Genomic DNA, 243793 nt, shown 5'->3' with positions numbered 1-243793 from the left:
GACCCTGCTTAGTCACTTCCCGCTTTGTGACCCAAGACCAGTTCTTTAAGCTCCTCTTTCACTTCCGTAACCTCATAGGGCTGCCGTGCAGAACGTGTACCGGAGAGCAGTAGACCACCTGGTGGCGTGTCTGAAAGTGTTGTTTCCTCCCTTCCCTGGCTTCCTGGTGTGCAGGCAGCACTCAGGTCCAGCGAGTCGTCATGATGACGCTGCTGAGTGTGATGGAGGTGATGCCTGTGGTCCCCTGGGGAAGGGGGGCCGCTGACCCCAGCCTTCCTGACTCCCCAAAGGGTGCCCGTGCAGGGGAAGAAAGGATTCCTCGTCACTTCTGTGGGAAACCAGTGGCTTCCCTGGTGGCTCAGGTGGTAAAGAATCTGCCTGCAGTGCAGTAGACCCCGGTTTGATCCCTGGATTGGGAAGATCCCCTGGGGCGGGGCATGGCTACCCACTCCAGTATTCTTGCCTGGAGCATCCCATGGACAGAGGACCCTGGTGGGCTACTGTCCAGGGGATCTCAAAGAGTCAGACAGGACTGAGGGCCTAAGACTTTCACATGACACGACAGTGGTAGAGGAGAAGGCGAGTGGACTGAGGACCTGCATATCCTCTTTTGCGAGGTTCCCTGCACCCAGCACGTGAGGTGGTGTCTCTCCCCAGCACGTCCTCCCCACAGATCGCCTCTGGAGGCAGCACTCATGGGTTTGAATCACAGTTCTGTCCTTTGTGGCTGTGTGACCTTGGGAAAGGCAGTGGTGAGGCAAGGGCACCTAGCAGGTCATGCCCTGTGACCGGGTGTCAGTCTCACAGAGTCCAGAGAAACTGGCATCTGCTGGAAGACCTCTGCATCCTTCAGGGACCGGGAGGTGTCCCGGTGTTGTTTTGTTAGCCAGTCCCAGGTGGGAGAGGATTTGCAATTCAACACTCTGCTCTTTTCCTGAGCCTTGTGACTTGGCCGGGCTCCTGGGTGGAAAGAGAAGCTGCCTGCTCTGGGCTCAGTGTCACTGGGCCAGCCTCCCAGCTCTTGAAATTAGCCTCCGCAGACACCGTTCTCTGGGTGCTGGGTGGGGAGGCCACTGGCGTCCCCCCGACCCCAGCCATGGAGGAGCAGGACCACGCCTGTGACCCCACCTGGGAGCCCCCACAGGCAAAGAGCCGCCCGGACTCACCTTGGTCATGGGTAAGGGCCAGGGCATGGCCACATGCAAACCGCCCCACCCCCCTCCGCTGCCTGGGGCCCTGTGGGTCTCGTAGAAGATCGGTGCGTCCACATTTTTCCAAAGAAGTAATGGGACCAGCCGCTCCCTAGAGGCTCCTGTGATGGAGGCTGCATTTATGGAAAAGGGTTTAGAACTGACTCAAGAAGTCAAGGCGTTTTTCTTTGCCTTGGATGGAGAGTAATAGTGATTGCTTTAATACTCAAGACAGAAAGTTATTTGAGAACTCCTGCTCACCAGGCACTGTGCAGGAAATGCTTGCTGCCTTCTGTGTCTGCGTGCGGGCAAGGAGGGGAGGCCCCGAGGGTTGAAGTTACGGGACCAACACAGGCATTTGAGCACGGTTGTGTCAGAGAGTGTGATGCGTGTGCTGCGGGCACCCCTAGACTCCAAAGCCAGAGGTTGCACCATCTGTGTTTTCTAGATCTCATCCTAGATGTCCAGGCTTTTTTCACAGGTAGTTATGTTTGTGTGAAGCCCCAAAAGCATGAGTACAGGTTGTTCAGATAACCCCAAGTGGAAGTGTGGACCAAGGGTGGAGCCTGGACTCGAGTTTGGGCTTGGCTATTTCTTCCAAAGGCTGAGGGTTTGGCCACAGCGAACATAATGTGTTAACGGTAGTGGTTTAGTCACAGAATTGTGTCTGACTCTTTGTAACCCCATGGACTGCAGCCCGCCAGGCTCTTCGGTCCATGGGGATGCTCCAGGCAAGAATGCTGGAGTGGGTTGCCATTTCCTCCTCCAGGGGATCTTCCCGACCCAGGGATCAAATCCTGGTCTCCTGCATTGCAGGCGGATTCTTTACGTCTAAGCCACCAGGGAAACCACCAATGCGTCACTCCCCCGCCCCAAATGTCTAGGACACCTTTGACACTCCTGGTTTGGCCCCCAGCTGCGGAGGCTGAGCTGGTCCTGGAGGGTTCCACACACCCTGGAAACAGAGCTTGGGGTCCGTTGCACCTATGGGGAGAGGGTAAGGGGTGTGGCGTGCAGGGAGCAGGCACAGCCTCCTGGCTGCCGGTTCCCCGAAGCCCCTGTCATTGTCACTTCAGTCACGTCCACCCTCAGGGCAGCTCCTTTCTCTGCAGCGACATGGGACCTTGCTGTTGGTATTCAGGTGGAGATGCGGGGGGCAGGGGACACCTGAGAAAGGGCCTCTGGATTCTGCTCCCAGCCTTTGCCATGTGGCCCTTTGGGCTGGTGTTTCCTGGGCCGACAGATGCTCGCAGAGGTGGCTGCGCAGTGAGCCTCCCTCTGCAGGCGGAGGGCAGGAATGCTCTGTACATCGACGGCACTCACACTCTAGCTAAACAGACGGTTTTGTGGTTCATTGGAGATTAAGACGGTTGTGTCTTGTTTCCCATTCCTGGAATGTCTCTCTTTAACAGAGCAGCCCTGAGAAGTGCCCCGTTCTTCCCGTGTGTGGGCAGCACTGCGCTCTTGGAAAGCTCTCCCACGTCCACACTGGGACCGAGTCTCCTCGGCCCTGGGACACAGGTCTTATCATCATGACATCTCTCTTGTACAGCCCATCTCTCTCGTCCAGTTTCCCCGGGCTGTCAAATGTCATTCCCATTTGACAGCCCGGGGAAACTGAGGTTTTGATGTTGCCCGACAAGTGGCTCGGGGGTGGGAGGGGGTGGGGAAGATGGAGGCAGGGTGGTAGCCCAGCCCCATCATCATTCCCCACACCTGCGGATGCTGTGATCCGAGGAAGCTCTGACAATGTCTGCTTTCTGCTTTTATCTTTGGATTATTGGTAATTTTTCCTGGTTATTAAATTATGTGTATTAGAAAAGGTTTCGATTCTACAGCAGAGTGTAAATATTAATAAGATAGATAGTAAAATGCCAATCATTTCACTGCTTGGGAGGTCGTCTGGGAACTTTGTCAACTGAGGTCGCCCTGTGTTTCCCTGGAGGCTCATTATAATTAAGCCACAGAAAGGATTTCAAAGTCTCTAGTTCTTTTTTCATTTCAACCCCTTCACTGCCCCGTGTGCTCGATTCTAAAATTCCCAAAGCCCTCTGGCTGTGCACTGTGGCCTGGACCCCTTGCTGTGTGACATCTGTGACTGTCTTCCTGGCAGAGGCAGGTGTCCATGGCAGGAGAGGGTGAAGGGTGGTGGGGGACAGTTTGCTGGACTCTGGAGCTGCTGTGCTGGCCCTGCAGACTGTCCACCCCTGGGTGCAGGATTTAAATGGGCCCAGGAACTTGGGCTTGACTCCTGCTGGTGCCCACATCCAGAAGAATCTGACCTGCTGAGCTTAAGGGTGGCTGCAGGGCAGGGATCCTGGGAGTCTAACGGGGCTCCAGGGAGAGCCCTGGCCTCCTTCCACTGCTGGGGGCTGGGTCCAGCCCCAGGAGGACAGAGGAGGCCAGGTCCTGAGTGAGGCTTCAGCAAAGCTGGAGTGGAACACAAAGCAGGAAATCAAGGTGGATGCCCAGATGGACTGCCTGTCATGCAGGAAAGCTTAGGAGGAGGCTGCAAGAGAGCTGGCCAAGCAGGGCAGGAGAGGCGGGAACTGCAGCTGCTGTGGCCAGGAGCCGGGCTGAGCTGGCTGCTTCTGGGGAGGGTAAGAATGGCTCAGCCATCGTGGGGCACTTTCATTCCTGGGGCCAGGAAAGGGCAGCTGGCAGTGCCGAGAGCCCTGGGAGGCACCTGTTAAGTTGGCAACAGTTCCCTGGACACAGGCCACATCCCTTCCCAGAGGCTGTGAGCTTGATGTCCAGGCTTTGAGCGTGTATAGAACCCCATGGGGCACAGTGATGGGTGAGACCTGGTCCCCACCCGCAGGAGGTCAGTGTGGAGTGTGAGTGGGTGCATCTGCCAGCTGCCAAGTTCCTGTGGACACAGATCAGGAGGAATTACCACTGGCAGGGCTGGGAAAGGCGTCTTTGTGAAGCTGGCATCAGAGCCAGGCCTTGGGAGGAGGGTAGGATTTCAATAAACACATGGGGGGGAGGGGTGGTGGGCAGAGACTTCTAGGTCAAGGGTTCAGCCTGAGTGACAGCTGGGCTTTGCAAGAACAGGGTGTTCTCCTAAAGCTAATTCTGCAAATTCAGTTCCTCAAGCCGTTTGGGATTTTATGTTTCCTGAGTTGGGGCATGCATGGTGACATCCATCTCGGTCAGACCCCCAGCCTGTGAGAGAAAGCAAACAGTCACGGACCAAATACGTGGGACTTGGTGTGAATCCAGGGCCACACAGCGCCTGGGCTCAAGCTTTAGTTTTACCACCTGCAAGTTTGATTAACTGGAGCCTAAGTTTTCTTATCTGTAAAATGGGACTTAACAATACCTAATAATATAATAATCACAGGGACTTGGTTGCTCACTGTTGTTCACTTGCTAAGTTGTGTCCGACTCTGTGCGACCCCATGGACTGAAGCCCACCAGGCCTCCCTGTCCCTCATCATCTCCTGGAGTTCACCCTGTTTCATGTCCATTGAATCGGTGATGCCATCCAACCATCTCATCCTCTGCCGCCCTCTTCTTCTTCTGCCTGCAGTCTTCCCCAGCATCAGAATCTTTTTCCAATGAATTGGCTGTTCTCATTAGGTGGCCAAAGTATCAGAGCTTTGGTACCAAGTGCTTGGTAAATGAGCTATCATTAATAAACCTGAAAAAAAAAATAGCTTGTTACAAGTTGGGTTGTAAATACCAGTGAAGAGAAAATCATTTGCATTTGGACTGTTGATCTCAGCATGGTAAAGAGATAATGTACCAAATCAGAGCCCCACATCCCCTAATATGGAGAATTCAGAGTGAGCCTTTGTTCAGACCTTTTGGCTCGGCATTCAAGGCCTCTCAAGAGCTTCCTGCTCTTGGCTCTGTCCTCACCTACTGTGACCATGTGTTGCTCAGCAAGTGCCTCTCCTTGGAGGGGCTGAGCCCATTATCTTAGCTGGGTCTCCAGGGAATGACCATCAGGACCTCAGACCCATCCTGCCGTCTCCAGCCCCTGAGACTTGGCAAGGGGCTGGACTTTGGGCCCCAACTTCCCAGAGCACATGTTTGCCACTAAACTCCGTTGGCAAAGCTGACCAGAACCCTGGGCAGAAGCCAGGTCTTGGCCTCCGGGACCACTTTCCTAAGGGACCCCTAGGGCCAGCACCCCTGACAGTACTGGGGGCATGGAAAGACAGACTCAGGGACAGTGTCCACCTCTCCCCAGAGGCCCAGCTGAGTTGAGACACCTGTTTGCCCACCTGATCCAGGCAGGATCCCAAGAGGCTACTGCCTGGGATCAGCATGAAACTACCGGCTCCCTGGCTCGGTGATGGGGAGACGGGCAGAGAGAGAAACCAGGAAGCAGTCCCCACACGTACCCGCCATGGGAAGCAGAGCTTTTGGCCTCCTTGCTCCTTCTCTCCAGTGGCCTGGGCCCACCCACCCGACACCTGCTTCCTGTGAAGTCGAAGGGGAGGTCTGGAGCGCCCCCTGGAGGTGGTACTCTGCCACTACAGAGTGCTTCAGTTCAGTTCAGTTCAGTTCAGTTGAGTTGAGTTCAGTTCAGTTCAGTTCAGGTCAGTCGCTCAGTCGTGTCCGACTCTGCGAGTGCTTACAAACAGGAAAACAGAAAAGCTACAGGAAAACCACCACCCCGTCGTATCACAGCCAAGTGGCCGATAAGACTTCTACTAGGGACAGAAACAGGATGGTGCGGACAGAAACTCGGTGGTACAAAGTCAGTGGTTACTGGATCAAATCTGAATTCCTCATTAAGCTTGTTTGTGATTAAACTCCTTGCAGGAAACTGTTGTTGGATTACATTCTGCACTGTGCTTTTAAACTCTGACTCTTGCTGCCACCTTCCCTTTCTGTCTGTTCTGTTCTCCTTATTTATAACCTCTTCTCTCCTGTTGGGCTGTGAGCCCCGAGGGCAACCAGAGTGTCTCCATCTTGGTGTTGCCCAGAGCTCCTAACACAGTTGTGTTACATGTCTGGGTCAGCTGGATTTATACCTTTTGCCTTGATGTAATATTACAGCACCCCCTTTTGCTCTGAAGTGGGGTGATCACCCTACCTGGTACACATCTGTAAGGTCATACCTGCATTTGGCTTTGGGGCCATCCCCTCACCCACAGCTTGTACCCAAAGGTCTTTTCTCACTGCCACTTAGGGGGTCCTAATCATCTCCTCCTGTCAGGGCTAGAGAGGTTTGGAGGACTTTGTATGGCAGTGCTGTGTTTCACACAAAGATTAGGGTCTAACGTTAGTGCAGGAGGCAGAAACTGTGTGGTCCGGCTCCCTGAGGATGTTCTTCCCTGCAGACACCATGCCTTGATGTGTTAGCAGAAAAGCTAAGGGAATAGATTAAATATTAAATAGATTAAACTGAGTTTGTTGCTCAGTCCTTCAGCCTTGTCTGACTCTATGGATATCATGGACTGCAGCATGCTAGGGTTCCCTATCCTTCATCATCTTCTAGAGTTTGCTCAAACTGATGTCCATTGAGTCAGTGATGTCATCCAACCATCTCATCCTCTGTCGTCCCCTTCTCCTCCTGCCTTCAGTCTTTCCCAGCATCAGGGTCTTTTCTCTTGAGTCAGTTCTTCACATCAGGTGGCCAAAGTATTGGAGTTTCAGCATCAGTCCTTCCAATGAATATTCAGGACTGACCTCCTTTAGGATGGACTGGTTGGATCTCCTTGCATGCAGTCCAAGGGACTCTCAAGAGTCTTCTCCAACACCACAGTTCAAAAGCATCAATTCTTCAGCATTCAGCCGACTTTATGGTCCAACTCTCACATCCATATATGACTACTGGAAAAACCATAGCTTTGACTAGACAGACCTTTGTTGGCAAAGTAATGTCTCTGCTTTTTAATATGCTATCTACCTTTGTCAAAGCTTTTCTTTCAAGGAGCAAGGGTCTTTTAATTTCACGGCTACAGTCTCCATCTGCAGTGATTTTGAATCCCAAGAAAATAAAGTCTCTCACTGTTTCCATTATCCCCTCATCTATTTGCCATGAAGTGATGGGACTGGATGCTGTGATCTTCATTTTTTGAATGCTGAGTTTTAAGCCGGCTTATTCACTCTTTTCTTTTAACTTCATCAAGAGGCTTTTTAGTTCCTCTTCACTTTCTGCCATTAGGGTGTTGTCATCTGCATATTTGAGGTTATTTATATTTCTCCCAAAAATCTTGATTCCAGCTTGTGCTTCATTCAGCCTGCCATTTTCCATGATGTACTTGCATATAAGTTAAAGGAGTAGGGTGACAATATACGGCCTTGACATACTCCTTTCCCAAATTGGAACCAGTCTGTTGTTCCATGTCCACTTCTAACTGTTGCTTCTTAACCTGCATACAGGTTTCTCAGGAGGCAGGTAAGGTGGTCTGATATTCCAATCTCTTTAAGAATTTTCTACAATTTGTTATAATCCACACAGTCAAAGGCTTTAGTGTAGTCAATGAAGCAGAAGTAGATGTTTTTCTGGAATTCTGTTGCTTTTTCTATGATTCAACAGATGTTGGCAATTTAATCTCTGGTTCCTCTGCCTTTTCTAAATGTAACTTGAGCATCTGGAAGTTCTCAGTTCATGTACTGTTGAAGCCTAGCTTGGAGAATTTTGAGCATTACTTTGCTAGTGTGTGAAATGAGTGCAATTGTGAAGAAGTTTGAACATTCTTTGGCATTGCCTTTCTTTGGGATTGGAATTAAAACTGACCTTTTCCAGTCCTGTGGCCACTGCTGAGTTTTCCAAATTTGCTGACATACTGAGTGCAGCACTTTCACAGCATCATTTTTTTAGGATTTGAAATAGCTCAGCTGGAATTCCATTACCTTCACTAGCTTTGTTTGTAGTGATGCTTCCTAAGGCCTACTTTGGATTACAGGATATCTGGCTCTAGGTGAGTGATCACACCATTGAGTTATCTGGGTCATGAAGATCTTTTTTGTACAGTTCTTCTGTATTCTTGCCACCTCTTCTTAATATTTTCTGCTTTGGTTAGGTCCGTACCATTTCTGTACTTTATTGTTCCCATCTTTGCATGAAATCTTCCCTCGGTATCTATAATTTTCTAAAAGAGATCTCTAATCTTTCCCATCCTACTGTTTTCCTCAATTTCTTTGCTTTAATCACCTCAGTTCAGTTCAGTCGCTCAGTCGTGTCCGACTCTTTGCGGCCCCATGAATCGCAGCACACCAGGCCTCCCTGTCCATCACCAGCTCCCGGAGTTCCCTCAGACTCACGTCCATCGAGTCCGTGATGCCATCCAGCCATCTCACCCCCTGTCATCCCCTCTTCTTCCTGCCCCCAATCCCTCCCAGCATCAGAGTCTTTTCCAATGAGTTAACTCTTTGCACGAGGTGGCCAAAGTACTGGAGTTTCAGCTTTAGCATCATTCCTTCCAAAGAACACCCAGGACTGATCTCCTTCAGAATGGACTGGCTGGATCTCCTTGCAGTCCATGGGACTCTCAACAGTCTTCTCCAGTACCACAGTTCAAAAGCATAAATTCTTCAGTGCTCAGCTTTCTTCATAGTCCAACTCTCACATCCATACATAACTACTGGAAAAACCCTAGCCTTGACTAGATGGACCTTTGTTGGTAAAGTAATGTCTCTGCTTTTGAATATGCTGTCTAGGTTGGTCATAACTTTCCTTCCAAGCAGTAAGTGTCTTAATTTCATGGCTGCAGTCACCATCTGCAGTGATTTTGGAGCCCAGAAAAATAAAATCTGACACTGTTTCCACTGTTTCCCCATCTATTTGCCATAAAGTGATGGGACCAGATGCCATGATCTTCGTTTTCTGAATGTTGAGCTTTAAGGCAACTTTTTCACTCTCCTCTTTCACTTTCATCAAGAGGCTTTTTAGCTCCTCTTCACTTTCTGCCATAAGGGTAGTGTCATCTGCATATCTGAGGTTATTGATATTTCTCCCGGCAATCTTGATTCCAGCTTGTGTTTCTTCCAGTCCAGCGTTTCTCATGATGTACTCTGCATATAAGTTATATAAGCAGGGTGACAATATACAGCCTTGAAGTACTCCTTGATGTATTCCTTGATGTATTTGGAACCAGTCTGTTGTTTCATGTCCAGTTCTAACTATTGCTTCCTGACCTGCAGATAGGTTTCTCAAGAGACAGGTCAGGTGGTCGGGTATTCCCATCTCTTTCAGAATTTTCCACAGTTTATTGTGATCCACACAGTCAAAGGCTTTGGCATAGTCAATAAAGCAGAAATAGATGTTTTTCTGGAACTCTCTTGCTTTTTCCATGATCCAGTGGATGTTGGCAATTTGATCTCTGGTTTCTCTGCCTTTTCTAAAACCAGCTTGAACATCTGGAAGTTCACGGTTCACATATTGCTGAAGCCCGGCTTGGAGAATTTTGAGCATTACTTTACTAGCGTGTGAGATGAGTGCAACTGTGTGGTAGTTTGAGCATTCTTTGGCATTGCCTTTCTTTGGGATTGGAATGAAAACTGACCTTTTCCAGTCCTGTGGCCACTGCTGAGTTTTCCACATTTGCTGGCATATTGAGTGCAGCACTTTCACAGCATCATCTTTCAGGATTTGAAATAGCAAGGCACAGACTTCCTGGCCCCTGACCCTCGCCCCAGGCTCTACAGAGATGAGAAGGTGGGGGCGGGGCCTCCCCATCCCACCTCCACCAAGGTGCTTTGAGCCACTCTGATCCTCGGGCTCTTCATTTTTACCACTGGGACTAATAAACCACCTTTGTTAGCTTATCATGAGGGTAAATGGGGTGAGGTTTGAGAGTCTTAGCAGCTGCATGAAGCATATAGTAGGAGCTGTGGAAGAGGACAAGTCACTGAAAAATTCAGTGTGAGCTGTAAGGTCTGTGAACCATAGGCTGGTGTCACGCTGGTCCTCACTGATCTGGGGCTGGCCCTGGATCCATACTGGCTTCTGGACATGGAACTCCACCTTTTGGCAACATCAAGAATGATCCTCACTTGACAAAGCACATCTGGGCAGGAGGCGGGGGTGAGCAGAGGGCTTGGTGGGTGTCCAGGCCCCGCTTGAGGTTGGAGGCCATTGGCAGGTTTGAGGAACAACAAAGACGCCAGTGTGGCTGGGCTAAGACCATAAGGGGAAGAATAAGAGTTTGTATCAGAAAGTAACGGAGGGGTGGATCTGACCAGGCATCATCAAGGAATTGGCCTTGACTCTGACTGAGACAGGAAGTCCTGGGGGCACCGGGGGCCGTGCAGGAGCAGGGGACCAGTTGGGAGGTTGTTGTATTAATCCCACAGGGAGGTGAAGGTGGTTTGGACCAGGGTGGTTGCAATGGAGGTGAGAAGCTTCTGGAATTGGAGGTCAATGATGGAATCAAGGAAGAGGTCGAGGCTAGAAATGTACTTTTGGTCCCTGAATCACAGTGTTTAAGACCCCAGATCTGGTGCAACCCCTCATTTCTAAACAATGTGTCTATCTCTGGCTGTGGGTCTTCATTTGGGGCTTTTCTCTAGTTGCAGCAGGCAGGGATACTCTGGTTGAGGTACATGTTCTTCTCATCGCGGTGGGTTCTCTTGTTGCGGAGCACGGGCTCAGTAGTTGTGGCGCACGAACTTAGTCGGCTTCTCGGCATGTGGGATCCTCCTGGACCAGGGATGTGTTAGGTAGTTAGAACAGAAAAAAGGAGTCCAAAATAGTGGTGGTTAAAAGACAAAGAAGGGGAAAAGCCCATGAAAATAGAACAAAGGAAGGTCTGAGGACCGGAGTGAGAACCTCAGGTGAAGCAAACAGCCCTCCTGGTTAGCCCAGCCTAAGGCAGGCTCAGGAGAAGGAGAAAAAAACATAAAAAGAACCAATACTGAGACGCCATGGGCTTTCTTCTCTTCGCATCTTTTGGGTTAGCCCACCCTCATGCCTAGAGGATGTATGTTCCTTTGCTTGCCAAATAAAACTAAGCTGTAACTCCAAGCTGTAACACTGGTCCGTCTATTGCTTCAAATTTTTGCTGTGGTGGGACAGAACTGGGGAAAATATGAGCTCCCTGGACAGATGGAATCAGTGTCTCCTGCACTGGCAGGTGGATTCTTCACCACTGAACCAGCAGGGAAGCCTGCAACCCCCCAATTTACAGAGGGGGAGACTGAACCTGTCAGAGGACATATTTTCTAGGCATGGCTATAGACTTAAGGCTACAGTTCCTTCCGTGCAGGAAACATGGGTAAATTCAGACACCACCTTGAACTTCTCTTCCCATTTGAATTTGGAGTACACTACGCTTTGTTTCTCTTTCCAGATATTTCCTCTGTTCCCTTTCTCTCAGCTTCTCATCCCTTCAGCTTCCTCCTGGTGGCTATGCTTATCCAACCCCATGTCTTCATTCATAGTTTACGCTCAATCAGCAGAGAATCTGGGGGAGGGATTGCCACTGTCAGCCGTCACTTTTCCTTGAAGGGCTGGCCCAAGTGTAGCCTCTGCCTGGAAACCCCAGCTGGGAGTGATGCTTCCCTTCTAAACCCCCACTTCTGTTTGGAACAGGCTTTTGTCCTAGTTGTTCCGAGATTGGTCCCTGGCACAAAGCAAGTACTCGGCGTTTCTAGAAGGAGCAGAGAATGAATGAAATTACAAAGTAAGCACCCCCAGGTCCTTATCACTCGATGGCGAGCTTTTGCCTGGTTTCATCTTCATTTACACACCGAGGCTCCTTGACCCCACTTCCAGCGCTTACTGGGTGATCCCCCACAGTCCTGCCCTGAGTTGGGGGAGACCCTTGGAGAGGAAGGAGCCAGAGAGTAGGGGGACTCAGAAACAATTTAGAGATGGCTCTGTAGTAAAGCTCAAGTGAGGAATGGGAGGTGAAGACCAGAATGTCAGGCTGGAAAGACTGGGAACATGAAAGGCTGGTAGGAAAGGGTGGCACCAGAGGGTCTGGCCCAGATGAGTTATTCTGGAATGCCTGAGGTTGGCGGATATTGGCTGCTGGACAGAGACTGTGTGGTGTGTTTTGTGGGTAAGTAGGCCTGGTTTAAAGGCACAGGAGTGGGATGCATGGCCACCCCCAGGGCGCTGTGAGCAGAGCCTATGCTCACCAGAAAGGTCACACTCATTCCATGTGAGTGATTTAGAAGATGCCCGCCCCCGAGGCTCCGGTGGGCCAGATACCTTCTTCTGTTGCTGTCTGCCCCGTGTGAGGTGTTATAAATCCATTCCTCACAGGATGGAATGTTGTCTAAAGTGATGAATCGATGTGAGTCCTTCTGTTGGACAAGAGCCTGTTTTTCATCTTCCTCCTCTGCCCTGGCTGCCCCAGGCCTGGGCTCTGTTGAGTCCCCGAGAGCAGGATTATCTGAGCCTAGATGTCAGGAGTAATTCTGTCTACTTCCTCCCATCATTCTAAATCCTGTTCCATGTCATGGGTTTTGATCTATTTGCAAACAGTTTGATTGCTTGAGTTTTTTTCCTAAGCTACTTGAGATCCTTTCTAGATTTGTTAAAGAATATAAGCAAATAATAACCAAAAATTTGGAATACAAGACCTAATTTTTTTTAAAGCAGGATGGATGGCAAAGCAGGATATTATGGAAATGTGATATTCCTGGCTGGTTGATCTATAGTCTAGGGGGAGGGGCTGAAGAATGGACATCCCTTATAGCAGGGACAGCAAGGGGAGGCAGCAAATTCCAAATTCCCCTGAAACTTGCAAATGTTTATTGTTAGATGAATGAAGAGAGCAAGACTCTGTCTCAGTAGGAGAGCAACACAGAATTGGACGTTTCAGTTCTAGGCTCACGGTGTGGCTTTGAGCAGGCCTACTGTCACTCTGGAGCTATGATCCCTCCCCCATAGGGCTGTCTACCAATCACAGCTGTGGGCATAGGAGTGCCTACTCGGAGGAGCTAAGCTCATTATCTACAAGCCTTATCAGGTGCCTTTGTGGAATGAGGGTGTGGCAGGGCGGCTGTGTAAGTTTGCGGTCCACACAGAGTGCTGGCCCAGGTATCACCCAGGGCGGAAAGCCACCCTGCTCCCCACTCACCAACCTTGCTGGGCTCGGGGGCAGAGGGTCCTGGGATGGTCAGGAAGAAGGGGCTCCTCCCTGAAAGCCATTCATCCAGAGAGTGCTCTTTCTTTACTCTGCCCAGGGGGCCCTGTGTGCTGGCCGCGGCTCCAGATCTGGGCCTGGCCACAATTTGCAGCACCTGCTATCCCTGTTACAGAACCCTTGCCATCAGTGACAATGTCGGCAGGCTCTTCCTTGTAAATGAAATTAAAATGGGGCGACTTGTGAAATGCTATGCTTGGTACCCTCCCCTCTCAAGATCCCGCATCCACCACCTCCTGCCAACCACCCCCTGCCCCAGTCTCTCTCTCCCTAGTCACCCAGGGCTGCATGCAGCGCAGTTTGAACCCCCTGGAGGAGGAGGCAGCCTCCTGTAGCCTGTCCAAACTGACCATTTGGGAACCACAGACTGAAATTCTTTTGGGAGCAAAACGGAGTGACAGTCTCCGGACTTCAGCTCGGTGGGCTGAGCCTATCTGTTGGCCATGGCTGGGGGGGTGGGGGCGGGGGTGCTGTTTCAGTGCAGCCCTTTCTGTGCTGTGCTTAGTTGCATCCGACTCTTTGTGATCCCATGGCCCGTCAGTGTCCTCTAACAGAGAGAAAGCCAGTTGCCCAGAGTCACTCATGTAGTTACAGCAGAGCTGGTCTTAAAACCTACACCTGATTCCCTTTTCCACTGTCTCCTGACTCCATTTTAGCAATAGATGTTTAATGAAAAACACTGGATCAGCTGTTAGGATATGTAATTCTAGACCAGGACCCCATGGACCACCAGGCTCCTCTGTCCATGGGATTCTCCAGGCAAGAGTACTGCAGTGGGTTGCCATGCCCTCCTTCAGGTCATCTTCCCAACCCAGGGATCGAACCCGGGTCTTCCACATTGCAGGCGGAAATTTACCATCTGAGCCACCAGGGCAGCCCAAGAATATTAAGTATTTTAACTGCTGTCATTCAGGGTCTGGTGTCCTGGCCCAGAAATGCCCTCTAGAGGGCACTGTGACATCGGGACCCAGGAGAGGGCACACCTGGAAGGGACCCTGTCCTCTTTTCTCTTACAAGAAAGGGCAAATGAAAACTGAATCCATACATAAAACGTTTCAGCCAACAATCAGAGAGTTTTTTTTGAAATTCTTGAGTGAATTATTTTTATCTGAGGTGATCTGAACTTCAAATAGTTCAAGATAAAAGAAATGGGCACTTGGGCTAGCTAATATCTTCTCCTGATCTTACATGGGCAGAAACTGAGTTTATTAATAGCCCGTTGATGGACAATTCACAGTGAAAGGTGAAGCAAGATGGGATCAAGTTTCTGGGTTTTATCCAGTTAGCAATGCCCAGTGGGTGAAATATTACCAGATAGAAAGAGGAAGAACGGTGAGTCTTATAGGCTGCACTCTGAGTGGCCGCCTTGTAGAACAGTATTTTTGCAAATAAAGTTATTTGCAATTTATGGATAATTTAAATTGCTTTAAAAATGACAAATGTCTAGGTCTATTATTGCTGTTGTTGTTTATTGAGTGCTTTCTGTATGCTAGGCACTGATGAAGCATTTTCTTTTTGTCATCAGTCTTCTTAAGAACCATTGTTGTTGCTGTTCAGTTGCTAAGCTGTGTCCGACTCTTTGCGACCCCCATGGACTGCAATGTGCCAGGCCTCCCTGTCCTTCAGTATCTCCTAGAATTCACCCAAGTCCATGTTCATTGAATCGGTGATGCCATCCAACCATCTCATCCTCTGTCACCCCCTTCTCCTCCTGCTACCAACCTTTCCCAGCATCAGGGTCTTTCCCAGAGAGTCGGCTCTTTGCCTCAGGTGGCCAAAGTGTTGGGGCGTCATAAGAACCATGTGGGTGGATTATTAGCCTCAGTTTATACACAGAGGTGCTGAGAGACATTACTTTATTGGGCTGAGGTCTCACAACCAGCAGTGAAACCATTATTTCTGTGCTAGTCTCCTGCTTCTAAGATCTAATCTCTCCCCTGGAAATGCCGCCGTCCTATTTTTCTCTGGAAGCTTTCACAGGACTGAACTCTTTCATGCAAGCCAGTCTCCCAGCTGCACATCTCTGCTCAGCCCTGAAACTCAGAGTTAGAGATTTGCTTCTCCAGGAGGGACCATCTCTCTTGAATGACAGTCATTTTCCAGCTGACCCTGGTACTGGTGCCTCTTCCTAGGATGACATGGGGGTGGCAGCAGGGAGCAGGAGAGACAAGTTCTGCCCTTGGAAATTTTCTGGATGAGAGAACACTCCATGATGTATGGGATTCTCAAATGTTAGTTGAGAGGGGGCCTTGTTGACTGTCACGTAATGTAGTCTTACACTCACAGCTGGCCTCGTGGGAGTCTTGTGGTCACTCCCAGTCCTGGTTATCAGACTCACAGAGTTTCTGAATAATATAGATTCACAATCTGTGGGGTTCAGCCTCACAAGATCATATACAAAAATATACACAAATATCAGTTCAGTAGCTCAGTCATGTCTGACTCTTTGTGCCAGACTTCCCTGTCCATCACTAACTCCTGTTGATTGCTCTAACTCCTGTCCATCAAGTAGGTGATGCCATCCAACCGTCTCATCCTCTGTGGTCCCCTTTACCTCCTGCCTTCAATCTTTCCCAGCTTCAGGGTCTTTTCTAATGAGTCGGTTCTTTGCATCAGGTGGCCAAAGTATTGGAGCTTCAGCTTCAGCATAAGTGCTTCCAGTGAACATTCCGGACTGATTTCCTTTAGGATTGACTGGTTTGATCTCCTTGCAGTCCAAGGGACTCTCAAGAGTCTTCTCCAAGAACATAGTTTAAAGACATCAAATATGTTTGTGTATTAATATATAGATATAAGTGAATAAATATATGATTTATAATAGTTATGAATATTATCTATAATATTTTATATATTGTTTATATTATATACACTTTTTTAGTGTCTATGTCTCTTTACCAGGCACGCAGACAGTGTTTATGACCCTATTTCATCTGTTCTTCTCCAGATATGCTTGACTTCTTCCATTTACTCTGTTGTGAGATGAGATGTGATTTCTGCTTCTGTTGACACCAACTGGTACTCTTCAGAGTCTAGTTTGTCAGTGTCCTTCTTAGAGTTTTATCTGACCAGTACAATGTACAATGGCCCCTGGTCTTATTCTAGATTTAAAAATCTCTTACTGTTTTCTAAGATCAAAGCATTCAGAGTTACTTAATAACTGCTGATGGCTAGGCCTTTTCTATCAGTTACACAATGGACTTTTTGAGTCTTAGTATATCTGTCTTGGTGGAGAAGGAAATGGCAACCCACTCCAGTGTTCTTGCCTGGAGAATCCCAGGGATGGAGGAGCCTGGTAGGCTGCAGTCCATGGGGTTTGCTAAGAGTTGGACATGACTGAGCAACTTCCCTTTCACTTTTCACTTTCATGCTTTGGAGAAGGAAATGGCAACCCACTCCAGTGTTCTTGCCTAGAGAATCCCAGGGATGGAGGAGCCTGGTGGGCTGCCGTCTCTGGGGTCGCACAGAGTCAAACATGACTGAAGAGACTTAGCAGCAGCATATCTGTCTTGGGCTTCCCAGGTGGCGCTAGTGGTAAAGAACCTGCCTGCCATGCAGTAGACTCGGGCTTGATCTCTGGGTCGGGAAGATCCCCTGGAGGAGGAAATGACAACCCACTCCAATGTTCTTGCCTGGGAAATCCCACTGGACAGAGAAGCCTGATGGGCTACAGTCCATGGAGTCACAGAGTTGGACATGACTTAGCAACTGAACAAACAGCAGGACTTCCTATAAAAATGCCACTGGAAAGGTGGGTCCCACTTCCTTCTCCTTGCTTTGGCTCTGGCCCGTACTGACCTTGTGGCTTCAGAAAGTCCCTCTGCACTTGAATGGCCTCATCTGTAAAATGGGCTGCTGTGAGAGGGTAATGATGTAATGCATGCTTCCCACCTACCAGAATGACCTGGGAGCTTCGCGAAGCTCGCGCTAGAGAGTTTGATTCAATCGGTTAGAGTGGGGCCTAGAATAAAGACTGTCAGTGCCTTTTCCAGTCATTTCTGATGAGCGAGCAGGTTTAGATCCTGAATCACAGCGTTTGTAAAGTGCTTAGCACACATTCAGTGCCCTGCAGGGGCCCCTACCTCCTTTTCTTCTCCCATATCCCACCTCTCCTTTCCTCTGAGACACTTAGGGCTCTGGTGGTGCCCACTTTGTATCCCAGAGGACAACCACAGGAGGAAACTCATTTAAAATGCTCTTCTCCAGATGTTTGCCTTTGATACACATAGAAGAAAGAGCAATGCTTAGTTCAGAGGTTCTGTTTAAATTCCACTGCACTCCCAGGTCTATCTTCTGTATCGTTTGATAAGCCCCATGATACAGAGAGGTTGAGGGCAGGAGGAGAAAGGGGAGACAGAGGATGGGATGGTTGGTGGCATCACTGACTCATTGGACCTGAGTTTCAGCAAGCTCTGGGAGATGGTGAAGGATAGGGAAGCCTGATGTGCTGTGGTCCTTGGGGTCGCAAAGAGTCGGACACAACTTAGTGACTGAACAACAACAACGATACAGAGACCAGATCCTGCCCTGAGATCTTGGGATTATATTGCAGCCTGAGAAACCTAAGACATCAAGATCAGCCATAGTGGGAGAGACATCTTCTTTGGGTCATGGGGCAAGCTTCCTCATGCACTTCAAATACCCGAGAAGCTTTCTCAAGGTTGTGTCCATTTGTAAATCGAAGGAGGCTGTGAGGTCATTGTGGCAGACAAAGTGGACCCAGCAGGTGGAGCTAGAGAGTCAGAGACATCGAAAAGCCAGAGCTGGTCCTGGGCTCTCAGGAAGAAGAGGTCGGGCAGTTGTCTTTGGCAAAGGTCCTGTATCAGAATCCCTGAACAACTCATTAAAAAAAAAAAAAAAGACTATAAAATTCCAGATCCCATCCCTATGGAATCCAGCTGTAGGCATTAACTAATTGCCCACATAACTGTGATGTACTCCCAGTTTGGGAAGCATTGATGTAGAGATTCTGGAATGATCTAGATGTGGTCCAGGCACATAAATGTGAGCCTGTCTGAGTTGAGAGCTGTGTGCTGGTCCTCAGACCTGCGGGAGCATCAGTAACACCTGGGTGCCAATCAAAAGTGCAGACTCAGACTCCACCCCAGACCTGCTGGGTCACAACCTGCCTTCTTCACAAGAGCGAGCCCTCTGGCTGACTCAGAGGCGGATCAGAGTATGAGGTCACAGAGAATGGGGCTTCTGGTTTACCTGGGAACCTGTCTCTGGAATGGGAGATCTGGGAGACCCAGTCTGTGCTTTGTCCTTGGCACCTCTCTGAGCCTCAGTTTCTTCATCTTTATTGTACCTCCCTCTCAAGGTTGTTAAGGGAACTAATGCCCAACTCCCATATTAGACTGTGGATTATTTGAGGCAAGGTCCACGTATTTAAAAAATTTCCCCTTGCCCGATGCCTAGCATTGAGCAGATTGGTCGTTTTGGCACACAGAATGATAGAATCCTCCAAGCAGAAGAGACTTTGTGGATTGTATAGAACAGGGGATGCTGTGAATGGATGAGAAAGGTATGGTGAGGTTGACAGAGATTTCTAGGGTAGGACACTCGTTGGAAGGACTGATGCTGAAGCTGAAACTCCCATACTTTGGCCACCTAATGCGAAGAACTGGCTCATTTGAAAAGACCCTGATGCTGGGAAAGATTGAAGGCAGGAGGAGAAGGGAACGACAGAGGATGAGATGGTTGGATGGCATCAAAGACTCAGTGGACATGACTTTGGGTAAACTCCAGGAGTTGAGGGTGGACAGGGAAGCCTGGCATGCTGTAGTCCATGGGGTCACGACTGAACTGAACTGAACTGAACTGACACTCTTACTGGCACGTGGGCTTCCTGCGAGAGCGCCTGTTCTCTGTGAGTTCTCCTTCTCTTGGCTCCCCAGAGCTGAGCTCAGCTCCCTGTCTTGGTGAGGACCCCCTGCACCTCTGACCAGCCATCTCTGTACCCTCTGAGCTTCTGTGCCATAGGGTGTTGGTGCTGCTCGTCCACCCATGCCTCCTGGACTGGCCTCCTCGTATGTCCTGTCTGTGCTGTGGTTTTTCTGGAAGCTGCTGTGTTGTCTCACTGTACATTTCAAGCTCTTGGAGGGCAGGGCCAGGGTTCTTTCGGTTCCGATCTGCTCCCCAGCCCAGTACCTAGCACGGGACTGAGCACACGATAGTCAGTGCTAACTTGCTGAGTATCTGTTACTGTTTTAAAATAGGAAATCTTTCATACATCCACGATGCAGAATAATATAATGAACATTTGCATCCCTACCACTGCTTAAAAAAAAGGATTATTACAGTTGAAAGGCTCCATGTACCACTCTCCAATCGTTTTTTCAGCAACTGTATATCTCTATGACAGTCCACTGTCTGTGACATCATATGGTTATTTGTTTGATTTTGCTGCTCGTCAAATGAGCATCTTAAAACCAAGGTCCAAGTCAGTCAGGAGGCTATAATTCATTCAGTTCCATTCGCTCAAGAATATTTATTAAGAGCCTTTTGTACGGCAAGAACTGTGCTAGAAACTTGGGCTGCATCAGTGAACAAATCTCACCAAAACAAAACAAATAAAAAATGAAGTCTTGCTCTCATGGAGTTCACAACTGGACAATTTATAAACAATAAGTATAATAAATATCTAATGTGTTAGAGTTAAAAGTGCAATGGAAAAAAATAGCCCACGGATCAGAGATTGTAAGGTGAGGGGGCAGACTGTAGTCAAGAGTGGCTTGTTGGGAAGGTGATATTTCGGCAAATACTTGAAGCAGATGAGAGTTGGTCACTTAATTTGTAGGGAAAGGTTTTCCCAGTGGAGAGAATAACCAGTAAGGATCTTTGCTGTTGCTATTGCCTAAGACGGAGCATTTGGGGACCAGGAAGGAGACCAGCGTGGCTGGAATGAAATGCAAGGGAGGTGGGGCATCAGGAGGTGAAGTCAGGGCCAGGGTGGGGGTGGGGTGGAGGAGGGAGCTTTCAGAGCTTTCCAGGCCACTGTTAGCACTTTGGCTTTTATTTTGGCCATTTCAAGGTCTGAGCTGAGCAGTGAGGTTTTCTGACCTCTTGGGTTGCAGTGTGGAGAGTAGTCGGTAGGATCAGAGAAGCAAGAAGTCGATATAGAAGGCCACTGTTGTGAATGAGAAGACAGATAAGGGGGTCTGGACTAATGGGAGAGCCGTGAAGGGGGTGATAAGTGATCAGATCCCAGACACGTCCTGAAGACAGAGCTATTGGGATTTCCTGGTGAATCAGATGTTGATTGAGAGGAGAGAAGACTGCCCAAGCACCTGAAAGGCTATAGTGACCATCAACCAAGACAAGGGAAGCCACGGGCAGAGTGGTGTGGGGGTCAGTGGAGATCTGCACGTGCTGACTTGGAGAATGCTGCTAGGTTTCCCATTTGGAGATAACGAGCAGGCAGTTGAGTATATGATTCTGGACTCTATAGAGAGGCTGAAGCAGGAGATACAGGGATACTGTAGGTATTTAAAGCCACGAGACTGGATGAGGTCACCATAGGAGTCAGTCAGCTTGAGAAGAGGAACTCGGTCTGGTCCCTGGAGGGCAGAGGAGAGACCTGCCAGAAAACGAGAGCCAACACTGGAGCAGGAGGAACAACCAAGGGAATCTGGTGCCTTGGAGGCCAGAGGAGGAAGTGTTTTAAGGACAAGAGAGTGACATGGTGTCCAACATTGTTGATGGATGAAAAGCAGAAGTAAAGACTGAGAAATGTCCTTTGCATTTGCAACCTGGATGCTGTTGGCGACCTCGATGAAGACAGTTCTGGTGAAATCGTGGAGGAGGTGGGGGAATCAGACTGAAAGGGTTTAAGAGAGGAACAAGAAGAATGAAACTGAAGAAAACAAGCAGAGGCGTTTGCTGGGAAGGGGACTGGAAATGGGCAGTAGCTGGCCGGGGAATCCAGGGAAGAGAGGGGCTTTGCTGGGCACTGAACAGATAAGACAAGACGATAGTGTGTTTCCTTGTTGACAGAATGGGTCAATAGTGGAGATGGGAAAGTTGATGATGTCTTAAGAGGGGCTTCTCTCTTTCCCTGGTGTGGGGGCAGCAGGCCTACTTCCTAAAACCTGATGCACAGGCTGGTGCAGCCTCTGGGCTTTCCAGCCAGATGGGGAGAATCAGGAGCAAAGCCAGCTTCTTCCTCAGCACTGCCAGCTTGGCGTGGTCCGAGGGTGCCCCTTCCTGGCCCCGAATCAAGTCGCAGGCACCAGGAGCCCCTTCTCTGAGCTTGGAGCCTTCGTGATCCTTTCCCTGGGGAAGAGATTCCTCCCCTTCTCGGCCTTGAGACCCCCACCCACCTTCACGGCTGAGTTCAGCTGTCGCTCCTCTGCGGCCCTCCCTGTGATCCTATCCTGTTATGCTCTCTGTTTCATGGTTTTCCAGGTTGGCAGGGATCCCTTCAGAGCAGGGAACCCCCTACCCTATCTCTGGGTCCCCAGCCTCTGGCCCAGGGGAAGGTGTTTTTTCCCAAGAGTGGGGCTGCATCCTATAAGAGCAGGTGTGTGGTCCCCTCACTCGGGTCCCAAGGAGGAGGCACCCACTTCTGTGGAGCTCTGGCTTATTCCCTCTTTGTTTCTAAAGTGAAGCCATCATTCAAACAGGTAGCCCCGCAAACCCCAGGCTCCCCGTGTGCACCCCGAGGCCAGCCCCCTGCACATCCCAGAGGCCTCGCCCAGCTCCTGTGTTTTAGCAACCCTGGGCTCTGACTTCCCTCCAGACCAGGGCAGCAGCAGCTCCTGGGGGCTGGTAGCCAAGCTGGGGTTAGGGGCAGGAAGGAGAGCCCCCGGCCACTCTGGGCCCCACCAGGCTTTGGCCCCTGCTTCTCACTGCCTTGGCTTGAAAGCCTGGCCAGCCAGAGGAGTCTGCACATCACAACCAAGGAATTTGGCCTGTTTTCTTAGCCCTAGGAAGCTGGCGTTCGCTGAAGCTCGGTGACCTGCTGGTTTCTTTCTTGCTCGTTGTTGATAGTGACGAGGCTTGGCCTGGGGACAGGGAAAGGCCACCATCACAGGCAGGCTGAACGGAGGAGCTCTTGGTTGGCCATCTTGCTGGCTGAAAAACCTCTCCCACCTTATTAGCTTCTTCGCTGTGGACACCTGGCAGAGCCTGGTACCAAGCCCTTCCTGCGTCCACCCCAATTACAACCCCTCCTGCCCATCTCCCCAGGCCAGGAGCAAGCCCCTCTCCAGGGTCCAGTCCACCCCCAGGGGGAGGGTTATCATGTTTCTCTCAGCTTTGAGTGATATCCCAGCCTGGAAGCGCCCAGCTTTGCCTGCAGTCCTGGCCAGGGTGTAGGCAGCTGGATGGTCAGAGTGCATCACTGTGTCCAGCACTTAAACAACTGAGCTGTCAGTTTCTCTTGAGCAACAGTCTTTCCATCCAATGCCCACCTCCCTGCACGCGTGTGTGTTAAGTCGCTTCAGTCCTATTCCTTTTGACCTCGTGTACTGTAGCGTGCCAGGCCGCTCTGTCTATGGAGTTCTCCAGCCAAGAATACTAGAGTGGGTTGACATGCCCTCCTCCAGGGGTTCTTCCTGACCCAGGGATCGAACCTGCATCTCTAATGTACCCTGCGTTGGCAGGCGGATTCTTTACCACAAGCGCCACCTGGGAAGCCCACCCACCTCCCCCTGCAGGTCCCAGGTGCACAGGGATGTGGAAGTCTGTCTTCTGGGTCAGTTCGGTGCCTGGTGCTCTGGGACGGGGCTGGAGGCAGGGCCGGAGTCCTTGGGGCACAGCGTGTCCTGCCCTGTCCTGATTCTTCTGCCGTCACCTCCTCTTGTCCGCTGCCCATGCCCCAGCCTGGCAGGGGGCCAGCAGTCTCAGGAGACCAGATGCTTTCGTAGAAGGAACTCAGTGTACGCAGGGTCAAGAGGCTTTCTCCGGGTTCTTTATGTAAACGTCCTCCCCGGAATCAGCGCTGCTGTGACTGGCTCCCACCTCTCCCGCCCCTTCTAGGAACAGCAAGAACAGAGTCATGTGGATCTAATGTCTTCAGAGGCAGCAGTTGCTTCACCTTCTTGGTGGTTGTTTCTGCACAGAAACCCGCCCACTTTTGAACTGGTGGATCAGGTTCTGATTCTTTTCCCCCAAACATGCCCTCTGACCTTACTCTCCACCATTCCCCTCCTCCCATTATAAACTGTTTTTCCCACAGAGCAACTGAATTTGCTGAGTGTATTTAATCTGTGGACACTGTGGGTAAAAGGTTTGCTCTGTTTATTCTCTCTAAAGGCTGTTTGTATCTTAAAAGATGAGCTTATTAATTCAGACAAATATTCGAATTGGCAGGACTGTATTATTGTGTCTCTTTAAAAAAAAAGTATATCTACATAAAACCTTTCTAAGGGGCACTTGCTTGCTGAGGCCAAGTCATGATTTGTAGTGGAAAAGAATAAAGTGTGTTATAAGTTGACTTGTGCTCTGCTTTGGGAGAACTAACAAAGTTTGACTTCATGGGCCTTGCGATTTCCAATCCTTTGGGGAAACCCTGCCAGGGTTGGATGTCACCTCACACTCCACCACCTCCGTGACTTGAGGGGTCTGAGTTGCTGGAGGATGTTCAGGGGAAAGATGATAAAACAGAGAATATAGAAACTGAAGTTCCACACTGCTTCCCCATGGCCATGGGTCATGAGCTTTGACATATGAAATGCAAAGCCTTTGAGAAATCGCTCTCTACTGTGTTGAGAAACTATAAGTGCTATTAATATAAATATGGTCTGTGTGCCAGCTGACCACACCTGTGGTTACATCATTCACTCATTCTCTCATTCAGACATTCAACATAATGGTCATTGAGTGGCCACATGTACTGAGCTCTAAACAGAAAGAAGAGTAAGCTGGTGGCTGGTCTTAGGGAGCTCCCAGTCCAGTGGGGGACAGGCAGGCAAGGCAAGTTGAGAGGTGTGGTGTTAAGAACACGGGGTTAGGGAAATGCTGACGTGGAAACGATTGATGGCACCTGCAGGAGCTGGGTCAGGCAGCACAAGACAGATGGAGGGTGAGTAGGCAGGGGGTCAGTTGGACAGAATGATCTAGGGCAGAAAGAGCCTGTCGGCTGTGTGGCCTTGGGAAAATCCGTCAGCCTTTCTGAAACTTGGCTTCTCCAATAAAAACCAGGATGGTGATACCCACAACACTTAGAGAGGAATGATGAGAATTTGAATGTAGGAAGCACCTGGTGCAGCACGGGACACACAGTACGTGTGTGTTATGATTGCACTCTAATCTCTGAATCACTCAAGCAATCAAGGCTTAGTCACCTTCGCAATTGTCCTAATGATGAACTCAGTACCTAGACAGGGCAGGGCAGGTAGGAAATAATTAGTGACCAGACGTGACTAATCTTGTGCTCGCCAGTTTCTCTGCTCTGAACTGCAACAGCGCTCTTCTAGAGAAGGAAATGGTAACCCACTCCAGTATTCTTGCCTAGAGTATCCTGTGGACAGAGGAGCCTGGTGGGCTGCCATCTATGGGGTTGCAGAGAGTTGGACATGACTGAAGTGACTTAGCAGCAGCAGCCAACAGCACTTAAGCTTATTCACAGCCCCTGGCAGAGGAGACAGGCACAGTGGACTCAGCACCAGTGAGAAGCTTCACCGGACCTTAATTCTGCCATTGAATTACACGTACTGGTCACCATCATAATAATATGACATTTATTGAATGTGTGCTATGAAGCTGTTTTGGGGCTAAGTGCTTTAAGTTCATTTACATTCAATCCTTATCATAACAATGTAGTTTCAGCCCCATTTTACAGGTGAAAAAGTTGAAGCACAGAAAAGTTAAGGGACTAGATCAAGGTCACACAGATAGTCTGTGATGGATCTAGGATTTAAGCTGGTCGGATTCTAGAATCTGTTTTAGTCACCCTGTAAAAAAATACTTGACATGCTAATCGGTGTATCCAAGGCTGATGTGTCCCTTCTGGTTGGTTGGATGTCTCTTTGGTTTGGGCAGTGGCTGTACTAAAACTGTTTCTCAACTATTTTGTATAATCTCCCTGGTTCAGTCTCGTACCTCATCGCCATAGCACAGACAGACGAGTTCTGTTTTCATTCATTTTTACCACCCTCCCTCCCTCCGTCCTAGGCTTCCCTGGTGGCTCAGCTGGTAAAGAATCCGCCCGCAATGTGGAGACCTGGGTTTGATCCTTGGGTTGGGAAGTTCCCCTGGAGAAGGGAAAGGCTACCCATTCCCGTATTCTGGCCTGGAGAATTCCATGGACTGTACAGTCCCTGGGGTCGCAAAGAGTCAGACATGACTGAGTGACTTTCACTTCACTCCCTCTGTCCCAGACTTCCTGTGGCTCCTTCCACTAGTCTCCCCATTCAGACTTGAATTGCTGCCTTGCCTTCCCTGGGGGATGGTATGATAGGAAACGTGGCTGACTGGCCCCCAGGGTTGGAGACCACACCTGTTATTTCTGCCCCAGGATGTCCCCTGAATGAGTTACTGAACACACAGGTATCATCATCTGCTCAGTGAAAAGGGATTTCAAGGTTGTGTGGTTTGGGGAAATGCTGCCTTTTATTTTCCCTTTAGGAGACGGACAGCATTCAATGAGGTGGTAAGGGTGCTAAGAAGCTATGCTGGAATAAATCTTTATCTCTGTTTTATCTGATGTTTCCAGATTTATCTGCCCCACCTCAGAACTGGTTTTTGCATGGGCTTCCCTGGTGGCTCAGACAGTAAAGTATATGCCTGCAATGCAGGAGACCCAGGTACTGTCTCTGGGTTGGGAAGATCCCCTGGAGAAAGGAATGGCAACCCACTCCAGTATTCTTGTCTGGAGAATTCCTCGGACAGAGGAGCCTGGCCGGCTACAGTCCACAGGTTCACAGAGAGTCGGACACAATTAAGCAACCTTCACTTTTCACTTTCTGGCCAACCCAGGAGAAATCCTTGGGGAAGACTGTCATGTGTGTGGGGTAGAGTGGGGAGGCTTGGCTCGGAGCTGCTGCTCATGGGCTGGATTGAGAGCTCTCACTGGGCTTCAGGTGCCCCAGGAGCCCAGAGGCACTACCTTGAGAGCCCTGGGCTCTCAGCTTGGCCTGATCCTTTCCAGGTCCCTAGATACCTGGTGTTGCCCCAGGCTTTGTACCAAGTCTTGCTTCTCTCTGGATCCCTGGCTCCTGGCATAGTACATGGCAAACAGTGGGTGCTCCATAATTGCCTGTATTGAATGAATTCTCCATTAGAACCAGCTAATTAGAGGTTATGTCCTTCTTCTCCATCAAACCTTATCCTTGGATAGACACACACGTGTGTGTGTTGATAGGTCTGTGTGGGCCCTTCTCAAAAATAGGCAAGGAGGCGTGTTTGCACTGGGACTGGATTCCACACGAGAGAGTTATCCTCATCGTTTTGCCACAGATACACACATGCAGACACACAGAAACTAAGAAGACACACAGGTAAACACACAGAAGCACAAACTGGGTTCGGTTCAGTTCAGTCGTTCAGTCGTGTCATGGACTGCAGCACGCCAGGCCTCCCTGTCCATCACCAGCTCCTGGAGTTCACGCAAACTCATGTGCATCAAGTTGGTGATGCCATCCAACCACCTCATCCTCTGTCGTCCCCTTCTCCTCCCCCACTTCAATCTCTCCCAGAATCAGGGTCTTTTCCAATGAGTCAACTCTTCACATCAGGTGGCCAAAGTATTGGAGTTTCAGCTTCAATATCAGTCCTTCCAATGAATATTCAGGACTGATTTCCTTTAGGATGGACTGGTTGGATCTCCTTGCAATCCAAGGGATATAAGCAAAACATAGACATGTTTGCAGAAATAAGCACAATCACTGTCCACCAGAAAAAGATGCAAGGATGTAGTTTTGTGTATAAACAAACAGGGAGACACAATCCAGACCCCTCCCCCAGACACACATCCTCTATCATGGCTATTTATGTATCCCTCCAAGGAAAATGCTTCACAATGTAGGGCCTTCATCCAACGACTGTCTCATTACAGCTTGTGATTTTGTGGGTCAGGATTCAGGCAGGACTTGGCTGGGTGATGCTTTACCTCCTCACATGATGACTCGGTGAAATTGACTGCTGGACAGGCTGGCCTGGAAGGACCACACTGGCTTCTCTCACATGTCTGGTGGCTCGGTGGGGGTGGCTAGAAGGTGGGGCCAAGCCGGGACTGTGGCCAGGAGGGCCTACAGGGCCTCTGGGATGGGACATCTCAGGGTAGTCAAGCCTCTCACATCATAGCTGGCATCTCCCACAAAGAGCATCACAAAATGTGGAGGGGGTGCAGGAAGGTTTTTTACCACCTCGGGAGTTGAAGGATGTCATTTGTCCTCCACATTACTGAGCAAGCAAGTCTGTCAGACTTGCTCAGATGTTTTTAAAAATTTTTCTTAAACATACCTCACTGTTAATAAGGTGTGGAGTGAATGCCCTGTGCCAGTATTACCAGGTAATAATGCCAGTATTACCATTGCCCACAATGGACTTTGATAAAACCCATGTCCTTACACCCCAAAAATTACATTTTGTTGTTATTTAGGCGCTAAGTTGTGTCCAACTCTTTGCAACCCCTGGACTGCAGCACACCAGGCTTCCCTGTCCTTCACTATTTCCTGGAGTTTGCTCAAATTCATGTCCATTGAATTAGTAAATTGCTATTTTCAAAACATACTGAACTCCCAATACTTGCGAAAGTATTCCATGCAACATTTTCCCTTCATTCTTTAAACCTGAACTTACATTATTAATATACATCAGTGGAGGATGTTAAAATGAAATCATTGAAACAAATTATGACTGTACAAATCAAAATACCAGTAGTAAATAATAGACAGAGTATTTTACTTACACTATATTACCTATTGCCTTGCAATCTGAAACATTACAAACAAAAATAACAGAAATTATCACATGGAATGAATAAGAAGTCTCACTCAGATTCAAGGGGAGGGCCGCCAGATTTCACTTGTCAATGGCAGCAAAGAATTTGAGGCCATCTGTAATCAGACGCACACACAGACACACACACACAGACACACACACCCACACCCACCCCCCCACCACACACACCCACACACCCTTCCCCTATTAAGCACACCACTGCGATTAGAGCTGGGCTTGAAACAGTGGCAGCTGTGCACTCTTACCTTAGGAGGCTAAGATAAGAGTCTGCTGGGGTCACTCCTTTCAGTGGAGGTTTCTGTCCTAGAAGTTACATCTCAAGCTGTTGCAGGACCACCTTCATCTTCCCTTAAGATCATGAAAATCAAATTGTCCGCAGCCCCACTCAGAGAAGGCAATGGCACCCCACTCCAGTACTCTTGCCTGGAATATCCCATGGATGGAGGAGCCTGGTAGGCTGCAGTCCATGTGGTCGCAAAGAGTTGGACACGAATGAGCGACTTCCCTTTCACTTTTCACTTTCATGCATTGGAGAAGGAAATGGCAACCCACTCCAGTGTTCTTGCCTGGAGAATCCCAGGGATGGAGGAGCCTGGTGGGCTGCCGTCTATGGGGCTGCACAGAGTCGGACACGACTGAAGCGACTTAGCAGCAGCAGCAGCAGCAGCAACAGCAGCAGCAGCAGCCCCACTCCGTATCAGTTGTCTGCAATGCAAATGGAGTGATGTTGGAGCTCTCAGGTCAAATCCCAGCAACCCCTGCTTGCTAGCTGTGTGACCTTGGCCACGTTCCTCGACCTTCTGAGCTCCAGTATCCTCCTCTGTATATTGAAAAAGTGACACTTCTCTTGCGTTCAACATGTGTCTATTGACCACCTTTCAGGGGATGCCATGGTGAGAACCACAGGTACTGTCCCTGATGGATGTCTTGAGCTGGAGAATGACACCAATAGTTGTAACTTTGCCAACCGTGCTAAGTGCTGGAAAGGAAAGATGGGGGTGCCATCAGGGGATGAGCGATCAGGGAGTGCAGTCAGGATGGAACCGCTGTTAAGGAGGCCAGGAACAATTTCTCTGAGATGGCACTTGGTGTGGTCTGGGGGATGCGTAGCAGCTCACCAGATGAAATGTGTCTTGGGCAGAGGAAACAGCATATGCCCAGGCCCTGTGGCTGGATGGAATCTATTGAATAGTAGAGGCGGAAAAGCCCAGTGTGAGTGGGTCAGAGATCGAAGGGCCTGGGCGGGAGGTGAGACTGGACAGGTGGGTAGAAACTACATTCATCGTGTTAAGAAAGAGTTTAAAAATTATATGTGCTCATTCGTGTCTGTCTCTTTTGCAACCCCATGGACTGTAGTCCACCAGGCTCCTCTTTCTTTCCTGGGCAAGAATACTGGAGTGAGTTGCCATTTCCTTCCCCAGGGGATCTTCTCAACCCAAGGATCGAACCTGAGACTCTTGCCTGGGTCTCCTGCATTGGCAGGCAGATTCTTTACCACTTGATACATTTTATATATTGACTTGAATGACTTTACTCATGGAGGTTAAATGACCAGATTGTGTTTCAAGAAGCTCCCCTTGGCTACAGCATGAAGAGTAAACTATAGAGCGGCAAGAGGAAATGGGGCAGACCCATTAGGAGGCAGAATAGTGACCTCTCCCCAAAGGTGTCCATGTCCTGATCCCCAGAAACTGTGAATATGTTAATTACATGGCAGAAAAGAATTAAGGTTGCAGATGGAATTAAGATTACTCATCACTGACCTTAAAATAGGGAGTTATCCTGGATTATCCGGGTGTGCCTGGTATAATCCCATGAACTCAGAGAATGGGTCAGAGACATGAAATCTCAGAGGCACCTGACCTGCCCTCGGGAGCTTTGAAGATGGAGGAAGTATTATTAATCTTGTGTTGTAGTTGAAGAAACTGAATTTCTGAGACGTGAAGTGACCTACCTAGGAATAAGCGTTAGTTAAGTATTATAACCAGGGCTTAGATCCAGTTCTCTTGACTACAGATCTTCTTTCCATTTCTACACTCTTCTAAGGAACCTGGGGGATCCAGGTAGAGGCTAACTGGTTCCCATTCCAGCTCTACCTACAGTGTCCTCCTCTTCACCCATCTTCTCCCACCAGGGCAAACCCTTCCTTACCCTCTTCCCTTATTTTGAGTTGTGCTAACAGAGGGGGCTGAGCTGCGGAAGACCAGAGTCATGCCATTGGAATCATGATGTGGGCGGGCACGTGCATTTAAGCTTATAGAATTTTGGAGATAAAGAGCCCTTGGGAATCACTTAGTATAATTCTGCCCTTTGGTTTCTATTTCAGGTGCTCTCTACTATATAACGATTAATGTAGTCAAGTGAACAGCAAATCAACACAGCATAAAGGAAAAGAGTAGAAACATGTCTATCTCCTATCTATTATCTTGTCTATATTTACTATGTCCATTCTCCAAACCATTTCCCCATGTTCTATATCTATCTAGCTATCTACCTGTCTTTTCATATCTATTTCTGCATATATCGAAGGACAAAAGATGGTTCAAAACATAACAGAATCTCTGTCTTGATCAGCTCAGGCTGTTGTTGCAAAAATACCACAGACTGGGTGGCTTAAACAACAGAAGTTTAAGTCTCATAGTTCTGGAGGCTGAAGTCCAAGGTTTGGGTGCCAGCAGAGTTTGGTTCAGTGGGAGCCCTGCCCCTAGCTTGTAGATGGCAACCTTCCTGATGTACCCTTACAGGGCAGAGAGAGCTCATTTTTGTCCTGTCTCTTTTTAAGGGCACTAATTCCATTGCAAGGGCTCCACCCTTATGACCTTATTACCTGTCAAAGCCCTCCCTCCACATAATATCCTACTGGGGCTTAGGGCTTCAAATTTGACTTTTAAGCAGGGTGAGGGTGGACACGAACAGTCAGTCCATGGTGGTTCCATACATTTAAATTAAGTGAGGAAGAAAAGGGAAAAGGAGGTAGAGGCAAAAAAAAAAAAAAAAAAAAAAAGAGCCAAGAATGAGGCTAACACAAATGTGAATGTGATAGAGTTTGGCTTATTTACAAGGAGAAGCATGGACGTGGAAGTGTGGCCCTGGGCCCCAGGGCCTAAGGAAGGACCTGAGCAATCACACACTTCATGGTGCGAATAAGGAGAAAGCAAACCAGCTGTTCAGAGGACGTTTGCCGGCTCCTGACATCCAGTCTCCCATGTTATGATCAGCATCCAGGATTAGCAGCTAACATTTGTGCATTACTGTTTCACACGGTGTTATCTCTTTTCATTCTTACATCAGCTCCAGAACTATTTTATTGTTCTCGTATTGTTTCCTTCTTTTTACAGACGAGAAGACTGGGGCTTAGAAGGTTAAATTCCTCCCTAAAGGCCATACTGTTCTTAGTGGGAGAATGGGGGTTCAAACCCAAGTTCGTTTCTGGCTTCCCCCATGGTTGCTAACCTCTTGATGCCCAGGGTCCATTGGCTGGGCTTCAAATTTTGTGTTAGAATTTTGAATGACAACAAATAACTGTGGGAGTAGAGTGAGAAAATTTTCTTCTTAGCTTTGAGAGAAACTTGTTGAAATACACGGGTTCACCATTTTTGGTGTTCTTGTATATATATTTAATCTTTGAAATCAAACCAAACTCTTGGGGGATCAGAATCATTCTCCCATGGCAGTGAAAATATATATCTGGTATCTAACTTGAAACTTCCTTTGTAATTGGGATCAAATCCAAGCACTGTGAATTTAAACTGCTGCCAGCCTTCCTAACCTACCTCGTGAGTGTAAAATCAGTGCAACTATTGTACCCGGCTGGCGCTGGTGGGCATGTGACTGTGTTTGTGCCCTTGAGGAATCTGAGTTGGATAGCACAGAACATCTGAATCCAAGGAGTATGGTTTTTGCCATGTGCTATAATAATCCACAGGCGATGAAGTGGAGGTGGTAGCTGGATTTCAAGAAGCATTTCAAATGCATTGATCGGTTGAAACCAGGACTAAACAGTTACTATATTAAACAATTTATAGATGAAGAAACCAATCGCCTCGCCCCACTTTCCCAACCAGCATCTGGACTTGGGTCGAATCCCTAACTCACATCTGCTTCCTTCCCAGTTTCTCTCTTAGAGGCAGCTCTGTCCTTTTTATTCCAGATGTCCCAGAATACTCAAGTAGTCCTCTCCAAATTTATCCTTCCAATTTCCCTCATTTAGTTAATGACAATGTCATCTACCTGGTCACCCAGGCCACCCAGGTCACCCAGAAAATTCTGTCATCCACAGAATCTCCCTCTTCACTCACCTGACCAGTCTGAGTCTCTCACCAAGTCTGGGGCCCTCGCCCACAGGCAGTACTCACAGCCGCCCCTTTCTCTTCAGCCCCTACCCCATCACCACCTGCCTTCACACGCTGCACCTTTTGCTAAAATTGTCTTAAGAAACAAACAAACAAAAAACCAAAAACCCCAGAAATTCCCTGGACGTCCAGTGGTTAGGACCCTAAGCTTTCACTGCCGAGGTGTGCGTGCATGCTTGGTCGCTCAGCCATGTCTGACTCTTTGCAACCCCATGGACGGTCGCCCACCAGGCTCTTCTGTCCATGGGATTATCCTGGCAACAACACTGGAACAGGTTGCCACTTCCTCCTCCAGTGGATTTTCTTGACCCAGGATGGAATTAGCATCTCCTGCATGTACTGCATTAGCAGGCAGATTCTTTACCACTGAGCCACTTGGGAAGACCTCACTGCCGAGGGCGTGGCTTCAGTCTCTGGCTGGGACCTAAGATCCTGCAAGCCATGTGGCTCAGTCACACACACACACACACCCTTTAAATGTGCTTCTTTGCCTCCAAAATACATGTCAAAGCAATTACGTAAAACACAGGTCTGACCATCCTGCCCTTCGCCATCCCCTCTTGTGTACAACGATTGTTCTCAAATTGTGTTCTCTGGGGACTTCCCTAATGGTCCAGTGGTTAGGACTCTTCACTTCCAGTGAAATGGGGCACAGGTTCGATCTCTAGTGAGGAAACTAAGGTCCAACATGCTGTATGGTATGGCCAAAAAAACAAAAACCAAAATAAACCCCATGTTCTCTGAAGCCAGGGTTCTGTAGCCAAGACTGGGGACTCCAGTCCTCTTCCCTGAAATGACCATAGTGTTCCCCTTCTACTTATATACAGGCTTCTGCAAAAAATTTGGTTTAAGGGGGGCATAACAATTTGGAGAAGGCAATGGCACCCCACTCCAGTACTCTTGCCTGGAAAATCCCATGGACGGAGGAGCCTGGTAGGCTGCAGTCCATGGGGTCACGAAGAGTTGGACATGACTGAGTGACTTCACTTTCATTTTTCATTTTCATGCATTGGAGAAGGAAATGGCAACCCATTCCAGTGTTTTTGCCTGGAGAATTCCAGGGACGGGGGAGCCTGGTGGGCTGCCGTCTCTGGGGTTGCACAGAGTCAGACATGACTGAAGCGACTTAGCAGCAGCAACAATTTTTAAAAAATAGCTCCAGTCTATCCATGTCTCCTGATGACAGACCATCCCAGGCCCCTCCATGTCTCTTGCACATGAAGGAATGTTCTCCAGTCATGAGTGCTCCTGGCTGTTCCCCAAGCATATGTGTGCTGCCTCTGTTTCCTTGAACACGCCTTCTTTGCTTGGGATAGACTCTCCCCCTCCTCTCTCCTCTGAGAGCCCCACTCACCCTTCAGAAGCAGCTCAGATGTCACCTTCTGAGGACAGCGTGGAGCCATCCTGATATATCCCACAGGCAAACTGTTGGCTCCCTCCCCCACCCCCAATCTGTGCTCCCACCCGACCCCAGCTGTGTCTTGATGGTGGCCATGGCCATGGAAACCTTTTCTACATGTCTTCCTGCCCACTCACCCCTACCAGATCATGAATGATAGACTTCCGTGTAGCTATCATAAACTTACCTGTAGCTCAAATGGTAAAGAATCTGCCTGCAAGGCAGGAGACCAAGGTTCGCTCCCTGGGTTGGGAAGTTCCTCTGGAGAAGGGAATGGCAATCCACTCCAGTATTCTTGCCTGGAGAATTCCATGGCAGAGAACCCTGGTGGGCTACAGTTCCTGGGGTCGCAAAGAGTCGGACACGACTGAGTGACTAACACAGTCCGCAGATCATGAATGACTCGAAGGACAAGATTTAGATTTTACTCGTCTTTGTGTTCCCACTACCTAGCAAAGTGCTTGGCCCCTGGGAGAAACTCAATAAACCAGGAGGCGAAGCAGCACCATTAATGATCAGCCCGACAACAATGCAAGCCGGAAAAGCTAAATGCCTCAGATGAGTAGTAGGTAGGGTGACAGGGCAAGGGGATGACGGGGTGAGGGGAACAGGAGTGAGGGCCTTCAAGGACGATTGATTCTGGACTGCTGTAATTGAATTCAGAATACAGGTGTTTTTAAGTACAGCTTAAGGAATAATTTAAGGCCCATGAAAACTCAACATGTCTCTTAGGCTGGGAACTCTAACTGGGATCCCTGTGGGAAAAGCAGACAGTGCAGGTCCTACTCAGAGAAGGCGATGGCACCCCGCTCCAGTACTCTTGCCTGGAAAATCCCATGGGTGGAGGAGCCTGGTGGGTTGCAGTCCATGGGGTCACTAAGAGTCGGACACGACTGAATGACTTCACTTTCACTTTTCACTTTCATGTATTGGAGAAGGAATTGGCAACCCACTCAGTGTTCTTGCCTGGAGAATCCCAGGGACGGGGGAACCTGGTGAGCTGTTGTCTATGGGGTAGCACAGAGTTGGACACGACTGAAGTGACTTAGCAGCAGCAGCAGCAGCGGGTCCTACTCGCTTGGATAATTTCACACCAACAGTCTCAGCAGCTCGTCTGTGTGTGAGGCTATGCCCCTTCACCTGAGTGGATTCCGTTAATGCTCACAACACACCTGTCCATTCTGAGGTTATCGTTACATCCATTATACGGATAAGAGAACTAGCCCTGCGCAGCCCTATAGCCGAGACATAGGAGAGGAAGCCCATGAAAGTGTGTCTTCAGATTCCGCTTCCTGTCATTTCCTCACGCTGCCTTATCTCCTGAAGTTTCCCCAGTAGGTCCACGTGCCTTGGGAGGACAAAGATGATGAAGAAAAGAAAGAGAGATTTACGAACTCATGTTGTGTCCTTTCCTTCCAAATCCCACCCTCTGACTGAGCACATGGGAAGAAAACCTCACCACATCCTTCTTCTTATTCAATTTCCTTCTTAATTTTGTTTATTTGTTTAAAAAAATATTTATTTGGCTGTGCCAGGTCTTAGTTGCAGCATGTGGGATCTAGTTCCCTGACCGGGGATTGAACCTGCGCCCCCTGCACTGGGAGCATGGAGTCTTAGCCATGAGACCACCAGGGAAGTCCTCGGTTTCTTTTTTTATTGAGACATAATTCATATACCATAAAATTCACCATGTTAAAGCATACAGTTCAGTAGTTTTTAGTACATTCACGAGGTTGTGCAAACGCTACCAGTAATTTCAGAACATCACCATGAATTATTTTCTAATGTTTTTGTTTTCCAGATTCCAATAATGAGAGACCCTGGATGGATTCGAAATGTCTGGTCTTCAAACATTAATGTGAGTGGAGTTGCTGTGAATGTCCTAATGATACTTTAATATTTCCAGATGAGAGAAAATACTCTTTGACCAGCTGGCTTATTGCCATGGATACACGCAGTCCCCAAACCAGGATTACCATTCCCCTAAAGCTTTCAGAGTTGCTCTGTAGCCCTTTCTAAAGGTTTGATGAGCCCCAGATGAAGCCCAGAACATTTTGGCTAGTTTCTAATTTCTTCTGCCTGTGAGCCACCCTCTCTCGGGCATAGATCTGATTTTTGTTATGTTTTTAACTTTCTATTTTATATTACAGTATAGTTGATTAACATGCTGTGATAGTTTCAGGTGTACAACAAAGCCACTCAGCCATGCATTCTCCCCAAAGCCTCCTCCCATCCAGGCTGCCACTTAACATTGAGCAGAGTGGGTCCAATAGGATGCACGCACCCCAATGCCCACTGCAGCACTATTTACAATAGCCAAGACATGGAAGCAACCTAGATGTCCATTGGCAGAAGATGTGGTACATACGTACAACAGAAGATTATTCAGCCATCAAAAAGAATGAAGCAATGCCATTTGCAGGAACATAGATCGACCTAGAGCTGGTCATAGCTCTGATTTTATCACCTCCCTGATTAAAAGCATTTGGTGGCTCCCTAGTGCTAACAGGGACTAGATATGAACAGGTTCATATTTAGTCAGGTTCATATCAAGTTCAGGCTATTTGTTTGCTCCTGATAGATGGTCAGATGTCCATCACATTAATAAAAGCCCTTGCTGCTGCCACTGAACCCCTCAGAGTCCTCCTGCAGATTCTGCCTCTTCTTCCTGCACCCATTGGTCCGTTTGGCCACTGCCCCATGCCTGGTCCCCAAGCCTTGGCCCGGCCTTTCAGGTTGTCTCTGTGACTGTTCTTAGTGCTTTGTTCTCTGCTCTTTCAGGGTCTCCCTTGCCCCCATGTTCAGCATCCTGAGGGCCAGCACCTCCCTTGTCCACATGCCCACTCCAGCTTCCATGTTCTGCTCATGAGTCTGACTTGTTGAGCCTCTGTAGTTTGAGGGGAGGCGTATTTTACTGAAGCATAACAGGCAGTGGTCCATCTACATCCTGGCTCTTTTCTCACAGTACCTGCAAATCACCTGCACATTGCCCTGGAGCAGAGTTTAAGCTTCAGTAGTTTCCTACAACTTGCTCTGCCCAGTAGATTTTAAACCTGAGATTCTCTCCTGTGGAGAAGAGACTTGAGAGAATACACTGCAGGTGGAGGGGTCTCAAGAAAAGGCTTTTGGAATACTCTAGGGAGGAAGTGGGCTTCCCAGGTGGCATGAGTGGTAAAGAACCTGCCTGCCAATGCATGAGACAGAAGAGATGCAGGTTCGGTCCTTGTGTTGGGGAGATCCCCTGGAAGAGGGCATGGCAACCCACTCCAGTGTTCTTGCCTGGAGAATCCCATGGATGGAGGAGCCTAGCAGGCTCCATAGGGTCCATAGGGTCACAAAGAGTCAGACACGACTGAAGCAACTTAGCATGCACACACAGGGAGGAAGTAATAAAGCCTCAATAGTCATTTGTCTCAACTGTGGCCTGTGCTAAGTTTTGGGGATATAGAATAAAAAGTAACACTTGGTCTTGCTTTCAAAGAGCTCAGTCTGAGAGAGACTCTGGTCAGAGTGTGGACCAGGAGGATTTGCAGAGGACCCAGGAGGCCCAGTGCAGGGCCAGCCAGAGCACATCTTCATACATGAATCCAGAGACTCCAGTTAAGTGAATGAAGAAGGCTCCTGAGGAAGACCGGTCCTGGGAATGCTGGGAAAAGCACAGGTTCTATTTCTAAGTGGATTGGCAGGGACTGGGCCCAATGAGAGGCCAGGAATCCTGAGTGGGGTGGGCAGTTGGCGGCAGTTGAGGCTGGAGTGAGGGGAGCTGTCCTCTATGGAGGAGAGAAAGGGCAGGATGTCCTGGTAAGTGAGCTGCTGTGGGTAGCCGTGGGGGCTGGCTGTCATGAGGTGGTCTGAGGCTGTCATTTTCCATGGCCAAATCCCATTCTCCAGACCTGGGGTCTGCAGCCCATGGCCACCAGGTTTCCAGGCCCAGCCTCTGGTCCGTGGTGCTGCGCAATGGCCAGGTTACAAGAGAGGCGGTCAAGGAAAGGCATCATTTGGGCCCTCCTGTCAGGCCTTGTACTGGACCTTCACAGAGCTCAGGAACTAACAAGACAAGAAACCATGGACAGGGGATGTGAAGTTTTTGCTTTTTAGGGTGAAATTACAGAAAATCTCAACTGTCTATGCAGGAGAACTGAATTAGGAGAGCAGAATTTTGATGACAGTTGCCACTTTTAGGGTATGTGTGATATTGAGCAAGTTCTCTAACTTCTCTGAGCTTTATTTCCTTTGGTACATTGGGAGGTCATCCCATTGTGAACACAGAGTGCTCGCTGTTTACCACCAGACATCGCGTAGAAGAGAAGTGTGTGTGTGTATGTTTTTGCTTAATTGTTCAGTCATGTCCCACTCTTTGCCAACCCATGGACTACAGCCCAACAGTCTTCCTTTCTCCATGAGATTCTCCAAGCAAGAATATTGGAGTGGGTTGCCATTTCCTCCTCCAGGGGGTCTTACCGACCCAGGGATGGAAACTGCGTCTCCTGAGTCTCCAGCATTGGCAGGTGTATTCTTTATCACTGGGCCTCCAGGGAAGCCCATAGAAGAGCAGATGGGCTTGTAACGCAGCTTGAGTTGGGTGGAGAGTTTAGAAGCAACTCAGAAAAAATGCTTCCAAGAGAAAGTGAGTCCAAGAGAAGCATGGTCTTGAAAGAGGCCCAGGTGAGCCAGGCATGGAGGTAAAAACTGGATCATATGATTGAAAGAGTGGGTGATGACAGTGGAGGAGGGGAAAGCAGTGCCAGTGATGGGGGGTGGGGTTCACTTGCTGTTCTGAGGAGTTGGCCTTTATCCTACAAGAGAAGGTAATGTAGGAAGGGTTAGCACTGAAGAGACTTAAGCAGACAGTGCTAAGTCAGATCTGCAGCCTGTTACAAGGCAGACATGGGGTGGGGCTGGAGGCAGGGAGACCCTTTAGCAAGCAGTCATTAGCTCAGTTGAGTTGAAGTGCTTGGAGGACTGCCCAAATGGAGGTGTGTAGGAGGTAGTCGGATGAACAGTCTGGAGCCAAGAGGCAAGGTCAGGATGGGAGATACTGAACTGTGGGTCAACAGTAGAACAGTGTCACCGTAGTCTGCAAGGGGGACAGAATCACCCAGGAGTGTGTGTGGCATGGGGAGGTGGGCGAGGTCATATAGGTGGGTTTTCAGTCAGAACCTCTACTATGACTGCTTTTGGTAATTTTCTGGTATGTTGTTATCCTTAGATGATAGGTTCATAAATGCCAAAAATGCTTAGTGATGAGAAAAACCCAAAATGAAGGGGAAGTACGACGGGGCAGATAGTAGGACTCAAGTGCTCTGTCCCTGCCCTTGTCTCTGTCTCCTAGTTACTGTATAGATAAATGTGCGAGGCACAAGGTAGAGTGATGGGCGTGTTGTGGTTAGTCTTTGGCTTGAAGGGCTCACCGACCGGCAGAGGAGATAGAGGCATAAGAAATGACGCAGTGACAAGACTTGTATCACGTGCCATGGTGGAGTTCCATGTGGGTACATGCTTGGTACAGAGAAGCCAGTGTTGAATTCTTCACGGACCTGAGGAACGTCTGAGGGCAGGCTTCCCTGGGGGGTCCTGCTCTCAGTTTGAAGAATCTGGCAATGGGATGCAGAAACCTCCCCCCCAAACCCAGATACACAGCAGCATACCTATCCTCTCCCCTCACAAAGAGAGGTTCATTCAAGGCAATAAGCCCTGAATTCTGGAGGGAGAGTTGAGCAATGAAATATCCACCCACACTACGTAAGCCGTCTAACTCGGACGAGAGAACATGGTACAATTTGTCACATGAAGCCTCCCTCTTGGCCAACCTGTGTTTTGATTGCACCATTCCTAACAAAAGCAGCAATTCCCAGAATTCTAGATGATCCTGGCACAGTTTCTTGGAGCTGTGTTTTGCTTACTGTTTTTCTTTCTTGTCTTCAGGTCTGACAAAGGACAGGATTTTAGGGTGGACAGCATGTTTTGCGTGGGGAGGAAGTGACTTTGGTTAGATTTAACTTAATTTTTGAAATAGTTTATCAAAGTGCTTCATGTACCGACTTTCTAGAAAATCAACTCAGAAATGCTGGCTCAGAGCTGAAGCCATAGTTCCAGGTTCTTACCCCGACCACTTCTGTATCTGCTTTGCACCTTGTCCTATGGACCTACTGAGAGAGGAGAATCTAGCTGATTCTCACAGATCATTGTATGTAAACGCATTCTCCTTGTTCATACTCTTCAGTTTATGTATAATCCTATCCTTGTTCAGTTTGTTCTGTGTTTAGACTGTCTTTCTTACATATGAAGTTTTTCTTAGGCAGGGGGTATGTTTTTCCTGGAAGTTATATTTGCCTTTTTCCTTGTTAGCAGGAAAGTTATATGCTTCCCAGTCCCTGCCTGTCCTCCCCACTACACACACACTGATAAGCTTTTACTTCAATCTGTCACTTGGAAACTATCACATTCTTTAAGTCCATTAACTTGTTTTAATTGGGATCTATTTACTAACTTATTTGGATGACCGTGATTTTCATATAGAACTGTGGTTTTCTTACTTATTTCTTATTTATTCAACAAACCTTACATGGAACAAGTGATAGGTTTTTTTTGGTAAGAACTTTATAAATATTAACTCATTTACTTCCTTACAATAGTTCTATAAGTTGGTCTTATTATTATCTGTAATTGAGAGATGAGAAAAATGAGCTCAGAGAGGTTGAGCCACTCGCTCAAGGTCACACAGCTGAAAAAGGGCAGGGTTAGAATTCAGACCCACACCTAGCTCCAGAGACTTTGTTCTTAAGCTCTGTAGTATGCATTGGAGAAGGAAATGGCAACCCACTCCAGTATTCTTACCTGGAGAATCCCAGGGACGGAGGAGCCTGGTGGGCTGCTGTCTATGGGGTCGCACAGAGTTGGACACGACTGAAGTGACTTAGCAGCAGCAGCAGCATGCTGCCTGTATGGAGAAGGCAATGGCACCCCACTCCAGTACTCTTTCCTGGAAAATCCCATGGGCGGAGGAACCTGGTAGGCTGCAGTCCATGGGATCGCTAAGAGTCAGACACGACTGAGTGACTTCACTTTCACTTTTCACTTTCATGCATTGGAGAAGGAAATGGCAACCCACTCCAGTTTCTTGCCTGGAGAATCCCAGGGACGGGGGAGCCTGGTGGGCTGCCGTCTCTGGGGTCACACAGAGTCGGACACGACTGAAGTGACTTAGCAGCAGCAGCAGCATGCTGCCTGTATAAGAAGTTTCCCTTGTTCAGTAGTTTCTAATTCTTTTCATTTATTTCTTGCATTTAGTACCTGTATCATGTTCCCTGATTTTTCCAAGTCCTTTTTCTCTTGGATCACCTCTCACTCCAGGAGACCTCTCTTCCTGCTTGATCTCAGTCCTCCACTAGAGCTGGCATCTAGGCAGGCTCTCATTACGCCTACCTTAACCCAGATCCTTATTTTCTTCTTTTCTTAGTTTACTCTTTAGAAGTAAGCAAACTGGAATTCATTTTCATATGATCTCCCAGAAAAGGGGGCTAGAAGAGAGGTTTCTGTGTCCTTGTGTGTCTGAATCTCTATTTTAATTTGGCTTTATGTTTGATTGTTTGGTTGGAATGAGAATCTGAGGTTGATATCACTTTTCCACAGAATTTTGAATGCATTGTTTCATTGACTTCTAAGAACCAGTGTTACCTCAATGCCAGTCTGACATTTGTTCCTTCCTGGATGACTTATTATTTTCTATCTGGAAGCTTCTGGGTATCGGTTAACCCTTTGTATCCTGAAGCCTCAGCAGTGGATTGTGTCCCATTCATTCTGCTTAGATCTTGGAGCGTGAGTCTGTATTGTTCTGGTGGACAACACACTTGTAAGCTAATGAATATCAACAGATGAGATGTTTCAACAGATTAAAGGAAAATGGAAAACAAACAAGAGTGGTGACTGGAGACCAATGAAGTTCTCCCCTATCTCCCTCATCCCCTATTGCCCAACTTTTTGGTCTATGATTGGCAGATTTCATTAACTTAACCTTCTATTTTTCTCATTATTATTTTTGGCAATCAAAAATAATTAACAGATTTTAACAGATTCCTTTAACAGATTCCTTTTTGCTCTCTAGTTTTTTTCCTCTTTCACAGGTTTCTTCTATTTTATGTATGAAATAACCTCCCTGATCTCGCTGAGCTTCAAATTTGGGCATTTCTTCCTATTAATGTATCTTCTGTTCCCTTAGTTATTTTTTATTTCTTTTGGAGTCAGGTTTCCCCCGTCTGTCGTTCTTTTTCTTTCAGATTGCAGTTTCCTCAAGCATCTGGTGATTAGCAGGTGACTGTTTTTCTTTAACATGGATAGGGTAGGAAGGTTGCCTGGAATTTCCCATTGCTGGGGTTTGCTCTGGAATAAACAGTCAGGGAGCTGTTACCAAGACCACGTGGTTCTGGCTCTGGCCCCCACTTTGAGGTTCTCCTGAACAGGTGGCTCTGCCCTCCGCTGCAGCCCCTTTGCAGGCATTCCAGGTTATAACTTGCTCCGTGTTATTTCTTTACGCAACCCTTCCCTTTGCTTCCACATTCCAAAGTTGATTAAATGTCTTTTCCATGGAAGATGGTCCTCTCTTCACGGTTGTGAAATTTTAAGTTCTGAAGTTTCCTTGAAATCTAAAGAGATGAGGTATCTGAAAGTACAAACCAGTCAATCCTAAAGGAAGTCAACCCTGAATATTCATTGGAAGGTCTGTTGCTGAAGCTGAAGCTCCAATGCTTTGGCCAATTGATGTAAAGCGGTAACTCACTGGAAAAGACTCTGGTGCTGGGAAAGATGGAAGGCAAAAGGAGAAGAGGGCGGCAGAGGATAAAATGGTTAGATAGCATTATAAAGTCAATGGGCAAACTCCGGGAGATGGTGGAGGCCAGAGGAGCCTGGTGTGCTGCACTCCATGGGGTCACAAAGAGTAGAACACGACTCAGTGACTGAACAACAACATCTGGAAGTAAAAGGGAAAATAGACGCCTGTGTTCATTCTGCGTTACCTGCCATCCTCACCCAGGATTTTCTTCCTTGTCCAGCATCATAACCAGAGCTGTTCTGAACTTATCCGATGACGTTCACCGTGTTCCTGTCTAGAAGTACTCTGCAGGGTTCTTACAGCCGATTGCGTTTCTTAGCCTGAATCGTGACAGCCCTGCTCTGTAACTCTTGTCCAAGATGGATCAGTGCTAGGCACTAGCACAGTCAGATCCAACAATAATGTATTTAATTAGAATCTTACTGAGAAGGATCATTTCCTATTCAGTGAATGCAGACCCCATATGATAATTAAGCATACATTCCAAAGTATTTATTGAACACCAGTTAAGTACCAGAAATGGTGCTAGATTCTTAAAACAGAAATGGTCTTTTCCCTCCTGTAGAGTCTGTCTGCTGGGGGAGAGATTTTACAATCATTGCACACACAAATGGAACATTTAAATTTGATCAGTACGCTAAATGAAAGATTCGCAGAGCAATCCAAGTGTCTAACAGGGGACACTGACATCCTTGGGGAGGTTAGTGATGCTTGAACAAAGGATGAAGAGTGAGCAGTGGTTAACCCAGTGAAGAAGGGGGAGAGGATTCCATGTAGAGGCAGCAGCATGTGCAAAGGCCCTGTGGTAGGAGGAAACAGGACAAGCCCAAGGACTTGAAAATTCTCCAGTGCATCTGGAGCCTTGACTGTGTGGAGAAATGGTGAAGGCAGAGCAGCCGGGCCCCAGAGAGGCCGTCAGAGGTCTGATGCTGGAGGAGCCTGGAGGTGCCTGTCTGTCAGAGAACCACGCCCCATCCAGATGCTCTCTGGCTGACCCAGCTGTCTCTGGGTCTCCTGAGAACACTGCAGCTAAGCTGAGCATCAGCGGAGCAAGACCGTACTGTGGTATATTCAATGCTACAGGGCAGGGAATGGTAGAAGAGAATTGAAACTGAGCAGTGTTGGGGCCCGGATAAACCCTGGTCTGCCCAGCCCCCACTCCCTGCCTTCCACTGGAAAGTCAAGAAACTCCCAACTCGGCTCAGAATTTCCTCTGTTTAGGTTAGTTATGCCCAAGCCTTTGCTTACACATCCCCCAGGGAGGGAGACAGGAGAGGAGAATATGGGGTCGGAGGAGGGAGATGTGATATTCTAAAATGAAAGAGAAATCACAGTTATTCCTTCTGAAGCTGCCTCAATATCCTCTGAAATGAACGGAGATGCCCTGGAATGGGGGCATGGGCCCCAGCCTGACAGTTAACTGCACTGTGTGTGTTGGGGCATCAGGCAGTCGTGACGATATGAGGCTGTCTGTCCCCATGAAGTCACAGCATAGATGAGTAAATGACAGGTCAGAGCAGATGGCCCTCTATTCCCACTTCCTCTCTTTCTCCATCCTGGAGACTGAGGTGGCCTAGGTAGGATCCTGTAAGTGGCAGAACATAGGCAAGGACCTAGATCTCCGGGTCCCCAGAACCACACCCTGTCTAAGACACTTTTGTTTCCAGAAAGACATGTGGGATATTTTTACTGGGCTTACGTCCTCACTCTTCTGGGAGGAAAAATCAGAGTCCCAGGTCAGATTTTGTGATGAGCTTGGGGGTGGGGGCAGCAGGGGTGGGGACATGTTCCCTCTGGGGAGTCTGAGGGCTGGACCAGGGAGAGATCTAAAACTCAAAATTAGCTTTTGGAACCAGCTTACTCTCAGAGTCCCTTTAGGCAGAAGTGCTCCTGTCCCTTCTCTCTTTGGGGCAGAAGCCTCAGGGATCTTCTCCATTTCACCCAACGGAGAGCTTCGCTAGAACCAGGTCATCCTCTTTGGAGGGCAGAGGGAGGTGGGGCAGCTAATTCAATCCAGGCATCAGAGAATCAGGTGGAAGCATGCTGAACCCAACTGCCCACCTCTGCACAGACCCCGACTCCTCTGCGGGCTGTTCTGGTGGGACCACGAAGCTGAGCCCAGATTTCTCAACCCAGTCACACAAAAGATCCAACTGTTCACTCTGGATCTGTCTCCACAGCCCTGCTCCTAGTGGGGATCCAGTGGGGAGCCCCCAGGCTCCAGGCACAGAGGAGCCCCTCTGCAGAGGCCTGTCCTTTCGCCATGGGTCCCTTTTATCATGATCGCAGATCCACCAACGTCCATCCTTCAGATGGTTTGGAATCTACAGGCAAATATGATCCTGTCCTCTCTTTAGGTCACTATTTCTCCATCTCTCGTTCCCCCCACTGGGTTTTCTTTTGCAATTTAAGCAGCTTTGGTCATTATTCTTAGAGAGTGGTTTGGCCTCGCCTTTCATGCTAGCTCATTCCTTCCAGACCATCATTATATCTCTCAAGCACGGAGGCCAGCACCAAATGTGGTTTTCTGAGTGTGGTGTGACCTTCAGAGAAAACCAGGGACAATGACTTCCTTTCTTTTGGGCTGTCAGTCATCTAGCTACCTATGCAGCCAAATATCCCAGGGTAGGGGGAAATGTGAACCTTCGGGGTCTTCTTCTCCTGAGGCTTGCAGAGGGGCACACAGGCTGAAATCTCATGGCCATGAATATGCTGACTTCACATCTCAATAGCAAAGAGTAAACTTTAAATATGAGACTCCCAAGAAACAAGTTAATATTTTCTTAGCCTCTAAAGTTTGGTAAGGCTAGGTTGACAAGATCTGGAGAGACTACAGAAGAGCCTTGTATTTGGTTCAGATGATTTGCAGAAAGTTTAGATACACTGCCTCAAACAGCATTCTCTTATACACGACAGAACATGGTAGACTTACACGTGATTACCCAGAGGTGCTGGGTTGCATAGTGACCAGTGCACAGAGCAGTGTACAAATTCCATGCAGTTACTAGAACCTACTTCCCAGAATTTTGACAGCAGAACATGCTTTTTAGGTCTCTACGGTGTTAGTCACTCAATCGTGTTCAAGTCTTTGCGACTCTATGGACTGTAGCCCACCAGGCTCCTCTGTCCATGGAGTTCTCCAGGCAAGAATACTGGAGTGGGTTAACCACAAATCTACCCAAGTTACTCTGAGCTAGAGATGAAAGGAAGCATTCTCTTCCTTGTAAAAGTTGGTCTTACAGATGCAACTTATCCATCAAGATTCAAAAGCACCGTCCAAAGACAATGTGGGAGGGGGTAAGCAGGGTGTTACATCTGGAAGACCACCTCTGGTTCTAACTGTGGATTTTCCTGAAGAATGAGAGGGCCTATGGTTTGTGAGCCAGTATTTCCAGGTTTGTGAACCAGTATTTCCCAGTTTTGCCTTCTACTCCGATGTTTAACATTTGCTGGTAGGCAAGCTGGTAGGCTTCCCTTGTAGCTCAGTCGGTAAAGAATCTGCCTGCAATGCAGGAGACCCGGGTGCGATTCCTGGTTGGGAAGATCCCCTGGAGAAGGAAATGGCAACCCACTCCAGTGTTCTTGCCTTGAGAATCCCATGGACAGAGGAACCTAAAGGGCTATAGTCCATGGGGTCGCCAAGAGTCAGACACGACTTAGCGACTAAACCACCACATTCTGGTCATGCCTAAGGAAATTGCTTATGAGAAATCAACCCCACTGTAATCCTAGGTATCGATGCAAAGACTACGCCAACAGGGGCACAAGGTGGTTGGTCCTTGATATTCAGCTGAAAGCTTGGGTTCACAGGGTCACACATGAGCAAAGACTTCTGATGCTTATCTAGCAGTGTTGTCATATTTTAAAGGATTCCATTCTAACTGTACAATAACTTTCTAGTTTATCACCATTTAAAAACTAGTTTTTAGTTTATTGGATAATAGGCAAACAGTTGTATCCTGTAATCACTCATCATTTTTGTCTATCACTTAGGCATTTCAGAGGGTTCCTATATAGCCTAAACTTTTTAGAATTGATGCTTTTTCTGCAACAAGGTCTATGACTAGAAATCTCTTACTAGAATACTTTACATGTGCGTGCTAAATTGCTTCAGTTGTGTCTGCCTCTTTGCGACCCTATGGACCGTAGCCTGCCAGTCTCCCCCATCCATGGGATTCTCCAGGCAAGAATAACTGGAATGGGTTGCCTGTGCTCTTCCAGGGGATCTTCCTAATCCAGGGATCAAACCTGTGTCTCTTATGTTTCCTGCATTGGCAGGTGGGTTCTTTATCACTAGTGCCACCTGGGAAGCCCAGTATACTTTATAAATAACACCAAATTTTTGTGCTCTTTTGGATAAGGTAATTCCTCCCTTAATGTTTTTTTCTCACTTAGTTGGAATGAATTAGAAATGAATTGAAAGTCCCTTCTAGTTAGCTTTCTGTGAACTTAGAATTCAGCCAGGCAAAATCCGATGTCATGGGAAAATTTGGTCATGTTCTGCTCCAAGCTTTCGATCATCCCTAGTGTCTATCAGGTCTGCTCTGGACCAGTGCCAGCCTCTGACCAGCTCCAATCAGTTGGCTTACTGAGCGCTCTCTGTCTTCTCTGACATCATAACTCCAGTGGGGCCGTCACAATCCTGCCACCCAACAATGAGCTTTCCCTGGGGTCTTTGCAGAGGGTGCAGGTGGAAGGGCGATGGACAAGGAGAGAACATGGGAGGGGAGGAGGGGGGCTGAAGGGCACGATCAGGAGGAAAGAGAGAGAGGGGCCGAGATGGGGGTGGGGCGGCCGCCATGCCTGTGCTAACAGCAGCCGGTAAGCAGTGGCCTGGCCTGCTGGGAACCAGAATGCTGGGAGAAAGAGGAAGATTGACCTGGGGGCCAATGTTCCCATGAGCAGGGACCTCCACGTGAAGCTAACGGGAGTGGAACAGGGTCCTGACGACATGCCCTCCAAGAGGAGAAGACGAGGCTTTCTGCCAGCAGCGAAGGTAAAAGGCAGGAGGAAGGGTGAATGTGACCAGGTGCTAGTCGGCAGGCGACACGTCCCGCCGTCCCCCACGCTGCCTTCTCAGGCACAGAACCCACCAAAGAGTGGACCCAGTGCTGAGGTGTGGGGACGAGAGAGCCCTGTTATGACTCCTGGGGTCTCAGCTCTCCCCTCTGTGACCTTCTGCGGTTTGCTCTGGGCTGTTAAACCCAGGACTCCTCATCTGCTCTATGTCGCTAATCGCCTACTGGTAGAGTTCCTTGAAGAAGGGTAAACCATGGTGTGTGTTTGTAAAATTTGAATTTATACAAACAAATTTCCAATATTTTTGTCTCATTAACGTGGGGAAATGCAAAGGAAATGCCATCTAGATGTACGTGCGGGCCTGTGATACTGAGTGTATTTTCAGGGAGTTCTGCAAGTTGGCACCGAACAGAAACCTGCAGAGTCTAATTCCTGTTAGAAGGACAAGACAATAGGGACAGGAACTTCGATTCCCAAACCAGGACCCAAGCCAAGCCCACAGCGCCCCTGTAAAGTAGGTGACCTTTGCCTTTGCCCTCCAACCCCTCGGGGCTCCCTGCTTCTCCCCTTCCTGTAGGCCGCAGAGCAGAGGTGTCTTGAGACCCTCAGGGCAAGCTAGTCACGAACCACCATCAGCACACAAATATTTATGGGACATGCAGTTTCACTGGGATTTTAAGATAGTGAGTATTTTCTTGGTCTTGTTATGTTTCCAATTGGGACATCGTGGTAGCCAGGCACCTCCCCACAAAGTCAGCTTGTGTAGACAGATGCCCACACGAGGGCTCCAGCCCAGGGTGGGGGACAGGTGAACACAGCTCAACACAGCTCCTGAAGCACCGTTTCTGCCTGGGTCTCTTGCCCTTCTTTCATGATGATTGCGAAAGCAAATGAGAAAGTCCGTTTTTCTACCTCCAAGAAAAAAAGGTTTTCTATCTTCAGCTTCAGGGAAGTTCCAAGAGCTCACATTTCACAGCTTGGGGTGAAGACTTCACAGCCTGCAGAGGCACTGCCCACACCCCTCCAGGAGCCTGGGAGGATCGGCAATGTTATCACTGGAGCCATGTGGGTCCCTGAACTCAAAAGCTGAGGCATTTGGAAACTTGATGTCCCTTCATCCATTTTCCATGGCAACCAGTGCCTGATCATCACTTGACCTCAGAACTGGATATCCAGGCCGTGGCAGAAGCCGGCTACTTCCGCTATCTCCTGCCGCCTGGCCCACACGTCCTGCACGGCCGGCCCACCCTGGCCAGATTCACTTCCATAAGATGGAGGTTTCATAACATTTCCTTCCCTGCTTGTAACCTGTTCACAGGTTCTCCAGGGCCTTCAGTTTAAAGCACCATTTGAGGTGTCATGTGAGGCACCATTTTTCTTTTTGCAGGAGGCAAATTCTCACTCTAACCATAATTCTAAATTATTTACTTTCACGTTAGATATTTCATTAATCAAGAAGAACTGAGCTAATTATTCTGTGTTTTTTGATGGTTAACATCAAGGTCTGGGAAAAACTGAGGGCAGGAGGCAAGGGTATTGTCTTGCCTTTTCCTTTGCCTCCTAATTTTTTCTTGAAAGCTGGACATCTCAGTAGAACCATAGAAACACAAGCTGTTCTTATCTCCAGGAATGGACCCACTTTTCCTCGCGGCAGGCCCTTAGCGTGGGGGTGTGAGTTAACCTGGGTAGAAGCTGGGCAGGCTTTGAAGTTCCTTGCTGCTCTGGTTGCCCTCAGTGCGCTGAACCCTTCACATTCCCGTGGGCACACCTTGTGTTTCGGGGTGCCAGTGGGTTTACTTCCCTGCCTCTTTAGCTTTAGATCTTTCCTTTGCACTGGACCTCAGAGAGGGTCCCTTTGCCTGTTAAGTTTCCTCTCCCTGGTGTTCATGTGACCCTCCTGTTGTTGCTGTGAGCTCGGCAGTGTGCGGTGGCGGAGGGAGACCTTCTCTGTTGCTTTTGACTAAGTTCTAGAGGGAGCAACTTCCTGTCCTTGGTTCTCTGGGGTCAAGTTGCCTTGGTCCTTCTGTCTCTGAGCTGCAGATAGAATAGCAACCACAATTTTTAAATAGTAATGAGTGTCCAGGATGTTTCTCAATATCGGCAATAACTTTGATGTGCATGAAGATATTTGTGATTTGTTGGTGGTGGTGACGGTGTCGGTTACCAGGTACTGTGGATCCTGTTGTGTTTTGTTGCCAACATTCACAATTGAAGAACACTCTGCTGCATTGGATTTAGAAGGTAGTGAAGATATGACTGTTTCCACATTGAGTGCCCAGATTTTTTGTTATGGATCCTTGGGTCTTTGGGACTCCTAACCAGCATGTTTGGTGAGACAACTCGCAGATTGAGGGAGAGATGACAGTAACACAACTTGGCCTGAGACCAGACTATAGTTAACCTTAGTCACGTGACACTTGCAAGCTTCCCAGCCGGGGCGGGGAAGGCCCGCATCCCGAGGACAGCCAGGCTGCTGGGACACACCATGAAGAACAAATCTCCTCCAAGCCCAGAGAACCTCTCCACAAAGGAAGATGAGAAAAGAGTTTGATTTCTGAATAAGCATTAAACCAGGCCAGCCAGTAGGGACTGCAGAGACATGAAGGATCTCACTCCTGCGTCTCGTCAGGCTGGTTACATGTTCTCAAGTTAAATGAAAGTAGTCCTCAGTAAGAGGACTTGACAGGACTGTTTGTCACACACAGCTCGCCTGGTAATGGAGCGGCCATCTGTGTTAGCTTATTGCCTTTATCCAAAGGAATAACAAAACCTCTGGTACCTTTACGGCAAGAGCTAGTTTTGCATCGTGGATTGAGGCATGACATCTGTCAAAATTAGGTACCTGCCCTCCCAGAGAGGCTGGGAGACAGGGGTACAAACTTCCTGTTCTCATTTCCAAGAGGTGGCTGCCAGGTTCTTCGAACATTTGAGTCCTACAGGTGCCCAGAGGCTTATCTAGATCTTTTAAAAAAGATTTACTTGCATCTCAGAGGGGCAGAGAAAGAATATATAAGAAGGGTTGCACAGTAAAAGCTCTAAGAAAAGGTGGGGAGGAGCAGGAGGATCTTCCCCTTAATGCATCGGGGAAGGTGGAATACTTTCCTTGGTTTGTCTTGACTGTCACACTGAAGAGGAGCCAAGGAACCACACCTCTGTACTTCCTTCCGCAAGAGGGAAGGGGTGAGGCCAGAGAGAGAAGCCAGAGGTGAGTGAGGCAGAGTGCCTGTGGACGCCAAAGGAGGTGGATATGGATGTTCCTTGTAGGTGCGCGTTGTTACATTCAGGTGTGATGTTACTGCTTTGGGCTAAGCAAAAACTGAATTTAACTCTCCTAAGCACAAAGGAGCATGTGCTTTAATTCAGGAAATTGACTTTAACTCTCCAGAGTGGTTAATCCCCTTCCTGGACTACCAGTTCAGCCAGTCATTCATTCATTTCACACATCTTCTGAGACCACCTGTGGACCCAGCATGCACTGGACACTGCGGAAGAGAGAAGTGTATGAATTCATTCTTGCATCCAAACTGGGGAGGTGACCCCCCCATTTGAGGCACTGAGCTCCTCATTCCCCGTTGCCTTCCCAGGGGTTTTTCCATCTGCTTGTCCTCTGCCTGAAATGCCTCCTCCCACCTACTTTCCCTGTGTTAGGCGTCTTTCCCATCCTGAAGGCCCAAACCTGATAACTGCATTCTTTATCAGGCTCCTAAGTGTTCATAATAACAATAATAGCAATTGTCATTACTAACATAAAACTCACCAGAGTGAACTATCTACGTTGTGTTAGACATTGCACTGATATAGTACAATGCACTAAACACTTGAGATAAGCCCAGCTGCCCTGTGAATCAGATGTTTCACCCCAAGTCAGTAGAAAAGGAAACTGAGGGTCAGAAAGGTCAAACATCCCTTCCCCAGGTCACATAATTAGCAAGAGGTAAGGCGGGGATCAGAGTGCAGCGTGGAGCCCCTTACCCTGGGGTCTTCTGTCAGGCTTGATCTTGTCTTCTCTGTTCCTCCTCCCTCAGTGCTTCCTGACAGCAAGTGTTGGATATTTGACAGACTAGAGAGGCCTGGAAGAAAGGCTCCGTGTCTCATCACGGCGCTGTTCTCTGCAACGTGGAGCTCTGTGTCTGGGGTACACTAGGTGCTGGAAAAGGGGGTGGGAGCAGCACTGGGAGGCTCTAGACAGGGACAGACCAGCAAAGGTGGTCATTCCTAGGATGTTGGTCACCTAAGACTTTGGATTGTAGGTTGAGAAGATGAGCTGAATCAATACGGTTTCTCTGTTGACATTTTGGAGTTAGGGGAACTGAGGTAGGTGGTCATGGGAAGGAAAGAGCTGCCTGGGGAGCCATGTGTGGCCAGACTGATGAAGGAGGGATTCCGGGAGGAAGCAGTTGGGAGAAGGGAAGGGGCGGAGTTAAGGAAGCAGAAGGAGAGTGAGAGACGGAAATCTGCCGCAGTTCAAGGCCCACTTCTGGAATCCCGGGCTCCTCTCAGTGTATCATGCTACACACGCACACACACACACACACACACACTAACTCTACTTTGAGTTGGTTTATATGGACATTAAAAGAAATATACATTTTATGTCGACCCTTGGAACAGGGCACTGGTAGAGAGGGTGTGCTTTGAGAGAGGGGGCAGCTGGCCAGGGTACAGGATGAAGGGAAGCGGACTCTTAGAACACTGGTTTTCAAATGTGACTGGGACAGTGGAATTTCATGGGGAGAAGGCAATGGCACCCTGCTCCAGTACTCTTGCCTGGAAAATCCCATGGACAGAGGAGCCTAGTAGGCTGCAGTCCATGGGGTCGCTACAAGTCGGATACGACTGAGTGACTTCACTTTCACTTTTCACTTTCATGCATTGGAGAAGGAAATGGCAACCCATTCCAGTGTTCTTGCCTGGAGAATCCCAGGGACAGGGGAGCGTGGTGGGCTGCCGTCTATGGGGTTGCACAGCGTCAGACACGACTGAAGTGACTTAGCAGCAGCAGCTCTGTGATATGCCTATGCCTGTGTCCTGCCCCCAGAGACTGTGGTTAATTGCTGTCAATGCTTGTCTGGGTATAGAGAGTTTTAACAGTTCTCTAGGTGATTCTACGATGTGACAAGTTTTCTTGGTAAACACTGCTTTGTTGTTGTTGCTTAGTTACTAAGTCGGGTCTGACTCTTTTGGGACCTCTTGGACTGTAGCCAGCCAGTCTCCTCTGTCCATGGGATTTCCCAGGCAAGAATACTGGAGTAGATGGCCATTTCTTTATCCAGGGGATCTTTGCCACCCAGGGATCGAGTCTGAGTCTCCTGCAACCGCCGGCAGATTCTTTACCACTGAGTCACCAGCAAAGACTTGGCGTCCTCAGAGTATAGAGTGACTTTCCTCAACCAAGCACAGGTTCTAGGTCAACAATTAAAGACGTTGTGGTTAGACTCCAGGCAACAAGCAGACGCCAATGTGAATGGCTATTGACAAGCAGCACATAAATGCTGCATGTTAACACATATTATAAGTTGTTGGCAAATCCAGTCCTCTTCTGCTTTCCTAATTGCTTAGAGCTGACAAAGGCTTATATGAGTTAGCATCATAGATTTTATCTCAACTGGGTGCAAAGATCTATCAGCTGAAAACTGTTAACACCTGAGCAGTGACCCTGTGGTTGGCCCTGAGCCCACAGCGCTGTAACAGGTTGTGTAGCATCTTCTTGTAGGAACCTGATTTTATTCTGGAGCCAGCTTCCCTAGCTGAGGTCAGAGGATGGATCACTATGCTTAGCTTTGGGTCCAGGTTTCTGGTGAGGCTCCACCTTCATTACCTCATCTTTAAACCTAATTACCTCTGCATCCCAATTACCATCAATATGGGAGTTATGGCTTCAAAACATAAATTTGCGGGGATATAAACTTTTTAGTCCAGGGCTTTTAGGGTGATACTAGTGGTAAAGAACCTGCCTGCTAATGCAGGAACCTTAGAGTTGTGGGTTCAATCCCTGGGTTGGGAAGATCCCCTGGAGGAGGGCATGGCAACATACTCTAGTATTCTTGCCTGAAGAATCTTATGGACAGAGGAGCCTGGAGGGCTCCAGTCCACAGGGTTGCAAAGTCAGACACAACCAAAGTGATTTAGCATGCATGCAAACATTTAGTCCATAGCAGATGCATTTTTCAGTTGAATTCCAAATGTATTTTCTTCTCGGGTAGATTCATCTAGTGTACACAAATATGGGCTTCCCTTATGGCTCAGCAGGTAAAGAATCCACCTACAGTACAGGAGATGCAGGAGACACAGGTTCGATCCCTGGGTCGGGGAGATGCCCTGGAGAAGGAAATGGCAACCCATTCCAGTCTGCTTTGCCTGAAAAATCCCATGGACAGAGGAACCTGGAAGGCTACAGTCCATGGGATTGCAGATAGTTGGACATGACTGAGCATGCACACACACACGAATATGGCCTTGCCAATCAATGATTCAAACACCTGTGGCCAGTCATGGTCCCACGTTCCCTAAGTGGCTTCATTCCTGCTACCTCATCTCTCCTCTTCCCTTCTCCTCCCACCTTCCCCATCATCCAGCAGAATCCTGGTCTGCTGTACTCTTGTCTATGGTGATTGGCAGGTGCTCATGCCGGACCAAACAGAATTCTAATTCTGGGTCTGGCACATCAACCTATTCACTACAAGGCTGGGGAAAAGATGGGGCAGGATGAAGGCTATGAAGTGAAGCTTAGACAGTTGGTGTATGTGAAGTGTACACCAAAGGACCCGCCTTCCCAGGGGTGGGGGCTGCTTCCTAGAAGCCTAGGTCCTACAGGCTTGGCAGTGGATCAGAAAGAGAGAACAATATAGTTTTCTAGCAAAACCACTTTTCTTGTCCTTGTCTGGTTCATCAGGAGTCTTCCCCATTTGGCCATGGGAGAAAAGCTGTCCCAGCCCCTTCCATCACCAGGATGCAGGCTGGGAGCCACTGCCAGGGCAGTCAGGGGACTGAGGGTGCTCACCCCATCATTGTGTGTGTGTGTTTCCTCCTTCAGTCTCTGAATGGCCCACCCCACTTTGCACAGGCTAGCCTTCTTTCTTTGTCTGCTCCTCCACACCGGGATAAAGTGGGCCGACTCCTCCGGACATGAGCAGGTCAAATCCTATAGCCATGTACAACTGTTCAGGTCATGGTGGCACTGATTAGGGTAACAGTTTATATTTGTATTTTTGCCGCTGACTCACCTTACTGGCCCCAACAAAATACTCAACTGAGGACAGATGCCATGACTGGCCTGGTCCCCAATGGAGCCCCCCATGGGGTCTGGCCCAGGGCAGGTGCTCAATGCAGGGGTGTGGGGATGAAGGCAGGGCCAGGGGATGATGGATGGGGGATGGGTGGTGGCAGTGTGGACCCACTGGTCGAGAGGGTGGAGGGGCAACAGTGCAGGCCCCTCAGGGGAGCAGTATCTCTCTCTGCCCTGAACCTGGGGCTTTCCTTGCTTCCCAGCTGTACTGTGTGCCAGGACCCATGAATCCTGGACTCTGCCCAGCACAGCCCAAGGGGAGGGTCCACGATGCTGTCTAACTACTGTATCTGTTAGGGCGACTTCACTTTCACTTTTCACTTTTATGCATTGGAGAAGGCAATGGCAACCCTCTCCAGTGTTCTTGCCTGGAGAATCCCAGGGATGGGGGAGCCTGGTGGGCTGCCATCTATGGGGTCACACAGAGTCAGACATGACTGAATTGACTTAGCAGCAGCAGCAGCAGGGTGAATTAGGCCAACTGCCAGCCATTTCCTTGTCTCCCTGTGACTTTTTTTTTTTTTTTGCCTTCAGGGATGCCTTTGCCCTCATCTGTGACCCTCACCCTAATTTGGGGGTGTGCCCTGTGTGCTTTAGTTCCAAGCATTTCCCTCCCAACCCCCGGTGTACCCTTCTTCCTCCTCTTCCTTCTCCAGTTGAACCCAGCACCCCTCATTCCTGCCTCTTCCCTTCAGGAACTTACTGTGGTTAGCCCTCCCATGGGCACCTGGGGGACCCATTCCATCTCTGGTAGATTCCAGGCTGCTCTGTCCCCTGCCCTCCGAGGGGTGGGGGGAAACGAGGCTGCACCAGGTGGTCCCTGGTTCCCATCTGATTCTTGAGGCCTCACGCAAGGGAGCCCTGAAGTCATGAGGCCTCTAGCCCAGCACTGGCCAGGAAGATTCCCTCTTACTAGGAGCCCAAGTCAGGTGCCAGAGATAATGTGCAGCCCTCCAGGGGAAATAATCCATTCTCTTTCTCTCTGCCCCAGGCATTTACAGAGCTCACCCGCTGATGTGACTGTCAGGAGATCAGTCAATTGCACACCTACTTGGATTGTTTCATGAGAATCCAGTGAAGAGGGGAGTGCCTTCACCCCTCCTGTCTCCCCCTCCCACTTGCAGAGCCCTTTCAATTGTGTAGGTAGTTAATCTGGAAATCTTAGGAATTCTCAGGGTTGCTATTGTCTGTAGATAGAAGGAGGGAGGTTTTCAGCTAGAACCAGGCAGCTTGTATCATTCTTGAGGTTTTTATATGCGGAGAAAAGTTCTGACAGTGGAGGAGTCATAATTGTGTAGCCTTACACAGCATCAGGCTTCTCTAGGCTGTCCCTCCCAGGAGGAAGGGCAGCAGCCTGCCCAGTCTTGAGACTGGGCAAGTGGGCCACTGCCTGTATCACAGCTGGGCTGAGAACTGAACAGATCCTTCTGGGATTCGCCGGTCTTTCACGTACGCGTGCGTGCGAAGTCTCTTCAGTCGTATCGGAGTCTGTGCGACCCCATGGACTGTAGCCCTACCGGCTCCTCTGTCCGCGGGGATTCTCCAGGGGAGAATACTGGAGTGGGTAGCCGTTCCCTCCTCCAGGGGATCTTCCCCACCCAAGGATGGAAGCCGAGTCTCCTGCAGTGGCAGGTAGGTTCTTTACCACTAGCCCCGCCTGGGAAGCCTTCATGTATAAGGTTCTAGAATTGGCTCAGCCGGTAGAGAATCTGCCTGCCAGTGCGGGAGACCTGGGTTTGATCCCTGAGTTGGGAAGATCCCCAGAAGGGAAAGGCTACCCACTCCAGTATTCTGACCTGGAGTACCCCGTGAACTGCATAGTCCGCGGGGTAGCAAAGAGTTGGACACGACTGAGCCACTTTCACTTTCAAGTTAGTGAAAGGGCTTAGAGTGTTTCACATGATGGCTATTTCCATCCTCAAAGTGGACCTGTGTGTTGAGCATCTGCCTCCCATTTTTCAGATGGTGAAACTGAGTCTTAGTCTCCAGGAGGCTTGTGTCACTTGGCCCGGGCATCACTCCTCCCTCCTTCCTCCTCCAGAGCTTGGAGCGAGTCTACTCATCCCTGCGGGTTCCTTCTTCTCACCTGCTGCTGCTGCTAAGTCGCTTCAGTCGTGTCCGACTCCATAGACGGCAGCCCACCAGGCTCCCCTGTCCCTGGGATTCTCCAGGCAAGAACACTGGAGTGGGTTGCCATTGCCTTCTCCAATGCATGAAAGTGAAAAGTGAAAGTGAAGTCGCTCAGTCGTGTCTGACTCTTCGCGACCCCGTGGACTGCAGCCCACCAGTCCATGGGATTTTCCAGGCAAGAGTACTGGAGTGGGGTGCCATCGCCTTCTCCTCATCTGAGCTGGGCAGAAAGCAGCAGGTCCCGGGATTGGCTCAGGGAATCACCTCAGCTCTCCGGGCTGAGTCACAGCTGGGTGATTGCAGACCACAGGGCAGGGGCCCTCTTGGAGGCGGGGCCGGGACTCCCGACCGGCAACATCAGCCGGGCAAGCGCTCCGGGCAGGCGCTCCGGGGAATCCAACTCCGCTTGTACTGAAATGTGTGTTTTAGTGTTTTCTTACTGCTTGTTGGGGGAAAAAAAATTCTCCCTGCAAAAGTCTGGCCTTGTTTAGTTGTTCTGACAGTAATAGGGAGAGCAGGGAAAGATAGCAGACGACCCCCCTACTTCTACCTGGAGCCAGCGGAACTTTGCCAGCGAGCACCAGAAACCCTTCCCGACATGTCTGGGATGGCTGGGAAAAATCTCAAATCTCAAGAGTGGCCAGAACCGGCACTCCTGCTTCCTTCCAAGCAGGACTCTTCTCTCTTCCTTCTGCATCTCAGTAAACAGCACTAAAGGACGGCGAGGGAGGAGGGGCGGGCCGGCTCGGGGACTTCCTGCCAGGGAGGATCCGCCGCCTGGGGCCAGATGGGCTCAGGAAGCTGCGGAGTGGCTCACTCCTCGAAAGGGCCCTCGCGCCACCCCGCTGGCCCCGCCCTCCCGCTGGTCCCGCCCCGGGGGCGGGGTCGAAAGATCTCTCGCACCACCCCGCTGGCCCCGCCCTTCCTACTGGCCCCGCCCCTGGGGCGGGACCAGGCAGACTGGGAGCGCGCGGCTGGCTGGGTGTTTGCATACAAAGGCGGCCACGCGCGCGACTCTGCAGTGTTTGTAGCCGCCTCCGCGCCACCGATCTCCAGTGTCGAACCCCCTGCGGAGCTGCTGTCCCAGCCCAGCCGCAGCCGAGGTAGGGGGCCACAACATCTGGGGGAAGCCGGGCCAGGCGGGGCGGGGCGCGGCCCGCAGGGCCGAGTTGGAGGATGCAGCCAGGCCGTAGCGGGCGCGGGCGGGGAGATGCCCGTCCACCCGGCTTCCCGGACCGCACTCGGTGCCCTGCCGTCCTTCCGGGGCAAGAGATTCCGGGGAGAGATGGAGAACAGGCCCAGGGGCCCGGCGGTCTCTTAAGCATCTCTCGGGCCTTCTCCTGCAGGGCTGACCTGACTTTGATCGGCGTGGCGAACTCGAGGGGGGCCCCCCTCCACCCCCGGACGGCGGGACCAGCCAGCTCCATCCGGGGAGGGAGGGTGGGTTTTACCTGGGCAGCGAGCAGCCCCTGCTTAGCTTCAGGGACATTTATGAAGCTGTTCGGGGAGGGGGAATTTTAAGGTTTTCTGCTTAGCTGTTGAGGAAACTGAGGCTCAGGGAGCTTGACTTACCGGGCCCAAGGTCACACAACCGAGCCGGGTTTGGAATCCGAGTTCTCCTATTACAGCCTGGTCTCTGCTCTGCCGGCTTCTGTGCACCTTTCCTGCAGCCGGAGGGGTGCTAGGCCTCCCATCAAATGCCCCTGCAGAATAATGTTATTTGGGGGAAGCCCAGGAAAATGTAGGATGAAAAGTAGTGTTTTGGAAATAACTCTTAAGTGCCATGGAACCGCATTGTGTGTAGATAACTGAAGGGTAGTTTGTGTGGAGGGTAGTTGCTGGAGAAAGCAGCAACCTGGAGAAACCTGTCAACCCAGGTTTTGACCACCAAATGGGAACTTAACTAAAACAACTGGCAGTATTGATTCAGAGTTTTTAGAACCTAGTGGTTTCCCCAGGATAACAGGAGTGTTTTGGAAAGATGAGCTTACACACAGTGAGTGTTTTCACAGGAGGGGCCCGGTATTGGGAGGGTGATTGTGAAAGTTTCTTTTCATTCCCTGTTCAATAATTTGGGTCTTATGAATTAAAGTAAGCATGTGAGGAACATATAGTAATCAAGAAATAAACACTGCTGAGTCTTGTTGCAAGTGGGGGGATCTTGGGTCTTGAGGGGGCCTTGGAAAGGCCGAGGAGGAGTCTTGCCTTGAAAGGGGTGGGGGTGGCCAGCCCAGAAGGAAGGAAGCAAGCCTATCCTCCACCCAGACAGCTGTGTTCAGGGCCCTGGACCGGAGGGAGGGGGCAGGAGATGAGGGTGATATTTCAAAAGAAGGGCCTGAGGCCAGTGGGGCTCACAGGCTAGTACAAAGAACTTGGCTTTGTAGTTTAGCCCTGGAACTTGGGCCAAAGACAAATTCTCTGAGTGTCGGCTTCTTCCACTGTGAGCTGAAGAGAGGATCACACCCATTTGCAAGTTATTGTAAAAGTTCCCTGAGATGGGTAAGAGTTCCTAGGACAGAGCGTGGGGTCACCGTGGTCATTGTTATTTTAAGGGATGGACGCAAGGTGCCAGTGAGGAGGGCTATTTGTAGAGTTGAGACAGTCCTGCCTGACACTGTGATCTGGGCTATGAATCACCACTGTGGGACCCCCGGTCCCCTATGAGTCAGCCTCTCTTGGATCCTCACTCTTCTGGGTTCAAGGTCTAAAAGGTATCTAAATGCGATGGATTGATTAGCGAGAGGGTGCCGTTGGGACTAGCTGAGGCTGCAGGTGGCTCATTCCAGGGAAGGCCTGTTGGCAGGGGCAACTTTTGGAGCATTTTGAGAAAGACCTAGAAGATGGTGGTTCATTTGTGACCCTGAGGCTGGTGGTTTGACCTGCGGACACTTCAACTTCCTCTGTGTGACCGGGGTGTGAGAACCCGGAGCTGTCACGGTGACAAGGAACACGCAAGGCTGGGATGCAGGGTCAGCGCTGGGGTGGATGCCCGGGGAGGGTGGGAGAAGCCCCACGTGTTATGTGTCACTGAACCCTGGCCAGGTTTCCTAGATAAGCTCACTGGGACTCGGAATGGGATTTGGGAAGAGAAGCTGAGCAAAGCCCGAACAAGCCCTTCAGTGATTTGACATGCTTTCAGTGTATAGGTGACTCCGGCTGCCTGTTTGGTGGCTGTCTGTGAAATGGGAGCTTTCCAAACTGTGAGCAGTGGATTTGGAGAGAGAGCCGGGGCCGCACACCTGCTTGGGTTCCTGGCCGCAGGTCCAGCTTGGGGGACATGGCAGGCGGGAGTGGCACAGCCTCTTGACAGTGGGACAGCCTCTTGATGGTGGGAGGGGGCTGTCAGGGAGCCCGTGACCTGCCCCGCCTCTTTCGTGTGTCCCCCCACTTCCCTGTGTTCCCCTGCTGCTTCCTCTTCCCATGCCTCCCCTCTTCTCCCCACCTTTGACTTAACAAACAAGAAGTGAGAAGCAGCTGGAGTTTCTGCCTGCAGAGAGCCCTGGCTCAGAACAGAGTAATTTTTTCACAGAGCAGCTTGCGACCCACTGGCCCTGAAATCAGTTTTGTGGGCCCATGGGCATTTTTTAAAAAAATGAGATAAGAGTAGAAAAGAAAATATTGGACCCAGGCATACTAAGGTTAGATATTGTTCTGTGAAGCTTGTTTTAGCTTGACATGTCTGTGTGAGCTCTGATGGAGGGAAGAAGGGTGTGTGAGACCCAGTGCTTGGTGTGTGGGGAGGGGCCTGTGTGTGTCAGGGGCTGGCCCCCAGCAGTCCGGCTGGGGTGTGGCCTGGGGTGGTCCAGCTGGAGGGAAGGTAGGAGCAAACGCTCAGGGGCCCAGGGCTCAGTTCGGAGAGGATGATGTTCTGGTGATTGCAACCACATCCCTCAACCCACTAAGCAGGTTTGAAATTCCTGTAAGACTTCTTCCCTGGTGCTGAGTGCTGTGCTTTCCAGAAAAAGGCTACCACCGGTTGTTGGGGCAGAGTCCTGACTCCAGATCCACAGCCTGTTTGCTGAGCGCCCGCAGACCCCGCTGGCCCAGCTGCGGGGACAGGGCGAGCTGGTTTACACCGTGCGCCTTGCTCCTAAAGGTCCAGCATCTCCTTGGACACATGTCTTCTCTCTTTTTGGTGAACTCCTCGTGTTCTCAATAGGCATCCACCTCTGGTTGACAAAAGATAGAAGCAGCAAGGGTCCTGGGATATAACCGGGCTCTTAACTTGCCAGTGAACTCTGCGTCGGCCCAGACTGTGGCCCAGTCTTGGGGTTCCCTTTGACTCAGACTTTTTGGACAAAATGGAAATGTATGCCCAGCCTATTGAAATCTAACCATACCTTTCTGGTATTTCTACATTAATTTGAATCAGTGGAATTCTTTGCCCTTGACTTTTTGGGAGGATATGATTTAAATAGTTGACATCGGCAAAGTGCTGTCAGGCTGCAATCTTAGTTTTCGGTCCAGCCTTTGGACCCTTTGTGACCACAGGGTAGCACCTGGCTTTGGTTTGGCTGTACACTTGGAAAAGAACTTCTTGTGTACCACCTCATACCCATCCCAGGGGGCAGGTGCTGTTAGGATTGTCCGTCTTAACAGATACGAGATTGAGTGGCTTAGAGAGTGGTCAGTTGCTCATGGTCACAGCTTAGCAGGTGGGGAGCTGGGATGTGAAGGCCAGTGTCTCTCTCCAGGCCCCGAACTCATCCCTGAGCTGTAGGTAGCACTTGGGAGGATCCAGGTGGTATTTAGCCACCTCCTTTCCATGAGTTGCTGAGGGGAGGGGACAGGGGTCGGGCAGAAGTCCCACAGTGGTGCTTTCTTTTTGGCCAAGACACAGACCTGGACAGAGGGCCCTTGCAGGTGTATAAAGAGAGGCTACATGGTCCTGTGTTTCATTCCTGAGTTAGTGGTGAAGAGCTGAGGGTGCTTTGCGCTTTGTGTGCTAAGTCACTTCAGTCCTGTCCAGCTCTTTGTGATCCCATGGACTATAGCCCTCAGGGCTCCCCTGTCCAGAGGATTCTCCAAGCAAGGATACTGGAGTGGTTTGCCATTTCCTCCTACAGGGCATCGGGTTCTAAACCGGGGCCTGTTTTGCCCAGCACATTGGCCACTGACTAGTTCAGCTGCCCCACCTCCCTCCACCACCCCCAGGCCTTTTGTACTCCTTGGCAGGGACCTGAGAACACTCATCACATGGGATTATAAGATCTGAGCATTGCAAAATCCCGGTGCTGGAGATGGTCACCCATCTGACCTCTCCGACCAAAGCAGGTGTCTGCCCCTCCATTGTCCCCTCCTGTCTCAGCAGTTTCAAGGATGGGTGGGGGGGACCTTGATACCCAGCAGGCCAGAGTTTGCCATCTTCCCCCTAGGTCTCTGAGGTTGTTAAAAATTAATGCTAAAGCAGTACATGACTATGTAATAAAAATCCAGAGATGAAAACTGGAAGTATTTGTGATGAAAAGTGAAGGCCTTCTCTTCATCCCCAGAGGTGAGCCTGTGAACCTTGATGGTACACACATCAGTCCATCATTTTTGTGCATATCGGAATAGGTGTAAATGTAATTCTTTAAAGTGATTTCATATGATAAATATATTTGTACCTTTTTCACATAGTATATACGTCTTTTCCTGTTATTAATAGTATTTGGGGAACCCTTCTCTGTTTCTTTGTTTTATCTTTTCACACCCTAATAATTCTCAATTTTATGGTTTGAGTGGTCCCCAATTTACTTAACCAAAGTCCTGTGGATATCTGTTTCTAATTTTCCTCATTATAATCAGGGCCGTAATTACTGTTTTGTGCGTGGGTCTTGTAGCAGAATTGCCGGAGTTTGCTGGTGTGTGCAAAAAAGACAACAGCTGTTGCCATAGTGCTCACCCCATTTATTACCCCACCAGCAGGGAATGGTAAGCATTTGTTTTTTCCCCATTCACCAGCCTTCAGGTTTTACAAAATGCTTTGATTTTGGACTATTGAAAGGCCATCTTGGATTTGCATATCTTAAATTACGAATAGAATTGAATATCTTCTCATACCTCATTGACCCTGTGGACTTCTTTCTCTGTCAACTCTCTTTTGCTCACTATTCTGTTGGGTTGGTCTGAGGCCCTCTTAAGTTGGTCTTAATATTCTACAGGTGAATGAAATTAGTAAAGCAGTGGGGTTACGAGAGCTGTGGCTGGGGTGTTGAATTTGGGCACCAGTTCCACCGAAACCATGTTCTTGACAGTTCTGCGAATCCTGCAGAAGGATTCTGCCAGTTTTAGATGAAATGCTGATGTTTCTGATGTAGCAGTGAGGTGAGAAGTCATGAGACCTCCATTACTTCATTGTGTTAGCAGCCCTGCCCTGGGGAACCATAGGAGCCTGGGGTAACTGGTGCGTTGTGCATCGGCTCTGTGCCTGGAGTGTGGGGCTCTCCTGCCTGGTGGGGCCCTTAAAGGAGGAGAGGAAACCTGCGCCTTCTCTCTCTCTGTCTTTCCTGTGTGTCTGGAGTTGCTGTGGGTGTCCGCTTTCCTGACGCATTTCTACAGGGTGACAGCTCGTTGCATCCCAGATGCACGCACTCCCCATGCTTCCTGTGGTACCCTGCATCCTGCAGGATGGCCTGCAGCCCAACTGCGATGGGCAGGACTGCTTAATGCAGAGCAGGCTTTGGTGCCGGGACACCAGGGCTGGCTGGATTTGCTGCTTCATCATTTGTCAGGAAGTCTTAGTCTGACCTGCAAGCTCTTCAAGGCATCGCAAGCTTTTCTGGTGAATTTTTCTACTATTGGACCAGTGTCTCCTGAAAAACACTGGCCTGCCTGTAAAGTCCCTGAATCCCCACAGGCACTGATGGACACAGGAGTTTGCTCTCTTGTGTAGGAAGTTTCAGGCTTCCCTGATGGCTCAGTGTTAAGAAATCCACCTGCCAATGCAGGAGATGCGAGTTTGATTGCTGGGTTGGGAAGATGCCCTGGGGTAGGAAATGGTATTCCAGGCCAGTATTCTTGACTGGAAAATTCCATGGACAGAGAAGCCTGGCGGGTTACAGTCTATGGTGTTGCAAAGAGTCGGACATGACTGAGCACACGCTTGTCTGTAAGAAGTTTCTCTTTGGGGTCTGTTCACAATGGTCGGACTAACACATGGAGCATCTGCTAGTGGTCTCACTTGGTCCCGGCTGGCTGGGAGGGGAGGGACTAACCATCCCCAACCCCCCCCCCCCCCCCCCGCCCCCGGCGCCGACACCGTGCTGTCACTGAGGCCGGGTAGGGGGCAAGAGTGGGGATGAAACCCCTGCACCTGGGCTTCCAGTCTGGCATTGTTTCTCCTGCATCACTCTGCACCAAAGTCATACTTCCTTTTTTGTCATCTATATGTAATTTATCACCCTTGCCAGCTGATAACTATCAATGCATAGGGGCTCTGAGAAGAAGACTTCCTCTTTGCCGTTATTAGAAATAGCAAGAGGAAGATGTGCTATTTATAAACAAATTTCATTTTCACATAAGTCATATTAGTCATCATATCGTTTTGGAATTTCTTAGGAATTGTCTTTTTTTTTTTTTTTTTTCCATGCTTTGTATGAAAGCCAGCATTTATCCCTTAACCTCTCAGGTGGATGTGGTCCTGGCCAGTCCCGAAGCAGCACCCGTCTGTTTTGTTGCTCAAAGCTGAGCAGACCTTGGATTTGGACTCTAGACGTGGGGGCACAGTTGAATATGCTCAGAGGAGATCAGCCAGGGTTGGTGAGTGGAGGCCCCCCACCGTCCCTCTGAGACCCGGCTCCGGTGTTAGGGCACAAGGGGTCATCCTCAGAGGAAGGAGACATCCCGGGGCTTCAGGAAGCTACAGGGAGAACTCCCAGGAGGCAGATTCTGTCGTGTCCTTGAGGATGAAGGGTCTGAGTGAAAAGCCAGGTGGCTTACTTACTCCCAGTGGCTGAGGCTCACTCTCCCAGAGCAAATTCTTCACCATTCACAAAGGTTATAAAGGACATCCATGTTCAGTTAGTTGTTCAATAACTGAGCCAGTTAAGATACAAGACTTTCAGTGTCTCAGGACAGGAATTAAGTCTTGGCTGGTGCCAAGCCCGGCGCTGGGCGCAGGTGAGTGAGTGTGTGACTGGGTGAGAGGGGAGTGGGCGTGGGCAGGAAGGTATCGGCCAGTTGCTCATCAGCCCTCAGAAACAGAGGTGTAGATCTGGATAAAGAGGAGAAGATTTTATCCATGGATATTCAATTTAGATGTTTTTTTCTTTTACTAGTAAATTATTTGCCCTTTTTCTTTGTTAGCTCAAAAGTGATGAGACCCTGTCCAGATCTGTAAGAGGCATGGCCCTGATTGTCAGCTGGTGGCAGGGCTCTGCCCAGCCTATGTACCCGCCCCCTGGCGTCTTCTGATTACCCGCGTGTGCCACCTGGAGAGGTGGGAGGATGAGACTGGTCTGCTGCTGCTTGACCCACCAGCAAGCACAGATGGATCTCTGGCACAGGCAGACGAGTTTCCAAACCAGGAAATCAAGCTCTTAAAATGTACCATCGTGGCTGACTTTGGCCTCCTCATTGGAGAAGTGAATAGGTTTCACACTGCTGTGCGTTATACCCTCCCGTGTATATAATTTAATGTCTGCGTGCTGCCCCGTATGTAGGTTGGACTGTCAAGTCTTGGGGAGCTTGACAGCATTGTCCCAGTGCTGGATAGAGGTTCAGTGTGAATTTGGATGGTGCATCCACCTCATCCAGCCCAAGTTATATAAACTGTAACAGCTTCCTTCTCTGCATAATGGGAAAATCTTATCCCTTGCATCGTTCTGATAACTAAGCAAACGATTTAAACTCTGTTACTATCACCATCTTCTGGATGCTGTGCCAGCCGTAGTGGCGTGTGAAAACGGGCAGCAGGTTTGAAGGTTTGTGTCACACTGGCTTGCCACCGTGCTGTCGTTGCCTCATGCTGCCCGTGAACTCAGTGGATGTGGAGAGGTCTCTCAGATGCACATCTATAACCAGAGTAGCTGGCAGGCTAGAACTTTGGCCCCCAGTGGAGCATTAGCTATTTGGGTGTCTGGGGCTGCAGTCCTGCTGTTGATAACAGGAACGCAAAACCAGGGGATGTTGCGTCGATTTTCCAATCAGGACTTGCCCTTCGTGTGCCTTAAGCCCAGAGTCCACACCTGCTGTCGGGGGAGAGGTGACAGAGTGCACTTTTGTCTCTGTGCACACAGGCTGGCTCCTGGAAGTGATGACTCATTCTGGGGACAAGTGTGCCAAAGATGTCTCCAGTCACAAACTGATGAAAGGAGGGTGTTTGACCTTTTAGGCCTGAGGACTGTGGAGGCAGGTTTTGGATTTACCTTCTAAGCAGCCCTGAGGGTAAGGGTAGGCAAGGCGGGGTGTGGATGCCTGTGAAAATAACACACCTAGAGCCTACAGCTGAGTCTGACTTATCTAGCCACTTGCTCAAGAAAGAAATGACAGTAACCACTCACTTTTCGTCCTGTGCTTTGCAAGGGCAAAGACTTTTTCAAAGTTATCATCTTGTTCAGAGCTTTTGATGACAGCTGGTAAGTCTCATCAGAGAGGCTGGGGGAGACCTGGCCTCCGGCACAGAGCTCCTCAATGCTGGAGGAAGTAGTCAAGTCCGGGCCTCCTGACCCCTGTCCACTAAAAAAAAAAATACATGCACAACCTAAAACCTGAGAGTTACATTTTATTTGGTGACCTTACTGAGGGCTTTCTTGATAGCTCAGTTGGTGAAGAATCCCCCTGCAACTCAGGAGACCCCGATTTGATTCCTGGGTCAGGAAGATCTGCTGGAGAAAGGATTGGCTACCCACTCCAGTATTCTTGGGCTTCCCTTGTGGCTCAGATGGTAAAGAATCCTCCTGCAATGCCGGAGACCTGTGATCCCTGGGTTGGGAAGATCCCCTGAGAAGGGAAAAGCTATCCACTCCAGTATTCTGGCCTGGAGAATTCCATGGACTGCATAGTGCAAGGGGTTGGAAAGAGTAACTTTCACTTTCACCTGAGGACTATAATCTAGGTGTTCCAGAAAGGAGAGGGAGGATCCAGCATATATAGGAAGTTTTTGCTGGGAAAAAATGTAGTTGAATATGAAGGATCACTGCTAATCACACAAAAAATAGCCATGTCAAGTTAATGATTTCAGTGCTCATCTGTGTACAGGAAGGTAGGTGCAGGAGTCTGGCTCCTTGAAGTGATTCCCTTGATATGCATCTTAATTGCCTACAGGGGTATTATTTTTCTCTATCCTGAGTTCTTCTCAGGGTGCACCGCTGGGCTGCTGCAGTGGCTGATGGCTTGATTGGGGGCAACGTTTATTATTCACCCGAGTGGCGGGCAGTGTTGTTTGTTTACTGAAATGGAAGGCAACATTTTTTTGTTGTTGTTCACACCCCTAATTTTGTGCAGTTTCTGTTTTTTTTAAGACAAATCCTTATCTTCTGTGGCCTGTGTGCTGCAAGAAATGCGTAATGAGCCTGTTATCTAAACTGTGTTTGCAGTGAATGTTGTTTGGGGCATTGTCTTCATTAGTTTTGTGTTCCTGGGAGAGGACAATTCCCATTTTCTTAATTTCTTCTACTTTTTGAATTTTAGTACTGCTCCGCCCATACCCATACCTGCTAAGCTACTTTGCGGTGGTGTGTGCACATCTGGAATTTTTTGTGATGGGACAAAATAATTCCAAAACAAATCCCTCTCCCCTGTACGACCGCTCTCCTCACCCTCCAAACAATCCCTACGAGAATAAAAAAGCAACCCTAAACTCCTGGTTTCTTGCTGGAGATAAAAACGTGATTTCATAAAGTTGTTATGACCAAGTCATAGAATCATGAACTCAGAACCCCATTCTTGAATTCCCTTTACAGACTCTTCATCAGATCATGGTTTAGACTCTTTGCATGCCCCCATTAATGGTGAGCTCCCCGCCCCACTCCCCAGAATGAGTCAGTTCTCTTAGAAGCTTGGTCTTACAGATTGTGCTTTCCATCCTGCCTCTGGAATGGCCTGTCTGTAATTCCAACTTTCTTTACAATCTCTGGTCACCTGGGTAGTACTGGGATGCCCTGTGAACATGTGCTGAATGTTGTTATCTGGCTTTTAGAACGAGACGATTGCCATCTGTTTTGCTAAAGCAAAACTGATTTTTCTGTAACTGGGCCTCACACATTTATTGGGCTTTCCTGGTAGCTTAGTGGGTGAAGAATCTGCCTGCCAACACAGGAGACGCAGGTTCGATCTCTGGGTCAGGAAGATTCCCTGGAGGAGGAAGTGGCAGCCCACTCCAGTATTCTTGCCTGAAAAATCCCATGGACAGAGGAACCTGGTGGGCTATCATCCAAAGGGTGGCAAAGAGTCAGACACAGCTGAGCATGCACGTTGGCTGTGTCACTCATTTATACCAGTTCTGTCCAGTGGGATGGGAAGGCAGCGCTGTGCTCAGCAGGACAGGGAAGATTAGGGGTTCCACCTGGGCCCCTATCCTCACTGTGGCTTATCAGTTGAGCTACCCAGAATGCCACACAAACCCGGTGCCCCAGTTCCTTGTTGGAAATGGGTTAGTGATGTTAGTTCTGAGTATGCTTAGATCTTCATCAGATTAGTCCACCTAGGCAAAGGAGTTCTGTATGTTGTGAAGTGCTATACAGATGTTGAGTGGAAGCTTGTGTGGCTTTTTGCCTGGGATTCGGGAAGAAGTGACATTAGCCAGTAGTGGTTTGCTAAGGGCTTGTCTACCAGATGGGATGGATGCTGAGGGCTTTGGAGTGTTCTTTGCTCCCCAAAGCTTCCCTTGTGGCTCAGCTGGTGAAGAATCTGCTTACAATGTGGGAGACCTGGGTTTGATCCCTGGGTTGGGAAGATCCCCTGGAGAAGGCTACCCACTCCAGTCTTCTGGCCTGGAGAATTCCATGGAGTGTGTTGTCCATGGGGTCGCAAAGAGTCAGATATGACTGAGTGACTTTTATTTCACTTGCTCCCCAAAGACAGCAGGCACCCGTCATGGTTTTCCAAGTTCATGTAAACCTTTCTCAACAAGCATCATTTTGTCTTCTCACCTCTGCTTATTACCCTTGGAGTTCCTGGTGGTTGTGTCAGGTAAGAAGGTTGCACTTCCTGGCTACGTTTTGCAGCTCCCAGCAGAGCCTCTCAGAAAAACTAGGTTCAGTCTCAGGGAGACTGAGCCGTCGGACAGAAAGTTAACCTCATACACGCTGCAGAACTTGTTTTCTCAGAGAGCCTGAAATTCTGTTTCACTGTGGGCATCCTTTCCAAGATGGTCCTCAGGTTAGCCTTTGCTGGAACGCGAGTGTAGGGAGGGATTTGTTTTCAGTACTTCTCTTTCATTTGGGTCTCAGATGTTTTCTCATTTCTCTTTGTGTGATGAGCTGCCTCCTCATTCCTCAGGAAAGCACTAGGATATCGTGCCCACCCATGTGGCCATGACCGCCCCGAGGTTGGCTGGGCCCTGGTAAGCGGAGCCCCCCGCCTCTGGCACAGCTCCGCTCCCTCCTACCTGCCACCACTCCCGTCCTCTTCTGCCATGATAGGTAACAGGAGGATACAGGCGTCCCTCTGTGCCCTGGTCCTTCACTCTGAGCCGTGCATCTGTTTCAGTGTTCTAAAATAGGATGCAGGCAGCTTAGATGGTACCTCCTCTATTTCCACTAAACCAACGCAAAAGTGTCCCCAACCAATGAAGCCGTTTCACTTGTTGGAAGAAAGTCACCGTATAGATTAAATTCAATCAGGTCATTTCAGAGGTACTTCGCTTAACGGACAAATAGAAGAGATGAGGCTCCCAGCAAATGCTGAAGAATGGAGTCAACAGCAGTCTGGGAAGTAATTCAAACGTGGTCATGTGTGGCCGCAGCATTTCCTGGGTCCCTGGGATGGGCCCAGTGCCATGTGAGGGGCTGGGTGCCCCAAGATGAGCAGGCCCCTCCCTGTCCTCAAGGAGGGCAGACAGCTTGGTGAATGGGGTCTCTCCAGCCGCTGGACAAATGCTGGCCCAAGTTTATCAGGTCTCTCCAGCTGGACAAATGACAACCTAGACAAGTGACAACCTGTGTTTTATCAAGCCGCTGCTCAGGATAGGAGGAGAGGGGGTCAGCTGACCAGGAGAGCCCGGAGGGAGGTTCAGTTCACAGAACAATGAGTTAATGTGGGTGTGGAGATGGATGAGGTAGCCTGACATGCAGGCGAAGACACAGAAGAGGCAATGGGACGTGGATTAAGGAGTGACTCTTGTGGAGTAGAACTCTTATGGAGCTTAAAGAGCTTAAAGAAAGAAGTGTCGAGGTGAGGAAGGTTTAACAAAAATGGTGATTCTGAGGGTAGTGTCCACTGAGACAGCTCTGCACCCTCTTTGACCTATGCTAAGGTGAGGTTTCTCAGCCCCGAGTCTTGACCCACTATCCTTCCTGGGGCGGAGTATCTCCAGATTGGATGTTGCCTGTCATAACATCACACGTCTTTGGGCACGCCCACAAGATGAAAATGGAGAAACTTACCTTGTAGATAATGTGCCTTTGATAATAGTCTCATTGAGAGAACTAGAAGGGGAATTAATTAAAATCACTTTTATACATTTGCCTAATAAATGAATGGACCTGATTCCTAAATTTTGAGTAAGGAGGTTGGCCTGAAATAATTCAGAGGCCCATATTAGTTTTAGTAATTGATGCTTTTCAGGCTGAAGATGCTCTGTTGATTACGTTGCGGATGGAACCCCTTGTGGGAATACACTTTCGGGTTTTTGTGTTCATGTGTGTTATCTATTGGGGTCTAACACAAGCGCTGCCGCGGTTTCTAACTTATGGAAGAGTATTCAGAAAGACAGTATTCCAGTGGCGTGGAATAATCTTAGAAAGTTAGTTGTGTTCCAGGAGGTCAACCTGGAAGTTGGCACGTTGAGAAAAATATATTTACCAGTTTGTTAACCTCAGAGTTAAGCACAGCATAGAGAACCTGAGTTTGGCAGGAGGGGTATCTTTCTGTTTTTTTGAGGTCTGGCTCAGCTTTCCTCGAAAACCCTTTGCATGAGGGTTAAAGGAATCCCATTTCGAGCGGTAAGTGAAGGCTTGTCAGGTGGAGCAGGCAGCTCCTGCCAGATCCAAAGATTAAAATCGAGAGATCAAAAAGTGACTTGGAGTGGGATGAGTGGAGAGCAGGGTTCTCAGAGCTGTTCAGCTGGAAATTTCAGCCTTTGTTTTGTGTACAGGTTCTGCTTATCTCTGGCTGCTTCTTGAGGTTCCGAAGGCAATTTCTTCTTGAGGGCACACACCCGCTCCTGGCCTTCTCCTGTCCTGTCTCAGAGGACACCACGGCTGGAGGGAGGTGAACGGGGGTCAGCAGGGGACTCTGGCTGGCCTGGCTTCTTCACCAGCAAATTAGCTTCTTCCTTGAGGCTTTGACTTCTGATGGAGCTGACAGAAGTGAAACTTGAAAAGCGGTGCCTAGCCGGGTGGCTCCTATATTCGGTACCTACTCACCAGCTCAGTTGATATAGCATCTGCCTGCAATGCAGGAGACCCCGGTTCAATTCCTGGGTTGGCAAGATCTGCTGGAGAAAGGATAGCCTACCCATTCCAGTGTCCTTGGGCTTCCCTTGTGGCTCAGCTGGTAAAGAATCCGCCTGCAATGCAGGAGACCCCGGTTCAATTCCTGGGTTGGCAAGATCTGCTGGAGTAAGGATAGCCTACCCATTCCAGTGTCCTTGGGCTTCCCTTGTGGCTCAGCTGGTAAAGAATCCGCCTGCAATGTGGGAGACCTGGGTTCGATCCCTGCATTGGGAAGATCCCCTGGAGAAGGGAACAGCTACCCACTCCAGTATATTGGCCTGGAGAATTCCATGGAATATGTAGTCCATGGGGTTGCAAAGAGTCGGACACGACAGAGTGACTTTCACTTTCACTCACCAGCCTGTGTTTAGGAGGAGACCTTGGAGGAGCAGAAGGTCAAGGAGAGTGTGGCTGCTTCCAGCCAGCCTGTGCTTCTTGGTCAAGCAGATGCTGGAGGTGACCTGGGTCTACTTTCTCCCCTTGGTCTCTTGGACCCAGTCTGTCACTCAAAGAAACTTTTAATTTTTAAAATATATTTTTACAGTCTTTATTTAATTTATCATAATATTGCTCCTGTTTTATGTCTTGTGTTTTTTGGCATATGGGGTTTTAGCTCCCCAACTAGGGATCAAACCCACACCCTCTGCTTTGAAAGGTGAAGTCTTAACCACTGGACTGCCTGGGAAGTCCCTCTAAGAAACTTTTTATCTGTGTTGTAAATTAAAAAAAAAAATTGGTAAAATACACGACATAAAATCCAGTCTTTTAACCAATTTTAAGTGAACAGCTCAATAGACTCAATACAAGTGCACGTACGTGGCTGTGCATTCACACAGTAGACGGTCACTGTCCAGCTCCAGAGCTCTTCTCACCTTGCGCACCTGAAGCTCTGTCCCCATGAAACACGAACTTCCTTCACCCTGCCCCCACCCCTGGTAATCACCATTCTGCCTTCTGCTTCTGTGGCTTTATCTGCTCCGGATACCTTGTACGAGCAGGATCACACAGTATTTGTCCTTTGGTGACTGGTGTATGTCGCTTAGCATAATGCCCTCAAGGTTCAGCCAAGCTGTAGCATGTGTCAGAATTTCATTCCTTTTGGAGACTGAATAACGTTCCATTGTGTGTATCATACTGCATTTTGTTTATCCGTTCATCCATCGATGGCCAGTTGGATTGTTTTTACCTTTTGGCTGTTGGGAATAATGTTGCTATAAACACAAATATATCTCTTTGAGACCTTGCTTTCCATTCTCTTGGCTGTGTACTCAGAAGTGCAATTGCTGGGTCATAGGGTAGGTCTGTTCATGGGGTTTTCAAGGCAAGAATACTGAAGTGGTTTGCCATTCCCTTCTCCAGTGGACCACGTTTCGTCAGAACTCTCCACCATGACCTTTCCGTCTTGGGTGGCCTTACATGAGACATGGCTCATTGTTTCATTGAGTTGGGCAAGGCTGTGATCCAGGTGATTAGTTTTCTGTGATTGTGGTTTCCATTTTGTCTGCCCTCTGATGGGTAAGGATAAGAGGCTTGTGGAAGCTTCCTGATGGGAGGAACTGGCTGTGGGGACGACAGAGGATGAGATGGTTGGATGGCATCACCTACTTGATGGACATGAGTTTGAGCAAGTTCTGAGAGTTGGTGATGGACAGGGAAGCCTGGCGTGCTGCAGTCCATGGGGTCGCAAAGAGTCGGACATGACTGAGCAACTGAACTGAACTGAGGGTAGGTCTATTTTAAATTTTTCTGAGGAATCACCATGCTGTGTTCTTTAGCTGTACCCTTTACCCTCTGATAGTGTATGTAGGTTCCATACTCTTTACATCCTCACCAGTGCATGTTTTTTCCTGCTTTTTAGGCAGTAGTCGTCCTAATGAGGCAAGAGATAGATGGGCCTCTGGCAAGGCATTTACAACTGGCCTCCTGTTTACATTTCTCTGGGGTGAGGAAAGATGGACTTCAGGCAAGACACTTAGAACTAGCCTCCTGTTTGCATTTCCTGAGACAGGAGATAGGTGGGCTCCAGGTTAGATATTTACGACCAGCCTCCTATTTGCACTTGGAGATGGAAATAACAGAAACAGTATAAAGAGCCAGGCTTTGTCTCCTGAGGACACCTTAAGATAACAGTAATGGCAGGAACAGAGAAGGGCTAAACTCCATTTGAGTAAAAGATCAAGAAGTCATTTATTAAAGCAATTATCCTTCAATTAAAAAATAAATTAAAAAATAAAGAAGTCTTTTATTTCCCATCCTTGGGGCAAGGGAGAACACTGCACATGCTCAGAAAGACTTCTTGGGGTCAAAAGGAGGGGGCACCACCCCATCATATGTGATGCCAAGAACCCTCCCCCCAGCCCCCATAGGCCTCTGGGTTGGAATTCTTGAAAAAAGTAGTACATGGGTGTTGGAGAGGGTCCTATGGTAGGTCAGGTGAGGAAAAAGAAACCAGATAACTGGCCAAAGGAAGGCAAAGACCCAGAAGAACTGCCCCATGTAAACGACTTATCTGCCTCTTTACTCCTCGTTACAGGGGCCACCCACACCCTTTCTCTCCAGTGTGCATCTCTGCCTTGCTTCTGTCTTAACCATTTCTCTGTGAGCTCTCCCGCTGGTGCTGTGTCTCTGATAATAAACTTTATACCTGTTTTTACAGTTTTCACCTTCTTGAGAAATGCATTTATCAGTAGGGACAAGAGCCAAGGCGAGCTTTGTTCCGGCCACTGTCTCTTGCTGGTCTAGTGGCTGAGATTCTTGGTTTTCATCCAGACCACCCAGGTTCGATTCCGGGCAGGGAACTAAGATCTCACTTCAAGCTACTGCGCACTGCCGCGTCTCTGAAATCACAAATAGCTGTGAGGTGCTAGTGAGTGCACTCCTTTTTAAAACATTTTCAATGCTCGGTTCCAGCTGGCCTAGGGCGCAGACACTGACAGTTCCTAGGCCCGTGTTGGCAGGTGGGGCCCTGGCTCAGTCATTTGTTAAGGATTATAGAACAGATTTTCTGCTTCGGAATGGAGATATTTTCAGATTTGCAAATAAGTTATTCAATAGAGAGGGTAGCTAAAGATCTCAAAGCAACTTCTGATTATTTGTGGTAGAAAAAACACATCAGCCCACCCATGGCCCGCTCACAGGGGAAATCCCAGGGCTGGAAATTGAGGAATTGATGTCTGCCTCTGTCTTGGTTGTGGAGCTCGCCTGAGCCATGTCCCACCTCTGGGCTTATTTCTTTAAAACGAGGATGTTGGGACATGAGCTCAGTCAGGATCCTGCCAGCTTCAGAATTCTCAGTTTCTGCCCATTTACCTTGAATTTACTCATTGGTGGGCGGGGAAGGATGCTTCGTTCTCGAGAACAAGAGCACAGATCAACATTTCATTTAAATTATGAAAGATGCCCTTCCAGTTGCTAAGGATTGAAGAGTGCAGCCTTTATCTTTGGATGATTGGAGCTGGACCTGGACCTTGCAGGTCACCCAGGCCGGTATGCTCATTTGACAGATGAGAGGCTAGGACACAGAGCTGGTAATACCATCCAGTTATGAGCTTTCTCTTTCTTATGAATAAAAAATGCCTATCAGCAGGTCCTGAGGCCTTCTCAGGAGCCCTGCCAGTGGAGCGGTGACATTGGCCTGGGTTCAGGACTTCGGTGCTGGGGAGCGGTTATTCAGGGGTCACTGTCATTCAGGGTGGGCAGAGCCCATATGTGACAGTGGTGAAGTTGGAGAAAGCCATGGGGGATGGGAGAGGGGCTCAACATAACCAAAGCCAAGGTCAGATTCCAGGTCGGTGACCTTGGGCATTTGCTGCATTGCACATTTGCTTGTCCTTCAGTTTTCCTACCTGAAAGGCCTTATACCTACAGGGTTATTGTGAGAGTCACGAGAATATGACAGAAGGGGCTTCCCAGGTGGTGCTAGCGGTGAGGAACCTGCCTGACAATGTAGGAGATGCGGGTTCGATCCCTGGGTTGGGATGATCCCCTGGAGGAGGGCATGGTAACCCACTCCGGAGAATTCTTGCTTAGAGAATCCTGTGGACAGAGGAGCCTGGCGGACTCCAGCCCACAGGGTTGAACACAACTGAAGTGACTTAGCATGCACGCACACATATGACAGAAATTGTAAAAAAATGTTATTATACTGCAGGCACTGCTGTCTCATGAGCCCAGTATGTTAAAATCCAGGTTGACCATTGTGGTGATGCTTTCCTTTTATAAAATGACTCCCTAGAGAAAGTGTCAGAGTTATAAATAGTCCTTTTCCTCTATGGCTCAGGAAATGTCCCGCCTCCCCTTGTACATGGAGTTGGTTAACCTGTACCATTAAGCCAACTTAGAACGTGTGTGATTTTATGAATTTAGGTACCTGGGCCTTAGTGAGTGGTGGAGGCTGTGCAGCTGGGAGGCAGGTCTGTGCATCTGAATGTGTTTACTGAAGGTCGGCTTATTTCTGCATCTGAGGGAGGAAGTGTATTAATCCAGAGAACGTCATTTAAAGTTGTAGCATGAGCCAGAGGACTTTCTCATGCTCTTTTCTTTGAGGGTTTTGCTCACTGCTTCAGTCTCTGGCTTGTTCTGTTAGAATCAAATCAGCAGTTCTTGTTTGCATGCAGGACAGTTGACTGATCACTTTAGTGCTTCAGTTTCCTGTTTTGGGAGCAGGGAGAGTCGCAATCACTTCTGCTTATGTTGTAGGGGTTGAGATGAGAGGCTCATAGAAGGGAGTTTCTTCTTTTTTTTTTGGTAATTGAAAGGACCAGGCTTGATCCTTGGCCTCAAGGAGAATCTGGCTTCACTGAGTGACATGAAAACCACATGGCAAAATGGACACACATCAGAGCAAGAAAGTTCACAGTTACAAGCTGTGTAAATGGAGGTTTGCCAGGGCCAGGTGGGCACACACGTGCCGTGGCGGCTGCTGGAGTCATCGTAGGGCTCCTGGGTGGTGGTCAGTGTGGTCAGTCCCATGAGCTCCTGGTTAGATCTGCTGAGGAATCTAACCTGCTTGAGGGCAGGGAAACCGGCCGAGGGCTGGGGACCCGTCAGTCGGAAGTCACGTTGTGTGACCTCTCGGTGCTCAGATGATATTTGAAACCACGTGGCCTCACGAGTCCACCAAAGTATACAGAGTGGAGGGGACAGAACTCTGTGGACTCGGCCCTGAAGTGGAGGTGCTACTGGAGCCGGAGGAGGCAGGACTCGGCAGGGACAAGACCGTGAGCCACACCCCCAGGGGTAGCTGGGCCCGTCTGAGTGTCTGAGTCCCATCAGGGCGGGTGACTGGCATCTGGAGGCCAGGTGACTGGCATCTGGAGGCCGGGTGAGGCCGTTCAGGCAGCTGGGCGGATGCGGGTCACACTGGGGTGGCTGGTGGAGCCCCAGCTGTGAGGAGAGGACCAGGGCCCAGTGCCGCGGGGGCTCCCGTTGCTCCGGCCCCCAACGTTTGCCTTGTTTCTCCCCTCACTGCCGCCCTTCAGGCTTGCGTCCTTTCTTGTCCATGCGATCATCAGCAGCCGCAGATTGGCCTGCCTGCCTTCAGGGTCTTTTCCTGCCAGCCTTCTCTACCTTTTTGTAACCGCAATGCTCTTTCTAAGTCATGGATGAAGTCATCATTTTGTGTTCTTGAGTCCCCAGTGGCTTCCCATTGCGACCACGCGCTGGCCCGTCTCCTGGCAGGTGTCAGCTCTGGTCCCCCACTGTGCGTTCCCACTGCAGGCGCACATCTCTCCACGTGCAGTGTCCTGTCCGCCTCCCTCTGCCAGTGAGCATCCCTGCCCTCCTCCCCGCCTGCTAACTGCCAGCTCCTCTGCGATGGCTCTTCTCCTCCCCTGGACAGAATTCCCTCAGTTCAGTTCAGCTGAGTCACTCAGTCGTGTCCGACTCTTTGCCACCCCATAGACTGCAGCACGCCAGGCCTCTGTGTCTATCGCCAACTCCCGGAGTTTACTCAAACTCATGCGCATTGAGTGGGTGATGCCATCCAACCATCTCATCCTCTCTCATCCCCTTCTCCTCCCACCTTCAATCTTTCCCAGCATCAGGGTCTTGTCAAAGGAGTCAGCTCTTTGCATCAGGTGGCCAAAGTATTGGAGTTTGAGCTTCAGCGTCAGTCCTTCCAATGAATTTTCAGGATTAATCTCCTTTAGGATGGACTGCTTGGATCTCCTTACAGTCCAAGGGACTCTCAAGAGTCTTCTCCAACACCGCAGTTCAAAAGCATCAATTCTTCGGTGCTTGGCTTTCTTTATAGTACAACTCTCAGATCCATACGTGACGACTGGAAAAGCCATAGCTTTGACTAGATGGACCTTTGTTGGCAAAGTGAATTCCCTCAGTGTCTCCTTAAAAGAAGCCTCACGGATGTGCATTCTCCTTCTCGAGCCCAAGTTCCTCTTGGGGGCGGGAGCCTGTGTCTTTTGAATCTGTCTTCCCAGCAGCAGACCCCTTGCAGAGTAGCAGCCCTGGATGTTTGCTCAGGGGACTCCAGTGGGTCACCTGTGCAGACAACCTGAAGCCCGGCTCAGATATCCCTCAGAAATGTGAGAGCATGGGGCAGGCAGGCAAGGCCCAGGGTGGAAATTGTCCAAAATAAAAGTCTTTTTTTTTTTTCCTTCTCAAGGAAAAAAAGTCATTTGTCTCTAGTAATATTATTAAATACCTACTCTTTTGGGCTTCCCTGGTGGCTCAGCTGGTAAAGAATCCACCTGCGATGTGGGAGACCTGGGTTCGATCCCAGGGTTGAGAAGATCCCCTGGAGAAGGGAAAGACTACCCACTCCAGTATTCTGGCCTAGAGAATCCCATGGACTGTATAGTCCATGGGCTCACAAAGAGTCAGACATGACTGAGTGACTTTCACTTCACTCTTTTTGATGTGGTGGGGAATATGAAAGATTTCACGTACAGTCTCTCTTCTCAAGAGTCTGGAGATTTGGTTTGTAAAACCTGCACATGAGTTAGAGCAAGAACCGTAAGGACGGTGTCACAGGTACCGTGGACTCGGAGAGGAGCGGCCCAGGGACGACTGAGACTAAGCCTTGCCGGGTGGCCGGGGTTTGGGGTGGGGGTAGCTGAGTGAGGCGTGGGAGTCCCATTCCGGTAGAGCAAAATGCCCTGAGCAGGGTGTGAAGTCGGGCGTGCGGTGCACACATGTTCATCCTGACTGGCTCTAGGCAAAATGTCAGTCGCTCAGTTGTGTCTGATTCTCTGTGACCCCATGGACAGTAGCCCACCAGGCTTCCCTATCCATGGGATTCTCCAGGCAAGGATACGGGAGTGGGTTGTCACTTCCTTCCCTAGGGGATCTTCCTGACCTAGGGATAGAACCTGGGTCTCCTGCATTGCAGGCAGACCCTTTACCATCTGAGCCACCTTTGGAGCTGAATTAATTGCGTGTGTGTCTCGCTTGTGTCTCTGTCGCCCAGGCTCAGACCATGAACTACGTCGGGCAGCTGGCGGGCCAGGTGTTCGTCACTGTGAAGGAGCTCTACAAGGGGCTGAACCCCGCCACCCTGTCGGGATGCATCGACATCATCGTGGTCCGCCAGCCCAACGGGAGCCTGCAGTGTTCCCCCTTCCACGTGCGCTTCGGGAAGATGGGGGTCCTGCGCTCCCGGGAGAAGGTGGTGAGTGGCCTGAGGGCAGGGGCAGCGTTATGTATCCGGAGCTCCTCGAGGACCCTGACAGTTAGCTCTCCTTCGGGAAGGCTGGTCCCTAAATTGGCAATTAACAACTGTTCTCGTTAACTGTGACTGTGTCAATTTCTCCAAGATTTATAGTGGCATAAAGCAACTGTTTATTAAGCTCTGGCGGGGGTGGCGTCTGGCATGCAGGAGGCTGGCTAGTTTCTGCTCTTTGCTGCCTGGGGCCTCAGCTGAAGACTCAGGGTTGGAGGCTGGACTCCTCCGTGGATGCTCTGGCTCACTGGGTGGGTGGTCCTCAGCTGGTCTCTGAGCTGAGGCTGTCGTCCAGAATGCCTCTGTCCTCTCCACGTGGCCTGGGCTTCATTATACCATGGTGGCTGGCTGCAAGGGCGAGCCTCTTGCAAGAGAGGGGGCCAGGCGAACTAGCTTAAATAGTCACTGCTGTTGTGCTCAACTCACTGGCGCCACAAGCCTGCAGGGATCCAGGGGATGATGGAGGGGGGGAGTAGACTGTTTCTTTTTGGCTATGACGTGACGTATGGGATCTTAGTTTCCTGACCAGGGATCGAACCCATGGCCCCTGCATTGGAAGCGTGGAGTCTTAGCCACTGGAGCACCAGAGAGGTCCCCTAGACTCTGTTTCTCGATGGACCAGATTGACCTGTTGAGATTAGGGACTGTGAGATATTTGGGAATGTATGTAACTGAAGTGTGTAGAGACCTGGGCATTCCCTGTGACGTTTCCTGTCGTGGTGAAGTATGTTTTTCCTTCAGGTTGACATAGAAATCAACGGGGAATCTGTGGATTTGCACATGAAACTGGGAGATAATGGAGAAGCATTTTTTGTTCAAGAGACTGATAACGATCAGGTAAGGACAGCTGGGTGATGCTGGCATGCATGCTCATTCAGTTGTGTCTAACGCTTTGTGACCCCATGGACCCGCCAGGCTTCTCTGTCCGTGGGGTTTCTCTAGCAAGAATACTGGAGAGGGTGGCCGTTTCCTCCTCCAGAGGATCTTCCAACCCAGGGATTGAACCCAATCTCCTGCCTTGGCAGGGGGATTCTTTACTGCTGAGCCACCTGGGAAGCTGGGTGGTGATGCTTACTTCCTAGTTTTGAGCTTTGTGGGACGCTTCTCTGGGAGATGGAGGAGAAGTGCAGGTGCCTGCTGTGTGGGTGAGGGTGGAGGAGGAAAGTGGCTTTTCCCTGTACCAAGGGATTGAGGGTGGGTGTGTGGTGTGTGCACACAAGACACGTTGGTCCCCGCCTCCTCCATTTTCCAGGGAGACAGAGGAGCTGAAGGATGCTGGCCTGAAGCCATCATCCAAAGCGTACGAATTATACTTGTGTGTCAAGTCTCGAATGGCTGAGTGACCAGATCACATTAATTTTTTATTATTAAAAACTGCTTAACAGCTTTATTAAGATGGAATTTTTATACCGTGTGATTTATCCATCTCATGTGTGCAGCTGTATTTTCACAGATACCTGCACTGATCACACAGTCAATTTTAGAGCTTCTTCATCACCTCAGAGACAGGCTATCCCCTCCCCTCTCCCTAAACCCCAATCTCCCCACTACCCTGAGCCCTCAGCAACCACTAATCTACTTTCTGTCTCTATAGACCTCCCTAATCTGAGCTTTCATCGGAATAGAATCTCATGGTTTGTGATCTTTTGCTCCTGGCTTCTTTCATGTACCGTAATATTTTCACGAGTCACCCATATTGTGTCTGTGTCCGTACTCCATTCCTTTATTTGGCTGAGTAATACTCCACTGTATCTATAGACCATGTTTAGTCTCTTTTCATGTGTTGGTGGACACTTGGGTTTGTTTCTACCTTTTGGCTGCTGTGAATAATGCTGTGTACAGGTTTTCATATAGGCATATGTTTTTACTTTGGGGAGTTTGTACCTGGGAGTGGAATTGCTGAGTCATTTATTTTTGTTGTGCAGTTGCCAAGTCGTGTGCAACTCTTTGTGACCCCATGGACTGCAGCACGCCAGGCTTCCCTGTCCCTCACCATCTGGATTTTGCCCAAGTTCATATCAATTGAATCGATGATGCCATCCAACCATCTGGTCCTCTGTCGCCCTCTTCTCCTGCCTTCAGTCTCCCCCAGCATCAGGGTCCTTTCCAGTGAGTTAGCTCTTTGCATCAGGTGGCCAAAGTATTGGAGCTTCGGCTTTAGCATCAGCCTTTCCAAAGAGTATTTAGGGTTGATTTCCTTTAAAATTGACTGGTTTGATCTCTTTGCTATCCAGGGGACCCTCAAGAGTCTTCTCCAGCAACACTGAGTTTCACACTGAGGAGCTGCCAAGCTGTTGTCCAAAGCTGCTTCGCCATTTTCTGTTCCCAGCAGCAGTGCACGAGGGTTCCGATCTCTCTGTAGCCTCATCGTTACTTTTTCTCTGGCCTTGTGATTCTAGCCATCCCAGTGGGCGTGAAGTAGTATCTCATTGTGGTGTGGATTTGCATTTCCCTATTGCCATGATGTTAAGTACTTCTTCCCATGCTTATTGACCTTGTGTATGTATTCTTTGGAGAAGTGTCTGTTCAGATCCTTTGATCATTTTTTTAATTGGGTTATTTGTCTTATCATTTGAGCTATAACAGTTCAGTATATAGTTCAGAAATAAGTCCCTTTTATGATCTGTTAAGGGACTTATATGATTTATAAGAGAGATGATTTGTAAAGATTTTCTTCCATGGTGTGAGCTGTCTTTTCACTTTCTTTATGTTGCCCTTTGAAACACAAAACTTTTCAGTTTTGATGAAGTCCGTTTTATCTGCGTTTTCCTTGTGGCTCATGATTTTGTCGTCATATCTAAGAATCCTTTGCCAAATTCCAAGTCATGAAGGTTTAGCGCATGTTCTCTTCTAAGATAAACCATTTCTTTTCACTCTTTCATTCACTGAGAAAGTCGCTTTGAAGGGATCTGATGTAGTGATTCCTCAATAAAATCCTCTTGAACTGGTTCCTCTATGGGAAGATAGCCTGGCTCTCAAGGAATGGCTCTGAGTAGCTTCAGGCTTTAAAATGAATATCCACAGTTTCAATCTCAGGACAAAACCGTCCCAGGCTTTGCTTTCTTTCAGTCTCCCCGGAGATGTGACCTATTACCCACCCTTCCCAGCCTCAGCCTCACCTTCCAGGTATGGATTTTGTACATGTAGTACATGATTTGATGTTCTCTAAGCCTCTTAATTTTATTTGGTATTTGGCTACACCAGAAAAAACTTTCTTTAAAAATTATTATCATCATCTTAATCCAGTGTGTATTAAAAATACACATACGCATTCTCTTTTACACACACACACTGGAGTACAAAATTGAGTTCAGCTCCCAGGGTATTATAATAACTCCAAGCCGATTTTTTCCTCTTTTCCCTGGAAATTTCAGACCATGTTGTATTTTGGTAGTCTGAAATGACTGAAAATTACTTCGCTTTCTTATAATCATGAAAACGCAGGATTCAGTACAAAATGGCATTTAGTGACAAGTTGACTTTATGACCATCTATCAAATCCTGCATTTGGTTGCCCTGCGCTCCTCATTGCACCCCTCCATCTGTGCTTGGACCCCTGAATTAATGCTGGCGGGTTGTCAGCACCGTTCCAACCCTTAACCACACGCCCCCAGCTAACCTGGTTCCTTCTTGGACATGTTTGCTGCCCTTCAGGAGGTGATCCCCATGCACCTGGCCACCTCCCCGATCCTGTCGGAAGGAGCCTCGAGGATGGAGTCCCAGCTGAAGAGGAACTCCGCAGATCGGATAAGAGGCCTGGACGCCAACACATCAGCCCAGGTCTCCCCTCCCAGTGAGACCCCGTCAAGTGGCTCTTTAGTGAAGAAGCGCAGGAAGAGGAGGAGGAAGTCGCAGCTGGACAGCCTGAAAAGGGACGAGAACATGAACACGTCCGAGGATGAAGACATGTTCCCCATAGAGATGAGCTCGGACGAGGAGGCCGAGCCACCGGACAGCAGTAGGTAAGTGTCGGGGACAGAAGGGGCGCACTAGATGAATTCAGTGTTTCGGATGGTCCTGTTTTTTTAAATTGATGTATACCTGATTCACGGTGTTATGTTAGTTTCATATGTACAGCAAAATGATTCACTTAGATGTGTATATATTCCTTTTCAGATTCTTTTCCATTTAAGTTATGATAAAATATTGAGTAGAGTTTCCTGTGCCATGTAGTAGGTCCTTGTGAGCTACCTGTGTTGCACATAGCGTGTGAATGTTAATTCCAAAGTCCTCTCGCCTGCTTTCCCCTTTGGTAACCATAAGTTTGTTTTTCTATGTCTGTGCTTCTATTTCTGTTTTACAGAGAAGTTCATTTGTATCTTTTTCTCTTTTAAAGATTCCACATGTTAAGTGATATCATATGGTACTTGTTTTTCTCAGTTTGGCTTAGTATGACAATCTCTAGGTCCATCTGTGTTGCTGCAAATGGCATTATTTTATTATCTTTTAAGTCTGAGTACTATCCCACTATATATAGGTTCCACATCTTCTTTTTCCATTCATCTGTCGATGGACCTTTAGATTGCTTCGGTGTCGTAGCTGTTGTAAATAGTGCTGCTGTGAACACTGTGGGGCAGGTATCATTTTGAATCATGGTTTTCTTCTCTTATATTTGCCCAAGAGTGGGTTTATAGTAGAAAGATTTTTATAAATGTTTCCCCCACCAACACACACACACAGAATTTCTTATTTTTCTGTTAATGCATTAAAGACTGAATTTTGGAATCCTGCAGGCCCGATTCTAGAGTCACATGAAGATGGGATGGACGTTGTAACCGAGACAGGATTGATAATAGCCTTGGTGATAACTCCAGCCTTCCAGATCAGAAGCAAGAAACGGGAGCTCAGGAAGTGAACACTTCATTCACATAACTGTTGTTTCAGAACCTCCTTATTCTCACTTGAGCACCAGCTATGAGCCTGGCAGTTGGACCAATTGATAGCCGGGGGCTGACCTGTGATAGACTGAGGGCCATAAATGAATCTAGAACATGATCAGTTTATCCACAAGCAGACTTTTCCTTTTCAGTTTTCATGAGGCCCAAAGTTGAGTTGGACACGTGTTTTATTTTTCTTTGCTTTTAATAGTGTGGTGAAATTCTATTTCTGTGAATTACTATTTTGGTGAACAGTGCCAGTTTTAAAAGCCAAATTCATTCAGATTTTTATGCAATTCAATGTAATTTATGATGACTGTTTCTGTGTCTTGTTAACACAGAAGAAGGGTGAAGGATGGATAACTGAATCACTTTAATGTACATGTGCACCTGACCCAACATTGTAAATTAACTGTACTTCAGTTGAAAAACAAAAGGAGGAAGAAGAAACACAGAATTCACCTCCCACTTTGTTATTTAGAATTTTTGTTTTTCTAGCTAACACGTAAAGGCCTGTGGGCAATGTTGCTTTACCTGACTGTGGCCTCTGCTTTGCTGTGGGCTCAGAAGCGGATGGTGGTTGTTGTTGAGTAGCTCAGTTGTCTCCGACTCTTTGCGACCCTGTGGACTACAGTATGCCAGGCTTCCCAGTCCTTCACTATCTACCAGAGTTTGCTCAAACTCATGTCCATTTAGTCAGTGATGCCATCCAACCATCTCATCCTCTGTTGTCCCCTTCTCCTCCCGCCTTCAGTCTTTCCCAGCAGCAAGGTCTTTTCCAGTGAGTCAGCTCTTTGCATCAGGTGGCCAAAGTATTGGAGCTTCAGGTTCCACATCAGTTCTTCCAATGAATATTCAGGACTGATTTCCCTTAGGATTGACTGGTTTGATCTCCTTGCTGTCCAAGGGCCTCTGAAGAGTCTTTGCCAGCACTGCAGTTCGGAAGCATCGCTTCTTTGGCTCTCAGTCTTCTTTATGGAGGGTGGTCAGGCTTATTACAGTCACCTGCCCTGCATGGCTTTTAATTGCAGAGTTTAGTGTCAGATGTTTGAGGTCACATCAAAAACAGACAGGTGGCCTCTGCATGGGTAAAACAGTGAGTCGTATTTCTTATTAAAGCATGCTGTGCCTGAAAGGAGGCAGATTTGCAGCCATTTTGCAAGTAAGACATGATCGGTTGTGTCATTCATTTTTTGTGCTGGACGAAACATTGTCTTCGTTTGGCCATTCAGGGATTTGGTAGCTCAGTCGTGCATGGCACAGAGTTTTATAACCTCTGGGACCAGTTTCGGGTGCCATCCACCTCTCAGGCTTTTGCGAGATGAAGTGTGAAATATAAATCTGTAGGACCTACGGTGTAACTGGGCTTCCCTGGTGGACAGTGGTAAAGAATCCTCCTGGTAATGCAGAAGATGCGAGTTTGATCCCTGGGTCGGGAAGATCCTCTGGAGGAGGAAATGGCAACCCACTCCAGTATTCTTGTCTGGAGAATCCTATGGATAGAAGAGCCTGGAGGGCTGCAGTCCATGGGGTCGCAAAGAGCTGGACATGACTGAAGGACTGAGCACGCACGCACACATAGTTTAACTAACGATAACAAGCAGTGTGGTCATCAGGCCCCTGTCTAAGTCCAAGTTCTTAAACTTAATCGTTTTCCGGTTATAATTCAGCCAAAGCGTGAACACATGAAACATTTCTCTGAGTAACTTTTTTCATTTCTATTGCCCAGAATATGCCTGGGGTTATACCAGGAGATCATGTTGATCTACAAAGCATTAGAGAGAAGGAGAAATGGAAACTTGCCTTTATTATGTATCTATCAGTAAAACCTCTTTGACTTTGATGGTTTTTGTTTTTTGTTTCTCTTTTTCCAGAACTCTTCCTGATGATATACCTCTATTCCAAGAAGATGTCCCTAAGGAGAGCCGTTCCCCTGTCATGACTTACCCTCAGTCAGCCTCTTACCCTAATTCCGACAGAGAGTGGTCACCCAATGCCAGGTGAGTGTCTGGTGTGTGTCCATGTGTGTTTCCCTGTCCTGGTCCAGAGGATTCCGAGTCAGTCACAGGAGGCATGTTTCACAGTGAAATCTACGTAAGAAAATGAATAGAATTAGAACTCCCCCAAATTCAGCTTATGCTAGAAGGTATAGATCAGGATTAAACACGGAACATGGGCAGATCATAAACTTCTATCTAGTAGCAAAATCAAACCGCAGATATGAAAGGGAAACCACGTGTTAAGTTACATAAAGCTTATTGTCAGGGGGAGAAAACAGTGACAGCCTTTTTTTGGATACTGATCCCTAAAGTGAGATTTCAGGAGCAGGGCAGCTGCATCAGGGGCCCTGAGGTCATCTGGGGCTGTGAGAATGATGCTGTCTTCCCCCGCTGCCCTCAGTGATTTTGGTTTCCCCGAAATGGACTCTCAGGGGCCATAGACTTCCAGGATGAGGTTGAAGAACCACAGCTGCTCAGGGTGCAGAGAAGACTCTAAAACATTTCAGGCTGTGAAGCCTGTGAGGACATGTGAGCCCTTCTGAGCAGTTTCCAGAAGGACTGGGCAGGGGACAGATCTGAAGCATGTGGGGATGATTATCACCCCATCGGGACAAAAATTGATTCTTGGGTGGCAAAAAAAATCTTAGATATTATAATAGCCATGTGACCTCCAAAGGGGCATAGTAACATAAGCAGGCATGGAGTATATTCAGGGCATTGCAGTTTCATGGTGGAGAGAGGGCTGTTAGGAAAGGAAAGGTCTCAGGGGTCTGGCGAGAATGCAGAAGAGATGGGTGGCACTGGTCTAGGTGACAGTGACCTGCTCGGGTTACACGTGCTCCTAACGTGTCAGGGTTGCTCCTGGTGTCAGAGCCCCCACGTCCTGGAACATGCTTCAGGGCTTCCCCCCTGAAGTATACACGTCTCCCAGTTCCAGTTTGACTGGAGTGATCTTATTAATGAGACTACATGGTCATCGCTGTGCGTCGAAGTTGAGGTTGGAGAGAAACAGACGCATCACATGATCGTGAGTGGACATCAGCCAGGGTGGGACTGGAGGCCTGTGGAGTCCCCTCCCAGGGGTCTGTCCGTCCTCAGGCCAGCCCAGTCCGGTAGAAACATAATGCTAGATACATATGTAATTTAAAATTTTCTAGTAACCACCCTTAAAAAGTGAAAAGAAACTGATAAAATGAATTTTGATGATTTATGATGTATTTATTAAAAATTATTTTCAAGTAATCAGATTTTCCCAAGTCATCGTTTGGTAAAACACTGTGGAACTGTTTCGCATTCTCATTTTCACAAGCCTTTGAAGTTGTGTATCTCAACATGTACAGACCCTCTCAGTTTGAACCAGTCACACATCAAATGCTCATAGCCCCACGCAGCCTGTGGCTATCTTACTGGACTGTATAGGTATAGACCTTTCTAAAACCTCATACATTCTCTCCCATGGTCTGTGAAGTTATAACCCTAAGGAGGGAAGTACATAAGTACATAGTACTTTAGGAAGAAAATTATGTGGAATATTTAGAAGTCACTAATAGGTAGAAAACTCTGTTCAAACAGTCTACATTAATTTTAAGCATTTAAAGCAAATCCTTTAAACACAATCCTGAATACGTTTCTCTGTCTCCTCTGTTTTGCTCTATGAGTCCAGAATAATAACCATGTCAGGTGAGGTGATCTGACCACAGTTAAATGAAATTACAAATTAGAATAAATAGACACGTATCTATACTTGGGTTTATGTATTTTCTTTTAAGAGACAGTTGCCAGCCCAGATTACCAAACATTTTGGAGTATGTCATTTGATTAGGCACTGAACTCTGACCCAAGAAAAGCAATTCATTATGGGCCTGCGGATGAAACAAAGTGAAACGGGCGTCTTGGCCATTTTCTGTTTTCATGGTTAAGATTGTGTTGATTTCTCTGTGATTTCAACATGTGGTCCTCTGCCATTGTCAGCTGCCCAAGTACCTTCACCTTCTTATAGTTGTTATTGTGAGAGCAGTCAAATAACTGATAAGAAATTTTATTTCATTGAATTGACCTCTGATTTCTCTTTCTTTTAATGTGGACCACGTGGTATGCTGTAGCCTGATAGATTGCAGGAGGCCCCCCCCTCATCTGGCGGTTGCGGCCGAGGGCGGTCTTTCTAGCTCTTGCCCTCCACAGTCTTCCCACTTCCACGCTTCGGAAAGGTAGAGGGGTTATTTTCCCGCTGTGGATGTCTTTATAATAAAAACTTTAACTCTTATAAATAAGTAAGTTTTGCCATTAACCAAATTACTTATGTGGAGAATCTTATGTATAGATTCTTGGAAGTGAAGATTTTGATCTAATCCTTACCAATTTATTTATCCACTAACCAAATTACTTATGAAGAAAATACATATAGATTATTTCTTTTCCTTTCATTTTAAGCACTTGTAGATGGTTATATTTTTTAAAAGTACCAAGTTTGACTCTGGAAATTAGGGTTAAGCATAGAGTCCTTTCTAATTTTGTGATGTGCTTTGAAAAATAGAATAAGGAATTGAAAATATGATCTTTGTGTCTGGGGTTGTTCAACAGATAAGTTTACAAAACTTTTTTCAGGTATCACTTAAGCATGTCTGCCTGCCCATTTAGTCACCCAGTCTTGTCCAACTGTGACCCCATGGACTGTAGCTCTCCAGGCAAGAGTACTGCAGTGGGTTGCCATCCTTTCTTGAGGGGATCTTCCCAATCCAGGGATTGAACCCAGGTCTCCTTCATTTCAGGCAGATTTTTTTTTTTTTTAAACCATCTGAGCCACTAGGGAATTCCCATCATTTAAGCATAAGGAGAGTTATTGTAACTCAGTAAAGAGCTTATAGACTTTCTGAGTAATATGATCAGATGTGTCCACAGTATTTGTAGAATAGAATTTTGGAGAGTAGCATAGGATGGACCAGAAGGTTCAGAATGCCTAGGTTAGCATAGGATGGATCAGAAGGTTCAGAATCCTAGGTTAGTGTAGGATGGACCAGAAGGTTCAGAATCCTAGGTTAGAGTTTTCATTTGATGCAGAAGCCATAGGTTCCTGCCTCAATTCCCTTGGAATTGCCCACACTTTGACCTGCCTCCTTTGTAAAAAACTTGAGCAGTGAAGCTGTGATTAACTTCTGCCTGGGAAACTGTTTTTCTTTTTGAAGAACCAAGTCTCGGGATATATTTAATACTTCCCTCCTAGGTTATGGGTGCAGAACAAAGGCCATTTTAAAATGAGGTCAGCTAAGTTGTGAGCAGTTATATAACTGATGTGCCTAAATGGGATTTCAGCAAAAAATGCCAATAGCGATTATGGCTAGTAAATGCATTATTGATACAGATCGGTCAGTGTGACCTTGAAGCTTACTTTTTTGAACAACCTTTGATCTTGAAAGTCTCATATTTGATAATGGGCAATTTTGGAATCCTCTTTTTCATCAGTCACACTCAAGTGTCAGGAGTCTCTTCCCTTGTTTATGTCCCATCTGTCTGAATTCCCTCAACACTCAGCACAGATGGTGCGTGTGTATTTGGGTGCAGCATCCTTCTGTGGGGCTGGTGTGGCTGGGGGCACGTGACTGAGGGGTTGTACGCCCGGCGTATGGATCACACAGGGCTCGGTCCTTTGTGAATCTGAATTTGCCCACCTAAGCATCTCGATGGCTTGTAGCTTTCATCACAGGATCAGATGTTAAGGATTCTGGATTTGGGCAGGGTGATGGAGACCTGTGTTCAGTGTTTACATTCTCCTAGAGCAGGGATCCATAAACTACAGCCCGTGGCCCCAGTCTGGCCCACCCTCTGTTTCTATAAAGTTTTATGGGGCACAGCCAGTTTGTCCACATACTGTTTGTGGCTGCATTTCCACCACAAGGTCAGGCTCGAGTTGTTGCCGCAAAGACCACATAACCCCCAGAGCCTGGAGTACTTGCTGTCTGGCCTCTTGTAGAGGAAGTTTGCTGACACTTGGCTCCAGAGCAGGCTCAGTCTAGAGGGCTTTACTTTAGTGCAGTGGATACTGTTCCAGAGAATTGTTATAGCAAAATAAAAAAATATGTTCCCTTTAAGCAAACAGTTTGAGGTTTGGGTGCCGCACTGATGAGGGCAGGAAGCCAGTTACGATGGGTTTCCCCCTTGATGCCTCTGGAGAATCATCCAGGTCAGAATTGTCGGCACAAGGGCCCCTTGCTGGAGGCCGCAATGCTCTCTTTGCACATTTCATGGTCCTAAACGTGTAATTCTGGACACCTTGGTGCCAGAAGAGCCTTGACCTTCAGGAGAAAAGCAGAATTAGGAAACTGGAGGACGCAAGAGCAAGGAGATGATAAACACTTTCTCTCTCAGATGTCTGGAGGGCCCAGAGTTCCTTCTCAGGGGTCAGCTTTCTGAAGGGCATACTGTGTGTGTGTGTGTGTGTGTGTGTGTGTGTGTGTGTGTGTGTGTGTGTGTGTAGAGGTGTCCCCTTGGTTACACACCACAGTATGCGATCTCAGGCTCCTCCTGCCTCAATGTGGCAGACTGGCCGCATCAAGCCTGAAGGCTGCCACATGCCTTTCCATGGATGGAGGGTGCGGATGCCAAGGGAGGAGGGACCAGCCCGTGTCTACTTCAGTGTGAAATGATGCAGAGGAGCATTGAATCTATTTGTCTGAAAGGCTGGACTAAAGACAGCCAGCGTCAGTTTAGCCATTAAGGGTCCCCATCTGTCTGAGACAAGTTGTGGTTCATCTACGAGCTCACCTTGTTCCGACAGGCAAGTTCTGTCCCCTCGGAGCTGATGTCTGACTCAGGCAGATACGTGAGACCAAGCATGTGATGTGAGGGGCTTGAGAGAGCCCATGTGAGGTGTGAGGGAAGGTGGAAAAGGAGAATTGCAGGGCTTGCTTTCTCACGTCATTAAAACTGTTGTCTGAAAGGGTATAGGAGATCAAAGACTCAGATATTCAAGTGGGTCTTTTTTTCTCATCCATATGTTGTTTAGAAGGCTCCAAGAATTTTGTACCTAAATCGATGATTTCTGTGGTTGGACAGAAGTAAGACAGCTCGGGTCTCAGGAGAGAAAAATATAGAAAACGTGGAGACCCAAATGCAAGTCACAACCACTTAAAAGCTCGTTTAAGAATTAAGCTTCGTGCTGTGTTGTTGTAGGAAGAGTTTTAGCAAATAGGAATCTGGGAAGTATTTCTTGAAGATAAAATATTTTGCAGAATCTCAGCTCAGAGAGCCCTGCACGTTAGTGAGTTACTGGTGGCATCCAGCATTTGTGGTAAAGTTGACACATGATCCACTTCCTTGTTTTCAAAGCCTGTGCAGATGTATAAATATCTTCAATATAGGATGTGATGGGTGCATGTCCGAGATGGCCCGGACCTATTTGCAGCTGCGTGAGAGTTGAGGAGTTTGGTTTGAAAATTGGGCTTGCCAGGAGCCTTGAGGTCAGAGAGAGGCCTGCAAAGATGGCAGCAAATGTTTTTCTTCCCTTTTCCATTTCATCTCTTTTTTTCCATTCCCCCCCCTTTAAATGCTACTTCTCATCTTTACTTGGAATTTGGCAGCAGGCTGGGACAAGGTTACTCAAATGGGGAGTGCCTTCTCCCGGGTGCGTGTTCTGTCCACTCCTGGTGGCCACAGAGGGGATAGTCACAAAGCTGTGGTCACAAGGCAGTGGTGTGTTGGGGCCATTTTCTAGGTTCTCTGAGAATGCTGGGCACAAAAACATTTCCAAAGTTTCTCTTCCCACTTTAATCTTCCATTTGTGTTTCCTTAAGTCCTTCAGTTTCCCGACCCTCAACACCTAAAAGTGATTCAGAACTGGTCAGCAAATCTGCGGATAGGACAATTCAGAAGAATAATCTAGAAATGCTCTGGCTCTGGGGAGAACTGCCCCAAGCCACAAAGGTAGGTTTTTTTTTTTTTTTTTCCTTCCTCATTTCTGCCATCCATCAAAGGTAGTTTCTGAAGACATGAAATGGTCACAGTCTTTTCTTTCAAGAAATTTTATTTCATATTCCAATTTGTTATAAGAATCTCAAACTATATTATGGTATTTCAAGCTGGGTATTTGTAAATACTGTAACACCCTTAGAAGATGATACCACCTCTTGTATCCCCAGTAAATCTTTGTGATGTGAATAAATAAATGAGTGAGTAAGTGAAGACTGGAAGCATTTCTGTGATAAAGAGACAGCTCTTTGGAGAGTAGGTCTGTTGAGGCTGAAGCTGTGGGTTCATTCCCTTTCTAGGTTATATTTAGCTTTCATGGAAAATGCTGATTTCCCTGCCTATAAGCGGTCGTGCTGACCCAGCCAGCCATCTTTACAAATGCATGTCATCTGTTGCTGGAGAAATGGCACAAATGTGCAAACCCATCACTTTGGCAAAACAGTTCCGGCCACAGATCCACTATTGCATTGTTTTCTTCTGTGCTCGAAGCCGTAGGATCAGATGCAGAAATGCATACCTGCTCCCCGCTTTCCAGCCCACGAGCTGCGTTTTGATTTCTGTTTGGATAAATCTTTTCCATAACTGGAAATTCCTTGGAGAGTTAGCGTCAGAAATGCCCTTTTCCCACTCATGGGAACCAGCCACCAAGTCTGCCCTTGTTCACTCACGTTTTGGGGGTGGACTTCATTGAACTGTACCACACATGCAGAGAAACACCCAGATCCTGAGTGCCAAGACTGAAACATCTTCACTTCACACACTTCACACAGGTGAATGTGTCCACGTGACCTGCATCCAGACCAGGACTAAATCAGACCTTGGAAGCCCCCCGACCCTTTGCAATTACTGTTCTGACGCCTCCCCCCCAATAATGATAAACCCAATCTTGGCTTTAATAGCAGAGTTTAGTTTTGCAAGGCTCGTCCTGTTACCATGTGTCATAATTCACTTTCAGCACCTTGATCGCCCTGTGGTGTGAATACATTCCCCTTTCTCCTGCTGGAAATTTGTGTTAGGTTGGTGGTCTCATTCACTCACTTACTCACTCACTCCCATTTGGCAGTTAATGTTTTATATGAAAGTTCATTTGCTTTGGAAATACTATCGTTGGTTTCCAGACTTTTCAGCAAGTGTGGGAGTCACCAGGTGCGCCATCCCCTCCCACCCGCCAAGGCTTCACTGTGTCCTTTACAGTTGTGCCTGCCCAGGGCCCTTTGGTTGACTCGACTCTTTGCTGACCTCTCTCTCTCTCCCTCCCTGCCCCTTTGATCCAGTCCTCGCCACATAAGATGAAAGAGTCCAGCCCGTTGAACAGCAGGAAAATCTGTGATAAAATGCACTTCCAAGCCATCCACAGTGAATCTTCAGATGCATTTAGTGACCAGTCACCAACACTGGTCAGGGCGTCTCCGGTGCAGCCACTGCTGGAGCAGAACAAGCCGCAGACAGAGATACAGTTTGTGAACGAAGACGACATTGAGGCTTTGGGAGCAGCAGCCCCCCCTTTACCCACGATCGAGGAGCCCAAAGCCCCTTCTGCCCACACTGCCCCAGTAGCTGCGAGCAAGACGGACTCGCCTTCCAGGAAAAAGGGTGAGAAAGCCGACGCTTCCCAGTGCCTTCCTGTGCGCTGGGGGCTCTGCCCACCACAGCCTCTTCCCCCAGCCAAAGTTCAAGATTCTTCAGAGGGGAGACAGGACATCTCTCTTGTTCAGTCCCTTGCCCTTTTGCTGGATATGTGTTTTCTCAGAATTGAGTTGTAGAAAATCTGACCTGAAGGAGGCCTCAGGGATGGTGCAGTGATCCACCCCCACAGCCCTCCACTGGACAGGTCAGGGATGCTGGGGTCCCCCACGCTGGGACTGCACCAGACACTGATGATGAAGCTAGTCTGCACCCCGCTTTCCTTGCCCCTGGTTTCCCTCTAGTGCATTGCCCTGTGTTAATTTCTGCATACCGTGTGTCACTGTTTCAAGTGATTACTTGTTTGTTTTTTTGCCTGACTTCCGTACTAGAACATACGTGCTCTGTGAGGTCAAGAATATTTCTGTCCTTTTACCTGTTTCCCTGGTGTTTCGTATAGTGGTTGGCGCATGGTGGGGGCTCCATACATGTAGTCAAAGGCCCACCTGGCTGCCTGTCCAGACCAATGCCATGAGGCCTCATCTGTTAGCCGCGTGGCTTTGTGCGCGGTGGTTCTAGTCTGTATGAACCGATGATGTAATTCTTTGGCCACAGTAAACTGGAAGGCTGCAGTCCTGGTGCTAGGGGCCAACGATGTACCATTCAGGAGGCTTCAGAGTACTGATGGGGAAGTGCTCAGTGAAAGCTTTGCAGTTTAGTGATAATAATAACAAAACCCATACTGATAATAATAAAAATACCCATCACTGTGTCAGTGTGCTGAGTGCTTAGTACCTCTCAGGCCCCTCCCAGCTGGGGAGCTGAGGCTCACTGAAGCTACCCGACTCACTCAGTGGACCCTTCTGAGCAGATCTGCACACGGTGCTCAAGTGCTCTTTCTAGAGAGGCTCGGAAGTCTGTGAGGTTGCATCTGAAGAACGGTGCTCTGACCTGACCCGTGTGCCTTTTCAGACAAACGAAGCCGACACCTGGGGGCTGACGGCGTCTACTTAGATGACCTCACAGACATGGATCCCGAAGTCGCCGCCCTGTATTTCCCCAAAAAGTAAGAGCCCTTTTTATGCTTCCTATGTTTTGTATATGTTAACCTGGGAGCCGCTTTTTCCTTATATTTGATTAGAAAGTGAGTGAGAAAAAGCTTCAGGAGTTCCACGTTTTACCATGAGGAGCAACCGGTCAAAGCATGGACCCTGTGTAGACGTGAGGGCATGGCTGTCCCCCTCTCCTGGGATGGCTTTTGAGCCGGGGACACAGGTTCGAGGCCATCTCCCCAGGTACACCAAGGTGATGTTGCAGTGGTCAGTGATCCTCATCCCAGATCAGCTATGCACAGCCCTGCCCCTCCCCAGGGCAAGTCCCCTGGGGCCTTGGGGGCCCTGTGGTCTGGGATTCCCATCATTTGTGGGGAGTCCTGGCTCCGGAGAGGGCGTGACAGGATGGTGGCCTCTTGGGAGGGCATGCTCTCTATTCCGTCAATTCCAGTGCATTTGGGAGAGAAACGCAGGGAGGCGTAGGGGTTTAAAAATGGTTATTTCTCCTCCTAAGGTCATTCATGTAGCTCGTGTGCCTGCCATGGCGCCTTAAGTGAGGGTCTGCTGGGATGACATCGTTTGTCCCTCTCACTGCCGGGGTCACCTGACATCTGAGTGAGACATCTCCCGCCCCCCAGGCGCGGCAAGTCCTCCTCACAGCCCCTCCCTCTCCTCTCCTTCCAGCGGAGACCCTTCTGGCCTCACGAAACCCGCCAGCGACAACGGAGCCCGCTCCGCCAACCAGTCCCCTCAGTCCGTGGGCAGCTCTGGCGTCGACAGCGGCGTGGAGAGCACGTCGGACGGCCTGAGGGACCTGCCGTCCATCGCCATCTCCCTGTGCGGGGGCCTCAGCGACAACCGGGAGATCACCAAAGGTACCGCGCGGCCGCCGCCGTCTTTGAGCCGGCAGCGCCCCCTGGTGGCCGCCGGCTGGACCGGCCCGAAGCCCCGGGCTCATGAAGGAGCGCACGTGACTCACTGTGGCTCAGGACCCAAATGTTGCTGCTCGGCGGCGGCTGGCTGACTGACCGCAGTGTTCTGCAGGGCACACACACAGGCGCCCCAGGCGACAACAAGGCCACTGGGTCACTGGTCGTTAGGCGTGTTTGAGCACAGCTTGTGCCCGTCCTGCAGTGGGGTGGGGCCCCGGGGTGGTGGGAACGTCAACAGTGGGAAAAGAGTGTTAGCAAGTGTACAGAAACGCTGGAGGAAGGAGGGGTGTCTGAGCGAGCCCTGGACCCTTCCTGGCTGTGTCAGAAGGGTGTCTCAGGGTTGGCTTAGGTGATCTGAGCTAAATCATAGCCCCCACCCTATTTTTATCCCTAGTTTCCCAGGATCTCATGCTATTTACATGGTGAGGTGGCCCCGAGACCTCCAGAGAGTGCAGTCAGCCACTGCAGCTGATGACCCCTGGACCAGGTGGCCCTAGGTGTCCCCACCTGCCCTAGGCAGGTCACTGAGCTTTCATTCATGACTTTGTCCATCCTTATGACCACTGGTGAGGAGGTGGGTGTGGAAGGTCACACCAATGACTGTGACTCACACCCAGGTGACCATACCTTGAGCTCCAGTGGTCTGCTTCTGCAGGGGCCTGTGTTTATGGTGTTTCCTACACGCCTGCTCCCATGTAAACACATGTGCCCTGATTAAGGATGCACTTGTCCCCCATCCTCTGGCTGCCCCCATCTCTCTTCATTTATGCACAGACACAACCCCCAAAACTAACTGAAGGCCCCTTGGCAAATAGATTTGATAGGATTGTCTGCATAGCTGGATGGCATAAACTCTCAGAAGATACTTGTGAGGGAGTGAAAACAGGCATGGTGTTTGTACTAAATCTTCTTTGTATTCCCCCCGCCTCCCTTTGCCTTCACAGATGCATTTTTGGAACAGGCCGTGTCATATCAGCAGTTTGCGGACAACCCTGCCCTCATTGATGACCCCAATCTCGTGGTGAAGATCGGAAATAAGTAAGTTCCTCCCGAAAGTCATTTCAGCCGTTGTGTGATACCCGTTCAGCTTCAGCTTCTCAGTAACCCTTAGAAATGTATAAACTTAAGTCTTTGTTAAAATCTATTATTGTCTCTTCACTGTTGGCAAAATGCTGCATCGCTTATATGGTTAGAACGTTGATGTAACTGGATCCTGTGGGGCTTGCATTCAGCTGCACCAGATTTTACAGTGGGACGTGTGACGTCACAGCCCTGGCCTCTATCACAAGATAGACCGGGCACCCACTCCTTGAAAGCTTTGTTGTCTGGGGTCAGAGAATGTGCATGTATTTTTACAGGCTGCTGGCAAACTTTTCCCCATTAGAGGAAGCCACAGATGTTTACATGTTAACTGAGGGTCTTCGTTTCCTTTTCCCTGAAGTGTAGGCCAGAAATGTTCCAGCGCATCAGTGGCTTGACTCCCAGTGGGGCGTGGGCTGCTCTCAGCTGGCCGCTGGCTCACCTGCCATGTCGTTTGTCTTGTTGCCACAGTGGCCGCTGGGGGTTTGGCTGGAGGAAGGTCTTCTGCAAGGTTGGGGCATGTGGCGGCTGACCTGGGGTGTTTGCCACAGTACTGGGCTCTTTAAGGACCCTCTGAACGTCCAGAGCTTCACATGACCGCTTCTCGGGACGTTAGAGGTCTGAGCCTTGGTCTTCTGACCGCTTTTCCTTGTTTTGTGTCAGATACTATAACTGGACTACAGCGGCGCCTCTGCTCCTGGCCATGCAGGCCTTCCAGAAACCATTGCCAAAGGTGAGCTTTACCATGAGAAAGAAAAGGGACATGAAAATGATGGCTCGCTGAATCTGGGGGGTTGGAATTTAGCTTTTATTTTAGACTTCCCTGGTGGCTCAGACGGTAAAGCGTCTGTCTACAATGTGGGAGACCGAGTTCTATCCCTGGGTTGGGAAGATCGCCTGGAGAAGGAAATGGCAACCCACTCCAGTACTCTTGCCTGGTAAATCTCGTGAATGGAGGAGCCTGGTAGGCCACAGTCCATGGGGTAACAAAGAGTTGGACACAACTGAGCAACTTCACTTCCTTTCATTTTCTTTAGAAACCATGAGGTTAATTACACTGTGCTGGTTGGAAATTCACGGGTATAAACTGCAGGTGTCTCCCTTGCACTTTGAATGTCCTTCTCCTTTCTCTTGTCAAAGCAAAAGCTCCCAGTGGAGGCAGCGCCAGACCGAGTCCTGCCTCTCCAGGATTCCTGTCCCCGCACCTGCCGTGCCAGGGACACAGATGGGGGCAAAGCAGGTGGATGCTGAGCCCAAGGGTGATGAGGGGAGACAGGGTAGTACTATACCAGACACCAGGTGCCCACACTCACATCAGGCCTAGCTCAGCCAGGAAGCAGGCTAGGGGCCGATTGGCCAAGGAGGAGCAAGTGGGCAGCTCCTGGCTGCACCTGAGAGCAGGTGAGCAGCTACAGAAAAGAGCCAGGGTGGCAGTCAGATGCACTGCAGCAGCCCACCATGCCCGTGTCCTCCCCCTGCCGGTTCCCCAGGCCCCTCCTGGAATTGATCGCTTTCCGGCATTGGGTCTTTGTTCCAAATGCTCCGTTCTTTCGGCTGCAGAGCCCACATTTCACACTTGGATCCTTCACATGCTTAGCAAAGGCTTTGTGCTGCTGTGGCCATTGTGGCCTGTCAGGCAGTTCTCATACCTGAGGGTCGTGCAGGCCTATTTTGACTTTGTTTAGCTTACGTCCTCTCCTTTGTGGCTATGTGTGTGCGCGCATGCACACATGCTTTGGGATTGTGACTGCATGTTTCGTGGAGCTTTATCTGTGAGTATTCTTTGTGGACTGGGCTGAGGGCCTATGCTCCAGAGTGGCTTCTGTTTTGTCCTTATTAGGTTCTGTACAGTGTTTGTGGCCCAGGACAAGTTTTTGTCTTACGTGTCTCAGTTCTTACAAATCAGTGAGAAGAAAGACCAGTGCAATAGAAATTTACTGATAAAGGCTATATAGTTCACAGAAAAACAAATACACATGGCTCCTGAACTTAAAGAAATTAGTCTTTGTGGTAGACAGCCTAAATATTGTACAGGTTGTCAGTAATTTTTTGGACTCTTTTTTTTTTTTGGTGTTCATTCAATAATAGAAATTATTTTTATGCAGAGACTTCATCAGTCTTATCTTTTGAGGTTGCTAGGTTTTGTATCACACTTGGAATGGTCCTGCTTCCCATTTCCAAAACTTAGGAAAACATGCCCTGTCTTTTCTTCCAGCATTTTCTTAAATCTTTGATCCATCTTGATTTTATTTTGAAAGTCATGAGTTGAAGTGTCAGAAATGGAATCAGTGTTTGTTTTTTTTTTTTTCCAGCTGGTTATTGAATCAGGATGCTTTGGTTGCAGGAAACAGAATGACCACAAGTGACAGGATTAACAGGGGTTTATTATTTGACATAAGAATCTTAGAGGTTGGTAGTTTCAGGCTAGATGAAGCTGAATGAGCCTCTGTGATTTTCCTAGTTTCCCCTTTATGATCCCAAGATGACTGTTTTATCCAACAGCTCCTCATACAAGTGTCCAAAATAGGAATGATGGAGACAGGCTTCTCACATTTAACTGGCCACAGTTTGGTCACATGATCACCTCTCAGCCAGCTGTTGGCAACACCGTGGAATGGCCATGAGTGGTGCAGAAAAATCTAAGTTTCTCCGCCCAGAATTGAGCCTGCCTTCATGGATAGTACAGTCTGATTCTTGAGCAGAGTTTTGGCTGTGATGGTGAGAACCAAAGGGGGTGTGGTTCACCCAGGGAGTCAACTGAGAGGGTCATGGTTGGCTCCCTAATTATCTCCATATGTTTCATTATGTAACTCTCTACCCATTGATGTGCAATTACAACTTTAGCTTATATTACATTCCCCTGTGAATTTAGGTTTATTTCTGGACTGTGTCTTCTGTTCTAATAATATGTTAAATTATGTCCCAAGACTGCATTCTTTTAATTGCTGTAAGTTTTAAATATATTTTAATATCTAGTAAGGCTTATGCCTGAGCTTCCCAGGTGGCACTAGTGGTAAGAAACCCACCTGCCAATGCAGGAAATATAAGAGATATGGGCTTAGTCCCTGGATTGGGATGATCCCCTGGAGGAGGGCATGGCAACCCACTCCATTGTTCTGAAGCAGCATAGCACACACACATGCCAGGCTTATGCCTACTTATTTTCAGTTTTCTTGGCCATTTCTGTTTGTTTTATAAATGAACTTTACAACCAGTTTGTCTAGGTTTGAAAATAATCCTGTTTTTTTCCTTTCAAATTGGAATTTTGTTTACTATGTGGATGAAGTAGAAATAGGAGGAGCAGGGTAATTGGCATCTTTGTGAATTGTCTTGTTCATGAATCGAGGGGCATGATTGGCTTGTTCAGTGTATTCAGGTTTTCTTTTGTGTCAGGTAGGGATTCTTAAATGATAAAAAGAAGCACACTTCAGGCTAAATATGTGAATTATTTATCTTTTCACTTACCTGCAACTTGTTTGGTTGAAAGACGGTTCTCTCATTACTAGTTGAGGTATTAGGGCCTGAGAGTTCTATAAACCAAAGAAGGGAAATTAGATAATATTTACTTTGGTACTTGAATTAGCCTCAAGATGACTATTTTGTTCTTTAAAATGTGTAGAAAATTATTATTATTTTTTAAAATTTATTGAAGTACAACTGATTTACAAAGAATATTACTAATTAATATATAATCTCCTATTCAACTTGCATTTATTTAGGACAAGAGTATGGATTTCCTTTTTAATACTTGAGCTTTTAAGTCAAATGCATCTATGAATATTCAGTTTGCCCAAATCTGGAAATTTACATCTACTAAAAAGATCCCATGCATTTTACTTTTTGTTTAAAACTGTTTACCTTGTACCTCATATTAATCATTTCATTTTTCATTTTATAATCATCTTATTGAGAATAACAATATCTTAATCAGTAAACCATTTTAATTTGAAAACTTGCTGTCTGACTAATCACTAATGATTTTCAATGCTTTCTTTTTCTGTTGTTGTTGTGTTGTATTTTATTTGTTGTTTGTTTATTCCTTTAACATCTTCTTAAGTCTTCATGCCTAAGTTACCTTAATGTAATTTTGGATGCCATTAGGTTTTGCTTCTCGAAAATTTTTAATCCACAAATAGTATGTCGTGTTTTCTCTGATTTTTCTTTGTTTTTTTTCTTTCTTTCTTTCTTCTTTTTTTTTAATCTTACTTTAATTTGCATGTGCGTGTCTTTTGGTTTGAATGTGCTAAGTTGATCTTTTTTTGGTTCCATTATTTATGTTACCATCCATTTAAAACAGGCCACGGTGGAGTCTATCATGAGGGATAAGATGCCCAGAAAGGGAGGAAGATGGTGGTTTTCATGGAGGGGAAGAAACACCACAATCAAAGAGGTAAGCTTGGAAAACACAAGTGTGTCTGCCTGGCTCAGCAAGGGCTCGTGTGTCAGTGAGCAAACCCATCACACTGAGCCAGGAGCCAGCTCTGCCTCCCTTCGGGCGAAGGCAGCGCAGAACAAGGGGAGGTGGAGAGGGATCTGGATGGGTGGGCAGAGATGGCCTCGCTTCCTGACTCTGTTACCTCTCAGCTTGGAAAGTGTGGTCAGGTCACTCCCGCTCTGGAACGTTTCTTCATCTATAGAAAAAAGAGATTTAACCTGATTTTTTTTTTAATGTTTAAGTAAAATATCTTCCTGTTGCTCATGAGAACAGTTTTAACAAGGCAGACTTATAGCATAGACTGATTCCTGTTAGTCATTTCATGTCAATAGCATGTCTAAAACATACATGACTTTGGTTTCTGTTTCTATAAACCCTTATACTTTTCTTCAGACCTTTGCCAGCCTCTCAGCCTATTTCTGGAAGTACTTTCTTTCTTGGCTTCCATATCAGTGTGTCCATCTGCCCCCCAACCCCCTGCCCCAGGGGCTGTTTGTCCTCTGGCTCAGTTGCTGTACAAGTGGGTCCTCAGGCTTCCCTGGTGGTGGCTCAAACAGTAATGAATCTGCCCGCAATGCGAGAGACCTGGATTCGATCCCTGGGTTGGGAAGATCCCTGGAGGAGGGCATGGCAGCCCACTCCAGTATTCTTGCCCGGAGAATTTCATGGACAGAGGAGCCTGGTGGGCTACAGTCCGTGGGGTCGCAAAGAGTCAGACACAACTGAGCGACTAATACTACTACTGTTACAGGGTTGTCTTAGGAACCTCTCTTCTTCAAAGACTGCCTTTTATTCCCCAGGCAACCTCACCCATGCCTATACAACGACTCCATTTTTATTAACCAGGAAGATATTTTATAATTCACATTAATTTATGAAATACCTAGCTAGGTAGATGTCTCCACTTGGATGCTTCAGCTCTTCAAACTCGTCATTTCTAAAATCAAACTGATGGTTTTCTTGAGAGTTCTTCCTTTGCTGGACCACATTCAGAAAATGATACCACTGTCCATCTGTAAGCTAATACTTCCTTTTTCCCTCACCTCTCTTTTCAGTTTATCATCCAGTATGTTGCTCCAATTTGCCATTTCTCTCCATCTTCACCCCCAGAAATCTAGGCTGCCATCTTTTTCCTAAGATTGCTTGAAAATGGTCCGTTTGTATCCACTCCTGCCTTTTCTTCTTTCTCATTCTCTGTAGTTGCCTTGATCTTTTTAGGGTAATAGTCCAATTTATATTACTCCCTTCTTAAAAGCTTTTAGTGGATTCCCAGATTCTTAAAGACCAAAATCCTTAATATGGTCCACAGGCCTTGTGTATCCTGGCCCCTGATTCCCTGCAGAATCTCATCTTCTGCCGTCTCCCCCTGCCCTCTCTGCTGTGGTGTCGCTTCTACCCCAGGACCCTTGCCTGTGTTATTTTCTCTGCCTGGTGTCCTTAGGACCCCTCTCATCCCTTTCACTTAGTTATCTAGCATCTTAAATGGCCCTTTCTTGGCAGGTTGATCTGGTCTGCTGTTCTCTGCCCTCATGGCCCTGCCTGTGAACTTTTCCTTCACAACTTTTGCCAGCATTTATAATTATACACTGATTAGTGTGGCTGTTTGACCCTTCCAGACCCTAAACTCCATGAAAACAGAGACCATGTATGGCTTTGATCCCTGTGGTCTCCCTAGGACCCAGATGGGCCCAGAGCAGATATTAGAGGGAATGCTGATCATACGAGGACAGTAGCTGAGTTGGTTATTACAAGAGTGAAAAAAAAAGCTCAGATGCTCAGTTTGTTTATTTCATTACTTCAAAGGGAAAGAGTCTGTTGGAAGTGTTTTTACCAAGATGACACTGTTTGGGGGCGTTTTCTATTGCATCCCTGAGCTTTTCTGACCGTCTCATTTCCTCCAAGAGGGTATAAACACGTTATAGCTAGCATTCACTTTACTTTAGAAGACTTAAAGTGGAAAACGCCTTTCTGATTCCTTTACTAGAGAACAGAACGTTCTAGAATTTAGACAAAAGGCTATTTTAGGGACCTTTTTTTTTTTTTTGTAGAGTATCTAGAGTCTTGTTAGTTGGAATTGAGGGAAATGCCAGCATGAAATGAGGAAGAGTTATGAAATATCTCTTAAAAACACTAACCACGTTTCAGATAGACATATATTTTTGAACAAGTCTAATAAAGAATTGTTAATAGCAGTGGCTAAGTTACCCGCCTCAATAGATAGATTAAACATTACTGGGCCTCTTTTCACATCATTTATCTGCATGCTTATAAAAAGCTAAAGAATTTTTGAAAATAGCTTGGACCCATCATATGTTAAGCTAGTCACCATGTTATATTGTTTCTATCACTCATTTTCTTTATCAACATTAAATGCATTAACCTTCCTCCAGATCGAATGACCATAGATAAGGAGATGTGACTGTAAAGCCTTTGTCCCTTGACATGTCCGTCTGGCCTGTGATGACTTCCTGCGATGTCTGCTGGCAGGTGGATATCTTCTCCCTCCCCTGCCTGCTCTAGGCCAGGCTCTGGGATTATGTGTAGCATCTCTGTGGTCCTTCCAACACTGTTAGGAGCTGCATGTCATCACCCTTGCCTTGCTGGTGGGAAAAGGAAAACTCTGAAACATTCTATCACTTGCCTGAGCTTTTTAAGCCAGAGAAGCAGAACTAGCCCAGAGCTCTCAATATTCCAAAGCGCTGGCAGTACATTAAGGGAGCATCTTCTATTAAGAGCATGCGGGATTGAGAAAGAGAATGCATCCATGTTTTTCTCAAGCAAAATATGGTGTGAAAATATTTTCAGGCATTTCTATCAGCAATTAGAAGAAAATATTTTGAAAGCCCCCGCGTATCCAAGCAGCCCTTGATAAAGCATTTGCATAAGCTGCTGTGATTATGGAGCCTTGGTTTAGTGCCACAAGCGCTTATGGAAAACAGACTTATTTTTGTAAAAAGTGTTTCTCAGCTCGATTGTAGACGACAGCTAAGCAAAGGAATAACTGGGACCCTCCATCCTTGGGGGTGGGGTGTGCCACTGGGGAAGGCATTGGGGGCCTGCCCTGGACTTCAGGGAGCCCCTCAGGGAATACCTGCTGTCACGCAGGTGGTTTCCCTCTGCTGTGTCCATGATTCTTTGTCATCTTCTTCTCCAGGAAAGTAAGCCAGAGCAGTGCCTCGCGGGAAAGAGCCACAGCACCGGGGAGCAGCCGTCACAGCTGGGCATGGCCACCAGGTACAGTGCTAGTCATCTTGGGGTGTTGTAGCCCCTGTCTGTGTCCAAAGTCAAGGCACACGCCCCACAGACACTGATAGGGTTCACCGCATTAGCTTGGGCCTTGAATGTAGACCAATCTTGGTTGCAGGCCTGGTGCTCTGTACTCAATGACCTGGAGTAATTTACTGAAATTGATCTCATGAATCAGATGGAAGCACTCCATAGATACTGACTTTCCAAAGTAAATGAGATAATGTCATAAGAACATTCCTCATTGTCTTGGAACATGGTAGCTCTCAGTCTATAGAAGGTAATAACAGGGGTTGTGGTGATAAATAATGATATGGGTGATATGGGGATGATGTGAAAACAAGTGCTCCTTTTTCAGGAGCTTGCCTTTCTCTATGGTTTAATCACTTACCAGGACTTATTATGTTAAGTATTGATAGGGATTCATGTTAACTTGGCCTAGGAGACATTAGAATTTGACAATACTTATCTACATTAGTAGTGTTTTATCTTCAGGGTAACCTACTTGATATGTGTTTTTGTTTTGATGCTATGGGATTTGAGGGTAACTCCTCTGAGGGCAGTGCCATCAGCCACTAATTTGATGGTGTTATTATATCAACACTGAGTGATCTGATATTTTATAATAACTTTACGGATGACCTTGCCCTTATATAGTATTCCTGTGCTTAAGAGAACCAGGATTGCATTTCTTATTTACAGGCAGAAAATTCTGACATATTCATTGAAGGCAAGCTGCCTACCTCCATCCTTTTATACCTCGGAGGCCAAGCCAGTGCCTGACTCAGAGTAGGCATGCCTTAAGTTACTGTTACTGAGCTAGTGAGATTTTCCGAATCTGTTGTTTGCTAGGGAAGGCAGGCTTAGCTGTCCAGTCCTTGGCTTCCTGGCCAATGAAACAATGTCATTTCTAGAATTCATTGTTGGAACTAGAAACGCATATAGGTGTCACGAAGGAGACAGTCTGATTTCTTTTTTGTCCTCTGTGTGAGAAGAGTGTGTAGGACCGGATAAAACTGCATGGCGGGGCTGGCTCTCAGCTGGGCTGTTTTTGGAGGACACCCTTTCTGTTCCTTCCAATGGTGCCCGGCACGGCTCCTTCCCATCTGCCCCCGTGCAGGTCTGCCCTGGAGAAGGGAGAAAGGTTGATGCGCTTGTGTGTTTCTTTTCCGTTCTTCACCCTCTGTCTTTGGCTCATTCTCTGGGGAGGGGCTTTCAAGCATGATTATCTGGATACCTTCCTGACCCAGAATTTTTAAAAAAAAAATTTTTATTTATTTATTTATTTGGCTGCGCTGAGTCTTGGTTGCAGCATGCCGAATTTTGGTCTTCATTTTTGGCATGTGGGATCTTTTTTTTTAAATTGTGCCAGGGGAACTCTTAGTTGCGGCATGTAGGATCTAGTTCCCTGATCAGGGATTAAACACTGGCCCCCTGCATTGGGAGCACAGATTCTTAGCCACCGGACCACCAGGGAAGACCCCCGACCTGGAACTTTGAGTGTACCTTGAGTGAGTTTGGAAGGGAGAGGGCAGGTGTGTTCAAGATGGAGCTCGGACTAAGAGTGCACAGTCCTGAGCAGGTAAGGCAGTAACCAGGTAGGGAGTCAGTGGGTTTTCAGTAAGTAGTTGTTTGAAGCAGCAGGCTGTACATGGCAGGCTTTGGAGTCAAGCAGTTGGCTTGGAGTCCTGGCTTTGGGCAAACTCCTTTCTGAATCTGAGCTAAGGAACAAGTATGATGTCCATGCCGAGAGAAGCCCAGGCAAGGAGACAGAGCAGAGATGCCACCCTTCTGTCCCGAGCAGTTTAACCCAGCAGTTAAAACTGCTGCACTGGAAATGCAGGGAACATTTTGAGAACCTCTCTGTCCCACAGTAGCTTCCAAGTACAAGAGGCAGCGCGAGCCGGGACTTTCTCTCTAATCTTTGGCAAATCATCAGCCCCTCGGTATTTCTTCCGTCATCTTGGAAATGGGCAGAAGACTGACACACACACCACACAAGTTGGCTCATCGAATCTGAGCTCACAGCTTCATGGGAAAGGAGGTCCAGAGTGTGAAACCCAACAGGACCACGTGGGCTGTGCCTGTGTCAGGAGGGTGGCTCTGTAGGACCCAGGCTTGTCCTAACCATGCAGCTGCAAGTGTTTTAAAATTATACTGCGCAGTACAAGCCAAACGCAGGATGTCAGCCAAGTCCAGCCTGCGATATGCCAGTCTGAGACCTGGGAACGGCAGGCCAGGGGCTCAGAGAGATTTAAAAGGAGGGCTGGAACACACCAGCGGCTGGTATAGGGTCTATATCCTTCCTTCCAGCAGCAGTATGGTGGCTCCTGAAGGCCGTGGGGTGGGCCGAGGGTGTGCCTAGCAGCAGGTCACTTCTGCTGCTCTTCCCCAGTTGGAAGATCAGCTGACAGTTTGTCTAAAGCGTTTTTGATTTTCTTAGTATCTGATACGATCTACTTTGGCCACCTGATGCAAAGAACTCACTCATTTGAAAAGACCCTGATACTGGGAAAGATTGAAGGTGGGAGGAGAAGGGGACAACAGAGGATGAGATGGTTAGATGGCATCACTGACTCAATGGACAGGGGTTTGAGTAAGCTCTGGGAGTTGGTGATGGACAGGGAAGCCTGGTGTGCTGCAGTCCATGGGGTTATAAGGAGTCTGATACGACTGAGCAACTGAACTGAACTGATACGATCCTATGCAAGTGTTGACACCAATGCTTTACCCAGTTAGATAGAAATAGACTATTGATCACTCTGAGTTAGTCATGCTATGTATACTTCTTTACAAAACCTGAGAAATGAAGAACTGACTCCTGGCGAAAAGGATTTGAGATTTTGAAAAGCCTTCCTATGAAGTTCTCCTGAGCAGTATGCTTCTTTTCATTTTTACTGGCATACTCATCTGCTAATTAGATTCATGCAATTGCCTGGGGAAAAAAAGTGTTGGAGTGCTCTCCTAATTGACAGACTTGTGATTGACGGAACAGTCCTTGAAGTCTCATAATTGAGCAAACAGCTTGTCACCGTGCAAGTCATTAAAATACCATCGGAACCTGTACACTGACAAGTGCGAACTTCAGTGTTGTTCACAGCTCCTCGGCTGAACACGGATACTTGAGCGAGACAAGCCCTTTTGTTTTTTTGTCCTGTCGCTTCTTGCAGACACTGCAAAGCCAGAGACATTAAGGACCATTGCAAGAGTAGGGGCGGGGGCGGCCAGGTCCAAGGGTGACACGACCTCGCCCCCAGCCAGCGCTGCCAGCTCAGGTGTGCGGCTCCTGTCTCAGTTTCTGTCTCTGTGTTTTCCTTCCTCTGCTCCCTCCAACGAGGCTGACTGCACCGATCGAGGGGTTTGGGGTTTTGTCTTAAAGCGGCAGATGGAGCTGAGAGCTCACCCACTTGGCTTGTACATCGCCAGCAGCGGCTCACGTCAATCTGTAGTCACTGCGAGCTTCGGTTCACATTTGGATCTCATTTCCCAAACTGTCTGCATGGAACATAAACATTTCCCAGTTCAACAAGGGGCCTGTAGCTGCCTGTACTAGGTTCCCATCCCGGCTCTGGTCAGGTTGCTTTGGCTCCAGGACCATGTGTACCTGTCTGTCTGAAACCTCTAGGTTGTTGGTTCAGAGGGATCAGCATTGCTCTTAGGATTGGCAAGGGTTGGGATGGAGAGGGGCTTTTGTGTCGTTTTACAGATGAGCCGCTGAAGCCCGGGGAGGAATTCTGTGGTTGTGAGGCTTTTCCTGGGATGCGTGTCTGTCTGCCTGTCATCTGCTGGCTCCTGGGATCTCTTGCTGCATGGGATGCTGTTTGCTTCCCTTTGCTTTAAGATGAGGAAATCAAGCCAGAGAGAAAATAGTCTGAGCAGGAAAACACAGCCTGAAGTTCCTGTGGTTCAAACCTGGGCTTCCCAGGTCTCCACTCTACCTGGAACCCGTCCTTGATGTCACAGACATTGATTTGTCTACATGTGGCTTAGCCCTGCCATGGACCAATCAGGATTCTAGCCTGCGTGCTCTGTCTCCATGGACATAGCCACCTGTCCCCACCCTCATTCACCATGGCTGTGACCCCGTGATGGCCAAGTCTGGGACTTCAGCTGCGGTTGATCTGCACAGGGCCTACAGTCCAGCCAAAACCCAGGATGTTCTCTGCCCCAGGGCCTCTGGTCCAGCCACTCCCAGGACACCCTCTGTCCTCCTAATGCAGCCCTTGTCCTGCTCTGTTGCGATTATTCAGACAAAAAGCCCCAGGGAGCCGGGGCTAGGCTGTTCGCTGTATCCTCCACACCTGGCACTTTGATCCTTGGGTCAGCAAGATCTCCTGGAGGAGGGCATAGCAACCCACTCCAGTATTCTTGCCTGGAGAATCCCATGGACAGAGGGGACCCTGGCGGGCTACAGTCCACGGATCGCAAAGAGTGGGACACGACTGAGTGACTAACACTTCCACTTTCACTTCTATGCCTGGCATTGGTAGCCTGAGCTCCAGTCCACCAGCCCACTGCCCCCTGGGGGCCACCCCTTATAGGGCCGAGAGCAGGGCCCTGGGGAGGGGCAGCTCGTTCTGGGTGGGGAAAGAGCTGGGAGCAACAACACAGAAGCAGGGTAACGGGCCTTCCCTTGCATCTCCCTAGTTCAGGGTGGTGTTGGGTTGGAGGAACTGCTTCTGGAATGAACACATGGGGCAAGAAAGCAATGAGCTGCAGAGGAAACACCCGACCGTTTTCTGATAGAAGGGGTGGGAGGCAAGGGGGAAGGCCAGGGCGCTGAGGACCAGGTGAGAGCCCCCTGAGACACCAGGAGAAGCTGGAGTCTTGCGTAAAGGGATGTGCTGAGCAGGAGGCTTTATCGGGAGGTGCACACCCGGGGCCTCGGGACCGGTTTGTTCCAGATCACTCAGCCATTACCCTTTAGCCTGATAGATGTTTAGGAAGCACTTTGTATGGTGTTAAGGCATTTTTAAAGAAGATGGTCCTGGGAAGCAGGTCTATAGATTGAGGACGGTGCCATAGCAGGATTCCGAATCCAGGGAGCAGTTATTTGCTGACATGCTTTATACAGGTTATTTGCAGAAAATGAGCCTGCTCTCCACCTGCACCTCCCAGGCCCTTCTCCTCGCCACCCGCCGTGTGGAGAGGTCCAGAGCCTGACTTCTGTGTAGGCGAATGAGGTGTGGCTTGTGGTCCAGGGGCAGCCTGCTGAGGGGTTCTGGAGGAGAGTAGGGGGTCCTTGGCACCCGTTTGTAAGTCCTTAAAGTGACCTCATTATTTAGAATTGTGTGTTTGGAGGGAACGGATGGGCTTGGACGTGTAGGAAATATTTGGGCTCCTTGTGATTGGCCAGGCCGTCAGCCTGGGATGGGGGAAGAGAGAACACAGGCGTCCTCCGAGGCTGCAGGGAGGACGGGGTTCGGGGGGGGCCTCTCGGTTTAAAATAGAGTGATGATGCCAGCGAGCAGGCACCTGAATGAGGAGTGGCGGCCCCGGGTGAATAATGCAGGAGCCTCATGAATGGGATTAGTGATGGTATCTGCTAAGTGACCGCCCCAGGGACAGCACTCCGTCATCGATTCCGGCCTAATGCGTGTTTAATGGCTGCCCAGATGGACTTCCTAATTGGCGGTTACATCACTGTGTGTTCCAGAATAAAGCATGAGTCATCCTCTAGTGATGAGGAGCACGCGGCCGCCAAGCCGTCCAGCACAAGCCACCTCCCCCTGTTGTCCAGCGTCAGCTACAAGAAGACCCTGCGCCTCACGTCCGAGCAGCTGGTGAGGGCCCTTTCCTCTCTCTGCAGCTATGTGGGTTCTGGCCCGGCTCCTGCCACCTGTGCTCAGCGGGTTCCATGTACTGGGTTCCCCCGACCCTGAGTCAGCCCTGAGCCCCTTCTCTGTCCCAGTACCCACTGCCCTCCTCCTTGGGCTCACATCCGCCCCCCCCCCCCATTTCGGTGCCTCCTGCCCAGGCCGGCTCCTGTCCAGCCGCGCTCCCCTGTGTCTGCCCTGGAGGCTCCCTGGTCTCAAGTGTTGGAGGAGGGCAGCCTGAGGGTGTTTGTCTTGAGGTGTAAATGACTGATAGACCACACGTCATGGGGCTGTTTCCACTTTCTCGGAGATGTTTGTTAGTTAGGTCAGCTGCCTCTCCTGAATCCGGGGAAGCTGGAGCGCTTGTGATGGGTTCCGAGAGCTGCTGGTAACAGGGGGCCATCCTGATCACAGTGTCTTCTTCTGTGCGTCTGTACCACCGGGATGAGTCAGGCCTGGACCCTGTTTCCCATGAGCAGACAGTGAGCGGGTGTCTCCGTTCAGCTGTCCCAAGAGTTCGTGGCGGCCAGGCTAGCCATGATGATGTTTTATGGAAAAAGAGAAGGGACCGGCCAGACCCCTGCAGCCCGCGGTCCTAGTGCAGCAGCTGGGTGACAGGGGCCCTGTCCAGCAGTGCTGGGGTTGACCTCGACTCTGGCCGCCAGCTGGCTGGCACCTGAGGGCCCCGGTGCCGAGATTCAGAACCCCCAAAAGGGGCTTCTGCTTTCAGAAGCTGGAGTGATTTCCTGGAACCTGGCCTCTGTGCTTCTGGACCTGAGACGTGCTTGATAACTGAGACTGCTTTCTTCCAGTCTGTGTGCGTCATCATCCATACTCATGACTGGTGTGGGGAACGTAGTTCCGCCCTTGGCTTAGACTCGTTTCGCTGGTCGTGACCCTTTACGCTCAGCCGTGGCCAAGGAAGCACATCCCAGTCTGGGGTCCTGATTTCCTGTAGTGAGCCCCAGTGCCTGTCACCTGCCGCTGGGGGACGTGTCACAGCTGCCCTACACGTGGGCCTGTGAGGAGGGCTGGGGTTCAGGTTGCCCAAGTCCCGGAAAGAACCATCCTCATCGAGAGCAAGGCAGGGATAGAATTGCACGGTGGCCTGGGGTGGTGACTGAAGGAAAAATAAAGTCCAGATCTGGTTTCTCGTGGAACGGAAACCACGTGTCCCCCACCACCTCCCCGGGCCTCGCCCTCCAGTGGACACAGAGCTCCTGTCTTTCAGAAAAGCCTGAAGTTGAAGAACGGCCCCAACGACGTGGTGTTTAGCGTCACCACGCAGTACCAGGGCACGTGCCGCTGCGAGGGCACCATCTACTTGTGGAACTGGGACGACAAGGTGGTCATCTCTGACATTGATGGGACCATCACTAGGTGAGTCCAGCTACTCTGGGGCTATGGGCCCTGGGCCTGGAGGTGCGTTGGCTCCTCTTGCTGGTGCTGATTGGGGCTCGTGTAGTTCAGTTTCTGGGGCTCCTTGAATTAAACAGCTGCAGTGGGGGCTTGGGGATCTCTTCCCTCTGGGGCAGCAGCTCCCTGACATCGTTGCCCAGTCTCAGGGTTTCTGTCCAGAGAGCAAGTCGTGTATCTCACTTGCATTTTTAATGAGGCTTCCCTGGTGCAATGAATCAGAGTGAACTTTTTTTTTCCTTTAGTGATGCCCGCCTTTCTCTTTAAAAAAAAAAATATTTTATTGAAGTATAGTTGATTTACAGTGTTGTGTTAATTTCTCCTGTGCAGCAAAGTGACTCAGTTGTACATATTTTTCACATTCTCTTCCGTTGTGGTTTGTCACAGGATATCGACCATAGTTCCCTGTGCTGGTCAGGAGGAACTTGCTGTTCATGCAGGGCCCTTGTCATTTAATTTTTCTGTTCTCTGTCTTTATTCAGATCAGATACTCTCGGGCACATTTTGCCCACCCTGGGGAAGGATTGGACCCACCAGGGCATTGCCAAGCTGTACCATAAAGTGAGCCAGTAAGTCCACAGCTGGGGAACACGTGGCAGTCTGCATGCGTAACCTTTCTTGCTGGGTTGGCTTACACAGACAGGTGCACCCTCAGCCAGGGAGAGTTGGCGGGGGTAGTGGTGGAGCGCATGGTGGGAGCCTGCCAGCTCCACATTTGAATTCAGTACCGAAAGGCAAGAAAGGAAGTGATCGGGATATAGAAAATTGATGGGGAGAAAAGATGGTGGCAGCCAGCCTTGGGTCGGGTCGAGGGTCACAGTCAGGTAGCCCGACGTTGGCCACGGGATGTATTTTAGGCTAAAAATGGTCCCGATTCCAAGCAGGTTTTGTGGGCCAGTCTGTAGGGCCCGTCTCGTCCACCTGGTCCGGGGAGCACTCCACTGAGGGGCTGGTACCCGGGGCATCAGGATGGGAATGTGCATTTTGAGTTGCTCTCAAGCAGTGGGCATGTGTGTCACTTCATTCTTACAGTAATTCTGAGAAGCAGGTATTGTCGTTTCTAAGCTTAGAGAATTAAAATGATTGGTCCATATTCCCATAGATGCTACCGGGCAGAACCCCCTGGAGTCCTGGTTGGCCCAGTTCCCAGTCTGTTGCTTCTGCTCTGGTTCACCTCCAGGGTCAGAGCCCTTGGGGTTTCCCTCCCCCACACCGGCAGGTGCTTAGTCCCACTTCCTCCATCTCTCTGTGGACTGGAGTCTCCCGCAGCCTCCCCATGGCTGACTCTTTGCCTTGAAGATTAATGCACTGGTGAACTGTCTTGACTAGCCTGACACTGAAAACTGTCTCTATTTTTTATTCAAAAGAAACCCCTGTGGGTCACGATATTGAGTAATTCCCAGCCTGGCTCATTCTGGATTTTGGAATATAAATCTGTTCCTGTTCTTACTGTATTGTTAAAAAATATATATATAAAAGGTGCTGATGCCTTTTTTTTTTAAAATTTTTTGGTATTGATTTGTGTCCCTCTTAGGTTTTCCTACAAAAGTTATCTCCTTGAATAATAAAAGTTGAGTAGCTTACCAAATGGAGAAGGCAATGGCAACCCACTCTAGTACTCTTGCCTGGAGAATCCCATGGACGGAGGAGCCTGGTAGGCTATAGTCCATGGGGTCGCACAGAGTCGGACATGACTGACATGACTTGGCAGCAGCAGCAGCTTACCAAAGAATGCCTGATCATTCTTTTGTTTGAGCGACTGGTTTAGAATGAGTCCGATCTGTGGATGAGGATCTGAGAGTTACAGAGGACTAGTGGTGTTTTCATTTTGGTTGCAATTGAGAGTAAGGAGCCTGACACTTAACTTGTTCACCAAGTTTGATGCTTGTCCTTGTTGACACCCACAGGGTTAGACCAGTGATGTTCGGACCCTCACTCAGCTTGGGCATGGCTTTCAGGGACTCCGGACACAAGCAAGTGCAGGCCCCTCTGTATGGCTCCCAAACCCAGCAGTGTTGGGTCAGGCTTCTGCTAGTTCCTGATTTCTGTGGCTTCGCCCCCTAACTTCTTACTCGACCCCAGTCTGACTGTTCCCCACCCCATCCTTCGTCTTCCCATCGTCCCACTTTTCCTCACCTGATGGCTCCTGCTTGGAGGGCCTTACCTCTGATGTTTGCCTCTCACAGGTTTCCTGCCTGTAATGCCTGGTTCAGACCCCATGGTTTCTCACAAAGCCTCTCCAGGCCAGAATTGATAACCCGGGCATCTCTGTGACCTCCTCCCCTGGCCTCCCTGGTACCCAAGGGCTCACCCCGTCTTGGTGGCCCAGGTGCCATCATGGAGTACTCACTCAGGCTGGACATGGCGTCGGCTTTTGTAGCTGGTGAGAGCAAATATCCATCCAGGCAGCATCTCACACGCCACCTCCTCCAGGTCTTAGGCAGCCACAACTGGGAAAAGTACAGGGATTGAGAACTGGCAAAGGTTGGGAAGTCGTTTCTGTTGATGTCATGTTTGTGATTACTCAGAGACGCGTTCAGAGAAATGTTCAGCATGCAGAGTACCAGGGAGCAGAGGCCATTTACTTCCGGGGCTTTGGACTGATTGCTCTTGAATTTCTGCTTTCCTTGAGTTTGGGTCCCTCCTACATTTTATACTCGGCAGTATTTTTCTAATGGAAAGACCGGTTGCAGATAACCGTTTACCTGGAAACAACAGAAAAGGAGGACAATTTTTATTTTTTTGCCAGGTGTAATAACTTGAGTAAGTCAGCCCATGAGAAATTAGCTGTCAGGCTGATTATTACCTTGTTCACAGAGAGGATATAAAGCTGGCTTGGTTATCGATTTAAAAAAGCTGACTTGGTTATTGATTAAAAAGAACTCTAGCAGATACAAATGGAAGAGATCGGAAGACTCCCTCATTCAAATATACGTGTTCGATAAGTGGAAGGAAAGAAAAGAAGGACTGACTTCTAAAATATCTAGATCATTGAGCCAAGGAGGATTAGAGAGTGGACAGTAATTGTTCTAATTTCCCGTGTTGCTTGATAAATATTGTGATATTCATGTAACCAAATCAGTGCCTGCGTGACTTAGCGAGAGTGACTGCTTCCTGTGTTTCCATAGATAAATTAGTTCATCTAAGGCCTGAGGAATGCATCCTCTGAAGTCAGGATGGTGAGGATGGGAAGCGATCATTAGCAGACTCATTAGAATCTTTCTCCTGCCACAGCTGTTCTTGTCTTTCCCCTCAGGTTACTGTGTCATCATCACTGTCTGCTCGGAAAGGAGGGGGTCATGTGGCGAGTGGGAGGGAGTTGTGGACCTGGGCTCAAGGGGCTGTTGGCTCCCTGTAGACCCTCCGATCTGTCTCCCGCACCCAGCTGTAGTGCCCTCCTCTCTAAAGTGAGAAACCAGCTTGCACAATTCCCTAGGTCTTTGCTAGGCCAGCTGTGCTATGCCACTGGGTTGTGCGATTGAAGTCACAGGAGGGTGTTTTGTTCAAACCAGTCCTCCATGAGCGCCCTGAGGATCTCATAGCCAAACCCGACTGTGCACCAGGGACTGTGCCGGGTGCTGTGCAGGGTGCTGCCTGCCCCCTGAGCGAGTGATGGGGACACCTGGTCTTTCACATGGCTCTCCTGCAGGTGAAGGCTCTGGAAAGGTGATCCCTGTTGCCACTAACAGGCGTTCCTCTGGTTAGGACATCCTGGAGCTGGTTTTCCAGCTAAGTTTAGAAACAGCCTTTGAAGCAAAACGCTTGTTCCGCAAGGCCAGCCAGTGAGGACAGCCAGTGGCATGATCCAGCCGTGAAGAGCATTTGCAAATCAAGGCTCGAATAAAATGAGCATTTCAGACCCCTGCAGGTGGAAGCTTTTAGCACTTTGATGTGAAGACCTGTATACAGAAATATTGATTAAAAAAGAATTACATTAATTAGCTCAGATACAAAGATGTGTCCTTAAAAAGGTTGCTTGATTTTCAGATACATTTCTGTACTCCAGATAAGCTGGTGCTTGTAGATTCTCTGCATTGTAGCTCTTTCCTGTTTCCTGGTTTTAAAGAACATGTTACTAGGACAATCTTGAGGCAGGTTCTTTGGCCAGTGTGAAACAGTTCAAGTGGAGCAGTAAGTGGGATGGGAAGTGGGTAGTTTACGTTGTACTGTGCTAAATCGCTTCAATTGTATACAACTCTTTGCTACCCTATAGACTGTAGCCCACCAAGCTCCTCTGTCCATGGAGTTCTCCAGGCAAGAATACTGAGGCCCTCTACAGGGGATCTTCCTGACTCAGGCATTAAACCCACGTCTGCTGTGTCTCCTGCATTGGCAGGCAGGCTCTTTACCACTGTGCTACCAGGGAAGCCCATAGATGGTGTTTAAATGTTTAAGAATATATTTAATCCAATACATTAAAATGTTTGAACATGTCATCAATACAGAAATTTTTAGTGGTATGTATCTTATATTCTGTCTTTATAGTAAGGCATTGAATTCGGCATTTATTTAATATTTATGCCACATCTGTTTTTGGACTCTTAGGTTTTCAAAGTCTCAAAGAAAGGGAAATTCATTTCTACTAAATAAAGTAGTATTTAACAGAAGAATATCCTCATGTGATATATTTTTCACAAGCAATCACGCAATTCTCTGCAGATACCAGCGGGTATCTGACAATTTAATTCTGTCATTACCTAGTTGGTGCAGACCCCACAGGTTAAGGGCTTATTCCCCCAGGGCTGCCCCAAATTCGGACACCAGTTATAGGTGGTAGGTCCCCAGCTTCCCCACACTTCTCCCTGACTTGAGTACAAAATGCGGGTTCCACACCCCCTCCTCAGGGCTGACGATGGCTCACAAGACGCAAGGAAATACATTCACATGTTTATTTTATCAGAGTTATAAAGGATACAGGTGACTAGCCAGGTGGAAAGGTATGAATGATCCCAGTGCAGGTAGGTTGGCCACTTTGGTGCCTCCAGCCTCAGTTTCCCTAACAGTACAGTGGAAGTAGTAAGGTATCCATGAAGATTAAACCAAGTGAGGCCAGGAAGGTGCTTCAGTAATGACAGGAAATGGGGTTCAGTTGAAAATGAGATTTTAGAGGAGGTGGCCTCTTGCTTGGGAATTACAGCTGAGCCCATCTTCACGGAGCAGATACGGATCAGGGTGTATGCACGCAAAACGGCTCCAATGTGGGATTCCCTTCACGGCGAACGTTTTGTCTCTCTTTCAGAAATGGATACAAGTTTCTGTACTGCTCGGCGCGGGCCATTGGCATGGCGGACATGACACGGGGCTATTTGCACTGGGTCAACGAGCGCGGCACGGTACTGCCCCAGGGCCCGCTGCTGCTCAGCCCGAGCAGCCTCTTCTCCGCCCTGCACAGGTGAGGCTCGGCCTGCCCAACCCCCCCACCCCCCGCCCCGCACCTGTGGGCCAGCTCTGGACCTGTCCTGCTCACTCGTCCTCCCCACCAACACCTCTGCTCCATGCTGGGCACTGGAGGGTTCATCCTCAAGGGCAGATCTGACCCCACGACCCTCAGCTTCTTCTGTCGGCCCATTGTGGCCCTCAGGAGAAAGCCACGGTGGCCGCGAGCTCGGCGTCACGGGCTCTCCGCCGCCTGCCTTGTCTTTCTCCCGCCTCATTCTCTCCGGCTCCTGGATGTGGTCTCCATTGTCCAGAGAGGTGGTCTCTGCTTGGAGCCTTGGCATGTGCTGCCCTCCTTTGTGGGGAGATGCCCCCGCCCCAAACCTTATGCTTCTGGCCTGCGTCTTAGCAACTCTGAGAACCCATGTGCTTCCTTCCTGTCTGATCGGGGACCTAGGCTGGGTTAAGTGGCCTCTCTGTAGCCACCACCACCTGGCCTGGGACTCCCTGAACCCTGGTCACACCGTTTTGTTTTTACAGACCGTCACCAGCCCGTTTTCCGATGACTCTCTTCCCTTCACCTTCATGCCCGCATTCAGGGCAACCAAGCCAAACTAAGTCTGGTCTCCTGGGGTGGGGACAGGAATAACAGCAACTTCCCTGGAGCTGGGGGCCCAGGGTGGTGTCCCACAGTGGATTAAAGTTTGAGACGCATATAGCCACTCACGTGTCTATAAGAGTCCTGAGATGTCAACAGTGAGGCCCTTATAGTGCTAAGGAGGGTTCTAGAGTCCACAGAAGTCCGTGCAGAGCCAAGACCAGCCCCTGGGTCTTCTGATACTCAGTGTGGGGCTCCGTTATCATAAGCATCATGATCACCATTCATCATCACTATCATCACCATCATCATCTAAATTACATTTTGTTTAGCTGAAGAAGAATAGTTCTAAAATAGATGTAGTGTGTGTGTGTATACACACATATTGTATATGAGCTTCCCCTGTGGCTCAAATGGTAAAGAATCTGCCTGCAATGCAGGAGACCTGGGTTCAGTCCCTGGGTTGGGAAGATCCCTTGGAGAAGGAGATGGCTATCCACTCCAGTATTCTTGCCTGGAGAATCCCGTGGATAGAGGACCCTGGAGGGCTACAGTCCATAGGGTCACAAAGAGTCTGACACGACTGAGTGACTCACACACACACACATACTGTACATACACACACACATATACGGTATTTTTATATGCAAGCTGAAAGGGACCTTTGAGATCATCCAGTAATCAAACAGTGAACACTAGCGGGCCCCATACTCAGATAAAGCCAGAGGATAAACCATTATGCCCCAAGTTCTGTTTGCTCTCATCCCTCATCCCTGGGCAGGATCTGTAACCCTTCTCCTTGGATTTTGTGTTCATCCCTCCCTGTTCCTCTAAGTAGTTAGTACAAATACATGTAATCTAACGAGTATGTTTAATTGTGCACATTTGTGAACTTGATGTAAATAAACTGCGTGTCCTCCTGGAGCTTGTTCTTATTGCTCGATACTGTGTCTCCAGGATTGTTGGAAGTGGCCGTCACCGGCTCATCTTAGCTTCCGTAGGTCCCGTGGTTGGACTCTACTGCCGCCTGTTTATCCATTCTACTGTTGGTGGGTGCTCGAGCCACTTGCGCTTCTCCACTGTTAGGGACTCTCAAGAGCGGGGTCCCTGGGCCACAGAGCATGCGCATGCTTGGCTTTCTTAAATCACGGCGTGTCGTTGTCCAGAGTGGTTGAAACAATTTGTGCACCAGCAGCAAACAGTGCTGGGTATTCCTCCCATCAGCTGTCCTTTCTTGCCTACCCACTGTCAGCTGTTTACATTTTCTGCTAGTCTGGTGGGAAAGAAATGTCTTCCTGTGTTTCTGGGCCATTTGGGCGTCATCTTCTGTGAAGTGCCTGTTCATGTCTTTCCCTTGTCTTCCTTCTAATTTGTAAGAGTCTTACAGATTCTGTAGATGCGGCCTTTATTATGAGTACTACAAGTATCTTTCCCCAGCTTATGGCTTCTGATGAACATAAATCTGAGTTTCGTGCAGCTGGACAGATCATTTCCTCTTTCTGTGCATTGAGAAAGCCTTCCCTGACTGTGGCCAAGGAAAGTCTCCCATATTTTATCTAAAAGTGTTGTTTTTCACACCGACATCTGTAATTCACCAGGAATTGAATTCTGTACATAGAGTGCAGTAGGGTGTCCATTTTTTTTTCCTCTATGGATGTTCAGTTGCCTCAACTCTATTTGCTGAAAAGGCTGCCCTTTTCCTCTGCTCTGACTTGTTGTCAGGGTCATAAATCGAGGGCCCATAAATGTGAGCCTCCATTTCTGGCCTTTATTCATCTGTGTTATTCAAGTCACGCTCTATAAAAACATACAGACAACCTGGTGTGAGTTTAATTGAAATTACAGGGAATCTATAGACCAATAGGTGGCTTCCCTGGTGGCTCAGATGGTAAAGCGTCTGCCTGCAATGCGGGAGACCCGGGTTCAATCCCTGGGTCAGGAAGATCCCCTGGAGAAGGAAATGGCAACCCAGTCCAGTACTCTTGCCTGGAAAATCCCATGGACAGAGGAACCTGGTAGGTTATACAGTCCATGGGGTCACAAAGAGTAGGACATAACTGAGAAACTTCACTTTCACTTGATAGACCAATAGAGAGTTAATATTATAATATTGAATCTTCAGTTAGATGGTATATTTCTTCATTTATTTAGGTCTTCCCTAATCTGTGGCAGTGAGGTTTTTCACTTATTTAGAACCTTTGCACCGACCTTCCTTTCCACCTACTTCACTCTTTAGGTTTAGTTTCTGAGGTCCTGTTGGCCTCATGAAGAGAGTGAAGAGGCTCTCTCTTCTTTGCCCTGGAATTCTTTGTTCTTTGGATGATTGGTTGAGGTCTTCAGCAAAACCACTGCTCCAGGGCATTTTCTTTGTGGGCAGACTTGAAAGTACGGATTCACTTTCTGTCTAGTGCTTTTCCTGGGATGGCTTAGCTGATTTACACATATTTAATTTCCAAAGATATGAATGCACTCAGTATCCCAGCATCTTTGACGATTAAAAACAGTTTGATGCTAATGAATTCTTAATAGGCTCGCACTGACCCATTATTTTATCGATTTGTTTTAACAGGGAAGTGATTGAAAAGAAGCCAGAGAAGTTTAAAGTCCAGTGTTTGACAGACATCAAAAACCTGTTTTTCCCGAACACAGAACCATTCTATGCTGCCTTTGGAAACCGACCAGCTGTAAGTAGTAGTGGGTATATCCAAGCTCTTGAAATTACTGACTGTTTTAATGGCCATCACCTGAAAGGCTGGCTGGCCACCGTGAGGCCAGACCCTCCTCTTCCTAGACATAGCTGCTAAAGATCCATTTGCCTGCATCTGAAGGCAAGGACGGTATCTTCATTTCACGGCCTCTAGCTTTCTTTGAAGGTGGGCTCATGGGTTTCAGCTTGAAATTTGAAACTAGAAACTTGACAGTCCAGATTATGTGCTAAATTAGCAAAACAAGAACGTTAAATAGGATTAGAGCCTTTCTACAGGAAGGGAACCACGAAACCACAGAGCACAGAGGTGAATTCAGGGTCTTATGTGAATGCTGTTGTTTTCTATGGCAAGAGTCACACTTAAAGATTTTATGCATACCACCCAAATTGGCTGGAAAGTTCAGCATATTAGAGAATATAGTTGGGACTTCCTAATGATCAAATTCTCCTGTTTTTGAAACTCATGCCCAAGAAAATGGGCAAGTGAAGAACCTTAAGGAAAGTTGTTAGACTTGCAGGGGATGTGGTAGGTGGTTGATTTTTTTAACTCAGCTCTTCAAAAGATGAGTAAACTGAGGCTCATAGAGGACAACTGACTTACTAGTTTCACATCCAGAGATATTATTTCTTCGTTATACTTGGGGGTATTATTTTGGTTTAATGAAATTTCTGTAATATAGGTGGAGCTCGTTTTATTGTGCTTTGCAGGTAATGCAGTTTTTTTTTTGCCAAGTTGAAAGTTTGTGTCTCAGCAAACAAAGGTGAAACACCCTGCATCAAGTGGGCCTGTTGGTACAATTTTCCCAACAGCATTTGCTCACTTTCTGTCCCTGTGTCACACTTTGGTAATTCTTGCACTATTTCAGGCTTTTTCATGATTTTATATGTTGTGTTGATCTGGGATCAGTGATCTCTTATGTGACTACTAGGATTCACTGAAAGCTCAATGGTGCTTTCAAAAATGATGGTTAGCATTTTTCAACAGTGAGTTTTTTTTTTATCATAGCATTTTTTGTAATTGGAGGATAATTGCTTTACAATGTTGTGTTAGTTTTCACTGCACAACAATGTGAATCGGCTCCAAGTATACATATATCCTTGTCCCTCTTGAGCCTTGTCCCTCCCACCCCTCTAGGTCATCACAAAGCACCAAGCTGAGCTCCCTGTGCTACACAGCAGCTTCCCATTAGCTATCTGTTTTATACATGTTGGTATATATATGTCAATTCAGCAGTAGCTTTTAATTAAGGTATGGACATTTTTTTTTAGAGACATAAAGTTGTTGCACACTTGACCAAGTACAGTATAGTGTAAACCTCACTTTTAAGTACACCACGAAACCAAAACATTTATGCGACTGGCTTTACTGGTTTGGTTGTGGCATCTGGATCCAAATCTGCCGTATCCCCAACATCTGCCCTTTCTACCTTTGTGTTTGTATCAAACCTGAAAAATCATGTATTTGTATGTACAGTGAACTCTTCTGATTAATTAACACTTCTCCAAATATAGGATGTGTACTCGTACAAGCAAGTGGGAGTGTCTCTGAACAGGATATTCACAGTGAACCCCAAAGGAGAGCTCGTGCAGGAACATGCCAAGACCAACATCTCCTCGTGAGTATCACTGTCATTGGCAATGACCTTGGAGTGACGTCTTAGAGTTAACAGTATACCTTTCTAATCCTTTGGTTGCCTACATTTTAATCTTTAAGTCCTACAAAGAAACCATGTTTTAATTTCTAAGATTTTGTCCAGAACCTAAGTTTTGGATAATCTGAATTAAATCAGATCCATCACTTCAGGGCACATAGAAGGGGAAAAAGTGGAAACAGTGGCTTGGGCTCCAAAATCACTGCAGACAGTGACTGCAGCCATGAAATTAAAGGATGCTTTCTCCTTGGAAGAAAAGCTGTGTCAAACCCAGACCCTGTATTAAAAAGCATTGACATCACTTTGCCAACAAAGATCCATACAGTCTAAGCTATGGTTTTTCCAGTAGTGATGTACAGATGTGAGAGTTGGACCATAAAGAAGGCTGAGCACCAAAGAATTGATGCTTTCGCATTTTCACTGGAGAAGACTAGTCCCTTGGACAGCAAGGAGATCAAACCAGTCAGGCCTAAAGGAAATCAACCTTGAATACCCATTGGAAAGACTGATGCTAAAGGTGAAGCTCCAATACTTTGGCCACCTGATGTGAAGAGCTGATTCATTGGAAAAGACGGTGATGCTGGGAAAGATTGAAGGCAACAGGAAAAGAGGACGACAGAGGATGAGATGGTTAGATAGGATCACCAACTCAATGGACATAAATTTGAGGAAATTCCAGGAGATCGTGGAGTACAGAGGAGCCTGGTGTACATACTGCAGACCATTAAGTCGCAAGAGTAGGACAGGACTTAGCAAATGAGCAATGACTGTTGCTGCTGTAACAACCACCTCTGGGTTAAATATTTAAACACGTAATTAGATGCTGTTACAGAGTAGAATGGCATGAATTTGAAAACTATTGGCTGAGATTTGCCAAATTTGCTTTGAAAGCCTAGAATGTGAATAAGAACTGTAACCAAATTAAAATATCATGAGAAGCTATATTTAAAAATGAGGAACGTATATAGCCCTTCACATCCTGACCTGTAATAATATTCTCGCCAGAAACATCACCATGTGACTATAAGAGTTCCTCTCGTATTTTTGGCCAAAGCCCTTCCTCCCCAAGGCCGTGGGCCCAACAGGGTTACTGTCTGCAGGGAAGCTGCCTGGCTGGCTGGGGGCCCTCTTGACTTGGATGTGTCTTGCTTTGGGTTCTTAACTGCTTCAAGTGGATCACGTGTCCTCAGCTGTGCCCACTGGGTGACATCACCTGTCACTGGGTGACGTCGGGAAGACAGACGTCTTCCTGCCTTGTCTGTATTAGAGGCCGTACCCCTGTTGGCCTGGTCGCTGGAGATCTGGAAAGCTGCCTCTGGCCTAGGCCACCCTAGGGGGCCTGCGGGACCTTCCTTGTATGGAGGAGTTAGACTTGTGAAGTTTGGGTCCAGCAGCTTCCCAAGGATTGTTTTTTTGGTAAATTAGAGATCTAGATTCTCCTTAAGCAGATGCTCATTTTCAAGATGGTCCTTTTACCTGTTGGAGTCTAATCCAGCCTAAATAGGACAGTAGTAGATTAGAGGCCCTCCAGGGGCTGCCCCCTAAGCCTCCCTCTCCCAGGCCAGGCCAGACCTAAGGTGTGGAGGGGCAAGGGGAGGGCGGAGCCAGGAAGCCAGGACCCTCCTCCAATCCGTGGGAACCGGAGGCGGTGCTGGGCATGTCCTTGGGAGCCCATGACAGCAGGAACTCTTCTTTCCTCCCCCTCTCTGTATAGTTCCTCCCTCTCCAGAGTTCTCAGTGGTGGGCCCCCCCATCCCCGACAGTGTCTCAGTTCCCTTAGCCCCCCACCACCCCAATCACCCATGAGAGTGGTTCCTGGTCTCGAGACAGCAGATTTCCATTTAGGGTCAAAAGAAGTCAAGTGAAACATTGCCCGGAAATGGCAAAGGTTTCTGCTCAGCCAGCAGCCAAGAGGCAAGTCTTGTCACGAGGGGCGTGGGAAGGGGGACTGCCGCAGCTCTGCAGGTTTGCCCAGGAGCCCACATGCACGCTGTACCCACGCCTTGTGGGAGAAAACTTTACATGTTGGCAAATAATGATGTCACCTTCTACCTGGACCAGGAGATGACAGCTGTTTCCGTGGGAGAGCAGCCCTCCTTCCCCAGGAAAGCAGGCGCTTTTCTCTGGCTTGGAGCTCGGGTGCCAAGCTGGCACCCTGAGCTTGGAACCCCTGTGTCTGAGCTTGGAACCCTGGCATCGGAGCCCAGCAGGTGCTTGCCCCTAGGGAGCTGGCATGTTGTCTCTGAGAAGTCAGGAGCCCACCCCAGGTGGGGGGCTTCAGCGCTTTCTTTCTTGGCCTTTGTGGCCAGCAGTGCTCTGGTGCTGCTTGCTCTGAAGGAGCCCCTGGTGAGGAAGGTTGGCCCGAGAGAGGCATGGACGGACCGGGTTTGGGTCTGGTGCTGCCAAACCCTGATGATGAATGTTAGCCGGCCTCTGGCAGGCAGGGGCCGCCTCCCCGAGTGTCAGAACTCAGACAGACAGGTCTCCAAGCCAGGAAGTATTTTAAAATTTTGTTTGAATCCTTGGGAAAGACAATTCTTGCTTGTTAAGGGAGATTTTGTCCATTTTGTGTAAGCACAATGTTTCTCTGGAAGTCCTTTGTTAAATACACACACTCACCCAAAAGTTGTTTTATGCCTCAGAAATGTGAATTCCTGGAGTTTGGATTTCAAAAGCCCTTTCTGGTTCTTAGCAAATTGGAACTGGAGAGGGACCCGGGGACTGTCAGGGAAGGCTCTGGGAACATGCAAGGAGGCCTGGGCTCATCATAGTTTCTGGTCAGAGCCCAGAGGTCTGAAAATGCGTGTTCAACATACAACTTTCTCTTTGTAGTTCTAAGCCACAGAAACTAATATGCAACGTCTCCTTGGGAATACACAGAAAATAGAGTGAGAGAGCATTACAGGGAGGATTGAGAAACACCGGTGAGGCCCATGTCCACATTCTAGAAGGACCTGAAACCCAGAGAGGGCAAGACACCTGCCCAGGGTCCCACAGCAGAAAGACAGGAGTAGATAGATCCCAGGTCTCGTGACCCTTGTGCCAACTAGGGCTTTTTTCCCTTGAGACTAATAACTAGCCAAGGCAAACTATTTTACAGTGTTAATGATTAATTGTTACATTTATGGAGCGTCGGTTCCCATTATTTCACTGTGCATACGTCATTTAATTTAATCCTCGCACATACTTTGTGCACAGTTTTCATCTTCTCCCTTTCCAGTTGAGGAAATTATGGCTTAGAGAGATGAAACTGCTTGTCGGAGATGGCATAGCTCATCAGTGACAAGGATACTGGAGTGGGTAGCCATTTCTGTCTCCAGGGGGTCTTCCTGACCCAGGGATCAAACCTCGAGTCTTTAGATTCTTTACTGTCTCAGCCACCAGGGAAGCCCTCAATGGCAGAGCTGAAGGTCGCATCCGAGTCTCCTTAGGCCCGAGGCCCAGCGCCCTTTCACTGCACCGTGTTGCAGCCTCCGGGTGATGCCCAGGAGATGTTTCTTTTCTGTGGTTCCCCACCTCCCAGGCAGGTGATGTGTCTGTGTGTCTGTCCTACTGATAGCTTCCTGTCTTCACTTCTGCTGTCCTTCGAGTCAGGTCGGGTCACAACCGCCTCGCCCATGGGGCCGTCTCTGACTCCTCCTTGGTTGTCGGACCCTCTGATTTTCCTGTAAGTTAGCAAGGGACTACTCTAGAACAGCCTCCATTGCGTTAATCGCGTGGTCCCCTCCACGGGCTCATGGATTCCCGCTGACTCCCAGGTGCAGCATGGGCTGTGTCCAGGTGTCCCTCACGTCCAGGCGGTGATGCAGTCCCTTCTCCTTCCAGGTACGTGAGACTCTGCGAAGTCGTTGACCACGTCTTCCCTTTGCTGAAAAGGAGCCACTCTTCTGACTTCCCCTGCTCGGACACCTTCAGTAACTTCACCTTTTGGAGAGAGCCACCGCCACCCTTTGAAAACCAGGATGTTCATTCTGCATCAGCCTAGAAGGTTCCCGGCCACCCCCTCCTGACATCCCGTGAAGACTGGGCACTCCCATTAAAGGATAGGTTTGGGGACGTGCAGTCATTTGCTTAAGAGCAGAGAGCACCGAGGAGGGGGTTTCCCCTCCCCACCCCCGCTCTGGGGTTGTCATTTCTAAATGACACGTGAAGGGTGTCTGTCCCTGGGGGGGGCATCGGCTGACCCCTGGTGTGGGGGGCCATGCCCCGCTGCCCTCTGCAGCCCATTCCAGGCTGGGAGTGGTTAGTGTGCAAGATGGGCTGTGAACCCTGGAGGTCCTTGGGATGACGAGATCCAGGGAGGGGCGCCAAGTATGCAGGACTTCCAGGAGAGTGGGGGACACATCGCCACTTGGTGGTTTGTCCCATGGCTGCTGCGCGCGGCAGGAGGGCTGTGCAGGGTCCTGTGAGCTGGATCTGAGGTCTTGGGAGGGACTCCAGACCTCCCTGTGCTGGGCCTTGACCTTGCGGATGTCCCTTTGCAGTGTTTGCTGACCGGTCAAATGTTTGGCTAAGTTCTCTCATTCCTCCAGTTAAAGCTAACTTACATAAACTGGCATATTTTCCCCCATTTTTTGCGGCACGAGGCTGGAATGTCTATGCCTTAACACATCCATGGCAGACATTTTATGTAGAATGTGCTTTGGCTAGCTCCCTGTGACTCTGCAATGCCTTAAGTTCAGATTATAGGAAATAACTACCAAGGCAGTATTTCGAATTAGTTTGACACTCTGCCAGCAACCTAGCCTGCAAGGTGCTGCTGAAAATGGGGGCTCGAACAGAGCTTATGCCAAACGGTGATTGTGTCGCTTTCTTTAGCGAGCTCTTAACAGAAACTGGTGGATTTTAAGAAAAGCAGTTTGTAAAAGTTAAATTATATATTCTTTGTAGATAGTGTTATTTATTACTTTACTCTGATTGGGGTTACTGTTAATAAGCATTTTAGCCGTAATCTATTATAACTGTCAGTAATACATTAAAAAGATAATACGTGTTAGACCATCCAAAGAGCCTTATTCTGTAGTCCTCACCATGCTGACCTTCTTTTGGAATTTATGAGTAATACTTTTTATTTCCCTTTGCTTTTCCCACTCAGATTAAGGGCAGGTGGGTCAGCAATTATTTGAATGACATTCTTCAAGCTGGTAGAAGATGATGATCTTTTACTTGTTAATTAAATTGGCTCCTGGAGAGAATAATTTGAAAAGTGAGAAAATTATTTTGGTGAAAGATTTTGCTTTACTTTCTGAGCTATTATTTTTCTTTAAAGAGTGTTTTACTCCATTGATTGAAATGCTCTCCTATTTAAATCGCATGGTTAGAGTCATAGGAGGCAAACAGCAGAACCGCTGAGGCAATTCTACTCTTTCTGTGAAAGAAAATCCTTTCTTGTAATTGGTGGGCTTTGCTGCAATGGATGCCCTCCCGAGTGGTCCATGTGGCCACACAGGAAACACCAATGCCTGTGCATAGCTAATTGCAGATTTGCATGGAAGCATGATCCACATGTGCAGATCCCTTTTTGGAGGCATTAAAAACAATTTAAAATAATCCTGCCTTACCTTGGGCTTGCTCATTAGTGACGTTTGGAGGCTGCACTCATTCTTTCTGTCTCAAGGGTATTTGGGGGTGAATTTTAACTGCTCTGAACCGAGTATCAGCTCACAGGTCTGCAGAGGATGGCCCAGTTTCTCCCTTGCCCTGGGAGGAATTTGGCCGTGGCCCTGGGTCACCTGTCCCTTGTGGTGAGTGCCCTTCATCAGGATGACTGGCCGCTGAGAGCATGCAACTTGGATGTACCCTAAACTTCCACACCACTGCCCTCTGAAACAGTGTGCGCCTTCCAGAAAGTTGCAGCGTCAGGTTTGTGTCACAGTCAGAGCGTGACCCCCCCAGAGAGGCTGTAACTTTCACACTTGCCTTGTGGGCTTTGGAAAATGAGATTTGTGCCTGGGAAGCACTCAGTCGCATGCGTGTGCTAGTTTAATCAGTGCTCACACACCCACAACTCTGTACCCCATGGCCACGGGCTAGGATGCTGTGTTTGGACCACACATTTCAAAGCTGCCCAATGGAAGCGAATCCCTCCATAGTGACAGGTCATCAAACATTCATCACACGTGATGGAGAAAAATGAACATCCCGGGTACACTGGGGAAAATGATGATAACTTCAAAGAGAATTCCCTTTTCCATTTTAGGTTTGGGATCGCCATTTAAAATATATTTTATTTACAACACTTGATCTGTATTTGTATATGCTGGTACAATGATAAAAAAAAAATCACTGTAATCCTTGATTGCGTTGTCCTGGATGCAGAGCTAGAATATATTGTAATAAAAGAGACCAATGAAAGACTTCCCTGAAAGCCAGGCGTGTGAATTTTAGTTTTTGGTAAGTTATTAAGTTATTGATTTCCTGTTGTGTGATATCAAGCATACTATTTTATTTTCTACTCAAAAAGCAAAAACCTTAAAGCTTTGAACTGTTCAATATTGGAATAAAAAAAGCCCACCTTTTCTGATGCCTTTGGTGAAATCCTGACCCTCTGTGTGCACTTGGGAGGGAAAGAGGGTGAAGACAGGAGAGAGCTGGGCTCCTACCCGCACAGGGACTCATCTCACCTTGAAGGTAAAGACTTAGAAGCAGGGAGAATTGTGCTAGATGCTGTATGTGAGGTATCTCCCAGGACTTGGCCCATAATCGATGTTTAACATGTGGCTCTTGCACAGGCAGGCTGTGTTCTGTGCTCTCGTATGGGGCGTCAGTCAGGTGCAGCCCCAGGAGAGCTCAGGAGAACCAAGCTTATTACGCTTCCAGCTTCTCAGAGTGGGAGGCCACATGGGAAAACCCCCAGGGTGGTCAGGAGGCAGAAGAGTGAGGGGAGAGCCCAGGACACAGCCTTTAATGGGGTCTCTGCCCAAAAGGCAGGGCCAGGGGAGCTGCTGAGGACTGCCAGGTGGAGCTCATTTCAGTGGCCTCTAAGCTATAGGCGTGGCCTTTTGTTGCTTGGTGCCCGGCCCTGGGCTGATGAGGGGCGAGGAATAGTGCCAACGCCGGTGTAGCTGCGGTGCCAGCCGGACAGAGGAGGCCTACTCTGGGTCTCAGCATCATCTAGTTTGCATTCCACAGGCATGCTCTAGTCTGGCCCTCTGCTATCTCTAAAAAATGCCTGGCCATCTCTCCTAGCCAGAAAGTTGTTTAGATCTGTTCACGTGAAACTGTCACAACACTGTTAATTGGCTTTGAACAGTGGAAGTGTTAGGAGCTCAGTCGCATCCGACTTTGCAACCCCATGGACTGTAGCCCCCCAGGCTCCTCTGTCCATGGGATTCACCAGGCAAGATTACAGGGGTGGGTAGCCATTCCCATCTCCAGGAAATCTTCCCGATCCAGGGATCAAACCCAGGTCTCCTGAATTGCAGGCAGATTTTTCTTTACCATTTGAACCACCAGGGAAGCCCTAATTGCCTATACTCTTAATACAAAATTAAAAGGTTTTTAAAAAGTCACTAAGCGGCATGATATACGTAAAATAAAAGTAGAGACAGTACAGGTGTCCTTGCCTCAGGTCCACTGTCTGCAGTTTTTGGACTTTTTGAACAAATCAAAACCCTTGACGAGTTCACCCAGATAACTTGAAAACCATCAAAATTCCTACTGATTTTGCATATTGTTGACATGCCCAAGATATCCTATCAGCTTACCTGTATCAGTCTAAATCTTTTTGGAATAAATGCAAGAATATTGACCCCAAAGGTGGCCACCCAGGGTACCAGGTTATTTCCCTGTGAAGCCCAGATCCAAGCAGTTCATCTCAAGGTGTCTGTAGAGTTCATGCCTGTGCATCTTAAAAACAAACTGTCGTTTAGCTGAACATTGCAGATTTAGTCCTACCCTGAATTCAAATGGTAGGTGCTTTTCTGGAAAGTGAATATAAACTGCAGTCTCGAGCCTGTCTCCACTCCTCTGTGGAACCACTAGGCTATGCTATTTCCATTCGGTTGTGCAGACAGCCCTCACACGTGCAAGGGAAAACCAGTTCGGCAGCTTGCGTTTCCCGACGTCTCAGCTGTAATCACCTGCATATTTAAAATACTTCCTACCTTGGTTTTCAAACCCTGACACACCCCACCAGATGCACCAGCCCTTTGAGCGGATGTTAAGCAACAACTGACAACCAGCCAGTGACCACTGGGCCTCAGAGTGACCTTTCCTATAAAACGTAACACAAGCAGCCCTTGTACAATCCTAAGACAGAAGAATAGGCGTGGAGGCAAGTTACACAGCATTATTTTAAAAAATTGAACTCTGGAATCTGACTTCCTCTTTCCAACAGGAGTGTCGTCACCAGCTGTTCCAGGGAGCTTTGCCACATCTGCCATCATTTCGTATTCATCTGCCTCCCTTTGAAGCTGCACAAAGCACTGTGCCCTGTTTCTACAGAGCTGGGGTCTCAGGGGGCGGATCCTGGCTCTACCCGACATCTATGGGCTTCTCTGGTGGCACTAGTGGTAAAGAACCCGCCTGCCAAAGCAGGAGACATAAGAGACGTAGGTTCGATTCTTGGGTTGGGAAGATCCCCTGCGGGGAAGCGGTGGCATGGCAACCCACTCCGGTATTCTTGCCTGGAGAACCCCGTGGACCGAGGAGCTCTCCAGGCTCTAAAAAGAGTCAGACACGCTGAAGTGACTGAGCATGCATTCACATGACATTTTACTTTAATCCAGCCTGGTCAGGGCCACATGAGTTGCTGAGAGAGGACCTCTGGAAATCCAATACAGCGGCTCGCCAGAGCCACAAGGTATCCTGAGCCTTTGATGCATAGCCACTAGCCTCAGCCACCTTCCTGGGCATTCATTGCCATGTCTGCTGGTCCCAGTTGGGAGGAGGCAGTGCCCTCGACCAGACCAGACCAGGCCGGGCAGCCAGAGTGCATGTGAACCAGCAGCCCTGGGCTGGGCCCAGATTTCTGATGGCTCCCTCCCCCAGCTTGTTGGAGCCTTGAGGTGCTGTCCTGACGCCAGCGATCTTTTCACTGGTGCAGGAAGTCCATTCAGGCCTGCATTGCCTTTAATGAGTTTTGCAAGCAAGTAGCCTCTTCCGGTGACTCATTCTGCCTTTTGTGAACCGGAGATGGTGGTTTTAAGTTTCACTTTGGAAAGTAACCGCGACTTCTGCAGCTTTCTCCCACTGCTGGAATCCGAACAAGTTACATTCATTTTGCAACAAAGAAATGTAAATGTAGGAGCGCCAGTCATATTTCTGCTCTGATTGTAAAAACATCCTTTTCCGAGATGGATGACAGTGCCAAGCTAAGGAGAAATGGTTTATATTTTCAAGGAACACATTCATTTGGGAACTTTATATTTTTCCTTCCAGAGTGACCTGATAGTTTCACTTTTATTCTTTTGTCTTCTTGATTCATACCTCTGGGATATCCGAAAAATAAACAGTGCCTGTTGATTGAGTGAGGCGGTTAACCTCTGATTTATTGAAGGAGATTTAGTCCTGGACAAAAGTTCGTGTTCTTGCTTTCATGCAGCTCACAAAGAATGATAAAGGAGATAATTTGTTACGCAGTAAAATTGTTTTCATCTGGACTCTCTGCAGAAGTCAGTTTATGATACCTAAAATAGGTGACCTCTTAGGATTAGAGAGTGTATGCTCAGTGGACCAGCATCTTTCCCCCAACTCAAATAATACAGTGATTCTCAAAATGTTGAATTAAATTGTTTTTTATTGAAATACGTGTCAACAGAAAGCACTAGTCCTTGTTTGTTGTTGTTTAATTGCTAAGTTGTGTCCAACCCAGTGGACTGTAGCCTGCCAGTCTCCTCCGTCCGTGGGATTTATTTACCAGGCAAGAACACTGGAGTGGGTTGCCATTTTCTCAAAATGTTGAACAAAATTGTTTCTATATAATTTTATTTAAATATGCATCAACAGAAAGCAATAGCCCTTATATCATAATAAATCCAAAATGCATTTAAAATTATAGCATCAGTGAAATTCAAATAAACCTGAATGTTATGTGGTAGAAAATGATGTATTAAAGCCAGTGAGATGATCCTCACTTTTGGGGGTGATAATAGAGGTATCCATGCTTTATGTTTCATTTGTCAACTTTATTCTGCTAGTTTTTGAGCACGGGGAGGGGGTCATCATTTAAACGATCATTACCACTGACCTACAAATCAGTGATTAAGAAGTTCTTATTACCCATTTCCATCTACACTGACGGCTAACAAGCTGTTGCAGATTCTCCCAACAGGATGGGGTCCCCTCAGTGAGTTGTCTGATGGGACAAGCCTGCCACAGACTTGGAAACAGGACTTTTGTGCTTAGCCAGGGATTGCACTGTGGAAACTCCATTGTCCTAGGCTGTGTTTGATGTGCCGTTAAACCTCCTTTTGGACATGGTATGACATCGTTTGGGACTCAAGGCATCAGCACACTTGGAGGTTGGGTCCTGAATGCCCATCACCCTTCTGTCTTCCAGGATTCTGACTGATGGAGTACAGCTGAATCCAATGGACATTCGTGGGTCAGTTTTCTTCCCCAAAGTGACTGAAATGATGGAAGTTGCCTGAAGTCACATTGGGACATTTAAATACATCTTTTCATCCCCTGAACTAGAAAATTCCTCCCATCTCTGGCTCCATGGAGGACAGAGCCTGCCTCCTGCTTTTGATTCCAGCCGGCCTGCACCCCATCACGTGGCAGACGCCCAGCCATCCCATCCTCCAGATGGAGCAGAGAGGACAGGTCCTGCTGGCAGCTGCTTCCCTCATACTCCCTCCTGCTGCATCCCTCTAACAAGGTGGAGGGTCCAATAAGCTAAATTCTCATCTGTGTGCTTTAAGGGAGGCAGGTGGGCAATTCTGTTTCTAGGGAGCCAAAGCTGTTATGAAACTTTGAAGGATGGTTTGGCTTGCTTTGAGAGGAAGTTGGCGAGTGGCCAGGTACAGCACCTTTGCATGGATTCAGGGGGTCCTGGGGTGGCTTTCCTGGGGACTGGGGAACCAGGCCTGACACCTCCCCTTCCCACGAGCACTTCCTGTTGCAGGAACTAGGGTGGGGGAGCCAAGCAGCTCGCAGATCCCCCAGTCTGTCCCAGTTCACACAGCATCTGGAGAAAAGACGGGGGAGGGATCTAACCTTGACATCCAGGATGAATGGGACGTTGGCGTCTTTCTCACCTGAGTCATGCTCCTCACCCCTGCAATACTCAGCTGATGAGAAAGCTCCAGCCAGACCTGGGTGCCTGAGATACCCCCGACATGCTCTGGGGGTAGGGTGGGGAGAGAGGACAATGGACTTGACTTGGGGCTCAGAGATGGCTTGGCTTTTTCTCCCAGCCACACAGCCGTACCTGCAATCAGCATTCTTTTACGACAGCGTGAAACCATCAACTAATGTACAAAAATTGAAAATTGAAACTGAGGGACTTCCCTGGTGGTCCAGTGGTTAAGATTCCATGCAATTTCCATCTCAGGGGGCATGGATTCAATCCTTGGTCGAAGAACTAAGATCCTGCCTCCTGCACTGCATGGTCAAAAAAAAGAATTCAGACACAAGAAATAATTTAGGGTGTCGATGTATAACGTATTAAAAATATGAGCTTATCAAAAGGGCAGGCATTAAAACTGAGCATGTCCTGAGTGTCCGTGGGAGGACCTCACCCAGGGCTGTGGATAAAACATCACTCTTGAGGCAGTTTGCTTCTGTAGTTGATTATGTCTGTTCATGGTGATAAAAGAAATGGTCACATATTGAGGTCTGTGGAAGTCGTTCAGGCTTACACATGAGATAACCTGAATTTTATGGTAACTAGAACAGGTTTTTTTGTGGCCTACCAATGTGCGTTGTAAATCTGCTGTAAGTATTGAAGAAAAGGTCTCACTGACCTCAAAGAATGTCCATTTAAAAAATAAACACTTCCCTTCCTGGGATGCTAGCAGTGGGCCACCTAACATGCTAAGGCTCCCTTCCCAGGTGCTGAGGACTACTGACTCATTCTGCATGTGCTGGTATGTTTTTCTGTTTTTTTTCTAACAACGGCTTGAAGAAATGTATCTCCGATTAATATTTTTTGTTAAGATATAAAAGATATGTTTCACGTGCTGAAAATGAGGCTTCTCTGGAGCAGTTTCTCAGTGTGATCTGGAAGCTGGCTTCCAGGTGATTGGCCTCAGTGAGGCGCAAATAGAACTCTCTAGATGGTGCTAGTGGTAAAGAACCTGCCTGCCAATGCAGAGACATAAGAGACTCGGGTTTAATCCTTGAGTTGTGAAGATCCCCTGGAGGAGGAAATGGCAACCCACTCCACTATTCTTGCCTGGAGAATCCCATGGACAGAGGAGCTACAGTCCATAGAGGTCCAGAGCCGGACACGAATGAAGCAACTTAGCACGAAGCACGCACGTTCTTATTATAGATTGTTTATTGATTATTTTCACTGACAATGTGTTCATTGACGCCAAGCCTCTAAGCCCACCTTTCAGCTAGGGTGCTGGTAGGCTGCATTTACAGTAACGCCCCTCAGTGCATCTCTTTCCAGTTTGCGATGTGTTCGCACATTCTTAGCTCACTGGCCTGCCCTGCTTGCCCCTTGGTGAGTCTCCAGCATCTCTGGAGGCCTGGTGTAAATCCCCACCGTCTAGGCTGCAACTGGCTCACAGGAAGCTCTCTGGACGGCCATTACACGCCCATTGTTGATTTCTTCCCAACTTGCCGAGCAGGAGGGAGACAGGCCAGGAACAGGAATTCTCCATTTCTCTCTGTTATCCCAGGTCTATTCAGAGCCCCACAGAAGGACATGCTCTTAGACTTCTTTTCTAAAGCAATGATCCCAGTGCCTCAGTTCAGTTCAGTTCAGTTCAGTCCCTCAGTTGTGTGACTCTTTGCGACCCCAAGGACTGCAGCACGCCAGGCCTCCCTGTCCATCACCAACTCCTGGAGTTTGCTCAAACTCATGTCCATCGAGTCGGTGATGCCATCCAACCATCTCATCCTCTGTCATCCCCTTCTCCTGCCTTCAATCTTTCCCAGCATCAGGGTCTTTTCCAAAGAGTCAGTTCTTCGCATCAGGTGGCCAAAGTATTAGTTTCAGCTTCAGCATCAGTTCTTCCAATGGATATTCAGGACTGATTTCCTTTAGGATGGACTGGTTGGATCTCCTTGCAGTCCAAGGGACTCTCAAGAGTCTTCTCCAACACCGCTGTTCAAAAGCATCAATTCTTTGGTACTCAGCCTTCTTTATAGTCCATCTCTCACATCCATACATGACTACTGGAAAAAACCAGTGCCTGGCACCTGGTTTATGCCCAGAAAGGTTGATTTGAAACAATGTGGGCTGTCACCAGTCAGCTTGTGGTCTTCTGTTTTGTGCTCCAGTGTCCTACCTGGGCCTAGGTTTCTTAATCGTTTTCCCTGCTGGGCTGCATGGTTGCCATGGAGCAGATAACAGCACAAAATAATGGGTGTATCTGTACTTTGGACCTGGGACAATCCTAAATTTTGTTATCATTGCTGTTGCAGATCGCTTTTTACATTCTGTTTGTTTTCTTGAGAAAATCGACATTCAGAGAGACTGATTTGTCTGGTGTCCTCTGATGAGTATAAGGTAGAGCAGGAACTCAGATCTCCAAATCCAGAATGTTCTCAAGTGCTAACAGGCCCCATCCCATGACGCCAACCGAGAGTGGCAGTCGTATGGGTGGCCGCTGGGGTGATGGCGGTGAAGTGGGCAAAGGTCCGAGTCACTCCACCGTGTGCCCTGGCCTCTGCACACAGAGGCACTGACATCTGTCCGGGTGGAGCTGGTGGAGATGAGAGGACCCAGAGCAGGGAACAGGCCGTGAGAAAGACCTGCAGACTCTTCCACAGATTACTCAGGGCTGAATCACTGTGTGTGCCACAATGCCTTTTGCTTTTAAAGAGCTAACACATTTCGAAAAATGGGGTAAGCACCTCTTGCTTTGGCCAGAAACAGATGCAAACCAGGGCCCGTTCTTCTCACCAAGCAGAGCTCAACCTTTCAATTTGAAAATATCTGCAAGGACCCAGTTCTGCTTGGGTGGGCGATGGAGTGTATGTCATGGACACCCCTGCCAAAGGCACCACTGTCAGGCTACACTGGAGGACTTGCCAGGCACCCTGAGACCTGCCGAATGGACACAGCAGGGTGAGCTGAGGAAGCAGTGTCTGGGGCAGGGGACGGAATGGATGGTGCACTCCTCTCCAGCCTTCTGTTCTGCGTTTGCCATAGACGTGTTACAACAGCCTAGCTACGCAGAGGGATGACACTCATGTTCAGTTGCTACATTCCTGCTGTATAATATCCTGGTGGAAATACAAATCGATATTGGACTTGCGGTGAAAATGAGGCAGGGACAGGGAATCTGGGGACCCTGAGCCTTAGGAGGTGTGGCAGAAGTGGCTAGCTGTCTTCTAAAGAGTCCTACTGTTCTGGAGAGTTACTGCTGAAAAAGAGCTTCTTCCCTGAGACTAACTTACCTCAGTTCCCAGCCCCCTATCTGGGGGCTGATTTAAAATCAAAGCAGCAGTGATTGAACCACCTCTGGGCCAGAGCAGATAAAACACAGGTGTGCCTTTTTCACATTCCCTGTCTCTCTTCATCACTGGAAGCAAAGGTCTCCAGGGCAGAGTCACAAGATGGAAGGAACCTGGATCACTGAACGTGCTGAATACGTGCGTGAAATTTGTGGAGTGAATATGTTTCTATGGCGATAGCCTCTGAGATTCAGAGGTTTATTTGCGATAGCAACTAGCATTATCCAATGGAGTGAGTAGTCATTTTTCTAGTAGTCATGTGTGGATGTGACAGTTGGGCTATAAAGAAGGCTGAGTGCCAAAGAATTGATGCTTTTGAACTGTGGTGCGGAGAAGACTCTTGAGAGTCCCTTGGACTTCAAGGATATCCAACCAGTCCATCCTAAAGGAAATCAGTCCTGAATATTCACTGGAAGGACTGATGCTGAAGCAGAAGCTCTAATACTTTGGCCACCTGATGCAAAGAGCCAACTGATTGGAGAAGACCCTGATGCTGGAAAAGGTTGAAGGCATGGGGAGAGGGGATGACAGAGGATGAGATGGTTGGATGGCATCATTGACACAATGGACATGAGTTTGAGCAAACTCCGGGAGATGGTGAAGGACAGGAAAGCCCAGCGTGCTGCAGTTCATGGGGTTGCAAAGAGTCGGACACAACTGAGCAACCGAACAGCAACAATGGAATGAGAGAACAGATTAGGGAAGAGGGATTGGAGAGAAATACAACGGCAGACCGGCCCTGGGGAGTTGGGAGGTGGCTGCCGAGGCCTCCTGTGATGGAGAGGGTCACTGTGCTTTAGGGAAAGTAGTGTTTCATCCTGAGTTTTATTTCTTCTTTTTTCTGTTTGTAAAAGGGTGGAGGGGAGGGAAGAGAGATTTGACAGTGGGAAAAAATGTTATTGAGAAGCTTTCTTCTCCCATAATATATTTTTCTGGGGAAGGGGTGAGCATTAGTAATACATACAAAGAGAAATGAGCAAAAAAAATGGAGCAACTCTCAGCCTCAGGAGGAGAAAAAGTTATAGACCTACAAAATATCATGTCATTTATACTAGAAGGTTTGGGGATGAGAAAAGGTATGTGGGAGATAAAATCTTCATCCTAATAAGTCAATAGTGTGTTAGTCACTCAGTTGTTTCCCACTCTTTGCAACCCCATGGACTGTAGCCCACCAGGTTCCTCTGTCCATGAGATTCTCCAGGCAAGAAGGCTAGAGTTATTTGCCATTCCCTTCTCCAGGATATCTTCCCATCCCAGGGATTGAACCCGAGTCTCCTGAAGCTCCTGTATTACAGGTGGATTCTTTACCAGTGAGCCACTGGGGAAGACTGCAGACCTATTATATGCCCAATAAAATGCCAGGTGATGCCCAATATAATGCCAGGTACTAGGAGACTGGAGGAGGTAGTGGCCAGGGAGAGATGGATGTTTAAGAAATCATGTGCTGCTGTCTACAATAGCTAGGACATGGAAGCAACCTAGATGTCCATCGGCAGACGAATGGATGAGAAAGTTGTGGTACATATATACAATGGAATATTACTCAGCTATTAAAAAGAACGCATTTGAGTCAGTTCTAATGAGGCAGATGAAACTGGAGCCTATTATACAGAGTGGAGTAAGTCAGAAAGAAAAACACTAATACAGTATATTAGCATATATATATGGAATTTAGAAAAATAGTAACGACGACCCTATATGCAAGACAGCAAAAGAGACATAGATGTAAAGAGCAGACTCTTGGACTCTGTGGGAGAAGGGGAGGGTGGGATGGTTTGAGAGAAAAGCACTGAAACATATACATTACCATATGCGAAATAGGTGACCAATGCAAGTTTGACGCATGAAACAGGGCACTCAAAGCTCGTGCACTGGGACAGCCGAGAGGGATGGGAGGGGGAGGGAGGCTTGGGGAGGGAGGGGGGTTTGGAACTGGGGGACACATGTACACCCAAGGCTGAGTCATGTCAATGTGAGGCAAAAACCACCACGGTATTGTAAAGAAATTAGCTTCCAATTAAAGAAATTAATTTTAAAAAATCCTGTGCTGGACTTCCCTGGTGGTCCATTGATTATGCCTCAGTGCTTCCATGGCAGGGGGCTTGGTTTCTATTCCTGGTCAGGGAACTAAGATCCCACGTGCCGTGCAGCAGCCCCCCAAAAAAGAAAGAAAGCGTGTGCTGAGGTGGGGCAGGACCAGGGACAGGACTGTCTGGGTGTGCCTGGGGAGCAGCGTCGGGGGAGGGTCAAGTGTACCTCGGGGTGGGGGTAGGGGCGGTGAATGTGAAGGCAGAGGAAGGTCTCCTCGGGCGCCGGTGCCTGCACTGAGTTCCCAGTGACGCCTCCATCTTTTCTACCCGGAAAGCAGGGAGAGGCGTGGGGGTGGGAGGAGCTTCATGAACTTGATGTGGTTAGAGGAGGGGTTAGGAGTGTGTTGGGCTTCCCTGGTGGCTCAGAGGGTAAAGCGTCTGCCTGCAATGCGGGAGAACTGGGTTCGATCCCTGGGTCAGGAAGATCCCCTGGAGAAAGGAAATGGCAACCCACTCCAGTACTCTGGCCTGGAAATCCCCATGGACAGAAAAGCCTGCTAGACGACAGTCCATGGGATTGCAAAGAGTCGGACACGACTGAGTGACTTCACCCTTGTTGAGACACTGTCGAGAGGTGTAGCCAGGCCAGAGGGTCTGGCCTCGTCTCACGTGCAAGTGCAGGCCATTTGAATGAAGGAGGGGGTCACTGAGGCAGCAGCGTGCATGGGCCAGAGGGGTGGGCTGAGCCCAAGGAGTCACTGGAGAGGATGGGGCAGCCCCCCGGGGCAGGGGAGGCTGAGGCCCTGAGCATGGCAGCAACACGGCATGAAGGAGAGGCAACCAGGGGTGCCCCGGGGGACTCAGGAGAACTTCTGAGGTCTGACATGAACCTGAGTGCTGGAGGTGCCCCCACAGGACCGGGAGCCCAGGCACACAGGACGAGCCCAGGAATCCCGCAGATAGAGTCAGGCTGAGACGTGTGTTTGGTTCAGCCCCAAGGACTCCCCACCTGGCAGCATGAACTGCAGGCAATGTGTCCAGCTGGACAGGCTTTTGTCTCCAAGGAGGTGGACAGGAGAGATTCTGACATGGGCCCTGCCCACCCGCTGACCCCCCCGCCATCACCTCCAATGCTGCTCCCGTCTTCCCTCCCCTGGAAGTCTGTCTGTTCCCTGAGACCTAAACTCCCGGAAGAGGAAGGGCTGGTCTGCTCAGGGAGGACTCCGGAGCCAGGACAGGACTCACTTTTGGGTCAAGCAACTCTTGGACCGTCTCAGACCCTCTCAGACCCTCTCTGATAACCCCCTGCCCTGGGCATAGCTCTAATAATGTGTGCAGGGGGATGGGTCCCAACTTCTGTCCCTGACTCTATCAAACTCTTGAGTCCAAGGTTGGCCAAGCAGGCACACAGCATCTTCTCACCTGTGGAGAGGCGGGTGGGGTCTCACCTGAGCTCAGATCCAGGCTATCTTCATCCCAGCTCTTCTCCTGTTCTTCCAGGAGAGAAGGGTTTGTGGACACCTTGTCCAGTTCAGTTCAGTTCAGTTCAGTTCAGTCACTCATTTGTGTCCAACTCTTTGCAATCCCATGGACTGCAGCATGCCAGGCCTCCCTGTCCATCATCAACTTCTGGAGTTTGCTCAAACTCATGTCCATCGAGTCGGTGATGCCATCCAACCATCTCATCCTCTGTCGTCCCCTGCTTCTCCTGCCTTCAATCTTTCCCAGCATCAGGGTCTTTTCCAATGAGTCACCTCTTTGCATCAGGTGGCCAAAGTGTTGGAGTTTCAGCTTCAGCATCAGTCCTTCCAATGAATATTTAGGACTGATGCCAATTGTTTCCTCTATGCCTATGAGTTCATGCAGGATGGAGAAGGAGTAATAGATACTTTTGGTGCATTCTCGCTGGGAATCTCTGAGCATAAGCTTTGTGAGTTTTACATGAAGAGGAGATGCTTGGCGGGGAGGCAGAGCTTTGCCAGACACTGTGGGCCTCCCTTGTCCTGAGCCGAGGCCGCAGCTGCGTGCCTCCCACAGAATTACAGCTGTGGCTGATGCTGGTGAGAAGTCTCAGAGCAGAGAATCTTTGAGGCCTTACCATAAAAGCTGCTCAACTTTGGTGGGTTATTAGAATTAACTGAGGGGGATGTTTTAAATGTCACTGATGTGTAAGTCCGATCCCAGACTGACTGAATCTGAGTCTCTGAATCTCCATCCTCCAGGGGAAGGGGTGGTCAGTTTGCTCAGAAGTGCTCAGATCATAAACTCCGATTATTGGAGGTTTGAAAGACCCAGACTGTGGGTTCAACCGCAGTGGATGGTGGTGGATATTATCTACAAAAGATAAAGACCTTTGTGAGCTGGGGAAAGGAGTTGTTTAATGAGGGATATTTCATCTTCTTGAGTAATGCAGAGAAAAAAAAAACCCCAAATGAATTATCAGGCAACAAAATGCTAAAAATAAATGTGGTGTGTTCTGCTGACAGGAGGGAGCGGAGACAGAGCGGATACAGGGTTCAGCATGGGGGTGCCAGGAACATCTGAGGAGACAGAAACGAAGAGATTTTAAGAGGCAGAAGGGAGCCTCTAATAAGTTCAGAGGCTTCACGTGTTTCAAATTTTCAGGAAGATGGCAGTGTCTCAAATGTCACTTTCTGAAGAGCAGCCTATGTGTAGCCATCACCATGAACCTCCTCAAAGGTGAAAGCTTCCTGCTGAATTTGTGTTTCTGGGAAAAACAAAAAACATGACAAACAACCGGCCAGACTCACGGGGCTTCTGCTGAAGTTGAAACCAAGCGTATTGAACATTTTCCATATGTTTTCCTTTTATTCTCCTCTCACAGACATTTTTGAAATCTGTAATGGCGTTTGGCTGAGCTCTGAACCCTGCAATGAACTGGTCTCGTCACCGTAGTTTTCACAGGGCTAGGAATTTGCTAGGGTTTTCTAACGTATGTGGGTGTAAGGATGGTACTGAGATAATCTTGCGGTTCATGGATCTTTGGGAAACTGGGGTGTATGAGAGACTTGGCATTGGACATCTGCCCCTTTGCAGGTGTTAAAAAAAAATCACATTTGTTCCATTGGAAGGAGCTTAGGAGGCAGCAACTTCAGAATAAATCCATCCAAAAGCTACTTCTGTCAGGACCTCTTTCTCTAATCCTGAGCAGAATGAGACACTAGAAGGGAGATTATGTTAGACTTCAATTTCTGGCCTTTAGTTCCTGTCTGGGAATTCACAAATGGGAAACAATTTTCAGAGTCTTTATTCGAGAGCCTTCTTTAATGTATATTTGGATTCAGTGGGCAGTCTCTCCTGGGTTGTATTAGACAATATGTTTGAATTCATATACAAAGTGAAATAGAACGAGGGTGAATTTTCAGCAAAGAGAGAGATGTGGTCCTGGAATTAATTATTATGTCTGTTCTTTCGCATTTCAGAGTCTTAGGCAATCCATTCAGAAGAGTGGTAGGAGTTGAGAGGGTGGAAGTCACAGCTTGGGGAGTGACATCCCCTCAGGAGGACAGCTGACTCATAGACACAATGCAATTGAAACGAGTCCCGTGAATGTGTCCCGGGGTCTTAGTGGCAGCAGCCAAGCTATCGTTTTCAGTCTGCATTTGATCAGGTGGAATAACCTAGGGACCGTGGGTGACATAAGACATTCAAGTACTTTCCCAACAACCCAGTCATTGACCTTTCCAGGGTTGGTAAAGTGCTCCTCAGAAGAGATCACGTTCTTATAAATCATCTTTCATTTTTCAGTTGTGCAACATTTCAGGTGAATTATGGATTTGATACCACCGGCTAAGTCGCTTCAGTCGCGTCCAACTCTGTGCGACCCCAGAGACGGCAGCCCACCAGGGCCCCCTGTCCCTGGGATTCTCCAGCCAAGAACACTGGAGCGGGTTGCCATTTCCTTCTCCATGATACCACCTCCGGCCAAGCAAATATCCACTCTCCGGATGTATTGTGTGTATATGTGCGCTCAGTCGTGTCTGACTCTTTGCAACCCCATGGACTGTAGCCCACCAGGCTCCTCTGTCCAAGGGATTTTTCAGGGAAGAATTCTGGAACAGGGTGCCATTTCCTCCTCCAGCTGGTTGGATTAAGTTTTCTATTTTTTCTAGCCAAAGATGCAGATACCTGTTGGGAGTGATGTGGTTACACAGAGCAGAGAGCAGAGGATTCACTGTGATGCTTTATGGTTTCCTTTGTCCCTTCATTTACCTGCAGGAGGACTTCAGCCAAGTAAGGTAGGTTTTCTGAAAGTGATTTTTTATTGTTCTATAACATACAAGACAGCCCAGTTCTGCAGGTTCATCCCTGGACTGTCATTTAAATTTTTCTTTTTTTAATCTGGAGAGAGAAGGGAAGAGAAAGAGGGAGAGGGAAAAGAAGAGGGGAAGAGAAAGAAACAGAAAGTGGTTCACACCATAGTGGGGGCTGCGAGTCTGAAACTTGCAGGGCAGGCTGGTAGGCTGGAGACCCAAGGAAGAGCTGATGATGTAGCTCAAGTCCAAAGTTTTTTGGAAGCAGAGGTCTTTCTTCCTCAGGGGACTTCAGTCTTTTCCTCTGAAGGTCTTCAACTGATTGAATAAAGGACCACTCACATTACAGAGAGTTATCTGCTTGACAAAGTCTACTGATTTAAATGTTAATCACATCTAAAAAATACTTTCACAGCAACATCTGGACTGGTATTTGACTGAATATCTGGGCACCAAGCATAGTCTAGCCAAGTTGATGCATAAAAATTAACCTTCGCAGTTGATGAAGCTGAAACTCAGAGAAGCACTGGTGATGTAGCTAGGGGTTGAGCTGGGAGGCGGCTACAGAATTTGTTCCATTAAAGCCACGCTGTCTCATTTAGAGTGTGTACGGATGGGTAGGGGCACTGGGCCTATTAGCCCAGGGTCTCTGATGGCAGCAGCCATTTTTTCCTGCCTTGAACATCTTCTGGTCGCCTTATAGGGAAAATAAAAGATCTCCCCTGTTTTCTCAGAATAGCTTCTCTGGAAGACGGTTCTCCAAGACCTGGCTTTCGGGAAGGTAAGGATTTCTGGGTAGACTTTGGAGGCTGATCCAGTTCAGTGCAATTCGGTTGAATCCAACCTGGACTTTTTTGCCCTGACCATGTGCTGCTGTGCTCTGGGCCACAGTGTAGTATAGGAAGGACAGTAGAAAATACATGGTTCAGGCCCTGGGGATTGCGTGGAGGTGGAGGGCGGTAAGCAGAGAAACCAAAAACGCACAGAATAAAGAAGAGGGTAATACATACTACAATGGGAACCCAGAGCTGTCCCTGAGAGCGACCTGCCATATCACCCAGTCAAACCTTTCCAGTTCAGTCCTTAATAGACAATACTGAAAAACACCATTCTTAAAAGTTTTCAACCATATCACGTGGCATGTGGAATCTTAATTTCCTGACCAGGGGTTGAACCTGCACCCCCTGCAATGAAAATGTGGAGTTTTAACAGCTGGACGAACCACTAGGGAAGTTCTGAAAAGTACAATTTTTAAAAGGCCTGTTTAAACATGTGTTGTTTTGACATTTTAGCCAAGCTTAGTTTGCCTTTGACAGAAAGCTTAATGATAAAGAACTTGCGATCAACAGTGAAGTGTGTGTATGTGTGTGCGTGTGTGTGTACATGTGTGTATAATTAATTGGAAAGAATCAACAAACCTGGATTTGAATACTAATTGGTGCTAAAATTAAAATAAAGGTAAAATCAAAACTCTCATGGAAATATATAATGAATACATGCTAAGAATTTTACTTAACTCATTAACAAGGAAACCAGTAAAATGTAGAAACAGGTTCAATGGAGAATTCAAAGAACACACAACACAGGGAGTCAGGAATTGGGAAATGAATTTGCAAATGGATGCAAAAGAATACAGTGTTCTCGGGGCAATAATCAGTTGCATCTCCAAGGACCCAAAGTCATTTGCATTTCCATGGACAAGTATTGTCTGCCTTACTATCAGTTTTCTACAGTTCACAGAGTTGTAAACAGCACAGAGAAGCACAGGTTTACATACCTTGAAAGGATGCTCCAAAAAGAACATCTAGGTTTTTTTTCCCCTCTCATTTTAGAGATCTCTACAATTTTTTCTCTGGTCCTGAGGATTACTGGAATAATGGTTTTAAGCGTGTTATTTTACCCTTTCATTCCTCATCTGTAAAATAGAACTGATATTTCTTCACCGGTGTTTTGCAGGTGAAAAATGATAACATATATAAAAATTTCCTGACATATAAAAAAATTATCTCAGTCAATATTAGATCTTCTTGTACTGTATTTTTTTAAGCTTTTTTTTTTTTTTTTTAAATGTGGACCATCAAATTTGTTACAATGTGTTGTTTCTGTTTTATGTTTTGGTTTTTTGGCCTCCAGACCTGTGGTGTCTTAGCTTCCTGACTAGGGACTGAACTTGCAACCTCTATACCCTCTAGGTCTTAGCCATTAGAGCACAGGGGAAGTTCCCTTGTTACTGTAGTTTTTTCAAACAGATAATGCGAATTCCCTCTCCCATAATCTCTTCACTTGTACGTTTGTCCCTTGGCATTTGCTGAAGGCCTGTGACACCAGGCACGTGCCAGGCTAACACACAGCTAACGACCACACCATGAGCACATCCTAGGGTCGTTGTGTTGTTTTAGTGGTTAAATCATGTCTGACTCTTTCGTGACCCCATGGACTGTAGCCCAGTGGGCTCCTCTGCCCGTGGGATTTCCCAGGCAAAATGACAGGAGTGGGTAGCCATGTCCTTCTCCAGCGGATCTTCCCGACCCAGGGATTGGACCTGGGTCTCCCGCATTGGCAGGAGAGTTCTTTACCCCTAAGTTACCAAAGAATCAGGAGGAGCTTTAGACTGGTGGCGGAGGTGACAAAGAGACAGATGAACAGGTACATCAGTGACTATGAATTCCCGCGACATGCACAGGGATAGCTGGATCCTGGGAGGGTGGCCCAGGGCAGGTAAGCAATGGTTCAAAGCAGTGACTCAGTCAGCCACACTGACTGGGCTCATTAACTGTGTCCTTGGTCAAATTGCTTAAGCTCTCTGTGTCTCAGCATCTTCACCTTTATAATTTATTTTAAAAATATTTATTTGTTTATTTGGCTGCACTGGGTCTTAGTTTCGGCCCTTAGGGTCTTTCATTGTGGCATTTTGCGGTGAGCAGGATCTAGATCCCTGACCAGGGATTGAACTTGGGCCCTGTGGTATTGCTTGGAGCGCCAGCCACTGCACCACCAGGAAGGTCCCAGCATCTTTGCCTTTCAAATGGAGATGATACCTGTAGTCTGTGCAGATTGAATCAATGAGTTAATGTTTGTGAACATTTGGAGCAGTTCCTGGCACCTACTAAGTGCATTGTAAGTATTAGCTATTACTATTTAATGGGTTATTATACATAGATTGAACAAACAGCTGTGCTGTGCTCAGCTGTGTGTGACTCTCTTGCGACCCCATGGACTGTAGCCCGCCAGGCTCCTCTGCCCATTGGATTCTCCAGGCAAGAATACTGGAGTGGGTTGCCATTTCCTCCTCCAGGGGATCTTCCTGACCCAGGGATTGAACCTATATTTATTCTAGCACCAATCCTAGATGCAAGAGATGCAAGTCTCTTGCATTGAAAGATGGATTCTTTACCACTGAGCCACCCAGGGAGTCCAAAGAGTAGTTAGTTTTTAACATAAAAACCCAAGTCAGTTCAGTTCAGTTCAGTCGCTCAGTCGTGGCTGACACTTTGAGACCCCATGGACTGCAGCACGCCAGGCTTCCCATCGATCACCAACTCCCAGAGCTTGCTCAAACTCATATCCAAGTCAGGGAAAGACTGAAGTCATAGGACAACATTCATATATCCTGGTTGCTATGCTGAACTGCTAAACCACGGTCATATAGTCACTGGATTTTACCATGTTCTGTTATCTCCCACAGGTCATTTCTTCCCTGGCTAAGCTGGTACCGAATTAAATTGTATGGACTCTGCTCCAGCCCTAGCTTGGCCAAGGTGCCCAGCCTCCGAGGAAACAGTTCTTTTTCCCTTTGGGTTCGAGCTGTTGGAATAATGAAATAGAAGCCGAGATCGATGCTGCACAGGCTTTATTCAGTGGCCAAAAGATGGAGAAGTGGGAACTAAGGTCACAAATCAATTTCTCACCCGTGTGGCAAGAGGAATTTAATTAAGAGTAAAGAAAAAGGGAGGAGGAGTGAGGCCAATGACAGGGAGGCACACGCATTAGTCTGCTGGGAAGGGGCAGGGCTTTTGGAGGGAGGGGGCATCACCCCTTTTATCCTTATTGGTCCTAATGTCCAACCCCTAGCAGGTGTGAGTATGCTTTATAGTCAAGTCAGTGTATAATGAGACGGGGTTTGTTCAAGGTCAGATTCTTTGCCATCTTGGTCCCAGCCGGTTCCATCTGGTTTTTTGGTTTGTTTGTAGCTTTTTAATTTTTTTTTTTTAAGATCTCTGGACCCAGGAGCTTAAAGATTTATGTTTAACTCCTGCTAAAGACTGACTGGCCTCAGTGGTTCAGTTGCTGCTGGTCCTGAATATGGGGGACACGTGATGGAGGTTGAAAGTGGGCTTGACTCAAAAGGCTCTTGCAAACCCTCAAGAGCCCTCAGAAAGTTTGGTGGTGATAAAGTTTGGCAAACCCTCTCCTCCTGTCAGCTCAGGAGAACAGCCTCTGAAGGCGTTTTCCAGAGTTTTCAGCTGATCAGAGACGGCATCTCTAATTCTCTGCTGTTTTTCTGTTTGTGGGATGGTCTTCAGTTTGTATAAAAACCTGCGGAGTCACCACTGGGGTTAGAACGATGGGGTGGAATGGTGACGTGAACACTTGTTCTATATCAGGCATCATGAGAGAGACTTCGAGCTGATTTTAACTTCATGCTCAAGGTGAGGAGAGTGAAGGCTGCGTGTGTAATGGACCTGGACTTGAACCCAAAGCTGGTGCCAGAGCTGGGCTGAGTTTCCCTGCACAAAGTTTATAAGGCGGCTCTACAGCGGCTCCGATCTGTTGTGGGGCAGGCTTCCCTGAGCCACAACAGAGGGACAGATGAGCAGAGAAAGAAATAGGGACAGGGAATCTCTTATGCAGCTTGGAGCCTGGCCAGCGGACTGCGGGTCGGGGGGGGGGGGGCCTGGAATGGGTCTTGCCCATCGGGTCTTCCCTGCCCACTGCCCTCAGCCTAGCCACCCTGAGCCGTTAACCCATCCCATTGCCCTGTCTCTTTTCTCTGCTGAGAAATCTGGGGACCATTTTTTGAAAACACATCAGATAGACCCCAGGCCATCCCCACCCTAACTTCTGTCACTAGTTTCCAGCGGTAGAGACCAGATCATCACTGGTCATTATACAGCAAACAACAAGCTTGAAGGGCCCGGGGTGGGTGGGCTAAGACTGCCGTGCCTGTCGGAAGTCTGCGCCCCACTCCCTGCACTCCTTGTGTCACCTCAGGAGAGTCCCTTCCCCTCCCTGGGCTCCTGCTGCTCCACCATCAAGGTAAGAACTGATGGGCTGGCCCACAGTTCTCCAAGGGCAGCATCAGCCTCCGCGATGGTAACTCATTAGAAATCCGCGTTCTTGGGCCCCACCCCAAACCTTTGGAATCAGACGTTCGGGGCTCAGGCTGCAGCTGTCGGTCTCCCCAGACCTTTTGGAAGGGGTGGTTTGAATATAACCTAAAGTCTGAGAACCACCAGGTTAGGTGAATTTTGCATTTCCTTCTGGCTCAGAGTCTATGATTTCCTGCTCTTATCTGGGAAGAGGACAGATTGTACCTATTACCAACGACAGCTGCTGCTGACTACGGGCGGGAGGGTGGCCTCACACAATGAAAATGGAACTAAAATAGGTGGCTAGGTAAGCTCCTTTTAAGGCATCACCTATTATCGCTGTTACCTGAATTCCATTTACTAATTTATTGAAGCAAATGCTGAAAGCAGAGCCGTGGGAAGGTCCGGAAGCCCCGCAGGGAATGCATTAAGCACAGCGCTGCTGGCTGTCCTGAAAGGCCCCTGAAAGGTTTCCCAGGGGCAGCACCTGGAGAGGGGGGCTGACCTGGCAGCTTTGTGAGTCTCAGAGCGGGTCGTGTTTCTCCCAGTGGTTTCTGACGCGATCAGGCGAGTGTGCACTGGCCTGGCCGGCCCCCAGCTGCAGCTGTGTTCCCTGCACTGCCCTGAAAGGGTGCCTGCGGCCCCAGAAGGGATGATCTGTTTTGGTGGGAGGCTTCCCCGGATCCTTGGGACACATTCGTTGTTCACAGAGCTTCTGCTCTCTGGAGCTGGCCCAGGATGAAGCCAGGAAATAGTTATCTCAGAGCCTAGCACATAGTAGATGTGGCGAACATCACAAGTTGGGTGGCTTCTAAGAATTGCCTGGGGGCTCAAGAGGAGTCCCAGAATCAAATCTGAGCAGCTAGCTCCGAGGCTCCCGGTGCTGCAAGGAAGGAGGGATGTGTGATCTTAGCCCCCTGACCTCCCCAGCTCCCGGCCGATCGATAACCCGTGGAAGGAAATTATGTTTTGCCTCGTGGCAGGTTTGATGGCATCCCATCTCTGACGTCATATTACACTCATCACAGGGTTGCTGGGGGGAGTTGTTTCTGATTTCCAAATGAAAACTCTAGAGTGCAGAAAAGAAAGATCCTGACCCAAGTCACATGAAAGGTAGGTTTTGAGTCCAGACACTAAGTTTAGTTTCGTTTATTGAGTACCTCTGCAGGAGGAAATGGCCCACTCCAGTATTCTTGCCTGGAAAATTCCATGAGCAGAGGAGTCTGGTGGGCTACAGTCCATGGGTGTTAAGAGTCAGACACGACTGAGCGACTGAGCTCAACTCCAATTGAGTACTTATTATGCAGGAAAATAACATACTTGTCATAGAATGGGTTTCTATGTCTAATTATTCCATGTATTTAGTTATTGTATCTATTTGTTCTATTGATTTTAATATATCTATTTAATTATTCTAATCATCCCAGTAATCCTTTAAATAGATATTATTATCACCGTCTTACAGATGGTAAGGAAAAAGGGGCTAAATTAACTTATCCTCAGTCAGCAGAGCTAGGAAGTGGCTGGACTTGAATTGTACCCCAGTAGGTATTTAGATGGATGGAGAACATCATAGCCTGTTTTTTCAAAATTTGTTTATGTGTTCAATTATTTGGCTGCCCCGGGTCTTTGTTGTGGCACATAGGATCTTTGTTGTTGTGGTGGTGGTATGCAGGGTGTTTTTAGTTGCAGCGTGTGGGATCTAGTTCCCTGACCAGGGATCGAACCAGGGGGCCCTACTTTGGGAGCATGGAATCTTAGCTGTTGGACCACCAAGGAAGTCTCCATCACAGTCTCTTCTTAACCATGTCCCTCTGGGATGTGTATTTGCCTGGAAGAACCTTGCTTCCTACCTGTCATTGCAGAATCTGGATTTTCACCGCTGGCGATCTTTAGGGTTCTCCTTCAGCCCCCAAACCTAAGTGACTGGTTCTCTCGGAGGATGTGGATATTCCTAGACAGGTGAGGCATCAGGTTCAGTCACAGGAACTGTACCTGATGAGACGCTTGGTGAGGCGTCGATATGATCACAAGCTCACACACGGAGCACGTAATTCATTTACAGTCTTTCCTTTGGACAAAAGCTGCACGAGGAGGATGAGAACAACTGGTGCTTGGGTGGGGGTGGGGCGCCTGTCCAGAGGAGAGTTCCAGAAGGAAAGTGTGATGGAGAGGGATGAAGAGAACTTTTTACTACATTTGCCTCATGGAGTCATATGCTGTCCATCTTGCAGATGAAGAAATGGGCCCAGAGATTTTGGAAGAGAGGTTTGGTTAAACTGAAGTCATTTAGTCTGTGAGTCCTTGACTCCAATGACAAACTCTTGAGCATCTTCTCTGTGGCAGGACTGTGCTTCCATAGGGGAAGACAGAGAGAAGAACCCCAAGGTGGAGTGGCAGAGAGAGAAATTATCCTAAGGTATCATGCAATGTACCTTCCCTTGTGGCTCAGCTGGTAAAGACTCCGCCTGCAATGTGGGAGACCTGGGTTTGATCCCTGGGTTGGGAAGATCCCCTGGAGAAGGAAAAGGTGACCCACTCCAGGATTCTGGCCTGGAAAATTCCATGGACTCTATAGTCCATGGGGTCACAAAGAGTCAGCCATGACTGAGCAACTTTCACTCGCTACCATTCAACAGGCTGCGGTCTGTAATTTCGGCCAAGTACCCTAATTTTCATAGATATGAGAAGAATCGTGGAGAAAATGCCTTTCCTGGCTTCCAAGTAACAATGGTGAGCGTAGAGCCTGCAGGTCACAGAGCACGTTCACACGTCAGCCAGAGGGTTAAACCAGGGCTGGTGAGTGGATAAATGCCATCCTGTGAAGACATGTTTTACTGAGTCTAAGATCAGGTGACCCATGAGTGGCAGAGTTGGAAATTGAACCTGAGTCTGAAATTTGAAATCTCATGTGATTGCCAACATCAGGGGAGGTAAGCAAGGGTAAGGCTAGGACAGTGAAGTCTGTGGATGGAGCTAGGCTGGGGAAGGCTGGCGTAATATCCAAAATGCATCCCTCAGACCCAAGAGTTTCAGGTCAGAGCTGAGAACAGGAGATAGAGGCAGAGAGGCTACAAAGTGTTGAGGTGGCTCATAGCAGAGTCCTGGGGATGGAGGAGGGGCTGGACAATTATTGACTCTCATTGGGCACCAAGTATTTTACATGATCTCATTTAATCACCTCTGGTGCCTCAGATGGTAAGAATCTGCCTGCAATATAGGAGACTAGGGTTTGATTCCTGGGTCAGGAAGATCCCGAGAGAAGGGAATGGCAACTCACTCCAGTATTCTTGGCCTGGAGAATTCCATGGATAAAGGAGCCTGGCAGGCTACAGTCCATAGGGTCGCAAAGAGTCAGACATGACTGAGCAACTAACACTTTCACTTACCTCATGATCTTGCTTAGAGATGAAGGCAAGCGGCTTGGTCAAGCCTGCCTTGTTAAGAAGTGTCAAAGGTGAGTTTTGAACTTTGGTCCCTATCCGACTCCAAATCCAGTTCTTTTCCCATATCAGCTTCCACCCCATTCTGTGGCATCTTACTCAGCTGTCCTGCCCTGGCCATGACCTTTTTCTCTGGTGATCACATGCTGTTGATAACTTTAGCTTGGTGTTAGAGGGTCTCACAACCCTCTAGTGGGGTGAACTGGTATCTATCAATCCAAGAGACTTGATGGAAGAGACTCAAAAGGGAAATATCAATACAGAGGTGTGGAGTAGCTTGGAAGAAGTGCTTAAGTCTAGAGAAGTAGAGAAAAAGCAAGCGAGCAATCCAGGCTGGGAGAAAAATGTAACTGAGGGCTTAAAGGTGGGGCATGTGGGGGTCTTGGGGTTTGTGTGCTTGGAGTGTAGGCCCTGCGAGCTCGGTGGGGCTGTATACAATGGCTTGAAGTGCCTGTAGGTGATAAGGAGCTAATGGAGCATCCTAGGGAGAAAAGCGAGACCAAGCAATGGAGAAGATTCTTGTCCTGATTGTTGGGGGCAGGGGGCAGGGGGCAGGGACCCCTGCAAAGACAGAGATCTTTGGCTCTTCCCTGAAAGCTGGAGGGTGGGGGAATGCATCTCAGGTGGTCAGGACTGAAGTCCTCCTCTGAGGAGGACTGAATGTTCTGAGGTCTGGCCGGGTGTGTTTGTCCAGGGTGATGCTGTGTGAACACTTAGACCTCCATTCCATTCACATCTGCTGGCGCCTCCTCTCAGCTGTGGCTCCTTCAGTTTGCTGGTCCAGTGACAGGAGAGGAGGTCCCTGAAGTACAGACGGTAATAGCATGAGCAAGACGATGCTCTAAAAAGAGCTGCTTGGAGGTGAGGCAGAATCCCTGCAGGGTCCGGCTGGGGAGCGGTGGGGACGTTCCTTTGGTAAAGGGTCCAGCTAAGGTCTGTGCTGAAGTTGAGCCTTGAGGTTGAGAGCAAGTCTTCCATCAAATGAGCTGGGGCAAGGGCTTTCCAGGTGGAGGGAACAGGATATTACCTGGGGCTGGAGGGAGCCAGGCGTGTTCAGAGCAGTGAAAGAAGGCCAGTGTGACAGCAGCTGCAGGGACATGATAGAGGAAATGGCGGGGGGCCGATTACTGGGGCCCCCCTAAGCCATGGTGAGGAAGTGGATTTTAAGAGCACAGGGAAGTCACTGAGGTATTTTAAGGGGGCTGTTGTGGGAAGGATGAGCCGCAGAGCGGCAACCTGAGGATCAGGCAGATGGAGGCTCGACCCAAGGGAGGGACAGTGGAGACAGTGAGCACCCGGTGGATGTAAGAAATACTTTGGAGGTAGAATCACGGGGTTTCGATTGATTGTTTAAATGTGAGGCTTAAAAGAAAAGGAGAAATCAAGAGTGTTTCCCAGGTTTGGGGTTAAACTAGCCAGATGGTGGTAGCGGATAAAGTGAATTAGGACAGGCGGAGGGAGGCGTCCACTTAACTCCATTTGAAGTGAAGTGCAGTCGCTCAGTCGTGTCCGACTCTCTGTGACACCGTGGACTGTAGCCTGCCAGGCTCCTCCTTCCATGGAATTTTCCAGGCAAGGATACTGGAGTGGGTTGCCATTTCCTTCTCCAGGGGAATCTTCCCTACCCAGGGATTGAACCCGGGTCTCCTGCACTGCAGGCAGACTCCTTATCGTATGAGCCACCAGGAAAGGCCCTAACTCCATTTAGGTCATGTTAAATGTAGGATGCCTGGTGGGTGGTTGTATACGAGGGTCCATTGGATTTGATACCATGGAAGTCTTTAGAATCCTGAGAACGTTTTCAGAGGAATGAAACTGAGGATGTGGAAGCAATGAGTGTGGATGACCACTTTGAGGAGTTTTGCTGAGAATGGGTTGAGGGAAATTTGTTTTTTAAAGCAATTTAAATTTCATTTTTTAAAAATTTGAAGTATAGTTGATTTAAAATATAGTGGTTTCTTTTCATGCATATAGCAAAGTGATTCAGTTCTACATATATATATATTTTCAGATTATTTTCCACTATAGGTTAATACAAGATACTGGATATTGTTTCCTGTATTACACAGTAAATACTTATTGTCTGTCTATTTTATATATATTAGTAGTGTGTATCTGTTAATCCCAGACTCCTAATTTATCCTTCCCCTCTTTCCCCTTTGGTAACCGTAAGTTTGTTTTCTATGTGTGTGAGTCTATTTCTATTTTGTAAATAGATTTATTTGTATTATATTTTAGATTCTACATATGAGTGATATCATATGATATTTGTCCTCCTCTGTCTGACTTACTTCACTTAATACAATAATCTCTAGACTACTGGAGTGGGTAGCCTTTTCCTTCTCCCAGGGGATCTTCCTAACCCAGGGATCTAACCCAGGTCTCCTGCATTGCAGCCAGATTCTTTACCAGCTGAGCCACAAGGGAAGCCCCCAGGTCCATCCACTTTGCTGCAAATGTTAATGTTTCCTACTTTTTTTAATGGTTGAATGATATTCCAGCCTCTTTTTCTTTATCCATGGGAAGTTGCTTCTTGATAACCTAGGGGTTATGGGCTGAATTATAACCTCTCAAGTTCATATGTTGAAGTCCCAACCCCATTGCTTCAGAATATAACTGCCCTTTTGTTAATAAATAAACAAATGGGAAATAATGGTGCGACTATCCCTGCCACCTCTTGGCATCTTTCTCTCCCAGAGGGAAGGTCCTGCCATTTCGATGTGCCCTTTGTTTCTGCTGTAAGAATCATCATTTGGTGTGTCTTTGCCTTTGTGTCCCAATAGCCAGGCACTGTTTGGCTCAGACAGTGAGTGTTTCTGCCTCGCTCCTTGACAATACTGTTGAGGAAGGCTGATCAGGGTCTGCTAGCCTGAATCTTAGCTTCACATCCTGTAATATGGGATCTTCTCACTTCTCTGCCTTGGCCAAGCTTTGGTGAAAAAGTGGTGGTGCCCCTGTTTGCAACCCTGACCCAGCATTACACTCCCAAGGCCTGAGGCGCTGCCCCACAGTTGGGGGGTGGGCAGTGCTGGTTCACCCCTGGTGCCGTGAGTAGGAGGGCCAAGCCTGGTCCGCAGGCCTTGCCTCCCTGGGACAGCCTCACTTGGCCCACCCTGGATGTGCTTGTTTGTCCAATGAAGAACAGACTTCAGCTGCTGCCTTCCTCTCTGTGCTTTCTGGAAAGTGAAAGTGAAAGTCGCTCAGTCCTATCTGACTCTTAGGGACCCCATGGACTGTCCATGGAATTCTCCAAGCCAGAATACTGGAGTGGGTAGCCTTTCCCTTCTCCAGGGGATCTTCCCGACCTAGGAATTGAACCCAGGTCTCTCACATTACAGGTGGATTCTTTACGAGCTGAGCCACCAGGGAAGCCCAAGAATCCCGAAGTGGGTAGCCTATCCCTTCTCTAGCAGATCTTCCTGACCCAGGAATTGAACAGGGATCTCCTTCACTGCAGGCAGATTCTTTACTGACTGAGCTATCGGGGAAGACCCAAGTTTCCCTCAAACGCTTTGTCATTCCCACGAGAGGTAAAGAGTTGAAAGGGGGGTCATTTAGCGGATAAGCAGCAAAGGAAGGCCATTGTCTCTGTACCCGGTCCCCAGCCCCCCAGGATCTGTGGGGGGCTGTCCATGTTGGGGTGGGTGACGTGCTGCAGTGAGACCCTGTGTGAGGCTGGCTGCCCCACTGACCAGCTGGGTCCCCTGGGCAGGTTCCTCTGCTTCTCTGAGCCTCTGTCCTCAGCTGCCAGAGAAGCAAGATGGCATCTACCTTGAAGTCATTTGTGCAGGTCAAGCGGCTGCTGCTCAGGGGATGGTCACTAACTGTTGGTGCCCTTCTCCCCTCCTGTGTGGAATCACTGTCGTCTAGGACTCAATGCCTTGGGGCAGGGATGAGAGTCTCAGATGAGCAGGTTTACCACTGGTTTTGATTCCTTTTGTCTTCTTTTTTTTTTTCAAACATAATATTTAAAAAAATTTTAGTTTTATTTCCTTATTTGGCTGTGCCAAGTCTTAGTTGAAGCTCATGGAATCTTCAATCTCCTTGAACTCTTAGTTGGGGCATGTGAAATCTAGTTCCTTGACTGAGGATTGAACCTAGGCTCCCTGTATGGGGAGGACAGAGTCAGAACCCCTGGACCACCAGGGAGATCCCTGTCCTCTTATTTTTAAAGCACCCAGTTAGGAAAGTTACAGTGCTGTTTCCTAGCCTAGGCACTCAGCAAATCCCATATGCTGGGTAAATATCAAGAGAGATCAGAGCCTAAGCACAAAAAATGAGTGCCTAGGGCTGGACCAGGTTTGTACAGGAGCTAAGTTGATGCGGAAGCTTCTAGATCTCAATACTGCCGATATGTAGCTGACCTGAGGGTCATTTTTTTTTTTTTTTCTGACTAGCTGTTCCTTGTTCTTCCACAGGTTGGGAGCTTCTCATTTCTTTCCCCTCCAGAGTGTCAGGCCCCTTCGCTGAGGGGCTCTAGACCAGACCCGGGAGTTGAGAGCTGCCTGAGCGTAAAGCAGCTAATGGCAGGCGGGTTCCTTTCCACTCTGATACTTCTTCTCTCTCTCAGGGTTCATAAGAAGTGTGGGCACATTCTTTTCTTTACTCTTTCAATGAACACTTTCTAAATATCTCCTTCTATCTAGGGCGTGTGTAGATGAAGAGAGTGCTTTATGTTTTTGTTGTTGTTCAGTTGCTCAGTTGTGTCTGACTCTTTGCAACCTCATGGGCTGCAGCACGCCAGGCTCCTCTGTCCTTCACTGTCTCCCGGAGTTTGTTCAAATTCATGTCATTAAGTCGGTTGATGCCATCCAACCATCTCATCCTCTGCCACCCCCTTATCCTTTTGCCTTCAACCTTTCCAAGCATCAGGGTCTTTTCCAATGAGTTATCGCTTCATATTAGATGGTCAAAGTTCAGCATCAGTCTTTCCAGTGAATATTCAGGGTTGACTTCCTTTATGATGGACTGGTTTGATCTTCTTGCAGTCCAAGGGACTCTCAAGAGTCTTCTCCAGCACCACAATTTGAAAGCATCAATTCTTTGGCACTCAGCCTTCTTTATGGTCCAAGTCTCATATCCATACATACTTACTGGAAAAAAGTACTGGAGTGGTCTGCCATTTCCTCCTCCCCTGGACCACATTTTGTTAGAACTCTTCACTGTGACCTGTCCACTTTGGGTGGCCCTGCATGGCATGACTCATAGCCTCCTTGAATTACTCATGCTCCTTTGCCATGACAAGGCCATGATCCATGAAGGGTCTTTATGCATGGCAGTATATAGAATATGCACAAAGCCTGGGTATTCAGAGAAGAGAACAACCAGTGAGTGTACTTGGGTCAGGGGTGGTGCTTTACAAGGGGGTGAAATGGGAGATGGGCTTTGAAGGTTGAATAGGAGTTTGTCTGAGAAGACTAGTCATCTCAGCCAGAGAACAAGAGAAAGAAAAGTACTGCCAAGATTCAAAGATGTGTCAGATTCCAGTGTGTCTGTGAATGTTGAGGTTTCTGTGCTGGAGTCCACGATTTGTGCAGTTTTTGCCTGTGTGTAGGAGTATAGATGGTAGGCATGCTTCTGTGTTTGTAGGAAAGCTGAGTGTGGTAACTAGTGGGGGGTGGTGGTGGTAGATGAAGAGGTAGGTAGGGCTTAGCATGAAGAGACCGGATGTGCCTGAGTCCCACTAGACACTGGAGAGGAAGAAGGGTCCTGGTCTGGGACAGGAGTAAAAGGGGTGACTGGAGTAAGGCTGTGATGGCAGTGAATGTTTTTTTCAGAACTCTCTGGGGTGGCTGCCACCTGTTGCTTGGGACCGGTTCACGTCCCTGCGACCCGGTGCAGCTTGAGCTTCTTTCCTGATGTGGTCCCTGCAGGATAGCTCAGTACTCTGAAGAGGTCAGAAAGAAATCAGATCCCTCCCAGGCTTTGAAGTAGCTTGCAATCTTGGAGGATGATAAAGCCCTGGGCATTTCCTGAGCGCCTCTGACAAACAGAGCTGCTGTTCTTATTTTTGCATTTAGTTTTTCTTATTTTGTTGGATTCAAACAGACAAACTGCAAAAAGACTCAGTTATTCAAGCCTTGTCCAGTCATTCACTGACAGAGCATTTACACTCCAGGAATGATTCCAGGCTCTATGAGATCAGAAAGAGAATGGATTTTTCAATGACAACGCATTGGTTGCCTCGTCCTTGGTGAAACGGATTGTCTCCCTGAACCTCAGTTTCCCACCTGTAAAACAATTCTCACCTAACATGAATGTAACCTTCGAAGTACATGGACGCTTGTGGCTCATCAGAGGTGGAAATCTAATTTTTTGTTCCTCTCCTCTGACTTGTACCTTCTCTCTGAAACGTTTAACTTTCTTTGAGCCGGGAGATGGATGTAGTTCCCCAGGCCATCAGCAGATGGCGCCCAATAACGTGCAGTGCTGATAACAGGGTTCCCTCAGCTCCCCAACCCTCCCATTTCCCCAGTTCCCCCGGCCCATTTCCAGTCCCTTCCCTGCCTTTCTCCTTTTCTCAGTCATTCCAGGACCCAGGCAGAAAGTCACACAGAACACTGTGTGTCTGTCAGCAGATTCCTGGAAGGTCATGCTGAATGATGAATGCTCCCGGGTAGGACTGGAGAGTTCTTTTTTCTTATTTATTTTTTTCCTTTCCTTTCTTTTTTTTTTTTTTTTGTCTCCCATGAATTGCATCACTGGGCAGCCTCTTGGCTTTATTCATCAAACCCCTGTGGTTTTTAGACCTTTCCTAATTGTTCTGTGTCTGCTTCCTTTCCAGGCCCCTTCTGGCCAAGGCAGGATGTCCGGGGTTGGCTGTGGCCAGGGAGCCCGTCCTTGTCCAGCTCTTTTTACCGTTACTCTTTCTGCCCTCCCGTCTCCCACTCCCAGAACCTGATGTGGTCCTGGGGACAGAGGCCTGACTCTGCTGTGATCCTAGGTGACTATCTCTCAGCCCCAGTTCCCTCATAAGGGGAGTCTTGCCTGGCAAGGAAATGGGTTTCATCTTCAGCGTCTGGTGTTTCACCTTGGATACCCTGGCTTTTGGCATCCCTCTCCCTCTCCTCAACCACACATGTGCTGCTCCTGGCATTGTAAATTTTTCCTGGTCTTTAAGGAACTACCCCAAATCGAGTAGCTATTTGTCTTACAGGCATCTTATGGTGGTGGTTTGTGGTTTAGTTGCTAAGTTGTGTCCGACTCTTGCGACCCCATGGACTGTAGCCTGCTACGCTCCTCTGTCCCTAGTATTCTCTAGGCAAGAATACTGGAGTGCGTTGCCATTTCCTCCTCCAGGGGATCTTTCTCATGCAGGAATCGAACCCAGGTCTCCTGCATTGCAAGCTACGGGGGAATCCCCGAAGGTATCTTGGGATGGTCCCAATTTAACATTCTGACCCATTGTCCTTGTGTCAGGTTTGAAGCCCGGAGAATTGATATTTTGTTGGGCATGATGTTTGTGGTTGTGAGAAAACACTTTTCTCCTCTATTCTTCCCCCTTGCTGTATCCCAGGCACTGTGAATTATGAAAGGTGCAGAGAGCAATAAGAACAGAGCTGGCCCCCAGGAGCCCTTGGACAATGGAGTGTGAGGAGACAGACAAATATAGTCCCTGGAGTGAGATAGGCTGTGGAAGAGATAGAGAACCTGGGTCCAGGAACTAAGAGATGGGCACAAGACTGGCTTTGCTCACTATCACCCCCCAGTGACCCATTTGGGAAACTCACATTTCCTGTCGCCTCTGCCTGCAGCTCAAACCATGGAAATTCATTTTTCTCCCACTTCTGGAGGATGGAGATTCAACATCAAGATGTCAGCAGGTTTGAATTTTTTGAGGCCTCTCTTCTTGGTTTGTAGCGAGCCACTGTCTCACAGTTACAAGTGGGCATGGAACAATTGATTGGTTCTAAATTGGGAAAGGAGTATGTCAAGGCTGTATACTGTCACCCTGCCTATTTAACTTATATGCAGAGTACATCATGAGAAACGCTGGGCTGGATGAAGCACAAGCTGGAATCAAGATTGCCGAGAGAAATATCAATCACCTCAGAAATGCAGATGACACCACCCTTATGGCAGAAAGCAAATAAGAACTAAAGAGTTTCTTGATGAAAGTGAAAGAGGAGAGTGAAAAAGCTGGCTTAAAGCTCAACATTCAAAAAACGATCATGGCATCCAGTCCCATCACTTCATGGTAAATAGATGGGAAAACAATGGAAACAGTGACAGACTTTATTTTCTTGGGCTTCAAAACCATTGCAGATGGTGACTGCAGTCATGAAGTTAAAAGACTTCCTTGGAAGAAAAGCTATGACAAAGCTAGACAGCATATTAAAAAGCAGAGACATTACTTTGCCAACAAAGGTCTGTCTAGTAAAAGCTACGGTATTTCCAGTAATGTACGGAAATGAGAGTTGGACCATAAAGAAAGCTGAGAGCTAAGAATTGATGCTTTTGAGCTGTGGTGTTGGAGAAGACTCTTGAGAGTCCCTTGGACTGCAAGGAGATCCAACCAGTCAATTCTAAAAAAAATCCATCATGAATATTCTTTGGAAGGACTGATGCTGAAGCTGAAGCTCTCACTGTCAGCTCTCACTGTCCAAGGGGCTCTCAGGAGTCTTCTCCAACACCACAGTTCAAAAGCATCAATTCTTCGGCGCTCAGCCTTCTTCACAGTCCAACTCTCACATCCATACATGACCACAGGAAAAACCATAGCCTTGGCTAGACGGACCTTAGTCGGCAAAGTAATGTCTCTGCTTTTGAATATACTATCTAGGTTGGTCATAAGTTTTCTTCCAAGGAGTAAGCGTCTTTTAATTTCATGGCTGCAGTCACCATCTGCAGTGATTCTGGAGCCCAAAAGAATAAAGTCTGATACTGTTTCCACTGTTTCCCCATCTATTTCCCATGAAGTCATGGGACCGGATGCCATGATCTTCGTTTTCTGAATGTTGAGCTTTAAGCCAACTTTTTCGCTCTCCTGTTTCACTTTCATCAAGAGGCTTTTTAGTTCCTCTTCACTTTCTGCCATAAGGGTGGTGTTAGAGATTAAGAAATAGAGTCACTGAGAGGCTAAATGAAGAACGCAATGGAGAAACTCAGGATTTTCCCACTTTGCTACTGGAGAATGATTTCTTTTTTCCTGTCATTTATTTGCATGAGAAAGGACCCCAGGTCTTAGTGATTAAAACAACAACAGCCTATTTATTTGATGATTCTCTGGGTTGGTGCTCTGCTCAGCTGGGCGGTATTTCTGCGTTGGTGGTGAGCTGCTGGTTGGCTGGGCGGCTCTGTTTCTGGAGGTTAGCTGGCTTATGTTTAGGGCAGTGAGGTAACTGGGCTACATGTCTCCCATCACACCGCAAACAAACTCAGGCTCCATCACGTGGTAGTTGTCGTGGGATCCAAGAGCAGCCAGGTCAGACAAGCTCCAGCGTGTGAATGTGTTTCAGCCTCTGTTTGCAGCACCATGTGTGACAGCCCACCGACGAGGTCACCTGGCTCAGAGTCAGTGTGGTGACATCCCTCCAAGGATATGGATGCAGGAGGGGAGTAATCTGTGTTGCTGTCGTTCATTTGTCCCATTCTGTTCTCAAAACACTTTTGAAAATTATAACGAATGTGGATATGTATCATGTGTGTACTGCAGGGCTTCCCTGGGGGCTCAGTCAGTAAAGAACTTGCCTAAATGCAGGAGATCACCTGCCACGCTGGAGACCAGGGTTCAGTCGGTTCAGCCCCTGGGCCAGGAAGATCCCCTGGAGAAGGAAATGGCCGCACACTCCAGTATTCTTCCTTGGAAAAGCCCATGGACCAGAGGGGCCTGGCAGGTTACAGTTTATGAGGCTGCAAAGAGTCAGACACGACTTAGTGACTAAACCACCATCACCACCATGTATATATTCAGTTCAGTTCAGTTCAGTCACTCAGTTGGCTCCGACTCTTTGCGACCCCATGAACTGCAGCACGCCACGCCTCCCTGTCCATCACCAACTCCCAGAGTCCACCCAAACCCATGTCCATTGAGTTGGTGATGCCATCGAATCATCTCATCCTCTGTCCTCCCCTTCTCCTCCTGCCCTCAATCTTTCCCAGCATCAGGATCTTTTCAGATGAGTCAGTTCTTTGCATCAGGTGGCCAAAGGATTGGAGTTGCAGCTTCAACATCAGTCCTTCCAATGAACACCCAGGACTGATCACCTTTGGGATGGACTGGTTGGATCTCCTTGCAGTCCAAGGGACTCTCAAGAGTCTTCTCCAACACCACAGTTCAAAAGCATCAATTCTTTGTCACTCAGCTTTCTTTATAGTCCAACTTTCATATCCATACATGACCACTGGAAAAACAATAGCCTTGACTAGACGGACCTTAGTCAGCAAAGTAATGTCTCTGCTTTTGAATATACTATCTAGGTTGGTCATAACTTTTCTTCCAAGGAATAAGTGTCTTTTAATTTCATGGCTGCAGTCACCATCTGCAGTGATTTTGGAGCCCAGAAAAATAAAGCCAGCCACTGTTTCCACTGTTCCCCATCTACTTGCCATGAAGTGATGGGACCAGATGCCATGATCTTAGTTTTCTGAATGTTGAGCTTTAAGCCAACTTTTTCACTCTCCTCTTTTACTTTCATCAAGAGGCTCTTTAGTTCTTCACTTTGTGCCATAAGGGTGGTGGCATCTGCATATCTGAGGTGATTGATATTTCTCCCGGCAATATTGATTCCAGCTTGTGCTTCTTCCAGCCCAGCATTTCTCATGACGTATTCTGCATAGAAGTTAAATAAGCAGGTGACAATATACAGCCTTGACATACTCCTTTTCCTATTTGGAACCAGTCTGTTGTTCCATGTCCAGTTCTAACTGTTGCCTTCTGACCTGCATACGGGTTTCTCAAGAGGCAGATCAGGTGGTCTGGTCTCTTTCAGAGATTTCCGCAGTTTCTATCTCTTTCAGAATTTTCCACAGTTTATTGTGATCCACACAGTCAAAGGCTTTGGCATAGTCAATAAAATAGAAATAGATGTTTTTCTGGAATTCTCTTGCTTTTTTGATGATCCAGCGGATGTTGGCAATTTGATCTCTGGTTCCTCTGCCTTTTCTAAAACCAGCTTGAACATCTGGAAGTTCACGGTTCACGTATTGCTGAAGCCTGGCTTGGAGAATTTTGAGCATTACTTTACTAGCATGTGAGATGAGTGCAATTGTGCGGTAGTTTGAACATTCTTTGGCATTGCCTTTGTTATAGGGTTAGCCAGAAAGTTTGTTTGGGTTTTTCCATAGGATGTTATGGAAAATGCTAATGAAGTTTTTGGCCAACCCGATATGTTAGTTTGGAAATTGGGGAGATAGAGAAAAATCTAAAGAAGGAAAATTCATCTGTAATGTACCACTCGAAGATAATCATTGTCAGTAATTTACTGTGTTTCCTCCTGTCTTATGAGCATGTGAGTGAATGCATCATTGTGTGTGTATATACGCTTGTGTAATATTCTCTTTTGAAAGATTAATATCCAAGCCTTCCTTTTTAACTGACATTATATCAGGAACATTTCCCCATGTCGCCAAATAATTCTTGAATATATATCTTTTAGTTTTCTATCTTGTCTCTCCACTATATTTATCCTTACTCCATCTTTAATTTATTAATTCTTTTTTTTGCTGTTTAGGTTGCTTGCATTCTTTTTTTTTGTTTTTAGTCAATATAAATAACAGTATATTAAAAACTCTGGAATATAAATCTTTATCAAACATTTCTGGTGATTTTCCTGGGACAGATTCCCAGAAGTAAATTACTAGATCAAAGAAGATAACATTTCTAGGGCTTCTGATACATTTAGCTAAATTGCTTTCCTGGAATTCATTCTCTTATAGACCTGTGGGAGAAGGCCTACACTGTGGCACTCTCAAGAGTGCTAAGTATTATCTTGAAAAGAGAAAAAAAGATCATTTTTGCCAATTAGGCAAAAAAAAAAAAAAAAAAAAAAGGTCCCTTATCTTAATTTGCATTCCTGGTAAGCAGTAAGGATAAACATTTTGGAAATGCTTATTGACCATTTATAGTTCTTCTGTGAATGCCCTTTTCCTGAAAAAAGAAAGATGTACATTTTACATTAATTTGTACAAATTACTCTGTATTCACATTTGCTAAAGGTTACAAATATTTTCCTACCTAACTTCTCCTTTGTCTTTTCATTTTGTTTGGGGAATTTTTTTTTGACATGTAGAAGTTTGAAAGTTTTCCTCTTTCAATCTGTTTTTTTTTTTTTTTCTGTTTTGATAACAGTCATCGCTTTCATGTTTACAATGTTTTTTTGACCTACCTCTTGAAAAATATAAGATGTAGTGGCTTTGCTACTTAGCAGAACATTGTTCAGAAAGGCTGTCTGTCTCTGGAACCATAACTGACAGGTAGAGCTGATCTATTGTGTGATGTTTTCCCCTCTAACTGAGCTTTATGTCGAGTGCCTTCAGGGTCCCTGTTTAACGACACAAGGATGCTCAGCAAAGGCCCCCTGGGGCCTCATGGTGATGCTGTGAGCCCATCAGGAAACCTGCACCTCGCTCATACCTGCTGTATTTTTTTTTTTAACCACTGGCCCCAGCCTCCCATCATCCTGGCCAGGATGTGGGTGCTGCACTCTTTTTCTTCATTGTCCTTTTTTTTTTTTTTAAGCTTTTAATTTTGTATTGGAGGGCTTCCCTGGTAGCTCAGATGATAAAGAATCTGCCTGCCATGTGGGAGACCTGGGTTTGATCCCTGGGTTGGGAAGATCCCCTGGAAAAGGGAATGGCTACCCACTCCATTATCCTTGCCTGGAGAATTCCATGGATAGAGGAGGCTGGTGGGCTATAGTCCATGGGGTTGCGAAGAGCTGGACATGACAGAGAGATCAACATAGCTGATTAAGGGGCTTCCCTGATGGCTCAGTGATAAAGAATCTGTCTGCAGATGCAGGAGACGCGGATTCGATTATTGAGTCAAGAAGATCCCCTAGAGAAGGAAACGGCCATTCAGTCCAGTATTCTTGCCTGGGAAATCCTGTGGATGGAGGAGCCTGGCAGGCTTCAGTCTATGGGGTCACAAAAGAGTCAGACATGACCTAATGACTAAACAGAAACAAAAATGGGATCTCAAAGAAGTAACTTATTCAAAGCCCCAATGCTGGGAAGGGTCCAGGCTGAGATGTAAACTCAGGCCGAGGAGATGAACTGTGAAGGGAGAATCTGTGTCCCTGTCATCCATCATTTATATTTCTCTGAAGTTATGAGTCTCATCAGATTGTATCCAGGAAGCCTTTTCTGACCACTCTCTCTGAAAAGCACCTTGTCCCCTGCCTCTGCATTATCTTTTTTCCTCACTGTGTGTTTTCCTCCGTTGTTCTTACTTGTTTGACATCCGTCTCGCCCGTTATGCTGCACATTCTAGCATAGAAATGACCACACCATCTTATTACCTTTTGAATGCTCAGAGGACCTGTTCAGTGGTGGTACACAGGAGGCATTTAGTAAGTGGTAGCTTATTGAATAAATGAAGACCGAGTATGATGACGGAGGGTAATACAGAGGTTCAAAGCACAGAGTCTGGAGCCACACTACTTGGTTTTGAATCTCAGTTTTTCTATGTGCTGGCTGTGTGATCTTAGAAAAGTTCCTTAATCCCTCTGTGCCTTGCTGTTCTCATCTGTTGAATGAGAATAATACTAATCAGTCTCCTCACGATAGTCGTAAGGATTGAACAGTGCGTAAGCAGCTCGAAAACATTTAAATATTGCTTGGCACATGGGAAGTGGTTAATGAGGACCAGGCATTTGTATGTGTGAGTCCACTGGAAGTGATGAGGATGAGTCTTCTATAAAATTGTTGGTCGAGCTCATGAGAAAATGGTGGACACTATCATGCTTGTAATAGTTTGCTATAGTAGAAAGATTATGAGATTTGCTGTCAGACTCACCTGGAATGCAACCCAAGCGCTGTGACTATTAATCGGGTATAATAAGCTGAATGTTTGTGTTTCCCTTAAATTCAGATGATGAAACTTAACCCCAATATGTTGGTATTAGGAGGTGGGCCCTTGGGAGGTGATGAGGTCATGAAGGAGGTCATGAGGAGGTCATGAAGGTCACAATGAGGTCATTGGAGGAGGAAATGGCAACCCATTCCAGTATTCTTGTCTGGGGAATCCCCATGGACAGAAGACCCTGGCAGGCTACAGTTCATGGGGTTGAAAAGAGTCAGACAAAACTGGATCGACTTAGCACACAGACGAGGTCGTGAAGGTGGAGCCCTCATGAGTGGGATTAGTGCCCTTATAAAAATGACCCCAGGACAGAGCCCTTGTCCCTTCAGGCAAGGACCCAGCAGAAAGACTAAGAACCAGGAAGCAGCCCCTCGCCTGACTTCTGATCTGCCATCATCTTGATTTTGGAGTTCCAGCCTCTAGAACTGTAAGAGAGAAGTATCCACTGTTTATAAGCCATCCAGTCTTTGGTATTTTTGTTATAGCAGCCTGAGTGGACTAAGGCACCAGGTGATTTGGGCAAGTCCATTACCCATGTGGGGGCTTGCCTGGTAGCTCAGATGGTGAAGAAACTGCCTGCAATGCAGGAAACCTGGGTTTGATCCCTGGGTTGGGAAGATCCGCTGGAGAAGGGAATGGCAATCCACTCCAGCATTCTTGCCTGGCAAATCCCATGAATAGAGGAGACTAGCAGGCTAATATCGGAGAAGGCAATGGCATCCCACTCCAGTACTCTTGCCTGGAAAATCCCATGGATGGAGGAGCCTGGTAGGCTGCAGTCCATGGGGTCGCTAAGGATCGGACACGACTTAGTGACTTCACTTTCACTTTTCACTTTCATGCATAGGAGAAGGAAATGGCAACCCACTCCAGTGTTCTTGCCTGGAGAATCCCAGGGACGGGGGAGCCTGGTGGGCTGCCGTTTCTGGGGTCACATGGAGTCGGACATGACTGAAGCGACATAGCAGCAGCAGCAGCAGGCTAATATGGAGTTGAAAAGAGTTGGGTGAGACTGAGCGACTAACATTTTCACTTTCAACAGTCATTACCCATGCGAGTCTGTCCCTGCGTCTGTGAGCCATGCTGCATTAGCAAGCACATACACCAGCATTGTTGTGAGGGAGCAAAAATACAAGTAATGATAAAAACCCTAATGACGTTCATGCACGGCAGACTTAGTGTGCCCATGGGATGACACATGGTCTGTGAAGACCTGCCTAATGTAGGTGAAGAGCCTACACGTCTGTAACAAATGTGAACAAGTGTATGATTGAAGGTGGATTTTGTTGAATGAATGCAGAGAAGAGACAGGCATTGCTTTTTTGGTTTAGGACTTAAAAACCTTATATTGGGGAGAGGGTAGGAGAGATTATGTAGGTGGCAAGAATTTTGTGATGAGTAGGTGAAATTCTGGCATTGAGAATTGCATTTTGAAGATTTTCCCAGGCACGAGTTTTCCTCTTGCCCTTCTCAAGGGCCTGCCTGGGTGGGCAGTGTTCTGTGCTAATGTGCTGTGACATGGCTTGAGCTCACAATCACGTCTTCTTTGTAGGAACAAAGAAATAAAAACCATGACTTCTAAAAGATTCCCTAATGGCTGCAGTGTTTCGGCTTCCAGAACATAACTGAATTAATTCACAGTTTTCCTAGAACAGGACTGGAATCCATCAACCTATGGCTCTGTCATGCTTGTTTGGGAGATATGCCAATTGGATCCATTTAATTCTGTGAAAAAATAGTTGTCAGCCAGTTTTTCTTTGCATCTCACCTGGGCAGTTAAACCTTGGGTGGTCTTTTTCTCTGATTGAATAGATTAATCTGTTCCTTGTAAATTACATCAAACTGCTAGTCTGCACCCTACACCATGGGATATCAGCTTTATTAGTTCCATTCTTGGAGACATTGTGAAATAATAGAAAGCACATTGTGTAACCAAGGTATGGCAATTTTCAATGCACACAATTCCAAATGACCTTCTTGGTTTTTTAACTGAGTGTAAATTACTTAGTAACAATGGAGTTAACGGAACTATTATTCACTCAGAACAACATTGCTATTACTCATTTAACACAAACCCCGCAGGAGATGCCTCTAGTATATGAAATATATTATGGCTAATTATGAAGTTGCTAAAGTCTTCTAAAGCATTTGTTTGAAAATTCAGGAAATGGAAACATTAGCAAATCTAGATTTTAATTAACCTTGGCAGTCCTCACAATGTAGCTCTTTGGGTAAATAAGTCAAGGGAACATATTGTTATAGTTATTTGGTAAACAAGAGGGAAAAACCTAAAGGTTAATAAAGTTTGCAAGTCACTTGTCAGCTACTCCCTTATTTGTAGTTTTTGACTCCATTTTAGAAAGATTCTGGGGAAATTATGGCTGAAAATTTTGACATGTCTTGAGATACTGTAGAAAGTGGTCTTCTGAAGTTGTTTGGTCTAAAAAAAAAAACAAAAAAACGAAAACACTCCTGGGCTTCCCTGGTTGTCCAGTAGTGAAGACTCTGCACTTCCAATGCAGGAGCACTGGTTAGATCCCTGGTTGGGAACTAAGAGCCCACATGCCATGTAGATTGGCCGAAAAAAAAAAAAAAAAATATCACATAAAAAAGAATATTCCCTTTCCTTGTCAAGGTATCCTATTTTCAAAATAAACCAAAGAAGAGATACATTTAAAAAACTCAAAAGACTTCAGAATTCTACCTAATCAGACTTTTAACTCTGGGGTACCATCCTTAGTCAGTAGTGAAAGTGAAGTCGCTCAGTCGTGTCTGACTCTTTGGGACCCCATGGACTGTAGCCTAACCAGGCTCCTCTCTCCATGGGATTCTCCAGGCAAGAGTACTGGAGTGGGGTGCCATTTCCTTCTCCAGGGGATCTTCCCGACCTAGGGATCGAACCCAGGTCTCCTGCATTCCAGGCAGACGCTTTAACCTCTAAGCCACCAGGGAAGCCCAATAAACATCCTTTATTATTTTCTAGGCAATGGATGCAGGTTCTTAATTTGGAAAAAGGTTGAGGAGGAAGATTGGGGGAAATTTTAGATAGATTTAAAAAGTCCCTTCCATTATTCTACTTTTTATCTCCTTTGTTATGTATGAAGTATGAAATATCAAGGTTAGAAGAAACTTAACAAGTCATTTAGTTCAGTTTACCACTGAATTTCCTGTAGAGAATTTGTGACTCTCTGATCTTCTAACCTTGACTTGGATTTTGGCATTGGGAAGCTCAGTATGAACTAGTAGTTTTCCTAGATTTTTTGGAGGGGAAGACTTTTAAAAAAATTGAATAGTTGATTTACACTGTCACGTTAGTTATATATGTAACTGATATATTGATATATATATAACTACATACATTTATTATAACTGATACATATTAATGTATATCATATATATGGTTATTCTTTTACAGATTTGCCGAGGTCCAGCCCTGGTGGATCCAGGGTGATTCGAAGGTGGGGATGGAGTCGGCATCTTTGGAAAAATACATATTTAATCACAGATATAGAGAGATTAGAAATGGATAGTGTAGTAGGAAGATTAGTGGAGAAAAAGAGGCTGAATAACTTGGATTACGTGGAATAGCATCCATGCTCCAGATCGGAATTCAGCCAGGAAAGCAGAGAGCAAGAAAGAAGCAACATGGGGGAATCAGTCTTTCCGGAAACTGATCCGATTTATTTATTTTTGGGTTTGCTTATATACCTTTTGTTACACATAGGGATGAATACAGAGTCACGTGGGGGTCAGCAGACCTGACCTTTATCAAAATCAGGTGCTTCACATAAATGTATAAAAAAGGTACATCATCTTCTGGCCATGAGTGAGACCTGCTGACATTTTATGATCCTTTCTTTCTGATAACCAAAAAACTTATTTCTTCCAAGGGTGTTTTTTCTCAAACCAGGCACCACCCTCCAAATAAAGTTACATTCCTATAGGGTGAGGGTGTAGTGAGTTACAATCAAGAAAGGAATTTATTTAACCCAAGGTTAACATGATTAATCTCAAAGGTTAATACTTATTTCTCCTATATGCTTAAAGGTTAATGCTTATTTTTCCTATATGCTAGTTATATTCATTATAAGGGTAGGGAACATGGAGATTTAGCAGCAAACATCAGCCCAACAACTGAAAATCCTTTCACCAATGCTCCCCTTAAGATCTGTTTAGTCTTAAGATATGATAAAGTTACATTTTTACATAGCAAGGATCCAGTGATTTATAACAAAGTACAGTGATCTATTACAAAAGAGAAAATCCATTAACTCAAAAAGTCTAGTATTGCTAACATCAAAAACTACTGTATTTCCTTTTTTATATTCCAAATACATTGATTAATATATTCCCAGGTGCCTAAGGATACGGAGGCCTGGTGGCGATCATTGACTCAACAAGAAGAAAAAGCCCTATGCTAATTAAGACTCTCAAAATACCCTAAAACTCTCTGTGCTGTTTATGGTTAAGAGGTAGTAAACAATCATGTGCGTAGTGGCAGCAGTATGGATAATCCTGTCACACAAGCTAGTCTGTCAGCAGAGAGGTTTGACCTGAGACATCCTTGTCCCACCCAGGGCAGGGAATTAGCAGCAATTATTGACACAACAAATGAAGAACCCTTCACCAATATAATTCCTAACCAACCCATTGTACTAATAATTTCTAACTCCCCAAAAGAATTTGCCTTTAGTAAGTCTAAAACATCTCGTGCCTCTCAGATTTGGAGGCTGTAAACAATCACATGTGGCCAGAGGAACCTATACAGGTGGGCTAGATAACCTTCAGAGGAGTCCGTAAGCTGAAACACTCTTGTCACGCCCAGAAATTTTTGTTGCCTTGGAGCTGCACGTTTACTTCTTCTCCGAGAGACACGGGTTATGGGAGAGAGCCCCGCGTAAAGTCAGAGGTATAGGTGAGAGCATAAAACAGACTCTGGTTTTGGGGTTAGATGCTCGGGAACAGGGGGTTTCCCGAGGCTTGATCACACCTTTGCGTATGCCAAGCCTCCTTCCTCATGACCTTTGCCATGGGCGGAGTTCCTCACGCTGGCTCCCGGCACAGATTCTTTTCCCGTACAGGTTATTATAAAAAGGGCTTTTCTGGTAGCTCAGTTGGTAAAGAATCTGCCTGCAGTGTAGGAGACTGGTTCGATTCCTGGGTCGGGAAGATCCGCTGGAGTAGGGAGAGGCTACCCACTCCAGTTTTCTTGGGCTTCCTTTGTGGCACAGCTGGTCAAGAATCCGCCTGCAATGTGGGAGACCTGGGTGTGATCCCTGGGTCGGGAAGATCCCCTGGAGGAGGCCTGGGTGTGATCCCTGGTTTGGGAAGATCCCCTGGAGGAGGGAAAGGCTCCCCACTCCAGTATTCTAGTCTGGAGAATGCCATGGACTATATAGAACTTGGGTTGCAAAGGGTCAGGCGTGACTGAGCAACTTTCAGTTTATTTCACATCTACTCCACTGCAAGCAGTCCCTTTGTAAACAAATCTTCCTTGAATGACCCCAACTGGATTAAGCCATCTGTTTCCAGTTGGGACTCTGGCTGATATAATAGCCATTCAGATAATTCTAGTACACTGTATACCCACCATGTCTTCTTCACTCAGATGCACCAGGATTCCTCAGTTATGGCTAACATTGCTTGGGTTTAGGACTCCTACCCATTCTCTGCAGTGTTCCAATTGGGTAATTTACGATGTGTGGATCCTAGCGCTGAAAGCCGTGGTCCTGGGCTAATCAGAACACAGCATGGTTCTCCTTCATCTCCTCTGGAGATCACTTTACTCATTAGCACAGCCAGGAACACGTGTGCAGACCTCCTTTGGACACTCTGTTGTGTGGGGGCAGCCTGCTGAGCTTGTGATCGTGGTTGTGTGAAATGTGGGGCTTGCAGTCAGTCAGACCTCAGTGTGAGTCCTGGCTCTACCACTTACCAGATGTGTGAGCCACTCTGAGTCCACGTGTGTGTGTATGTGTTAGTAGCTCAGTTGTGTCTGGCTCTGCGACCCCATGGACTGTAGTCTGCCAGGCTCCTCTGTCCATGGAGTTCTCTAGGCAAGAACACTGGAGTGGGTTGCCATGCTCTTCTCCAGGGGATTCTCCCAACCGAGGGATTGAACCTGTGTCTTTTGTATTGCAGGTGGATTCTTTACCATCTGAGTCACCAGGGAAGCCCCTCTGAGACCATAAGAAAGGGTAAAGTGCCAATTCCTTCCTCCCAGTTTTGTTACGAGAGTTAAATGAGCCCATGTATATGGAATTGCTCTGTGAGCTAGAAAGCACTATGCAGATCCCATTATTCTTGTTCATCAGGTGGTGTTCCTCCTGTTCTTCCTTCTGTCTCCCCTCTGCTTACCTTTCTGGTCTCCCTTCCTCTCCCAGCTTCTGGGGTGTCATCTGTTTCCTTTGACAAGAATGTCTCTCAGTACTTCATTTCCAGATCCATCAATGTTCTAGGTGTTTCTTAAAGCTCAGCATGGTCACCTTCCCAGCATTTCCCCCCATCAACCTGAAGACAAGCCCTCTCTTCATTTCTGCTAGAACCTTTGTTTTTCTCCTGGAACATTTTTCTCTTCCTAACTCTTAGAAAGCTAGCGAGAGAAGGAATCTTAGTTATCATCAGGTTCTACCTTTTTTCTCTTAGAAGATGAGTAAGTTGAAATTCAGGAGGGGATGAGATGTGCCCAAATTTATGGAGTGAATGAGGGGTGCAGTCAGGACCCAAGCCAGGACTCAGGCCTCCTAGCCCAGAGCAGCCCCCAGGGCACCCCTGCACCTTTGAAGACTGTCTGCCCCGTGGCGGATGCTGTGTCCTTTCGCTGTTCAGCTGTGACCTCGTGGAGGGCAGAGACAGTGGCTCATTTTTCTAAGTTCTCACCTATAGCAACACTTACCTGTAGCTTGGCCAATCTGTTTGAGGCATACATGACTGCTGAACTGAGCCTGGAGAGGAAAACAAAACTGGAAAACTGGGGCTATTTTAAGTCAAATGCTGGCTGAATGCTTCTTCATCTTCTGCCTCTTTTCTTATCCCAGATGATGATGATGCTAATGTGTGTGTGTGTGTCTTAGTTACTCAGTTGTGTCTGACTCTTTGCAAGCCCATGGACTGTAGCCCACCAGGCTCCTCTGTCCATGGAATTCTCCAGGCAAGAACACTGGAGTGGATTGCCATCACCTTCTTCAGGGGATCTTCCCCACCCTACCTGCATTGCAGGCAGATTCTTTACTGTCTGGGCCACCACGGAAGGCCTCCTGATGATATACCCAGTTTTTAAAATCCAAGACCAAGATGAGTTCATCACTTCAGCCACTAATTTTAAGTGAACGTTTTTGAGATTCCCAGTGAGTTTTGCTGAATAGAGATTTTGGAACACTGTCTTAAATTAAAAAGACTTGGGAGTACATGAAAGTGGAAAATTCAGTTGCAAGGAAGTGACTTCCTTGGTTTATTGCAACGAGAAAAGTTAGCTGACAAGAGTGAATCTTCGAAGAATTAATTTACAAAACTACGTGTTTGACATTGCAGCCTCAGCTGAAAGAGCCAGGGAGTCAGAAAAAGTGCTGAGTGTGGGGAAAGTTGCTGATGGCTTTCGCACCTTGTGAGGAAGGCAAGCCAAGTCTGCACCCCCAGGGGGTAGGATGGCCCTGGGAGGTGAGTCCTTCCAGTGTGCTATGATCTGCATAGCTTCGCTGGTGGCTCAGGGGTAGAGAACCTGCCTGACCATGCAGGAGGTGTGGCTTGTATCGGTGGGTTCGGAAGATCCCTGGAGAAAGAAATGGGAACCTACTCCAGTGTTCTTGCCTGGAAAATCCCATGGACAGAGGAGGCTGGTGGACTGCGGTCCGTGGGGTTGCATAAGAGCTGGACACTACCTATCAACTAAACAATAACAAAATGCTCTGAAAGGTAGCATCTTGTCTCCTTGAAGTTCTGCAGGTAGAGCTTCCTGCTGACCTGGCCAGTGTCCTGGAGCTTCCTTTTGGGAGCTACATAGAGCTGAGAAGCCAGGCTCATTCTTAATATGCCATCAAGTTCATGTTACTCAAGAAGAGTGGTAGCTAGTGAACTAAGACTTGTGATAGCTACATACTAGAGAGCTTTAAAAAAAAAAAAAACCCACAAACTGTGGAAACAGGAACTGCTCTAACACCTGATCCTCTACTTCCTGAGTATTCTATGCTCAGGTGCACGACTGGTATGGTGGCATGTTGGGGGCATTCGGGAGAGAGTAGATAGGTATTCTGAAGACAGTGCCAGCTTTGGAATCAAATGGAGCTGGGCCTGAGCCCAAGTTCTACAATTTACTTGCTCAGTGATAATAATTTACCTCTTTGAGGCTCAGTTTCTCATCTGTGAAATGATGACAAAGAAACTTACTTTGATAGCCATTGTATTTGATGGCAATCAGCATCTCACATTGTAGCTTATACTAGTACCTGACAGATGACAGATGCTGCTGATAATGGTGCTGCTGCTGGTGGTGGTGCTGCTGATGGTGGTGGTGCTGCTGGTGGTGGCGGCGATGGTGGTGGTGGTGGTGATGATGGTGGTGGTGCTGCTGGTGGTGGTGGTCCTGCTGGTGGTGGTGGCGCTGCTGGTGGTGGTGGCGATGGTGGCGGAGATGGCAATGATGGTGGTGGGTTATCATGGTGGTGGCTGCTGGGAGGCAATGGGGCTTTTTCCTCCCATTCAGTATTTTGGGGTACATGATCCTTCTTTGTGATTATGAAATTTTTGTTCTTGTTTAGTCGCTAAGTTATGTCCAACTCTTCGCAACCCCATGGATTGTAGCCCGCCAGGCTCCTCTGTCCATGGGATTTCCCAGGCAAGAATCCTGGAGCGGGTTGCTGTGTTCTTCTCCAGGTGATCTTCCTGAACCAGGGCTTGAATCCATGTCTCCTACATTGTAGGTGGATTCTTTGCCACTGAGTTGCCAGGGACAATAGAATTTTGAAATTCTGAGGATGGAGGGGATTTTCCTCCAGTCTTCTACATGTGATGCCTAACTACACTTGAGTTAATATTTCATCCTCCATTTCAACATCCTTCTAATGGGGCATTCAGGAACTCATGACCCTGATGTTGATCATGTGGTTTCTTTCTGAGCAGTAGTTTCCTAACCTGGAAAATAGGGTTGATAGTGCCCAGGTATCAAGATTGTTATAGACATCAAAGGTCATGCATGTCAAAGTTGAGCCAGGAGGGCAATGACTGTTTTTCTCCTTTCTCTTTCCCTTCCCTGGAAGCTGCTTGTTTCATCTTCTGATGGGTCTACTTAGTTTTAGACCCACGTTTTGACTCCCTGGGCTTTTACCCATCAGTCTGTTTCCCTCTGTGTGGCCTCGTGGGGGTGAACTGAGTCAGTCCTTCCTAAGCCAGCCCCTAACCTCACTCTGGTCCCCCAGCACCTCCTCATCTTGTCCTTGGTTCATTTGGACACGCCTTGTCATCACATGGTTTCCGGTCCTCTTGCCCCGTTTAATCTTCTCTGGGTGTGTGCCTGCTTCCTTCTCAAACAGTGGTACCTATAAGAGTCAGGGGTGAAGGAGAATTTAGGGAGCTTCTCACTTGTAGTTTTGTACCTGGAGAAGCTGAGGTCCAATGTAAGGAGTATCAGTACAGCAAGTTCTGTGTGGTTGGTGGCATGTCCCAAGAAGTGTTTTCTTTTCTTTTCTATCATGGTGTCTATTTACTTTGGCTGTGCAGGCTGTGCGGTGTGTGGGGCTTCTCATTTTGGTGGCTTCTCTGGTTGTGGAGAAGGCTCCAGGTCTCTTGGGCTCCAGCAGTTGTTGCTCGTGGACTCTAGAGCACAGGTTTAATAGTTGCAGGGGGCGGGCTTAGTTGCTCTGTGGCATGTGGGATCCTCCTGGATCCGATATTGAACCCACGTCTCTTGCATCGGCAGGCGAATTTCTTAATCCTGAGCCATCAGGGAAACCCAAGAAGTGTTTTCTGATTTATCTGTTTACAGCTCTGATGCTACAGTGGCAAGAACTTTTATAGTTTCACTGCGGTGTTTCCCTACTTTTTCCAGAAAGCCCTCCAGATACAGCAAAAGGGTTCTCTTGGTGGTGAGAGCATCTGGATTCTTCAAGAACATTTCACATGCAATGGCAGTTGGCGTTCCTTAGCACGACCATTTGAAATTTGGATGAGCTTCCACTGTTTGAAGCTGGTGCAGCTGTACTGTGGAAGCATGAAGCTGGTAATTTTTATTCCAGATGGCAACAGGAGTGGTCAGGAAAGAAGGCAGGGTCCCCCTATGAAATGGGGCTAAAGTACTTCCTTCGGTAAGGTCTCGTAGTTCAACTGCAGGTGCATCATCTCTCTGGCCTCGATTTCCTCTTCTTAAAATGAGCCTCTGTATTGTATGACCTCTGCATTGCCTAATCCTAAGGGTGACGGGAAGATTATGGGAAAATAATGCATTATTGTTGTTTTCGATGATAAAGTATGATGCATAAGCACACTTTCTTGCAAACTAGATTTAATAAATTTCTCATTGCTCAGTTATTGCTTGTGAATTCATAGTCATCTTGGTCACCTCAGGCAGGTTGCCAAGTTTGGAATACCCCGTGTGGGTTCGATCCTTGGGTCAGGAAGATCCCCTGGAGAAGAACATGGCAACTCACTCCAGTATTCTTGCCTGGAGCATCCCACAGGCAGAGGAGCCTGGCAAGCTACAGTACATAGTGTTGCAAAGAGTTGGACACGACTGAAGCAACTTAGCACACACACACAAGCTCATTGTTCTTTTTTTTTTTTTTTCCTCAAGGTCAAGTTCAAGATTCCAGGTTCTGGAATGTCTTCTTGGATGACATCGGCCATGGTGAGTTTTCTGTCATCTGAGCTTAGTCTTACCTATTATGTTTTTTTATTTCAGGCACAATTATGTTCTTCTACTTCATATTTGCCCTCTCCTGAACCAGGTTCCAGTGAGTTCTGCCAACTTCAGGTCTTATAAGACTTTCCAGTCAAATCCTTTTGTGTCTCACAAATGCATAAAAATAGAGCCACTGAAGCAAGAAATGAAAGTTGAGAACATGTTAAGAGTTCAGTTCATATCAGTTGCTCAGTCGTGTCCAACTCTTTGCGACCGCAAGGACTGCAGCACTCCAGGCCTCCCTGTCTATCACCAGCTCCCAGAGTTTACTCAAACTCATGTCCGTTGAGTCGGTGATGCCATCCAACCATCTCATCCTCTGTCATCCCCTTCTCCCACCTTCAGTCTTTCCCAGCATCAGGGTCTTTTCCAATGAGTTAGTTCTTCGCATCAGGTGGCCAAAGTATTGGAGTTTCAGCTTCAGCATCAGTCCTTCCAATTGAATATTCAGGACTGATTTTCTTTAGGATTGACAGGTTTGATCTCCCTGCAGTCCAAGGGACTCTCAAGAGTCTTCTCCAACACCACAGTTTGAGAGCATCAGTTCTTTGGCGCTCAGCTTTCTTTATGGTCCATCCACACATGACTATGGGAAAAACCATAGCTTTGACTAGATGGACCTTTGTTGGTAAAGTAACAGTTACCTTCCATTTATAATGCTTTGATTACAGTGAGGTTACTTGTTTTAAGTTTGGGGCCATAGATGTTTCTTTTACTTTTTATTCCTTCCTCCCTCCCTCCTTCCTTCCTTCCTACTAGTGAGTCAAACTTGGGTCTGCTTGCCCACACACAAGAGAGCCAATTTATTGACACTGGGTTGTGGTGAAATAAGATGCAGTGTAAATTGCTGCAAGGAGTTCCGAGTAAGGAGTCCAGGGCAGCCAGTGCTTAAAGCTTTCAGGGAAAGGTTTATAAAGACAGAGTGAGGGAGGGGGTGGGTGGCGTGTGTGATCAGCTCTTGGATATTCTTCTGATCCCTTGGCAGTGAGGTGAGCAGGAGTCAACATTCTCAACCTTCTGGTTCCAAATGATCTGGGCAGCATACCGTTCACTTCTTCCACCTGGTGGGGGCTTCAGTATCTGCAAAATAACTCGGAGGACATGGCTCAGAATATTATCTACAGACCTTGAGGAGGGACTAAATGTCCTAGGCTTTGTGTAATGGCTAAACTATTACTATTTTGTCTTGCTTGACTGTTTTCCTTTCTTTCTGCATTTTCTCCCTTCTGTGATTAAATTTCTTCATTGACTGAAGTTTCTCCACAGACAAAAGGCACGCTGAGGACATAGCAGCAGGGAGAGTCTTATTCAAGGAAGGCTTCGTGGGTCCCTGATCAATTATACTTCCTTCTGTCCTCTCTGTCTCTTCCTTTTTGCTTTCCTTTTAAAAAATTTCCCATTTGTATCTTTTCCCATTACCTTCATTTTTTTTTCTTCTTCTAAATTTGTTAGATTTTGCTTTATGTCTTTTGTCTTTGTTGATATACTTCAAACTTTTTCTTATATATAAAGATTATGTAAATATTCATCAATCTTATCCAAGTATTCTTTATGTATTGAAAAAATGAAATCTTTAATTTATGAAATGTCAACCCACTCCTGTATTTCTTGCCTAAAAAGCCCATGGACGGAGGAGCCTAGTGGGCTACAGTCCACGGGGTTGCAAAAAGTTAGACGTGACTAAGCATATATGTCACAGACTGTAAAATATAAGTCAGGGTTCTAGTGTGGCATTTTTTCCCTAAGTAAGTGAGAGGATTTTCATTGCCTTTGCCAAGTGTAATCCTTTCTTCTCCCAGTTGAAACACTTTATTCAGAGTAAACAAAATGATCTGGTTCCATTGATTTGCCTGCCTTTATTGACAAGAGGCTACGATTCATTGTTTTTATTATTTTAGCTTCAAATTTCAATTTAATATCTTTTATTGCACAGATTCCCCTCCTTTTATTTCTACTGTTCTCCATTCCCTCCCTCACATTTAGTTTTATAGCTTTATTCCTATAGATAGTCATTAGAGTTTTAAGTCTTCCAAGACATTCTATTGTATTTTGATTGAAATTGCATTACCATGATGGGATAAAATAGATTCCAGAAAATAAAGAAAAAAAAAACAAATAATAGCAGAGTAGAAATCCAGAATTGTAAAAAAAAATAATAGAGTCCCAAATTAGAGTGAAATTTGGTAAAATGACAGCGATTAAAAAAAAAAATCAGAGAAAAGATGATAGAAATAAACATGGATTAGAAAAAAGAATAACTCTTAGGCCTAAAGAATAAGTCAGAAATCGTATTCAAAGTAACACAGAAAAAAGTTTCTGAAACCAAAGTAAGTTGTGAACCTTATCCAGGAGACTTAGCCAGAAGATTTAATTAAATCTGACAAACATTTTGACAAATCCTGGTCGAAATGATGCATTCCATGAACAATGAAAGAATCCTAGAAAACTTCAGACAGAAAAAAAAACAAGTGCGGTGGAAAAAAGGAGTCCTTGGACATTTGTCTACAACATTGGATAAAGGCAGTCAATGGAACAGCATCTATAAAGTTTGTGAGGCTTATGACTCAAAAATTCTATACCCAGTCAAATTGTCCTTTGTAATTTCAGCGATTAATGTGCATTTTCCTATTACAAATGAAAAATATCTTCATGGTAGAAAATACAAACTTACTATTAAAATTGAAAATATCTTAAAAACTCAAAACCACATGAAATCATATATATATTTTTTTAATTCCAGTTTCTCCACTGCTTCCTTAGCAGTGGGGCCTAGAGACTTTGTTGATGTAACTTGTTTACACTCATTCTGCTACCCCAGGCCTCACAATGATGACTAGAATTTGGCTCCATATTTGTACTGCTTACCAGTCAGAAACGTTTGAGTTTGGTTTTGGTTAAAGAGGAACTGAGAAACAAGTTAGCAATGAACACACAGCATGGGAGTGAATGGACTTGTGTGCCTAAAAATTTGAGATTTAAATGCAACTCCTAAGCGTTGAGTGAAAACCAGCCAAAGCTTTTGAAATAAACCCTTAGCATCTGAAGTTGTGTAAACCAGAAATGTCAAGGGGTTTATTTGAAACAAAGGTCATTGCCATAGGTGGAATTGGGCAGACACAAGTTTGTGTATGCAGTTCTTTATTTAATTTGTGTGACTTTGGCTTCTTAGATCACAGAGCCCATTTTTTTTTTTAGCACATATAAAATGATGATAATTATGTCCATCTTATGTAGTTGTTGTGAAGGTTAAATGAAATGATATTTATAACCAGCATAGCAATACCCTGCATATTAGCTTATTAATAAAATGATGACTGTTCAAATAATGATTTAGTAAACATAATCATTGTTAGCTTCATTACAATGCTGACTAAAATCAGTGGATACTAGAAACCAAGAGATCAAGAAATTAAGCATTCCTTCAACATCTGGGCCAAGTAATTAATTCTCATATTCATAAGCTTTGGTGATACATTATGAAGTAATGTAGGCCTCTTGTGAATTATAACTTTTTAATTAATTCACCTCCTGGGTACTGATTAGTACTAATTTATAGCTTAGTTTGCATATACTTGGAAGAGGTTAAGCTGAGCGTCTTTTGTGTGCAGATACCTAGGTGCTCCTCAGTTTTCTCCAAGCCAGCTTGTCCCTCCTCTCAGTCTGTCTTGCTCCTTGTGTATGAGATTTTCCTACAGGCTTTAATAATCCTGGCCAAATGGGAAAACCACGTAGTAATCTGTCCCATCGCAGCCCTATAGAAGTATCGTTCCTCTCGCCCTTTTCCCCTCCATTGGCTCCGTTTTCTGCTACAGGTTATCCTCATGGGATGGGAGCCAAATGGTATCGTTGTGGTTTAGACCTGGTGTCAGAAATCTTGGTTGAAGTCCTGGCACTGTTAGCTGTTTACACTGATGTTACAGTGTTGTTTAGTCGCTAAATCGTGTTCAACCCTTTGCCACCCCATGGACTGTAGCCTGCCATTCTCCTCTGTCCATGGGATTTAGGCAAGAACACTGGAGTGGATTGCCATTTCCTTCTCCAGGGGATCTTGCCGACCCAGTGGTTGAACCTGGGTCTCCTACATCGGCAGGCGGGTTCTTTACCACTGAGCCACCAGGGCAGCACAGAGGCTGTTACTTATTCTCTCTGACTCTCAGTTTCCTCCAAGAGGAAGAGAGGTTACAGAATTTCTATGTTACCAGGTTGTTGTAAGAAATGGAAAGATAACAGGTTAAATTGAGCTGCTCTGCTTATGGCTATTTCTAAGGGGTGGTTATTGCAATGTCAGAAACAATAAAGCTGCTCCTTTGAAAGGAGAATTCTCTCCCGTCTTCCAGCAAAGAGAGATGGGGGCATTGAAAGAAGTGGAAAAGGCGCCAGGTGGGAAGGTGGGTGTTCTGGCTTTGTTGTCCCTCCCTGAACAAAGTGGACCCTGGCACGGCAGGGGAGGCCTCGGACATGGCTGGCCTTGTTTCAACCTGAGAAATGGTGAGTGGGGCTGGGGACAAGCCCCAGGGGTGTTGGGGTGGGGGCGGTGTCAAGAGCAAAAGTCTGGGTCCAGCATTGCTGCTGTTTGCTGTGTGAGCTTGGGAAATCTGCCTAACCTTTCTGAGCCTCATTTTTTCCCTAGCTATTGAATTGAAGGTGATGATAACCATCTCGCCCTTACAAAATAGCTACGGGGATTAGATAAGAAAATGAGTGTGAAAGTGATTTATCAAGTGTAAAGTGCTTCACAGATGGTAGTTATTACTGTGGATGATTTCAATGATTCTGTTCAGTCCTACGGATTTGTGATTCTAAACGCAGCGGTATGAGCAAGAGGCTTATATTTTTCTCAAATAACTGTTGATATGATTTCCTCTGCATTTCTAGTTCCTCATGTACAGTCAAGGCCCTGACTCATCTCTAGGGGGAAATGTCCCTTCTTGGGGGCCCTGCCTGCCATGGGAATATTGGGGTGACCCAGGGGATGGATTTAAGCTTTGTTATCCCAGGGGATGAAGAGTTGCAAAATGTAATTGAATCTTTTGAGGTTTAAATCCAGTTTTCTTTAGTCAGATTCAGGTCTTTCAAATCCCTTCCTTTTCTTGTTTAAACTCAGAAGCTTCGAGAGGGCACCGATGGCTTCTTGGACTCAAGTTTGTTCTCCTGGGGAGGCGGTAGGAGGCCCTTCTGCTGAACAGAGTGTAAATGAATCTGAAGCATATGGATCTGATTTGCCCCACGATACGCATGTTGAAATCTTGAGCAGAAAAAGGCCTGGAAATGTGGATTTGTGTTTCCCTCCGAAACTCTAAACATTTATAAATAGATCAAGATGCACAGTGTGTGGGGCGGGGGCGAGGGGTGGACAAATTCATTCTTACTGTGGCTGAGTGTCTGGCTTGGAGGTGCTCAGGCAGACTCATGCTGCCTTCAGGGGTCCCAGTGAGCCCTGTGAAGAGCTCTCCTGTCCCTCTGGCTTTGGACCAGGTACCCATGTTGCAGGTCCAGTGAAAAGGAAAATGCTGGTCCCCATGTTCAAAGGTGAAGAATTTCAAGACGGCAGCCACAGAGGATTAGAGCAAGCAGGGTCCCTGTGTGGTGATGCAGGTGACGTGCCCGGGAAGCTAACTCTGTTAATCTAGCCAGCACACAGTCCCTCTCCTTCCTCAGGCCGTTTCCCAAGTCGTTTTCTTGACTCTCCAGGAGAGGTGAGGTGCCCGCCACTATGTTCCTAGAGCCCCTTCTTCTCCCCTCTATCGGCGCATTCTTTAACTATCAAGGACTGTTTACATATTCATTTATTCACTCAACAAACATCGAAGAACTGCCTACTATGCACTGGGTGCTGAGCCAAGTGCTGGCAAGCACATTCTGGGAGACTGGAAGAGGCGAGCCTAGCTCAGCCGGGGAGAGTCTAGAAAAGTTTACTTTTGGAGGTGATGCTTGAACTGAATCTTGAAGAATAAGTAACTGAGAAGGGGATTGGGAGGATTTGAATGAACAAGAGCAGAAAGAATAGCTGGGTTTGTGTTGCGGCTGGTGCGTGATGCTTGAGACAGAGGCTGAAGTTAAATGGGACTGGAGAGGTAAACAAACATATACTTAGCGAGGGTTCTGCGAGCTGCACAGCTTGCTCTGTCTCATCCAGGAAGCCCTGAAAGGTTGTCCACCAGGAGTAAAGAGTCAGATTTGCATTTCAGATGAATGACTCTGGCTGCAGTGGGGATAGCAGATCAATATGGGTAGAAGCAGGTAGATAGATTAAGAGGTAATTCCAGGCAGGAAATAATGGTGACCTCGAATGAAATAGCAACCATGGGGAATGAAGAAAAATGTATGGATTCAGGAGATAGTCTCTGTGTAAGATTGGTGGGATTGAATTGAAGATGAACCCTGGGTTTATAATTGATGACTTTCTCTATGGTGTAATTCAAACTGAGAAAGATTATTAAGAGGCTTTTTGCTGGGTGGATGGCCATGGAAATGGAAATGAGTTTTGTTTTGAACAACTTGAATTTAAGGCTCCTAACAGCCTATATGGAAACGTGCAGCCGGCAGTAAACATAATGGCTTGAAGCCATGGGGAAAGGTCTGGCTGGAGCTGTAGGTTTCAGGACGTGAGTATTGTGTGGCAGTCAAACCCCTCCCCCTTTCCTCGTTCAATAAACTCATGCAGTGACTTAAATAAGATATGACTGGATGGTTTCCATTGCACTTGACAATGAGTTATGATAACTAATAAATTATAAAACCCATATCGATAGGGATGGGACAGGAAGCTATAGGTTGAAGAGTGAATGGAAGGTTGAGGGAGTATTAAGAGAGGCAGTCAGGAAATTAATTTTAGAAGTTTGCGTAAGAAAGAAAGGTGAGATTTGGATGGTGGGCTAAAGAGCAATCTGAATGAAGGGAGATCATCTTTAAGATGTATATTAGTTTCTTACAGCTGCTGTAACAAATTACCACCAGTTTATTGGCTTAAAATACACAAATATATCCTCTTACAGTTTTGGAGGTGAGAAGTCCTAAAATCAATGCAGGGTTGCATTTCTTCTCAGGGACGGATCTATTCCTTGCCTTCTGCACCTTCTAGAGATTGTCTGCATGTCTTAGGTCATGGTCCCCTCTTTTCATCACTCTGACCTCTGCAACTGCTGTCACGTCTTCTCTGACTCCCCTCCCTCCTTCTTATTAGGATCTTTGTGATAACACTGAGTCTGCCTGGAGAACCTAGGACAATCTCTCCAGCTCAAGGTACTCAGTTAATCAATCGGCAAAGTCCCTTTTGCTGTATAAGGTAATGTATTCATAGATTCTGGGAATTGGACATCTTTGGGTCGGGGCATTGTTCTGTCAAATACTGGATGGGAGAGAATTGAACATGTTTGAAGTCTGAGAAAAAGGAGTCAGGAAAGAGAGAGAATGGGGGAGACAGGGAGATTATAGGTAGATGGATAGATATTGGGGATAGAGGAGAGGAAGCGACAAGTGGACATCAACTGCAGCTGGAGAAAGCTTTGGAAAATCGGGAAAAATAAAGTAGCAATGGGAATGGTATGTTTGGGTTTACAGCTCAGGAGGCATGAGGTTGTAGGGCCATGAGAAGCCTTTAGTAGGGGGCTGGAGAGGGGCGGTAAATGTGTGTATTGAAGGAACTTGGGATGGAGGTGTCTGGAGAAGTGAAGACGTTGAAAGGAGGGCATAGGATCCAGCTGGGTTGGAGAGATGACTTTGCAGCTGTGCCCAGTCCAGGATATTCACTTTCCCCCAAGACCACTGAGCCCTTTGGGTAAAGACATGCAGGAGGGTTGGCACTCACCTGGCAGGGATGGCAGAAGCTATTCATATCACTGTAGTCCAGATCATCAACCTGTGATGGGTTGCTTTGTGTCAACTTGGCTGGGGCACATGATTCCCTGGCGTCTAGTTGAGCATTATTCTGGGTGTGTCCTTGAGCTTATGTGGGTGTGTCTGTGAAGTTGTGTTGGTGCGTCTGGATGAAGTTGGCCTTTGAATCAGTAGCCTGAGTAAAGCAGACTGTCCCTCTCAATGTCACTGGGATTCATCCAATCAGCTGAGGATCATCCTAGAATGAAAATAGTTCTAAGTGAGAGGGAACTTCACCTGCCTGACTGCTGGAGCTGAGACATGAGTCTTCTCCTGCCTTGGACTAGAACTGCACCATTGGTTCTCCCCGGGTCCAGCCTGCTCTTTAGACCTTGGGACTTGGCTTCCTTAACTGCAAGGGCTAATCTCATAATAAATCTCCCTATGTGTCTCCATCTGTCTGTCTCTGTGTCTATACCATCCCTGTCTCTGTCTCCTATTGGTTCTATTTCTCCAAAGACCACAAACTAATCCAGATGTCAGATTGGGAGAGGAAGGGAGAGAGACCCAGAGGGTGTGGGAAAATGGAGGAATCCAGGACCTAGAGGTCTCTTCAAGGTCAAAAACAGATGTAGGAGAATCAGGCAGGAGAGATACTGAAGAATTGAAAGTGATAGTTCAAAGGTAGGATAATGATGCTTATTATTTGTGAGATGCTGGGGCACCATCTTCAAAGAGTCTAATTAGGTCAAGCTAGGGGTGCAACCAAGGGGCTTTCTGGTGGCTCAGATGGTAAAGAATCTGCCTGCAAGGCTGGAGAGTAAGGTTCAATTTCAGATCGGAAAGATACCCTGGAGAAGGGAATGGCTACCCACTCCAGTATTCTTGCCTAGAGAATACCATGGACAGAGAAGCCTGGGGGGCTACCGTCCATGGGGTCACAAAGAGTCGGACATGACAGAGTGACTAACACTTTCACTTTTCAGGGGGCAACTGAGCGTGTTTCACAGATAGATGTGCAGTGCACCCAGGGTTGAGAACCTCCTTATCAGGAGTGACTGGTAACCAGTAGGACGTGGTCTGGGAGGACCACCCCCTCAGCCCATCGCCTGAGGGGTGATGGCTCCCATGGCATCTTCTTTAGAGGAGACCACGTCTGACCTATCTCTGGGGGCACTTACCCATTATCCTTTGTGCAGTCGCTCTTCCTGGAGCTCCAAGGAGGGTAGCTTCCATCAGCGCTCTGCCAGAAACATTGGCTGCCTCTCCTTGTGAATTCAGTCATGGCTTCCCTTTCTGTTCTTAGCTTCCCACCTCCTCTTTCAATGTTGAATTCCACTGCTCGGTGGAGGAGGGAGGGGTGTGGTGAATGCCTTTTGGAAGCAAGACTCACTTCCTTATTGGCGTCTGAGCTGAAAGCAAGGGTCTGCTCTCAGGTAGAAGTGCAGACACCATGCGTCACACTATTAGAAATAAATCCTGCAATGGTTGGAGGCTCGGAGGAGCAATGTTCTTTGACTGTTTCATGCAACATATCACATGGGTTGCACCCACACACTCCACTTGATAAGTCCCTTGTAGAGTGATGAATGTATAATGGACACTCAAGAAATAGCTCTTTTCCTCCAATCACGTGGTCAATAAGAACGAGAGTTCTAAAGGACCCATTGAACTCAACTTTGAAAAGCATTAAAAATGATGAAATGCTTATCAGGTGCCAAGCTCTAAGGCAGACTGGGTATATTCATGACATCACTTCTTTCTTTCAACAAACTTTTGATGGAATTATCACCCTCATCTTGGGAGTGATGAAACAGAAAACAAGGCAATGATCTGAGCTCTTCAAAGTTTGGACAACACCCTCCTACCTCTTTTTGCATGAAAGTTGTGTTATTAGAGGTAGCAGTCAGTGGGTTTTCATTAGAGCTGAATTCTCCTTTTATTAATTTGGACTTAATTTTCCTGTATATGATGCTTTGGTTCATCGTTTAATTGTCAATATATGATTAGCACCACCCTGCTGCCTCTCTCCTTCCTCATCTTTCTTGTTAGCTGTTCAGACTCTGGCTATGACAAATTCTAAGCATTCCTGGCTAAGGTGTTTAAAAATTTTTTTCTTTACTTTATTTAGGAGGATGTGAGAAGAAAGAGGATATTTTTATAGTGTGGAGTGCCCAGAACTGGAAGCTGAATCTCCTGCTATCCTTCCCACTTTGGAACAGAGAATCTTCTCTATTCTAGACGTTAGTTTATTGTGTAACACTGCATTCCAAATTTAGAGCTCTAGTGCCCCTTTCATATATCTCCTCTTCACAGATGTTGATTTATTCTTGGTAAAGCATAAATATTCCAGACCCTTGCAAAGAGATCCCTTTTCTAGCTTATGGAAGTTTATTTTGAGGTAGGAAGGGTTAAGCTTTCTTCTTGGCATCTATCTGAATAAACAGTGCAATTCTGTGGCAACTGAATTCTGCATTCAGATCAGCATTCTTAAGAAAGCAAGATGACCTGATTTTTATTTTCCCTTGGAAGTGCATTGTGATGAATCCACAAAATACTTGCATCCGTCCCCTGTGTCTGGAAGATCGCTTGCATGATGGTGTTGTTTCCAGCAGGGTGGTAGTTTATGGGGAAGTGAGGAAGGTTTGGGCAGGGAATAGGCAGAATCAGAGAAAGATCTAGGAGAAAAATGATCAGTGAGATCTGAAAGTAGCTGACCGGGGATGAGCCCAGAACCTCTCAGCCCATGTTTGCCCCCATGATACTCCAGAGTGAAAGAGGCAGAGGAGAACTAGTTAGAAGTGCATGGGAAATAGTCGCCTGTAAACAACACCTCCAATTTGTTGATGTGTGAATTCACTGACTGGAGGAAAGGCCATTGAGACAGACCTTCCGGAGGACGAGGGAACTTGTGGAGATGGGAGAGGCAGGGTGGCATGACTTAGGGAAACGGGTGAGATTGAAACAGTGGAGAGAGGGGTGATTTCCCTGGTGGTCCAGTGGGTAAGACTTTGTGCTCCCAGTGTCAGGGGCCTTTGTTTGATCCCTGGTCAGGAAACTAGATCCCACATGCCACAACTATGATCCCAAATGCCACAGCTCAGACGCCACAGCGAAGATCAAAGATCTGGTGTATTTCAGGTTGGGGAAAAGAAAGAAGAGTGTGGATGGAGGCCTGAACCTGATCCTTGGAAAGGAGAAGGGGACAGATTTAGGACTCCCAGGTAAGCTTGGTACTGTGATTGTTGTTGTTCAGTTGCTCAGTGTGTCTGACTCTATGCGACCCCATGAACTGCAGCACCCCAGCCTTCCCCGTCCTTCACAATCTCCTGGAGTTTGCTCAAACTCATGTCTGTTGAGTCGGTGATGCCATCCAACCATCTCATCCTCTGTCGTCCCCTTCTCCTCTTGCCCTCAACCTTTCCCAGCATCAGGGTCTTTTCTAATGAAGCGATTCTTCACAACAGGGGGCCAAAGAATCGGTACTGTGTGATGCAGGGTTAAATTAGGAAAGAAGATGAGAGAGTTTGGATTTCAAGACCCAGACCTCAAGCTGCTTTACCTCTGTGAGCCTCAGTTTTCAAGTGTGTAAACGGGGCACAACAGTAGCCACTCCTAGAGTTTTGAGAATTAAATGAGGTGATAATACTGCACAAAGGCTCAGTCCAGAGCCAGGGGCCTGGGGCCAAGCAGGAGGGACACACATGCTGGTGCTGTTCTCTCCCCTTTCCCGGAGGAGGGGATTCACTTTGAAGCAAAGGAAGAGAGAAAGACGAAGGTCACAGAGGAGATGGGCAGAGAGGAAGGAAATCAAGGGAGCTTATGTCAGCGGCTCCCACATGCAAGCCTACTTTGATCTTTAATCCTAATATTTATCTTTGTAAATGAGCACAGCACTTTAGAGTGGGAGGAACGTCACGGTTGCTTGGCCAGCACTCTGCCTTCATCCATGTGAAGTCACTGAGCTGCTTTTCGTGAGCTTGGGCTTGTCCTACATCACCCAGGCTGGGAGAGGAGAGACTGGGGTCAGGATTCCAGGGTGAATTCTGAGTTCTTTCTCTCGGTGTTTGGAGGAGAGGACACTCTTGGCAGACCCCACGTTGCCTGGCTCAGGGTGGCCCAGGACTCGTGGTCTCCAGATGGGGGAGCCCGGTGAAGCCACGCAGGACTTGGAACCTTCCATGTCCACCCTCCCTATGACTTTTACAAGTTCAGTTCAGTTGCTCAGTCATGTCCGACTCTTTGCAACCCCATGGACTGCAGCACGCCAGGCCTCCCTGTCCATTGCCGACTCCTGGAGTTTACTCAAACTCATGTCCTTCTAGTCAGTGATGCCATCCAACTATCTCATCCTCTGTCATCCCCTTCCCCTCCCACTGTCAATCTTTCCCAGCATCAGGGTGTTTGACAACAACACTGCTCCCTAAATCTGGTTAGAAGAAGAGTGAGTCCCCCATGACCTCTGAAAAAAGAACTCGTTAAAGTGATCAGGCCTGCAGCTGGGAAAGACCACACGTGATTTCCCACCTGGTCCAGGACAGGACAGCCCTAGCGAGGTGAGAAGCCCTTTGCTGATGGGAATTGCTCACAAAAACAGCTCCCTTTTCTCAGGTGACAGCCTCCCAGGTAGTACCAGGCCTGAGATTCTCCTGTGTGAATCTCACTCTGATGGTGCTGGTTTAGTTGCTCAGTTCTGTCTGACTCTTTGTTACTCTGAGGTACTGTAGCCCGCCAGGCTCCTCTGTCCATGGAGTTCTCCGGGCAAGAATACTGAAGTGGGGTGCCATTTCCTCCTCCAGGAGATCTTTCTGGCCCAGGGATTGAACCTGCATCTCCTGAGTTGCAGGTAGATTCTTTACTGCTGAGCTATCTGGGAACCCCAAATCTCACACTAGTCCAAGTTTATATATTGATTATCCTGGAAAACAGAACATTTTGTGCTATACCAACAAAAGCCATGGATAATTTCTTTTTACTTCTAGTGAGCCTTGACTTAAAGAGAAATCTGCATTTAATCAGGCTTCTTTGATGGGCTACAGTCCATGGGGTTGCAGAAGAGTCAGGACTCAGGAACTAGACAACCACAACTGTGCTTAATCAGAGCCCATTTTGCATCAGTTACAGCAATGCTGGAAGCAGAAGGCACCTGGTGGGGTGGGGTCCCAGGTTCTGGTTCTGGCTGGGCTCTGCTCCCCAAGTGACCCTGGGTGGCTTCTTTCTCCTCCCTTCCCCTCTATATTCCTGTTTGTAAAACCAGAGATTTGTTCTACATCTCCAAAGTCCTTCCCAATTCTGGGTCTTGCCGTGGGCCACTGAGACAGTCAGCTCCCTCTTTCTCCAGGAGAAAGAGGAAAGATACTCAGGAAAGCAAGCGGGGACTTGTTGGGAACTTCTTCATCCTGTGGTTTGTTCCTCTTTCCTCTGCCCAGAACAACCTTCAGGCCCCTTTTCTACCTGGAATCCTCTCTTTGGTTCTTTCAGCCCTAGAAGGAAATGGCTACTCACTCCAGTGTTCTTGCTTGGAGAATCCCATGGAGAGAGGAGCCTGGTGGGCTGCGGTCCATGGTATTGCAAAGAGTCGGACATGTCTCAGCGACTCAACACACAGGCTACACTACTTTCTTAAGTCCTTTATGACTCTCGGGTGAGAGGTTGGGATATTTACAAAGTAAAGTAAAGTACTGTGTGTGCATGCTAAGTTGCTTCAGTCCTGTCCAACTCTTTGAGACTCTATGGACTGTAGCCCACTGGACTCCTCTGTCCATGGGATTCTCCAGGCAAGAACACTGGAATGGGTTGCCATGCCCTCCTTCCAGGGGATTTTTTCAACCCAGGGATTGAACCTGAATCACTGCACGGACAGGTGGGTTCTTTACTACTAGTGCCAAGTACAGAGTACAAAGCACAGTAGGGCTGCTGTTACCAAGTACAGTGGTCCACCAGTATCTGTGGGGCATCAGTTCCAGGATCCCCGTGATACCAAAGTCCACCGATGCTCAGGTCCTTGTATAAAATGATGTGGTATTTGCTTATGACCTACCCGCATCCTCTTGTATATTTTAAATCATCTCTACATTACTTTAAATACCTAATACCATGTAAATGCTATGTCAGTAGTTGCCAGTGCATGGCTAATTCAGATTTGCTTTTTGGAGCTTTCTGGAATTTTTTTCCAAATATTTTTGATACAGGGTTGGTTGAATCCAAGGATTTAGAACTCGCAGATCTGGAAGGCTGTCTGTGCCACAAATGGAGGGGCTTTAACAACAGACATTTGTTGCTTCAGGGTTCTGGAGGCCCAGAGTCCAAGATTAAAGCGTTGGCAGGCCTGATTCCCTCTGTGAGGCAGAATCTGTTCAGCGCTTGCTCCGAGCCTCTGCTGGTTGGCTGGTAATCTTTGGCATCATTGGCTTGTAGAAGCATCATCTCAATCTGTTTTCATCTTCCCCTGATGTCCTCCCTGCGTGTGTCTGCTGCTACAATTCCCCTTTTAATAAGGACACCAGTCACGTTGCATGTGGGGCCCACACTACTCCAGTGTGATCTCACCTTAGCTAATTAGGACTGTGCTTTCAAATAAGGTCACGTTTGGAGCATCTGGGGGTTAGGGCTTAACACCAGAATTTTGGGAGAGGGGAGAACACAGTTCAACCCACAGTATGTACATGAGCATGTTTCTGGACTCCCTTCTCCCCAAGCTGCAATAGAGGCTAACACCTATACATGTTAGATGGTTCACCAAACAAAGCTCTATTATTTCATTCTATCTTCTCATCTATCATGGGAGGTAGTTATTATGATAGTAGGAAAACTGAAGTTCAGAGACATTCAGTGACTTGCCCAGGGTTGCACAGCTAGTAATGTTGAAGTAGGGTAGGTGGGACCGTATGACCTGGATTGAGCAAGGCTTAACACACACGGCACAGCAGAGCAGCACATGCTTGAGTTCTTCAGAATGTAATTTTGCTGCTTAGAAAACTCCTGGCTTAAGTCTGCCGTAGTCAAGGGACGTAACCAGAGTGATAAATCTGATCTGTATCCTTAAGGCGGTTGAGTCCGTCTCTCGTCTCAGACAGAAAGACTCTTTAGGAAATCAATTCCTTATGTTAAATATTTTAAAATGAAGCTTTTGGACTAAATACATATTTTGCTTTTAAAAACATTTTATTGCATGAACAAAGTATTTATCTCATCGAGAATTATGATAAACCCCTCGAATGTTCCATGTTTTTCACAATTCATATGGAACAAATTAAAAGTAACTTTCCATACTATGGATCGTCCCAGAGAATGGCTCAAAGACCCTTCCTCCCACCTACTTCCTCCAGTTTCACGTTCGCCTTAAATTTCTCCATCTTCCAGCAGAGAGAGGCTCGGGGAAGAGGCTCCCCGGGAAGCGCCAGGGCCCGCATCCCGAGCAGAGAGCATTCCTGGAGACGTTGTCTGATGGGCCACAGCATCTTACGAGGGAATGCGTGCTTGTGCGCTCAATCGTTTGACTCTGCGACCCCATGGACTGTAGCCCGCCAAGCTCCTGTGTCCATGGGATTCTTCAGGCAAGAATACTGGAGTGGGTTGCCATTTCCTTCTCCAGGAGATCTTCTCAACCCAGGGATCGAACGTGTGTCTCTTGAGGCTCCCGCATTGGCAGGCAGATTCTTTACCACTGCGCCACCTGGGAAGCCCCCTATGAGGGAGAGGTGATATTCAAGCTGATTTTTTTTTTTTTTTTTGGGTTGTTTGTAGGCATAAAGGACTTGGAAGATTGGTACTTTTTATTACTTTGTTCAGGGTTGTCAGTCACTTCAGTACGTATTTTAAAAAGAAAAATATAAGCCACCAGCATGAGCTCCCTCTGCTGGGACACGGTTGTAAAAACTTCTGACTTCATGAAATTTGCTGGATTCTAGGATTTGAATTGCCGCGGTTACACTGAACTCTACTCCGGTGTGTCCTGGTTACAGGGCTAAGAAATGCTGAATGTGGATTTAAACCCATGTCTGTTGGGCTAGGAAGGACTGTTTGATTTCTGTCCCTCTACGTTGCTTCAGGAGGAGAAGGCGATTACAGAGGATGAGATGGTTGGATGGCATCACCAACTTGATGGACACGAGTCTGAACAAGCTCCAGGAGTTGGTGATGGACAGGGAAGCCCGGTGTGCTGCAGTCCATCGGGTCACAAAGAGTCGGACACGACTGAGCGACTGAACTGACTGATGTTGCTTCAGTGGAACTGACTCTGAGTGGTGACCCTGCCATTCTATACCCGTGACCTTAAGAAAATCACTTACTTTCTCAGTCGAGTGAGGCAGTGAGTTACTGTGACAAGTAGATGCACACGAAGTGCCCAGGTGTTCAACACATTTTGGTGAGCAGCCAAAGTCCTGGGACAGTGAACCTGCTGATCTTGCTTGGGGAAATCTGGGAGGGTTGGGATTAGAGTTGGCAATTTCCTATGTTCGTTTACAGCCCTTTCACAACCTGCACCAAAACACACTCAGAAACAGCGGGTCTGACTTCCTCCAGAAGGACAGTGGGCAGCACCAGTTCTGTAGACTTTATCCCAACACAGAGCAAGCATTTCAGGAGGAATGCAAGCCTTTTGGTAACCTCAGACAGCTGAGATGTCCCGGCCACTGAGTCTGTGGCTGCTGCTAAGTCACTTCAGTCGTGTCTGACTCTGTGCGACCCCATAGACAGCAGCCCACTAGGCTCCCCCGTCCCTGGGATTCTCCAGGCAAGAACATTGGAGTGGGTTGCCATTTCCTTCTCCAATGCATGAAAGTGAAAAGTGAAAGTGAAGTCACTCAGTCGTGTCCGACTCTTCGCGACCCCATGGACTGCAGCCCATCAGGCTCCTCCGCCCATAGGATTTTCCAGGCAAGAGTACTGGAGTGGGGTGCCATTGCCTTCTCCAAGTCTGTGGAGAAGACACTTAAGTGAGGTCTCAGGGGTGGCTCACCAGATATGGAAAGGGAACTGGGTCTTCTCTCTGGGAACTTTCTTGGCCCCAGTGGGCCAGAGAGAGTAAAGGTGGTGAAGAGGCAGTGACAAGAAGTGCCAGGTAGGATTCAGTGTCTGTTGATCCATTCATCCATCTACCAATCCATCCATCCATCCATCCATCCATCCATCCATCCACCCAGCTGTCCACTCATCTATTCATCCATCCATCCATCCATCCATCTATCCATCCATCCATCCATCCATCCATCCATCTATCCATTCATCCATCCATCCATCCATCTATCCATTCATCCATCCATCCATCCACCCCGCTGTCCACTCATCTATTCATCCATCCATCCATTCATCCATCCATCCATCCACCCCGCTGTCCACTCATCTATTCATCCATCGATCCATTCATCCATCTGTTTATTCACCGTTTGTCCTCCTTTCAACATATATTGAAGACTGTTTCATGTTAGCCAGTCGGACTTAGGCTTGAGGATATAGATGTACATCTCAAAGGTCACTGTCCTCTAAGACCACTCTCAGCCTCTATCTAGTAATTCTGGTTAATTTTTTTTTCATAGAACTTTTCATCATCTGAAATTATGTCTTATTATCATTATATTTTTTGCATGTCTCCTTCACAGGAACGTTAGCTCCACTAGTGCAGAAATCTCATTTGTCTTTTCACAGGTATGTTCTCAGTACCTACTATGGTGTCTGGCAAATGGTGATGAAACAAGTTGATTTCAGAGGGGTTAATGGTGGCTCAGATGGTAAAGCGTCTGTCTACAATGCGGGAGACCTGGGTTCGAGCCCTGGGTTGGGAAGATCCCCTGGAGAAGGAAATGGCAATCCACTCCAGTACTGTGGCCTGGAAAATCCCATGGACAGAGGAGCCTGGTACGCTACAGTCTATGGGGTCACAAAGAGTTGGACACGACTGAGCGACTTCGCTCCACTTCAATGGTGCTGATCCAGTGCCATTAACCATAACTCAAAGGAGTTGAGGAACCATAACCAAGAAGTGGGAGGTTTACCCTGGGGAGGAGGTGATTACACTGGGATCAACTCTGAGGCCAGCTACTGGTTCTGTAATTGTGACAGACTGTTTTTTTTTTTAAGTGTCGATCAATGGCACTATGTTAGTTTCTTGTGTACAACATAGTGAACTGATGTTTTTGTACATTACAAAATGGTCACCAGGGTAAGTCTAGTTACCATTTGTAACCACGCAAAGTCATTACAATATTATTCACTCTATTTCCCATGCACCTTCCATACCGGTCGTTCAGTCGCTCAGTCCTGTCCAACTCTTTGCGACCCCGTGGACTGCAGCACGCCAGGCTTCCCTGTCCTTCACTATCTCCTGGAGCTTGCTCAAACTCATGTCCATCGAGTCAGTGATGCCATCCAATCATCTCGTCCTCTGTCCTTAGTTAGAATGATAATAATTGTGGTAGCAGTGCTAATTCTTCATTACTGGTTTTTGGATACCAATAGACTTTCCTAGGAATGTTTTATGTTTGATTTCTAATTCTCGCAATCAACTTACAAGGCTGTCAAAACGACAAAACCATCACGACCTCTCCTGCCTGGTGAGCCACTCTCACCAGTGATTGAGGCCACAGGTCCTGGGCTCAGGTGGCCTGGGTTCAGAGTCCAGCTTCACCTCCCTCCTAGTTGTGTTACCTTGGGCAACAAAGAGGTGATACTCAGCCTCTCTGTGCTTTGGTTTCCAAATATGGGGATCTTAATCATATCTGTCTCCTAGAGCTGTTAGGAGGGACGAACAAGGTGACACACAGAGTGCTTCAAGCAGTGCTCGTAAATGCACCATGCTCGTAAATGTCACTGTCTCTGTTATTACTAGCCGACAGCCTTGGGCTGAGGGCTTTATGTACATGTCCTCACTCCATTCTCACAAAACCCAAGAGAAAGTTCTTACTATCTCCATTGTAATGAAGAGGAAATTGCAGGTAGAGGGGTTAGGACTCGAGACCACCCAGCTGAGAGGCGCTGAGTAAACCAGGATCAAATTCAGGGGCTGAGCCAGTTCCCCAGGCCTCTGTCCTTCACTGATCCCAGTGGGTTTCCCTTCCCTGTGCCTGGGAAGGATGGCCTGCCTATCTCAAGAGCTGTCCCATGCTGATATGGGCTCCATGAAGCCCTACAGGGGGCTGCTTTCTCCTGCCTACAGGAGACCCCAGCAAAGCGTGCGGGAGGCATGTATGGGATTCGGTGTAAATCGCTCTCTACCCCTGGAGAAGAGAGCCTTGCACAGTACTGCTGTCTGCTTCCACTCCACCCAGCATAAGACCAGGGCCCTCTACACCTTGTCTGTGTCTGTTTCCCACTGCTCCATAATAAGCATCGCTTCCGTCACCGCCTTCCTGCCAAGACAGCCTTGGGATTCGGAACAGGGTGTGAGTGACATCCCGTGGGGCTTCGACGATCCTGTCCCATCCTCTGGCTCCTGGGGGCAAGGGTTGCCCTTTGTTCACGTGTAGACCATTGGGCTGTCCCAGGGATCACCACCATCAAGGGTCAACTGCATATCAGAGTGGCAATGCTGTTGCCACAGATCACGCCAACATCTGGTTGAGTCCCACTTGTGCAGGGCACTTTCCAGACCTGGGAGGGCACAGAGGGGACTGGACGAGGTGGGGCTTGGCTACCCAGCCCTGCAGCAGCATCCCGCCCACCTGGCGCCGCTGCATCCTCGGTGCTCAGTCACCTGGACCTGCCCTGTGCTCATCCCTCTGGGGCGGGGGCTGTGAGCCAGGTGTGCTTCCAGTGTGTGCTCTTCTGCTTTGGGGTACAATCCCAGACACATTTCTGAGCAAACATGTGCCAACGGTTTTACAGTGAGGGATGGGTTAAGTATGGGGGGAGGTTTTGACTTTTACTTTCACATTTTTGTTTTCCTATCTGTTGTTTCCATAAGGGACGAATGATAGGTACAGGGCCCAAACACTGGAATGTAGGTCTTTGCTTCCAAACAGGCCATAATTGGTGCAGAGCAATGGGCATTGAAAGCATGGAGAAGAGAGCCTGGACCCCTAATGTTGTCTAGAACGTTCTCAGGGGAGACTTAAACTCAGAGGAAATGCTGGCACGGTCCATGGCAACAGCGTCACCATTCTGACATGTGGTTGGCCCTGGTTGGTGGTGGTCCCTGGGATAGCCCAATGGACACCAGCACTGATGATGGACACAGGAGGATGGCCCTGTTCTTCTCAGTTGAGGTGGAGTTCAGAGAAGAGGAGGGACCTGGCAGCCCTCTGCCATGGCAGGAAATGGAAGAGAATTTCTATCTGATAATTTTCTGACTCTGAAGCCCCGTGAGGGTCTAGAAGAGTCAGGATTGCCTGATGAATCCATGCACCTCTGAGACCTGCAGGATGACGGGTTTCCTCCATCCAGGTTGGTTTGGAGCAGGGACCTTCTTTAAAGAGTCTGGAGAATTGCATCAGTAAGTCTTTGCTTTAGTGACCACTATAAAACTACTCTACATAACCTGGTTTTCTCTAGCCTAGGGTTTTAGAACTTTTTACAATTACTGATCTTCTCTGACTTAAAAAGGGAAGGACAGGAAGATAATTCAGATGATCTTATGTTAATAAACAAAATTCATATAGTATTTTGTGTAGTAGCCAAGATATTAATAGTTCTGGCATATCAATTTTATTTAATATAAGCTAAGAATTGATGCTTTTGAACTGTGGTGTTGGAGAAGACTCTTGAGAGTCCGTTGGACTGCAAGGAGATACAACCAGTCCATTCTGAAGGAGATCAGCCCTGGGATTTCTTTGGAGCGAATGATGCTGAAGCTGAAACTCCAGTACTTTGGCCACCTCATACGAAGGATTGACTCACTGGAAAAGACTCTGATGCTGGGAGGGATTGGGGGTAGGAGGAAAAGGGGATGACAGAGGATAAGATGGCTGGATGGCATCACTGACTCGATGGACGTGAATCTGAGTGAACTCTGGGAGTTGGTGATGAACAGGGAGGCCTGGCATGCTGCAATTCATGGGGTTGCAAAGAGTCGGACACAACTGAGAAACTGAACTGAACTGAACCTTTGGTCCATGTTTCAGCCAACCAACCGACAGAACAAATCCTAACCTACCCAACCCTGCCACCAAAATATAACAGTAAACCTGGAATTTCTGTGGGCAGTGATTTCATAGGCTGCAGTTTAGCCTGATCCAGCTTCATGTTCTTTCCACCATTATCCAACTTTCTTCATATTTATTCCACAACCACCCCAGGTTCTGTCTGGATAAATTGGAAAAAGTTATAATTATTAGTGTAGTACATGGAGAATGGTATATATAAAGGCTCTAAGGCTTCTTTCCTTTTTGTATTTCTTTATTTAGGTTATAGGAAAGTGAATTTAGTAAACCGTAACTAGAGTCGCAGTTAAGTTCACAGCATAGTGGGTGTTTAATGTATTTGGAAAAAAGTACTCATTTCAAGTGGGGATTAGGGAACCACTTGAAGATGGAAGATGAAACTGGAACTCTCTCCAGAGTATCTTCATGCAAACTTACTTAAAAAAGTAATAATTTCACAAGATATGCCTAAAACCTAACTTGCTTTGCAAAAGGGGAAACCATGAAGGGGAATGAGTTTCCACAGCAAGTCTATGTTTAAATTCAAGTATTTGCTGTATAAACTCAGGCCATTTCCTCATCTGAAAATTGTGATTTTTGTGGTAAACCTATGTATTAGCTTGTCAGTGCAGCCAAAACAATACGCTGCCAGCTGTCTGTGCCCCATATCCTGTTCCCTGGGCATGGCTGGTATCTCCTTTCATCCTGAGAAATCCATGACTCGATTGCACCCTGGCTGCCTGACCTCAGCACCAGCGGTGGGCATACTCAGAGGTTGGCTGGGTGCTTAGCATTTTGAAGTGGTTTCGCAAGCTTTCACCCAAGCCCATCATAAAAATTGCTGCAACACCTTCTCTTGTAACGTATGCTATCGGGATGTCAGAATGATCACACGTCTCACACTTGCTGTATTTTCCAAAAAAAGTCTTTTAAAAATAAATACTCATCTATTGCAAGCAAACAACGCTCACCTCCCTTGTTTCCTCTCCAGCCTCACCTGCTTTGTCCTGGCTCAGCTTGGCCACTTCTCTTCTGCTTTATGTCCACAGTCTCCTCCTGGGCCTCCTCATCTCTAATTTATCTCTATCTGGTCCATTTTCCTCTCTACAGTCAGGAATGACCTTTCTACAAGACAGATGCGGCCATGTCACCTTTCTGCTTGAAACAGAATCTAGTCTGTTGTCCCCAGGACAGTTGTGAAATTCAGCACATGGCTTCCCAGGCCTTTGTGCCTGCCCACTGAGCTGCCACTTGCCCCGTCTCCTCTCACTTCGCACATCCCAGGCTCACCAAGCTGTGAGCTGGCCGCCCGACATCATGTTCTTTCAAGGATTCTCTTTTGTACCTTTCCCTACCTCTGCTCCTTTGGCTTGATGGTCCTCTATTCCTGCCCTGGCCCTAGTTCAGATTTTCCCTTCCCATATGAATTGGCTCAAATAGCACATCTTCAGAGAAGGCAATGGCACCCCACTCCAGTATTCTTGCTTGGAAAATCCCATGAATGGAGGAGCCTGGTGGGCTGCAGTCCATGGGGTCGTGACTGAGCAACTTCACTTTCACTTTTCTCTTTCATGCATTGGAGAAGGAAATGGCAACCCACTCCAGTGTTCTTGCCTGGAGAATCCCAGGGATGGCGGAGCCTGATGGGCTGCCGTCTATGGAGTCGGACACGACTGAAGCGACTTAGCAGTAGCAGCAGCACATCTTCCGTTGAAGCTTTCCTTGATCTACTCAATATCATTCTCTTTTACGTCATTTTTTGTGCATATCTGCTTTAGGGATGACCCTCTATTTTACTATTTACACATCTGTCTCTTTGAAGACAGAGCATATTCCTACTCTTTATGTGTCTTAGTGTCAGAATTTATATTTTGATTGAACTGGTCATTGTTTGTTAATTTCATTTGTATTTCTTGTATTTTGGCCATCTACAGCTTAGTATTGGGTTGGCCATAAAGTTCGTTTGAAAAACCCAAATGAACATTATGGCCAAGTCAGTACAAGCAATGCTATCCAGTAGAACTTTCTGAGGGGATGGAAATATTCTGTATTTGCTGTGTTCGGTATGGAAGTGACTGGCTATATTGAAATGTGGCTATTTAAATTTAATTTTTAATTAATTGAAACTCACATCAAATTGACAATGCAATTCTTTAGTTGTCCTGGCCACAGTTCAGGTGATCATTAACCACCTGCCACTAGTAGCTACCACATTGCATAAAGCAAGTGGATTTAAGCAAGAAAATGGGAGATTACTTACAGGCTTAAAATTCTTCCTGTGATAGCATTATTCCTACTCATTTGATGGACAGATATTTTATCTGTGAATACTGCAAAGCAGAAGCTATCCTTTAATTTCTATCTCCTTTTTTTTTTTTGGTAAAGAAATATGTAATTAGTATGCATGGATTAATGTGGTTTAAGAATGCTTAGATTTGAAGCAGAAATCTTTAAAATTATTAACTAAATGTTCCTAGAGGAAGAAGGATGAGTTGTATCACAAATGGAAGTCTTATATAAGTCTGTACTCAGGGAAATCACCCAATTTTCAGAGTTTAACTTTCAAGGCATGTTTATAACTCACCAGTTCCATGAAGCATGTTTCTGAAAATATGTATTTACATGGAGACACTCTTTCAACAAACATAACAAATTAATAGGCTCTGCATGTAGCTTGGCTGTAATTATTTGCCTTTTTGATGCCTTTCCTTATTTGTGCAATATTTAATAAAACTGGGACATACTGTTTGGATGACACATTGTTTTATACCAAATGTAAGTCTTAGGTTTCATTATCATTTACCATAGTTCCTGTTGAACATTATAGTTGACTAACTTCACAGTATTTTGGTTTTAATCATCATTCATATCTCATTCACTTTCCACTTGACATACATTTATTTAACATCTGCTGAGGCCTTCTATATTTCAGTGTGTGCTAGGGAGGAAGATGAATCAGATACTGACTGAGTCCTCTGGGGTCCACAGGCTGGAGGGAGAGATAGACAGACAGACACCGGCCGTATAACATGACTTCTCTGCGACTGAACTTCTATGGGTGCATTGAAGAGGGGGCCACGTCTTTTCTTTGGGAAGCTGGGAAAAGTTTCATAAAGATAATGCCACTTGAAAAGACTGTGGGGCATTAGCTCACGAGCAGGGGTAGTGCCTTGAAAATGGAGGATCAACAGCAAAGAAATGTTGAGGCTTGAAAATGTGAGGCACGTGGGGGAGGACTGAGAACTGGGTGACACTAAGGCACGGGTGCAAGATCATTGGGAATGGACTGGGGGTTCTCTTCAGGGCTGGCTAGCCACCCCCAGACAATCACATTGTTTGTAAACAGGTATAGTTTTTCTGTGTTTGTTTTGGCCGTGAGATGGGACATGCAGGGACTGAACCAGCGGCCCCTGCAGTGGAAGCTCAGTGTCTTAACCTCCCAGTCACCAGGGAAGACCTGGTATGTTTCTTTTTTTTTTTTGGTTGTTGTTCTGTCTTTGTTTTCAATTCTTATACTTTTTTTTTTCTTACTTTTGCCTGTTGGATTATCTGAGACTTCTAACACAAGGATAGAGGACACCATGGTGGCAGGGAGGGCTCCTATTTTAGTGGAAGTGCCTTGGCTATTTCTCCATCATATACATATATATATATTTTTTTGTGTGTGTGTGAGGCTTTGCCAGATTCTCTATTAGGTTATGAAGATTCTTTTTTACTGCTTGATGATGAGTTTTCAGTCATGCACAACTGTTGGATTTTATAAAGTATTTTAATATTTTCTCTGAATGGCTGCGGGCTCTTTCAATTAGGAAGAGCCTGCAGTTCTATAACAAATCCTTTCAAACTCAGTAGTTCTGAATAGCAATAACTCATTTGCTCATATGTTGCAATTTGGCCTGGGAGCTAGTTTGATCTCGGGCCACTCATGTCATTTGGCTGTTCTGTGGGCATGAGATGTCTCAAGGTAACTTCATTCTCATTTCCGGCTATTAGCTAGGGCTGTCAGCCAGGGTGCCTCTGTTCTCCACGTGGCCTTGCAAGGAAGACAGCCCAGCTTTTTGTATCATGGCATAGTCTTCCAGGACAAGCCCTAATGAACCTATCAAGTCTCTGCTTGGGTTTTGTGTGTGTGCGCACATGCACAAGCACCCTCTCAGTCACTCAATCGTGTCTGACTCTTTGTGACCCCATGGACTGTAACCTGTTGGGCTTCTCTGTCCCTGGGATTTCCCAGGCAAGAATATTGGAGCAGGTTGTCATTTCTTCCTCCAGGGGATCTTCCCCACCCAGGGACCTAACCCATGTCTCCTGCATTGGCAGGCAGATTCTTTACCACTATGCCACCTGGGAAGCGCCCTGTTTATATTACTTTTCCTGATCTCCTTTTGGCCAAAGTCAGCCACATGACCAAGCCTGCAGCCAACGTGGGAGGAGCCCACACAAGAGTTTGTGTAACTGGTGGTGAGATTCCTTGTGGGCTTAAAGACAACGGTCCATCACATGTAATATCTAGCTGTGGACTATAACAAAGGCCTTCATGTCTCTACATATTCGAGCCCAATAGCTGCTCCATAACACACATTTCCACATGAGCTCCATGATGACTGCCTCTCAGATGCCTCGTTAACTATGGAGACACAGAGTCACTTGGCTCCTAGGGTGAAGAATGTTATGTAACTTACTAACTCACTGAGTTTGGCTTAGCTACTGGATAAAACCCCAAGGCACGAATTTCCTCCCAAAGAACCCTCATCCCCTCTGGCAAACATGATGTGCCAGGCTTTAGCAATGCCTGTGCTGACTCCTTGCTACCAAGGCCAGGGCTTTGCCCGACCCTCCGCCTGGTTCCCTATTCCCTCCTGCAGCTCTCATCTCTCCTCCTCCAGACAGACATGCTCTCTTATCTTTCCTGAAGTTCCTAAAACCATCCTGTAATCAGCCACCTCTCCCCATCCCTCTCTCTAACCTCCAGCTCTGCCCTTTGTAATTCTGAGCATTCTCATTATAGGTAAAGGTTATGAAGTGGCACGCTTCACCATCCTTCATCCCCAAGTGTGGTTGGCTTTATGTGCTATTCAGGAAGCCCCGGGTACTTTAGTGATGAACGGAGCAGAGGACAGTTATGAGCAACTGCGGAATAGTTAAAGTGACTGATGGAGAAATATGGGTGGTGTTTCAGTCTCCGGTCAGGTCACAGAGGAGAAAGGAAGGAGCAATTAAGATGGTTGGGTAATGCTTCTCGCAGAGGAGGCCTCTGCCGGCTGTAAGCAAGTCAGCAGGGATGGGGGTCAGGAAAGGGAATGGGGTAATTCGGAGATGGCTCATTAACATAGAAATGAAGGAAGGGGTGAGACACTGAACGTGAACAGGAGGAGGGAGCCGGTCAAGTGCTGCTACTGAGAAGGTTGCCGCCTGGAGGGAATCGTTTGAGATCCTTGTGCTCAAATATGGAAGCAGAAGGTGGATGTGGGTTCTTTTTCTTCAGCTCCTCGTGCTGACTAATGACATTTTCTTTATCATGTTTCTGCTGATGGAGGAGAGAAAATGAATGTCAGTTCAATGCTGATTTCATTTCAAATTAACCTTTGACTAATGGCACCAGCAAGCCTTAGTTTTTTTCTTCTTCAAAGTTGCAAGCTAAGCCAACACTCCTTTGAGAAGCAGCATGGGTCCTGTCTTCCATCCCTGTCCCAGCCGACTTCTTCTATCAGCTGAGTCAGAAAGAGATGGCAGGCTGGAATGATTTTGCCCCTTCCCATGCATGACCATAGGACTTCCCTGGAGGCTCAGACAGTAAAGCATCTGTCTATGACGTGGGAAATCCAGGTTCGATCCCTGGGTCAGGAAGTGGCAACCAACTCCAGTATTCTTGCCTGGAAAATCCTGTGGATGGAGGAGCCTGGTAGGCTACAGTCTGACTCCTAAACAGCGACTAAACTTTCACTTTTTACTTTTCATGCATGACCATCCTCCACGTCCAGCATCTCTGGAGCTGACTGGACTGAGGCAAGGAGTAGGGTGAAGGGGACTCACTCTCTTCTCACCTGTGTTGGCCTTGCTAAGATAATAGCCTCCATTCATGGGGTTGCACAGAGTTGGACACTACTGAAGCGCCTTAGCAGCAGCAGCAGCAGTGGGCCACATGACATCTGTATTAGAATTATCTGGGGTAATTACCAAATCTTTCTATTGGAGCTTCAGAACCTGCATTTCCTAGCAATCTCTGGAGGGGATGTTTTTGCAAACTTCAAGTTTGAAAACCACTGCAACTGGTTCATGTAATTGTGAGGGCTGTCAAGTCTCAAATCTGTAGGGCATACAGCAGGTTGGAGATTCAGGTAAAAGTCTTGAGTTTGAAGGCTGGAAAGCAGGCAGAATTTCTACTTTGCAGTCTGGAGGCCAAATTCCTTCTTTGAGAAACCTCAGCCTTTGTCTTTAAGGTCTTTCACTGATAGGATGAGGTCCATCCACGTGATGAAATGTGATCTGTTTTACACAAATTTCACTGATATTAATGTTGTTGTTGCTGTTCAGTCACTAAGTCGTGTCCAACTCTTTGTGACCCCATGGACTGCAGCATGCCCAGCTTCCCTGTCCTTCACTGTCTCTGGAATTTGTTCAAACTCATGTCCATCAAGTCAGTGATGCCATCCCACCATCTCATTCTCAGTCGTCCCCTTCTCCTCCTGCCTTCAATCTTTCCCAGCATCAGGGTCTTTTCCAATGAGTCAATTCTTCGCATCAGGTGGCCAAAGTGTTGGAGCTTCAGCTTTAACATCAGTCCTTCCATTGAATATTCAGGACTGATATCCTTTAGGATGGACTGGTTTGATCTCCTTGCTGTTCAAGGGACTCTCAAGAGTCTTCTCCAGCACCACAGTTCAAAAGCGTCAATTCTTCAGCGCTCAGCCTTGTTTACGGTCCAACTCTCATATCTGTACATGACTTACTGGAAAAACTATAGCTTGCTGTCTAGTTTTGTCATAGCTTTTCTTCCAAGGAGTAAGCATCTTTTAATTTCAAGGCTGCAGTCATTGGCCACAGTGATTTTGGAGCCCACAAAAATAAAATCTGTTACTGTTTTCACTTTTTTCTTCTCTATTTGCCATGAAGTGATGGGACTGCATGCCATGATCTTAGTTTTTTGAAAGTTGAGTTTTAAGCAGGTTTTTCACTCTCTTCTTTCACCCTTATCAAGAGGCTCGCTAGTTCTTCTTCCTTTTCTGCCATTAGAGTGGTATCATCTGCATATCTGAGGCTGTTTATAATAATCACATCCAAAACATATTTCCACTGCACCATCTAGGCTGCTATTTGACCAAACAGGACACCATAATCTAGCCAAGTTAACACATAAAATTAACCATCACAAGTGGTTTGTTTTTAATCATCTTTTTTTTTTTTTTAAATTCCCAGTGCCTTCCAATCCCAGGATAAAACAAAAAAGGCTAAATATATAGAGAAGGGTTTAAAATGAAATCCAGACATGAAATCACTCTGCTGCCCACACTCTGGCCAGAGTGGGAGAAAAGAGCCAGAGAAGACTGGTTGTCGTGTCTCCAGAGGGTGCATCGTGTCGGAATCTGGCATCTGTTGAAAGCTGCTGAGCACCAGGCTCCATTATGCTCCAGAGCAAGTCGAGTTTTCTCTCCTTTGGTGCCAGAAGCTGTGATGAGTTCAGCCCTCCCAGGTGAGAAAGCGAAAGCCAGTGTGGCTGGCCATTTGGAGGGTCTGAAGCTCTTGGTCCTGGTATCTGTTTGCACTTAGTGTTGTAAGAGATGAGCCCTTATGTTTTCTGAAAGTGGAATGGAGTTTCTGTGAATGCAGTCAAGGGATATACCTTTATGTGTGTGCCACCTGGAATTGCACTTAGCAATTTGGCCACCCCTTCTGACTAAACTCTTTATCTCTTCGTGGGAAGGTGATGGCTGGAAGTGGCTCTTATGATTGCAGGCAGGAAACCTGTGTTTTTTCTTCTCTGAAATCATGTCTTGTTGTCTGAGCTGCAGGTTTAGATGCAAAATAAATTTGACTTTCTAAAAAGCTTTATTTTTTTCCCTTGCTATATGATAGCTGTGTGTTTAGGGCAAAGCTGTTGGAGGCTTTTTAAAAGCACAAGCGTGTGGTTTCATGTGTTTACAGATAGGAAACGTGTGCTACTGCTGTTCTGAAGCCTATGGGGCCATTTGTGGGGCCATTTGTGAGGGCATGAGCTTCTTATTTATGAACAATCCCTTTTCTGTCAGCAGACTTTTCTTTGGACCTTTCCTTTCCTTCCTAAGGGAGCAGAATGAGCAAAAGAAGGCAAATAAGAATGCACATCTCCATTATATGCCATCAAGCACATCAGAGCTGTGACGTGGTGACCAGTGTGTACTAATGCCCCCATTTTATAGATGAGAAAACTGAGGGTTCAGTTCAGTTCAGTTGCTCAGTCATGTCCGACTCTTCGCGACCCCATGAACTGCAGCACGCCAGGCCTCCCTGTCCATCACCAACTCCCGGAGTTCACTCAAACTCACGTCCATTGAGTCGGTGATGCCATCCAGCCATCTCATCCTCTGTCATCCCCTTTTCCTGCTGCCCCCAATCTCTCCTAGCATCAGAGTCTTTTCCGATGAGTCAACTCTTCGCATGAGGTGGCCAAAGTACTGGAGTTTCAGCTTTAGCATCATTCCTTCCAAAGAAATCCCAGGGCTGATCTCCTTTGGAATGGACTGGCTGGATCTCCTTGCAGTTCAAGGGACTCTCAAGAGTCTTCTCCAACAACACAGTTCAAAAGCATCAATTCTTCGGCACTTAGCTTTCTTCACAGTCCAACTCTCACATCCATACATGACCACTGGAAAAACCATAGCCTTGACTAGACGGACCTTTGTTGGCAAAGTCTCTGCTTTTTAGTATGCTATCTAGGTTGGTCGTAACTTTTCTTCCAAGGAGTAAGCGTCTTTTAATTTCATGGCTGCAATCACCATCTGCAGTGATTTTGGAGCCCCAAAAAATAAAGTCTGACACTGTTTCCACTGTTTCCCCATCTATTTCCCATAGAGTGATGGGACCAGATGCCATGATCTTAGTTTTCTGAATGTTGAGCTTTAAGGCAACTTTTTCACTCTCCTCTTTCACTTTCATCAAGAGGCTTTTTAGTTTCTCTTCACTTTCTGCCATGAGTGGTGCCATCTGCATGTCTGAGGTTATTGATATTTCTCCCAGCAATCTTGATTCCAGAGTGCGTTTCTTCCAGCCCAGCGTTTCTCATGATGTACTCTGCATATAAGTTAAATAAGCAGGGTGAGAATAAGAAAGCCTTCCTCAGTGATCATTGCAAAGAAATAGAGGAAAACAACAGAATGGGGAAAACTAGAGATCTTTTCAAGAAAATTAGAGATACCAATGGAACATTTCATGCAAAGATGGGCTCCATAAAGTACAGAAATGGTACGGACCTAACAGAAGCAGAAGATGTTAAGAATACACAGAAGAACTGTACAAAACAGATTTTCATGACCAAGATGATCAGGATGGTATGATCACTCACCTAGAGCCAGACATCCTGGAATGTGAAATCAAGTGGGCCTTAGAAAGCATCACTATGAACAAACTGAGGGTTGGAGAAGATAAATCACTTGCCTAAGGACTCACTTATATGCTTTTATACTTCTTAGAGGCTAATGCTGAGTTCTAGTTTCATTAAGAAAAAAATTACATAACCCATGGTGGTGAAAAAGGTTTTGTCTCAGTTGACTACACTGGACCATTGGTCAGGGTTCCAGTAGGCTGTAGTCTAATTTTGTGATGACTCCTTTCTTCCTGCTTAGTCATCAGGATCCTCCTTGCCTGAATCATTTCAAGGGTGACCTGCATCATTGCTGGGTGGCTTGTATCAAGACCAAGAAGGGTCTGTTGTCTCTGGTTCATTCAAACTCCTGACATTTTTTCACTGAATGGAATGTAAAACCAGATCATAAGAATTTCTTTAGTTTGGTGTGCAAAGGAAAAGCCTACCAGTATTGCTTAAATCAGATCCTCAGCTAATGGCCACGCCTAGAGACCGTTTCTTTGGGGAAACAAGCTTTACAAATTCGATGTGCTTTCTTCTCACTGCATAATAGAAAAATTGGAAAATATAAATAAAACTATAACATTGCTCATAATTGCATCCTTCAAACTACTGTCAACATCTTGAGCTTATGGCCTGTAGTGCTGAAACTGGCTGGGATCAGCCTGGGTGCCAACCAGGTGCATTTATTCCCCATTTCATGTTGAAGCACATAGTGACATCACATTGGCAGCTTGAAATAGCATGGTGGGGATATTCACATCACAGTGATGGGCACAAACTACAAACCAAAGCTGCTTTACTTTCTGCTAGCTAAATTTTTGTCACGATTCACCTGGATATTGTCTTCTAGTCTTTTAAAAAGTTATATATTTTAAACACAGTGAAATTTATTTATGTTTTTCATTTAACATAGCAACACAAGCATTTCCTTCTAGAATTAAAAAAAAACTTGTAAGCATCATTTAAAAAATAGATGAAAAATTCTTTACTGAATAGATGTACTATGAATTATTTAATGGTTCAAATTCTTGGGCATATGTATTGCTTTCGATGATTAAAACTTGTGCTTCAGTGAGCATATTTATGTATCACGTATCAGGTGCCAGAAATAGACTTACTGGGTAAACTGACAGCAAATTCTTTGACTCCTGGTGAGTGGTGCCTTGTGCAAATAGCTTAGCAGTTTGAGTTTCTGTTTTCTTTTTCTCTTTTCCCCATTAGCTCTTGAGCTCTGTAAAATCAGTGACTTGTATTTTGCTTTGTATCTTTAGTATCCACTGCAGTGCTTGACTTGTGAAAAACACTCAGTAAATAGTTACCAACCAAAATAACGCCTCATTTATGCCTAAAAGAGATGTACTGATTTTCAGTAGTGCCTGTAGTTTCACCAAACCCTGAGGACATTGAGAAGATGAGTAAAGTCAACAAAAGATGTAGCCTATGTTAGGTGGTAAGAAATGTTATCTTGTTATTGCGCTAGTTTGTAAAATAGAAGTGCTCCAAGTGGAAAGTACAAGCTTCCCTGGTGGCTCAGTGGTAAAGAATCTGCCTGTAGTGCAGGAGCCACACGAGATGCTGGTTTGATCATGGGGTCAGGAAGACTCCCTGGAGGAGGGCATGGCCATCCACTCCAGGATTCTTGCCTGCGGACAGAGGAGTTTGGCAGGCTACAGTCCATAGGGTCACAAAGAGTCAGAAACGACCTAAGTGACTTGGCACACACGCACGCCAAGCGAAAAGTATAGGAAGATAAAACAGCCCAGGTGTCCTCTTGAATGCCTGGAGGAGGCTTCAGGTCTTGTAACACTGAAGGGTGTGAACTGGGACCTACCCAGCTCCTTCGAGATGAACACTTCATGGATTTTCTGTGAACACTCCAGGATTCTTTCATCCTTTTCCCTCTAATCTTCAAAAGCATCCTTCCCTATCAGCTACCCCAAATCTAAAACCATCTTTCCCATCCAAGTAATGTGTGCCCAATGGCTGGGGAAGACACATCTTAAACACTTCGGGACCATAGCTTAGCAGCACGCTTTCAGCTCTCCTCCACTCTTGCTCATGGTCCATTAGGCTTCCTCTCAAACTTGAAGAAGTTCCCTCTTCTGATCTTTGAGATTTTCTCTATGTGAGCCTCCTTGTGTCTCCATGGAGAGAATCTATCAGGTCGTAATTTGACTCCCAGCTTTGCTTTGCTATTTACTAGTTTTTTGCCGTCTGTCAAGGGATTTCACTCTTTGGGGCTCAGTTTTGTGATCCGTAAAAATAGTTTCGCATTTCTCACTTTATGTGAGAATCCTCAGCATGTACTAGGCATTCAGTGAAAGTTTTCACCATTATTTTTGTCTAAGAAATTTGGGTCATACTCACATTCTGATATATTTCAGTCTTAACAACCTGGAGTAGAAATTTCCCACCCTATCTTTACCTCCAAGTTTAAGCCTCTGCTTCCTCCTACCTGACTCCCCCCATCCAGCCTGCCTTTGTAGCATGCAGATTTCAGCTTTGGTTTTCAGTTGTTTCTCTCATGTGACTTTAGCTTCTTAGTAAAGCCTGATGCATCTGAGATCAGGGACTGGGTTTTGCTTCTGCTCCTGAGGAACTTGAAATGTACTCACTGACAGAGTTGAGAAGTCTTTTTTTTTTTTTTTTAAGAGATGTGATACTCTCAAAATCATTTCATATTAACAATCTGATTCCAGTTTCCTGATCCCTTTGAACTCAGAATAAGGTTCTGGACCCAAGGCTTTCTGCAAGGATTAAGCTCAGTCATGCCTGGAAAATTCCATGGATACAGGAGCTTGGTGGGCTACAGTCCACGGGGTTGCAAGGAGCTGGACACGACTGAGTGACTGAGCACACACATGCAAGCTCGTTCGGCCTGGAACCAGGGGCTCATTTCACCTTCATCAGTGCTGCATGGCTGCCCTACTTATTAGCACTTCTTCCCTCTCCTATTTCTTGGTTCAGTTCAGTTCAGTCGCTCAGTCATGTCCAACTCTTCGCAACCCCATGAACTGCAGCACGCCAGGCCTCCCTGCCCATCACCAACTCCTGGAGTTCACTCAGACTCACATCCATCAAGTCAGTGATGCCATCCAGCCATCTCATCCTCTGTCATCCCCTTCTCCTCCTGCCCCCAATCCCTCCTAGCATCAGAGTCTTTTCCAATGAGTCAACTCTTCACATGAGGTGGCCAAAGTACTGGAGTTTCAGCTTTAGCATCATTCCTTCCAAAGAATACCCAGGACTGATCTCCTTTAGAATGGACTGATTGGATCTCCTTGCAGTCCACGGGACTCTCAAGAGTCTTCTCCAACACCACAGTTCTTGGTAGGGATTTGTATTTTTCATGCTGCTTAATTCAGTTTTCTCAATGACCTGGTAGATTAGTCTCATTTTTGCAGGGGAAGAACTTGAGACTGGAAGCAACTAAATACTTGTCCAAGGTCACACAGGAAGGAATGGAATGAGAATTAAAAGCCCTGTTTTTGTGGTCCCACAGCTTGCACTTTGTCTATCAAGTGTCTTCCTTGAATCCCAATTTTGTTATTTATAAAAATGAGAGTAAAAATATTCTATGTATCACGGCAGATAGTTATGCATCAACTCGCAAGGGGCAGCCTACGCATGGTGAAGACAGTGTGTCTTTGATTCTAAGTGCTGGACAAAGCTGGATCAGAGCATTTGGGACAAAAATGGCCGGAACACAGAAGTGTTGCTGTTTGCAACTCAGTACTTCATATGTTCATCTTGTGTGATCAGTGTAGGAGGGTGGGGCTGCTGGGGTGGAGACCAGGTGGGAAGTGACCGCAGGAGAACTAGGGGTGATACAAAAGTAAGTGAGGAAAGTTGGTAGAAGTCGGGTCACAGGCTGAGACTCCCTGTTCTCTGCTAGGGGCTGTGGGTAGGTGGGGGTATGAAAGAAACCTTCTGTGTATTGAATGATATGTGCATTGTCTGTAGTGATGTTTAAATTAACTGCTTAGTGTTAAGAGAATTACTGGTTGCATTAACTTGGGGCAAGTTTTTAAGCCAGTTTCTAGGGCTGAAAAAAAGCTTCTGATGATGATGAAATCAAATAATATCTGTGAAGTATCTAGCACCACACATGACTTAGAGTAACCTTCCCAGAGCAGTGCTTAATGGGGATCCCTAATGCATTAACATCTTAAGTCAACAAGGGAGCCTTCCAGAACTTGTTAAAGGAGCCAATCAGGAGCGATCTGAATGGAGACCAGTACAGGACTGGGATGCTTTCGGTGCAGTCTTTCTGGAATGGAGTCTGAACCACGTTTATTTTTATTGAGGGGCACAAGCGTGCTGGGAGTGCGGCCATCGAAACATTCTCCAAGTGGCACACCATCCACCAGGGGTAGCTCCACAAAATTTACGAGGTCCTCACTTCTAGTTAAACTAATGAATCGCCAAGTCTGACGCACTGGGCCTCCCAGGAGTACAATCTGTTCGCCTTGGGCTCCTCTTCTAAACCTCTTTTCGGTTTGGCTGACTCTTTCTGTTCTTGAAAAGGAGGGAAATATTTGCAGCTCCAGCCAGCGCTGTCTTGAAACGTGAGTGTTAAAACGTTCAGGTCTCGTGTCCCGCGTCGCTGGCTGGGTGGGCGAGCTCCTTCTGTCAAGGGCGGTGGTCATCCTCATCCTGGGCGGGGGTGGGGGGGAGGGATGGTTCCTGCCCAAACAACCCACAACAGAATTGAGCTCCCCCGTCCTGGCGATGCTAGGCTCCCTCCACGTCTCGTTAAGCATATTCTCATCACGTACACAACACGATTTGGAAGTGGCGAGCATGGATTATGGGGGGGTGGGGGTGGGAGAGCACACGGCTTTTGTCCCCTCTCAGTATATGAAATACACGCAGCGTTCCTGGGACTGGTTGCAAATCAGGGGAGGATACGCGAGAGGTCCCAGGGAGCCAGCTGGAGGCACAGAGTTATGGAGAGAGCCTGAAGTCCTCCTCCAGGGCGGACACCAGGCTTCATCAGTTTCGCAACATGGGACACCCGTCGGCCCTTCTGGGGGGCACGGCTGCCCACAGGGACCGGGCAGAGCGTCCACTTGGGCACTCAACGGAGAGGCTGCAAGAGCCCACTGTCCAAGTCAGCAGGTAGCGGTCGACCTCAGTGGGCACTGTCTGCAAGAGGTGGGGCCTGGGCTGCCAATCACTCCTCCTCTCCAATCAGATCGCCTTTGCGGAGATGGGAAGAATCACGTGCACAGCCTTGCGGGGTAAGAATAACTAAAGGGGATAACGTTTGTGATGCTCCGGTACAGGCACAGAAATAGGCGCCCAGCCAAAGTTCCTGTGCTTCCACCCTCCCTCTCCCTTCTGATGGTTTCAGGTTTTTCACACTCTCTGAGAACTGTATCTCAGGATGAGTGGCCATAGCACTGGGCTTTCAGACTGAATATCAGGGTTTTTGTGCAGGATTTGCCTCTTCCCAGCCTTCTCCTGTCCTTGAGGGAAATGCTCCTGCGAGGCAGTGCCACGCTCTCCCCCAGGATCCAGCCCCTGGCATCACATTGCCTGTTTTGTATTTTTAAATTGGTGACTGCAAGGAGATCCAACCAGTCTATCCTAAAGGAAATCAGTCCTGAATATTCATTGGAAGGACTGATGCTGAAGCTGAAATTCCAATACTTTGGCCACCTGATGTGAAGAACTGACTCATTGGAAAAAACCCTGATGCTGGCAAAGATTGAAGGCAGGAGGAGAAGCGGATGACAGAGGATGGTTGGATGGCATCACCGACTAGATGGACGTGAGTTTGAGTATCCGGGAGTTGGTGATGGACAGGGAGGCCTGGCGTGCTGCAGTCTATGGGGTCGCAAAGAATTGGACACGACTGAGGGACTGAGCTGAACTGATAGTTGCTTTACAATGTGTTAGTTCTCTGCTGTTCAATGAAGTGAATTAATTATATGTATGCATGTATCCCCTCCTTCTTGGCCGCCTTTTCACCCCCATCCCCTTCCTCTAGGTCATCACAGAGCACCAAGCTGAGCTCCCTGCACTGACAGCGGGTTCCCATTAGCTATCTACATGGCAGGGTATATATGTTAATCCCATGGTAGGGATGTAAATTGATAGAGTCACTATGGAGAACAGTATAGAGGTTCCTTAAAAAACTAAAAATAGAGCTACCATATGACCCAGCAATCCCATTACTGACCATATGCCCTGACAAAAAATCACAGTTCAAAAAGACACTGCCTGTATTTTAAATCTAGCTCTCCATTGATTAGCAGGGCAAATTGCTTAACCTATCTCTATCGCAATTCCTATCTATAAAAGGAGGATAAAAGTGGTTTCCTGCCTCCTTGGGTTGTGATGGGGAATGGAAGAGATTAACTTTTGTTAAATGCTTAGTGAATGAGTGCTTTATAAGGTTTACCTATTATTTCCTCATCTGCCAAATAAAATGGAAATGATACTATCAGCCTTTCACATCGATTATATAAGCGGGTGGAATAAAGAGTGTGAAGACACCTTTGAAATCTGTACCACACACCCGTGAGTCTTATTATATCACCCTCGAGCCTTCCTGGGGCTTCCCTGGTGGCGCCAATGGTAAAGAACCTGCCTGCCAATGCAGGAGATGCAAGAGACCCAGGTTGGATCCCCGGGCTGGGAAGATCCCCTGGAGAAGGGCGTGGCAACCCACTCCAGTAGTCCTACTGGGAAATTCTATGGACAGAAGGGCCTGGTGGGCTATAGTCCATAGGGTCGCAAAGAGTTGGACACAACTAAAGTGACAACCTGTTCACATGCCCTCTAGATCATAAAGGCATGGCGTGTGTACTATTTGTTGAACATGTGTTTAAAAAACTCAACTTGGAACAGACATGGGCCTTAAAAGATCAGCAGAAGAGAAATATTCAGAAGAGAGGTGACTACATAATCTCATGGTGTGGATAAAGGGGTTCACTTTGTAGAGGATGACACCACTTCCTCTGAATCAGGAGAAAAGACAGAGGGGTGGGAGGAAACACTTAGGAACAGTTTCAAAGATAGGGCAGAAATTTGAGGGTGTTCATTTCTGGTTGTTGCAGTTTTTGCAGTGAAGTGTTTGAAAAGGTTATCTGTTGTGATTTGAAAAGGTTATTTGACAGGGGTGTGGAAAGAGCTGGAAGAGGCCAGAGAAGGTTTGTAACAACCAAGTGATGAAATGGTGGTTTGGTGGGAGTGTATACTGGTAACAGGAGACCACGTTTTCTTGACTTGAGTCTGGTGATCTGGACACAATGTTAATTGTAAATTGATGGCTAAAGTCAGGGTTTTCCAAAGAAATCTCTGTCTGTCTGGGGGGAGGTTTATAGATGGAAGAAAAACAGCACAGGGTTTCATGAGATTTTTTTGGGAACCACTTTTGAACATAATGAAATGATTTTATTTGCTGTGGGATCTTTAGTGCCTTCAACATGTTAATTTGCATTATGACCCTCAGGAAAGACACGTAATACCTCCCTTCTCTTTTATTTTGTCCCTTTTTAGATCATGGGGCTATTTTTCTAAGAAATTTTGAAGAACATTCTTAGGAAAACACTTTGGGAAATGCTGTCTCAAAGTGTTAGGCTCTTTGGGTTTGAACAGAGAATCTGGAAACCAACAGTTTCCAAGGCCAGAATGAAGGGTTTCTAATGGTGGGAGTTCTGGCTTCCATGCGGGATGGTGCGGGTGGTATTTGAGACAGGAAAGCATTCAAAGCAGATGCCTTGGCAGCCACCTACCGGGAAGAACAGTTCTGAGAACCTACTTTTCTGTTTCTTTTGTCAACCATGGAAAGAAGCAATGGTGGAGAAGCGAAAAAGAGTGTGCCTCTACCCCAAGGGTCTGTTCTTCCTTTCAGAGTGGATGTCGAGGGAGCCACCCTCCAAGCAGGAACCCAAGATGCTTGTTTTCTAGCATCTTGGCAGAAGCTCTCTGAGAGTTTTCTAGGCTTTGTCCATCTTTTGTTGTTCAGTCACTAAGTCATATCTGACTCTTTGCAACCACATGGACTGCAGCACATCAGGCTTTCCTGTTCTCCACTATCTCCCAGAGTTTGCTCAAACTCATGTCCATTGAGTCAGTGATGATGTTAACACCGGATGATGTCATCCAACCATCTCATACTCTGTTATCCCCTTCTTCCCCTGCTGCTGCTGCTGCTGCTGCTGTGTCGCTTCAGTCGTGTCCGACTCTGTGCGACCCTATAGACGGCAGCCCACCAGGCTCCCCCGTCCCTGGGATTCTCCAGGCAAGAACAGTGGAGTGGGTTGCCATTTCCTTCTCCAATGCATGAAAGTGAAAAGTGAAAGTGAAGTCACTCAGTCGTGTCTGACCCTCAGAGACCCCATGGACTGCAGCCTACCAGGCTCCTCTGTCCATGGGATTTTCCAGGCAAGAGTACTGGAGTGGGGTGCCATTGCCTTCTCCGCTTCTTCCCCTACCCTCAATCTTTCCCAGCATCAGGATGTTTTCTAATGAGTTGACACTTCACATCAGCTGGATAAAGGAGCTTCAGGAGCTTCAACCTCAGCGTCAGTCCTTCCAATGAATATTCAGGATTGATTTCCTTTAGAAATGACTGGTTTGATCTCCTTGCTGTCCAAGGGACTCTCAAGAGTCTTCTCCAGCACCACAATTATGGAAAGCATCAATTCTTCAGTGATCATTCCATCTTTTAAGATATTCAAATAACCCTGGGGAATCTAAGCCAGGGTTGGGGAGATTTCCAAAGGTAGCATGGAACCTGAGAAGAATTGCATAAAAGATGCCAAGCACAGACTTGAACTCCAGAGAGAAACATAAGATTGTGATTAAGGCATGGAGGCCAATTTAGCCTGCTTGTCTGTACCTAGAGTTCTGGCTGACATCAGAAGAAGCTGGTGTGTGTGAGCTCAGGCAGGGACCCCCTTGCTCAGGCTGTTTTCAAGCTGCTGATGGTCCTGGAGAGGTTGTGAGCTGGAGTTCCAGCTCAGTCCTCTCGTTCTGAGTTCTGCACACAGTTCATTTGGTCCCTAGTGCTTTGCATGCCGCTATCATTTGGACCAGCTTTGTGACGATGGTGGGAACAATCCCTGTGGTCCTATGTGAGATGATGGTACCCCGGGAAAGTCTTGGGACTGAGAGTAAGAAAAAGGAAAAGGAAGTGAATCTCTGGAGGAATGGTTCTCAAAGTACTGATGTTTTGTCCGGATCTGCTCAGGAGGGAAATGTGACAGAATTTAAAGAGGAAAAGAATCCAGTTTCTAGGATGAATTCTTGACTAAATTCCAGAAAATATTCTTCTTCTTCTTTTTTTTAATGTGGACCATTTAAAAAGTCTTGTTGAACAAAGGAAACTATAAGCAAAGTGAAAAGACAGCCTCCAGAATGGGAGAAAATAATAGCAAATGAAGCTACTGACAAAGAGTTAGTCTCAGAAATATACAAGCAACTCCTGAAGCTCCATTCCAGAAAAATAAATGACCCAATCAAAAAATGGGCCACAGAACTAAGCAGACAGTTCTCCAAAGAAGACATACAGATGGCTAACAAACACATGAAAAGATGCTCAACATCACTCATTATCAGAGAGATGCAAATCAAAACCACAATGAGGTACCATCTCACGCCTGGTCAGAATGGCTACTATCCAAAAATCTAAAAACAATAAATGCTGCAGAGGGTGTGGAGAAAAAGGAATCCTCTTATACCATTGGTGGGAATGCAAACTAGTACAGCCACTATGGAGAACAGTGTGGTGATTCCTTAAAAAACTGGAAATAGAACTGCCATGTGACCCAGCAATCCCACTGCTGGGCATACACACCGAGGAAACCAGAAGTGAAAGAGACACGTGTACCCCAATGTTCATCACAGCACTGTTTACAATAGCCAGAACATGGAAGCAACCTAGATGTCCATTAGCAGATGAATGGATAAGAAAGCTGTGGTACATATACACAATGGAGTATTACTCATCCATTAAATCAGAATACATTTGAAACAGTTCTAATGAGGTGGATGAAACTGGGGCCTATTATAAAGAGTGAAGTAAGCCAGAAAGGAAAACACCAATACAGTACACTAACGCATATATATGGAATTTAGAAAGATGGTAACAATAACCCTATATGCGAGACAGCAAAAGAGACACAGATGTATAGAACAGTCTTTTGTACTCTGTGGGAGAAGGTGAGGGTGGGATGATCTGAGCGAATAGCGTTGAAATATGTATATTATCACATGTGAAACAGATCGCCAGTTCAGGTTTGATGCATGAGACAGGGTGCTCGGGGCTGGTGCACTGGGATGACCCAGAGGGATGGGATGGGGAAGGAGGTGGGAGGGGGGTTCAGGATGGGGAACACATGTAAACCCATGGCTGATTCATATCAACGTATGGCAAAAACCACTACAACATTGTGAAGTAGTTAGCCTCCAACTAAAATAAATAAATTAAAAAGAAAAAAAGTCTTGTTGAATTTGTTATAATATTGTTTCTGTTTTATGTTTTGGTTTTCTGGCCTTGAGACATGTGCTCCCTGACCAGGGATTGAACCCATACCCCACCTCCCCTACACACACACACACATCAGAAGCAAAGTCTTAACCATTGGACCACCAGGGGAGTCCCAGAAAACATCATTCTTACTACCAATTGTAGATGTATTTTGGTAGGGCCCATGGGGGATACCCTCATCTCAGTAAATCTCAGAGTTGAGAGCAGGTCCCGGTGGACCTGTGGTGGTTGCACAGACTCCTCCTTGGCCTGGAAATCTAAACCTGAACTCCAGACTCTTCTCCAAGCTCATTTCTCAGCTCTGTGGTTCCATCTTCCCCCCTTCACCCGTTTGCAGATCACCAGTTTTCTCTTAATTGACAACTCCACATATGGAATTTTCCCTGCTCCAAGTCCTGGCGTGACGTCTCGCTTCTCTATGAACTCTGACTGATACAGGGCATTGCAGACTCAGAGTTTCTATATTTTATTCTATATACCCTCTTCATCCTTATTTCTGGGGATTTTTTTGCCTTTCTAGCCAAAGATACATTGTTTTACAATTGTTAGTGAGTGATCTTTCTTTTGGTTAGTGTTAGCATGGTGTAGCATGCCCTTGGGTTTTGCTCATTCTTTTCCCTGGGCTGTTTGTTGCCTTTCTGGGGTTCCATCAGAAAGCCCGGGAGTTACCAGGCCTTGTCTGCTCAGAACTATTGATATCTCTGCAGCTTTTCTCATCACTGGCTTTCTGATCGAGAACAAAAACATGTCAAATGTGGGAAGCACCTCTCTTGGATTCTCTTTTCAGGCTTATTAGCCCCTGAAATCCTTGGTCCCTCAGTGGTCTTCCAATATCTTCAGATATATACAAATTTTTTTTTTTCGTCTAGCTTTTTTTGTTGACTTGGAAAGAGGATTGTTTTGCTGGAAGTGGAAATCTGGAAATGTTCAAGTAGGAAAAAAGAATCAGTCCCTTTAAAAAACTGGTTGACTTAAGCATCTAACCCAAACAATAGACAGCGAGAAAGAAACATACGTTATATACACACAGCGCTCAAAGCCCGAGGGAGGAGCACAGAGCTCAGGAAATGAAGAGATGTCATGGTTATTAAGAGCTGACAAAGGATGAGAGAGTCAGATTCAGTGAGTGGTCAATTCTATGGAGATGGCTTGTTTGGACTGAGGTGAGGACATGGGAACTGGTCTCATTTCATGAGAAGGACACCAGGCTAATTATCTTGCCACCACTGTGTCAAGGTCTGGAAAAACTACGGTACATACAAGAATCAAGAAGCCCTCTGATACCAGGGCAAATATGAGAGAATCCCTGGTAAGGGAAACTTAATTAAATTTAGTCAATATTTAATTTAAAAAGTTTTTTTTTTTTCAACAAGATGGTTACTTGTATCTGTGTGGTTGTATCTCTTTGCATACTTTTCTATACTATGTTTTAAGTTTGTCATAATTTTCAGTTATTTTATTGCAGGGCCTGAAACATGGAAAACCTTGAGGGGTGCTGAGGGGAGGGATCCCAGCGAGCTTAACTGGTGGTTGGTGAGCTGTCTCCCTAGTTCAGGTATGAGAAAACTAGTCCGCTGGGTCTTTCGCCCTTTAGGAAGCATTCTGTTTTATGGAAAGTGCTAGAAATGTGACATAATACTTCAGGATAGGTTAATCAGTTCTCTTGCCTTTCCTAGTGGCTCAGTGGTAAAGAATCCACCTGCCAATGCAGGAGACGCAGGTTTGATCCCTGGGTCGGGAAGATCCCCGGGAGAAGGAAATGGCAATGCACTCTAGTATTCTTGCCTGGGAAATCCCATGGACAGAGGAGCCTGGCGGGCTACAGTCCGTGGGTTGCAAAAAACTGACATGACTTAGGGACTAACCAGCAACAACAACAATCAGCTCTCTGGGTCTGGCCTTGTCCCTGATGACAAACAGCAAGGAGTGATGGACTCAGGGAACCTGGGTTAGAGCCCGGACTGGCCACCAGCCGGCTCTGAGACGTGGAAGGGTTATTGAATCCCTGTGAGCCCCAGTTTCCTTACCTTGCTGCCTACCTTACAGGTCTGCTATGAAGAACAGATGAGCCAACGTGCACAAAGTGCTCTTCACGGTGTCAACGCACACTCTTGATTTGGGCTGTGCTGGGTCGTTGCTGTAGTGCGTGGGTTTCTCTTGCTGTAGTGCACAGTCTCAGTTGCCCCATGGCACATGGGATCTTAGTTCCCTGATCAGGGATCAAACCCGAGTGCCCTAATTGGAAGTTGGATTCTTAACCACTGGACTACTAGGGAAGCCCCATAAACTCTTAATAAACTTAATTCTCCACCTTTGCCCCTGTCCCGTGGAGAACGTAAGTCAGCAAAATCTGGTTGTTCAGGAGGTTCTGTTTTCCCATTGATGAAGGCAGGGCTGATTCAGTCACATCCTCAAAGTCTCTGGAAGGAGTCAGACCCAACTTCAAGTACAGCATGGTCACCCACCTGGGCAGAGCCAGCAAAGAACAAAGAATCACCCCCCAAGCAGAGTCAGCAAAGAAGAAAGGATGAACACAGAGGCCATTCTGCTCCTGTGGCCTGATTAGGAATGGGACTGACCTTAGGAACAACCTGGTAGGGACCTCTTTTGTGTAGGTTCTTTTCTAATGCCTTCTAGCGCCTCTGCTGTCTCCAGCACCTCAAAGTGGTGCCTAAGACATGGTACAGGGATGGGGGAAAAGGAGAAAGTGGTGATTCCTGAGGAACTTTCTGCCTTTCCTGTTTTTTATTTCATATGGTTGTAAAATCATACTAATAGCTAAAGCTCCCCACTTTCTTTCTATGTGTCAGGCAGTGTTTTACATTTATTAGCTGACTTTTGTCTTCAGTCACATGGCTTGTAAGTGTCAGAATGAAGATTCATGCCAGGCAGTCTGGTTCCAGCCTCCTCCTGTGCTCAGTTGCCTCTTTGTATGCAAATTTGCTTTGCCTTCCCCATTGTTCCACTTGAACTGCAGTGAACGTGCCCCACACAGAATTCATGCTCTAGCCTCCCAGACTGGCTCCTGTGACATTTAGGAGTGCAGGCTCTTTGCATTCATCCATGAGGGTTGGAAACCCAAGAGCTGTTCTTGGTCCCTGCTGGTCACCCCTGGCCTCACATTTAAACAGTTGCTGATCTGCATCTATCCGATCCCTCCCGTCTGTCCCCAGTCCTCCACCCTGAAAACATCATCTTTCCTTTCTTTTTCACTCTCTGCCTGTGCTGCTGGATTGGTTGGCAGCCTCCCAGTGGGGCTTCCAGGCTCCAAATCTCCCAGCTTTGACATGTTCTCAGTTTACAGAAAAAACAGAGAAAATGCTGGTCTCTTCTTGTCCAGCCTCTGACGGCTCCCTGTGGCCCTAGGAAGGCAGGAGAACTTGAAGGATGTGGCTCCAGAGTTAGCTGTCTGGGATGTGAATCTCAGTGTCACCATGTAAGACATTTCTGTGGCTCTTGACTTTTTAGCTTTCCCATGATTTCCCATGGGTTTGAAGAGAACCAGAAAATCTGTTTCGTGGGTGTCATGAAGTTTAGTTCAGATAATGTGTGTGAGGCAGTTGGCACCAGCCAGGGTAAGAACTTGGCAATTGTTGCCCATTTTTATTATTATACTATGGGCTTCCCTTGTGGTTCAGCTGGTAAAGAATCTGGCTGCAATGAGGGGGACCTGGGTTCGATCCCTGGATCGGGAAGATCCCCTGGAGAAGGGAAAGGCTACCCACTCCAGTATTCTGGCCTGAAGAATTCCATGGACAGTGTAGTCCATGGGGTCACAAAGAGTTGAACATGACTGAGCAGCTTTCACTTTCATAAAGTTCAAAACCCTTAGCTTGCCTTATAGTTTCCTCTAAATAGATGATATTTCAATCTAATTTCTAGAACATACCTTATACATTTTCCATGCTTTAGTGACCCTAAACATCATTATTCCAAGATCATCAATATTTGGACTGTCTACTTTTTTCAAATATTTATATATATATTTATTGAAGTGTAGTTGATTTATATTATTGTGTTCATTTCATGTGTACAGTGCAGCGATTCAGTGATATACATGTGTGCATGTGTGTGTGTGTGTGTGTGTGTATATTTATATATGTATGTGCCCCTTTTCAGATTCTTTTCCCTTGTAGGTTATTACAGTCTTTTAAAAAGATTTTTCTTTTTTCCCATTTCGTACTCTGGCAGTAAACTGTATTGCAGGAAGCAAGTGTGATAGACGAAGGATCCAGGTGTCCTGAGGGACTCTGAGGTGATTCAGCACTTTTTGAAAGTAGGGTAAGACTGAGGTTCATGCATGCATGTCCTTTCCTTCATTCCTTCGTCTTTCCCCCTGGAAAATGGCCTGGAGGTGAGGAAGGGATCAATATGGGTGTGGACTGATGGGAAATGGACACAGATAGAAGTAGATATATTTAATCAGAGACAAGAAGCTCTTCAGCTGAATACAGGAAATATTCAGGAAAATACAGGTGGCCAATGTTTATTGCTTATTATATGCCAGGCCCTGTGCTAAACACTTTACATATATTGTTTGTCTTAATCTTCAAAACAAACTGGTGGCATATTACAATTATTATCTCTATTTTACACATGAGGAGACTGAGATGTAGGGAGATGAAGTTACTTGCCAAGGTTTAAATGCATGCTATCCATTGCCAAAGTCAGTTATTTATTATCTTTGAAATATCAGCCCTTCAAAACTCTCCTGCACAAAGGCGATCCACCAGATGAGTTGTTTTTGAACTTCTTGACCTTAATCTGCAGTAAGAAGCACATTTTTATGTCATGGAAATGACACAGGCCGTCATGCCTACCCTGCACAGACAAACACACATGCATGCACACACACACAGCACAACGCACACACACACAGATATGCTCAAACACATATTTCTATACCCCCATAGAAAAATTTAAACAGACACAAAAGTTTCACAAAACTATAGTTGCTCTTTCTAATGTGTTTATTCAACTTATATTTTATTGTAAAACATATATGCTAATATAAAAGATACAAAAATGCTAATTTGTAACCCACCAGTTTTGTAGGTGGTGCCTTTCTCTTTGAAAAACCAGGGAATTATAAGACTTTTAGCTCTTTTGCAAGACATTGGATCCTTTTGTTTCTGCATTTCTTAGAAATTTTATCTGATTAATAATCATTCCAAGAGATGCCTGCTAATCATGTGAGATTTAAACATTCAACATTACTTGGTTATAATATCTTAGGATTTTGTGTTGTAGATATTGTTAAAAATGTATTTTATAAAGTTTTTGTGTGTTTTATAACAGGAGAATATGCTTTTATTTCTCTTACTTAGCAGAAGAAATTGCCTTACAGCACAGTGATCATTTCCATATGTATTTTTAAAGTTGCTTGGCTGGGTTAAAAATTTATTCTTTAAGTTACAAGGGCATTGTATTCAAATGAAAGGAACAATCATAATAGTATTAATTGGAAGAGCAATAATGCTTTGGTTTCCATGCAAATGAGCATAATTGAAATAGAATTGCAGTTTTTTGCAAATGGATTTTGAAACTTTGGTGGAGAAACTTGGAAGATAAACATTCTCAAAGCTAAAGCAAAATGCAATCTGTATATGTAAATGAGATCAATTAATTTTAGCAGGCAAATGAGAAAATCAATGATTTTCAAAATCTAGTAATTTGGTAACCATTAGTTTCATTAGTCTTTCTGTTTTAAACTTAATTATTCAAATATAGAACCAGATTGAAGTATAATTTATGAAGAACTCATCCTTAAGTTAATTGCATGCAAGCCTTCCCTCCTACAACTGAAAGAACTGAGGATAAAATTGTAAATAATTAGAGCAGGGCGTGGAGTCCTTCAGTGGCGGCTTGTTCGGGTTCAGCTTGGGAGACCACGTGGCGTAAGGGCACAACAGCTTTGGCTCAGACCAGGGTTTGAATCTCAACTTTAACTCTGCCTAACTACAGGCTCTCAGGCAAATTAGCATCTGAAGAGCGTCAATTTTTTCATCTATTAAATTAGGAAATTATACCTACACTGCAGAGCAGTGCTGAGCTTAGTCGCTCAGTTGTGTCCTACTCTTTGTGACCCCATGGGCTGCAGCCCGTCAGGCTCCTTTGTCCATGGGGATTCTCCAAGCAAGAATACTGGAGTGGATTGCTATGCCTTCCTCCAGGTGATCTTCCCAACCCAGGGATAGAATCCAGGACTCCCGCATTATAGGCAGTTCTTTACCAACTGAGCCACCAGAGAAGCCCAAGAATACTGGAGTGGGTTGCTATGCCCTCCTCCAGGGGATCTTCCTGACCCAGGGATCAAAACAGGGTCTCCTGCATTGCAGATAGATTATTTACCAGCTGAACTAGGTAGTGAAAAATAAATGGGGGAATGTGTGTGTAAACCTTTAGCACAGCTCCAGGCACAGGGAAAATGCTTATTGCAAGCAGCATCCCATCTCCCTTCCCTCCTCCCTTCCCTCTGGCATCCCCTCCCTCATCTTAAGTTTTTGGGCTTATGTTGAGAAAATGCTGTTTCTGGAATCGCTTTTAAAGAAGAGTGTGTGATCTGGCTGGTGAAAGAAAAGGAAAGCCCTTTAGTTGGTTGTCATTTAACTTGATCATATTCTGTGGATCTCTTGCTGTATCACTTCCATCCAGAACCGAAGATGGGTTTTAGAAGCTCATACATTGGAAGTATTGAAAAAAACCAGAACAGCAGATGAAATAGGGAAGAGTTCATGCAGTTGGTTTTCTGTTTTTATTTCCTCATTGTGGTGACTGGTGCTTCTGATCCCTTGCATATCCTGCTCTTAGCAAAGGTTCTCATTACAGTCATGGTTGGAAAGCTCTCTCCTGTATCCTCACTTGATGGCTCTGTGAAACGACTGGAGCATGTATATTTGTCAACATTACATTTGTTACTGTTTAGTCACTAAGTCACGTCCGACTCTTTTCTGACTCCATGGACTGTAGTCCGCCAGGCTCCTCTGACCGTAGGAGGAAGAAGTATTCCAAGCAAGAATACTGGAGTGGGTTGCCATTTCTTTCTCCAGGGGATCTTCCCAACCCAGGGACTGAACCCACATCTCCTGCATTGCAGGTGGATTCTTTATCACTCAGCCACCTGGGAAGCTCCTGTCGACATTACAGAGATGAGAGAATTTGAGGCTCAAAAAGACTGAGTGGACTGCGCGGTGTCACAGAGCTAGAAAGAGACGGAGGTCCAAACCAAAGTCAGTCAGCTTCCAAGTTTTGAATCAAGGCTTCTTCTACCATGTGGATGCAGCCCATGGTCCACAGGTGAGCCTTGATGAAAAGTGTACATTTCACTGCAGACCCTACTCAACTGTGGGAAAGAGGCAAATGGGAATTGATCTGATATGGGTTGGAATTTCTTTCTCAAAATCTATCAGGCAGGTCAGCAAATGGAAGATCATGAAGCTGCAGAGAATCATCTGACCCAAAGGGGGAGAAATCACTGGGAGTGAGAGGAGTTAGGAATGGATGTACATTTCCCTGCTTCCTACAGGAGGTCTTTCCTGGGATGCCCACCCTGACCTTTGCCTGTGTGTTTCCTGACAATGAACTCTCTAAGCTCTCTTCCTTTCCTTCCCTGGCCCCTGCAACCTCTCCTTGGCTTGTGTTTCTTCACCTCCATTCTCCTTCCATCCTCCCATCATCTGGGCTGGACCTCTCTTAGGATCATCTTAGACTTTTCCATCTTTTTGACAGACAACTGTCCCTGTCTCGCAACAATGTTCTTCCTGCCTCCATTGCCCTTTGCACGTCAACATCCCCTGTTTCTCCATCCTGATTTCAGTGTCCTGGTTCAGGCTGTTGATAATTTCTCCATGGGCTCTTACTCTAGTGTCTATAGACTTCTGCTTCCTGTCCCTGGTCTCTGCCTGCTGCAAGGCATTCAGCATATTTTGCCCCATTAGATATCCTAAGAAAAGACTCTGATCCTGGCACCCCTTTTGCAAAACTCTGAGTTGCCTCTTTTCTTAGAGGTTACAGGATATTGCAATGATGCTAAACTCTCTTTCTAAACCATTTTCTGTGGCTTCACAAACTCTGTAACTTATTCTGCCCTCTGAGGTTACACTCATGTAGGTATCAGTTTCTTCTGGGAACTCTGAGGACAATCCTATTCATCTCTATGTCTCTAGTGCACAACACAATACCTGGAATGAAGCTGGTGATGAGAGAATACTTGTTAAGTGAATCACCGGTAGACCTGACCTTGCCATAACTATGCCTCAGAATTTTCAGAGTTTAAAATCATTTTTCATTTTTTTGTGGAGCATTTTATTTTTGGATGAAATACATAATTTATAATAAAGAAAATAAACAGTGTGTGTGAAGATTAGTTAGTGATAATAAATTGGAAACCATGTACCAGCTACCCAGATTAAGAGACAGGACATGACCAGGAGCTTAGAAATCCTCTGTCTGCCCTTTTGAGTTCTTCTGTTTACTTTCAGCTCTGCCACCTTGAAAGGAAATAGCAATCCTGAACCTTGTGTTAATCAGTCTCTTGTTTTTCTTAGATTAGAAATGGGTTTCCTGCTTTGCTGTTTTTGAACTTTAAATGATTTGATTGATTTTGTTTGCATTAGTCTGTGGCCCCCCTTTTTCATGCAACATTATTATTTAGATTTATAGCATGAATATAGATTAATTCATGTTGGTGAATGAGGCTATGGTTCATTCATTTTTCTCCTCTGTAATATCCCATTGCATTCTGTTTACTTATCCATGCTACTGTTCTAGTATTGATTTATACTATTCTAGTATAGCATTTGAGTTATTTCCAGTTTCTTGACACAATGAGTAATGTTTCTATAAATATTTTTACAGAAACAAATGGGCAAGAGGTTCTCCAGAGTATATAACTTGGAATGAATTTCCGAGTTACAGTTTATATCCATGATTAACTGATTTAGTTTAGACCAAACTCGTTTCTAAAGTGGGAGGACCAACTTCTGTTTCTATCACTGGTGATGAGAGTTTCCATGTCCCACTATGCCTATACTAGAAAAGTTTAAAATTAATGACATAGATTTATATATTAAGAACATAGTTAAAGGTACAGATTAAAACAAAAGTAAGTTGGAGGAAAGAAGTAATAAAGATTAGAGAAGAAATAAATGAAATAGATATCAGGAAACCCTAGAGAAAATGAACTCAGTCAAAATTTGGTTATTTGAAAAGATGAACAAAATTGATAAACCCTGAGTAAGGCTAGTCAAGAAAAAAAGAAAATGCATTATAAACATTAGGACTGAAAGAGAAGAAATCACTGCACATTTTAGGGAATATTAAAAAGAACTGTATGCCAATAAAGTTAATAACTTAGATTCTTTAGAAAATACAGCTTACCAAATCAATTGAAGAAGAAAGAAAATGTCTGAATAGTCATATCTATCTCCCGATCTATCTATTTCACAGGGAAAATCTTCCTACAGATACCAAAACCAAAAACATTATAAGAAAAGAATCTACACACCAATCCTTCTCATCAATATAGCTGTAAAAATCTTCAACAAAATATCAGCAAACCACAAGCAGCCATGCGCTAAAAGAATTATACAACCAAGACCCTCATAAATACAGCCAACTGATCTTTGACAAAAGAGCAAGGGCAATACAATGGAGCCATGGTATATTTTTAATGAATGGTGCTGGAAAAGCTGGACGTCCACATATAAAAAAAGAATCTAGACACAGAGCTTACACTTTTCACAAACATTGACTCAAAATGGGTCACAGACTTAAATGTAAAATGTGAAACAATCAAACTGCTAGAAGACAACGTAGAAATTTTATATGATCTAGGGTTTGGCAGTGACTTGTGTGTAACACAAAAGCATGATCTGTGAAAGAATTGATAAGCTGGTCTTCATTAAGATTAAAAGTGTCTTCTCTGTGAAAGACACTGTCAACAGAATAAAAGCACAAACCACAGATGGAGAGAAAATACTTGAGAAAGACATATCTGATAAAGGACTATTACCTGTGATATACAAAGAACTCTTAAAACTCAACAATAAGAAAACAAACAACCTGGGCCAAAGATCTTAACAAACATCTCCCCAGAGATGATATACAGGTGGCAAATAAGCCTATGAAAAAATGTTCCACATCCTATACCTAGGGAAATGCAAATGAAAACAACCATGATCTCCCACTACCCACCTGTTGGGATGACCAAAATCAAACACCGATGACACCACAGCTGGTGAGGATGCGGAGAGATAGGAACTTTCATTTGTTGCTGGTGGGATGCAAAATTGTACAGCCATTTTGGAAGACTGGTTGGCAGTTTCTCACAAAACTAAACATATTTTTATCACACAATCCAGCAACTGTGCTCTTCAGTATTTACCAAAAGGAGTTAAAAACTTAGGTCAATACAAAATCAAGCACGTGGATGTTTTTAGTAGTGTTTTTTATAATTGCCAAAACTTGGAAGCAACCAAGATGTCCTTCTTTGGTGAATGGGTAAACTATGGTATACCCAGACAAAGGAAGATTATTCAGAGCTGAAAAGAAATGAGCTATCAAGCTATGAAAATACAGGAAGAGACTTAAATGCATATTACTAAGAGAAAGAAGCCAATGTGAAAAGTTTACATATCGATACTATATGATTAACTGTATGACATTTTCAGTTCAGTTAAGTTCAGTCGCTAGGTCATGTCTGACTCTTTGCGACCCCATGAATCGCAGCACGCCAGGCCTCCCTGTCCATCACCAACTCCCGGAGTTCACTCAAACTCACATCCATCGAGTTGGTGATGCCATCTAGCCATCTCATCCTCGGTTGTCCCCTTCTCCTCCTGCCCCCAATCCCTCCCAGCATCAGAGTCTTTTCCAATGAGTCAACTCTTTGCATGAGGTGGCCAAAGTACTGGAGTTTCAGCTTTAGCATCATTCCTTCCAAAGAATACCCAAGGCTGATCTCCTTTAGAATGGACTGGTTGGGTCTCCTTGCAGTCCAAGGGACCCTCAAGAGTCTTCTCCAACACCACAGTTCAAAAGCATCAATTCTTCGGCGCTCAGCTTTCTTCACAGTCCAACTCTCACATCCATACATGACCGCAGGAAGAACCATAGCCTTGACTAGATGGACCTTTGTTGACAAAGTAATGTCTCTGCTTTTTAATATGCTATCTAGATTGGTCATGACTTTCCTTCCAATGAGTAAGCGTCTTTTAATTTCATGGCTGCAGTCACCATCTGCAGTGATTTTGGAGCCCAGAAAAATAAAGCCAGCCACTGTTTCCACTGTTTCCCCATCTATTTGTCATGAAGAGATGGGACTGGATGCCGTGATCTTAGTTTTCGGAATGTTGAGCTTTAAGCCAACTTTTTCGCTCTCCTCTTTCACTTTCATCAAGAGGCTTTTTAGTTCCTCTTCACTTTCTGCCATAAGGGTAGTGTCATCTGCATATCTGAGGTTATTGATATTTCTCCCAGCAATCTTGATTCCAGCTTGTGCTTCTTCCAGCCCAGCATTTCTCATGATGTACTCTGCATAGAAGTTAAATAAGCAGGGTGACATGATACAGCCTTGACGCACTCCTTTTCCTATTTGGAACCAGTCTGTTGTTCCATGTCCAGTTCTAACTGTTGCTTCCTGGCCTGCATACAGATTTCTCAAGAGGCAGGTGAGGTGGTCTGGCAGTCCCATCTCTTTAAGAATTTTCCACAGTTTATTGTGATCCACACAGTCAAAGACTTTGGCATAGTCAATAAAGCAGAAATAGATATATTTCTGGAACTCTCTTGCTTTTTCCATGATCCAGCGGATGTTGGCAATTTGATCTCTGGTTCCTCTGCCTTTTCTAAAACCAGCTTGAACATCTGGAAGTTCACGGTTCACATATTGCTGGAGCCTGGCTTGGAGAACTTTGAGCATTACTTTACTAGCATGTGAGATGAGTCCAATTGTGCAGTAGTTTGAGCATTCTTTGGCATTGCCTTTCTTTGGGATTGGAATGAAAACTGACCTTTTCCAGTCCTGTTGCCACTGCTGAGTTTTCCAAATTTGCTGGCATATAGAGTGCAGCACTTTCACAGCATCATCTTTCAGGATGTGAAATAGCTCAACTGGACTTCCATCACCTCCGTTAGCTTTGTTCATAGTGATGCTTTCTAAGGCCCACTTGACTTCACATTCCAGGATGTCTGGCTCTAGGTGAGTGATCACACCATTGTGATTATCTTGGTCGTGAAGATCTTTTTTGTACAGTTCTTCTGTGTTTCTTGCCACCTCTTCTTAATATCTTCTGCTTCTGTTAAGTCCATACCATTTCTGTCCTTTAACGAGCCCATCTTTGCATGAAATGTTCCCTTGGTATCTCTAATTTTCTTGAAGAAATCTCTAGTCTTTCCCATTCTGTTGTTTTCCTCTATTTCTTTGCATTGATTGCTGAAGAAGGCTTTCTTATCTCTTCTTGCTATTCTTTGGAACTTAAATCCTTCCGCGAGGATCCATTGGAGGGCAAGTCTGGTGCCAGCAGCCGCGGTAAGCATTCAGATGCTTATAGCTTTCCTTTTCTCCTTTGCTTTTCACTTCTCTTCTTTTCACAGCTATTTGTAAGGCCTCCCCAGACAGCCATTTTGCTTTTTTGCATTTCTTTTCCATGGGGATGGTCTTGATCCCTGTCTCCTGTACAATGTCACAAACCTCATTCCATAGTTCATCAGGCACTCTAGCTATCAGATCTAGTCCCTTAAATCTATTTCTCACTTCCAATGTATAATCGTAAGGGATTTGATTTAGGTCTTACCTGAATGGTCTAGTGGTTTTCCCTACTTTCTTCAATTTGAGTCTGAATTTGGCAATAAGGAGTTCATGATTTGAGCCACAGTCAGCTCTTGGTCTTGTTTTTGTTGACTGTATAGAGTTTCTCCATCTTTGGCTGCAAAGAATATAATCAGTCTGATTTCGGTGTTGACCATCTGGTGATGTCCATGTGTAGAGTCTTCTCTTGTGTTGTTGGAAGAGGGTGTTTTTATGACCAGTGCGTTCTCTTGGCAAAACTCTATTAGCCTTTGTCCTGCTTCATTCTGTATTCCAAGGCCAAATTTGCCTGTTACTCTAGGTGTTTCTTGACTTCCTACTTTTGCATTCCAGTCCCCTATAATGAAAAGGACATCTTTTTTGGGTGTTAGTTCTAAAAGGTCTTGGAGGTCTTCATAGAACCGTTCAACTTCAGCTTCTTCAGCGTTACTGGCTGGGGCATAGACTTGGATTACTGTGATATTGAATGGTTTGCCTTGGAGACGAACAGAGATCATTCTGTCGTTTTTGAGATTGCATCCAAGTACTGCATTTTGGACTCTTTTGTTGACCATGATGGCTACTCCATTTCTTTTAAGGGATTCCTGCCCGCAGTAGTAGATACAATGGTATGACATTTTAGGAAAGGCAAAATCATGGAGACAATAACAAGATCATTTGTTAATAAGGATTGGGGGCAGGGAAGCATGAATAGGCAGAGCGCAGAGGATGTTTAGGGCAGTGAGAATAATCTGTGTGGTACACTAATGGTGTATATCTGTCATTCGACCTTTGTTCAAACACAAGAATGTAGAACACAAAGAGTGAACCTAATGCAAACTATGTACTTTAGGTGATTGCTTACTAAGAAATGCTTGCCAAAACTCTTCAAACTATGCATGCAAATTTGTGGAATTTGTTGCATGTAAATTATACTTTAAGAAAAGGATATTGTTTCCAATTAAAAATGGAAACAATATCTTAGGGAACACCATAATGAATAATGGTTTAATATCTAAAGATCAAAATGAGAAAGACAAACCAAACGGGAAAAAAAAATTGGACAAGAGACAGAGCAAGCCTTTCAGAGAAAAGGAAACAGGAAATGGCCCATAAACATATGCAAAAATATTCTTTCTTGTGTGAAATCAGAGAAATGCAGATTAAAATGACAGATACCATTTCATCCCTACAAGATTGGCAGAACTTATGTACTGAAAATGGGTAGAGAAAACAGAACTTGACAGAGTGCTGGGGGAAGTGTGAGATGTGTGTGAACATGTTAGACAAATGGACATTATCTCTTTTTAGGTGAAGCGAGGCAATGCATCTGACTCAGCAGCTCCTCTCAGGTATGGAGACTGAATGCATTCCTGTTTGTGTGCACCAGGAGAGTTGCAAAGATGTGTTCTAAGTGGCGTTGCTTGGAACAGCAAAAAGCTGGAAACATCCTAGATATTTATTAAGAGGAGAATGCGTGAATAAATTGCGGTCATTCCTCTGTTGGAACACTATACTTTGGCAAAATGAATTAACCATGGCTTCATGCATCAAGCACAGTGAATCTTCAAAGAACTTGAAGTCGAATGATAAAAGTCAGTTTCTAAAGAACTTGCAGAGTGTGGTACTATTTGTACAGAGTCCTCCAGAATACAAAACCTTACCAAGTTTAGAGATAGCTATTATTTAGTTACACTTCTGTGAAAGTTACTTCCTTGTGGCTCAGATGGTAAAGCATGTGCCTGCAGTGCGGGAGACCTGGGTTCGATCCCTGGGTCGGGAAGATCTTCTGGAGAAGGGAATGGTTACCCACTCCAGTATTTTTGCCTGGGAAATCCCACGGACAGAGGAGCCTGGGAGTTTATAGTTTATGGGATCACAAAGAGTTGAACACGACTGAGAAAATAAAACTTGTGAAAGCAAGACACTAATAAACTCAAAATTCAATATTATGGGGCTTCCTTGGTGACTCAGATGGTAAGGAATCCACCTGCAATGCGGGATACCTGGGTTAGATTCCTGGGTTGTGAAGATCCCCTGGAGAAGGGAACGACTATCCATTCCAGTATTCTTGCCTGGAGAATTCCATGTATAGAGGAGCCTGGCAGACGGCAGTCCATGGGGTCGCAAAGAGTTGGACACGACTGAGCGACCTTCACTTTCACTTAGGGAAAGGGAGAGAGCATCTAAAGGGAATTTTAAGGATCCATTTCTTCACTTGGATCCTGGATATATTTATTTTATAATCCTGTGTACTGTGTTGATGCATTTCCTGTGTTTTTGCGTATATGATATTTTCATGAGAAATAATTTAAAAGGACTTTTTGAAGGTCTTAGAAATATATACAGAGCACTTGACCTAATAGCCTATGTGTGGCAGTGCAAACCCATCACAAGTTAAAGCCTGTGCTGACCCGAGGTGGAGCCTTCAACCACAGGCTGGAGCCTTTCATTTGTGATGCAGGCAGCCACACGGAGTTTGGGCAGCAAGGGCTGGGTCCAGGCAGCTGTAGCTCTAGCCTCTGGGTGGGCCCAGCAGAGGGTGAGGCTCTGCCAGGGGAATCTAGAGACCTAGGAGGGTCATAGAGCAACAGCCCTAGTGAGCAACCTGAACCAAGCCCAGGGCCTGCTTTTCTTTTCCCGGTTCTGGCACCACCAGGGCAGAGGGAGGGACCACATAAGATGACTGCAGGTGGCTTTCTGGCCAGTCTCGGCAGACGAGGGGCTTACCTGGGACTTCAACTAATATTGAGAAAATGATGTTGTATTTCTTGCGCCTTGGGAGTGCATGTGCGCATGCTCGGTCACTCAGGCCAGTCTGACCCTATGCACTGTGGCCCTCCAGGCTCCCCTTTCTATGGAATTTTCCAGGCAAGAATACTGGAGTGAGTTGCCCTTTCCTACTCTAGGGACCTTGAGAGTAATGAATTATTAATCCCTATCCAACACCAGGGAAGTGAATCCTCAGCAAGACAATGATTTTATAATAGGACATGCATGACAGTATATTTATAACATCAAATGTGAGGATGTTTATATCTAAACCTAGAAATCTGAGTATATATAATATACTTAGGTGAGATATCTCCACCTGTAGATCTTATATGGGCTTCCCTGGTGGCTCAGATGGTAAAGAATCTGCCTGCAGTGCTGGAGACCTGGGTTCTATCCCTGGGTCAGGAAGATCCCCTGGAGAAGGGATTGGCTACCCACTACAGTATTCTTGCCTGGAGAATGCCATGGACAGACGAGCCTGGCAGGCTACAGTCCGTGGGGTCGCAAAGAGTCAGACATGACTGAGTGACTAACACACGCATATACCTTATATATCATACATACTTGTACATTACATAAATAAACATTATCATGTATATAATATATAAATACAAAATGTATAATATACAAATATATGCTTATATATTTAATATAATATAATAAAATTATATATAACTATTATACTAGAATATATATAAATATACTCATAAATATTTAAATTCCAATCCACTTTTTGACATTATAAATATTTTTCTTATGAATGTCCTCTTAAGTATTTTGATAATTTTAAATAAAATTACATATGTAAAAATTTTATATATATAATTTAAAATATAAATATAAAATTTTTGTCAATATAAAAAATTTACATATAAAAATGCTTACTGATGCTATATATTAAAAAAATGCTTACTGATGTTACTGGTGGTAGTGAGATTATAGGTTTTTTTTTACCTTTATGGTCTGACTTTTCCAGAGGGTTTACAAAAATGCATATTGCTTATTAAAAATTAAATTTAGTACCTGGTGATTGATTTCAGGAAAGATTCATAATTCATAATGAGATAGACACCTGCCTCTCTGTGCATCTGAGAGCTTCTGGTCTGCAGAGCTTTGCTGGGTGGGGACCTGCTGTGGTCTGGTCTGCGGTTTCTATTGAGGGAGGCTTGCTCCAAGGCCATGTAGTTTCTGGTCCTGGATTGTTTTCCCAGCTTTCAGAGCCCTTTCCCCAAGCTTCAGTGACTAATCTTATAAATGACTCCCCCATAGTTCTTGTCATTTAGACAGAAACAGCATAAATCAAAAGTTGTGGGTAAGAAAGATTTCAGACCGAGTTTCCAAGGACCCGTATCTGAAGGCTGAGTGATGGGAGCTCACACATGGTGAATAGCAGTGGTGACCACACATTGAAAGTGCCGTATCGCTGGGAGGTGCCAGTCTGTGGGATGGAGGGAACCTTTGGTGAAAGACTGTCGGACTTTCTTTGCTTTTGATCTGCTGGCTGGAAAGTGAAAGTGAAGGCGCTCAGTTGTGTCCAACTCTTTGGCACTCCCATGGGCTGTAGACTTCCAGGCTTCTCCATCCATGGGATTTTCCAGGCAAGAATACTGGAGTGATTTGCCATTTCCTTCTCCAGGGGATCTTCCCAACCTAGGAATTGAACCTGGGTCCCCCACACTGCAGGCAGGCTCTTTACCATCTGAGCCACCAGGGAAGCTGGTGGCTGGGGTCACTCTGAAGTGCAAAAGAAGAAGAGGTGGTTTTTCAGGGATGTCTTCTTCTCCCATTTCACTAGTTAGGTCTTTGTTCCCCAAGAGTGAGTCTTAGCTCATGAAAGATACATGGCCTGACTATGGACTGATGCCATGGAGGGAAATGAAGAAGAGAGGAGAAGAGGAGTGCCCTTGGGAGGGATACAGACGGTAGGAGCAGAGCACAGAAGCAAAGCCATTGAAGATAAGAAGGCTGGGGAAAGGTCTGGTGGACAAATATGAATGGCACTGGCTGTGGGGTTTCTCAATAAAGAAAACAATTCAAGGTCTCTGTGTTATTGAATGCTTACTTTATACTAGGCAGTTGCTAGGGTGCTTCCTATAAGGACTTCATTTAATCCTTTCCCCTGACTTATTTGAGAAAGGTGCTGGTGTCACCCTTAATAGACAAGACAGGTGACTTTCTACCCCTTCTCAGGGGTGGCACTTAGGTGAGATTTGAGCTCAGGTCGTCTGATTCTCCTGCCAAGGCACGTCCTCTGTTGTCATCCGTTCCCTCTGCTCTGTACCAACAACGAGCATCATTCTTGCTACACGGTAGGTTTTTGCTAAAACTGCTTAACACCTGGACAGAAGCAGATGCAAATATGATTTATTTAGAGCTTCTAATTTCCAACGGGACAGACTATTTTTTCATCAGTATCTCAATCACTGGAAAAAAACAAAAACAAAACATTTTACACCAAGGACGTGAAAAGGGGAAGTGAAACTGCACAATACCACCCACCAGCAGGACCAGTGCACTTTTGGGGTTGTTGTTTCTGTTTGGCCCATGTGCACAGCAGCACATATATTGAATACATACAGCTGAAATCCCACTGCTGATGGAATTTTCTAATGAACTTGAATAATGACTCAATCAAAAGCCACAAGATAAAAAGAAAAAGACATGACAACTGTCTTGTAAATCGAGCAAACCAATAGCAAAGTTAATATTGATGGAGAAGTTTAAGTTTAGAAGGGCTAAGAATGACACAGAATTCTTTAACATAAGCTAAAATCATGTCAGTAAATAACATAATTCTCTATCATGTAATTAAAATCCCATTTGCTGCTGCTGCTGCTGCTAAGTCACTTCAGTCATGTCCGACTCTGTGCGACTCCATAGACGGCAGCCCACTAGGCTCCCCCGTCCCTGGGATTCTCCAGGCAAGAACACTGGAGTGGGTTGCCATTTCCTTCTCCAATGCATGAAAGTGAAAAGTGAAAGTGAAGTCGCTCAGTCGTGTCCGACTCTTAGCGACCCCATGGACTGCAGCCTACCAGGCTCCTCCATCCATGGGATTTTCCAGGCAAGAGTACTGGAGTGGGGTGCCATTGCCTTCTCCAAAAATCCCTTTTACCTCTAGGTAATTTTCACCTAAATGAGACTGGAAGTGAAACTCATGACCACATGCCGCGTATTTCTTTGCTGGGGGAAGAGGTGAACTCAGGTCATATGACACTGCTCACCAACTGTGGGATCCAATAGGATATTGAATTCAATAGGTTATTGAATTCTTCTGAGCCTGGATTTTCTCACTGATAGAATGGGAATTGTCCTCTTTATCTCATGGGACTGTTAATACTGTTAAGGAGAAAGCACGCACACCAATGGCTGGGAACTGCGGAGAGGCACCCTTGTGAGCTGGGTAAGAAAGACAGTGTCCCCCAGTGGGTGGGACCTCTCTGAGCACTTGGTTTATTTGATCATGTTGGCCAACTACCATCTAAGGTCTGAGTGGGCTGGTCTCAGGACAGTTGTATTTTGACTTGTAAAGAGATCTAGGGTTGGAATTTTGAGCAAAGATACTTGTCAAGTTTTTTGCAAAGAGGAAGCCAGCCACTTGGATAAAGATATTAAGAATAGCACTAGCTCATGAGTTTGACAGCCCTGGTTTCAAATTCTTATGATCTTGAGTTAGTTACTTAACCTTTCTGAGCATCAGTTTCAACATCCTTAATATGATCATTTAACCAAAATTGATTAAGCACTTTCGTGTGTGTCAGCCGTGGAGACAGAGCTGTGAGCAAGACAGACAAGGTCCCCAGCTCCTTGGGGAAGATGGACAAGTAAACAGTGTGATGCTGTGATGACGTAAAAGCCAGGACAAAGATCCTGATTTGGGGTCAGTGCCAGGTCATTCAATCCGCACAATATCACATAGCATTATGTGACGTCCCTGGTGGCTCAGAGGGTAAAAGCATCTGCCTACAATGCGGGAGACCTGGGTTTGACCCCTGGGTGGGTAAGATCCCCTGGAGAAGGAAATGGCAACCGACTCCAGTACTCTTGCCTGGAAAATCCTATGGACAGAGAAGCCTGGTAGGCTACAATCCATGGGGTTGCAAAGAGTTGGACACGACTGAGCGACTTCACTTTTACTTTATGTATAAACACAGTGTCGGCTGGTAAGTGATAGTGATCCAGGCGCATTACGAAGATCAGAACAGCCTGACAAGCTGCAGAACTCAAACAACCCTTTCTAGATCTCCTGGTCCTCTCTAGCTTTCTAATCAGATGACTGGTACATAGCTGGTTGCCTCAGGGGCTGGAGAACTTGTTAAAAGTACACATTCCTGGGTTTCATGATGAAGCCAATTCAACAGGGAAAATGAATCTACATTTAAAAAGCATTTTCTAGGTGATTCTAATCTGGCCTAATCCCATTCAGAAATGAAGAGGCTGAGATTCAGGAAAAGTGGGTTGCCAGGCCAGGCAGCATGTAGAAGATCTCCTGAAGGGATTAAGAGAATGAGGTTGGGGGAGAGGGCAGACAGAGGGTGTCCTGGGGACACAACTCTTCAGGGGGTGTTCAGCATATGCACCCCATCATTTCCAGCTTTTCCATTTCTTCTAAGCCTCTTAAATGTTGGCAGCCAAGGAACTGATGGGAACCATATCCTGTTTTTTTTTTTTTTTTTTTTTTGAAGCAGGAGCCTGGACTTGGGTGGGGTGTGGGAGGCTGGGCTGCCAGAATGACTGTGGGGCTTGCTCTGCCTTGGCTATCAGAAATTGAAAAGCCAGAATGGGAAATTACTATGTGATCTCTTCCTCTAATTCAATTCTGCACTGATATCCGGGATGTCAAATCACCGTGAAGATGGGATGACAACATGGCCATTGAGCCTCTGTCACAGTTTGTTATTTTCAAATGTGTGTGAAGATCCTTAATTGTGTTGACACCCATTAGGTCTCCCTCCCCAGGCAGCTCCACGAGCTGCTCGAACACGCTGTAATTTAGTTTCCTCATTCTGTCCCTGTGCCTGTAGTCCCAAGGTTGTGCAGCATCAGGCACTAAGCAGAACTTGATTGCGATGGTCCCATTTCTGCAGTGTCCACTCAACGGGACAGGCACTCCTTTTTCCTTTTTCTGCTTCTGCTCATATTTGGCCCTGGTAGTGTGAGGGGAGAATGGGCTGATTAATTTACGGTGACAAAATCTTTTGGACCCGAGCCATGATTGACTGAGAGGATACCAACACTGTCTCCAGGATTCCTTGCATAGATTGTGCAAATAACACCCATTGTACCATGGATAGCTTATGCAGCCAGTTCTGTCTTGCATGTTGAATTAGTCGAGTGGTATAGGGCAAGCTTGGGAAGAGTTTCAACTGCTCCTTGTCCACCAGATTGGGAATACAGGATTTAATGTTGAAAATTAGTATTATTAAATTTAATATGCAACACAGTTGTGTCCTTCATTCTGATGCTTAGCCACATTAAACACAGCATCCAGTTCCATCGTGTTCATTTCTAATGGATCATCTAAACATTTTTGTTACAAAAGTGAATTTGAAATTTCTATAATTACTTGAAATGAAGATGATAGGCTAGGGTATAGATTTTCTTTTAAAGTAGGAATTTAAAAAATATATTTTCATGTTATAAACAGTCAGAGTTTTGTTGATGTTTCGTTCAACTCTATTTATTTTCCTACAGTTGCCACACCTAATATCGACAGAGGAAAGAGAGATGTGATATTTAGGATATATTTTTGTGATGGGAGGGAAAAGTGATTCTGGTAATATCCTTTCTCATCATAGTGCTGTATTTATTAGCTCTTTGCTTTGTGAATGTCCTAAGTGTGTAACTCACCTTATATAGTTTCATCCTTTGATGAAACTGTATGGTAGATAGTATACCCAATTTACAAAGGAAGAGAATGAAATTCAGTAGGTTAAATACCTCTCCCAAGATCAGAGGTCCAAAAAGTATCAGAATTGGTGCAAAATTCAGGCTCATCTCTCTTCAAGTTCATGTTCTTTAAGGAAAATGGTAATAAAGCTATTGTGGGGATATTTTGGTTTTCAAAATATTCTCCCTTTTCCCCAATAGTTGAAGCAATTTTTTTCCTATTTATTTTTCCTTCATACCTCATTTCCTTGATTCTAAAGTATACTGTCAATTAAATAATGCCATTTTTTTTTCAGGGAAAAATAAACTTGTACTCCATTGTTGGTACATATTAAATATTAGAAAGTCCAATTTCAAAAATACTAGATTGATGTTGTAATATAATGCTTGTCATTTTGTTATTTATGGTGCATTTTCAGATTAAAGAAGTGTGGTAAGCGGGGCGTATGTCAAGGATGAAGGACTTTGTTTCTCGTTGTCCCCAAGTGTGATGCAAAACAGTAAAGGATTTTTGCTGAGAGACCGAATTGCTCCGATTAGTGATGTAGAGTGTTACTCTGGCAGTACAAGATGGCTCAGTTAAGGGATGGAGGCCAGAGAGAGGGAGGCCGAGGAAGGCCCATTAGGAGATGTCCACAGCCCAGGTGGCGCTGCCCAGGTGGCACTAGTGGTAAAGAATCTGCCTGCCAATGCAGGAGAGGCAAGAGATGCAGGTTCGATCCCTTGGTCAGGAAGATCCCCTGGAGTAGGGAGTGACACCCAATCCGGTATCGTTGCCTGGAGAATTCCATGCAAGAGGAGCCTGATGGGCTACAGTCCATGGGGTTGCAAAGGGTCAGACACAACTGAGCATCACACACAGCCCGGTTGAGAGGTAAGCCCTGGCCATTGTCCTGAGCTGGAGAGGAGGTGATGGATTGGCTGTGATAAGGAGGTGGACTGGGCTGGACGGGGTGATGAGTGGAATATTCTGGTATAGGAGAGGGAGTGTTAGGGTGACTGTTCTGTCTCTGGCTGGAAGACTGTGAATGGGTGCCCCGGGAGGCCTGACGTGGGACAGGAGCAGGAAGAGAAAGAGCAAGCCTGGGGACTTCTTCAAGGTGAAGTCAGACTTCTAGCCACACGTCTCACCCACTGTTCATTATGCCACCCCCAAAGGAGGAATGAGGTCTCAGGGGCCTTCAGATTCATTTAGATTTGATGAGATATGCAATAGGAAGCAAGCTTCTAGGAGCAATTGTGTGCAGGTGGACCTTGATTTGATAAGGAACAGGAGATGATCAATTGCATTTTCTTTGCTATCCCTTTAACTCCCCAGTTCATTCTGATTTTATGATCCTGTAATTAACCAGATAATTAAACAAAGGTAAATAGCCATTTCATAATGCAACACCATGCTTTGGTGCTACCTTTATGTTGAATTCTCATTAGCAGCCTGAGTTATTTCTCATTTACATGCAAGAAAGTACAGGAAACTGGTGCTCACAGAGAGCTGCAAAAAGTAGTTTAATTTTTTACAGAGGTAGATGGATGTAACCATACCTTAAAACTGTGTGTGTGTGTGGCAATATTCTTTTGTTAAAAACACCTTCCCGTGCTTAAGACTGACCCTTTTGCATCCATTTTATGAGTTTTTGTTAAGGATCATGGCCTACTATTTTATTAAAATTACCTTATTCCTGGGTTTTCCTGGTGACTCAAACAGTAAAGAATCTGCCTGCAATGCAGGAGGCCTAGGTTCGATCCCTGGGTCAGGAAGATCCCCAGGAGAAGGAAATGGCAACTCACTCCCGCATTCTTGCCTGGAGAATTTCATGGACGGAGGAGCCTGGCAGGCTACAGGTTGCAAAGAGTTATACTAATGTCATTTTCCTTTGCACCATTATTTTTCTATGGGATGAGGCAAGGGAAAGAAAAAGGGGAAACCATCATACCCAAGGTGTTGGATCCAAAAATTTTGAAAGTAAGGTTCCCCACTCTCCCATTTTGAGGTTGAAATGACTCCTTAGGGGCCAACTGTAGTGGAAGGGGAAATACACCTTCAACGTTAAGTACCCTGGAGAGAGCTGAGACTTGGCAATTCTTGGTAGCAGCACAGCCCCCTGGAAAACACATCCACTTTAGAGCTGAAAGCTGTGGGGCTAGGTCCCAACTTTGGCTCTCACCAGCTGAGTGATCTCGGCCAGCTTCTTATTTCTTTATTGGCTTATCTGGAAATCAAAGGAGAGCTATACCTTCTTTATTGGGGGATGTGAATACAAATGAGATGTTTCCTGCAAAAGTATCTTGTAAAATGCGGAGTATCCTAAAATGTCATTCCTTTTGCACTTATTACATTTTTATCACATGGTTTTCTGACACTCACCTCTCACTCTAGTCGGTGTTCATTTTCCCTCCTCTATGCTTCCACACCACCCCAGTGGCCCCGCTAGCCTTCCTTTACTCACTCCATCAAGTATGAGCATCCATTAGGCACCAGACACCACGTTAAGCACTGCCCCCTGCACTGAACTTACCCAAACATTTTTGAAGAGACGATTTGCTTCTTGAAAGCAGGTTGTGTTTTTCTTATTCTTGAAGGAAAGAAGCAGCTATTTGTTTCTTGCAGCTAAGGAAATTGATACTCTTTCTCTTCACAAAGTACCTAACATACAGTAAATTTTTTTTTTTTTAAATTATGATTATTGTCGTTTAGTTGCTCAGTCGTGTCTGACTCTTTGCGACCTCATGGACTGCAGCACGCCCGGCTTCCCTGTTCTTCACCATCTCCCAGAGCTTGCTCAAACTCATCTCCATCGAGTCAGTGATACCATCCAACTATTTCATCCTCTGTCCTCCCCTTCTCCTCCTGCCTTCAATCTTTCCCAGCATCAGAGTCTATTCCAACCAGTTGGCTCTTCTCATTAGGTGGCCAAAATATTGAAGCTTCAGCCTCAGCATTAGTCCCTCCAATGAATATTTAGAATTGATTTCCTTTAGGACTGACTGATTTGATCTCCTTGTAGTCCAAGGGACTGTCCTGTTATTTCAAATTTTTTATTTTTTATTAATATAAAAATTTAAAGGCTGTACTCCATCTACATTTATCACACAATATTGGCTCCATGCCCTGTGTACAGTATGTCCCTGTATAATACACCCAACTGTTTGTGTCTCCGATCTGCCCACTCCTATTTTGCGGCTCCCCCACCATTGGTAACCACTAGTTTGTTCTCTTTATCTGTGAGTTTACTTTTTGTTATATTGTATTGGTTGTATTTTTAAGATTCCTCAATAAGTGATATCATACAGTAGTTATCTTCCTCTGTCTGACTTATTTCACTTAGCATAATGCCTTTCAAGTCCATCCATGTTGCTGAAAATGGCAAAATTTCACTCTTTCATGGCTGAGTAATAGTCCACTGTATATATGTACCAGATCTTTTTCTATTCATCTGTTGATGAATTACTTCCAGGATGCTTCCATATCCTGGCACTTGTGAGTGATGCTGTGATGAACATTGGGGTGCATACGTCTCTTCGAATTAGTGGTTTTTTTTTTTTTTTGGATATCTAGGAGTGGAGGCTAATTACTTTGCCACATTTTATTGGTTTTGCCATAGATTGACATGAATCTGCCATGAGTGTACATGTGTTCCCCATCCTGAACCCCCCTCCCACCTCCCTCCCCATCCCATCCCTCTGGGTCATCCCAGTGCACCAGCCCCGAGGATTCCGTATCATGCATCAAACCTGGACTGGCGATTCGTTTCACATATGATAATATACATGTTTCAATGCCTTTCTCCTAAATCATCCCACCCTCGCTGTTTCTGCTTCTGCTGAAAAACAAGGTTAAACTCACTCCATTGTTAAGATCCCTTTAGTTTGAATGACCCCTCTCCTCTAAGAGAAATCAAAAGAGAACAAACAAGATGCAGTCAGTGTTGTTTTGACCACAACAGTGAGACGTCATAAAGTCCTTAGGACATGGGCAAGCATTTACTAAGTGTTAAATGATCAGCAGCTTTTTCCTTTCCTCTCATTTTTCTTCCCGTTACATTTTGCTTTTTCTTCTTGTTTCTTCGTGGCTAGTGTGGCAAAGCTAGTCCAGGTCTTTTGTTCTCAAATTAAAATTCAGTAACTTCCACCCTTGAACTGTAGTTAGTTGCTTTAGGCAAAGACAAATACGATTAACCGTGACACCTTAAGTTTGGTCAAGTCACATTCTTTGGCTCTCCCAGAATTTAGGACGCTTCTGTCTTTACTTGTAGCTGAAGGTTTCAGGGCAGGGCATCTTGGGATAAACTCCCTCTTAGGTATTTTGGCTTTTGTGGTGGGTGGTCCTGTGTCCCCTGCCCCACCTCCCCTGCAACCTCCCCCACCCACCCCGTAGCCTTCCCCCCTCCCGGCTAGGAATAGCATCCTTATTCTGCTGTTTAAGAACTCTCTTCCGGACTGTCTGGGCTCTTTGGACTGGAGTGATTGCTCCAATTTCTCCCCATAGATGTGGCTTGCTGTTATGAGCTGGTTATTCAGCCCTTGGAATACTGCACAAATGTTTTCCATCAGTTACTGCAGTGAAATCCTGGCCATTGGGAAGGTAATAAAATCTCTGACCCAAGGAAAGAATGTTTCACACATACCTAGCAACCAGAGAGAACTC

At 46.8% G+C, this 243793-nt stretch overlaps 1 protein-coding gene across 3 annotated transcripts; it reads left to right on the top strand.

Moving 5' to 3' along the window:
* On the top strand, positions 1056 to 128719 carry LPIN1 (lipin 1). 3 transcript variants are annotated; one of them, XM_005686993.3, is made up of 22 exons: positions 1056 to 1177; positions 35709 to 35765; positions 79174 to 79374; positions 80167 to 80262; positions 83080 to 83387; positions 86177 to 86302; positions 88405 to 88509; positions 92089 to 92218; positions 93538 to 93856; positions 94859 to 94952; positions 95623 to 95813; positions 96815 to 96908; positions 97614 to 97683; positions 101248 to 101340; positions 104540 to 104619; positions 110288 to 110414; positions 111679 to 111827; positions 112346 to 112432; positions 117103 to 117255; positions 120407 to 120521; positions 122057 to 122160; positions 126022 to 128719. In XM_005686993.3, exons 1-22 carry the CDS (start codon positions 1097 to 1099, stop codon positions 126179 to 126181), a joined length of 2940 nt encoding a protein of 979 aa, XP_005687050.3. In that variant the 5' UTR covers positions 1056 to 1096; the 3' UTR covers positions 126182 to 128719. The 3 variants fall into 3 exon arrangements, with proteins under 3 accessions (XP_005687050.3, XP_005687049.2, XP_017911116.1); XM_005686992.3 differs by lacking the exon at positions 88405 to 88509 and having other exon boundaries at positions 1057 to 1177; XM_018055627.1 differs by lacking the exons at positions 1056 to 1177; positions 35709 to 35765 and adding an exon at positions 58122 to 58274.

Source organism: Capra hircus, chromosome 11 (assembly GCF_001704415.2).
Source record: "Capra hircus breed San Clemente chromosome 11, ASM170441v1, whole genome shotgun sequence".
Taxonomy (NCBI): Eukaryota; Metazoa; Chordata; class Mammalia; order Artiodactyla; family Bovidae; genus Capra; species Capra hircus.
The sequence above is the reverse complement of the archived record's forward strand: the minus strand, read 5'-3'. Positions and strand labels throughout refer to the sequence as shown.

Coding starts and splice junctions, on each gene's coding strand:
- LPIN1 (XM_005686993.3), top strand. CDS start 1,097: ATGGAGGAGCAGGACCACGCCTGTGACCCCACCTGGGAGCCCCCACAG. Junction 79,375..80,166: donor TGCGCTCCCGGGAGAAGGTG/GTGAGTGGCCTG, acceptor TTTTTCCTTCAG/GTTGACATAGAAATCAACGG. Junction 101,341..104,539: donor GAAACACCACAATCAAAGAG/GTAAGCTTGGAA, acceptor CTTCTTCTCCAG/GAAAGTAAGCCAGAGCAGTG.